The 275,551-nt window shown below is 36.8% G+C and overlaps 7 protein-coding genes, 1 long non-coding RNA gene and 7 other non-coding genes across 27 annotated transcripts; 7 read left to right on the forward strand and 8 right to left on the reverse strand.

The window, feature by feature from the left end:
• Nucleotides 1–2,791: 2,791 nt before the first annotated feature.
• On the forward strand, nucleotides 2,792–21,581 carry LOC114246702 (hemicentin-1). Of its 3 annotated transcripts, none has more exons than XM_028179379.2 (14): nucleotides 2,792–2,920; nucleotides 5,984–6,052; nucleotides 7,853–8,006; nucleotides 9,565–9,737; nucleotides 10,379–10,492; nucleotides 10,630–10,830; nucleotides 12,090–12,244; nucleotides 12,497–12,641; nucleotides 13,256–13,407; nucleotides 14,381–14,594; nucleotides 15,222–15,437; nucleotides 16,855–17,019; nucleotides 17,873–17,964; nucleotides 19,928–21,581. In XM_028179379.2, exons 2-14 carry the CDS (start codon nucleotides 5,992–5,994, stop codon nucleotides 20,036–20,038), a joined length of 1,953 nt encoding a protein of 650 aa, XP_028035180.2. In that variant the 5' UTR covers nucleotides 2,792–2,920; nucleotides 5,984–5,991; the 3' UTR covers nucleotides 20,039–21,581. The 3 variants fall into 3 exon arrangements, with proteins under 3 accessions (XP_028035180.2, XP_089583565.1, XP_089583560.1); XM_089727439.1 differs by having other exon boundaries at nucleotides 17,876–17,964; XM_089727434.1 differs by lacking the exon at nucleotides 2,792–2,920 and adding an exon at nucleotides 5,579–5,646.
• Nucleotides 21,582–22,342: 761 nt separating this feature from the next.
• CalpC (calpain C) lies at nucleotides 22,343–103,735 on the forward strand. The gene is made up of 14 exons (XM_028180123.2): nucleotides 22,343–22,492; nucleotides 35,447–35,585; nucleotides 45,177–45,246; nucleotides 87,439–87,550; nucleotides 88,714–88,854; nucleotides 90,168–90,336; nucleotides 91,840–91,908; nucleotides 92,727–92,824; nucleotides 94,858–95,090; nucleotides 95,876–96,095; nucleotides 97,649–97,988; nucleotides 99,002–99,266; nucleotides 99,833–99,897; nucleotides 100,138–103,735. The coding sequence occupies exons 2-14, from the start codon at nucleotides 35,448–35,450 to the stop codon at nucleotides 100,162–100,164; spliced, it is 1,947 nt and encodes a 648-aa protein (XP_028035924.2). The 5' UTR covers nucleotides 22,343–22,492; nucleotide 35,447; the 3' UTR covers nucleotides 100,165–103,735.
• TRNAD-GUC (transfer RNA aspartic acid (anticodon GUC)) lies at nucleotides 49,641–49,712 on the reverse strand. The gene has a single exon. It is a non-coding gene; the product is annotated as a tRNA-Asp (tRNA).
• On the reverse strand, nucleotides 53,914–53,985 carry TRNAD-GUC (transfer RNA aspartic acid (anticodon GUC)). Its single transcript has one exon. It is a non-coding gene; the product is annotated as a tRNA-Asp (tRNA).
• On the reverse strand, nucleotides 57,180–57,251 carry TRNAD-GUC (transfer RNA aspartic acid (anticodon GUC)). The gene has a single exon. It is a non-coding gene; the product is annotated as a tRNA-Asp (tRNA).
• Nucleotides 74,190–74,262, reverse strand: TRNAD-GUC (transfer RNA aspartic acid (anticodon GUC)). The gene has a single exon. It is a non-coding gene; the product is annotated as a tRNA-Asp (tRNA).
• On the forward strand, nucleotides 75,096–75,168 carry TRNAD-GUC (transfer RNA aspartic acid (anticodon GUC)). Its single transcript has one exon. It is a non-coding gene; the product is annotated as a tRNA-Asp (tRNA).
• TRNAD-GUC (transfer RNA aspartic acid (anticodon GUC)) lies at nucleotides 76,404–76,476 on the forward strand. Its single transcript has one exon. It is a non-coding gene; the product is annotated as a tRNA-Asp (tRNA).
• Nucleotides 80,913–80,985, forward strand: TRNAD-GUC (transfer RNA aspartic acid (anticodon GUC)). Its single transcript has one exon. It is a non-coding gene; the product is annotated as a tRNA-Asp (tRNA).
• Nucleotides 81,677–87,433, reverse strand: LOC149503453 (uncharacterized). 2 transcript variants are annotated; one of them, XR_016323107.1, is made up of 3 exons: nucleotides 86,784–87,422; nucleotides 82,435–82,511; nucleotides 81,677–81,849 (listed from the first exon to the last, which is right to left on the reverse strand). It is a non-coding gene; the product is annotated as an uncharacterized LOC149503453 (long non-coding RNA). The 2 variants fall into 2 exon arrangements; XR_016323105.1 differs by lacking the exon at nucleotides 82,435–82,511 and having other exon boundaries at nucleotides 86,784–87,433.
• Sdhaf3 (Succinate dehydrogenase assembly factor 3) lies at nucleotides 102,628–155,203 on the reverse strand. Of its 7 annotated transcripts, XM_089727497.1 has the most exons (5): nucleotides 155,046–155,202; nucleotides 154,713–154,803; nucleotides 138,576–138,665; nucleotides 124,492–124,669; nucleotides 102,628–121,229 (listed from the first exon to the last, which is right to left on the reverse strand). In XM_089727497.1, exons 4-5 carry the CDS (start codon nucleotides 124,666–124,668, stop codon nucleotides 121,011–121,013), a joined length of 396 nt encoding a protein of 131 aa, XP_089583623.1. In that variant the 5' UTR covers nucleotide 124,669; nucleotides 138,576–138,665; nucleotides 154,713–154,803; nucleotides 155,046–155,202; the 3' UTR covers nucleotides 102,628–121,010. The 7 variants fall into 7 exon arrangements, with proteins under 7 accessions (XP_089583623.1, XP_089583624.1, XP_089583635.1 ...); XM_089727498.1 differs by lacking the exon at nucleotides 138,576–138,665 and having other exon boundaries at nucleotides 155,046–155,203; XM_089727509.1 differs by lacking the exons at nucleotides 154,713–154,803; nucleotides 155,046–155,202 and adding an exon at nucleotides 147,200–147,321.
• Nucleotides 155,204–159,381: 4,178 nt separating this feature from the next.
• Nucleotides 159,382–182,500, reverse strand: Prp4k (Pre-mRNA processing factor 4 kinase). 2 transcript variants are annotated; one of them, XM_028178439.2, is made up of 10 exons: nucleotides 182,382–182,500; nucleotides 178,151–178,200; nucleotides 175,725–177,039; nucleotides 175,342–175,482; nucleotides 174,184–174,489; nucleotides 171,561–171,649; nucleotides 170,089–170,235; nucleotides 167,409–167,677; nucleotides 164,950–165,326; nucleotides 159,382–163,854 (listed from the first exon to the last, which is right to left on the reverse strand). In XM_028178439.2, the coding sequence occupies exons 2-10, from the start codon at nucleotides 178,159–178,161 to the stop codon at nucleotides 163,645–163,647; spliced, it is 2,865 nt and encodes a 954-aa protein (XP_028034240.2). In that variant the 5' UTR covers nucleotides 178,162–178,200; nucleotides 182,382–182,500; the 3' UTR covers nucleotides 159,382–163,644. The 2 variants fall into 2 exon arrangements, with proteins under 2 accessions (XP_028034240.2, XP_028034234.2); XM_028178433.2 differs by having other exon boundaries at nucleotides 182,189–182,468.
• Nucleotides 182,501–183,705: 1,205 nt separating this feature from the next.
• On the forward strand, nucleotides 183,706–191,904 carry LOC114246077 (uncharacterized). 2 transcript variants are annotated; one of them, XM_028178463.2, is made up of 3 exons: nucleotides 183,706–183,985; nucleotides 184,424–184,499; nucleotides 184,582–191,904. In XM_028178463.2, the coding sequence occupies exon 3, from the start codon at nucleotides 184,583–184,585 to the stop codon at nucleotides 185,081–185,083; it is 501 nt and encodes a 166-aa protein (XP_028034264.1). In that variant the 5' UTR covers nucleotides 183,706–183,985; nucleotides 184,424–184,499; nucleotide 184,582; the 3' UTR covers nucleotides 185,084–191,904. The 2 variants fall into 2 exon arrangements, with proteins under 2 accessions (XP_028034264.1, XP_028034258.1); XM_028178457.2 differs by lacking the exon at nucleotides 183,706–183,985 and having other exon boundaries at nucleotides 184,242–184,499.
• Nucleotides 191,905–207,987: 16,083 nt separating this feature from the next.
• Nucleotides 207,988–235,218, reverse strand: msk (importin-7 msk). 2 transcript variants are annotated; one of them, XM_028177144.2, is made up of 14 exons: nucleotides 234,992–235,218; nucleotides 231,253–231,804; nucleotides 230,965–231,149; nucleotides 227,372–227,545; nucleotides 221,446–221,591; nucleotides 220,559–221,362; nucleotides 220,254–220,477; nucleotides 219,078–219,254; nucleotides 218,675–218,811; nucleotides 215,301–215,503; nucleotides 214,752–214,894; nucleotides 213,039–213,150; nucleotides 212,610–212,753; nucleotides 207,988–210,649 (listed from the first exon to the last, which is right to left on the reverse strand). In XM_028177144.2, exons 1-14 carry the CDS (start codon nucleotides 235,073–235,075, stop codon nucleotides 210,594–210,596), a joined length of 3,141 nt encoding a protein of 1,046 aa, XP_028032945.2. In that variant the 5' UTR covers nucleotides 235,076–235,218; the 3' UTR covers nucleotides 207,988–210,593. The 2 variants fall into 2 exon arrangements, with proteins under 2 accessions (XP_028032945.2, XP_028032935.2); XM_028177134.2 differs by having other exon boundaries at nucleotides 214,740–214,894.
• Nucleotides 235,219–238,208: 2,990 nt separating this feature from the next.
• Nucleotides 238,209–273,445, forward strand: LOC114246927 (inositol polyphosphate-4-phosphatase type I A). The gene is made up of 19 exons (XM_028179688.2): nucleotides 238,209–238,635; nucleotides 243,649–243,804; nucleotides 256,492–256,683; nucleotides 258,210–258,361; nucleotides 258,958–259,119; nucleotides 259,675–260,027; nucleotides 260,356–260,546; nucleotides 261,787–261,943; nucleotides 262,095–262,285; nucleotides 263,267–263,382; nucleotides 263,598–264,023; nucleotides 264,838–264,997; nucleotides 265,625–265,812; nucleotides 266,657–266,868; nucleotides 267,977–268,073; nucleotides 269,715–269,922; nucleotides 270,579–270,701; nucleotides 271,489–271,624; nucleotides 273,267–273,445. Exons 1-19 carry the CDS (start codon nucleotides 238,518–238,520, stop codon nucleotides 273,397–273,399), a joined length of 3,471 nt encoding a protein of 1,156 aa, XP_028035489.2. The 5' UTR covers nucleotides 238,209–238,517; the 3' UTR covers nucleotides 273,400–273,445.
• The last annotated feature ends 2,106 nt before the right edge of the window (nucleotides 273,446–275,551 follow it).

Here is a 275,551-nt window from a genome sequence, read left to right on the forward strand (position 1 = left end):
AAAGTTTTAATGTTAATATTATTTCGAAATCAGTACGTGGAAAGAATGCGGGTTTTCAAATGATCGTAGCGAAATTAGATCCAAGCTCCTTGTAAAGAGACGCCGCACTGATATTAATACTTTACCATTTCTATGAAATTATATTTGACTATTGAGCAACACACCTGATGCGAACCAAGCACTTTTTGTTACTCGTATAAAATATTTTATAACGACTGCATTTTTGTCCATCAAATGAAGGCGTTTAAAGCATTACTTATATAATTTGCTTGTGGTAATTTATTGTCAGATCAATTATTTGATTCAATGAATTTAATTAAAATTTTGTTTTGAGAAATTGCGTTGGTTCAACTCAATTTCATTTAAAACTCATGAATGTCTACACCGAATCTGATAGCAGATAAATATTGTATGGCATTTGATCATTGGCTTCGGAATACAAGTATCAAGCGAACAATTTATGTAATATTATGCACAATAACTCTGCCTCTAATTTCAATCTACCCTTTTATTGTGATTGTTTGATTGAACACTACGAAATTTCTAGCTTGTAAGTTTACGGTATAATATGATGCATCAACACGTTGACTTGAACATGCTAAGACTGATTACTCTAGCCTAAACTCTGCAGAATATTGAATTGGACTTCAATTTAAATAAACGGCTGATTTACGTTGATCCGCTAACTAATAAGAGACTATTCTATTCTTTACCCACCAGCAAACTGTTTGACTGTCATGACCTCGGTCAGTAAGTGTCTACAGTCGGCATCATTGCGCCACATTGAGAAGGCGGCATGACATGAGAACCCTCTTGTCGTGGCCGCTGGAAATTATATACCCGATCCTGTAGACCGAATGGTAAACAGTCGACGTCGCCCAAAACACGTCATTACGGATCCTCCCGATCAATTAAGCGGTGCTTTTAGCTACCACAAGCACCGGTCACCGTCTTCGTCGAACCCGCCGCTTGCGACGAAGGGCTCGAAGAGCGAATTAACCTATAGACACAGCCCACTGAGTTTCTCGCCTCTTCTCAGTGGGTCGCGTTTCCGATCCGGTGGTAGATTCTGCGACGCACTGCTCTTGCTAGGGTCAGTGTTAGCATCACTCCGGTTTGAGTCCCGTGAGCTCGAATGTTTACACGTTTGCCTAGTGCATTGCACGGATGCGTCTTTACCATGCAGCTCTGACCTCGGATTCATTACACACGGCACTAACCGATAACCAACGCAGCAGCCTCCAAGCTTTACAATGCAGAGCTGCCGGCCCATTTAGTAGCAATGTTTTTAGTACTTGACCAGTTTTTTAAGCATATTTTGTAATATTTTGGTACCGATTGTAAAATGTATTTTGTTTCTTTTTTCTTTGGACCTATATATACACTGTCCAATGTTTTCATCGCTTAATGTTTCAGCGTTAATCTGTATCTAAATTAAAATAATTTGGGGTCGCATCTTGCCTTAGTATAGTTACGACGCAATAAAGATCTACTTAATCATTGATTCGGTGACGCATATTTATTGATACAGCATTTTTATTTAGAGCCGAATGGCAAATATGGACGAATGATGATATTAATGGCTTCGATCAGTTAATAGTTCGGTAGAAGTATAACATTGACCAAACATCAATAAAACATATATTATTGTGTTAGTACTGAGCACAGAAAAGACCCTAGCAATCAGTTTATCCCTTTCCACCATCGCCGACTTTCAACAGAGCTCTAATGGTAATTGCACGAATGCACGTTTAATGAAAAGAGTTTTAATGAACTTGCGATATGCACTTCTAGGGGACCTCCCCAACAACGGCCTCCCATTTAAGTTGAACTACTTCATATATTAAACTTATACACGACCAAAGGCCATAAGGACTGGATGTGTCATATCACACGACTGGCCGTGTATCAGTGAAGTATTTGAATGACTTTGCCAAGAGAAAGTGAGTTTTATCACCGACAAAGTTAGGTATCAATTCATTCGTCGTAGTTTTTTTGCGTTTAGTAAACAAACACCCTCACATTATAATATGTTACGTTATGAAATGTGGATATACCTTTTACCTTTCATCCTTTCATCTTCACTGTGGCAGTATTTTATTGATTTATTTACAGAACATTTCGTTTTTACCATCGCACCGCCCGCCACCGGAGTAGAGTTCATCCATACTACCTGGAGGCCATGTGTTCATCCATAGTGCGTTTCCAGAGATCTTTTTTGCCACGTACCATCCGGCTTTGGAATGAGCTCCCCTCCACGGTATTTCCCGAGTGCTATGACATGTCCGTCTTCAAACCAAGCTTGTGGAGAGTACTATACGGTAGACAGCGGCTTGGCTCTGCTCCTGGCATTGCTGAAGTCCACGGGCGACGGTAACCACTCACCATCATCAGGTGGGCCGACTTAGGCTGAAACTTAGCCCGAAGGAATATTTTGAACCAATTATTATTAATTTATTTTGTTGATTGAGGTGAAGCATGATGTAACATAAATGGAAGAATGAACTCATACTAGCATTAATTACATTATCGCATACATAAATCTAATGTATTTTATGAATATCGAAAGAAAATAAAAATAAAACTATTACTCATTATCATTTAGTGTTATTAAGCGCATTTATTTTACATACATTAAAAGTGTACAAGTATTTTGTATATATATTTTTTTATTCCATTTCCCGTAGCTCAAGATTTACTGACTAAAATCGACAGTTACCTCTTCATAAAAGTTTATTCATTTTCCTGATCGTATCCACGTTAGTTCAGTCCGCCTTGTTCTACCTGGCGTAGTGTACGTGAAAAGCTTATTCAGCACTTACCGCCTCCAATACCCACACGTGTGCTCCGATCATATTATTTAGAATAGTTTTAGCAAAAATAATATCATTTAACCTGCGGACAGCTTCAGAGAAAGGTGGTGAGTGGAATTATTAATGTCAATATTCATTACTTTTCTGGTGCATGGCGAACTTAGACTTTTCGGAAATATTAAATAGAATTCTGTTCATCTTTCAAGATTTTCGTAATACGATTAGCAAAAATTTATCTAGCTTCTTATTCTTTGCATTTTCTTTCAAGCAGATTTATTTCTAACATTAATTTTTACATTAATGATGCTATAAATTATTAAGTTTTGTAAATTGATCCGATATATATGTAATTATATGTTCTGTTTAATTAACATATAATTTTGGGCTACATATAAAATTTTGTGTAATACAAAATGTTGTTTGTTAAGTTAAGTTATTTTATTTTTTATTATTTAACTTGTATTTAACATGAAACACTTATGATAGTTCACAAAACTTTTCAATGATATAATAGCGTGAGTCTCAAATTAAAACGAAGGTTTAATGGACTAATTGTTCGTGCTCTGCGCGTCTGCTTATTCTTCACTTCTTCTTAAACTTCATACGTCTGCTTGTACATCCTCGGAGGAATAATTTTCGCAAAATACCGTCAACATATAAATCGGCATGCGGTAGTTACAACAAATATGTGTATCGAGGTCTGACTTAGGAAATACTAAACAAAAAAACGTGTTTTTATTAATAGTCTAATCTAAAAAAACCTAGATATGTTTTGTCCGGTCTCACCTAATTTCAATTACGTACATGCTTATTAGTTTTTTCTAAAACTACGCAAAAATATTAAGCCTATTTCGATGAAGTTTTGTTCTTAAAGGACGAACCAGTGAGACTCGTAAACTGATGAGTTTTATCAATGAAATGATATAGCCAAATTTAACAATTAATTTTAACCCCGGTGACATCGCGAAAATAATCTTAAATAGAAGATTATTTATTTGCTTGTATTTATAAAGGACGTAGTCGAATGAATGAAGTATTGAGGGTATAGTTTATCAGGACTCGCATTGGTGAAATCGTAAATAATTTAAATACCTAGACATGCGCCCATATTCTGATTTTTAAATTCTTAAATTTCAAAGGTACATAATACATTTATTGAAACATCTATACTAATATTATAAAGAGGAAAGATTTGTTTGTTTGTTTGTTTCGAATAGGCTCCGAAACTACTGGACCGATTTGAAAAATTCTTTTTCCATTAGAAGCCGACATTGTCCCTGATGAACATAGGCTACTTTTTAAAATTAAAAAAAAATATTTTATTTTTTTGGTTTCATGTGTGTTTTAATGTTTCCGAAGCGAAGCGAGGGCGGGTCGCTAGTAATATAATAAAACAAAACAACAAAGTTTCGTGCGTAGATAGAAATGTGAGTACTTGTCTCTTCTGGTCAGCATAATATTCACAGAGCTCGTATAACATACCTATTAAATGAAACAAAATGTCGGACTTCTTCACTACAAATATGTGACAATTTAAACGTATGATAATGAAATCAATACAAATATTTTTTTATTAAGTTGAATTTCTGTCACGTGGCGGCATGACATAAAAAAACTATGGGGATTCATTAAAGAGCGCTAACAAATCGTACGAACAATTTTACGGCGACCATAGTGAGTCACGTCGCGTGCACAAATGCAAACTACCCTCCAACCTTACCTGACCTCCCGTGCCCTTCAGCTTTCAAAGCAAGACGATAGTTCCTTAACGAGCGGGGTACCAAATTAAGGTGGCGCTTTTAATTTAGGATTGTACGTATGTTTTTATCCGTGAGTCACGGGTGTTGTATTATTCGTGTTACTACATGCCTTTATTGCAAATAGCGAGAGAACACAATTTTTTTTTGTAATTTCTTAATCGTGTAACTTTAAAAATCAGCTAAAAATCTTTTTCTTTCAATTAATATGAATATTTACGTCAGTTTAAGTTTAAAATTAAACATATAGATTTCTAGCTCTGTGATTGATTTCATTTATTTAGGTTTTCATTGATTTTTATTGCATAAACTAGCTGACCCGGCAGACTTCGTAGTGCCTTAATCGATAAATAAAATACCTAAACTTTTATATAAAATAAACTTGAAACAAACAAAAGGAATCCGTCCGACGGGGTTACGTCAAAGGAAGAACAAAATTGTTATTTTTATTTAATTCCGAGCATTTTCATATTTATCTACCTTTTAAACCTTCTCTGGACTTCCACAAATAATTCAAGACCAAAATTAGCTAAATCGGTCCAGCCGTTCTCGAGTTTTAGTGAGACTAACGAACAGCAATTCATTTTTATATATATAGATGAATGGTCTCACACCTCTTCCGTCGTTCAGAATTGTCGAATCCCGTCGCATATCTCGAGACATAAGGTCGCAGACTCAATTAAATTGTGCAACAGCTGTTTCTCCCCTCAAACCCGAATGCAAGAGTGCTTCGCCGCAAAAATAGGGAAGATTCTAGTATCCATCGGGGCGGACTGATAAATGTAAAGAAGTTTCAATTATGCTTACAACTCGCGAAAACTAATGAACTATTTATTTTACTAAATTTTTTTTTAATTCTATCTAAGTACTTTCGTTTTTATGCTCAAGTAATAGCAACTGAAAATGAATGTTCGGATTATTGTTGTAGTGTCATTCTCATGGATCATTTGGATTCACGGAGGAACTTTGATTCCCTGTGTTGTGTACGAAATATATGTGGAGTGCTCTGAATAAGTTTGAGATGATCGTTACTTAGAATAGTTACGTTCATTTGGTGAAGCGATTCCAAATCTGTGGTATGCTTATCCTTGGGACGCGGACTCACATGTATTTTTTTTTATTGCTTAGTTGGGTGGACAAGCTCACAGCACACCTGCTGTTAAGTGGTTACTGGAGCCCATAGACATCCACAACGTAAATGCGCCACCCACCTTGACATATAAGTTCTAAAGTCTCAGTATAGGAACAACGGCAGCCCCGCCTTTCAAACGGAAACGCATTACTGCTTCACGGCAGAAATAGGCAGCGTGGTGGTATCCACCCGTGCGGACTCACAAGAGGTCCTACCACCAGTAAAACAACGTTAAACCAGTAACGTTTATTGTAACAAACTTGTAATTTTTTTGATTTCAGGCATAAAAATGCTGTCGTTCGGATTATGGTATTTCGTGATTGCTGCTGCTTCAACGGCCGCTGACACGGGTACGATAAATTTCGATTGGTCCTAATTGTATTTTTGTGTAATTAAAACTACTTTCTTTACGCTTCTTTTATGATCTTATATTATACTAGCGGCCGACTCCGGCTCCGCTCGAGTCTTTAACAAACATTTCAACGATATTTGACGGTGTTTTATTTTTTTAAATAAAAGAACACTTATTTACGGCATAGCTATAATTAGTTAGACATGCTGTCGCGACACTTTTTGTAAATAATAAGGTGTTCTACAAAGTCGTAGTACATTATTTTGTTCTATCATCAATAGTTTTCACATTATTGGAGTTTTAGTACGGAACCCTAATTTTTTTCAAAAAATATTGAAGCCTATGTCACTCGGGAGTAGTGTAGCTTCCAAACAGTGAAAGAATTTTTCAAATCGGTTCAGGAGTTTCGGAGCCTATTCAATACAAACAAACAAACAAATCTTTCCTCTTTATAATATTATTATTATTATTATAGTATTATATATTCTTTTATGTATTTCCGTCTTTTCAGTTGTTCGAAAACCGTAAAGCATTAATGTGTATTATCTATGCCGTAAACTATTTGAAACATTGAAAATAACATCGTTTGGAGCCTCTGGGTCTGCGGAGGGACTTTGGTTCCCTCTATATTTTGTACCGCATGTTCCATGGGGAGTGCTCTGAGGAATTGTTCGAGATGATACCAACGTCTCGTTTTTACCATCGCACCGCCCGCCACCGGAGTAGAGTTCATCCATACTACCTGGAGCCACTGCGGTCATCCACAGTGCGTTTCCAGAAATCTTTTTTGCCACGTACCATCCGGCTATGGAATGAGCTCCCCTCCACGGTGTTTCCCGAGCGCTATGACATGTCCTTCTTCAAACGAGGCTTGTGGAGAGTATTAAGCGGTAGGCAGCGGCTTGGCTCTGCCCTTGGCATTGCTGAAGTCCACGGGCAACGGTAACCACTCACCATCAGGTGGGCCGTATGCTCGTCTGCCTACAAAGGCAATAAAAAATAATAATAAAAACATAACGACAACACAAAATGCTAGATGAAATCGTAAACGTTATAATTTTTACGACCTCCAAAAACCGAGGAATCTACTACAGTGAAACAACTTGACAATAGATTAAATAAAATGCCGGATGTATTGCGAGTATCATCTGAGAACGGTTGACCCGATTTGCTTGATCTTTTCTTCGTTTCGATCGTAATAGTCATGACAGGGTTCGTAAGATAATTTCTAACAATCAGTGGCAGTTAAAATCAGCGTAAAGACAGCGGCGGACGTCTAATGACGGTGATGACAACGGAGAGTGACTGTCCTTCATAGACTTAACACAAAATGTCCAGTAGATTTATTAATACGCTTTTATTAGCTTCATGTTTATAACGGAATCTTGATTTTGACCCCCTTCAAAACGTCGGATTAACTCGAAATTTAGTATACTTATTAAGGACTAATTCAATATTAAATAAAAAAATAGAAAAAATAAAAAAAATAGAAATTTTTTAAATTCAACTAAAAATGAAAAATAAATAATAATTAAAAAAACGAACAAAATACGCTTTTACAGAAAATCCAACAAAAAAATAGAAAAAAAAGCGTGGGGTGCTTTTTTACAATAAAAACATTTTCCTGACACTGTTTTTAATTCAAATTTATTAAAAATTATTTTCTAGTTTATACTTGAATTGTCTATAAAAGCGTATTTTGTTAGTTAAACTATTATTTATATTTATTGCTTAAATAGATAAATGAATGACCTCACCCGGTGTGTGCTCGAAGAATAACACACTGTTTTTTATGCAGAAGTTGTGGTCCTTCGAGCGGTGCGTGGCAGGAATGCTCGTCTCCCTTGCGGCCAGGGTAAAGTGTTCCTTGACGGGCCCGATTCTTACGTTTTGTGGGTGAAGAACGAGAGAGACGTCTTATATCGATTCCCGAATAATGAAACTGATAATAGGTTAGTATACTATATTTTTCCGAAAGACCCAATTACGTTTAGAATATCAAAAAAAAACCGGCACATCGTCTTTATGTATTAATAACTAATCTACAAATATAAATATATATATATCGACGCTTGAAAGGCAAACTTGTCTAAGCGACAATAACTGCTTTGTACATAAATGATAGGCAATAACCATATTCGATGCGCAAACAAAATATATTTCTAGGTCTATTAAAATCATTTCAAACCTACAGCTACTAGCTAGATTCTACTACAGCTAGATTCGTTAAAATAAATTTTGTTTTCAGGTATTTCAACTTTAAATTAGTCTACTGTAAAGTTCACGCATTGTCGCTTAGTCACGTTTGTCTTTCAAGCGTCGATATAATGTATTATTAATTTTGAGTTTTTGTTTTATTATTATTGATTTTTTGTTATATTATTATCATTATTGCTTTTGTTTTATTCCGAGATTGAAGTTATTGTTTTTATTTAATTCTGGTATACTATATGAAATGTTAATGAATATAATATGGATGCAAAATCTGGAGTATATGAAATAAATAAAATAAATAAATAAATAAAAGCAACTGAGAAACCGAATGAAGATACCACAGTAATAAAGTAATAGACGGATATGACTTTGATGGATACTACATGAATTAGCCTTTTAATACTTTAGGTCTATACCTTATGGTGAGTAGGTGAAGTTGCCATCGACATCAGTAACACCAAGACTATCGAGAAGCCGTTAGATGTCGTCAATGATTGTTTTATAGCCTTCATTTGAATCTTCACAGCTTGTAAACCGAAATACATGATGTGGTGTGGGGCACCCGTCTTAAGGTACGAGTCATACTCATACCTTAAGATATAATGCCGTAATATAATGCGATTGAGATTTAGACCTCATGTCTCAATGTACATCGTCACTCACGCCCTGAGGTCTATGAGCTCCTTTATACAACAGCTGTGAAATCTGTCACCCGCTTACACGATAAAAAACTATAAAGTAACGTATTATTGAGTAATTTGTCAGAACGCGTGTTAGCTTTACGCCATGCTACACATGGGTGGACGAGCTCACAGCCTACCTGATGTTAAGTGGTTACTGGAGCCCATAGACATCCACAACGTATATGCGCCACCCACCTTGAGATACAAGGTCTCAAGTATAGTTACAAAGGCTGCCCCACCCTTCAAACCGAAACGCATTACTGCTTCACGGCAGAAATAGGCAGGGTGGTGGTACCCACCCGCGCGGACTCACAAGAGGTCCTACGACCAGTAATTACGCAAATTATAATTTTGCGGGTTTCAATTTTATTACACGATCGTATTCCTTTACCGTGGAAGTCAATCGTGAACATTTGTAGAGTACGTATTTCATTAGAAAAATTGGTACCCGCCTGCTGGATTCGAACACCGGTGCATCGCTTCAACACGAATGCACCGGACGTCTTATCCGTTAGGCCACGACGACTACTCGTGATTGTGATGCTTACCAGCGCGGGCTATCTGTCACAGACCTACGCAGTAGCGCCAAGTCTATTTATGCGTGTGTTCGCAGGGCCTTCGCGTCGGACCGCGTGTACGGTACCACTTGTGAATCTGGTTCGTGTCATGACGACACAGCACTCCTCCTGAAGCACGTGAGCGACGAGGACGCCGGGACGTACCGCTGCCGTGTCCACTACCAGGCTTCGCCATCAGTCGACCACGTTGTTGACCTAAAACTTGTTGGTGAGTTCACAAAAAAAAAAAAACAAAAAAAACCATTAAGTGTACTTTTAAAGATTCCTTATACAGGGTGTATTGTTATTTAGAAGAAATTGTAAGAATCTACTATAGTTCAACTAATCGGAAAATATTAGTCGTACAAAACTATCATAAAATACATAATTAGTACTTATATAGGATTTCATAATTGAATGCGGAACTTGTAATAATAAGTTTCTCTAGTACAAGTCCTTCGCGCGATCCAGATTTTTGCCAGATATCTTCTATTCTGTTATAACTAATTGTTAAGTTAAAATGTGATGATTGTTAAGTACGTACGTATATTGAAAATCTGATTATTAATAAAATGTTGGATGTAGTATTAGAAGTACATATTTATCGGTTTTAGAGTGCTCAATGACTCAATTCATTTTATAAATTTGAGGTCAATTACAATTATCACAGTTTGCATATTTTAATATTAATGGATAATTCATTTTTCTTAAATAAAGTGCCGCACGACCGACAAATTCTGTTACAGAGAGCGCGCGGCGCGAATGATCACGCTTATTGTTATGAGTAGATGACAAAAATACATATTAGACACCTATTTTTTTTTTATTTTGTGTAAATTGCTGATGTTTTTTTTTTGGATTTTGTCCTAGATTCGCCTGGAGTTCCGAAGATATACAATGAAAATAACGAGCTGATCAAACTTGGCTACGTCGGGCCCATTAGCTTGGGAGCCAACCTGACCTTCGTTTGTAAAGTCGCTGATGGTAATTTATTTTGAAATTTTTCAATGACGCTAATACTTAAAAACGATGAGACAAACGGACGAAAAACTTGACCCCAGTCTATCTATAAATCTAGAATTTAGCTCACGTCGACTAAGACAATCATACATTGTTTGCAGATCAACCAAAAACTCTGGTGTATTGGCGTCGTAATGGCGCTGTGATAAAACGCGCAGAAGCTGCCCGTTCTGGCCTGCTGGTTGCAGAAATACGTGTTGTAAATGCGACACGCAATGAACTCGATGCTCACTACGAGTGTCTTGCGCAAAACGCTGACGTCACTGATCCATTAACTGCCAGCTTTGTTGTGAAGATGTTCCGTGAGTATGGATTGGAATTCGAGACCTAGAAAATAGGAATCTCTTTTTTTTTCCTAACTATTCACTAGTAGTCCAAGGGGTTATTCGAGTTTCTCGCGAACTAAATCTGGGTTTTTTTTTAACTATGGGATATCCATTTACTGATACCTGATCGAGGGGGGTAAGGGACCGAGTTATGTCGGACTCCGGCGCCTCCTGAGAAGAAGGGAAGAAGTAGGAAGAAGCACTAGCCCTAGCAAGAGCAGTGCCTCGCGGAATCTATCATAGGATCGGAATCGCGACCTACTGAGAAGATCCGGCGAGAAACTAAGTATGCTGTACCTATGTTACATCAATTCCGGTTTATGCGCTCGTCGAACCCTTCGTTGATGAGTTTAACGGGGAAGGTAACCGGGGCTTAAAAAGCCTAAAAGCACCTAAGTATCTCCTTCTCTTTCTATGATCAATCAAGACACAATGTATCTAGTATATGAAGTATCTTACTGCCTAGAACCAAATTGAAAGCAAATGTAAAGAGATAGAACTGAATTCGGTTCGGATAATACCACATTAAATTTCTAAATAATAAGTTACTGTGATGACATTTATTACAAATTATATCATCAGAATGATATCATAAGAATTCAGACCGTTAATTTAATCTTAAGAGGTTGCTAGGTAGCGTTTGAACCACTTGGCGGTGCGTATCCTATGCGTACCCTGTGTGTATAATTTAACTTTAGGTACTAATGTTCGCGCAACAGTCGACTTTCGACCGTAATCATTTTTTTTATGTAATACATTATCTCTTTCATTTCGTTTGTGACCTGTTGACCCCAAAAAAGATATTTTTTATAGCTCATATGGGTAGACAGCTCACAGACCACTTAGTGTTAATTGGTTACCGGAGCCCATAGACATGTACAATGTAAATGCGCCACCCACCTTGAGATATAAGTTCTAAGGTCTCAGTATAGTTCAACGGCTGCCCCACCCTTCAAGCCGAAACGCATTACTGCTTCACGGCAGAAATAGGCGGGGTGGTGGTACCTACCCGTGCGGACTCACAAGAGGTCCTACCACCAGTGGTTGACAAAGAAAAGTATAGCCAAATTGTTTTGTGTTTGCCTATTTATAGTTACATAGGTTTGAACCATCTTCAAATATTAATGTGATTTAAATAGTTAGAGATGCGATTTTCATTTTCACGGTAATGCCAAAGAGACAGTCGAATACTAAATTCACATTGCAATTGAATTAAAAGTGTTTTTTTTGCGCAGTACCACCAATGCGCGTGGAGATCAGGTTAAATAACAACTTGAACTTCGAAGCGGGACAGCCGCGTGTGGTGGATTGTGTCGTGGTTGGCTGCGTGCCACCACCGTCTATAACTTGGCACCTCGGGGATAACATGCTGAGGCCGAGTGTTCATAAGGTAATTGATAAAAGTTGAATATTTGAAAAATAATAATAACATAACTTACTTGTATGTATATCGTGGTTCAAGTGCCGTATTGCTCTATAAATACATCGATACAGAACACAAAAAAGGGCAGGGGATTAGCCCTGATTTATTCAAAAGCTAATTTACACAATCGTTGTTTAAATAATTACAGAATGAAAGAAATGAATGAATGAATCTTTTACTGCGTTCGGTGGGTATTTATATTTTAAGCATTTCCTTCAGGAACTTCACGACGGCAACTATACAGTGTCATCTTTGACACTAGCTCCATCGCTGCGCGACAACAAACACGACTTAACTTGTAGAGCACACAATTCGCATCTACCTAACGATTTGTTTGAGAACAAAGTCAAGCTCAATGTTGGATGTGAGTGGTTTTTGGCTTGTTTTTTAAAATAAGGATCAGGAATTCCCAGTATTCTAATAATGCAGTACTATTAGAACATGTTTTGCAACAACTTGTTTCTCTACGCAGTTTTACGTCGTATAAAATGAACAGTAATTGTCATACGCGTTTGCTGCGGATTCTTAGGGCCATGACTTTTTGCGAAAAAACCTGAGCCTAACTCAGCGTTTTTGAGTTTTAATAATAATAATAAAGCCCGTTTATTTACAATCCATAATAATGTCGTTATTACATGCGATTTAATATATACTGGGGTAAAATTTCTTTAATTTTCTTTACTCGCTATCTTTACTTTCTTCTATACTATTGATCGGAACCCCTTCTCGGCAAAATTCAAATTCAAAATTCAAATTTGATTGAATTAATTTGAAAAAGGATTGAATTTGAATTTTGGAATTTTGCATAAATAAATGGACAAATTCACGTCCGAAATGATATTATGTGGTAATCGAAGCGAATAAAAATCTGATCGTGAATGTAAGTCGGCACCCGTCTTGACAAATCCGAATCTACTTCCTTGGGAAGAGCTTACAACACACCATCCCAATTATGATTTATGAAATTATGAATTTTAGTTCGTCCATTCTGTTTGTCAAATCGGCAAGACGATGTCGGGGCTGTGCACGGAGAGGCCGAAACAGTGACGTGCGTGGTGGAAGCATCACCCGAACCGATGCAATTCAGTTGGACCTTTGCTGATTCCAAAACATTATACACTAGTGTCAAGGTTTGTTGCATTTTATAGATTAAAGCTTTGTAAAAATTATATTAACAGCGTTCTATCGTATATTTTGAGCGTGTTTGCTGATAAAACGTAGCAGCTAGTTAGAATTTTATCTTTGGGCCCCTTGAGCTCATCTACTAACCTGGTGACGCTGACATGGTCTCTGTAGACCATCAGCTTAAGTAGGAAAAAAAGGAGAGTTTTTTAACGTTCTCGATCGCGTAAAAGTTAACTCAAATTTGTATGCAGTTGGAACAGCGCCCCAAAACAGCTTCATGTGAAACCATGAGCGATTGTAAGGACCTGCAGAATCAGAAATGAATTAGCACTACGGTTATTGCAGATCGAGGTTAACACTAATTGGTATTCCGCTTTACAAATCCGATAAAATGACTTTTTCCACGTAAGCTTACTCGGAATTACTACCGATTATCATCTTCAGTGATGTTAAGTCTCATCATCTATGAACAAATGGGAAATGGTTTTTGTGACAGTTTCCAAATCCAAAATATCGGGAGGGGTGCCTTTGTCTGGTAGGTTCCCTTGAAGAAGAAGTATTCGGGTGCTTATTAGTTTTTTTAACGATGCGCAGAAATCGTCTTCTCGCATTAAAACTAATGATCTGAAATTAAAACTAATAATCTAAAAAATGACTAATTTTACAGGAGAGTGTTTTAAAGGTTTAACATGTGATATTTTTAATATTAGTCAACATGGTAACATTTTTTTTTTTTTTACCAGTTACATTATCTGTCTTTTAAAGTAAGATAAAATGATGTATTAATTTTGTAATTTTGTTAGTTAAAATACAGGTAAACTAAAAAAAAGAAAAACTAAAACAAAACTACGCTCTTTTGACAGTATTTATGAGAAAAATACTGGTGATACTAAATGATTCCGCATATTAACTCAATTTCGAATATTTTTGCAAATTATACACTTTTAATGCGAAAAGACGAAATGTTTGGATACACAGAAGGTTAGTGGACACAACCACCGCTACATGTCATCGCTGACATGGAAACCACGCGAGGAAGATCTTGGCCAGCTCGTCTGCCGGGCCACCAATTCTTTCGGGGAGCAGAAGCGACCCTGCACGTACACCATTACACCGGGGGGCGCACCTATCTCTCCCGAGTGTGTAGTCATTCGATCTTACCCTAATGTCCTAAGGGTCCAATGTAAAAAAGGTTCGTAGTAAAACATATTGCATCTTCGCTTAAATTCAATTGTATTTATTACGTATTTATATATTCAAAATGCAATGTTATTGACGTAAATATACCTTGAAATAAGGTATTTAGGTCTTAATTGAAGTAATACAGATTTTTCAGGTAGGAATTCTGAGGTTTGATCTAAAAGAGTTAGGGACAAATGTTTCTAGGGAAGACTTCAATTGTATATTTGAAGTAGGTCAAAGACATTCGGATACATATATCTCTGAATACCATATGCGATGAATGGGTCGACCGTTTTCTTAAATTATTAATTAATTAAAAAAATCCACATAAATGAAGTTTGAACATATTTTACGAATCTATTTACTGTCTAAATTTACCTTACTTACACCTAAAGTGACACATATTTAGATAACTACCGCTAAAAATAGTCGTGTATCGATTTATTTATTTATTTATTGTTAACATAGAATTAGAAACACAATCATAATTTGCATCTGTGCTTGAACTAGGTGATAAAACCTGTATCTCAAGCAGCAGTGCTCCTAGTCCAAAAAAAATACAACAGCTTTACTCACATACACAAAAATAGAAAATTACTAAACAAAAATTAATATAACCAATAAATTTCATATTTAGCTTGGAACGGTGGTCGGCCTCAAATGGTGCACCTAGAGATCGTGGATGAAAGCGGTAAACTGTTACACAACGTTACCGATTCAGCTGGTCACTTCCACGTAACCGATATCGAAGACGAACGAAATTTGACCGCGTTTGTATACGCGAGCAACGTCCGAGGTCGCAGCCAATCGAGGATCATGCGTCTGCAGAGCATGAAGCCTTTGACTTCATCAGGTAACCTTTGTTTTAAAGTTGCAATCCACCACACGCGGCTGCCCCGCTTCGAAGTTCAAGTTGTTATCTGTAACTGTAATCTATATTGTAACTTGATCTCCACGCTCATTGGTCGTACTGTGCAAAAAAAAAACACTTTTAAATCAATTGCAATGTGAATTTAGTTTTCGGCTGTCTCTTTGGCATTACCGTGAAATTGAAAATCGCGTCTCTAACTATTCAAATCCGAATAATATTTGAAGACGGTTCAAATTTATTTATAAATAGGCAAATACAAAACCGTTCGGCTATACTTTTCTTTTTAACTACGGGTGGCAGGACTTCTTGTGAATCCGCGCGGGTAAGTACCACCACCCCGCCTATTTCTGCCGTGAAGCAGTAATGCATTTCGGTTTGAAGGGTGGGGCAGCCGTTGCAACTATACTTGAGACCTTAGAAGTTATATCTCAATGCGGGTGGCGCATTTACGTTGTAGATGTCTATGGGCTCCAGTAACCACTTAACACCAGGTGGGCTGTGAGCTCGTCCACCCATCTAAGCAATAAAAAATAAAAACTCTGGAATTGTATTTGGATGCAAGCAGCGCAGGACCGGTCTTTGTGGCGAGGCTTGGGGGAGACCTATGTCCAGCGGTGGACGTCTGTGGGCTGATAAGAAGAAGAAGAATTTTAATTTCATAGCTCTCTTTGGAGCTCTCATTATTAGCATCATGCTTATAAACGCATATACCCCAGAATAGCTACGGGTGTGACTATTTAAGGCTTATAAAAAAAAACTCATACGAATTCGTTAGTAGCTCATAGATTATGATCGATTGTAGCCAAGAATATAATAGCCATATTCACTTCAATCGTTTCACTCTTGAGTGGTCGCGTGATCTTCATATCGCCTCGGGGCTGAAATAAACATTGCAAGTGTAGTAAAGCATTTATAACTTAAAAAAATCCCGTTACGTACTTACTTAAAAGTAATGATTTTCGCTTTTTCTCATCTATTGTCCATCATTTTTAAGTTTCATTCTTCACACCTTTAATGAGATATCATACTTGCGTTTAGGTGTTATAATTATTTCATTTTATTTAGTATTCAAGCTCATGCATTACCATCAGTGTGCTTGATGCGAGTTTTTTAACTTTCTCGATAGCGTTAAAGTTAACGCAATTTTGTATGCAGTTGGAACAACGCCCCTAACGACAAACGTAGGCAAACGACCCCATTCCGTACAAATATGAGCTAACTTTTACGCTATCGAGAACGTTAGAAAACTCACACTACGCTCACTGAACTCAATATTAAACGTGAATTTTATGAAAATTATTGCAAAGTGACTATTTTAGTACAACGATGTTACGCTGGGGACGTAAGTCTTAAATTCAATAAAAAAAATATTTTTTTTTAATACTTAAATTTTTAACAGTGTCGGACGACCCTCCTATCCCGACTTGGACGCGCTGGCTAGAAGCAGTAGCTGCCGGGATAGCTGTGGCAGTTGCAATCGCTTCAACGGCAATATGCATTAAGGCATTTAAGTCACGAGAGGATTTTCCTGACTTCAGCCCCGATTTGGTGCCACGTCCTGATGGTACTTATTCTACTATTCTAATTTCTTAGATGGATGAACGAACTGACGACCCTTTGGTGTTGAGTGGTTGCCGGAGTCTATAGTCATCACTGCCTGTATGCCGCCACTCACCTTGAGATATGAGGCCATGTCTCAGTCATCGGGAATAATAAAACGACTTTCCCACCCTTCAATCCGGAACGCATCACCTCTTGGTGCCCTTACTAGACAGGGTGGGTAAAGTTTTAGTCCTTAATCGTGGAAGACCATCGTGAACATACCCCAAATAAATAAATAAAAAAGGAATCAGACTGCGGGATCCGAACGCCGGCACAGCTGTATCACTCAACATGAATATACCAGACGTCTTAACCTTTAGGCTGCGACGAGTTCAAAATGCAATAACTATTTAAATTGCCTTCCATTTTATCCGCATTGTATTTTCGTAATTACAGCAAAATTTATTTAATATAAAATTTTCTATAAGAGTTAATGAATAATTTTCATTTTATGAAAATAATAAAACTTTGTTTGGATTTAAAAAAGCAGTTATTTCAATTCAAAGAAACTCTTGTATTATACAGTACAATAGTCCGTGTATGCCCTGTCACATACTACATCATTTTTCCGTTAAAACACCTTTACAATTTAAATGAGCGTTATCTCCGAGGCGAAGAAGGCATGTTGCTTTGAGTTTGTAACATCAAAAACACTAAACGAAATTTAAGCACCTTTCAGTGATGTCATCGTAATAATTCGACATAGATATGAAACCTATATTTAGACAAATTTTTATAGTAATTTAGTAACTGATCCATGAAAAGTCTTAAAGAGAATTTAACTATACATTTTCATGAATTGTTTTATGTTCAAGGAGTATTCCACCGTGAGCCCGATTTCACAAGGGAGGAACGGGTTCTGGGAACCACTAATATTACTGTCAATCAATTGGCGGCGTGTCAGAATGTGAGTTATTTATAGTTTTCTATCTTTATATATCTAACAAGCGGCCAGCTCCGGCTCCGCTAGGGTCCTTAACAAAAATTTCAACGATATTTGACGTTGTTTAATTTTTTTTAATAAAAGAACACTATTGCCACATAACTATAACAGTTAGACATGTTGTCGCGACACTTTTTTAAATAATAATGTGTTCTAAAAAGTCGTAGTACATTATTTTATTCTATCATCAGTAGTTTTCGCAGGGTACGCGGTGTAAAGGATATTTTAGGTAATTTTTTTACACCTTTGGTTTACATTATTAGAGTTTTAGCAAGGATCCCTAAATTTTTTTTAAACAGATTATAGCCTATGTCACTCGGGAATAGTGCAGCTTCCAAACAGTGAAAGAGTCTTTCAAATCGGTTCAGTAGTTTCGAAGCCTATTCAATACAAACAAACAAACAAATCTTTCCTCTTTATAATATTAGTATAGATTCTACTGTACGTGTGTATGTCACTGAATTCCTCCTAAACGGCTGAACCGATTTTAATGAATTTTTTTGTATGCGTTTGGGTGGCACCCTGGATGGCTTAGATTCACAAATCAGCCCGGCAGATGGCGCTGCAGTCGGTATCTAGGTTATGTATCTATACTGCAACTAAACAGCTGGATCGAATTTTCGTGTATGCATTCACTCATTCATTCATTCATTCATTCATTCATTCATTCATTCATTCATTCATTCATTTCATTCATTTTGTATATGCAGGACAACGTCTGTCGGGTCCGCTAGTGTATTTATAAAATATACTTTTTTGAGTTCATGACCAAACCGGATTGGGCCATTACCAGATGCCACCAGCCACCAATATGTATTCCGCTACCAACTTTGCCCTTACATTAGTCACGGTGCAGATTTATGCTGTTTTTATAAAATACACTATGTGATTTCTTCATCATCATCTAGAAGTCGTCGTTTGAAGTCGTCGTGGCCTAAAGGATAAGACGTCCGGTGCATTCGTGTTGAGCGATGTACCGGTGTTCGAATCTCAGGCGGGTACCAATTTTTCTAATGAAATACGTATTCAACAAATGTTCACGATTGACTTCCACGGTGAAGGAATAACATCGTGTAATAAAAATCAAACCTGCAAAATTATAATTTGCGTAATCACTGGTGGTAGGACCTATTGTGAGTCCGCATGGGTAGGTACCACCACCCTGCCTATTTCTGCCGTGAAGCAGTAATGCGTTTCGGTTTGAAGGGTGGGGTAGCCGTTGTAACTATACTGAGACCTTAGAACTTATATCTCAAGGTGGGTGGCGCATTTACGTTGTAGATGTCTATGGGCTCCAGTAACCACTTAACACCAGGTGGGCTGTGAGCTCGTCCACCCATCTAAGCAATAAAAAAAAAAGTCATTGACAATGAGATATTCTATATTGGATGACGTCATGGCTGGTAAAAAGCCTGCCCTATAATTTATAACCGATTTTTACTAAATGCGTAAGTATGTATACCACAGTACATATACCAAAATATATTTTTTTAAATTTTTGTCTGTCTGTCTATCCCGGCTAATCTCTGGAACGGCTGGACCGATTTTGACGAGAATTTTACTGATGATATAGGAGTAACTTAGGATACTTTTTTTAGACTAGCCTCGCCCCGCGGCGTCTCCCGCGGGTATCATCACGGGACTCAGCCAGTTGGTATATATGTATATATAACAGTCTAAGCAAAGCTTATTACCGTTGATCGGAACAATGGATTATTAATTCTTAGAATAGCTTTGTAAATCAGATTGTATAAAAATTTATTTCGACGAGAGCCAAACTAAGAATCTCGCTGTTTCGTTTCAGTGGTGAGACTTCAGGTCACTCCCGTTTCCATACTTGCATTTATTTATTTTACAGTTAAACCGCCTTAAAACAATTTAAATTGCTTAATTATTTGTTTGGCATAAATGTTGTCCTTGTTCACAGCAATACGCCACGCCACCGGTACCATCGTGCCGTGTGATGGTGGGATGCGCAGGACACACTCCAGCGAACGACTCGTGCCCGGCGACCACCCAGCAGTCTTACTTTGTTTAAGCAGATCGTCTACAAGATCAAAGTAGACGAAGCGTTCTGAACAAAATTTTGTAGGCAGCCGCTTGGCTCTGCCCTTGGCATTGCTGAAGTCCATGGGCGACGGTAACCACTCAACATCAGGTGGGCCGTGTGCTCGTCTGCCTACAAGGGCAAAAAAAAGCATAAGATACCTGAATAAGAAAAAGGCGCATTTGCAAAACGGAGAAAATCTAATAGCTATTAGGTATTGACAACGCTTCGTCTACGTTTTTCTTATAGAAAGAAACTTCTGATGTGCGCATCCGGAAAGACTTGGATTTTCTTTTGACAGCTACGTTCATAATCTCATTCATGATAGATTAAGTTTTTTTTTCTTTTTTTAAAGAAAGTATCTTTTTTTCTATTTTTCTAACATTAGGTATAGCTATAGCAATATAGGCATTCGCTTTTAAGCTGTGCGCTATTTTGTTACTAACATTCATGTTATAGTAGAAATTTAGTTGTACCTTGACTTTAAGACGAAATATTTTTCTATTATTTTTGACAGCAATCCTACTAGTGTTCGTTGACTGCGGTAGTAGATTTCGTAAAAGCGAAAAAAAAAAACAAACAATAAAGCGGAAAGATTAAACTTGTATTTTTGAGAATTCAACAGAACTGACAATAGTATCTATAGACTTTACTTATTCACGCTGTTTCAATGACAAACAGCGTGTCTTTAGGTAGTTATTTTTAATTTGGAGGTAATTAATACTAAATATGTCCGCAGAATGCATATCTGATACATATTTGGTATGATTTATCATTTCGCAAAAAAGTATCTACTGATTTTACTTGAATACATAAATATGTAATATATTTAGTAAAATACAGTAGGTATACCTCTATAAGCAATTATACCAAAAAACCAAACCCTATTAAGATTAATTAGAACTGACCAAGTATTACTTATCAATTTTAATCTTTCGAGCCAAATTAGAGACTATCAAAATTCAACTAGGTACATGTTGACGTATCTTAACATATTATGCACTTAATTCATTTAAGACATTTATTTACTAACTTTTTCTACTTTTTGATTATATTTAGTTACTTTTATTATTTCTCCTAATTCTATTTTATAACTGTTGGTGAATAGCATGTGCCATTGTATTAAATTTAATGTTGCACTTACGACATACTATACTACAGAAACTGGTAACCGGACAACAGTAACATAACAATTGCAGTTATGAGTTCAGTTCAAGTCGTTTGTCGTGGCCCCAAATGACGTCACTTGTAATGAAGTTGCGTTCAGTCGAGTTTTGAGCGGCTCGGTTGCATGTAGCGGTGCTGTCGTTGTTCCGATCAACGTTATATCGGAGATGGACCAATGAGTGCCACAGACTATACGACTCACTGACTTGAAAACCTGTACCATTATGTTGTACTATACTTATTTGTAGTATGTAGTATTTACATATTAAATGATTTATACACAGCCGAGCTTATATAGATATTGTTAAAAACTATACTGTAACCGACTGATAGTTTAAGTTTCATTAATAAATGAATTAAACTGAAATATATATTTTTTTATTTTTACGTATGAACTAGGTAATCTAGTAGGAGCTGGCTAGAATAACCTTCAGACTATTAGTTAACCTTCGATCCTTAAATAATCACAACAGGAGCAAATACACCGGGCACTTTTACTTATTTTAAAAATTACGAAGAGGATTCCAATTCTAAATTATAAAACAAAAACACCATAATTACTCCACAATACTAATAGCGTTTAGGCGTTAATCAACTTAACAACAGTTTAATAAGCAAAATAAAAAAAAGCTTATTTAATTATAATTAATTTAATTATTCACAAGTTTAAAAAAAATGGTTGCAAGTACAGCAGGCGGATTGCGACATTTGCTGAGTGGAATAGAAAGTAAGGGCGATTTGGAATGGTCACTACTTTTGTCTCAGCGCTCGACCGAGAGCGAACTTGCGCAGGCGCATATCGTGTGAGACGCTGTGATAGGCGGAAGCGATTACAGTTTGGTTGTCAATTTATTTAAACTGAAAATGTTAAGACACTAAAACTACATTATAGATTTAATTTTACAATTGGATTAAAAAAATATATATTTAAATTTAAGATGAATTCTATACAGTTTAGTGTTTGCGGTGTGCATTGGTATTCTAAAGGCATCAATATAATGTTAATTAGTAGTGATATCAAAACCAATTTGATCGAAAATACTGGTGATTTACAAATGTGTTGTACTGCATCGCTAATCTCTTGCGCACGCTGCTAACCGATAACGGAGGGGAAGGGGCATTGAATGTCGATCCGATGCCGAGGTGTGGGATCGAGAGCTGAAGAGGAGGGGGCGTACGCCAGTCTCGCCGCGAGATCACTGGCGCGCGTGTGTATTTCGTGAAATAGAATTCAGTGTTTATTTATTAATATTTGGAACATGTTTTAAACTAAATAAGGTACGTAATATAAATTAGACTTACGAACGATAAAAAAGTGTATTATTATTAATTTATAACTCGTGTCATCGAATGTGATAACAGCACTGTTTTCAATGAGTGAACCGGTTGAATAATAAGTACGGTGCGGATACGAATGCGCGGGCGGCCATGTTCGACCGCGGTTTTTAGCAATATTAAATTTTATGAGTCTGATTATAGAATGTTTTTGGGGGTCAAGTTTTGAAGATGAGTTTCGTCTGAATAGATTTACTTTCCATAAATTTATTTTAGTTCATTTATTTATAGTATATTCAAACGTAAAAAAAAACATTTTCTTAAAATTAGCACTTGATTTATTTATCAGTTGTTATTATTTAGCATAGAATCAGAACATTGTCTTTTGTGAAGATTGAACTTAATTTTTACATCGCATAGGTATACTATTAATTTGATCAAAATTAAATTTAATACATAAAAAAACTGTTTCTACTATGTCCGTAAACCGTAAATAGGTCTATGAAAATTTTAAGACAGACCGAATGTAATTATATTTTAACTTTTGGCCACAGAAAGTAACATAGAGCAATAATAAGTAAAAAAATTACAACTTTTAAGCATGTTAAAGTATTGCAGTGAGTTTTTTTATTATTATTTTAGATAATATGTATATTAGAAAAAAACATAATGTCATTTAAGCTATAATTCAGAAACAATAAAACGGATAAAAGTTAATAATGGTTAATTGAGTAGGCTCTACATTTCATGGTCTAATAGTTTAAAATGAATAACGTAGTTAGAAGATGAGTAACATTCAGTGCACAACAAATAGATGAATGCTGAACAATTAAGTCATTACTTAGATGATTTACACTTATCTGTAGAGGCTGTACCATCGTTATTCAAAATTAGTGCTGCACCCCGCTCACCAGCCTTTTCAGGATTATAATCGAAATCGAATACCTACAGGTCAATTAAAATAATTCCCACCCACTTTATATTTGGAGTATGGTTATGATAAAAAATTTAAGCGTACCTATTAGTTTTGTAAGTCAACATAACGATTTTCGTAATTTTTTTTTGTTATTTGTACTTGGTTCAAAGATCGATCTTCTTTCTCTACGTAAATTCGTTTTTGGTCTACGATATGGATAAGTGTGTAGTTATTTTCTATTGTTTCTTTAACACATTCTACATATTTTAAGGTAATGGAAATAAAGCATAATTTATTAATGTGTTACGGGCTCAATAATAATCACACGAAGGTCCACAACGAAGCAGATCGGATAGCTTTTTATTAATGTAGTTTGAAAGAATTTAAATAACGTTTCATTATAATACGCAAGAAGTGAAAAAATTTGCCGACCTGGTGTGGAATTTTTGCATCTTGTTTCGCACGATTCCTTGCTTATACACATTTTGATGAGCAACAATCTAAATGCTAATAAAATCGTATGGAGGAAAGTTTTCGCTTCGACTTCGCTTTCTTATATTATCTATCTATCTTTATATGTTTGTTTATCCTAGGTGTGCCACGCGGCTTCACATGTGCTAAATGCTTAATTAAAAAAAAATATGTATATCTGGTAAAAGGAACTCAAGTTGTTGCTCTATTTCTGCATGAACGAAAGACAAACAAACACACTTTCGTGCTAAGCTTAGGAGCGGGTCAAGAAATTCCTCATAAAACCTTGTAAAATATAAAACTGGGGCTCTACATCTATATAAATATAAATTAGATTAACTGTATTGTTACGCATCTGATTTTAAAGCGAATAAACCAGGCCCCTTTTAACCCGAAAACACGCACGGGTCATGTGGGTTCGCTATTTAACGATTGTTTCATTATACATTATACATATTCATTATAAACACACCTTGCCGGTCAAACAGCTCACCGCCATTGAAAATTAATGTCCAATGATTTCAGTGTCGCCACGTAAACTTGCTAAAAAGCTCATCGCTATTGGACTTACAAAAACATTGCTTAGCAAACTAAACCAACTGACAGTGATCTCATTAGATGCTAAGTAGCGGCTGCTCTCATATGGCAACGATTTTCTAGGTAACTACTGCTTACAAAGTAAACAAATTCGGATATGAGCTGTTCAGAACAATCTTACGATTTCCTTTTCTCATTCCGAGTGATCGCCATCAGAAGCCTTGGTATTTCATTCGTCGTCGACACAAGCCATTTAGTGGAAAACTTTCATCTAGTAAATTTCACTCTCATTTCAAATGAAAGCTTGTTTCCGTTCTGAATCGAAGTTATAGTTCACCCTGTATAACTTGCTTATACAGGGTGTCCCGCAATGGATATATCAAGCCTATATATATATATATATATATATATATAGTGGCTATAGTATCAACAATGTAAACCACGTTTAAAATTAAACTAAAATTAAGTCGTAATTTATAATATAGTTTCATAAAAACTAGTTTAATAATTATTTTAAATACTCAACTCTTCGATGACAGTCATGAATTTATACAACAAAAGTACCCCTAGGCCGTTCATTCAAAACGAGATATACAATAACATATTCGTTCAACTAATTTCAAACAATGAATACAATAATGTCGCAACTCTATCACTAGGTCCATACAGCTCAAAAATTTCAATCAAATTACGCATGTTACTAAATTTCACCTTTATTGCAAAGACAGAAGTTGTTTGATGTACTGACACAGTCGGAGCGGACTTTCGGCGCCGACGGAGTGTATAATATATGTTGTATGTATTTCAATCAGCTGACATCACGTGAACTTTTTGAGTTCAGAAAACCTGCTTGGCTTGACCGACCACACTATCACGTTTACTACATTTTCTTATAACCTTTGACTTCCGGAAGCAATCGGATGGTGTTGTTTCAATATTTTTAAAATTAGATATTTTACAGTCGTCGTGGCCTAAAGAATAAGACGTCCGGTGCATTCGTTGTTGCGATGCACCGATGTTCGAATCCCGCAGGCGGGTACCAATTTTTCTAATGAAATACGTACTTAACAAATGTTCACGATTGACTTCCACGGTGAAGGAATAACATCGTGTAATAAAAGTCAAACCCGCAAAATTATAATTTGCGTAATCACTGGTGGTAGGACCTCTTGTGAGTCCGCACAGGTAGGTACCACCGCCCTGCCTATTTCTGCCGTGAAGCAGTAATGCGTTTCGGTTTGAAGGGTGGGGTAGCCGTTGTAACTTTACTGAGACCTTAGAACTTATATCTCAAGATGGGTGGCGCATTTACGTTCTAGATGTCTATGGGCTCCAGTAACCACTTAACACCAGGTGGGCTGTGAGCTCGTCCACCCATATAAGCAATAAAAAAAAAAAGGAATTTTTACTCTTTCGTGCGCTGAACTTAGTTTACGTACATAAATCTTTGTAAGTTAAAAGTGATTCAAGTTATCACTTAGGTAAGTTTGTTGATCACGTACCAGAAAAAGCTTAATGAAAGCGGTATCATAGCGACAGTGTCTATTTGCCGGATATAAACGTATTTAGTATGCGAACCTAATTCGGACAACCAGTTTATATCCAGTTGGTACTGACGGATGCTAGAGCATCTTGTAAGACCGCATGGGTAGGTACCACGCCCCGCCTATTTTTGCTGTGAAGCAGTAATGCGTATCGGTTTGAAGGGTGGGGCAGCCGCTGTATAAAAACTGAGACTCCATAATTCATGTCTCAAAGTAGATGGCGGTATTTACGTTGTTAATGCCCATGAGTTCCGGTAACCACTTAACACCAGGTTGACCGGGAGCTCGTCTACGGTCTTAGCAAAAATGAAAGCAAATAATCTCATCTTATGATATGTGGCCAGCCTTATTTATTACTACGAATCGCATTACGGTACCTTGCGTAAAACATAATTCAAGGGTTGACAGAATAATAGTTTACTCGTTATGTTCATGTAATCTTTATTCCGAAACTATTTACTTCGATTCATTATTTTCATGGAATCGATTATGTATTCTGATAGAACCCCTACCATCTCTAATACCCATTTTGGAACGACATCCATTATACGAAAAGTAGTAATGAATTCAAGTTGAAAAACATTTTTTTTTCTTAAATACGAACAGGCGATGTCAGGTAAGAATATTATTACATATTAATGCAAATACACGACACGAGTTTGTCCGACCCCAAAAACCCGTATCTTATCTTACGATTGGTGCATTTTTTTTTTAACAACGAGTTAGTTGAAGGCAATCTTATATTCTCGTCTGCTCTATTTAATTTTGCATAATTTAGCCTTCTGACTTTATGCTATATGTTATATATTTTAGAAATGTTTCTGATTATTAATAATACCTTTGCATATACGACGAGCGTCTGTCCAGAATTAAGGCAGTGTAAATAAAAATCAAAGTTACGTTTGATTATTAAATAGTATTTATTGGTCTGTGGTTTTCGATATGATGTACATAGCGATACCTGATTGAATTTAATGGTATCGGTGTAAATTGGCACGGTGCGTACAACGCGTTCTCGTGCAATAACCAACAGCGTGTTTTCGGTTATCCGATAACTGAGTGTGGGTTAAGTTACGAGCTACAACCTAATTCTAAGCATATTCATTTAAACACAATTCAAGCCTTAATAATCCAATAAATCGAAATATTATGTACATATTCTTTTAATGATTTTTTTTTATGTACATAATAATGTATCAGATGTTTAAAGGCATTTGGGTCATGTTGTAATATTACATTACCCGATGTTGTATGTAGCCTTTCGAATTTTCGTAGTATAAAATAAATAATATTTACCGTAAAACTCGTAATTCTGACATGAGTCGGTAGGTATACTCGTATTCAAACCGCTCTTACTTCTAAACCTGCTACACGTTGTGATCGCGGCCTCCGCATACAAATGCCGAGGTGAGCTGAGCAAGTGTGTCGCCCCTCTTCGGCATCGAGATCGGAGTTCCGGACGTGGCCCACGCATACCTATAGAGAAATTATTATTGCTTATGCTGTAATGACGGAACTGTGGGAAGAAATGCGTCATCAATGTTTTTACTGGCTGTCATAGCAACGCTAATGATATACGGAATTCGCTGAACGTTATCGATATCGGCACGTGTCGTCTCTATAACGAAAAATGTAAGTTTGATACCAGTATTATCTATATATTAATACGTGAAGCAAAAACTTTGTATCCCTTTTTACGAAAATTGCGCGGACGGAGGAGTATGAAATTTTCCACACTTATAGAGAATATAGAGAAGAAGTGCACAATGTTAATATTTTTTGAAAATAATGCATAAGAGATACATTAAATCAATAAAGAAAACATTACACACACTACATACCATGTATTTGACGCACACACGCATGCATACTATTTATTGTCAAACTTTTGTTCTTGACGTCTGTTGTCAAATTGAGAATACATTAAATATTGTTTGTCTTAATTTATATTTTTTATAGTGTAGTCTTGGCGAATTTTGGGATTAAGAAAGTATAAAATACAATCATAATAGTGTACAAACTTACAATTCTAATTAATTATAGTCGAATTTCGACTACTGCGGAACCTCTAGCACTGGCAAATACTATAATATACGTAAAAACAATTTAAATTGATATAAATTTGTGTTTCAAATCATACCGGTTCTGTTGTTTAAGTTAAGCAAAACTGAAGCTAAAAGTATTATTATACCATTTAAGCTAGTTTACCTGTCCTCGATTTTATGAACCATGAATTGTCGTCTAAGATCTCTCTTCGAAAACCATTAGTTGCGGCAAAGCTTACTTCGTAAGACCACGGATAATTTAGTCGTCAGCTGTAGCGTACTTGGATCGGTTAATACGTGAACGATGTCAGTGAACTCCAAGTGTGACCCTGGTGTGACTGTGCTATGTCGCAGTTCGATAGCTTCGACTAAATTAGCCTTGAGAGGCTATTTGCCACGTACCATCCGGCTATGGAATGAGCTCCCCTCCACGGTGTTTCCCGAGCGCTATGACATGTCCTTCTTTAAAAGAGGCTTGTGGAGATTATGAAGCGGTAGGCAGGGGCTTGGCTCTGCCCCTGGCATTGCTGAAGACCATGGGCGACGGTAACCACTCACCATCAGGTGGGCCGTATACTGGTCTGCCTTGTAGGCAATAAAAAAAAAATTCAATTTCGCCTTGACGACTAGGTGAGTTCACGGGGCTCAAACCGGAGTGTTGCTAACACTGGCCCTAGTAAGAGCAGAGCTTCGCAGAATCTACCACCGGATCGGAAACGCGACCCACTGAGAAAATCCGGCGAGAAACTCAGTGGGTTAAACCTTCCATTTACAAAAAATCAGTACTATATTGTATGACTGTGAAAGTGGACCTTGTTTTCTATTCACAATTAAATTTTTTTTTTTTTTTTTTTTATTGCTGAGATGTGTGGACGATCTCACAGCCCACCTGGTGTAAAGTGGTTACTGGAGCCCATAGACATCTATAACGTAAATGCGCCACACACCTTGAGATATAGTTCTAAGGTCTCAGTATAGTCAGTTAAATTCTTGAATGACAAAATTTTATTGTTCTCAAAAACGTTTCGATTAGTATAGATCCAATGACTGACCATTTTATTTATAATTTCTTGTATTAAAAACATGATGGCCTTATTTATCGATTGCGTTATAAAAATCCAAAAGTGTTTTCAGAGACAACGTACTTAGTTCTTAGAATATATAGAAGTTATTTATTAAATGAATTGGTGACATTAGTGAATGGAGTTGCATGTAGCAATTTTTTTATCAGGCAACGGCTAGACTTTCTTTATGCCATTGATTATGTCATCATCTAGAAAAGCGATAACGTTTTCAATTAATTATTAAAAATAACCATAATGAATACTTAGTAGCCTCTTAAGAGATTTAAATCAGTTTCATAACACGGTTCATGTTTACAAAAAAATAATTAAAATCACAACTCAATCAATGCCCATTGAATAGAAAGTCATAAGGTAAGCCTTAAAAACTAAACGCATGTAATTATGATGTAAGTATTATTAACAGAAAATAATTAACGATAAATCATTAACTAATACGTGTGAACGTTAAATGTGTATTATCATTACGTGCTTAATGTAAGTGCGACAATAACTTTATAGGAGAGTGATGCAGTTTTATATATTATAAATCGATAGAAATACTTAAAAAATTGTCATAGAACAAGCACAATGAAAGACAATGAATTAAGTAGCATTTACCAGTTTTATTTCGTATACAATATAGAGATTACTTGAGGCGTTGAATTTAAAGTAAAGCACATCAAATATTTTCCCGGTAATAATTTGAGCAAGAAAACATGTAGGTGTCATAAAGTATTGCGAACCGGCAGAACGACTCGTTTCACATACATATTTAAAATTTCGTCATTTTCGCTTTCTTCTATTTGCAGAAAATGTTAAACGTAAATATATTCAGATCTACCATTGTCTGTCTTTCGACCGGTTATACGTTCTGACGTAAAGCAACCAGCCAATACGAATGAGAACGACCAATATTTAGTGAAAGTGAGCCCACCTAACCGGACTAAAGAAATTAACGTTTAGATCGTTACATAAACATAATTAATGTCTTTGTTTACAAAACTATCCTGTTTATAATAGGAAGTAGTATCAGTTCGAGTGAGTGTTACGATCTAATTCTGCTGCGAAGTGTCAAAAGTTTCAAGAATACTCACTTTAAGATGTCTATAGGATCCGGTCTGTGGTCAACGTACGGAAGCGTCAATAGACGAATTGGATGTTGGATTAATGAATCATGTGAGGTTTTTTGTGAGATATTTTCATAAATAAAAATCATACGTTCAATTGTTGCAACTAAAGAAATTTCGAGTTTCAAGAATGCTAACTTTAAGATGTCTACAGGATCCGGTCTACGGTCAGCGTATGGAATCCTCAATGGATGGATTGTATGTTGGATTAATAAATCATGTCAGGTTTTCTTGTGAGATATTTACATAAATAAATATCATACGTTCAATTATTGCAACTAAAGAAATTATGAGTTTCAATAATGCTCACTTTAAGATGTCTACAGGTTCCGGTCTGAGGTTAGCGTACGGAAGCGTCAATGGACGGATTGTATTTTGGATTAATGAATCATGTGAGGTCTTTTTTGTGAGATACTTTACATAAATAAATATCATACATTCAATTGTTGCAATTAAAGAAATTCCGAGCTTAAGAGAATATTTACCGTAGTTCATCCTCCCATTTTCTTTACTCATCGCTGACTCAATAACCCAAATTGTGTCAAGACCTGACGATAACAGCAGTCGCCTGATCTTGTGCAATCTCTCGCCAGACGTCAGCCAACAGTTAAGTATTTAATCAATTGAATTCAAACTAAAGTGTTTTTTTAATTCAAGTAGGTATTTACAGGCATCCTAACTTAAATAGCTACGTCAGTCCATGTACTACAAAACTTTCGTTGTGAATTCATAAACATTCATCTATACTTCTATACTAATATTATAAAGAGGAAAGATTTGTTTGTTTGTATTGAATAGACTCCGAAACTACTGAACCGATTTGAAAAATTCTTTCACTGTTTGAAAGCTACATAATTCCCGAGTGACATAGGCTATAATTTTATATATTAATAAATAGGAGCCGGAGCGGGCCGCTAGTGTTTTATATATATGTTTCATATTTGAAACCGTAGTTGTTTGTTACTGTCAGAATATAACCATAAGTACTGCACGGGGTCAACGACTTACAGAGCCGCCCATAAAATATCAGCGGTGAACTTGCTTTTATCATTCTTATATATATATATATATATATATATATATATATATATTTAAGATTGTTTATTAGTTTAGGAAAAGACGATACGATCTTGATGTTCCAATTTAAATCATCAAAAGCTTACATTGAAAATGGGGGCAGCGTTGATACGACCGGAAACATTAGGTTGTATCGGCTAATTAATTCAATACGAAATAAACCTACTTGTAGAAATGTAACGTGAAAAGTTACGGTTCTTTAAATAAGATCTTGAAGTGGTGGTAGGTCATGTTGTAAAGCCTTTTGAACCACCGCTCTTCTTGGCTCCGATTTGTCATTAGAACAACTATTGTTCACTGAAGTATGAAACTTATGGAAATGAAACGTCAACAAAATAAAATTATATATGCAATCATATTAAATCGATATCAAAGTTGATAAATAATGTACAACCTAAGACAGACGGCTGAACTGATTGACAGTGACATTTGGTGCGCTAAACATAGCGGATTTTAGGCCTCATTAGGTATTTACGTATATTCATGTTTCACTTTATGTACGCACTGAAATAATGTTATATTATTTTCCTGCGAGTTACAGTGCTGAGTGAGAACGAGATAGATATATGTTTATGTGTGTGCCTTCAAAATGGGTGCTATTTATATAGGCAATTGTACGTATAGAACACTGAAGTATTCTATGGTATAGAACAATATGTTCGGTCCCTACTATATAGGTCTACGCTATTGTTTCAGTCCAATAGACATTTACTTAATGTCTCAATGTACTGAGTGACATTGACGCAGCAAAACGTACTACAGATGCACATTCAAAAATTACTTACTTGGATTTTTTTCACCTCATCCAAATTATTTAACAAAATAATAGTCATAGTGATAGAGTCATTAGTTGGAAAAATAAACACCTGAACAGATCGTGCAGCCGAAAGTAATGTTTTTGCAAAAGTACGTGCATTAAAGTAAGACGCACGCACCGACCATGCTCTAATTGAAATAAGTGAAAGTTCAACAAGAATAAGTGCCAAAGTGTTTGTCTGTCACAGTTTCCCTGCAAGTAGGACATGCGGCAGCCGCGCGGGAAAATACTGCGATCGTGGACCGCAAAGCTTTTATATATCCACTGTATACTATATACTAACTTAGATGTGTTTTAATGTGAAGCATACGAAGTAACGCTTGGACTTGCCTCATTTATTATCATTGTCAATGTGACTGTAAAGCCGATTGTAACTTCTGAAAAAAATATATATAATTTTTCCTATAACATGTAATCAAATGTATAGAGATAACAATAAACTGTCTTTAATGCTTTAAGCGAAAACAGGAGATCGATTAAAACCCAATTGTGGTTAAGCTTAGAATAATAATAATGTTAATAATAAAGCTTTCTGTATTCCACACAAAAATACTTAATTACAAACAATTTAAAGATACATTGATGGTTATTGTTTTTATTTTTATTAAACAGTTAAAAAGTAAATATTAAAGTTTAAAAAGTTAATTAAGAAGTTAGTTTAGGATTAAAAAGTTAGTTTTTTCTTATATTAATTTTAATATTATTTTCATTATTTCTGTATGGACCCCCTTCGGGTAAAAAAGCTTAGAATAGACTGGTATAAATATAAAAATAAAATAGAAGTTATCGACAAAGTTCGTATCTTAAAGAATGCATTAAAACATTGTTTAAATGAATTCCGCGTGCGTTAGTGTGTACCGAGCTGTACGATGTACCGTTTGATTTTGCCGACGGAATAAATATTTGCACGCGCGTAAAAACTTTACGGTAAACTTTAAGCGTATGAGGATAACAAATTATATTCGATTATTGTTATACTAGACGCTACGATCAACACTATTGTCGATCGAAGATAATACGTGTAAATTCGTATTATTTTCGAAGCACACAATTTTTAAGAAAGAAGAACATACAAAAAATAATTAATAAAATAATTAGCATAGATTTTTTTTTATTGCTTGGATGGATGGACGAGCTCACAGCCCACCTGGTGTTAAGTGGTTACTGGAGCCCATAGACATCTACAACGTAAATGCGCCACCCACCTCGAGATATAAGTTCTAAGGTCTCAGTATAGTTCAACGGCTACCCCACCCTTCGAACCGAAACGCATTATTGCTTCACGGCGAAAATAGGCGGGGTGGTGGTACCTACCCGTGCGGACTCGCAAGAGGTCCTACCACCAGTGATTACGCAAATTATAATTTTGTGGGTTTGGTTTTTATTACACGATGTTATTCCTTCACCGTGGAAGTCAATCGTGAACATTTGTTGAGTACGTATTTCATCAGAAAAATTGGTACCCGCCTGCGGGATTCGTACACCGGTGCATCGCTACATACGAATGCACCGGACGTCTTATCCTTTAGGCCACGACGACTTTAAAATAGAATATAAATAGAATTTAAAATAAAATAGAACAAATAAAGAATAGAATGTCTTTGGCATTTTACATCTTTGGTAACGGTTTTAACTACGTAGGTTCATCTAAGTAATTAAATAATATCCAATTTTAAAGCCTTTTTTTTCGAATGCTCTTTTAAATACTATTATTATTACTATTATAGCCAGTTATTTAACCACAATATGAAGACAACGACAAATCATGAAGTCGTCGTAACCTAAAGGATAACAGGTCCGGTGCATTCGTATCTACCGATGCGACCGTGCCGGTGTTCGAATCCTGCTGGCAGATTTCCCGATTTCCGATGAAATACGTACTAAGTAACTTTTTACGAATGACTTCTGCGTTGAATAAACATAAATACCGCAACAATTAAAATTTTTCGTAATTACTGGTGTTAAGGCATATTTGAGCCCGCACGGGTAGGTACCACCACCCTGCCTATTTCCGCCGTGAAGCAGTACTCATAAGAGGTCCTATCACCAGTAAATTATAAATTGTCAAAAAATCCTCCCGAACTGCGATCTCACTTGCTTAAAACCATCAGATCACGAGTACGTTGCAAAATAACAAATAATTACGTGTGAATAAATATTAAAATAATTTAAAAAACTGTGGTCGGTCGTGTTCGCGGGCGTTTCATCTATCACACCTCATCATTCAATTTTTGTTTCGTATAAAATGATGTCCTAGTTAACGTGATATTCTGTTTCGGTAATAATAGCTTTCAGCTCGTATTCCCTTTCGCAATGCATTCATTTATGTAGCAAAAATTACGATTTCAAAAACATACAGCTACAACATAAAACAGTAATACTGTTTTAAAACGTTGTAACCAATGTTTCGTTAAGTTCTGTAAATATTCTTTTGAGGCGTGCGAATTCTTTTTTTGAACTCTCTGAACTTTTTTATTGCTTAGATAGGTGGACGAGCTCACAGCGCACCTGATATTAAATGGTTACTGGAGCCCATAGACATCTAAGACGTAAATGCGCCACCCACCTTGAGATCTAAGTTCTAAGGTCTCAGTATAATCACAACCGCTGCCCCATCCTTCAAACCGAAACGCATTACTGCTTCACAGCAGAAATAGGCAGGGTAGTGGTACCTACCCTCGCGGACTCACAAGAGGTCTTACCACCAAAACTTTTATTGTAAAACTTACATTTCGATCTAAAATCCAAATGTTCTGAGTGCAATGGAACGCAAATTTGGTGCATATATATATACTTGCTCTAGTATTAGTTTTGTGGCATTTTATTGAAATTTGATGACAATTTTCTGGTTGTCGCTGTGTTAACATTTTGGGTAAATAGTTCACGTAAATAGTTTGTAAGAAAATAATAGGATGCGGAAATGTTAAACACATTATTATATTACATTGTTAGAATATTACTGCCCTGTCTATTTCAGTGTATTACTTAAAAGTTAATTAAGAGTGTGTAAAAAAAAAATAATGGCGGTTTCAAAATGTCGTATACATAATTTTACACCGATGCATACAATTTATAAGAAGACGAGAATACAACCTACCTGATGGGGAGTGGTTACCGTCGCCCATGAACTTTAGCAATGTCAAGGGCAGAGTCAAGCCGCTGCTTACCGTTAAGTACTCTCTACAAGCCTCGTTTGAAGAAGGGCATGACATAGCGCTCGGAAAACACCGTGGAGCTCATTCCGAAGCCGGATGGTACGTGGCAAAAAGATCTCTTGAAAACATTTCGACTAGATCATGAATAATATCATCGAAATGGCGAAGTTAACCCTGCGGCTACAACATTAATATTCATTTCAGAATGACTGATTACGAGCGCATTAAGAACTCGTGCCTCCAGCGGGCGGTGCTCTGGGAAGATCCTGACTTCCCAGCGAATCAGACTTCGGTCTTCTATTACCAGACGCCGCCGTTCAATTTCGTCTGGAAACGCGCCAAAGTATGTATGCACTCTTTTAAATTACGCAAATATAAGTAAGAATAAGCCCTCCAAATTTCTTATGGTGGTCCTCACGCCAATGCCAATATGCGTGCGTCTGTAGGGTCAATGATATCGGACACGTCGTTGTTGAATGAAACAATACTCATATCTGTGGAATCTATGAAAACATTTTGAACTAGCGATACTGTGTTGTGTGTACTATGCAAGTTTCACAATTAATAAATTTAGAGTGCAACATCAACATATTGTGTCATTTGGGACGGTGTGCAATTGTTCGTATGCTTACCACAGATATACCGCTAGGAAGGAATTATAGGTTAAAGGAATGAGGCTGAGGTTTGATGATTGATCGTTGGTCGTGACGAGATTTATGAATGAAAACATAGTTAAACAAACAAACAGACAAACTGTCCGAAAATTGTTAGTTTCGAAGTCACATGTGATAGATTTAAACCTTAGAAAACGTCATATAATCATGAACCTGTAGCAATCCACTGGTGGACGTAAGCGTCTCCAATTGCACGTCACGAAGTACGATCCTCGGCTTTTCTCATCCAGCTCTTGCCTGCCACCCTGCATAGACCGTCACTCCACTGAGTCCAAGAGCGTTCTATCATATGATATGATTATCATGGTCTTAAATTACCACTTAAGATACCACCACCCTGCCTATTTCTGCCGTGATGCAGTAATGCGTTTCGGTTTGAAGGGTGGGGCCGCTGTAACTATACTGAGACCTTAGAACTCATATCTCAAGGTGGATGGCCGCATTTATGCTGTAGATATCTACACTGCGGTTACCACTTAACACTAGATGGAATGTGAGCTCGTCTACCCATCTAGGCAATAAAAAAAAATTAAATTTTAATATAGTCATCATTTTGTAACATTATAATATTATCGATTAATAATTTTTGAAACAATTTCACGCGTCTCTAAAGAAAAAAAAAATGACTTAACATCACATTTATCCGTTCCTTCAGGAATTTCACATTATCTATCACCACAGTGGAATGTAATGCAAATGAAATTACTGCATATGTAGCCGAAGAATATTTTCTTGTAGAGCACAATGTTTGAACTGTGGCCATGGCATTCAAGATGATTGTAACTTATTCTTCTTTTATCAACTTTTTTTATTTTATTGTTTTGCAACGATTATATTGCCAATATAATCTTACCGTGCCTAATAATAGTTTCGTTATAAACCACGATTTATATAACATTGGAATTTTGCTTATCCTGATCACAGTAAAAAAAATATTTCATCTCCTCAGTACTAGTTTTCATATTTCTGAAACTATAAATGTACATATTTTACTAAAATCAGATAATTGAGTTTTAAGTAAATGATGATTAACAATGACTATTATTTACATTCAACTACTCCTAATTTGGCTTGACCATCGTTGTCTTTATGTCCAATGATAATAATATCTATAGTTTTAATTGGGTATAAACACGAACATGCTTATAGAAAAATTAAAATGCAAACATCGTATCCAAACAGCAATCCAACACTCCAAACAATATGTTTTTAAGTTCTGGAATACCTGGGTATGTAATAATCCATTTTAATTGTTGAAGTTTTGAATAGCAAAAATCTACTCTATCTTCGTCGATTTAAAGATTAATTTCGTATTATTGACAATAAGCACATCTGATGCTGTTCTCGATACGGTAGCGGAGCTTTGTTCGTGATATACAAAAAAATGTTCTAATTAATTTAGAATGCAATCGGATAAGCTTACTGAACTAAGACGAATAATCGGTTCGCAAAGCATAGATTCAGTGTTAAACACAGATGGAATCGATTCTTTAAAAACATATATAATCGTTATCGACACGCAAACGGATTCTGAATACATTGTTATGATGTTACCAATATTCGCTCAATGATCGATATTCCAACCTGGTCACCTTAAGGTTTATTGTCTTGAAATCGATTGATATATATTATTATGTATATACAACATCTTGTTCGTCAAAAGCTAATAAACATAACAAAAAAATCTTGACTGCTATAATTTGTCTTCGGCTAATTAGAAATTGATTTTGAAGCTCTTATCATTTTTATTAAGTTAGGTATATATTTTGCTATATAATCATCATATCATTTATTGGTTTCATGTGAGTTAAAAATTGCGTCGGATCAAGGAATGTGGTAATTAAGAAAGAATTTCCTCGAAATACGCGAAGTGCGTCTCACAGTCTCGTGTCCAGGTCATCGGAGACATGATCACCACACATTTTCGGTGTCCTACCCCTGGATCATTTTCGATTCAATCCAATTTCCATCCTAATGCTGGTTTAATTACATCACTAAAACTGTCTTTTTCAATTTTAACTGTCTCTAGTAAAATATTGATTCTTTTTAATACGCATTCTATAAAAAAAAAACGATTATATGTTTGTGGGAAGATTGGTACTTTTTAGTCAATTCACACTGGCACACTAATTTTATTTTAACATAAGAAAAAATAAATGACAATCAGTAATTGATATGGCGCTGTTACGAATATCTTTTTTTTTTTAAATCATTGATTTTGTTGTTACGCTAAATATCCACTAGGTTTTGCTTATTTTAAGAAAGCATATTAATTGCCTTTTTTTACCGTAACAAGTGTACATCATACTTAAGCAGTGCTGAAAAGAACTTTGGTCAGTGAACAGTAGTACCTAAAGAACTCTTATCCGACTGCGACGGGCAACACAAAGCCGCCACCGCCTGAAACATGTGTTGTCGGATCCCTCGGATTCACTGCCGGTGCTTTTAGGACCCTCAAACACTGGTAGGTAACCATCCTCGTCGAACGCGTCGTTTACGAGGATGAGTTCGACAAGCGAACTAACCCATAGACACAGCTCACTGAGTTTCTCGCCGGATCTTCTCAGTGGGTTGCGATTTCGATCCGGTGGAAGGTTCTACGAAGCACTGCTCTTGCTTATCTCTCAGATTGAGCCCGTGAGCTCATCTATCCGTCCGGGCGTGTCTGGAATAGCCCCTTAACCTACCAGCGAATATGTAGGAAAAAAACGTAAAGAACTATTCCAGTTTTAATCATACTAGTGGTCCCCCAGTAGTCTATTTTCTAGTCAGTTCTATTTTCATAGACTTACTATACTTACTATACTATACTTCTTTAATCACAGATTTCGCCAAGACTACTCTTTAGACAATATAAATAAAGACAAACAATATTTAATCTATTCTCAATTTGACAGAGACTTTAAAAGCAATAAAAGAAAAGTTTGACAATAAACAACTAGTATGCATACGTGTGTGTGTGTGTGTCAAATATATGGTAGCGTGTGTAATGTTTTTTTTATTGATTTAATGTATTTTTTACGCATAATTAAAAAAAAAAAATAGCATTCTGCACTCCTCCTCCGATGGCGCGATTTTCGTAAAAAGAGGTACAAAGTTTTTGCTTCACGTATTAATATATAGATTATTCTTATAGAATAGGCCTGTGTATCATGCCGATTATTATCAGTGGTGAAACTGCATCCTGTGCCGGTTGTGACTTGGTATAATTTAAAAATGTTTGTAAATGTCTTTAAATGTTACAAAAATATTTTAATTTTAAAAATTTCCTTCAAATCACTAAAAAAGACATTTGTAATTTCTCTTAACACCAATAAATGATCCTCTTCAGAAATGATTAAAGTGGTAAAGTTAAAGTTAAAATGTATTTATACAAATTGGCAACAGCATTTACAATGTGATTTCTAAAGTTTCCAATAATAATCACCCAATTTTAAGTGGGTCTGCGATTTAAATATTAACGAATAGGATAAAATAAAAGTGAATAAACAATAAATTAGCATTGCCCTGTTAGAAGCGGCACGTCATGACGATCGCGTGCCGCGTTCTGAGTCGATGTAACACGCTGCCGCTAAATTCAATGATGTCATTGCTTTGGTCCAACGTCTAACGATTTTTTTTTATTGCTTAGATGGGTGGACGAGCTCACAGCCCACCTGGTGTTAAGTGGTTACTGGAGCCCATAGACATCTACAACGTAAATGCGCCACCCACCTTGAGATATAAGTTGGGTTGAGGTGTCGTCATTCGATTCGGAATAGCATCTAGATGATTTTTGAAAAACAGTTCCGCTTGCAAAAATTGTAAGAGTTATTAACAATTAACTAAAAAAAGGGGGTTTAGTTTTTTGCAAATATCTCAAAAGGTAATAAAGATTTTTCAAATTTGAAAAAAACTGAAAAATAAACATTTTTTAAATTTTCCAATGGGTTTCTATTCTAAAGCCTTTCAATAGAACATTAGCCCGGTTACTGAACGAAAAGCTAAGGCAGTGGAGTGGAAGGCAATGACAGCTGTAACTTGGAACGGCAGCGAGAACGAATTTTTAAATAATACCATTAACAGTTTTTAATTTGCTTAAGTGAGCAGACCAGCCACGGCTCATTAGTACCATAGACAATATAATTGTAAATAGACATGCTTTAACAAAAACAGACCTCGAATAGAAAAAAAAGATATTCCAAAACAAATTAATATACACTAAAAACAATAATCATCGAAATCGGTTGGCGTGATATTGAGTTATTCATCTATTTGTCGCGCACGTACTTAATGCAAATTTAAGACTTATATGGTTTTCTCATGGATACACACGGGAAGCGTCAGTTTTCTAATAAAAAAAGAATCATCAAAATCGATTCACCCAGTCAAAAGCTATGGAGCTAAAAAAACATACAGTTGAATTGAGAACCGCCTCCTTTTTTGAGGTTGGTTAAAAAAACAAAGCTAAGATAAAATGTTTAAAAATTGCACAAAAATATAATATTTTATTTAGTTTCCGCGAGAATTACACACGATTGAAACCAGTTTCACGATATTAATTTATAAACTGTAGACGCGAAATAAAAACGTTAAAGTACTTTTAATTATCACACAGTATATGTCACAGTTTGGTGTGGATAATTATAGTGTAGATATTATTTGAATATACCGGTCGATTCATGTTAATCTATATATTTATACGTGAAGCAAAAACTTTGTATCCCTATTTAAGAAAATTGCGCGGACGGAGGAGTATGAAATTTTCCACACTTATAGAGAATATAGAGAAGAAGTGCACAATGCTAATATTTTTTATCAATAAAGAAAACATTACACACACTACCATATATTTGACACACACACACCGATGCATACTATTTATTGTCAAACTTTTGTTCTAGACGTCTATTGTCATATTGAGAATAGGATATGGTTTGTCTTTGTTAATATTTTTTATAGTGTAGACTTGGCGAAATTTGTGATTATAGAAGTATAAAATACAATCATAATAGTGTACAAACTTACAATTCCAGTTAATTATAGTCGAATTTCGACTACTGCGGGACCACTAGTATTGATAATTCGACAAAAAAAGAACCTTTGGAATATACCTACCTGTGCGATAGAGTTTGTTTCGTATATCAAAAATACATAAATGCGAATGTTTATTATTGGAGAAACATCGTGAACCGGTTTGAAACAGCAAAGAATTCGACGTCCACTGAAACTAAGAGTGGTTCGGTGGTGACCTTTGTCTTATCGCATTTTAATAGAATATAAAATAGCGGCGAATATAAACAAAAATAATTTTTCAAACTAGATTTTCATTTATTACAAATATTTTTATACCCATTTATAAAAGATATATATGAAGATCAATGTAATGTTTTCTGTAGTATGGGAAATTGCTTACACTCGCATTGATCTAGCGGGTGATTTTGTAAAGTTTAGTAGCAATCGGAACAAAGCCTAATAAAAGATCGTCTCGCAAACCGGGCCAAGTTTGACTAGTTGTATTACCGTAGACAAAATCCAGAGTACTCCCGGCACTATATTATAACGAAATTATAAATTATTATAAATAAATGTGATATTTAAGCTAGACTTCTTCTAAAGCCATAGTTAAAAAATCAATTTTTTTGAACGGTTGAAATTCTCTAAAACTGTCTACAACGATTTATCAAATAAATCTGGAAACAAATTCCAAATCAAAAATCATCGACCTATAAACGACTAGGGTTACCGTAATAGGCATTATTAATTGTACATTTGAAATTGACTATTCGAACACGTGCGTGACTCTTTCAGTTAATGACCGGCCACGGCTTAAGATCTATTAGGAGACAACTATATACCATATGAATTTCGCAAAAAGCTATACTATACTATACTATACTATACTATACTATACTATACTATACTATACTATACTATACTATACTATACTATACTATACTATACTATACTATACTATACTATACTATACTATACTATACTATACTATACTATACTATACTATACTATACTATACTATACACGACATATAGTGGTAGTACTAGTATTTACTAGTAAGAACCGTAAGAATTTAAACCTAATTTGAAATTATGAAACTTCTTACCTCTCTTCTATAACAATACAGCTTACATAACCTTTCTCGATATAAATATATGGATTGTTTCCATAATTCCAAACGACTTGTCCATATATGCAGTATATTGGGTAACATTCCTTTTTCCAATGATTGTGGGATGGATCTTTGTGGGTGTTGAAACTGTTGAGCTGACAAGGTCGGCTGCTACCCACTCAACAAAGCCTTTTACTTTTAATTATTGTTGTCACACTATCGTTTTTAGTATACAATGTGTTAGCAGGATTTTAAATAGTGTCTTCCGAGACTCTGTTTGAGAAAAATGACAAGAAAAATTCATTGAAAATGATAAACTATGTTATAGGGGAAATCAGTGTTACACAAACAAATAAAATTTTACTTGCATAATTGTAATTAGGAAAAGAATCAGTCAGACTATAGTAGAAGCTTGTGCAGTTTTTTTTTTGCAAATATTCTCTTCACGTATTCGTTTAGTGTTCTAGGGATTTCGTCATTTAATCTTAAACTTTAGATAAATAATTTTAAGAAATCTTATTCCGATAACAATAGCATAGAAATCCCTGTACTTAAGTACACTATGTATCTAATATCTTGGAAGCATTTTTAAATTCAATCGGTCTGTTAGATCGAAAAAGAGATAGATCTACTAATTCGAAAATTGTGAATCTACAAAAAGGTTTTTATTTGAGTTCACTAGTCAAGTTTAATAACGTCGACCTATTTGTTTACTGCGAGTTTAATTTCTTCACCTCGACTAAACGATTCTTGACTGTGATGTCTGAGACGCACCGTTTATTTTGCAATTTAGCTACACAATCCAAAAAGACTAACAGCGACCTTCGGTTTCTGGTTTTTATTTGGCTCCGGTGACCGTACAAGCTGCAACCGCAATAGAAGGCAACCAGTGTGACCGATTACCGAACTACATAAAAAAAGTTTCAAAGCTTCATAGTGAAACGTCTTCGTCGTAAAAGCTCCGTTCATCGACAAAATACGAAGCTGTTTCAATTAATAGAAACACGTTCAACGGTCACCACAAGGTCACCGTCGACGGTGTCGCTGGTACTGTTTATAAGATTTAGCGATTTACTATGTTAATTTACATTTCTCCAAACATTAATTATGTCCAATATTCAAAGCTTGTAGAAATAAATAGCTTAGAGCGCATTACCTCGCAGCTTACTTTAGGTCAAGTTATTACTGAAGTTCATCAACATTGGAAAGCGGAAGCCGTCGCTAGCTTTTCAGGGCAAGACCGGTTCTATAGCTCAAACTGCAACACATTTTTTGGGGGGAAGTTAGAGCATGGTTTGGCTACCGCTAATTACATATTCGACTAAGGCAACGGGGCAACGCAAAGCCACCGTCGCCCAAAATACATATCTTGTTGGATCCCCCGGATCCGCTTTCGTAGATGTTAGGCTCTTCAAGCACCGATCACCGTCCTCGCCGAACTTGTTGATTACGATGAAAACAGTGATGTCCGAACCAGTCCATAGACACAACTCAATGAGTTTCTAGCCGGAAATTCACAGTGGATTGCGATTCCGATCTGATGTTCGATTCTATGAAGTACTGCTCTTGCTCTAGTGTTAGTAAACTCTCAGGTTGAGCCCGTGAGCTCACCTACCAGCCAGAAAGTAGCTGGAATAACCCTTGAGGCTACCAGCGAAAATATAAAAACTGCATCAAATAATGTATGTATGAAATAAATGCAAGTTAACGAGAACGGCAGAAATTAACATTTTGTAACTTTTCGGGATCGATTCTTATTTCAGTGAAATTTTTTAACACATTGTTGATAACAATACGTGCAAATATTATTTTGAATAAATTCTGCCGTTTTGATACAAAACAAAGGAGTAGCCATTGTGTACAAATGACTCATAACATAACAATATCTCACCACCCTTCGTATACCACCCCACCGCCGTGTACCTGCCTTCGATGACTCATTTGTTTTTATCGATAATGGCGTTGCGCTCGCGCAACATGCTCACCGCCCTAGCCGGGCTTTGTTTTATGACCCAAACAGCACGGACAAAATAATTCTACTATAGCCTAGGCTGTTTTGAAAGAATAACCATTTTCTTCTTTATGGATTTATAGGTATTTACTTCATGTGACAAGATCATTATTTATCTCTCTAATCCGGACGCTATTTTCGTAATCGTCTATAATCTATACCACAGTAACAATTACGTACGTGACCGTAAATAATTGTGAATCGGCAGTAGTTTCTAGTAAAATACTCGAGTAATTCTACTGGTCACTGAATTGAATCGCAAAAAGTCAACGAGAATAGAAAGGCGTGACTAAAACATTGGGGGTCAATCGTTGGGCATATTAATATCAAATGTTCTGATAGAGAGAGAGAGATCCCCCTCTCTCCCGGGAGGGATAGAGGGGGAAGGGGGGGGGGAAGTATTCTTTATGGGTTATCCCAAAATTAGTAAACAATACGAAACATTAAAAACAAAAAAGTAGAGTTGCTGATATGATGTTTCACGAGGGTTATAACTTGTACTTCTTCAAATGGGGTTTGAAAATAGTTCTGAATCTACACTCAGAACTTGAATATCGACAAAACTCGATTCGTTCGTTGCTGCGAATAAAATCTAATCGAATAAAATAAAAAAATCTTTAAAAAATCTTATGTTTTATATATTTTGTGACATAGTGCTGCATGGTTACTAATAATTGTATGATTTACCCCATTCACTAGTTAATCTTTCTGTCACTAGAATTCTTACGCAATTATCGGAGTCCGCTATTATTTCAATTGAGTTACTAGCTGTCTTGGTGTTCAATACGCAAGTGAAATAGCCGACTGCCATTCTCTAACCGTACATAAATTTATAATTTCTGAAATAGACCTTGATTTTCTGAAAACACCCCTGTAAAGCTTAATCAATTCAATAGAAAGTTAATCTATAATGAATTTGTTGAAATTACTACATTCTGAACATTGAGCTTAATGTACAAAAATATCTTAAATGATTTGTAGTCGTAACTTTACTACAAAAAAAAAAAATTCAAGACTCTTAATCTTAATCAATCGTAATTAATCTATAATATGATGAAAAATTAACGTTTCCATTATCATTATTGTATAAACATGGTTTTTAATTTTAATTTTCTGTTCTAAACATTGTTTGTCTGTTTTCAGGAAATATACACCAGTCCGACGTTTGTCTTAGACAAATGTGAGACTTTTGATGTGATACCTGGAAAATTAGGTGAGTTCCAATACATATAGCACTAATTTTACATATTAAACCCGTTCATACATCTGTGTGATTAGTGCGAGTTTTTAACGTACTCGATAGCGTAAAAGTTAACTCAAAGTATGCAGTTGGAACAGCGCTCCAAGCGGCAAACTTAGGCAAACCTTTCAACTCCATAGAAATTTGGAACGTTAAAAAACTCGCACTAAGCACACTTGTAGGATTTTATGTAGTCGTCACCTAATGTATTAATAGGTATCATGAATTATCTTTTATTTGACGTATAATTTGTATAATGTTTGTATGTCAATGTAATAATTAGTAAAATAAAAACAAATTCGAAAGTAAAACAATGCTTACAATTTTTGGTTGTTAATTTTCTTTTCTACTTTATAAAAAAGAGGAAAACTATATTTATTTATATTTCGCCTGTCTATCTGTGCCATAATCAAACGCGTTAAAACGAATTCTTTTTATTAGATATATATTATTGTATCTCAAACACTTGGCTTCGCTAACGGCTATTTCACACAAGCGAATTCGTTTGCAAATATTTAGATTTTGTTATTTTTGTAACTGTATGTAACGCACTCAATAACTCGTTGGATGCAAACGACCATCATCGTAAATGTATTTTATTGCTAAGCGAAGTTTCCAATTCTGTTTTTTTTTTGCAATCGATCGTTGTGTTTACTTGTCTAAAGCAGTAATGCGTTGCGAAATAAAATGTGCTATGTGTCGGCTTGAGATTTTTTGCGATTGTTTTTTTGTTTATTTATGTATATGCTGTGGAAATGAAAGGAAGGCTTTTCAAATATGAAAACAGTGTACTCTAAATATCAGCACAATGTATTGGTAAAAAGATAATTCGTCCAAACACCAGCAAATCTTTATATTTCGATTGATAATACAGATCAAATATTGTAAAAAAAGATAGATAATATATAGATAATGAATATTGTTTTATTTTTATTTTGTGTGTTAAATTACTAAATGTTTTATATTGGTACATAAGCTGGCAGTAAATAAGTTAGTGCATAAGTTTGTAGCTATTTTAACGCTTTGGCATGAATAGACAGGAGATAACCAAACTGCAACTTGTTTTACTTTCACTTCTTATTATTAAATTATTCATCGTAGTTTAATAAATTGCCCACGTCGTATAAATCATTAATTACATTACAGAATATTTACATACGTCTTAAATTTTTTGAAAAATAATACTGGTCGTACATGTTTTTTTTTAATTATTTTAGAATTATTTGATACCTATCAAGAAAAAATTGTATGTGCGTGGCAATGAATTTTACGAGTTAACCATACTAAAAGGCAATAAATTAATTATAAAAGAGACACATTATTAATATTTTATTTAAAAAATATTAGCAATGTAATTAAAAGTAAGTTTTTATTTTTATTTTTTTCATCAAATCGTTCAGGTTCTCGTATATTGTACCTATCCACCTCTAGTTATCCAGATACCCAAGTTTTGTTTAATATATAACTCAACTCAAGCGGCTCTGTTATTGCTATCAAAGTCGCAGTTGGTTTCAACTTTTGTGCCAATTTTTCAAAGAACGCCACAATTACTCAGAAATACTTATTTATTGTAAAGCCTTGTTGGAGTCTACAGCCGTTTTAACGTCTTTAATCGGCTTCCATCACGAGGAATAAAATTGTAACATCAATAGCATTGTAACAACAACCATCTTTATATTCTGCCGGAAACTATGATTGATTCGCGGCATAAACAAGCAAAATGGTAAAAATCTACGTGAACCGATTAGTAAGAGCAACAATTAGGGTTCGAGATCGCCTGTATCATTTGATCAAATTCCGGAACGACTGCTTTTATTCGTTCCAAAAAAAATATTTTTATTTTTATTACTACTACTAGCGACCCGCCCTTGCCTCGCTTCGGAAACTGTAATTTATTATTGATTTTTCCACCATTTAATGGAAGTTATTATACATATAAACCTTCCTCTTCAATCACTCTATCTATTAAAAAAAACCGCATCAAAATCCGTTGCGTAGTTTTAAAGATTTAAGCATACATAGGGACAGACAGATATAGAGACAGAGAAAGCGACATTGTTTTATACTATGTAGTGATTTAAAATGTCGCACAAATATTGCCGCTTCACCCGAAAATCTTACAAACCTTACGCTTTCACTGATCTGCATGAAAAATTGAGTCTCACTGCCCAAAGTGCAACGTGAACTTGTTGGCTACTTTACAATTGAAATATATGTATTTTAGTTTTATTACTGAAAAACTCAACTCCCAAAATGACCTGTTATAAGCTAATCAAAAATGATGACCGAAGTAATCATAAAAATACATACAAGCAAACTGTTTTTTATCTTTAGTTTTTAAAATGTGGCGATTTAAAATTAATATTTATCGGCCGTTTCACTTTATTGAAGATGTTAGTGAAGATTTTAATGGTTTTCCATTGAATGTTAGGTAAATTAAAACTTGCGTCAGTTTTGCGAGTATATTCCTTGTGGTTATACTAAGCAATAATACTATACATCGTGACTACGTTTGCTGCAAAGCTCTCATACACATTCGAGTTTGTAGCACGAATTATTGTAACAATATTCATAAGTGTGGTTTCGACCTCAATTCTCAATGTCAGTGACGGCATTCACGCTGCGTTGCCTTTGAACTGGCGTAACCAGTAAAATCAGATGAGTTGTGAACTCATACTCCGAAAATTAAAAAAATATGCATTCGATATATTAGTTAGAACTACTAACGTATGCACTACACTCAATATTACAATATAATATTATTGACACGTTTTTGGTATATATTGTTAAGCCGGTAAGAGTAACGCCATCTATTGTCAGATAGCGAAAACAATACTATAGAGCTGTGGAATATTCTCGATAATTCTAGGGATGTGATATCGGCTATAGAAGCGTTGCAGAGATGGCACGCAGTCAATAATGGTTTTACTGGTGGTAGGACCTCTTGTGAGTCCGCGCGGGTAGGTACCACCGCCCTGCCTATTTCTGCCGTGAAGCAGTAATGCGTTTCGCTTTGAAGGATGGGGCAGCCGTTGTAACTATACTTGAGACCTTAGAACTTATATCTCAAGATGGGTGGCGCAATTACGTTGTAGATGTCTATGGGCTCCAGTAACCACTTAACACCAGGTGGGCTGTGACCTCGTCCACCCATCTAGGCAATAAAAAAAATCATTAATCGGAACTACTCGAAGCGAAACAGCGAACGAATCACCTGAAGCGAAGCGGAAGAAGCGAATTGAGAATTTTAAAGTGTTTGTTCGAGTGTTTTAAGCGTTCTAAGTGTTGAATACAGTTTTTAATTTGTACTTCGGTAAAATTTTATTTATCCCGAACCCCAGCGCGTAACAGTATGTATGTTTGTTTTTAGATAACGGATTCTTTGATCGTTTTCACTGATTTGAAAAGAAGTCGGATTAACTTGAAAATTTTTACACCCGTCAAAAACCGATGACAGTATAATAATTGTAAAACAGCGCTCTAATATCCTGACTGACATAACTGACCCAAGTATCAACAGGATTATAAAATGATAAAATGAAGTGTTATTAAGATTTTAATAAGGTTATCGAAGCGTGGCTTCTTTTGCAGTTTTTGAACTAATCATATTAAATACATATTAATACTCATAAATGAGGCCGTCAGCGTAAAAGTGGCCTAACCCACAATTTTTCATATTCGTGCTTATATATTGCAATTTATTTAAAACACAGTTTCACACATAGATAACAGATGGCTTTGTAAACATTAGTTTTGCACGAATTATTTTTGGCTACGAAGTATGTAAATGTAAATTCATACCTCATTATCTACATACTAACTATGGTAAGCTTAGGTCACTTTTACGCTGACGGCCTCAAATGTCCTAGTGCAAACAAATGTTAATAAAAACATCGAACGCAGGATTATCTCTTGATATTAGAACCTTAAAATCGGGAAAATATGTGTTAAAGTCGCTTCTATGTATAAGGATTTGAATGTAGTTTTTTTACTGTTTCCTGGGTATCTCCACTACCCGAAAAATAACATTAGAAAGTGGTTACATAGATATGTGATAGGTACTCACCATGAATGAGGAGTGAATTCCTATTTCAATTTAGGTAATAAACAATACTAATGAGTACAAACCAAAAATCGGCACTGCAACTTTTTAAATGAAGAAAGCCCGTGCTCATATTATTTGCATATCAGTTATTCTCTTCATCCTGTCCAAAGTAACGTCAACATAACCTATTAAATAAAAAAGCAGCTTTGATAAAGAACTGGACGACTATCTGCTGTGTGCTTTTTATTTTAAATTAATAAAATATTGAGTTTTTTGAGAATCAATATCAAAGTAATTGTAAAACCTGAACAAAAACAAAAATCTCCCCGGCGGGGAATCGAACCCCGGTCTTCCGCGTGACAGGCGGCCATACTAACCACTATACTACCGAGGATTGTACAATTTCATGATCAAATCTGAAACAGTTTCCGAAAATTTGTAAATATTCAGTTAAAATTAGCACTTATGGTCTTTACACAAAGATGGTACTCCCTTGATTGTGAATATAATATCGAAGGGCCACAGGAATCAACTCCATCTAGTTTTGTTTCTCACAGTCAGACTTACATCGATCGGAAGCTCTGCTGATGTTACTGTAGTTTCCTTGCCCTCCTACAGATGTAGTTCTAGCAAAAATTTAATATTTTGTACTAATATACATATGTACATGGATAGGAATGCAAATATGGGTATTAGGATGACGCGTATATGCCTTTGTCCTTATACATTATATTGAACAAATGCTACCCTTATTAGACATATTTAAATAAAAATGACACTCCCCACAATCGACGATTTGCATGAAGGAAGACATTTACACACTGATTCTCATCTCTCACATGCTAGGTAACATTTTTTTTTCCCTACCTACAAGCTGGTAGCCTAAGGGGCTATTCCAGCTACGCCCGGACAGCTAGGCGAGTGCAAGGGCTCAACCTGAGTGAATTTGCTAACACTAGCCTCACCCCCCAGCAAGAACAGTGCTTCGCAGAATCTACCACCGGATCGGAATCGCGACCCACTGAGAAGATCCGGCGAGAAACTAAATGGGCTTTGTCTATTTATTAGTTCACTCGTCGAAAGCTTCGTTGTAATCGACGAGATCGACAAGGATGGTGACCGGTGCTTGAGGAGCCTAGAAGCACCGAAAGTGGATCCGATAAGACATACGGTAGGCAGTGGCTTGGCTCTACCTCAGGCAGTGCTGAAATCCATGGGTGACGGTAACCACCATCAGGTAGGCCGTATGCTCGTCTGCCTAGACGGGTAATAAAAAAAAAGACATGGATAAGTAATTAGCGGCTGCCATGATAAAAGGATTATCGCGTCTCGCCGCCTTTTCAAAGTAGCATTCTGACGCTTCCTTAAGATACTTACGTATCGGTATTAAATTTAGATAGTCGTGAATATCTATTATATATTCCTCCCATACCGTTTAAATTACAGTTAGAATTTCCGCATTTGACGGTTCGAAGCTATTTTTAAAATTAAATAAAAAAAAGTCATGCATACTTAACAATGAAGTTAATTGATATACGAGTATTCATTTTAAAAACAAAAACCGCTTATTTTCCGATGTAATTACCGATATTGCTTACCGTTCGATTCATTTATTATAAGCTTTAATTACCTCTCGATTTAGGCCCACCACTCTAACTTACCATATTTGAGAAAAAAATTACTAAGATTAAACGTTTTATAGGAATAGTTTAATGTGTAACATCATTTATTTATTATGAAACAAGAAACCCAAGAAGATTTCATGGGATTCAAAACTAAGAAAATGTAAATCTTGTGTACGCTTGTGTGTGTTAGGGTATTTATACAAATCAATTAAATAGACGAGTAAATACAAAGTCACATTTTACCTAAACTAAGCACTTGCCAGGGCAGAGCCAAGTCATCTTACGACTGTCACACTACTAGTATAATAGTAAATTTGCCTTTAAATTCAAACGGTACCAATTTTATTGTGTAACCACCTGACCCGGCAGACTTCGTAGTGCCTTAATCGATAAATAAAAGATCTAAACTTTTGTATAAAATAAACTTAAAACAAACAAAAAGAAACCGTCCGACAACATCAAAGGAAAAACAAAACTGTTATTTTTATTTCATTCCGAGCATTTTCATATGTATCTACCTTTTAAACCTTCCCTGGACTTCCACAAATAATTCAAGATATTGATTAAAAAAATATTCGATTCCATTTAGTCGACAAATATACTGCTGAGGACTGGCTGCAGTAGTCCAAGCGCAAATGAAAATTATCTTTGTACGTTTTATTTATAACTCTCAAATAAAACAATAAATTATTGAATGATTAAGTTAAAGAATAACATTGAATGCTTGAAACACACAAAACTTCCGTTTGACGTATGAACCGAAAGGAGATTTATTTGTTCCCTCATGGCACAAACATGAAGTGGAAATGAGGTAAATCTAAAAACGTGTTCAAATAAAAATTGAAAAATTTCACCCCCCCGGCTAGGGAATCGAACCCAGATCCTCCCATTCTCAACACGAATGGACGTACTATCCATTATACCACCGAGGGATATTCCAATGAAGTTAAATTTTTGATCAGTTTCCTTAAAAATTATTTAAATTAAAGAAAATTGCACTCTATAGCGTGAACGGTAAAGCGCCAAATCGTCTGGATATCAGCGAAAGACAGAATCAATACCAGGAGGGGTAGGAAAGCGGTGTCTCAGTCGAACAACTCCATCTAGTTGCAAACACGAGATTTGCGTGCACTGCGAACCTGTTGATGTACTTCTGTTTTCTCGGTTTGGTCATAGATGGTAGTTCATACGACTATAACTTAGTAATAAAACAACACAGCCTACCGTATTATGTTGAAATATTAAATAATAAAAAAGAAATCGTTGATCTTGACGTTCGGTTGTCGTAATCCAAAGAACCACGTTGATGCTGCCTAACATGAGACATTATATCAGTCTCAATTCAAGAGACATAGAAAAATATGTATGTATTTTATATATGATATATAGTGCTTATCCCGTTTCTCGTGAAATCTAAACCATGTCTGTCAATTACTGACATTTTTAAACTTATTCCGGAAATAGTGCCTAAATTCGGTACTTGGTACTTATTACTTGGTAATTTTTTCAGTCGTCTTACGCCACATTAATTTTAAACAAACTAGTAAAATTTTCAACCTCTAATTTATCTTTGGAAAAACAAATACGATTTCTTCAACGAACACAATTTCTCGCAATCATTAAACTCTAAAATCACATCACTACTAAATTAAATTATGTATAAAATACGTGGCTATTTCAAACTTACAGTGATAATTATTGTTGAACCGAAATACTTAAAAAGGCCATTAACATAACGAAAAACTTAAACTACGCTGATACTTTAAAAAACGTAACGTCCCCAGCGAGGAATCGAACCTCGTTCCTTCCACCCTCAATACGAGTGGACGTACTATCCTTTATACCACCGAGGACTGCTTCTTTATGTTATAATTTGCGATGTGATTCAACAAAATCTACGTTAATACATTTAACATTGTGTTTTATTACGTCACAGTAAAGTTGACTATTATTTGATATACACAGTAATACCTATAGGAAAGTTGAATAAAGAATATTCGAGTGTGCTAGCTGTATCTAGATCCAGTCCTGACAAGTGCTTAGTGCCAAAATTACGCAAACCTTCGAATATATATGACATAAACTGTAAATAAACAAAAATTGTAGATATTACGTAAGGAATGTTAACTTACCCTCCACTTGGTAATTTATATTTTTACAACACAAAACAGTTCTGTCGATTTTTGTTTATTTATCAAACACGCCTTTATTAGTTTAATCTGTACCTAAGTAACCCAATTGTTCAACATAATTTTCACAAATTATAGAATGTCAGATTGACTTGAAAATTGGCACTCGTATCAAGGGCCAATGACGCTATAATGATTTAATCATATAGGCATAAACATTTTGACCAGGATAATAAAGTGAAACTAATTGCTTAGTGCGGCTATTTAAGTATATTTTTTCATATTTAACTCTAATATGCATTTTTTTTAAATTATGAATGAGCATATAGTGTTAACAACAAAATCTTTGAAAATGTCAGTTTTTATTCAATAGACACAGTTCCCACTTTCCTTTTTTTTTTTGTAAAGCGATCGTCTTTTTTGTTTAATACCTGTTGGCGAGCTTTAGACATTTGATTTATTTAGCTTTTTTTTTTTGTTAGCAACAATAAAATGTAATGCATAAAATGAATCTAAATTTTGAGATGTCAGTAATTGTCGAATTTCGATCCTTGGGCACACGCTAGATGAACAGTAAATACAGCAACAATATACAAATATTATTATATTTAAATTCTGAGTCCTAAAATTTTGATTATTACAAATGTTGCACAAATGTTGGTGTACAAATGTTAGAGAAATGTATTCAGGTTTATACAAAAAGTCTGCAATATCATGTTCAATATTAATTAACCAGCAACTACTAACCTAGCTTGCAGGCTTAACTGCTTAGTTACAAATAATGATTTGTAAAATAAATATGTAATGAGATTTAGTTGAAAGACGCGATAAATAAAAAAGCCTCCCCGGCGGGGAATCGAACCCCGGTCTCTCGCGTGACAGGCGAGCATACTTACCACTATACTACCGAGGATCATACTTGAATTTGTGAAATCCCCGGCATGTTCAGCTTTGTTGTAGCAATATCGATCGCACACTTTCTGTGTGTTAACTGCTAACCTTTATCTCTAAGATCATAAAGCCTTAATTTTTAAGGTATCTCGTATTTTTAGCAGGTTACATTTTTATTACACGTTGTTATTCCTTTAGCGTTAATTTCGGTTGTATAACGTCGACAGACGTGTTTCCTTGGAACGATTTATATCTTCCTCTTCCTGCAGGATTGAATATACAGAGAAATACATATTATGTTAACCAAATCATCTAGAGAAAAATTTAGTCAACATAGTTAACTTTAATAGCGGCTCTCAAAATACGTGGCTCCTTAAAGGTGCTAAAAAAGAAATCAGAATGATTAAAATAACAAAAAAAGTCTAAAAGCATTACACAACTGAATTATTTAAAAAAAACGAAAAGATCAAGTTCAAATTCAAGTTTCTTGTGTGCATATAACATTATTAAAGTAAAATATAAAAAATCTCCCTGGCGGGGAATCGTACTCCGGTCTCCCGCGTGTCTATTGGCTCCAGATATTGAACACAAAGACATGTGAACTGTATTTTCGAGTTTTTTTTGTTATCTTTTTTAGCCCACGGACGTCCACTGCTGGATATAGGCCTCCCCCAAGGTTCGCCACAGTAGCCGAACCTGCGCAGTCTGCATCCAGTGAATTCCTCCGACCTCGTCGGAAAGATACTCACGCTGCGCTTTCTGGTGTGCCGTCGCCACTCTAGAACTTATTGGCCGCACCAGCCATTTGTTTTGCGAACTATGTCCGGTCCACTGCTACTTTTACGGTGGTAGGACCTCTTGTGAGTCCGCACGGGTAGGTACCACCACTCTGCCTTTTTCTACCGTGAAGCCCGTGAAGTAGTAATGCGTTTCGGTTTGAAGGGTGGGGCAGCCGTTGTAACTATACTTGAGACCTTAGAACTTATATCTCAAGGTGGGTGGCGCATTTACGTTATAGATGTCTATGGGCTCCAGCAACTACTTAACACCAGGTGGGCTGTCAGCTCGTCCACCCATCTAAGGAATAAAAAAAATACTTCAATCTTGTAATCCTTCTGGCTATGTCAATTACCTTGGTTTTTGTACGAATCTCCTCATTCCTGATTCGTAAGGAAACTCCGAGAATATCCCTCTCCATTGTTCTCTAAGCTCTCTGATAAAGCCCATTCTCAGCGACCACGTATATCATCACTTATCGTAGACTTTAAGTCTTAAGACATTGCGGTATTTGGGATGAGAGTAGGTTTTGGGCAGCTTCCCAAACGCTTCCCATATTCATGTTCATACAAAAATTTACTCAGGGCAGTCTGTAGACGAATGGGTTCCGAAGCCGGGTCCTGTAATCAGCTTGACATAGAAGTGTTTTCATACGAACACTTCAACACTTCGATGCACTGGTGATCAACTTGGCAGCGTTGGAGAGACCACGTTACAGTCCAGATCTCGATGGAAGCGAAGATTTTTTCATAGTTACTTTATATTCCTTATATTCTTTGGACTCTTATACAAGGTACCGCAACGCATGAATGTGATCTACGGTACCGTACTCTGTTTCGAAAAATGGCTTGCTCGAGTGACTAGATAGAAGTCGTCAAACGCGGAAGACAGTTCGTAATGACTGTCAACAACAACTTAGGTACAAGGCCCACAAGTGTGATGGGCTTATAGTTCTTCAAACGGGTATTGTCACCCTTTTTGAAGAAGGGTACTACAGACCTCCTGGTCTATGGCTGGGGCATATTCCCATCGAGTATGTTGGAATTGAAAATTTTCTGAATGGCTTTAAAAACCGGGCTTCCACGCGCCTTCAGAGGTTCAGCAGTAATTTCATCATCACCATATAACCTGTTGTTCTTTAGTTATTTGACAGCCATTCTAATCTTGCACAAGCTGGCATCCGGGATTTCATCAGTACAGTGTCGGGCCAATCTGGCCCTTGGGTCTTTTGCTAGATTTTTCAATTGTCTAAATATGTTTATAACTTTCCTTAGAATTTCTGGAACTCTCTCAAACGCTCAGGATTGAACGAAATGATGGTACCATAATCAGTCTTCAGTTTTTTTTTTTTTTTTTTCTTTTTTTTTTATTGCTTATATGGGTGGACGAGCTCACAGCCCACCTGGTGTTAAGTGGTTACTGGAGCCCATAGACATCCACAACGTAAATGCGCCACCCACCTTGAGATACAAGTTCTAATGTTTCCCGTATAGTTACAACGGCTGCCCCACCCTTCAAACCGAAACGCATTACTGCTTCACGGCAGAAATAGGCAGGGTGGTGGTACCCACCCGCGCGGACTCACAAGAGGTCCTACCACCAGTAATTACGCAAATTATAATTTTGCGAGTTTCATTTTTATTACACGATGTTATTCCTTCACCGTGGAAGTCAATCGTGAACACTTGTTGAGTACGTATTTCATTAGAAAAATTGTTACCCGCCTGCGGGATTCGAACGCCGGTGCATCGCCCAACACGAATGCACCGGACGTCTTATCCGTTAGGCCACGACGACTTCATTAACTGGCTCTGCCCAAGAGACAGATCTCTTACGAGTACTTTTAAACCTTTGTTTCGCGCTTATAGGTTTCTAAAATGATCGATATTAGAACGGCGTTGGTCGGGTTTCTTAGATTTCGAGACGTTGAGTCGCCGATATTCACATCTTCTGAAAACTACAGAATCATTGGGCGTCGTTCTTCTAGAAGCTTGAGAGTAGGGTATAAGAGTCTTGGTTCTGTTTGTAGGATTAGTCTTGAAAAACTTAAACTAGATATACTTTTATAGACAGGCTCCACGAACTCTTTCGGGAAACTTTACTTTTGTAAATCAGACCGCATTCCAACATTAATGCGGCTTAAGAGGGTAAAGGAGACGAAATGTGTTTTGTATCTGCTAGGCCCTAGCTGCTAGAGTATAGGTATTGATTAAATGCATATAAAACACGTCACTTTATTTGTTAAATATCGGAGAATAGTCAACCGTAGACAGCGACTTGGTGGCGCCTCTGGTATTACTGATGTCTACCTCAAAGGCAAAAAAAAAGTTTGTAAAGTAACCCGCCCATACAAATATATGTTCAACATCTGACGACAACTACTACTGTCTCCTTCCTATTCTTAAAGAAAATTAAATTTGCTCCAACGAAAAAAAGTATCTCCCCGGCGGGGAATCGAACCCCGGTCTCTCGCGTGACAGGCGAGCATACTCACCACTATACTACCGAGGATCATGCTGTTCGAAAGCAAATTTTGTTGTAGCTTAAAGCTTCGTTATGAAATAATTCGATTTTCAAATGCATTGGATCTAGAAACATTAACTCGTATCCAATAGAGCAGTAGGTTGAAAACTCCATGTCGTTGTTTTACCAACAGAACAACGCTGTTAAGGTATATCTTTCGAAGACTGTAATAAATATATTATTTGAGGTAAAGATTTCCCAGGCGTATTTTAAAAAAAAGTAATGTTTGAAACTAATAATATACTTATTATTCATTTAATCTTATGTTTACTCTTCAATTAAGAATTGCTAAACGACTTCGGACTAAAAATCAATAAAACGTGATTCGAGCGAACTTCGTTCACGTTTCGCGTCATGATATTGTGGTACTAATAATCCCTTAGTGCGAGGAGGACGAAAAACTTAGGGACTATGTACAGTTCTGTAACAAACTTCACTCTATATTTCACCAAGCCCACCTCAGAATCTTCATGAAGATAATTCTTTGGATGTACTGTAATCAAATTATTAGTAATAGTATTAAATAATATACTTTTTTTTTCCACGACCACTCCTGCATAATAATTACAAGCACTGTTTAATATGATATTATTTTCAAATGAAGAATATTTTTAAATTTCTGTGAACGTAGTTATTCGAAGATACTTGAATGTTGTGCTAACTAACTATGATCTTACATTTTCTAACGGGGATAATGAACACCTTAATCACGACAAGAGTCGCATTTTCTACCGTAAATAAACTTATTTCACGAAACTCCAACGTAAATATTATTATGTCAACGATATGATTATTGTTAGAATAAAGATTTTTTATTATATGTATGTCGTGCTGATGAACATATGAAAATATTAAATGTATTGAAACTCTAACTCTCGAAATCTAGTCAACTGCCTGCCTAACAATTTCCATTTTATTTCTGATCAGCACAATATAATAATAGTCCGACATTGTCGGTCACCTATCTAAGTACCGAAAAGTACCGTGTAATGTCTATTTTATTATACGTCCTCTTAGCATCAAAGCTGGAGACGTTTAAAAAAGAACTAAAACTCGATTATGAGCATTTTTATTATTCACTTTGTAGTACTGTACGCTACATATGAGGGCGTACTTAAATAAAGTGTGGAACACTTCGCTACCGCGATTCAGAAGAGGAGAGGAGCGCCACCTATTGGTGCATTAAGTAGTTATTTATGCGGCCACTTTTTATGAACAAGACCACTATTATATATATTTTCTTTCATTTTCACAAATCTAAGGTCCTGGTGAAGCTGGAAAGGCCTCCGGGCCACCAGTAATCTCTCAATCATAAAAAAAAAAACAAATCTAAGACTACAAGGTCATAATTGAATGTACTTTTTGCGGTTTAAAATTGCATTTATTATTTCCTACATTTCGAAGACTGTCGCGAATGACTATAAAAGTGGTATTAATTATATATTTACTAAATTATAGTATTATTATGTCACACTCCAAATATTAAAATAATAAATACCTTTAATATTGCAAACTAATTAACATTGTATTATATATTTTGATAAAATCGATTTGAAAGTAGTTTCAGCATCAAGAACTTAGTCCATCCAACAGAAAAAGATGCGGATAAAAATGATATCTAATTTTACTCATAATTTAAGGACAGTCCTAGCTTGTTTGTTGCAAACTATCGATTATGCATATTAAAATAAAAACACAAATTTGTTTCAAAAAAATATTTCAATGAATAGCACTGTGTAACTCTTTGGGAGTTTGCTCTTTGGGACCCACATTTTGTTTTATTTATTATTCCATGAACAAGTGAATAAGCTTGAGACCCAGCTGGTGTTCAGTGGTTACGGTAGGCCCATAGACATCACAGTGTGACTGCCGCCACCCACAATCAGACTTGAGGTCTATGCCTTAATTGTACAGTAATTCTAGTAGACAAAATTAAAGTACTTTTACGGTTTAATCTCGAGTTTTTCAATATTATTTTATTAACGACGTTTCGAATTTTTCACAGTTTTCGTAGTCATAGATGATTTTATTCGCCTTTTAAGTATACATATGTATGTATATGTAATGGCTTTATCGGGATTCCTCATTTTGAAGACCACACAGGAAAATATAAGATATATATTTCTTCAAAAGGGGTTTGCCAAAAGTATGTAGTCAATAATAATAGTAGGCAGGGGCTTTTCTGTACCTCTGGCTCACTGAAGACTATGAGCAACGGTAACCCCCCACTAGTCTGCCTACAAGGATAAAACAAAATACTTGCGATATCAAATCAGGAATGACAAGATGCGCATGAGAGGTGAAGCTGAGTTGGCACTGGGTTCAAAAATTTCTCGATTAGCGACCGCGCTCTGGTCAACGAAAAATCCTCCCTCGATGGAGCCGAATGACGAATGCGGTGCGGACGCGCAGGAATTACCATTATGGCTAAACTTGGGGAGGCTTATCTCGAGCAATGTAGGTTTTTGGACAATGTTGAAACGATCAAATAATGTCATTATTAAAAACTTTCAAATACTATATCGCTGTCTGCTTCACCTTACCAAAAATGTTGCTAAAATACCAATAAATAAAAATCACGATGTATAGAAAATACAAGCAGACATGTGTGCAAGGCCGTTGTACGTGATATTTTGATATAGGGTATAGGAAAATCAGCGAAACGATCTTTGCCATCCTGAATCCAGGTGTTATTACTCCGAAACTCTGCCCCTGGAATCTGTCATGCCAACCGGTGTCAATTTCTGCCGTGCCTTGCATCAGTTCCTGACGTAATTGATCGCTGAGCGCTAACTGTTTCCTGCTCTTTATTGGAGTATAATATTACCTTGATCTAAATCTGCAGCATCCTACATCTCCCAATTCTAGCATCTTATAATAAAAAGAAACATTCAAAAAATGGCACAAGCTTTTGACGGTGAAAACCGTTTCTAGGCTTAATGTTGATTTCAGTAATGTTAATCATAAATATATAAATAGTCTGCAGGGATGGAGGACTTACCGGTTCCTTCCATGGACACGCCACCACGTTGCAAAGATGGCAATGCCCCTGCCGCCGATACCTCCTCCGTACATCACGATCGCTGAGACCCATGCGGCCGTGTCGAGGAAAAAGGGTCCGGCTCCCGATTTTATTGGCGTTCAAGGCAGCTCTTCTAAAACTACCTCGAGCGAACGATTTTAAACCCGGAAGACGGACAGACTCGTCCTGCTAACGAAGAAGGAAAGCTCCGCGGAGTCATCTGAAGGGTACCGCCCCATCCTGTTGCTGGACAAGACGGGTAACGCTCGACCGAAGGGTCGTCGCCCGGGTTCAGGCTTAACCCGCGATACCCTACAAGTAACCCCTGGGTGGTGCTAAGCGGGAGCCGAAAACACAATCGGTCTTAGGACCTTGTCCGACTGGCTGGCAACCACCCTCCAAACAAAGTCCGTCGCCAAATAGCCAAGTTGTGTTCTGGCGTGCGAGTTGGAGAGCCAGATCTATTCCTTTCCTCCTCCTTGTTGGGGGCGAGTTTTGGTAATACTTGGAACATGCAGAGCAAACGTGCTCACAAGTCCGTGGGACGTAGGTTGCTGATAGTATAGGGAGACCCAGTGAAACGGAGTCTGCCGCCGCCCGCCGGTCAGTAGGGGACCTGAACTCTGGTGTCACTAGATCCAGTGAAACGGAGTCTGCCGCCGCCCGCCGGTCAGTAGGGGACCTGAACTCTGGTGTCACTAGACCCAGTGAAACGGAGTCTGCCGCCGCCCGCCGGTCAGTAGGGGACCTGAACTCTGATGTCACTAGACCCAGTGAAACGGAGTCTCCCGCTGCCCGCCAGTCAGTAGGGGACCTGAACTCTGATGTCACTAGACCCAGTGAAACGGAGTCTCCCGCTGCCCGCCAGTCAGTAGGGGACCTGAACTCTGATGTCACTAGACCCAGTGAAACGGAGTCTGCCGCCGCCCGGCAGTCAGTAAGGGACCTGAACTCTGATGTCACTAGACCCAGTGAAACGGAGTCTGCCGCCGCCCGGCAGTCAGTAAGGGACCTGAACTCTGGTGTCACTAGACCCAGTGAAACGGAGTCTCCCGCTGCCCGCCGGTCAGTAGGGGACCTGAACTCTGGTGTCACTAGACCCAGTGAAACGGAGTCTCCCGCTGCCCGCCGGTCAGTAGGGGACCTGAACTCTGATGTCACTAGACCCAGTGAAACGGAGTCTGCCGCCGCCCGGCAGTCAGTAAGGGACCTGAACTCTGGTGTCACTAGACCCAGTGAAACGAAGTCTGCCGCCGCCCGGCAGTCAGTAAGGGACCTGAACTCTGATGTCACTAGACCCAGTGAAACGGAGTCTGCCGCCGCCCGGCAGTCAGTAAGGGACCTGAACTCTGGTGTCACTAGACCCAGTGAAACGGAGTCTCCCGCTGCCCGCCGGTCAGTAGGGGACCTGAACTCTGATGTCACTAGACCCAGTGAAACGGAGTCTCCCGCTGCCCGCCAGTCAGTAGGGGACCTGAACTCTGATGTCACTAGACCCAGTGAAACGGAGTCTGCCGCCGCCCGGCAGTCAGTAAGGGACCTGAACTCTGATGTCACTAGACCCAGTGAAACGGAGTCTGCCGCCGCCCGGCAGTCAGTAAGGGACCTGAACTCTGATGTCACTAGACCCAGTGAAACGGAGTCTGCCGCCGCCCGGCAGTCAGTAAGGGACCTGAACTCTGGTGTCACTAGACCCAGTGAAACGGAGTCTCCCGCTGCCCGCCGGTCAGTAAGGGACCTGAACTCTGATGTCACTAGACCCAGTGAAACGGAGTCTGCCGCCGCCCGGCAGTCAGTAAGGGACCTGAACTCTGATGTCACTAGACCCAGTGAAACGGAGTCTGCCGCCGCCCGGCAGTCAGTAAGGGACCTGAACTCTGATGTCACTAGACCCAGTGAAACGGAGTCTGCCGCCGCCCGGCAGTCATTAAGGGACCTGAACTCTGATGTCACTAGACCCAGTGAAACGGAGTCTGCCGCCGCCCGGCAGTCAGTAAGGGACCTGAACTCTGATGTCACTAGACCCAGTGAAACGGAGTCTGCCGCCGCCCGGCAGTCAGTAAGGGACCTGAACTCTGATGTCACTAGACCCAGTGAAACGGAGTCTGCCGCCGCCCGGCAGTCAGTAAGGGACCTGAACTCTGATGTCACTAGACCCAGTGAAACGGAGTCTGCCGCCGCCCGGCAGTCAGTAAGGGACCTGAACTCTGATGTCACTAGACCCAGTGAAACGGAGTCTGCCGCCGCCCGGCAGTCAGTAAGGGACCTGAACTCTGATGTCACTAGACCCAGTGAAACGGAGTCTGCCGCCGCCCGGCAGTCAGTAAGGGACCTGAACTCTGATGTCACTAGACCCAGTGAAACGGTGTCTGCCGCCGCCTGCCGGTCAGTAGGGGACCTGAACTCTGGTGTCACTACTAAGCTCCAGCCCGGGAAGCTGTCCCTCCGATTGGTGTAAAATCCTGTCGCGCAGTCTTCGTGCCGGAGTCGGAGACCAAAGTGGATTCCGGCGATCGTATTTAGGATCGTGGACAGGGAGCTCTTCCATGCCTGGGACGGCTTCTCGCGCAACCCCTGGTCGAGTATTACGCCTGCCATTTATCCAGGTATTGATCTTGATCTCGACTCTCGCATCCTACCTCTCCAAGGCCTTACTCTCCAACCAAAAAATTAATGAAAGTCCACAAAAGTAAAATAGCGTTTGCGACGGATCCCCATTCCACATTTAAAGTGGTATTTGTCAGAGGCCTACATAGCAACCTTGACGCCCTACATCACCGCCTTGAGATGGCGCAGCCTGCCCTGATACCCAAATACCTCGTACCTCGAATGTCCCGGCTACGCATTGGAGCACAGCTTCCTGCGTAAATCCGGGGTGTGCATGTTTATCCGAGGGAATGTCCGCAGTCGTCGACTTCGGAGCCTCGAGCAACGGTACCTGTCTCTTTTGTGGTTACGCGTGGACTATGGGGGTTGTACCCAAGTCTACACCTGCCTGTACAGGTCCCACAGCAGTAAGTCGGGGTCCTCTCTGTTTGAGCATGTACAAGAGGGGACTGATCGCGGGCTTGAGCAGTAAATATCTGCGGATGTGGTGATCCTTGGTGACTTTGACGCTCATCACTAGGGAACCACTAAGCCTCACGGGACCGGGACCTACGATTTTACCTTGTCTTACGGCCTCTCTCAGCTGGTGACACAAGCCACCCGTGTTCCAGACAATAATGGGCACGAGTCTTCTTTGTTGGATCTTCTGCTGATAACTCATACAGCTAGATAGAGTGTGGTGGTCGACGCTCCGCTAGGAACGTCTGTTCACTGCCTTATTCGTGCTGCGATACCACTCTCTCGCCCTGGTCGTTGATCGAATATCGGGTTTCGAAAAGTTTGGCGGTACAGACCAGCAGATTGGGATGGAATGCGTGACTTATACGCATCCATTGCCTAGTTCGGAGCGTGGTGCCTCTCACCGTCTCGTCACAACCACTTCCATCTGGTAGACGACGTGTTTGGCACTACAGGTCAGCAGACTGGAACGGGATGCGCTCTTTCTTTGCATCCTACCCATGGGGGCAGATTTGCTTCAAGTCAGAGGATCCTAGCACCTGCGCTGACTCGGTTGCCGGCGTCGTGCTGCAGGGCATGGAATTGTTTGTTCCTAGCTCAGCGGTGCCTGTCGGTGGCAGGTCTCGGCCCTGGTTTGGTGGGTCCTGCCGTGACGCACATCATCGCAAGCGGGAATGCTACCAGGCTTGGGCTATGGCAAAGGCCGCTAAGGATGTAAACTCTGACTCACTCAAGAAGAAGTACAACTCTGCTTCCAGGTTCTTTAAGAAGCAAATTGCATTGGCAAAGTCAAATTACGTTGGGAGAATTGGCGAGAGACTGGCGCGCCTGCCATCTGGCTCTCGTGCGTTCTGGTCTCTCGCCAAGGCTGTCCAGGGTAATTTCTGTCGGTCGACGCTTCCACCTTTGCGTGGGGAGGATGGTTCATTGGCCTATTCCGCAAGGGAGAAAGCCGATCTTCTTGGCTCTATCTTTGCGGAAAACTCGACTCTTGACGACAGGGGGAACACTCCTCCTACCATCCCGAGGTGTGAAACCACAATGGCGGACGTCCGCTTCACACAGTGTGCTGTGCGGAAAGCACTATTCTCCCTGGATGTCAACAAGTCGAGTGGGCCCGATGGAATATCTCCTATTGTGCTGAAGGTGTGTGCTCCAGAGCTGGCACCGGTTTTAACGCGCTTATTCAGACACTCTTACGTCCTCGGCGTTGTCCCACATTCATGGAAGACGGCTCTAGTACACCCGATCCCTAAAAAAGGCGACCGCTCAGATCCGTCCAACTACAGGCCTATCGCTATCACCTCCTTGCTCTCCAAAATTATGGAATCCATAATCAACCGCCAGCTCATGGGCTACCTGGAAGAGCACCAGCTGATCAGTGACCGCCAATATGGCTTCCGCAAAGGCCGATCAGCTGGTGATCTTTTGGCTTTACTAACTCACCGTTGGGCGCAGGCGGTTGAGAGTAGGGGTGAGGCACTAGGCGTTAGTTTGGACATTGCGAAAGCCTTCGATCGGGTTTGGCATAAAGCCTTACTATCGAAGCTTCCTTCCTATGGGCTTCCTGAGAGACTTTGTAGGTGGATCGGCAGTTTCCTTGCGGAACGGAGAGTTAAAGTCGTCGTAGACGGCTCATGCTCGGACCCCCGGACCGTAAATGCTGGTGTTCCCCAAGGCTGCGTGTTATCCCCGACATTGTTCATTCTGCATATCAATGATTTGTTGCATACCAGTGGCATTCATTGCTATGCGGATGACAGTACCGTGGATGCACTGTATTTCGGCCGCAGCAATATCTCTCGGGATCACGTCGATGAGTGTCGGAACAAACTTGTGTCTGAAATCGAATCATCCCTTGTGAAGATTTCCGATTGGGGGGGACTAAATCTAGTCCAGTTTAACCCTTCTAAGACTCAAGTTTGCGCATTTACCGCTAAAAAAGCCCCCTTTGTCGCATCGCCACTCTTCGGAAACACTCACCTTTGTGCCAAGCCGAACATGGGCATTCTGGGCGTAGACATTTCGAGTGTTGTCCAGTTTGGCGGTCATTTGGAGAGCAAGGCTAAAATGGCCTCCAAAAAACTCGGAGTACTCAACAGGGCCAAACAGTACTTCAAGCCGGCTCACCGCCTTAAGCTGTATAAGGCGCAGGTGCGGCCTCACATGGAGTATTGTTGCCACCTTTGGGCCGGGGCTCCGGGTTATCAGCTATCTCCCTTTGACCGAATTCAACGTAGGGCATCTCGGATTGTCGACGATCCTGTACTTACCGATCGGCTAGATCCTTTGGCACTGCGTAGGGATTTATCTTCCCTATGCATACTTTACAGAATTTACAATGGGGAGTGTTCCGAGGAGTTGTTCAATTTAATAGAAGCCGCTGATTTTCGCAACCGATCGTCTCGCCGGAACTATCATCCGCACCATCTGGATGGTTGGCGTTCCACTACAATGCGTTTTAAAAACAGTTTTCTGCCACGCACAGTAAATCTCTGGAATTCGTTGCCATCAGCGGTCTTCCCCAACAACTGCGACATTGGGTTATTCAAGAAAAGAGCATATTCTTATCTGAAGGGTAGGCAACGCACTGGCGTAAACGCTGGTGACCGTGGGCGGCGGTGAATCACTTACCACCAGGTGACCCGTCTTGCTCGTTTGCCTCTTACTTGTTATAAAAAAAAAAAAAAAAAAAAAAAAAAAAAAATCCTACCCATAGGGGCGGCACTGCTTTTCCTCCGGAAGACGTCTGTGCAGATCAACTTAAAGACGCGATACTTCAGGGAATTCAAATATTCATTCTTTCTTCTGAGGTGCCCGTTGGGGATCGCAGCAAGCCCTGGTATAATAAATCCAGTAGGGATGCTGCATACGCGGCATAAAACGATGCCGGGATCCTGACATTTCGGAAGAGAGGCGGAAATGGAACGCCGCGTCTAGGCCTACCTCCTTAAGTACCTCCTAAGGATCGCCAGCTGATTAGTGACCGGTAGTATGTTTTCCGTCATGGTCATTCAATTGGCGATCTTCTTGTATACCTCACACACAGATGGGCTGAAGCAAAGGCGAGACTCTTGCCGTGAGCCTTGACATCGCGAAGGCCTTCGACAGGGTCTGGCATAGGGCACGTCACTAGCTGTCGAAGCTTCCAGCTTACGGAATTCCCGACGGACTCAGCAAGTGAATCGCTAGCTTTTTGGATGGACGGAACACCACAGTCGTCGTCAACGGTTGCTGCTTCGATGCCATGACAATCAACGCCGGCGTACCACAAGATTCGGTGACCACGCCTTTTTATACTGTATATCAATGACACGCTATCTCTTGATGGCATGCATTGCTATGTGGTTGATAGTACGGGAGATGCGCGATATCTCGGCCATCAGTCTCTTTCGAAACGTGGTATAAGAGAGGCGATCAAAATTTGTGTCTGAAGTGGAGTACTCTCTGAGGCAGGTCTTCAAGTGGGGTGAACTGAATTCCGTTCAGTTCAACCTATTGAAAACACAGGTTTGCGCGTTCACTGCGAATAAGGACCTTTTTGTCATAGCGCCGTAATTTCAAGGAGTATCCCTGCAGCTTTTCGCGAGCATAGGGATTCTGGGGTCGATGTTTCGAGCGGTGTTCAGTGTCGGAATCATTAGGAAGGTAAAGCCAAATTGGCCTCTAAAATGTTGGAAGTCCTCAACAAAGCGAAGCGTTATTTCACGCCTGGTCAAAGACTTGCGTTTTTCAAAGCGCAGGTCCTGCCTCGCATGGAGTACTGCTCCCACAGCTGGGCTGGGGCTCCCAAATACCATTTACTTCCATTTGACTCCATACAGAAACGCGCTATTCGGATCATCGACAGTCCCGTTCTCGCGGATCGCTTGGAACCTTTAGGTCTACGGAGAAACTTCGGTTCTCTGTGTGATTTATAACGTATGTTCCACGGGGAATGCTCTGAAGAATTATTCGAGATGATCCTCTCATCTGCTTTTTACCATCACACCACCCGCCTCAGAGCAGAGTTAATCCATATTATCTGGAACCGCTGCGTTCATCGACATTGCGTTTCCAAAGATCTTTTCTGCCACGTACCATCTGGCTTTGGAATGAACTCCCCTCCACGGTGCTTCCCGAGCGCTATGACATGTTCTTCTTCAAAGTGGCTTGCGGAGAGTACTCAATGGTAGACAACGGCTTGGCTCTGTCCCTGGCATTGCTGACGTCCATGAGCGACGGTAACAACTTACCATCAGGTGCTCGTCATCATATAAAGGCGATAAAAAAGTTATTGCAATAAATTCTAAATTCTGACTCCTTTTTTTTTTTTTCTTACCTAAGCTGAGAGCCTTGAGAGGCTATTTCAGCGTAACCCTAACGTTTGTAGGTGAGCTCACGGGGCTCAAACCTGATGACGTTGCTAACACGAACCCTAGCAAGAGCCGTGCTTCGCAGAATCTACCACCGGATCGGAAACGCGACCCACTGAGAAGATCCGGCGAGAAACTCAGTGGGCTGTGTCTGAGAGTTAATTTACTCGTCGAGCCCTTCGTCGCAAGCGACGGGTTCGACGAGAACGGTGACCGGTGCTTGAAGTACCTAAAAGCACCGTTAGTGGATCGGGAGGATCCGAGATGACGTGTTTTGGGCGACGTCGACTGCTTTCCATTCTGTCCGCAGGATCGGGAATGTAGTTACCGGCGGCCACGATGAGAGGGTTCTCGTGTCGTGCCGCTTTATCGAAGTGTTTTGACTCCACTGTACTAGTATCACTATCGCTATATGTGCTTACTATATGTGACATGGGGCATTCAGCATATCGCAACTCTGACGCATCGAATTGTCTCGTTACTTATTGGTTTACTAGCTTATGCTTCGGGAACGGATATATTCCATGAGGGCTTGCAGTGATTTGTAGCTGTTTCAAGACGCTACTTAAGCTACCATTAATACCTTACAATTTTTTTAGTTCAGCTGTTACTTTGTAAGAAGATGGAAATAACTAAATAAATAAATAAAGAGCGAAGATAGACTTCAGATGGTAAAACTACAAACACTAAGATCAGGAAGCTGATCATTCGTAACATTCGCCAATCAACACAACAAAGATTGAAAATGCAATACAACAACAAAAGCACTGAAATGTTTATATTAAGTTAGTATTATGTTTACGTACGGCCACAACAACTAAGCCGAAGTCGTTGACGAAGCCCAAAACTACCCATGGAGGAATTGTTGTTTCACAATCAGAAGTCCTCAGCGAAGTTGAGAGCTACAACCGTAGTCTCTATGGCTCTCAAACCCACTGTTCACCCAGAGAATGATCATAGAGCCTCCTTAGTCCACTACTGTACGAAAGACTTACTAGATGTCTTTACTGGTGGTAGGACCTCTTGTGAGTCCGTACGGGTAGGTACCACCACCCTGCCTCTTTCTGCCGTGAAGCAGTAATGCGTTACAATTTGAAGGGTGGGGCAGCCGTTTTAACTATACTTGAGACCTTAGAACTGATATCTCAAGGTGGGTGGCGCATTTACGTCGTAGATGTCTATGGGCTCCAGTAACCACTTAACACCAGGTGGGCTGTGAGCTCCTCCGCCCATCTAAAAAAAAAGTCAGGATAGAAGTAGAAGAGATTAAAAATAACAAAACAACGATGACTGAATCAGTACTGAATCGTTGAAGTCAAGTGGTACACCAGTTCTTAACCACTTTTACACAAATTCAGCTGCATCATCCAAATACGACTACACCGGAAGCTTGGAGCAAGGGTACTGTCATTTTTTTCTTCGAGAAGACAGACCGTAATCTTTGCAAGAACTGCAGGAATATTTAACTTCTTAGCCATATTTATAAGCTGTTCTCGAGGATTTACTTGGCCTCTAAGTTTGACGGATTTCCAGCTTTCGGAGCAGGTTGGGTTTCACAATGCGGTAGACCACATCCACATGCTGATACAGGTTAGTCAGAAGATTAAATACAATCGTCTCGTCTCATGTTTGTGGGCTTCACGAAAAAGCTTTCGACTTAGTCGAAACGTGGGCTTCTCCGGAGAGTCCGAAATCCTTACAGCTTATACAAGTTTATACCGCTACAATTACAAGCCATATCTAAAACCAGCAGACAAACTCGATTGAACTTCGCAGAGAGGAGCGACTGTGCGTGCTACTTTCCATTATATGTGGCGCTGAAACGTGGACATTGATCGTAGGTCTGGTCCGTAAGTTCAAAGTCGCTCAACTGTGGAAAGGTGTATGTTCCGAGTTCCTTTGATGGATTGAATCAGAAATGAGAAGATCCTTCGAAGAACCAAAGTAATCGACATACTTCTAAAGATTATCAAGCTGAAGTGGCAATGGGCAGAACTGATGGCCCGTGGAGCAGATGCATTCTGAACTGTGGACCACGTACCTGTAAGCGCAGGGTTGGGCGTCCTCCTGCCAAGTGGATCGATTACTTGTGGTGATATGCGGCAAAATACTGGATACGGAAAGCGGAGGACCGTTCATTGTGGCAGACTATGGCAGAGGCCTACATCCAACAGTGGCGAGATACAAACTGATTGATGATATCCAAAGACGATTGGGTCTCAGATTGAGATGTGATGCATGAATTTTACCCATCCTGCCCATGGGAGCTATTCTCCTTTTCCTGCACTGATCCTAACGTTTGTGCGGACCGACTTAAAGATGTGGTTCAGGAAATTTAATTGTATCATTCCTTATTATGAGATTTCTGTGAGTGTCACACAACAGATTCCGGTATATTACAACCTGTAGGGATGCTGCATGTTTCAAATGATCCGCATGAAATGATAAGAGGAGATGTGGGGATTGTAAGGTCTCTGATAAAAGAAGTTTAACACCTCTTCCAAGTCCCATAAAAGGTAGACAAAATCGGATTCTTTGCCAGAAATAATAAGTGACTAAAGAGCTCCCTTTAGGAGTTTGATTAAATATTCTATTTGATAAATTGTCATCTAAGATTCGTATCACACAGTTTACGGTCAGGTGGTTGCTTCAACTCCTCTTCCTTACGTCCATAAGTTGAGCGGGTCTGATTGCATCCCACAGTGGTTTTCAGAATATGCGTTTCGGGATGGAGAATTTTTTTTTTTATTGCCCTTGTAGGCAGACGAGCATACGGCCAACCTGATGATGAGTGGTTACCGTCGCCCATGAACTTCAGCAATGCCAGGGGCAGAGCCAAGCCGCTGCCTACCGCTTAATACTCGACCTGTGCTAATATGTTTATTTTAATTCTGTTACCGCGCCAACAGGGCTCCATCTTCTTGGAAGACCGCCCATGTTCACGTTATTCCCAAGAACAGTGACTGGTCGGTCACCTCAAGTTACTATCGCGATAATATTCTTCTTTCTAATGTAGACCGAATAATACTGTTACGCGCTGGGGTTCGAGATAAATAAAATTTCACCAAAGTACAACTTAAAGACTGTATTCAACACTTAAAACACTTTAAAAATCTCAATTCGCTTGTTCCGCTTCGCTTAATTCATAGTGCAGTTTTTATTTTCGGGCAGGGGCGAAATACGAGCGAGACGAGTACTCCTGCTAAATTCATACCCCAGGGCCACAATCAACTTGTCATCCTAGCCTCTAAGCAACAGACATACTTGATATTCCACAGTATGGTGTCCAAGACGGACCCTTTGCATACCTTGAGGAACTCCATACAAAACGGGGAAACGGTTGAAACGCCCCAGCGTATCTGATACACGACCGATGAGACTTTTGCCGTATATTAGGACGGGGTGTAAAGGAGCAGCTCCTGACCGTACGCTGCATCGCTACGTTAGTATTGACCCTACGAAGCGAATATTTCTTATTATGAACCTCCAAACAGCCTAAATTAAAGGCTAGGAAGGTTACAAAAACTCGTATTTACTATAATCTTTCCGATTACTCTTTAATATGACCCAGCGAAAACTCGAAATAAAGCTTAGTATAAAATATTTCGTCGTTATCATTTAAATAAAGCCCGAGACATTTCAATAGCGCGATTCACAAATTGGTCAGCGCCACCTGTTGATGCATAAAAGAGTTCGAAAATCATAATAAAACCATTTTATATACTTTGTAAAGATCTGATTACACCAATTGAAGTTATTTCCTTTATCAAATATATTATTTATTACAAGCAATTTTTTTTATAATTTGTTCGTTTTATTAAATTTTAATTTCATAATTTGTATTATATTCTAAGCACATTATCGTGTCCACGGTATATTAAGGTTTTAATAGGTTAATAGAAATATAAAAGAATCCATTAGATCAATTTAAATATATAAAAAGAAGTCAGCAATAATGCAATCTTTCGAACTCTTCGTGATAAAAATTCAACTTACGTCCAATATTGAATGCATTCCAAACGATTGGATCCTTACCATTAATATTTTTCAATTAAGTAGTGGAAATTTTGTGAAACTGATTATCTACATGTCACGAAATGCAGCAGTGAAGCTGTTTCTTTAGTTTTATGTATGTTGGGGTGGCAGTGATCACTTGCTATCAGAAAAGCAGATTTTTCGTTTGCCTATAAGAAAAAACATTTGGAAATAAATGAAAGTTGAAAAAGTTCACCCCCCCCGGCCAGGGAATCGAACCCGGATCCTCCCATTCTCAACACGAATGGACGTACTATCCATTATACCACCGAGGGATATTCCTATGAACTAAAATTTTCGATGTTTATCTCCGAATTATGTAACGTAGGTAGTACAGAAAATTATAACTTAATTCGTAAACAATAAAGCTCCTAGTATTCTGAACTCCTACAGTAAAATCGGATCAATACTGGGTGGGATTCAAGAGCTGTAGCTTGGTCAGTTCCAGCTCCATCTAGCTTCATCTAGTTCAACTTCTAGCACATTCTGCGAATTTTGTCAAGCCAATAGGGTACAACACCAGTTTTCTCAGCTTCTTCAAAGATGGTGGTACTAACCTACAGTATGTAACAAAAAAGATATTATTTCCCCACAAAATTTATAGCTTATCGAAACCTCAGTTAATTATGAGAAAAAGTTATTATTATATACATTGAATATTTTATTACATAGCAGTAAAAAAGTTCACAATGATGAAGTCCCGATCGAGAAACGCCCGAGAAAAGTACGAACTTGTCTTTTCTAATTTGGAACGAAAATAACAAAACGTTTAGGCAATATAGCATGTCCAAAATATTTTAATTATGTACGCCATATAGTGGATGTACTTAAATATCGATAAAAAAAATCTCCTTGACGGGGAATCTAAGCCCAGTCTATTGTGTGACAGGCGAATATACTCACCACTATACTAACAGGGATCACACTTGATTCAACATATTTTTCGTTTTAGCATTGGTGTACAATATAATTTTTAATCTATAGGACGCGATTATTTCTATGGTATCATCTTAAACGGGAACTTGAAATACTAGCTTCTACATTTTTTTATGGGGCTTCGATGGGCAAATTAACTTTCACGGTTCACCTGATGATGCAGAGCGGCTACCAAAGCTCACTTGAATGGCAACGAGTATGGCGTTGAGATATTAAATCCAAGTCTAAGCTGCAAAAGCCATTAAATAAATCTTATTTCAATCATTATTGATAAGATTAGGTTAAGTTCATGTGACCGCGTGGTACCGCGCGGTGCAAGTTCAATTCTAAACTGTGTTTATTGTTCACATAACGGCGCGGTTAGCTGCGACCCGCGCGCAGTTTGGGTTTCAAATAATTTTCAACGCAATCATATAAAAAATAAAAAAAAAAGGAAACTGACATCCTTAAAGTAGTTACAAGAAATTCTTCGTGCCGTCTCAGGTCGGGATATAAAGTTACAAAAAGGCTTGAAGAAAGTCTTTCACTTAATATAGGATGCCCCAGTTTCGTCTTTGTCTTCTTCTCTGACGTCTCAGTTTTCGGTATAAAATCGATAAGCAAATTTGCCTCTTCCACGTCAACCAGAGTGTTGCGCGTACATATTTTGTCGTGTGAATGCTTCCACCGGGCGGTCATATGAACTTAGCCTTAACGTCTAATATGGTTCTTTTTTTTTTTGGTCTGGTGGAAATCGTCGGACTTCGCCCTCCACTGGGGATGGAGGGCGGGGCATGTCAGAGTCGAACTGACTAAAACCTGCCTGTCGCTCAACAACCAATGTCCAAACCTCGCATGAGACAGAACTCATGAAAAGGCAAAGGGGGGAAAAGGAAGTACTTAGTGCGGAGCACTTCTCTCCCATCACCAGCCCTCTCGGTCGCAGGCTATCCGAAGCCCGCCTAGATGGCGCCGGATAGAATGAGTTATCCTACGAAATACCCCGCTGGGCCAGAACCAGCGTTGGTCAAGGATAGCCGGTCTTCCATCACCCGGATGCTCTTGCGTAAAACGCGTGCAAAGCATCTGCACGTTATCTTCTTAGGCCCCCCTCGTTGGTCCCCAGACCGACATGTGAGGGGGACCCGAAACACTTAGAGGGCCAAGGCTTGGGCGAGATCGGCCTCCCTGGCCCCCGCTCGACGGCGGCGGGATTTTGCGTCTCACACGCGCCCCGCCGCCTCCTTCTACGAGATAGTGCACTCGCAGAAGTCGAGCATCGCCTTCCATGACTCGTCGTCGCCGAGCATCGATGCCACAACACTCGGCAACGTCAAGTCGTTTCCTAAACGTCTAATGTGGTTACTGCTAATTAGTTGACTAACATAGTTCGAAAAAATCATTAAATACTTATCGGTATTTTACAAAGGAGGCTTTGACTTGAAAATTTTACGACAAGAAAAGCCCTACCTACTTTGTGGTAAATAAGGATGTATTAAAAGTAATGGTGGAAACTTCGGTTAAAAAAGAGGTATTCCCAGCGGGGGCTCGAACCCCGGTCTCTCACGTGACAGGCGAGCATACTGACCCACTGTACTACCGAGGATTGTACTGAAATATATTAAAGTCAGGATCACTTGAATCTAGATTTCGATCATTTTCAATTACAAAATGCACCTGCTGCAATAATGCAGTACAGTGTTATTCAAAACATATATAGTCTACAATGCCATAGCGCTGAACTGCAGATAGTGACGGGAAAAGCTTGTTCTATAGCCCCATCTAGCTTATAATTAATGTATATGGTTCAGAGCGGTTTTGCTGAGGTTTGAGAACAAAAATGATTTTATCCGATTCCGCCTAAATGGGGCTTACACAAAGTCCTGATTTATTTTGCTCCACTATAACCTTAAGGAGATCAGAAATTTTGTGGTTTTTTTTTTTGATTCCGACACAGATGTAGCCTTCTTTTTGGCCCATACTCTATATCTAGTAAATCTAGTAAATCCGAATAAAAAGGAAATCTTGTCTGGCATTGAATAAAACAAAAACGATTAACCTAGTTTATTAGCTCATTAATAAGTATCGACTTATAGAAATATACACAAAACACATAACTCTCTGATCTCCTTAGGTTTATAATGGAGAAAAATAAATCAGGAGTTTGTGTCAGCACCATCTGTTCGAAGTCGGATAAAATAGTTTGTTTTGTTCTCAACCCTCAGCGAAACTTCTATGAGAAAGTCATACATTAATTACAAGCTAGATGGAGCTATAGAACAACCTAACCCTGTTACTACCTGCAGCTGAGCGCATGCCATTGTAAACTTTATTTTCTGAACAATACTGTGCTGCATTATTGCAGCAGGTGCAGTTTGTAAATGAATATGATCGAAATCTAGATTTATGGAATCCTGACTTTAATGTATTTCAGTACAATCCTCGGTAGTACAGTGGGTCAGTATGCTCGCCTGTCACGCGAGAGACCGGGGTTCGAGCCCCCGCCGAGGAGATCTCTTTTTTCAATACGTTTTTATTAGCATGACCTGTACGTTATCTATCCATTTAATGGGATCTTTCAACTTATTATGTTGCAACTTTAAAATGTGGTTAAATTAAATATTTGCACACGAATCAAGGACTAATGAATGACGTTACAATAATTATGTAATTTTGGCCTAATATCATGATTGAGATCGCCAAATTACTTTGTTTTGTTTTTATTACGACATGTTATTTTGGCGGATTTTCTTAACTTTTAAACAATTGTAGTTTATTTTTATGGTTTTTTACATGTACTTCAAAGAGAGCATCGTGAGATATAATTAATAATGCGATCTAAAAAAGAAATGAATATCGTTCAAAATTGTGCATAGACCTGTATTTTTTCTCTAAAGAGATTGCCGGATCTAGGATTATGTTTCGTAGGTGGAACAAATTATAAGTCATTTTAACTTAAATGTGATCACATCACAGTTATTGAAGGTCAAAAAATACGTTTACAACCACCGATTACAAAATGGTTCACTGAAGAAAACCATCCAAATACATTTAGCCGGCTATCATTTTTAAAAAGTCAGAAGTTGAATTGGAATCTGTCCCGAATTCGAAGATATGTTTTAGAGATAAAACTGAAGACGCGATAGGTGTAAAAATTACTTTCATTAATATTTTAATATAATTAAAAATGAAATCAACTGACCCACATAATCGTTGTTATTTAGTGGGTATTGATAAAATGCTTAGACTCAATTTACTTGATACAAAATGATATTGGATTACTTTAGTGTTAAATTTTATGTGATCTGGAACCCTGTATTTTACTATTAATTTTACTGTGCATGGTTTTCGTGAACTCATTTTATAAATATAATTAATTGAATGCCCTCGCTGACGGACTAGATTTATTTCCCGTTCTGATTTATATCATAATAATATTATACAGAAAGGAGACTATATTTTGTGTCAGCACCATCTATTTAGATTTGAGTAAAGCAATTCGTTTCTAAATCCTGACAGAACTTTCTCGCATAGCTGAGCTAAAATTTTCCAAATGCAAGCTAGATGGAGCTGACTTACAGGACAATCTTACCTTGTTACTTACTAGCTGCAGCTGGGCACTGAGCGATTGTCAACCTTATTCTCTAGAGGGTACTATACTGCATTAATGCAGCAGGTGCATTTTGTAATTGAAAATGACCGAAATCTAGATTCAACTAATCCTGACTTTAATGTATTTCAGTACAATCCTCGGTAGTACAGTGGGTCAGTATGCTCGCCTGTCACGTGAGAGACCGGGGTTCGATCCCCCGCCGAGGAGATCTCTTTTATGTTTGGTTTTGTAACTTTAATTCTGTTGTCCTTTATTATTTAATTAACTGTTAAAATACTATGTATTTACATACAACTATTTTTCAAAATGGAAAACATTTCATCAAAATAAAGGACAAGTACCTGATATTTGCTTCACAGAACCACGCCAGCTTCTTGTAATACATATTTTAGGCCCGAACTATTTAACAATAGATTACGCTGAATATTTTAATTTTGTTTTCTAGACTAGTAGGACCCGTGGCCAGCTCTCTGCAAAGCGCCTATTCTATTGAATATACTAATTACTAAATACCTATATATATGTGAGTAATAATTGAATATGCAATGTCGAAAAGGGCACATCTCTGAAAATGTAAAATGTTCAGGAAATGAAAAAAAACTGATTATTTTCTAAAGCAGTGTAAAATTAAAAATATTAACTTTTGAGATATATTTTAGTGTTAATTAGCGATTGAAAATTACTGGAATTATTATAAAATGGGTGTAGGTAAGCCTCAAAACTACATGTATATGAAAAAATGTATTTGACAAAATATGCGACATGTGCCCTTTTTGAAATTGCATATTCAATTATAGTAGTAATAAAGGCGTTCTCCTGAATTCACTTAGCTTAGAATATAATTCGAGCTTGTATCTAAATTCATAAAGATTTATCTTTTCAATTTTACTTATTACATTTGTGTCTTGTTGTCTTTTATTCTAGACATATTGTTAAGAAAAAACTATTTGCAAAACAATTTACTGATAACAACAAGGGCTGTGACTGTTTCTTAATAAAACAAAATACATTTTGGTCAGTTGCAATATGAAGGATTCAACAAAAATGCATAAGTTTTATGAAATAATATCACACAATCATTCAATAATCTCAACTAGATTTATGATTATTTTTTAATAAAGTTTAATGGTAAATGCATATATTCATATTTAATCAAAACGTAACATCACACTCGTAGCGAAAAAAAAGAATATCGTTTTTCTATTGAATTTATAACAGTATACTATTCTATTTCAACGAGGACTGTCCGTCCATATTCGGTGAGAATGTTGATACTATTGTACATCAGTCGACAGCGAAGTAAACTAGTATTGCATAATTGTTAAAAAAATTCCTAATATATTCTGAACAAATTTAAACATTATTAAATTGTTATCATTAATTAACCTGTGTTTTGAATTACCCAAAAGAAAATGTAAAATAATATTATGTAATGTGTATGTATGTAACTGTGTGTTCATTAAAGTTACATCAGGTATGAAATGTAATAATAAAGTTACAATGAAGATTAAATAAGAACTACCATAAGTGAGACAGTCGTAGCTTCTACAATGCTATCTTTGAATGTTGATAAAACAAAACTAAAGATTTAATAGCATTCGAATATATAAAAAATACAAATCATATCGCTTTACTACCACTGCTCAAATTTGCAAGAAAAAACCTTCCTGGCGGGGAATCGAACCCCGTTCTCTTGCGTGACAGGCGAGTATACTCACCACTATACTACCGAGGATTGTATTTAAGACATTGAAACACTCCATTGCAAATTGTGCAGACAATCTGAAAATGTATAGTCGATTATTATATAATAAACCTTCGCAAAAGCATGGAGTCGTGATAGTGTGTGTCCTTCTTATGGAAACTTTCACTCGTATCTCTGATGCAAGCGCGATGATTACTGAGATTCCTGTACACATTAAAATGGGGCAAAATAATATTTGGGAGATAAACTATTAGGTAAATTAAAATATTCTAAACAGCTAAAAATAAATAGTCCTATGTGTGCATAAATACATACAATACATATAAACGACTTAAAAAAAATTTTTAGTAGGTACTGACTTTCCATATTGTATCCATTTAAACTGGCTTACCACAGAACGTTTGTTTTACGGCTAAATAGGCGAAATATCACAAGCCCCGGACAGCTTTACAACTAGTTCTATTACGCATCATTTGGCTCATTATGTAGTAAATATGTAATAGCTACAAAACGACGAGTGTCTAATAAAAAATACAATTATGCTCTCTCACGAAAAGTGGCTACCCTCTGGAACATGTTACACAAATCTGTTTTATATGGCTGTAGAAGTAAATCACCGGTCAAAAATGTTTTATTATGAAAAACCTTTAGCTTAATGACCAGTGGTGTGTATATTTTTTAAATGCGAGAACAAGCTAGCGAGGTGCTAAGTGGCTATCACAGCCCAAATGAATTTTCCATGAACCGTGTGCTTGTCTGCAAAGGTAATTTAAAAAAAAACATTAGAACGTTCAGATCTCTTGATAAATGAGTCGACTATTATCAAAGGCGGCAATCTGACTTTTGGACGATGATTGGTAAATCAGAAAAACGAATTATTGACTTTGTATTCCATCGGCAGTCACAAAACTCTTCGGAACGACATTTTAGATAAATAACAGGTTAACTATTAACCTTTATTTAATGCAGGTTTTGAACCGTATTCTTTGAAGGAGACGATTATATTCAAATCAATCTGTATTGACATATCAATAATTTTTTTTTGTCTAAATGCACAGATTGCCACCTTTGATAATAGACGACTCAAATGTAAGTATGGTTCAACCATTAAGTATATTTTATAATGAAACGTAATTTATTTTCAAAGAATCTTAAATTTATACATAGGTAAAAGATTTCCTTTTATTTGGGTGGATACACTGTGCCATTGTCTGAAGTAAATCATAGAACTTCAATGGTACTGTCCTATAAGTTTTCCCAGACAAACCAATAACGAAATGACGTTTTGCGTTAACTACACCTGACCGTCTAGGACTTAAAAAAACTTTCAAATCCACGGCGTTGTCTACGTCGTAGCACTCGCGTAGACAACGAGCAGTTACGCATATCCGTAGCATCCCTATGAAAATCGCGATACCCCATGAAAATTTAACAACGATGTTTCTTCATTTTGTATTTATGATCGGTTTTTATAAACTAAAAACGGAATACATTTCCAATAGAACGCAGCGTAATGTGGGAGTAATATAACAGCGTAAGATTTCGACTGAAGATAATTATTTATTGCAAAGCGAACAGCTTTAGTAGGTGATCTTATATTATTGAAATTTCGTCTTTTACTTTCAGATACTCGACATTCAACGTTGCTAATCATTTGAACCTTAAAATACACTATTATCTTAAATACTGAAAGATAACAAATCCTCTAAGCACAAAAAAAGGATCGACTGACTTGATCATGACATCGTTACTTGATTTGTCTGGAAAATTTAAAATTGGATTGTTTGGAGTTAAAAACTCATAAAGAGATCTCGGCAGGGGCTTGAACCCCGGTCTCTCGCGTGACAGGCGAGCATACTGACCCACTATACTACCGAGTATTGTATTGAAATACATTAAAGTCAGGATTAGTTGAATTTAAGTTTCGACAATATTCAATTTCTGTACTGCTTAGAGAATAAAGTCGAGAATTGTTAAGCGCCCAGCTGCAGCTAGTAAGTAACAGTGTAAGCCTGCTCTAAACCCAATTTCGCTTAGAATCAATAACTTTATGTTCAGCTCTCAGACGAGTTCCGCTTCAACGGACTCTGCCTAGATGGTGCTGATACAAACAAATCCTGCCCTTTACTTGTCGTGTCTCGAACGCAGCTTAGGAAGCTGAGATTTTTTCAAATATATTTGTTGAAATCAGACTTTGCAAATAAGTAGCCTTTATTTAAGATTGAAAATTGTTGAGTCAGGCCGCGCTGTCTGTGGATGATAGGACTGTAAAATCTTCGCTAAAAATGAAAGCTCCAAAGAGGTATTTTTGAGAGACGTGAAAGTGTCAATTCGATTGTATTTCAACTTTTCTGTTGTAGGGGAGGAACACACAACAACACTAAACTATTTCGCTACACAAATAAATAGGAAGCAATTACTGTGCAGACTCAGAATCCCCCCTACTACTAAATATGCAAATTTATCAACTTGCAAGTTTTATTGCATATTGTTATCCTTACTTCATGTAATTCGTTCAGCAATTGGTTTGGTACATATTTAAAAAAAAAATAACTTTCCTGCAGTATAAAGTAGACACGAGAAGACTAGACTCTTCGGTTTCTGATGGGGCGGCGTCATAGAAATGAGTTTCTCGTGGAGGGGACTTTTTTGTGTCAACACCATCTGGTCAAAGTCCGGTAAAATAATTTGTTTTGTTTTCAACCCACACAAGGACATCTCTGAGATTCGAAATTAAAATAGTGATTTTAAGCTAGATGGAGTTGATTGATATAACAAGCGAACTCTGTTAATGCTGCTCGCAGCTAGGCACTGTGCGATTGTCGACTTTATTCTCTGAACGTTACAGTGTTGTATTACTGCATCAGGTGCGTTTTACAATTGAATATTGTCAAAATTTTTATTCAAGTAATCCTGACTTTAACTTGATTTAGTACGATCCTCGGTAGTACAGTGGGTCAGTATGCTCGCCTGTCACGCGAGAGACCGGGGTTCGATCCCCCGCCGGGGAGATCTCTTTTACTGATGATTTTTCGTACTACAAAGCAAATTAAGAAAATTACAGTCACAATAGAAACTGTGAGCTACATACTTGTGATCATGTAGCGTCGGCCTAGATTAGAACCACTCTTATTTTTTCACGTGGGTATCGTAAAAGGCTATTGAGGGATTCGGCGGAGAATGGGCAACAAAATTACAAAATTTCGCGTAAACATTTAAACATCGCACGACCCTGCTCTCATTTTTTTTTTATAGTAATTACCGGACTTTATGCTATAAATGAGAATTACATGAATGGTTTCAAAAAACGCTCAGCTGTTTCGCTAGAATAAAATTAAGATCACAAAGAACGCAAAGTAACAATTACAAGTAAAAAAGGTAACACCTGAACAAAACAGTTGATATTTAATTTCGTACCAGTCCCATTGTCGATACCAACGACCATAAGACACTAAAACAGCCCTTTGATAACAATGTCACAGGTTGAAGTTATTGATTAGGACTGAGTATCTCTGTTTTTAGTTATCCAGAAACTCGAAATTATATTTTTAACATGAAGTCTGCCCACAAGGACACGGTTGGCGTCCTTCCAGAAGTGTATTTACATTTTAATGGTACAGCGTTAGAAGCAATAAATTGTCTACAAGCGTAGACTGATAAAATAAGCTGCATGCAATTCGTTACTTGATGTAAACGCCGCTATTAATAGTGATAACTTTATTTCAAAGAATAATTGTCATGTACATATATACATTTCCTTACGACTAAGTTAGTACAACAGTATTGAACTATTTCGCATATAAAGTCCGTCTTGAGCATCTAGAAGATTCATGAGTGCGTTCTTTTGTGTGTTCATGGAACACCGGCCACAGAATCTGTAATAATGAAAACCAGGCATGGATTTTTTTACGAAAAAAAGCATCAACGTGTCTTAAGAAAATATTAGTATATCGAAACAAATTGCGATTCCGGTGACCTCGGTCGATGATCTAGCATTAATGACACTACATTATCATATGCAACGAAACCATGAGGAATCTGTTCTATATCTAAGTTCTATAGTTTTGACTACTACTATTAAACTATGCTTGCACTACGATACAAACTCATTAATGTTTGATCGCGTCATCTAGTGAATGTCGCGAGACACTAAAGCTGATTGAGCATTGCGTGACGTCACACAATAACCCTCGGTTTCTAGTGTGATTAGGTCACCACGTGAACAATATATATTTTAATGCAGAGCCACAAAAATCACACATTATATACTTTACGCACAAGTACCACTTCGTAAATAAACTTTTGTCTAAAGATGGTTTATGGAAATAGTGAACACGTGACCAAATGAGTTATGATATAGAAAACTGATTGTTTGCACAAGTAGTTTAATGATTAAATTTGAGTGCTTAATTCGCAGCAGCTGCAGCAGGAATATTGTGTAGGATTGGGTAGACGCTCACCTCCGCCCGTACTTGCAGTTATACTGGCGAGTCGAAACAAAATAGTGTGGCCTGAGGCAGAAGCCGCGGCTCTGTAACTTTGAGTTGACAGCGTTACATAAGCGCAGTTTTCTTTGCGCAGAACAAAGTTTTTGCTTGGAAATTAATTTTTTATATACGTTCTCGAAACTCATAAACTGTAACTCTAAAATATTATTAAAACGAACACCGGTTTACTAATCTAGTTTATTTCTTCATTTTGTAATTGCACGATCGCTATTTCGATTTTATCATAACGGAATTGCATGCATACATGTAACAAAACAAAATACATCGATTGATCAAACTAGGTGGCGCTATGCCACCTAGTTTCGTTCTCGACTCTCAGAAATAAATATTTGAGGCTTGAATGTAACTTTAGTAATTATAAGCTAGATGGAGCTGTCCTAAAAACAAGCCTAACCCATTATTACCCTCAGCTGGCCTCTGTGGGATTATAGACCTTACGTATTAAAAGATACAGTGTTGCATTATTGCACCAAGTGCATTTTGTAATTGGAAATTGTCGAAATCTAGATTCAAGTGATCTTGACTTTAATAAATTTCAGAACAATCTTCGGTAGTACAGTTGGTCAGTATGCTCGCCTGTCACGCGAGAGACCGGGGTTCGATCCCCGCCGAGGAGATTTATTTTTGTCTTGGTTATTGATTTTTTGTTGTTGTAGCATGTTGAAAAATACGTATTTTACTTTTTTTTATTGCGTAGATGTTTGGACGAGCTCATAGCCCACCTGGTGTTAAGTAGTTACCGGAACCCATAGACATCTACGACGTAAATGCCGCCGCCCACCTAGAGACATTCGTTCTAAAGTATCAGTTTTAACCATACGACGGCTGCCCCACCCCGCAAACCGAAACGCATTACTGCTTCACGGTAGAAATACTCAGGGTGGTAGTACCTTCACGCGCGGACTCACAAAACATCGTATCATTAACTCAGTTCAACTAATTCACCTAATTAAAAAAGATGATCTCATCATCATCATCAGCCTGCGGCAGTTCACTGCTGGACAAACCGAGCATAGCTCGCTCCATAGCTCGCTGAGTAACTTTTAATTGGTGGAGTAGTCGCACAGTCAGTGTCCACGTTTCGGCTCCGTAGGTAAGCACGGGTAGGACGCACTGATTATAGACCTTTGTCTTCAGACATTGTGGTATGGGCGACGAAAAGACCTGACGAAGCTTCCCGAACGCTGCCCAGCCCAACTGAATCCTTCTGGTCACTTCCTTCTCAAAGCTGTTTCTACCTAGTTGTATGGTCTGTCCCAGGTAGACATACTCTTGAACAACCTCGAGAGGTGTACCGCCAACATCGATTGGTCTCGGAATGACGTTTCCATTAAACATTACCTTGGTTATATCCAAGTTCATTCCGAGGCCAACCCGTTGGGATGCAGTATTAAGGCTGTGCACCATTTCTTGTAGGTCCTGCAGCGATTCCGCCATGATGACGATATCATCGGCAAAGCGAAGATGTGAGATATACTCGCCGTTTATGTTAATGCCGCGTCCGTTCCAGTCCAGAGTCTTGGAGACGTCCTCCAGTGCGTTTATAAACAGTTTCGGGGATATAATATCCCCCTGTCTTACACCTCTGCGTAGCTGGATTGGTCTCGTCTGGTCTTTCTGTATTTGGACGGTCATGGTAGCGGCATCGTACAGGCATCTTAGTGCATCGATGTATCGCCAGTCAGCTTGACACCGCTGCAAAGATTCCAGAACAGCCCAGGTCTCGATCGAGTCAAAGGCTTTCTCGTAGTCCACAAACGCCAGACATAGTGGCAGATTATACTCTTCAGTCTTCTGTATAATCTGCCGAACTGTGTGAATGTGGTCCACGGTACCAAATCCTCTTCGGAATCTTGCCTGTTCCGGAGGCTGGAAGTCGTCAAGTCTCTGAGCAAGACGATTTGTTATGACTCTTGAAAACAATTTGTAGACGTGGCTCAGGAGCGAGATGGGGCGATAATTCTTTAAAAGTGTTTTATCTCCTTTCTTAAAGAAAATGACAACTATGCTCCTGCTCCACGCCTTTGGAGTTTTACCGGTAAAGAGGACAGTGTTGAAGAGCTTCTGGAGCTCCCTAATAACAGGAAGACCTCCTGCTTTCAAGAACTCAGAAGTAACACCATCCTCCCCCGGGGCCTTTCCGTTTTTAAGTTTTTCAAGAGCCATCCCGATCTCATCTACACTAATCTGTGGCAGCTCGTCGGTGTAGTGGCGGGACAGTGTGGCTCGGACATCTGCTGGGTCGGAAACAGGCTTAGTTGCTTTGGAAGTATAGAGGCCTCCGTAGAAGTCCTCAATTTCCCTGAGAATCTCCGGTTTGGAGGCGAGAATTTGGCCATCCCTTTTGGTCAGTTTTGTAAGGTGGCTTTTACCAAGACGCTGCACGAACACCTTGGCTCCTCGGTTTTGCTCGATTGCGTCATTGATCCGCTGAGTATTGTACCGTCGGAGATCGCATCGTATCAGCGTCCTGATTTTCTTATTTAGAGCCACCTTCTCTGATTGTGTGGCCTGTGTGTTTTCTCGCCTTTCTTCCATTAGCCGGAGAGTCTCGGATGATAGCTTTGATGTTCTGCCTGTACGACCCTTTGGACACAGTCTCTGTCCCTCTTGTCTCAGTATCCTTACCATGCCATCTAAGGCCTCGTCTACGTCTGTGGTGGTTTCCAAGGCAGCGAATCGGTTGTGGAGATCTAGCTGGAATTGCTCCGGATCTACAGCCATGTGATGTAGGCTGGGTCGAAGCGTAGACTTTATCAGACGAGTGCGTTCTAACTTGAAGTCCATATTCAGTGTGCCTCTGACAAGTCGGTGATCACTACCGGTATTGAACCTGCTGATCACAGAGACATCCCTGAATATATGCTTCTTGTCCGTCATAATAAAGTCTATCTCGTTTTTCGTCACAGTGTCGGGGCTTAGCCAAGTCCACTTCCTTTGTGGCTTCTTTTTAAAGAACGAGTTCATTAGAAAGAGCCTCTCGCGCTAAAGGAAGTTGACTAGCATTTGCCCCCTGTGGTTCCTACATCCATAACCGTAGGATCTTAGCACCGATTCGTCGCAAGTCTGTACTCCCACTTTAGCGTTAAAATCATTGAAGTGAGCTTTTGTGGTATCGTGCAGAGCCCTGGTGATATCGTCGTACACAGCCTCCACATCGTCATCCGAGTATGACGAAGTCGGTGCATATACTTGCACCACCTTAAGGGAGTACCTTTCGGTAAGCTTAATTACGAGGTACGCTACCCGTGTTGACACACTGGATACCTCCACAATGTTGTCCGTGAGGATTTTATTGACGAGAAAGCCAACTCCACCTTGTCCAGGTTGGTCTCCTTCCCGGAAGTAGAATAGGTGGCCTGAGTCTAGAGTTATGACGTCCTCCCCCTGTCTTCGGACTTCGCACAACCTTAGTACGTGCCATCGTATCCTTCCTAATTCCACTTCCAGTTCCTCAATATGTTCGTCAAGCCGCAGGGTCCGGGTATTGAGAGTCGCCAGGGTCATTTGGTGGTAGCTGTCCGTAGCCCGGGGATTCTTCGCACCCCCTGCCTTACCGTTACCATGACTGCTACCGTAGCCAGGGATAGTAAAGCTGCCGGGAACTGGGGGCCGTTTTTTATTTGTAGCTGCCATAAGGGGGGGGGGTTATGCCGTAATCGCCACGCTTGGCAGGCGGGTTGGCGATCGCAGTGCTCGGTGCCTTGCACCGGTAATGCTGCTGCCCATTACCGGCCAGGAGATTTCCGCACCGAGCGGTTTTGTTGATGGTTATTCCGCCATCTATCGGTCGCCAAAGCCCTGTCCGTCAATCAGCAGGATGCACCACGTGCAGGTAGGGTTGGCACTTGAGACAGTGTGGTGTTAATTTGCCCCATTACATCCCCTACAAAAGATGATCTGATATGAAAATAATAATTAAAAAATCAACGATCCACATTCAATTTCCCTTGCTTTAGGATTTTCTCATGGGTCATGTAACGTAAACAAAAAATAGAAAAGAACAAGTTCACTGAAATCCGCTATAGAAAATATTTTCATAGACACAGACATATCACATACTGACTACTATAGAAAATGTAACCGTGGACTTCATTAGGATCAATAGATAAGCCAACAAAATGAGACAAGCAAAAATTATAGAAATGACAGATTTATTTAAGTAACACTGAGCTTATTAATTACACTCAAACCAAACCAAAATGAAGAGGCTTCGCTTAAGCTCAAGCGACTCAACTGTGTACAAGATTTTCGTGTTTTCAAATAGCTTATTATTAATAATTATTAAGTATGTTAAATACCTCGCCAACTCTTTATGTAACTGAATACACTAGAACGGACAGGCTACATTTTCAATCAATCACGTACATACGTCACGTAGTTCGAATCAAGAAAAGGCAATCGTAATATTTACAAGAATAACGTTATTTTTACATTACAACCGTTTGAATTTCATGTTGTTGAATTTAAATCACTCTAATATTTACTTCAGCACTGAAATAATATTTGAGCACTTGCGTTCGTCCGCGTTCGTATGAATACTGTCGTTTGGGACTGGAGTGTCGCCTTTCGACGTTTTCTGACGTCAAGTCTGTGTCTTACGCAATCTTTAAGCGACTTTACGATTCTTAGGCGCCTAAGTACGCTATTCAGACAGTCACAGTCTGTAAGATTCGATTTTAGAATCAGAATCTCTACAGAATCTTCTCTATTTTATTGAAAATATCATGGTATTCGGAAGGCAACTTTATTTTACACTCAGAATGCTAACGCTTAACATCAGATGCAGAAACATTCAAACGAAATGCTTTAAAGGATATTAACGTTACGAAGTTGTGATTGTTTTCTTTTTATAAACCCAGTCTAGGGACAGTTGAGTCACCACGAAATAGACCAAAAAAACTTATGAACGATATTAATTAAAGCGATTTCTGTAAGCAAATGCGTTTGTTTCAGGAGACAAATGGCTGGTCTCGTGCCTCGGGGTATTGTACCTGTGCAAAGGTCTCTTCTACCGAGTGGTCCCGGCAGATCAGCGCATGGATACATCATACGCAGGCGTATTCAGGTATAAAAATACTCAAGAAAACTCGTTACAATTTGTATCTATATCTATAGTAGTTTTTACGGACGTAACCATGCATCCGATTGACTTGAAACTTGGTATCCAGGTAGAAAATACATGTACTTAATGGATAGGCTAATATTTATATGAGTGTTGGACTCCCTGCACCAGTTGCGGGGGCGTTAATGATGAGAATCTTTGTGGGGGTGAGAAATAGTAATGTTAATTTTAAATGCCCAGCGAAGCGGACCGGTACAGCTAGTACATTATAATCATGAGCTTTTAAGAGCTTCGAAACATTAGCAGTTCATTCCAAACGTGCATAATGAAAAAACAATTAATAATCGAAAGCTAAAGAGAAGTAAAATTTCGAAATATATGCCCGCACATACGGTGCTATAAAGTCACTTATGCTTGTTTTTGTCAACACTGAACTGGGTATGAGAAAATACATTTTTTAATAGTTATTAGTTAGTGAGACGAGAGAGATGTTTGCTTTTGCCGATGAAGTTTAAACTTGTAGTTTAAATATTATTTTATATCTATAGTCTAGCAGAACTCTACAAGAATTATATAAGCTGTTGAATTTTCCAACGTTTCTCATGCAAAATACATAATTTGCATAAGTGACGTTATCGCACCGTATGTGCGATGTATCTACGTACATTCATTACGGCTTCAGCTAACGCGGCCTGAGCTACAATTAGAACACGGGTTTGACACTGCAATAATTGACTAATGGGACGAGTTACAATTTGCCGGACGACCGAATTTTTTTTGTTGGGTGGACGATCTCACAGCTCACTTGGTGTTAAGTGGTTACTGGAGCCCATAGACATCTACAACGTAAATGCGCCACCCACCGTGAGATATAAGTTCTAAGATCTCAAGTATAGTTACAACGGCTGCCCCACCCTTCAAACCGAAACGCATTACTGCTTCACAGGAGAAATAGGCAGGGCGGTGGTACCTACCCGCACGGACTCACAAGAGGTCCTATCACGAGTGAAATGAAACGAGGGAAATGACAATGAAACCACGAAATTCAGCTCTGAATACTCAAAGCTCGTTACTAATATTGAAAGGGCCAGTAACACCGCTATTGTCAGTTGGTTTATCAGACAATGAAAATATACGTATTCAGCGTAATAGTAATCCGTATTCAGGTTTCGACTATGGTGGTGCGGTCAGTGGTTAGAAGTCCTTGTAGATGACCGCCTCCCGACTGTGAATGGGAAACTGGCTTTCTTACAGACCAGTCAAACGGATCAGCTTTGGCCAGCTCTCCTAGAAAAAGCCTACGCCAAGTAAGTTCTTATTTATCTATAGCAGCGATGGGTAAACTATCTCACTGTCCACCTGGGGCTTATTAGTCACCGGAGCCAGTAGATATCACCAAGTGAATACCACGATTCGCCGTGGGCCTTTAGTTCGAAGTTAATAATGTATAATATAACGTCAGTCCTAACCATCAAATCGAAAGTGTATTAAATTAAATTATTAAATTTAAATGATTATAGAGCTCTAACGCCAATAATATTTTGTCAATTTGACATATACGAGCATTCAAGTTGTTAGTAATCCCACTCGTACCCGCATGGATTTAGTAACTCCTTTTTTTCTTTATTGCCTTTGTAGGCAGACGAGCATACGGTCCACCTGATGGTAAGTGGTTACCGTCGCTCATGGACGTCAACATTGCCAGAGGCAAGCCCAAGCCGCTGCCTACCGTTAAGTAATCTTCGCAAGCCTTGTTTGAAACAGGACATATCATAGCGCTCGGGAAACACCGTGGAGGGAAGTTCATTCCAAATCCGGACGGTACGTGGCAGAAAAGGTCTTTGGAAACGCACTTAATAACTATGCAAAATCGTATCAGATCAATAAGCTTTCAACTTCTAAAATAGGCAAAGTAAAATGTTATTATTTCTATTTGTTCTGGTATTTTCAGTCATTCAAATAAATAAACATACAATCGCTCTGCTATTGAATTGTTACCGAAGTATACACAACCTGGATGCCGAGATGATGACGGATTTCGTCTCAGCTTTAGTAATGATCAACCTGAATTGTAAACTAGACACAAGGATTCAGCGGAACAAATGCATACAGCATTTAACTTCATCTCATTAGATCAAAGAGTCGCTTCTAAGGCAGTGAAATGCTGTAAATATTTGTTATGAATTAAACAAAATTCGTCCCAGTACTTAACTAAAATGCTAATTTGATGTTCAAGTTGTATATCACCATTTCGAATGTCATAGTATTAAGAGATTGCGGTCCTATATGTCAACGTATTTCTTTTTTTTATTGTTTAAATTGGTGGCCGAGCTCACAGCCCGCCTGGTGCTAAGTGGATACTGCCGTTCACAGACATCTACAACGTAAATGCACCACCCACCTTAAGATATAAGTTCTAAAGTCTGAGTATAGTTACAACGGCTGCCCTGCCCTTCAAACCGAAACGCATTACTGCTTCTCGGCAGAAATAGGCAGGATGGTGGTACCTACCCGTGCGGACACACAAGAGGTCCTACCACCAGTAATAACGCAAAATATAATTTTGCAGGTTTGATTTTATAAAAATAATAATAACAATGACAATGTTTCCATCAATCAGATTGCACGGCTCATACGAAGCGTTAAAGTATGGTAGTTTGTTGGACGGATTGGCAGACCTCACCGGCGGCATCACGGAGTCTATCGTTATGCCAGAGCTGTCCGACGGCAGTGCTCTCAGAACTCTACTCGATACGAGCAGTGTGGTCACCGCACATTACTTTCCACCGGTAACTATTATATCTGTGTTCTTTTTATCTTTGCCGACGTAAGAAGCCGGATCATTCACGATCAGCGTACTGCAAACTTAATCTGAAATATATTTTATTATGATCCTTAAGATTCGCTCCGGATTTCATTTATAAAGGATGCACATTTTCAAATGCACGTGTTTATTGCGAACCTTAATATTTATGGTGTTAGATGTGTATTTGATAGTTAAATACCAATATCACCTTAACTATTAATTAACGTACAGATTCCATTATTAGTAGATATGAGGAGATTCGCTGGATATGATAACCGATATAGCCCAACGGATTGCGTGGTAGACGTGGCAGTGGATAGGGCGGTTACTGGGTCTAAAACCCACTGAGTTTCTCGCGGGATCTTCTCATTGGGTCGCGTTTCCGATCCGGTGGTAGATTCTGCGAAGCACGTCTCTTGCTAGGGCCAGTGGGAGAAGCTGATCTAGCCTCTCAAGGCTATCAGCATAGGAAGGAAAAAAAAATCTCGAATGGCGACCGCGTACCGGAAGACGCAGCGTGAATAGGCTTTCCTCCCACAATGGGGTCCGACGACCTGGTGAGAGTTATGGAAATCCGCTAGACGCCACCAGTCTTTCCACTGAATGTCTCTAGCATCTTAAATATAGATAAACGTTATTAAGAGCACAGATTTCAAACGAATACCAGACACCTAGAACACAGTGAAAATAGCTGCTCAACAATTTAGGTTAACGTCTTGGTTGTATTAAAAAAATCATCACGCAGTCCTTCGAAGTTGACACGGAGCACATAGGTTCTCTTATTTAAAATAGCAGGTTACTATTAGTTTCAAAAATCTATATTCTATATGTAATTAATTAACTAATTAAGCTATACTAATATATAAATCTACAGTGGTTTTTACGGATGTTCCGTTATAACTACTGCACCATGCATCCGATTGACTTGAAACTTGGTATCCATGTAGAAAATACATGTACTTAATGGATAGGCTAGAATAATAATGACAATAAATAATAATGTTAATTTTAAATGCGCAGGGAAGCGAGCGAGTACGGGTAGTATGTTATAATAAAATTATAAAGAGGAAAGATTTGTTTGTTTGTTTGTTTCGAATAGGCTCCGAAACTACTGGACCGATTTGAAAAATTCTTTTTCCATTAGAAGGCGACATTGTCCCTGATGAACATAGGCTACTTTTTTTAATTATTTTTTTATTTTTATTTTTTGGTTTCATGTGTGTTTTAATGTTTCCGAAGCGAAGCGAGGGCGGGTCGCTAGTATGTTATATAACTTGTTTATTGCAAATAATTTAATGCAAAGAAAAAATATGTGACGCGCGATTAAAGTGTTACCGTGTAAAAATCCCATAGGTCATGTAAAACACAAACTCACAAACACGTTGAATCTGTGCGTCCGCTTATTTATTTAAATGTTTAAAACGTGTCTGGACATCACTAGCTATATCTATAATCGTGTTAAATTAACATTTTGTTTACTTTGCAGCCAGCTGAAGATAAAACTGCGACAAGCTTAGAATTAGAAATGAATTATAGGATTTATGATGTACAAAAAGTAAGTAACGTATTCAATTGGTATAAAGGATATCTAAACGCTTAGTAAAAAAAATATGTTTTATTTGAAAAATATCTAGTACTGTTAATTAAAAACCACAAAATTACGAGTCATTTTGTGTTTGCCTGTAACCGAAACTCATGAAATGTGAATATGTTCATCTTGAAATATGAGTTTTTAGTTACAATTTTATTGAAATAACGCTTATATTGTTCTTGAGTTTCTCGTGAATGAGGGGGAGATTAATGATGTAATAAATACAATGAGTAAATAAGTAGACGTTTGAAGATGCCCAGATCACATATTGTCTTTTTTTTTATTGCTTAGAGATGGGTGGACGAACTCAAAGCCCACCTGGCATTAAGTGGTTACTGGAGCCCATAGACATCTACAACCGTAAATACCACTTTGAGATATAAGTGCTAAGGTCTCAGTATAGTTACAACGGCTGCTCCACCCTGCAAACCGAAACGCATTACTGCTTCACGGCAGAAATAGGCAGGGTGGTGGAATCGAACCTACGACCCTCGCGCTCAATAGTCACGGACACTAAAACTGCACCGACAACATTCGGAAATACACGTAAATCTTGATCTGTCGACAAATACGTTCGTATTTCAATAATTGAGTGAACAATATAAATAAATGTTCTGTTGTATATTGTATATTGTTAGTGTGTGAGTGACAGTGAAGTGTGAGTATTAAAATGACGGCTGATAGAGGAGAATGGATACGAAAAATTTGTTGTGCCGATCCTACTTTGTGGGATAAGGTTGGTAAAGATAAGGTTAAGAAGAAGTGTAATAAACATTTTTCAGGTCGACACAACAAACGAGCCCGTCTACTTGATTCGGTTGCGGCGACCCCTGGGCCACGGGGAAACGCCGATATCACACATTGTACTAGATACGGCCTTGTGAGTTATTTTTTCTATTTTTTGAAGTGAAAACTTCTTTAGATTCGTTGTGATTTCAAACCGGATGCAACGGAAAAAATGACAGGTAAGAGACACAAATACAAAAATGTGTAGGATGAAGCCAGCAAAGAATGAGACAGAAATATACATACTATTTAATACAGCGCCATCTGTGAGATTTTTTAATACTAACGTGTATATGAAAGCTCTTGTAGTGAATTTTAATTTAGGATTATACGTGAAATTAAAATATCAATTCACAGAGGGCGCTACCTTACAATTATTTACTAATGACAAAATTTTACATATACTTAAGACGTTTAGGATGATTGTATTTTAATTTTGGAAGGTTTCACTTCTACCACGTGTGAATTGCACACATTTTGTTTTTTTGTATTGCTTACATGGGTGGACAAACTCACAGCCCACCTGGTGTTAATTGGTTACTGGAGCGTACAGAAATAGGCGGGGTGGTGGTACCTACCCGCGCGGACTCACAAGTGGTCCTCCCACCAGTAAAAAACTTGCTCTTACATCTTAGCTTTGTACATAAAATCAGGGCTGCACCGTCCCAGCGTATGAAGTGTGCGGTGCACATAGACGCCAAGACTATAAGGGCGCCGCCACTTACAATTACACTTGCACAACAAAGTATTATTGGTAGTGGAGTATCGTTATGTAAAGAGTTACAATATGTGTAACATATGCCTTGTAAATAACAAAACATATAAGTACAAGTTTCCCAAAATTTACGTCAAAACAATAAGTTAATATTAACAAAAAAAAAACATTGAAACATGAAGATTTGTAAATATAGGGGGCGCTTCATGGGTTTCGCACACAGGCGTTGCCGGGGGTCTGCGCGAATCTCCATAAATTGCTGAGTACATAGTTCAGGTCACTAGATCCACAGTGCAACTGATAAATTCAAGCTCAGTTTCTCCGCGTAAGGGTGCAAACAATTGCCAACCTAATCAATCCCAATCTAACCATTTTTGTAATTTTGAGCCACATAACAAATTTATCTATTACTTTATGCACAATGAAATCATTATATTCTTTTTTTGAAAAATACATTTCAGTAATTCAATGTACGCAGCGTATAGTAAAGAATCGCAATTCAAAAAAAAGAAGAAGTAAAAATGTATCGTTAAGGAAACACGAAACTAAAATTAAAGTTTTTCTGTTTTATCGATAACTGCTTTTTATATCAAACAAATCAATCAAACGATAACTCTCTAATAAAGTCTGATGTGTACTAAGTTTTTGTTATCAAAAGAAGTAATCGAGAATAGTCTTATAAAGCTAAGCTGAATTGATATAACCATATCTTTATATATATTTCATCTGTACGTGTGTTTGTCACTGAACTCCTCCTAAACGGCTGGACCGATTTGAATAAATTTTGTTGTATGCGTTTGCACAAATCAGCCCGGCAGATGGCGCTGCAGTCGATATTTAGGTTAATTTATCTTTTTCTACAAATAACACAACTCTACAAAAAAAAATTCGTTCTTTGTCCTAACGTTTCTACTAGGTTTTTCCGGTTAATTATTCACAAAAACGAAAATAAAATTTTACTTTTTTTGTTTGTAAAATTTGTTTTTGTGATTCTCATTTTTTAATTTTTTTAATAAATTTTAATACTTTCAAAAACACCGCGCTATGAGAGTGCGGTATTTACGTTTACACAGTGCCACTAGATGTCACTCGAGTCATAAACAACGATCAGGTGCTTTGTACAAGCCCAGAAAAACTTACAATGTCACGAAAGTGTATATACGATGCTAATGCGTTTTGTTTCATATGTGGTCAATTTATTAAAGTTCAAAAGCAAACTGTTTTATGCCATGTATTTTTTGTTTCGTCTTATTATTTACTATCTAAAATATCGAAATTTTATTCTTTGCAATCAAAGTCAGTGGTGTTGACCCGTGTAATTAATAAGTTTAGTGTCTCTATATATTAATCTAGTGAGCATTGATCGAGAAACACAAGTGACAGATTTCAAACATTCTACATTTCAATTTCAGATGGAAAACGATTCCGCAGTACGAGAGAGACAGACTGATGACCGCGTCTAAAGGCGTCTGGATGCTGTTCAGTGACTTCCAGCGCCTCTTCCCCCGGATCGAGATGGTGCACTTGGACACGGAGACCAGCCGAGCGGAGCTTTCGCTGTCCGAGAAACAGAAGTGGCAGATGAAGATGCACCAAGGCGGCTGGAAGAGGGGCGTATCTGCTGGAGGATGTCGGAATTACGTCAGTGAGTACTAGAAATATAATTTATTCATTTCACTAGAAGTGTACATTTTTTTTATTGCTTAGATGGGTGGACGAGCTCACAGCCCACCTGGTGTTAAGTGGTTCCTGGAGCCCATAGACATCTACAACGTAAATGCGCCACCCACCTTGAGATATGAGTTCTAAGGTCTCAAGTACAGTTACAACGCCTGCCCCACCCTGCACAAACCGAAACACATTACTGCTTCACGGCAGAAATAGGCAGGATGGTGGTACCTACTCGCGCAGACTCACAAGTGGTCCTACCACCAGTAAAAAGTACATGAACGCATTGTAAACGTCACCTTAATTAGTTACCTTTGTTACCGGTTTGTTGATGCCGCTTTGCCGGTGTTCGGATCCCGCAGGCAAATACCAATTACTCCTTTGAAATACATACTTAAGTCTACTCATGAATAAAATTACACAATGATGGAATCTTATTATAAAAATTAAACTCGTAATGTTTTATCAAACCTAATTCAATGCTTCTTCGTTTAAATTTGTCCCTATCCTATCAAATCCTCGTACTGGGCGTAATGTGAGCTTACACGGTCTGGTACCACAGTCTAGCTTATTTCTACTGCGAAGCAGTCATTCGTTGCCATTAGGATAGCTATTATACAATACAAGTCTAACTAAGACCTCTCGTCTCAAGATGGACGGCATTCAGGCTATGATGTCACAGACGCCAGTAGTCACTTAGCACCACGTACGCCGTGAGCTCGTTTGCTCATAAAAATAAAAATGCAATTCCATTATCGACAGATTTCTTCCACACGAATCCCCAAGTTCAAATCATGTTGAACGAGCCAGACACTGTGATTATATCTCTGAACCAACACAGCATAATGGAGCCTAAAGTAATTGGATTCAGCGTTTATAAAATGCCAAAGTTTCTTACCGAGACCGCCAACCAAATGTTTTTCAAGAGGATCAAAAGCACGATCAACTCGCAGTACACTAACAGCAGACAAGTCAGCCAGAGGTGGGTAGTTTGAAAAAATAAACTTGAACAGGAATACACTAGATTAAATATACTTTAACGTTCCAAAGAGGATTTTTTTTATTTATAGTAAAATAGACGGTAGTCAGCATATTCTTCGACTCGATTCAGTTTATAAAGTATTCGAAACGTCGTAAATAATACAAAGATAATGAAAACTACGAAATTAAAACTGTAAGAGTGGTTTTAATTGTGTCTACGATCAGCGAATTCCAAAGAAAATACTACAATAATCTTTGCTTAATGCTCAACTGCGACAGCGCGCGCTTGCATGCCCAAATGACGGTAGTCAGAAATTAAAATACAACAAGCACCGGGGACTTTTTTGGCGGGAACGCGAAGAGTGAAGTTGTGTGATTTGTTTTATTTTGTCTATTTAGTGTTTCTTCGCGTTTAAATGTGTAATAATGGTGGTTTATTAACTGTTTAATATCTGTGAAAGTGCACAAATGTGGGAAAATGAAATAAAGCCGCTGGACGTAACTTCTCGGGATCCTCCAAAAAGTCCACTGAAAAAATCTTAGTAAATGACCACCATTTTACTGAGATTATATTTCATCCCGTATCATCTCATTTAATTTCATCCCAGTTGATTAATGTCTCAAATTAATCATCTTCATTTCATTTCACTCCATAATATCATTTTTCATAAAAATATGAATATAAATTAAAATAAGACATGACTTAAAGGTCTCAGTTACCAGGTCATAAAATCCCTTAAAAAAAAAACAAGCATCGGGCAATTGTGGTGTAAATTGGGACAGGTCTATGTTAAGTGATGAACGACCATCGATTGATGATGATAATGATTATGTTCTATTTTGTCATTAGAATGAAAAATTTTGATCGCAATTTTTTCTACACCCAAACTAATGATGAAGTAAAGAGTTTTCAGAGCATAGCACAGCAAAAAGATTTTCGATCTACCGACCAGTGTACAAGGAATAAATGTATTTTATTTGTAATAATTTTAGGGTTCTTATTTATATTTAATTCATCAATACGCGATTTAATTTTACGCGTGTTGATACGGATGGAATCGGGTAGTGATCATTTGACATGTATTATGATAAAACAAATATATGCTATCGCTGTCGTATCGCAACCGGTGGCAGGAGCCCGCACGTCACACGTGTAGGTACCACCACCCCGCTTATTTCTGCCGTGAAGCAGTGATGCGTTTCGGTTTGAAGGGTGGGGCAGCCGTTGTAACTATACTGAGACTTAAAACTCATGTCTCAAGGTGGTTGACGGCATTTGCGTTGTAGATGTCTATGGGGTCCGGTAACCCCTTAACACCAGGTAAGTCGTCCACCCATCTAAAACAATAAAAGCGCTATGACATGTCCTTCTGCAAACGAGGCTTGTGGAGAATATTCAGCGGTAAGCAGCGGCTTGGCTCTGCCCCTGGCATTGCTGAAGTCCATGGGCGACGGTAATCACTCACCATCAGGTGGGCCGTATGCTCGTCTGCCTACAAGGGCAATAAAAAAATAATAATAATTGCAATAAATTTTATGGTTATAACTCCCTAGGTGTCAGTTAGAATCGGGAGCGTACCTCATAATGCCAACGACCTTTGAGCCCCGAGAAGAAGCGCAGTTCACGCTAAGGATCTATTCGAACAAACCACTTAAAATGAAAGTACTGGACGATCCGCCCCAGATGACGAAAGCTGCCTTAGTCAAAGCTCCCCCGGGATCGGATTCGAACGGATTTTTCCAATACGAGACCTTGTTTCTTCAGCTGGCCGACGAACACAGAACCATAGATATATTCGAGCTGCAAGAGCTACTGGACGCGTGCCTCCCAAACGATTACATCAAGAGTTGCGTGTCCATAGACACGTGTCGACAGATTGTTCTGTCTATGGATGTATCCTTCACATAAAAGTTTTACTTAACATCAATTCTCTAACATATGTTAAGAACTAGCTAACCCGGCAGACTTCGTAGTGCCTCAATCGATAAATAAAAGACCTAAACTTTTGTATAAAATAAACTTAAGACAAACAAAAGGAATCCGCGTCCGACGAGGGACACATCAAAGGAAAAACAAAATTGTTATTGAAGTTATACTTCTTTAGGCGCGTTATGAAAAAATTGATGAGAGTGAAATTTTACGATGCGCGCGCTCCGCAACACAAGTTGCCCACTAAATCGCTCATTACAATACGACCAGTACAATAACTTGGCGAGTCTGAATATAGCCGCAGGTGAACTTTCCGAACAGTACTGAGAATTACTGAATTTATACGATGTCAAGAAAAGGGATGTCCAATATGCGTGTTTGAGGATGTTGTATAATCGATTTTTTTTCAAATTGATTAAAATTTAAATAAATAAAAAAGAAATAAATTTAATAAAAATAAAATATAACTTCTTACGCGCGTATATAAGTACACGCACCGTTTTTTTTTATTTCATTCCGAGCATTTTCATATTTTTCTACCTTTTAAACCGTCTCTGGACTTCCACAAATAATTCAAGACCAAAATTAGCCAAATCGGTCCAGCCGTTCTCGAGTTTTAGCGAGACTAACGAACAGCAATTGATTTTTATATATATAGATGTGTGCGGGCGTTGATTAAACTGTTCATCAATCGACTTGTGTATTCCACTAATGTTTATTTATGAAATACTCCTAAAGTTACTTCAATAGATCTTGACTTATGATTCTTATACCAGCATCTCTCTTAGTCTTGCAGTCCGGTTTGAAGGGTGGGGCAATTATAGGATTTAAAATTGAAATTGAAACGTCATGTTTCAAGGCGTGTGACAGCATGCACTTTATGATGATTATGTGCCTCAATAACTATTTGACAATGCTCTGAACTTGAATACTAATATGGTTCATACAAAATTTTCTTAACCAAATGTATAATACAGAAGAAAGGCACGGGTCGGATATGCTTGTCCGACTTCAAGGATCTGATCTGCAGCCTCAAGCATCTGCAGCTCGTGTTCAAGACTCACGCCCGTGAGAAGATGGGGGTGTTGAGGGTGGAGCGCTTACGGGACGCTCTCAAGGACGTGGGCTTCATTGTACCGGAACGAGTCATATCGTTATTGGTGTTCCGGTATATGAGGAAAGATGGGATGCTGCGTTTCGGTGACTTCGTGTCCGCCGTCATGCACTTGCACAGGGTGTTCGGTTAGTCTTTACTCACTTGTACAGATACAGATGAGCTCATAACCGCTTCGGTTTTAAGAAAAACGCAGACATATTTTTTACCTTGTGATGTATTTGTATGTACAGGAGAGCCATTTAAAGTTTAAAATTGGAAAAAAATATCATAGCACAAAAAAACAATCTTCGCTATTTTGAATGGAGTGAACTAAATTGAAATTCAATTAAAAAAATTTAGCTACTGGTGCTAATACCAAATAAAACGGACCTTTAATTCCAAAGATAAATGTCTATAAAGCGAAATGTCGCTTTAATCAAATGGCCTTTCACCCCTTGATATTATATTATTTATTATAGATATATCATATGCTACTAATGTTTGCGAAGACAGATAAATGTCTACTCTTTCATGTAAAACCAAAAGAAAATTATAAAGCTTTTACTTAATCGGACGAACACAAACAAACATAAATTCAGTTTTGTAAGCACTCGTCCGCTATTCCTTTTACAATAGGTCGTTTTGCCTATCAACAGCAGTAACAATAATATTGCTTCCATAATATTAAGACTCTGCCTATCGAATTTTCCAGAATTATTTTACACAAACGACGGCCGTCGCCCCGGTTCCGATGCTGTGCAACTAAATCTTTCAGAGGTAATTGAACCTTTATTTATTTATTTCACTCAGTCCGGATTATGGATTGTTACGATTCTCATTATGGATTTTGATATGACACTTAAATTGATCGCATTAAATTCAGTTGTATCAATTTAACGATCACCCTGTATAATGTTTCTGACTTCACAATTAATTATATTGATTTAAATTATTTATTTAATGATACACCCTGTATAATGTTTCTGACTTCACAATTAATTATGTTATTTATTTCAGTGGCTGAAAAACGCTCTGATGTGCTAGCAACACAACGAAAGACGCTCAATGAAAAACTATGCGACGGTATATTTCGGAAGCGTTCGATGTACATTGCGCGCCGATAATAAGTTGAATGCTTTTGGCGAATTTGCTAGTGGTACCAACCGTGAGATAAAACGAAACTTATTTCAACTTTTGTTCGTAGTGAATACGCTCTCAGCCCGTACAATCGTCGTGCTTATTATGTTTTAAACATGGCGACGTTTGTTCTAAGCGAACGTCATATTTTTAGCGAATGTAGAACTTTCTAGATCTTGGTGCTAAGTACCATTAAGTTAGCTATAGACTAAACGTTGTTGTAATTAATTTTATTTACACCTAAGTAAGTCCATCACAAAGGTATTTTGGAATGTATTTCAGTGATGACAGGTATGTTGTATGTTTATGTATATGTTTTAACAACATGTTGTATTTTAGCAATAATTGTAAATTAATTACGTTTATAGTTAAAGTTTATGACTTCATACAACCCGAAGTCGTCAGAACTGACTTCTGACTCTGCCAACTACGGATTTAACATTTTGAATGCCATGGCGAAAATTCACCACAGCCTTCGGAATGAGAATTGATTTATGAATTATGATTTTGATACGATAATGTTACTGTTTAGAAAAACTCTACACATCACGAGTTTTATTTTGGTATGATGGTATTATCGATTGGCTCGGAGTTATGTCCAGCTTCGGTGAATAATTCAAGGGCTTAGATAAGGGTAGGATAGCGGGCTACTAAAACTGCACCAACGTCTCCATTGTCACGGATCGTTTGGAACCTCTGGGTCTGCGGAGGGACTTAGGTTCCCTCTGTATTTTTTACCGTATGTTCCATGGGGATTGCTCTGAGGAATTGTTCGAGATCATACTGTCATCTCGTTTTTACCATCGCACTGCCCGCCATCGGAGTAGAGTTCATACTACCTGGAGCCACTGCGGTCATCCACAGTGCGTTTCCAGAGGTTTTTTTTGCCACGTACCATCCGGCTATGGAATGAGCTCCCCTCCAGGGTGTTTCCCGAGCGCTATGACATGCCCTTCTTCAAACGAGGCTTGTGGAGAATATTCAGCGGTAGGCAGCAACTTGGCTCTTCTCCTGGCATTGCTTAAGTCCATGGGCGACGGTGACCACTCACCATCAGGTGGGCCTCGTGTGCTCGTCTGCCTACAAGGGCAATAAAAAAAATGTATGAGAGCTCAAGACAGCTGCTTCATGAAACGCGTTTGGAATCGCGATGTGCTGGAAGATCCAGCTGGTGCTCAGTGTGCTTAGTGCGAGTTTTTTAACGTTCTCGATACCGTAAAAGTTAATAGTATGCAGTTGGAACAGCGCCCCTAGCGGCAAACGTTGGCAAACGTTCCAACTCCATACAAAATTGAGTTAACTTTTACGCTATCGACAACGTTAAAAAAATCGCACTAAACACACGACTGAGAGTCAGTAGACATCCGTGAAGATTAGCGACCTATGCTATACCTGATTCTAGCCAGTATCTCTTTACTAGTAGCGTCCAACAATACTGAAACTGAATCAGTGGGATCCTTGAGGATGCGTCATGAATCGGAGTCAGGAGTGCGACTATCATAAGGGACTGTGGTGTCGCGAAGTGTCGTTCCTACGTTACCTTTGTATACCTACAAATGGTGAATGTCGATGTCTTGTATCATGAAGTCGAGTATGATCGACCTAAGTTAAAGTTATTAGGACAACAACCCTTCTATCAGTGGTAGGGGATCTTCTGAGAACTAGGTCCGACCACCAGGCTTATTTTAATGAAGCCGTAATGCCTTCCGGTTTAGAACAGTTGAATTATGATCCTCGCTGTCCCAGGCTTTGAAATGAAACATGTAACATTGAGACATTTGAGGATGCATTGCTATTTGCGTGGACCTATAGGTTACTGATGACGACCCTTGTAGCTAAAAGTAAGTATTGTACTTCTTGGTGAAGCATGATGCTGATAACTCTGTTTCTATAATCTAATAATAGTATGTTTAAAAAAGTGTGTAAAATATAAATGAAATTAATTGGAAATTTTCTTTGAGGATCGACTCAAGCTGTTGACGATACAATGTGATGTGATCACCGATTACTGTCGTTTGGTAGTTAGCATGTTATTAATTTTATTTATGTATTTCACTTTATATTTTGATATAGCACTGAGCTTGTATCAGTATTTTAATATAGTTGTTCCGAACCAGACGTTCTATTTCACAGGAGAGTTAGAGGCTGGCTTTATAATACTGTTGCATCACAAATATTAAAGAATACTCAAAGCATTTAATGTATGTATTTATTAGAATATCGTAAAAATTAAGGCGATGCGTGCTTCGATTGTAATGTGATTTTAATCACGCTCGGCCTGCCTTAACGATCTCCCTGTTTTAATGTAATATTTAAGGTACATATACGCACGTTTAGGTCCTGTATATTGTTAAAGAGAAATAAAACGCATTTATTTTACATTTTCATTGGTTTTTTTATTTTTTTTTTTGGTTGATACGCAAAAACATTTATAAACATGAATGTTGACACCGAAAGATTAATATTACCACATGCAATTTCAGAGTTTACGACAAAGTTAAATATGTAATTACTAATAATAAATAGCTCCAGCACTCTCCAGAAACGCTTTAATAAAATTTACCTTTTATCTTTTGTTTTTTTTTAAATCAAACTTTATAAGATTCCTTTGATCACATTATCCTTTTGTTTTTATTTATCATTCTTTATTCCTTTCGGAGACAATTTTATTGCAATCATTACAAAATTCAGTTAAACGAGAGCCCGCAGACATTCAAGATGTTTTTATACAATCTCAATTTATACGTATATTTTTATTGTTCGCTCAGTTTAACTTGCCTGAGTGCTGGTAACTGACATTCGATTATATAGTAATAGTCTACAACATACATTTATTTACTGAATAGACATTTAAACTGCTTTCATAGACGCGCCGTTATGCTATCCATGTCCAAACGACTCCTTTCCGAATCCTCGACAGTCCCTATCGCCCTATCATATGAAAGCAGTATTAGTTTGATTAATGCAATACCGATACAATATTGTGCATATCCATAAACAGCTTACACTATATAGATTACAAACGACCTGCGCTAGCGAACGACCCTGCCTCAATCGAGATGCGCTTTGCCAATCTTTACACCGTAACCAAACACTATCGGTGTATTGTGCTTTCAAAACTTTGATAAGACTCGATGAAGCGTTCGGTGTAAACTAACTTTGAATCTGTTCAATGCTGCTCTTAGACGAAATACTATTTCGAAAAAAATGATCTCCAATTAACTTCTCGAGCGTGCAAAGCTTCTCTTGTCGCGATGTTTTTCGGTGACGAAAAATTCGGCAAGGATGTTTTTTTTTTTTCTTTTTTTTAATGTGATTACGTTCTTAAATTGAATCGATGTTAAAAAGACACACACACACTGATAAGTATTTCATATGTACTGTGTTCATTCACGGATCGTTCTCTTGCACAAGTTCTTTACATGGATTAATGAATGTGGTTACATTAAGATAAGTATTTCTATTAAAAAAACAAAAAGAGACATTATAAAAAACACAAATGAAAAACCTTACGAATATCTGATTGAAGCGCCGATCCGTCTCCCAAGCCCAGCGAACACGGGCGTTTCATTACAATGATCTTTATATCAGTTTCATGATCAGTATCTCTCGAAAACGATTACAATATACTTTTCGATGTAACAGACGCTCAATCAGACACAAAAAATATAAAATCAATATAGTTAAAATGAGAAACATGATTACTAGATAATGAAAACCGTAAATTATAATAATAAAAATGACTTATATAGAATAAAAACTGTATAAATCCATCGTTTTACAAAATACGTTGTATAAAGTACCGAAAACGATAATTATTTACACAGAATGCAAAAAAATGACAGTTTATAAAAACTACAGTTTTTTTTTTCTTTTTTAAATCTAACACCTTACAACTACTAGTACTGGATGAATACAAGTAATATTAAGACTGCACAAATATTGAAGAAGCCATCGAAAAATTTACGAGTCAACGTTCCTACTTCATAAGTTGTTAAAAACGTTTTTAGACCGTCTGGACTCACAGAGGCCTCCTACATACTCACGTCCTATTGACCTTGTAAAAATTATTACATTTTTACTCTAAATCGATTAGATGTTTACATTCTCCTGAGTAATCATACCGCCACAATATGAGAGTCATATTGGATTGATCTTACAAAACGAGCTATTCGCTCTTTACTTAGGACTGAGACGGGCGGTCCTTGATGTATGAATCATGGTTAATTTGTCCTTGTCCATGATGCGCATGCAACCGAATCCCAATGCTCACAAACACAAGCCTGTATCGAAGGGCTAGGGCTCGGACAGTGCTACCCACCCGGTCGGGTCCTTCATCAAACGCCCTACCACCTTATAACCATTCACGATTTAACGTCTCAGGTACAACATTCACGGGCCGTGATAAGAACAGACAGACAAACAATTTCGGCCATTTAAGATGGTATACTATTACCACATCCGACCGGCAGTAATATCTCTATCGTAACGGAGGTGCCGGTCCGGTCGAGCTTATTCAACTCTCTCCGTCGCTCATTTGCATATCGAACTTCTGCATCGTCTCAGATTACGACAAAACCAAGATGACAACATTCGGAAGCTTAACTTCCTCCGCCAAATGCACTTCACCCATATTATTTATGGGTTGAAATTAAGATACGTAAAGTAATGACGGCATTATCGAGAACGAATTGGTTAATTGAAACAGGATTGAAGATCACCTGAATGAAATGTCACAAAATTAACTAACGTAAGTACATATAAATCGGATGCAGGAGTGGAAACTATTAAACTAGAATTACAAAAAAACCTTATTTCGTGGATTTCAAACGGTGTAGGTTAAATCAATCAAAAAACGATTACCGTATAACAGATTAACACTCACTGTGCCACGTTATTTAGTGAGAACATAATCGGAGCGCTGAAGTCTAACGTAGTCTAAAGTATTCGGTGATGACGATATTGAAGTTAATGAGGTCAAGAAAACCGACAAATATCTTTAAAACAAAAACGATTAATATTCGATAGTCTAGTTAAAGAAAATACATCCAAATTGACTTCAAATGAGGAGTGCTATTAAAGTGGATCCGTATTAAACTATTAAAACTCCAGAAAAGTTCACCCGACACTCCACAACTTGACACAGTGCATGACACGTTAGCATACATACCAGACCTATCGCGATATAACGACCTGTTTCGAACTTTAAATCCGCTTAAAGTCCGAAACACTTCAGATGCATCGGACAGCGCGGTCGGGTATAGCGATGCTACTACAACTTTAACATCATTACCGGAGATAAGGAATCTATGGCACGCGCACAAACTTAACAAGTATCAACGGATTAGGGAATTTATTGTTTTTTTTTTTTTTTAATTTAGAATCGAATGAGGAATAACCATCGAAGACATCAGATAGAAAAGAGATTATTGAAGGAACAGCGCGTAGCCAACGATTCGAAAACACTCATCTGTCAACAACGTTATATACCAACATTTTAACAATTTTAACACTTAAGTCTATGCGCCATATTAACATTTCCGATACCAAAACCAACATACAACACACAACAAACGCTTATCACTACACCTTATTTCGACGGTTATCTACCTCTAATCTGTATCACTAGTGCAAGCAAAATTTGAGGTATTCGGTTCGTTAATCTAATTGCTAATATCTCTATCCGATCTTAAAATAACGGGTGTATGTCCTTCAAAATCCGAAACCGACTAAAACGTAAGGGCCGTGAACGAGGCAGTGATTATCATTAATTTTATAATTTACTTATCATTATGAGGTAGAAAAGCCGAAAGTACCTTATAAACTAGTCTTACACGTAGAACCTTACAACATACAGAAAAAGAAAAAGTAACTCCTTAAGATGTTCCGCAACTGATGTTAATTGCAATTTTATGGAATTTTCATATATTTTATGTGTCTTAAATCTTATATTAAATCTTAACAATAAATCGAATAGACCAAAAATCAAAACACAATTGAACATATAGACAGAAGTAAAACTCAGGCCCGCAACTAAACTAGAAACCATCCACCTTTCTAACCGTCCCCCGTTCCCACAGAAGGAGATTTATTCTTCTTCTGAACACTCGTAATCCCCCGTAAAACAAATAACAAACATCAAAAATCGGTGGCGTGCGTAGAACAGATCGTTATGTTCTAGAATGCGTCTTTAAAAAATTAAATAAAAAAAACATCATAATGAAATGAAGACAGACGCATCGCCCTTTGAGGTAAAAGTTTTAATACCTCGAGTGCACGTCGTTTAGTAGATATCTTACCTTATATTACCTGCGAGAACACAAGATTGTGTGTCGCAGTACAAGAGTAAGACGGTGGTACTGAACTACTCGGACCCAGCACTCAAGGATCCTCCCACCTGACTTAGATGCTCATTAACATTTATTCCCTTAGTCGCCTCTTACGACATCCACGGGATGAGATGGAGTGGTCCTATTCTTACCCGGGAACCACACAGGTGATAATAAAAATACAAGAGTCCAGCCGCAAGCCTGAGGGTATTTGAAAAATGTGTGTTTTTCATATTAATGTGAACGATTTCGAATTCTTCATTAGGTCGATTTGATCTAAAAGAGGTTATTTTCAACTATTTACTTAAAGGCCTCACGGATCTTACTTAAATAAAATCAAAAGCTATGCATTAAATTATCCCTAAGCTGTTTTTTTTTCGTTTTTTGTTAATTTTAATGTTTTTTTTATTGTTTTCATTTTTAATTTTAATGTTTTTTTTATCGTTTTCATTTTTAATTTTTTTTTTTAATTTTTTGTTTTTTTTTATAGACTAATTTACATATTATTTTGCCATTCTTAAGTACAAACTAGACTTCCTGAAGTACAATTAATTCTAAACGCGACACGTAACTTCAAAACAGCTTATAACTATATATTTTTTTGTTTTTATGTAATTTTTTCCGTCATTAATTAAATAATAAAAAAACATGATGAAATCATTATGTACGAATCTGTCATAAATTGTTCAGAATGCTCCGTTTAGCCCACTTACTATATTCTTAAGATTATACGACGAAATGACATTTATCTGCTTCTTCTGTTTATCTTCAAATATAATTACCGAACTATCTCAAGAACCTCTCTTAGTGAGGCACAATTATATTAATTAGAAATGTTTCTTACCCTTTATTAATTACTTGCCAAATTCCTATTTTACAGTTGTAGTAACAACAGACGACTATAGACTATATTGAAAGTTTAGTTGAAATTAATTGTATCTCTCTCTTTACACGCCCCACTAACAGATGTCTCGCGACAGAGTTACCGAAACCTATCGACTATTTTTAAATCTAAATTTTTTTTAATTTTTCCCTTTATTATTTTTTCTTTTATTTTTCCCTTTATAATTTTTTTTTTTAATTTTTTCCCTTTTTAATTTTTTTTTCGCGTTTCCTTACGATTTTTATTATTTTTTTTCGCTTTTAATTCACTATTATTACTAAAATAAATTTCGCTCGCTTATCAACTAATAGAGTACTTCTTTACTTCTTTTTTTTATATCCCGCTTCTTATCTATACGACCAATCACTATTAACTATGTTATATTACGACATAATTTGCGAAATTATCACTAGAACTACTTGTAAGGAAGCATTGGTGGGCAAAAGTACCGGCCATTGTAAAATATTCGGCCGTTGAAACGATATCTGGGTGTTTGTTACAACAAAAAAGACTATAGTTATTATTGGATTGGATTTTTCTCTCTCTATACGACGCTCCCTAACAAGTTAAGTTCTTAAATTAATGACATCAACATCAAACACTACTACTAAACACTAAGTACTAAACATACTAAGACTACTTTTTTTTAACATTTTTTTCTTTTTTCTTTTTTTTTAACTTTATTTTATTTTAAATTTTTTTCTTTTCTTTTAATAATATTATTTAGATATTTTTTTTACTTTATATTCTTTTATTTTTTTTTTATTTTTTTATTCTTTTTATTTTATAATAAAAATAAATTTTAAACGTACTAAAATCTATTTGCCTTACTTCCGCGCGTTGCAATCTCACATTTCGATGAAACTGCGAAATTTTACTAACGAAACTACCCAAAAGAATTTCTGTTACTGAGGCATTCGCACTGAGGTACCTTGAGCAAGCAACATGAAGTATATTTTGTGGAAAACATTAATCAGGTTGTGCTGAATTAATTGAGTATATTATTGATTTGTCTACCGTCCTAAACGCATACAGCAAATATCAAAGCGATCCCAAGCTTAATTGGCTATCATATGGTTAGAATCAAGTCTTTCAGAACTCAAGATACGGATGCTTCAATAACAGGACTCTTGTTAAAACTACCAAATTAAATCTATATTTTTTTTTTGTTTTTACGGTTTTTTATAATTTTTTTTTTGGTTTTCTGAATTTTTAACTTTTTATTTAGATTACGTACACGATTTTACTTATCTATTTTTCTCTCATCTGCATTTTTATATATTATAGCTTATATACTACAAATTACACTAGGGTTTTAAAAGTAATTGTAAGGGGAGAAATTGTTGAAAATTTGGTAACATTTAAATATAATAACTAAACATAATTGCCAGTTCCTCTTTAAATAAATAAAAAATTCACTACTTAATAAGTAAATAAATAAATAAATAGTTTCTCAGGCCACAATGAGGATTGATGCAAAATTAGATATCCTGCATGCACATAGCACTTCGGTGATTTAATTAATGGCAAAACTAACCACCTTACTATATTAAAACACTTATCAAGCCTAAAAATTACAACTAATGAGGTTGTGACGCGGTTTGAGGTATATCATTTTTCGGCTTATTATATTTCTGAGGTACTTATGTGATACGAAAAACCTTATATTATGCTGCGTCTGACATTCATATTCTGTTCAATAACGTAGGACGGGACGTGAAGACGAAACGGCGTGATGTATGTCTTTTTAATTTTATGTTAAATAATTTCGAACGCCGCTAGGTATGATGTGACGAGATTACGTCCAGCTTAGATGTGTGGAAGGCAACAACGAATTACACATTACGAAAGAGATTATATTTAGTGCGCGGAAAGCAGTCACATGTGACAAAGGGATACTGGTTGTAAAAGTAGTAATTTAGGGACAATATATAACACACTGATTCTAATGCAAATTCTTCAAATCCGACTTTGAATAGAAACACGGTAATGTCGTATCCCTATCGGGGGTGTCGTCACGCAGTCCTACGTTAGAGAAGAGAAATTAACTAACACACTAACTTATATCAACTACGCGACTTGTCGTCAATTTATATTAAACAAAGTAAAAAGTAACCCTAAGCTGCACTATGGGTAACCATAGCACATAATATGTTAAACTAAGCTATTTATTGCATACATGCTCGTTGGCCGAATGGTTTGCTCCACCATCGGATATATACTAAGTTTTCTACTTGCAACATCTAATACATAAACTAACCTAATAACTTGTGATACGTGTAGTAAAATGATGATAATAATATAATAAAAAAAAAATATATTATGCATTTTATTATGAAACAGTAAAAGTTGTTGTTGATGCGAAAGGCGGAACGAAAGTTCATATTATTATATATTATTATGCACTCATTCGTGATGATTGTAGATTGGTAACGCATAAATTTCAATGGGCAGCGAGCGGCTTAGCTTTACTAATGGCAGTGCTGATGTCGATGAACGAAGGTAACCATTTACCATCAGGTAGGCCGTGTGCTCGTCTGCCCACAATGGTAACAACAAACAAGTCAAGCTCTACAGAATAGATATTAAACGCGGAAAGATCATATAGTCACGTTATTCATTCTAATATTACAACACCTACGAAATCTAGTAGTGCCATGAAACTGTAAACTTTGGAAATTCAACTAGAACCCCGTTTCCGAAGTATGACCAACAAAACAAAACATCCCAAAAACTAATTAAACATCTACATTATAAAATTTAGAACATCCAAAGATGATGGTGACATCGATCGCGATTTTCCCATCTATAGGCCCAACTATTAACTTAATAACTAATGGTTACACTGCGACACAAATCTAACCTATATACTACAAGACACATCAAGACACACGTTACAACATCAATTTAATTATAGACATTTACTTAATATCTAAGGAGGCTGTGTCGCGGTAGTGGCATCACGGTGAAATCGTATAAATCTTTTATTATATAATATATATATCAATAGACTCTTACGTGTATTTCTAACATAGTCTCATATAAAAGGCAGCATTATTCTTTCGACAACGTATAATACATAGCAATAAATCAATATCGACCGACGCATTTACTTCCCTAAACTATATATTAAAGTGTGAGACGATAAAATCAGACCAATCATACGGGGACTATTTCTATAAATTTATATGAATTGAGAATGAAATTAAGTATTCAAGATTTAAACTATTGGATACCACGAAAGTTGAACTAAGAACGCGCCTGCCTCCAAAAGTAAATGTTCTCAAATTAACTCTTAAACTTTAATGAAAATGCTATACACAAAATGAACACCTAAACGAATTATATAAAAGAAAGTTAATTCACCGAAGATAATAAAAAATATAGATTGTAAAATAGAAAGCTATATCACAGAAAATCAATCCTAAAACGAATCTCGTCTTACACTTAACAATTAATAACTTCTAACACATCGATTAAATCTAAAGGCAAATAAGAATCAACCATGGGACTGCGACGATCGCAGCTCATGGGAATGTATTTTTTAACTATTATTGCGTGTATGCTCGTAACCGAATGGCGTAGTCGCCACCGGGATTATGCAAATTATAAATCTAATTATCCTATACTAGTACTAATTGAAATTAAAAATAATTATGAGGTGCTCAGGTTACGTAAAAGTATAATTATCATGAACTTAGCTTACCAAGAGTTTAGTTTTAATTAGTTAAAAAAAAAATTCAATAGGTAAAAAATTGTGATGATCGTTTACACAATTAATACTAAAAGTCAGTTAACCAAATGAACGCCAAATTTTAAACGAATGTGAAAGCTTTTATCTCGTTATCTGCATCGTTGATGTTATAAATACAGATATTATAAAATTACGTCAATATAAATCTTTAATTATCGCCAACTACTGCAGAGGTGTTAATGTCATCCCGTTGGGTATTTTTTATAACGTTAAATAGATCTCTTTATATATCTCTTCATGAGGTATTAATAGAAGGCAATTTGAAGGGACTGTCTTATCCCGTCAACTTGAACACACTTAAGTATAAGAGGAAGAACGTCAAAAGGTTAACTAACATATAAGGCAATTAATCAATTTGAATTGAGAAATCGTGTGATGTGGTTCATAGAAAATCCCTTTTTTATTGCGTTAATGGGGGAACGAGCTCACGGCGCGCCTGATGTTAAGTGCTGTAGCGGAGCTCGTGGACATCACTACGTGAATGCCGCCACCCAGCTCGAGACATGAGGTCTAAGTCTCGGTTGTATAGTCTAACGGCTGTCCTACTCTTTTTGCTGGAAAGCGTTACTGCGTCCGGCAAAACGAGCAGGATGGTGGTACCTACCCGCGCGGGCTTACAAGACACCCTACCACCAGTTCGTACTGTTATTAGGAATAAGTAATTTCGATTAATTAGAGGGGACCCGTAATGAAATACTACACGTGTAACTAAAACGATTGAAGAGAGATTTATAAATATATTCCGCAATAATCGAGAGATATTTCTCTGGGAAGACACTTGATATTCGAATGAAAAATAATTTGATTGTACTTATACGTTAAAGACCATAATAAGATTTTGATGATTTTAATGGGAGTTATTTTTAACCTAAATTGTGGTGTTCATCAAAGCTTAACTTACGCGTTAAATTGGAAGTAAGTATCCATGCTAGGTAAGTAGTTTCATATAATTATGATCTTTTCTTATTTAAAACCATAACTAGTGAGGTAAGAGTTCTTAAAGGCTAACAACACTCAATTATCTAAACAATTACAATATGCTGTATGAAAGCCTTAAAGTCTGGCAGTATGTTCAATTTCAATATTGATATATTTTCGATGAAATATATAGGATCTTGACAATAATTTCGCAAAATAAGCAACCAGATATTTCAGCTGCAAAATGGCCGTAACTCGAGAAATTGGATTAAATGTATTCCACGGTGACTGGTGGTATTTCGCCTGTTGAATATTAGTATTAGTAAAATTGTTCATTAACTACACGAACAATGTAACCGTAAGTTTAGAGTTTTTCATACAGCACATCTAGCTTCATGCTATTCTAAATAAGTTTCTTAAATTAAGTAGCACTATGGGCATCCATAGTACACGCATCAAATCTTTAACTACTTATTGCATGTATGCTCGTTGCCGATTGGTATGACGACCATCGGAATATATACAACGCTAATCCTAACTTATATAACTTATATTTATTACGGCGCATAAACCTGACAACGTCGATAACAATGTTCATTAACAACTAACGATCGTTTAAAATTTCATTCACAACGTAACTAGATCGATCGGTTAGAACAAAACTAGACGTATCCACTTATAACAACGATCAACTGCTCCAAGACAACATCAATATTTTTTTTATGACCTTTGTAGGCAGACGAGCGTACGGCCCACCTGATGGTAAGTGGTTACCGTCGCCCATGGACCTCAGCAATGCCAGGAGCAGAGCCAAGCCGCTGCCTACTGCTAGCGAAATACCGTGATTATTTTGAACGACCAAATTAAAATTTATAGTAAAACTCGACAGTAGAAAAATATATCTTTGAATAGGGACACGCCCGGTTTTGTTCCGTTAACGATCGCACAACAATAAACACAAACAACTACAACGACTCCACAACAGTTAACTAAGTCCCGTATCAATTTAAGTAGAAACAAATATATTGAACACTGCCAACAAACACGAACATCCAAAACCGAATAACCGTATAATTTCCCAACTTGAAGGAATCTAATAATTTCAACGACAAATTTAACTGATTTCGAAATAACAAGTCAATTAACTCGCGTAATTTTTTTTTCTTATATTTAAACGCATCGGGAAACGTAACTAATATGTAACAATGAATTAAAGTATTTAATAGAAGTAACAAGACATTCAATCATCTAATAGAAATAACAACATTCTTAAAAATTAATGCGACATCTACCACGCCTACATAAACGGGTTATCCTTATTTTTATTCCAACGAAGTTTCCGCATAACATCCTGTCATTTAGTTGGCAATATGACCTATCTCAAGTAAATGAAACTTCTATTCATTTACCTATATTAACTTCATAAACGGCTAAATCTAACAATTATGAAAAAAATATATTACTAAAACACATCGATGCGGAGACAAGCTATATCAAGATCCATCGAGAAGTGGGTAGTTAAGCTATATAGTATTGCCAAATTACGAAAAATCTATTCCTAAAGAAGTAAACGTACGTAATAATAGTGTTTCCGAACTATATGAAATCTAGATCTAAGATCTACGCTTAGGAATAAAAAGCTAACCAAATTATTGCTGAATAAGAAGTAACACTGTTCCAAAGTGCAAGTTGGATAACGCAAGTGAATCCCTTTACTGGACAGCGCGCTTAATAAGATCTGAACAAGACTCGATCGAAAATCTCGACAGTTTCCACTACTTGTTATTCAGGAGACAATTTAAGTTCTACATTTCTATCGTGTTTGGAGAGAGTTCTACTACCAAGGTTTTTGACGAATTCTTTTCTGACGAACAAGTGTTTCTCTCGTAAATCGGACCTCATTTTCAATACCACGAGAGTGAGTCATGTCATAACGATACGATCCTTATGACAGAACTGATATTAAGCTTTACCAAAAAAATAATTAGAAAGCAACCTTTGGTCAAATGTTTTTCGAAATGAGATATACGAACCATGATCTATTTCAACCAAAATCGGTAAAAGATGCTAAATGAATATGTATAAATAAATGGTTACTAAAAGTATTTAGGCCGAATCGTTTTATTTGATTAAGACTTTTGATTATTTGAATGTTAACAAAAAAGACACCAGTGATAAATCTATCTTTTTCGGTACTGAGAAATTGCATTGATTTTATAAAAAGAAAGTCAACTCATGTGATTTTAGATCGCGCAAAAACAATAATACCCCTCAAACATTAAACCTTTTTCAAACCTCAAAATTGCAAAGAGATACTTTTTCTATTATTCAATCTAAAAAAAAATATATTTTTAGTTTGAATAACATGAAAAAGAAATGCATGTTCCTCTTAATTCAGATGCGTAAATAGTACTATGATTTTTTAATCATATTCATCTTCGTATCAAATATTGTTTTCCAAGCGCATCGAAATTCAGAGAAAGTCATGGTACCAGACAACCCGCTCCTACAACTAAACCCACTGTCGAATATTACTCACTGTCAGTATTATTTCTGAGATGTTAAATATGGTTACCATTTTGACCATTTTAAAACATGTGTAGGTTGCCATGTCCAGACTAAATTGATAGGTCTTTTTTTTATGCCACATCTATGTTCCAATATAAATTATAATAATTATAAAAACAAAATAGTACCCAGGGATGAATACAATATTGAAAGTCAAAAAAGAAAACAATATAACTTTTCATCTATATTGTAACATAGTTGTGGTTGAAGATGTCTTTAAGTATTTTGTAACACGACTACCCACAGATACTTTAAAAGAAGATCAGAAATAAACTGGTACTTCGGTCCGGATAGAAACAATCCCTTGCGAACCATATATACAGCAATATTAGATGTTTAAACATTCATTTATTTAGATAGTAGTAACGAGTATCTCTCTCACAAATACCACGTCGGTTTTGCTTGAACGCGAACTAAAAACACGACTTGACTTAGACTTTATAATTCATAATATCCAAAAGAAAATATAAATAGTGATTTATCTTTAAAGTCGCAATCGGACGTCCTACACTATTGCGAAATGTGTTCAATTCGTTCAGTGAATTTTAATAGAAATAGTCAAATGAATAACGTATTCATCCAATTTCTCAGTTTGATTAGAGAGCATTTTTCCAAAGGTTCCAATCCAATTAGGAAATATTTAGTCATGTGTGTTTTCTCCTACACGTAGGCGACTACGAAAGAATCAAACGAGTCTCATTACATCTGCGGATAACATTCCAAATAATTTGTAGAAACCGTTCACGACGGCGCATTGCCTGTTGATAAATGAACTCCTTTAATTTAATGAGAATTGATTTGGATGACTTCAATTTTATTATTTGATTTTATATGTATATGTTGAATCCAAAATCCCACACCCACAATGCTACTTCAATAATTTTAACGATCGAACACTTACGATTATTATTGCTATATCAGACGAGAAAGGTGCAGTTTGTTTTGCACCACAAAAAAGCGTGCCGTATAAGATATTAATTACACAGTGAGCTAATTTCTAACTCGCACGTCTTTGTATTTGTTTTCAGTACTTTAATATTGCATACAGATCTGTATTAATCAAAGATACGTGACCAAGGACCACAGTTGTGAGTTTCCTATGACGTTCTTTATTTGGTTGGTTGGCGTTTATTTTGTGGTCTGAATCATAGTGTACATTCAAATTTTGCGATTTAAACTTAATTTTACTTGGTAATAACGGTTATTTTCTTTAAAAATATCAACTTTTTTTTAAATATGTTCTCTTATTTCTTTAAATTGGCAGATGACCGTACGGTGTTTCTAGTATCGAGTGATCATTGATGTGTAGAGACTAAGCAATCACCGAACAACTTGAGACTTGAGACTCACAGGACAACTTGATACTTTTTAATCAAATCTAAAATGTTCTCGATTTGTGCTTATCCGTATGAAATTTCGAATTTATAGTTAATGTGTGTTAATATTAGTTTAAATTAGCAAGGTTAAATTAACTCACTGTTAATAGTATAGAAACAAAGTTATAAGAATTAAGCTTACGTTAAAATTTTACCTGAAATTTCCTTACAAATAAATTTTCCCGGACGACGCCACCGTAGTCTAACAATTACATCTAACCCGAAACAGACGTAGGTTCTACGTTCCTTAACTTATAAATCGCAAATAAGTAAGAGTATAGCAGCATCTAATAAGCATTAAACACTATACAACACTTACGATAGAATTTTGAAACTTTAACGCTTATTCTAAGTTTACAGTCTACTGCGTGTCGTGTAAGAATCACAATGAACGCGCGATGATTTTATGTATGTGTTCACTGACGGAGCGTGGAATCCCGTATGTGTTTTTAATATTATAAAATCGTTTTTACCATTCGAACCGCACGGGAGGTACAGAAAGGAGATGATATTTAAATTTAAACATTTGTACGCCTTTAGTGTTTCATTTTTCGGTGCCGACTACTGGTCAAGACTGACTGTGTGAATTCTTGGTGGTGGAAGATATAAACATTTACAATATCAACGAATACAAGGCAACACGTCATTTTCGTAAAAAAAAAAAAAAAAAAACGTAACGTTGTAACAAACTCTCAACGGTAAACATCAACCGTTACAAAGGGGAGATTCCGGAACTATTTATATCAATGAGTACTAACAAAATTTCGTAATCTTTACAATATGAGGGGAGAAGGAATAGTTCACGATTGAAAAAAAAAAAAAAACCATATACGTATCCAATACGTCATCAATGCCGTCATTACTCCGCATCTCTTAATAACATCCTTGCCGTTTCGATCGGTCTGTTACAATAGGCCGAATGTGTATACTTACTTTCACTGACTCGTTTATTTTTCGATGGCACGTATAGTATATAGTAGGTACGTTGAGTATTGAATGTTTCTATTATATGAGCGAATTACGAAGGCTGCATTCTAACCACAATATAGTTTAAAACTACAGTTAAATGTTATCGAATTACATATCCCACCTAACTAGGTACATCTAATTGCGCACGTATGTAGATTAATATGTAGTACATTTAACATTGAAAGTGGATATTTAATGTCTTTGAATAGACCACACAGCTTAAAACTAAGAAATCGGAGCGTCGAAATATATTTTAGTTCAAATCTAAGGCGTATTCGATACTTTGCACATAAAATATAACATCAGAAACAAATATGATACATGTGTGCGCTATGATGTATCATACTTGTGAATGAGCGATACAGAAGAAATTATGATTATTCAAAATTACAAGAATCCAAATAGTATTACGGTATTAATGAACGAAATGTTTTATATGTGCAAAGAGATACATCGGAATTCGAAATTTATTCGAACATTAGAAAACACCCTTTGTAAAGGCATTAAACTAATTAACATCGAAAAAATACAAAACAATCGCCAAAGTCGTCTAATTTACGAGAGGACTCTGGTTCAGTATTTAATATCTATGCGATATTAAATACTGCTACACATAATAGGTACTTTGCTGGTGGTATTGAATCTTCCTGTAACCTCAACCCAAATGCTTGGGTTAAGGTGCAATCCGTCTTCTCCGACCTCTTACTCAGACACGACTCAACAGTCGTACCACAGGTCAACGTATGATCCGCACGCGAATCACACTCGTTAAAAAGATCACCGTCTGACTAACCACTTATAGTTCACTGGGTACATCAATGACTCGTGAAGTATCAAAGAAGTACACGTAGAACCCCGCCGAAATCACCATACCGTCCGAAACTGCTAGTGAGTTTTCGGCTTTAAGTTTTCACTTAATGCCTACAATACTGCACTGCAGACGTTATAGACATATGATGAGAATCGAATGGTAATGTACACGAAGACTTAATGAGATCTCTAAGAATCGACAGCATAATGCTGCACGCTATTCTAGAATCTTCTAGTCTAGATGTAATAGCAGCTAAAACTAGATGTAAAACGTGGATGCAGGCCTTTGTGTGGCTCTCGTCAGATCGTATACGATTGAACTGTTATGATATTTTCGTAACAGTGAGATGAAGTGATGAGGAAGATGGTATACCTTTGGAGCTGTTTGGTGGTTTACTTGAACGTTATTTTTATGGGAGATACTATTATTATTTTTAATTTGTTTTCAAGATAGCGGCCATCTATTTAAGAGAGCTATTGAAAACTGAAAAATGCCTTTAAACAGTTGTTATGCTAGTTTATTTACTAAGTAATTTAGGCTGATAATAATTTACAAATAAATCTATTTACGCGGATACATATCGTTTATAATTAATAATATATTGCTAATATTTTAGTACTGATTTTTATATGCAATTTTACTTTACAGGTGTTTTTACATAAAAGTTATCTTCATATAAGTAAATACTATTAATCTATTTATTAATCTTTACAAATGGTCTAAAATAATATGTACATACTATAAATATAGAGTGCTGATTTCGGTTTTCACTACTGAATGTTACTGTTCTGCTGATTATTTTATACAAAATCTACTATTATAATCATATCAATATAAAAATATATAAGGTTTTTTTTTATCATACAGAATGAATATATTATAACATGATTAATTCTTAAGTCGAAGTAAATACGGAATATATGTACTGTCGCGCTGTTTGGGTTATAAACTAATACTGTACAAGTTTATTTACAAGACCGAATTTTTATTTAAATATCTGTATTTAATAACTGTTCAATAATATATGTTTTGTACAAAATAATACATATTATTATTATCAATTAGTCAACGATTTCCTAGGCCTATATTAAAAGGCACTGCTGTACGATTGATATTGACACGTTCTGTCAATACTCAAAAGTATATATTATGATTCACTATTTTAAGAAGGTACGGTAGTAGCACATGTAATAATCTCAAATATATGTATATGTCTTTGCTAAATGAATAATTACGATAAATATATACTTTATGGTGTATTCCTAATCTAGATAGGTACTTTTCGCTGGTGGGCCTAACAACTGTTTAGAGATATTATATTCAAATACACAATGTCAAATAATAAAATTAAAAAGTTTCAATTCTGCTACAGAGTGCATTTATTAAGGTCTGAAAGTAAACAAATTCTAAAAGGGATTTTAATGTCTAAGGGAGATGAGTAGACCACACGATTTTATCAGCTTAAGTAACATCGGCAACCATCGCCTTTATAATACACATTGGTAGCGTGTTGTCGGAAATTCTGAAATCACAGTGTTACGCTTTCAGGATACCACGGGGACAAAGACCACGCATTATACATTATAGGTGAATATATTTAAGTTACTGCTTAAATAAAATAAAATTAGCTGCTGTCGTGTAAATCTGACGATGATCCCAGGTGTCCGGTAGATCACTCCCAAGACACCTTATAAGGTACATGATGGCTAGTAGTCATTAAGTCTCTAAAAAATCACCACAGAACAGATAAAGAAATCTTCAGCCGACCGTAACGCCGGGGCTGACAGTATTTGTTGGCCCTGTTTGCAGTCGAAATTCTGTGTTCTATTCTGTGATTCCACTACCAGTGTTTTAACATCTGAGCAGTGGAAGCTACCCTAAAGTTTTAAATGACAACCCGGCTAGTCCAAGTCTCATTTGTTGCAACGAACATGCAAAATTCGTTGTGTTAATTTACTCGTGAATCTAGTCTTTTAGCTTTACGCTTTCTAATAGGACATCGATTTTTCCTACGAGACAGGAAAGCGTTTTCCTATATAGGATGTACGGTTTCCCATTTAGGAACATATCTTTCCTATCAGCGTACTTTTCAACAAAATTGCAATGCTCCTAAGATTCGAACATTAGATTTATATCGACGCTCCGTGGGAATTATATGAGACAAAATAGTTTTCAGTTCATCAAATGAACGGTAAAAAAATCCTTTGGTTCAAGAAATAAGACTGTTAAACAGTTGGCTAATGTTGCAGACACCTTTTGAATGATACCGAAATACAAAAATATTACTGAATTGTTTAAAGTCTATCTAATGACGTAATAGTAATAGTAAATATATAAAAAAAGAAACTGGCCTATATTTACGTAAGGTACACGGGCTCGAAATAAAACATGAATGTTACTCTGTATAGATGGGTTTTCAGAAACTCCTTCATTCATTTATGTAATTAATGATATCTGAATGTTGCTTTATATCGTAAATACAGTTAGCGATTGTTCCGAAAGTACTCGTAAATATAGACAGTTAAAAAATACAAGAAAATATTTAAAAAATAACTATATGAGAAGTAAAAAAGTAGAGAAGAAGTCGTAAAAACTACTCGTTAACTATTTTCTCACTGCACAGGATTTTACGTAATAATAATACTTAAACCTGCATTCTGACCAGCCTTTGTTTAAGTTTTCTTAAATACAAACTGCAAAATATTGGGAGATGCTGTTAGGCGCATACGAATAGCTAGGAAAAGCCTAAACGGACTAGTTAAAGAAATTTTCAGTCAGAAAACAGGTTCAGTCTTGACAACATTCTCGGGAGGGTACGCATAAATATCAAAGTTACTTTATTTTACAGTTTATAATACATCTTACAGTATCGGCGAAATGTAAAATAGAAACCCATGTTAAAAATAGAAATAGACGTTCATTTTTATAGGATTGACCTTAGAACTTAGTTGAAACTACATAACTAAATGTGCCCGAAGACAGCTTAAAAAGAAATGAAAAAAAAAGAAAGTGTTTTCTGAAATTAAATCCGCCATAGTAACAAAAAAACGGTGAAAACTTAAAGGCGAGACCTTTGAAGCATCGGCAGTGCTGGGTTGTTGCAGCGAGTTGGATCGTGAGTTGTACGGGAAACGAAGCAGAGCCTTCAACGCGACGGCACATGCTGTGCGCCGTCGCCATGGAAACTAGGTTCCGGTGACTCCTTGTCGGGCTCCAACGACGCCGCCTTATGGAGTTCGTACAACTGAACAATCTGTTCATCGCTCATGTGGTCTAGAAGGCTCGGATCTAAGTACTCACCGACCATTTTGTTCTTGGCTTGGTGCAGCGGCTTCATCTGCTTGGCAAGGTTAATGGCGTAGTCCTATGACAAAACAAAAAATAAACTGACTAACATCACGTTACAATGTTTTCATTTATCGGAGTATTGTTTTGAATTCCATATTGCCACACACCGAGATCCGTTGGTCGTGAAATGTGCTGACAAGTAATGTTCTCGACTAGCATTTGTATCCCGAGTCGGGGACGATTATACTGCGCATAAGTGCAGTATAACAAAACCATGAGTGTCAGCGTTTTTCTCGCGATAGTACGTCACGCTGGCTCTACACGTGTGGGCAAAAGTCCAAGGTATTTAATTACAGTCATGGGAAGGACTCCAAATGCTGAATCTCACAAAATATATGCAAAACAATATTCATTCTCGAGTCGCAATAATTATTTATGACATCATTCTTATGCGAATGTCTCAGGAGAAAGTTTTGTTGAAAATAATTTGTTTCCGACTAAATTCATAATGTTTTTTTTTGTTTATAGCATAGACAATTGAACTGACGGCCCGCCTGATATAAAGCTGTTTTCGGAGTTCACAGGCTCCAAAAATCCTGGTTGACGCAATTTTTTTTATTTAGTCTTTACTTGTGGTAGGACCTCTTGTGAGTCCGCGCGGGTGGGTACCACCACCCTCCCTATTTCTGCCGTGAAGCAGTAATGCGTTTCGGTTTGAAGGGCGGGGCAGCCGTTGTAACTATACTGAGACCTTAGAACTTATATCTCAAGGTGGTTGGCGCATTTACGTTGTATATATCTATGGGCTCCGGTAACCACTTAACACCAGGTGGGCTGTGAGCTCGTCCACCCATACAAGCAATAAAAAAATTAATAAAACCCCTAGAATGTATTCGCACTGCGAAAGTACATAGTATGATATTGTGTTCTAGCAGACCTAAGCACATATTTTACGAGCGAGAAAGCGATACAAATCGAGTAAATTGGCAAAATTACATCACTCGTTCTAAGCAGTAAGTTAATGTGCATTTAATATTTCGACATAAATATATAACGAATTCAGACGATTGGACAGACAAGGACATGCACTGATTAAGTAATGAGAAAAATAATAATAATGTAATTTGATTTATAATGGACAACGGCAAAGTATTGAAGGGGGCGTATGATAGATTTGGAGGGGCTACGGTGAAGTTCATGAAGCATATTTAGCGCTATTACGGTTTTAGAATAATCATAAAGGTTAACGAATTCGCAGGCTATAGCTACTTAAATGAGAAAAGAAACATTCATTACAATCGCAAATAAAATAAAATGAAACAGAGGCAGACAATATAAAAAAAAGAACAGAAAAACGAGAGCACGAAATAGCAGAAAGAACTTATATTATTAACAATAAAACAATAGCAAATTAACAGTAAAAAATATATAACTAAACTAAATCGCAATGGGTTTTATTATAATCAAATCTGTTACATACCAAATTATATTTCTGTATTATGCAATAAATCTATATATTAATACGTGAAGCAAAAACTTTGTACCCCTTATTACGAAAATTGCGCGGACTAAGGAGTATGAAATTTCCCACACTTACAGATAATATAGCGAAGGAGTGCCGAATGGTAATTTTTTTTTAAATAATGCATTAATAATACATTAAATCAATAAAAAAAAACGTTACACACACTACCATATATTTGACACACACGCATATGAATACTGTATGTATATTGTCAAACTTTTGTTGCTCTGTTAGTCTGTGATCAAATTGAGAATAGGTTAACATTGTGTATTTGTCTATAGTGTAGTCTTGGCGAAATCTGTGATTATAGAAGTATAATAGTCTTTGACAATAGAACCATAATAACGTTTCAAACTTATAATTTCAATTAATTATAGTCGCATTTCGACTACTGCGGGACAAATAGTAAATATGAATGCGTTACAAAAAAAAAAAAACAATGCGCATGCGAATTTCATTACGTTGGATAACGTTCCACCGAAATGTCAGCCGTTTTATGTATGTGCGTTTTATTCTATTTTAAAATTGATAAAGGCAGATTACGGTTGATGAGCAAATGTCACTTCAACAACAAAAACAAACGCCGTCCAGGTACCGGCGCGGCGTGCACATCGAGTGAATGTGTTTTTGCAGTTTTAATACACAATCGTCTGATAAGTATTTTGGAATTTTCCTCAACTGTAAATCTTAATAACTTATAACGAATTCATTGAAAAATTCTTTATACTGCAATAATGTGTCCACTGTTTTCTTAGTCTAATTTACGGGTACTCTCTTATCAGTCGCAATGAATGCTTTTTTGTTGAATGATATGAACGAATTTAGAACGTTCTGAGTTGTTACTTGTTATACTGCAGTTACGATCTAGACTCAGACTGACTGTGTGTGAGTTTTTTTTTAGAGCATTCTGAGTTGTTATACTGCAGTTACGATCTAGACTCAGACTGACTGTGTGTGAGTTTTTTTTTAGAACATTCTGAGTTGTTATACTGCAGTTACGATCTAGACTCAGACTGACTGTGTGTGAGTTTTTTTTTAGAACATTCTGAGTTGTTATACTGCAGTTACGATCTGGACTCAGACTGACTGTCTGTGAGTTTTTTTTAGAACATTCTGAGTTGTTATACTGCAGTTACGATCTAGACTCAGACTGACTGTGTGTGAGTTTTTTTTTAGAACATTCTGAGTTGTTATACTGCAATTACGATCTGTACTCAGACTGACTGTCTGTGAGTTTCTTTTTAGAACATTCTGAGTTGTTATTGTGCAGTTACGATCTAGACTCAGACTGACTGTCTGTGAGTTTTTTTAAGAAAATTCTGAGTTGTTATACTGCAATTACGATCTAGACTCAGACTGACTGTGTGTGAGTTTTTTTTAATACATTATTTCTTTAAGCAGAGTTTTTGCTGCGTCAAGACTACGGATAACCTAAGAATGTACAAATTTCTATAAAAATAAATACACGATTGATACAACGGTGGCTTTATTATCCGCATACCCTCTCGGTACTATGAACAGTAAGTAATGCATGATCAATTTACTGGCGCGTGAATTAAAACTGCGTTCTTGCGTGCAAAAACTAAAAAAATCATTGGAGCATATATAAGCTCATTGGTGCGTACAAAGTCCAGACAAAAATTGGAGATTAAACAACTTAGCCCTATCTATAGAAACTTTCGTATTCTACGACTAGATACAAAATTAACTAACTACATAAAATCATTAAGAAATTTTGGAGCACCGTGAAGTACATGACAAACATTACAAACATTCTGTACAACTAAACATTAAGTGTGACCTTTGAACTTACCGTCCATTCGTTGAGAAAAATCTTAGCCTCGTCCTTATTACATTTTTTGTGTCGCTTGAACTCGTCCCTGGCGTAGTTGTCTCCCAGGACACGGAGTTCGGGCGGCAGGCCCCGGTGAACCCGGAAGATCAATTTGTAGAGCCGGCGAACCCGCGACACATGTTCGGGTGATGACATCCTGGGGGCAAAAAGAAAAATTAAATAAAAAAAACAATACATTAATAAAACTGTGCTAAAAATATTCTAAAATTTTTAGAATAGGATCGGTAAAATTAAAAAAGAACCTTACCGAACCGCCAATAACCTATAAAATCGACTGAACCGAAGCAGATTTGTAGCGTTTATAAAAACTGACAATAAACGGATGAAACGACGTAGATTTAAAAAAAATATTTTGAAAATAGAAAATTAAGTTGAAAAAATAATAATTGTTGTTTCAAAATTATTTTTTCCATCGACGACGGTTCCACACAAGTCTGGTGCAGCTTGTATGGAACCGTCTCGATGCAGCGTCTATCGTCGAATGAAACAAGCTTAAACCTAACTTAGCAGCTAAACGTTATCGCCGCCGCACACTATTTCTTGGAACAGGAAACGCAGGTGTCCTTTTCCATTGGCTTGCAACTTACAACGAACGACACGTAGCGTGTATTTGAAAAAAAAAACATATTGACGTATCATAATTATTTCTTTTTTTTTGTTCTCCAAAATTTTGAAATTTGTAGCGAGTCATCTTCGGCGCATCCCTAAAAAACCGCCCTGTGCCCTAAACGTAAGTCCACTTTATTATTTTGTAAATCGCTAGCTAATCTTGATCGTTTATAGACGATTAATATATTATTATGTATTTTAATATAACCTTTTACATATTTTATTATATATTATAATTCTTTCAGACATCATTTTGATATAATATAACACTATTTTTAAATTATAGAATACGGAGGTTTCTTTTATTGCCCGTGTAGGCAGACGAACATACGGCCCACCTGATGGTAGTGGTTACCGTCGCCCATGGACTTCAGCATTGCCTGGGGCAGAGCCAAGCCGCTGCCTACCGTGAAAGGTGCCGTATGTGTAATATTTTTATTTTTCCTTCTAGTGTTCGTTGTTGGGACCAATTGCTTTTAAATTGCTTGTTAAGTTAACGTGCTTGGCTCTAAACAGTATAGCAACAAATCAATTTTACATTTTATAACTAACCACAAGGACAAACTCAAACGGTTTATTCATAGTTCGGGCATTAAATAGTTTCGTCATAAACTGTTTACAAATTACCATAATACCAGATTTGATTTAAAAAAAACCAACTTCAACAAAATACAATGAGATGAGAGAGAAATAAAATGAAAGAATATAATAATCAATATAGGCAAAACCAATGCATTGTTTACACTGTTAAGGATAGCTTAAAACCTACTGATCATATTTTGATAAATTTTAAATGAGACCGACCATAGATCATCAAAAGCGATTAGTCTAGAATAAAGTTCTGAGGTAACACACAAAAAATACAATCGAATTGGGAAGGTCCCTTTTTCAAGTCGGTTAAAAAGGACCTTTGTTTGGCAGGCACGCGATCCCTGACTCCTCAAACAATGAATACTAGTTTTATACTCGCCAAGCTCCTGTGTATTGATATCCTAACAATTACTACCAAACGTCTTTTAATCATGTGTGTGCGCAGTGGGTCGCACCCCGATTGACACAATGGGTAACCTATATTTCCGTAAATAAATTCCCTCATTCCGGCTTCAGCGAGCGATAGCCCAAAAAAAGTAGCTACTAACCCTTCACTCCAATATCGAAGAGTAACCAAGTCCCTGTAAAACCCCTTAAAATCAGACGAACCGTTGACTAGTCTAGCCCACCCAAGCGAATAAAAAGTATATATTGGATGCAGTGTAATCAATAATTAGGTCTCAGATAATCGTTTCTATAAAATTGAAATTTTAAAAATGATGAATTCGATAAATAAGAAGTCTTCAAAATTAAGATAAATGCACGTTAAAGAAACAAGGTCAGCATACGGTCAGTGAGGTCAGTGACGATATTCGAACATTGATAACATTACAGTTATCTACAGAACAACGATTGCATTTAGCACTTATTTTTTTAAAAAAATTGCAATTTTCTGAGTATTATTTAAATACATATATTTTTTGTAACATGCCATTACGTAAATTATTTATAGCATTGTATCATTCAGACACTCGTGCGTTTCGTGATTGTACTTCTTAATTGCGGGGAAAATTTTAGTAACAGCAGGACGTAGGACTCTTGAGTGTTTTCATTTCCGCTATTCGTTTCAAACCTCTTTTTAACACGTTTTCATTGGCTTGGTGTTTTTTTTTTACCCACTGTAAAGCGTCGGATTGTATTGAAATTTCGCGCACTTATCAAAGACCGATAACAGTACAATAATTGAATTTAATTTTGCGATTATCCTAAGCAGGATCTTCAGAATTAATGACAGTTAGAACAAGGTTTTTTTTTTTTTTTTATTGCTTAGATGGGGGACGAGCTCACAGCCCACCTGGTATTAAGTGGTTACTGGAGCCCATAGACATCTACAACGTAAATGCGCCACCCACCTTGAGATATAAGTTCTAAGGTCTCAGTATAGTTACAACGGCTACCCCACCCTTCAAACCGAAACGCATTACTGCTTCACGGCAGAAATAGGCGGGGTGGTGGTACCTACCCGTGCGGACTCACAAGAGGTCCTACCACCAGTGACAGTAGTGTCTTGTGCCGACTACTAATTCGTGTGCGCGCCCGCTATCTTTCTTGGATATGTAGTCAGAGAACCTATCATCGGATCGAAGAACTTGTCTCATACTGGTGGTAGGACCTCTTGTGAGTCCGCACGGGTAGGTACCACTACTCCGCGCCGTGAAGCAGTGATGCGTTTCAGTTTGAAGGGTGGGGCGGCCGTTGTAACTATACTGAGACCTTAGAACTTATATCTTAAGGTGGGTGGTGCATTTACGTTGTAGATGTCTGTGAACTGCAGTATCCACTTAGCACCAGGCGGGCTGTGAGCTCGACCACCAATTTAAACAATAAAAAATCTCAAGGTGGATGGCGCATTTACGTCGTAAATGTCTATGGGCTCCAGTAACCACTTAACATCAGGTGGGCTGTGAGCTCGTCCACCCATCTAAGCAATAAAAAAAAATGTAATAATCGAAATGGTTAGATTACGAAATAAATCAAAAAACCACCTAATAACCTGTTTAGTGTGTAATTTTTATCGTTAAATACTAAAAAGCAAAAATAAATAATAGTTTAGTTTAACTAGATGAACTAAGAAGTACAAAATATTAAAAAAAATAGGAGTGATTAAAAAAAATCTCATTTTAAAGTAAAGAATAAGTGCAGTGCCTTTAAGATATTTTAGAATGGCTTTATACTTACCAATATATGTCAATAAAATATTTATAATAATTGACATCTAGGACCCTATACACTTTTACGAAAACTAGTGGTCCCCTGGTGGTCGAAATTCGACTATAATTAATTGAAATTATAGGTTTGTGCACTATTATGATTCTATGGTCAAAGACTAATAGACTTCTATAATCACAGATTTCACCAAGACTACATTAAAGACAAAAGGTATTATAAGACAAACAATATTCAATCTATTTTCAATTTGACCACAGAATATAAGCAATAAGAAAAGTTTGACAATAAGCAAATACTATGCCTGTGGGTGTGTGTGTGTCAAATACATGGTAGTGTGTGCAATGACTTTTTTTATCAATTTAATGTAGTTTTATGCATAATTTAATATTCTCTATAAGTGTGGAAAATTTCATTACTCCTCCGTCCGCGCAATTTTCGTAAAAAGGGATACAAAGTTATTGCTTCACGTATTAATATATAGATATTATTTTTCATTCATAAAATTTTTTGGGCTTGTATAAAGTTATTACCTGTTTTTTTTAATTCTGTTAGGTACAAAAGCGTTTCTTTTTTAATTACAATTTTTTTTTATTACTATTTATTTTTTAATACCCTTTAAACAATTATTTTTACGACTATTATATTTAATTGACTTCATTATTGGTGGTAGAGCATCTTATGAGCCCGCACGGGCGGGAACTGCCTATTTTTGCCGTGAAGCAGTAATGCGTTTTGGCTCGAAAGGTAGGCAAGCCGTTGTACTATAAATACTGAGAGTCAGAACTCATGTCTCAAGTTGAGCGGCGGCATTTACTTTGTTGACGTCTATGGGCTCCGGTGACCACTTAACACCAAGTAGGCCGACAGCTTTTCCACCAATCAAAGCAATAAAAATAAAATATGGACTCAATTCAGCCACCCATGCAACTCTTTTATCCATTAAACTAGCATCGGTGGGCAGCGGCTTATCTCTCTCCCTGGCATTGCTAACGTCCATGGGCAACGGTAACTACTCACCATCAAGTGGGCCGTATGATCGTCTGCCTATAAAGGCAATAAAAAGCATGTATAATAAACTAGCATATGGCATATTTGATGGCTAGTGGTCAGCAATATTAAAGTCACAGCCAAGTTGCTGCCTACCATTGAGGACTCTCCTCAAAGGTCGTTCGAAGATGGACATATGGCTCAGCGAAGAATAAGCCGTTGAAGTATCACTACTGGTGATAGAACTTCTTGTGAGTCCGCATAGGTGGGTACCACCACCCTGCCTATTTCTGCCGTGAAGCAGTAATGCGTTTCGGTTAGAAGGGTGGGGCAGCCGTTATAACTATACTGCTTTAGAACTTATATTTCAAGGTAGGTGACGGCGTTTACGTTGTAGATGTTTATGGGCTCGGTAACCACTTAACACCAGAAGGGCCGTGTGGTCGTCCACCCACCTCAGCAATCTATATATATAAAAATGAATTGCTGTTCGTTAGTTTCACCAAAACTCGAGAACGGCTGGACCGATTTGGCTAATTTTGGTCTTGAATTATTTGTGGAAGTCCAGAGAAGATTTGAAAGGAAGATAATTATGAAAATGCTCGGAATTTAATAAAAATAACAATTTTATTTTCCCTTTGATGTGACCCCCGTCGGACGGATTCCTTTTGTTTGTTTTAAGTTTATTTTATACAAAAGTTTAGGTTTTTTATTCATCGATTGAGGCACTACGAAGTCTGCCGGTTCAGCTAGTTAATAAATAAAAACCCAGGAGGAAAATTCATTCTAAGTCCGATGGTATATGGAAAAATAAGATTTCTGTAAACGTACTGAGAATGAACGCAAAGGTGGTCGTATTGAGGAACTCTGCTCCGCCGGCGAGCAGTGCGATACTACAAAAGCGATGACGAGACAATTTCAAACGATTCCTTAGAGTATCATTTACCAGCTTACTTATAACGATATGGACCACCTAGTTTCTGTTGTTGATGTATAATATATATAGTATAAAATATAACAAAATTTCAGTGAAATGCGACGAACGAAGCGCGGACGTACAGGATATTTCGAACATAATTATTTGTTTAATTAATAAATACCGAGATCGAATCATGTACGGTCGTATTCCCTATGTTTAAATAAATATATAGATAATAAACAAGCAGACAAATAGCAAACAAACCTATTCATCATCATATAGGCTGCAGTGGGGTCCTCACATATGCAAGTTAGCGAATAGACTTAGTTCTGCAGCGTTTGCGGTAAAAAAAATACGAACGTATACTGATGAAGATACGGCACGTCTAGTTTATTTCAGTTATCTTCATATTGTTATGTCCTATGGCATTTTGCTATGGGGCAATGCTGCCGATGTCGAAACGATTTTCATCCTGCAGAAGAGGGCTATTCGTGCTATTTATAATATGCACCCGAGGGATTCCTTGAGGGACAAATTTAAAGAAATCAAAATTCTAACTTTAGCGTCCCAATACATTTTTGAAAATTTATTGTACTTGCGTAAAAACATTGTAGAATTCCCCAGAGTCTGCGATTTGCATAATGTGAACACTAGGAACAAACATAGGCTTGCGTTGCCGGCGGCTCGAATTAAGAAAATAAGCAACTCTTTCAGGGGGCTGGGTGTACAACTTTTCAACAAGATCCCACAAAACTTTCAACTACTACCTATTCATAGATTTAAGAAAACTGTCAAGGAACGTTTGTGCAACAAGGCATATTATAAAGTTAAGGATTTTTTACTATATGGCACTACGTGGGAATGAGGCGTTCCCTCCTGGCCTTTTCATTTTTCATTATTATTATTATTTATATGAATTGTATTTTTTTGACTTGTTTTTTCGTATAATGTAAATATGTTTTCTTATTTAAAAAAAAGAAGAAAATATTTGATAAAATCCGAAAAAAAAATATATGCCCGCTGAGTTTGTTTCGCCAGTTCTTCTCAGGACTGTGGCTTTTTTTGGAACCGGTGGTAGAGTTAACATTTTCTTTTACATTTTGACATTCAACAAGTGTGTTTTTGATGACATCCAAGTTGAAATAAATGATTTTGAATTTGAATTTGAATTGAATCACGAGAATGTTTTTTTTTATTACTTAGATGGGTGGACGAGCTCACGGCCCACCTGGTGTTAAGTGGTTATTGGAGCCATAGACATCTATAACGCAAATGCGCCACCCACCTTGAGATATAAGTTCTAAGGTCTCAAGTATAGTAACAATGGCTGCCCTACCCTTCAAACCAAAACGCAATACTGCTTCACGGCAGAAATAGGCAGGGTGGTGGTACCTACCCGCGCGGACTCACAAGAGGTTTTACCACCAGAAAGAATTCCCGATGCGTGAATCGAACAGTCAGAGGCACTAACCACTGCACCACCGATTCAGTCAATAGTTAAAAAATAATTAAACGTTTAAAATATAATCTAAACAGGACGATAAATCGTGATAAGACGTATTGTAGGACCTCAGGGGTACGTGTTAACATCTTGCCTATTACTAACGCGTAGCACTGTAGTCTTGCGTTCGGGTCCTTATAAGCTGAATTCAGCAATTGAGTCCTTGTCTCAAAGTGGGTGGCTGTTTTCACCAATTACACTTCCAATTACTTAAAGTCAACGATATTAGACAATAAAAACGTTTCAGAAAAAAATTCCGACATTTATTTTCAGAATGTGCGGAATTAAATAAAAGCATTTGCGGTAAGACGCTTGCTATGGGTTTCAATAAGCTATTATAAGGCTGATATATTTTCAGGCTTTCTATTCCATTTTTTGGTTAGATGGGTGGACGAGCTCGCGGGTCACCTAGTGCTAAGTCTTTACCCGAATCCATAAACGACGTGAATGCCACCATACTCGTTCAGACTAGATCTATTAGACGTCTCAATTGTACGGTAATTACGCTACTTATATTTTTTTAATATTTAATACTATCCAAAAGATATGAGAATTGTCTTATTATACAATTGTATTCCTGTATTGCAGAATTCCTACAAGTAAATATGTAATGTTTCATTAGAGAAAAAAAAAGGTGCTCAGTCATCGGTAAAGTAAACAGCGCCACCCACCTTGACACATGATACTAAATCTCATCTTGATACATAGTATAATGGCTGCCCATCCTTTAAGCCGAAACGAATTACTGCTTGGTAAGTACCTTCTCGTCGGACGTCACAAGATACTCTACCACTAGTAAATTCAATAGATTCCTATTGATTGAATACTTGAGACGTATTTATGTCCTGCCCTGGTGAAACTGGAAAGGCCTCCGGGCCACCAGTAATACTTCAATCATAAAAAAAACGTATTTATGTATGTATGTGTACGTAGGTTTTTGTACGAATTTTGTAGGATTTCCGCATTACTATTTTTTATTTTAAGAACAACATGTAAAGAAGACCGCTATTTTCCTAACACGAAGCCGCGATTACGTGTTTCTCCGCTGAAAGCCATCAATTTTAATTGAATAATAATAAAACCGAAGCAGATTGGTGTTTAAATATTAATATGACAAGTCTCAAATCTGCTTTAATAGGAACCAATGAAGAAAGTTTCTCGAAACGAGAAATCGATAAGTCGGTACCGTAGAGCTGCGTGCGCATGCCATCACTAGTCTAAATTGCGCAGCTCGTGTGTCCCCTCCCTATTCTAGAATGCTTCGATTAAATTTTTTTAATCTTTAGTAAAAATAATTTTGTAGTTTACGATTTCGAAAAAAGTGGACATTGGATTTTATTTTAAATGTACCTCAAGTATTGCTGTTTTTAATAAAATTTAATGTGCGCAATTACGATTCCTCGTTTAAAATATTTCAATACTTTCCCCCGGCACAACTCATTATCCCGATGCGTTTCAATGTCCACAACGTGCTGCGATTATTAGCTAGTATTATATATACGAAGAATTTTTTTTTTTGCTAAATTTCAGAGTACATTTTCACGAGTGTGATTGGAATCGAGAGTACGCAAGTACGTCTCGGAGCATCGATCGATAACTGAAACGGGATGCCACCCCAAAGATGCGCGCGCAAAATCTCTAGAGAAGAAAAACTTCAGGATATAAAAACGACCCGAACGAAACATAAATTACTAAATAGCCGCATTATAATTTTCCTGAAAATTTAATCAACATTTGAAATCTGAATTATTAATTAATTAAACCATTTTAGTATAACAGTGGTGGATGGAACAAGGACGGCTGCGCGCGCACCTAGGTGTGGCCCCTTAAGAAAAACCGCAATGCAGTAATTAGAATTTAAAATTCCGCAAAACACAAAGATAGCTTAGCTATCGTGATTGATGATGATGTTAAACATGAACGAGGAATCATAGTGAAGACCCGACATTACAACCCAAAGACAATGTTAAAAAATAAGTAAGCTCACCTTTATAACGACCCCGGTGGAACAGGAAAACATTCTTGAACGACATTTTGATTTATAATTATCAATTACAATACAATAAATTTTCAAAGGTCCTGGCCCGTCTCTAAGTTTCAGACGCGATCTTCCCCGCAGATCGCCCGTCAGGATCTGCCGCGCAGAACGAACGGCCCGACCCTAGGCCGAGACTAGGGGTCAGAACCAATAACGGCACATGCGCATTACAGGCAACCGAGCCACTGAAATCAATAATTCGCCGTACGTCCAGACAAGGATATGTCTGAAGCCGCCGCCATTGTTACATAATGTAAAATTGTACAGTGGACAGAAATGTTAAAATACAGCGTATTTAGTTTTATTAATGAACTCATAAATTACTTTTTGATTTTTTATAAGGACTCCCCCAAATAATTATTAATTTATTATTATTGAAACAATTTTTTTTTTGTATTGTTACGTAACGCCGCATTGTACTTTAAACGAATTATCCCCGCACAATGGTACACTGATGCAAAATACTCCAACTTACTTCATTTTATTAAAAACACAAACGGGCAGATTAGTTCACGAAGCATTTGGTTTTAAAATAGGTAGTAGATATAAGCCAACACTCGTTTTCGCCGCTACTGAATCAGATTACTTTTCGATTACTAGGTACATCAGCGACTTATGAGCCGGTAAGCCGTGTGCACGTCTGCGCAGAATCGACAAAAAATAAAACTAAAATACCTATTCGTAGCATGAACATACATAATATTTAGCATTTTCTTGGTTACAGACTGTTATGAACCCAACAAAATCGTTGATAATTTGCAATTCACTTTTATTGAATCACTTATACCGTCGGGACTAGCAATCCGGTCAATTATTTATCATATGAAGGATGTTCAATTTACAGAGGGGGACATGTGACGTGACGGACACAACGCTCGCTTTATAATAGGGAAGGAAACATTTTGTCGGTACAATTTGTAATAGAGGACATGTGAAAATTTTTGCTGCAACTATTTATTTAGTATGCGTCGATAAAGTTACGATTTACTTATACGAGTAGTTTCTTTGACGTATCGTATTTCATGGGATGGTTGGGTTTAATCAATTTGCTACATGATATGTACACTAACAGGTATTCATAAGTATGATGTTGCTCAAACATGGTATGCTACCTGAATTCCCAAGAACTATGCTGTAGACCGACATATCTGTAAAGATCAGCATTTTATTACAGTGCGAACACTCTCCTCTCCTTCTTATTGAACTGATCCACTGGCAGTTCGGAATGGATGAGAGAGATAGAATACTGTTCACTATGGAAAAAAATTATATCATGTGGTGGACAGACATGGCTTGGTTTTAATTTAGACATTTTAACCAGTTTTTAGTTTTCTATGGAATTTTTAAACAAAGGATAAATAATATCTCACACACTGGACTTAAAAAATTGTTAAAAAGGGTATTTTACAAGACATTTCAATAATGTATAATTTCAAAATAGTGAACTAACTCATTATATCTCATTATCGTGTCGTGAAGACAGCTTCGGCTATCAAAATAGCTTTGATCATTGTTTTTGATATTTTTTCCAAGTATAGATAAGTTAGAAATTACAATACAGTGTTGTTCTACTCACATTATTTCTGTATAAAATGTATCATATTTCATGTAATCGTACCTACTGAATTCCTTTTAATATTTACTTTGCGCACAGTTAAGTAAGCCCTTTGTATATGGAGAATGTGAATTAATATTTTCATCATTTTAATGTTCAATTCATTATGTGTGGTATATTTAATTGTGCATTTAACATTCAACCACTTTTGTGCAATAACATAAATTAAGAACATTTTTCTATTTAAGTATATAATATAGATATATAATACATATATAATCAGATACTACTGTATTTTTTTATTTTCTCACTTTATCCACTATCCATTTTCAACTGACTCCTATTAATATTCTACTTTAATAATTTTAATTTAAAAAATACATTTAATTGTATTGTACAAGGGCTGTTTAGCATTTTTTATACACTAGTTTCATTCCCATTTCTCATTTTTGATTGTTCAATTTCCACATTCAAAATAGGCATGATTTGAAGACATTTAACTTATTCATACCATTGAACTTCTAAGTGTACTATTTCACTAATAACATTAGACGACGAAATTGCAACTTGATCTGAACATCTTTTTTTACTAAAAGACATAAATCCAGAAGCACAAATTTGTTTTAATTAATTGTTTTGTTTCTGGAATAATAATTTTTTTATTACGACTGACGAAATGTCAAAGGAAATTCCCAAAAATATATTATTTTTATGTTAATTGGAATGATGGACGCTACTAATATATTTCAACCATTTCCAAATTTCATTAATAGATTTCAACTTTAAATTCATTTAATTGATTTCTTATGCAAACACACATGTCCTTAATACAGGAAAATTTTCTAGAATTGTTATAATTGATGTAATAAGTTTTTTTTACCTAAATAGCAATATGTATGAAAGAATCAAAACACCCTTTGGTAATGATAAAATACTCTTCTGAATGCCTGAATGAATCTGAATGCTTTATTAAATGCGGGTCAAATAGACAAGTTTTACATTACTCAAATCATAAATTTTCAGACAAGCTCACTGTACCTATCTAAATGTCTTGAGGCCAAAAACTAGAGTCAGGTTCATCAGCAATACTAGTTGTAAGATCTCATCAAGTCAAAATCATAAATTTCGTGTTTCAGTTAAAATCAATATGAAAGGTTTGTCGGCGACAAAATCCAGCGTCATTATTTAATAATGTTTTAATTTTAATTAGACACGACGAAATATCATGTTTAAAGTGTTTTTAATATGAAAATGATCAAACCTACCTTGTAGCCATTGCTTGAAGACTCCGGTTACTGTACGATTAACAATACACGATAGTATACATATTTTTATTCAAAATAAATATAAATAATAAATAATTAAAAGAAAGAAAAACATTGGATTACATGATGACATAGATTATACACATGATTGCATTTTTCGCGCACAACCACAGACGACAGTAGTAAAACGTCAACACAATATCATGATCAAAATTTTCGACTCCTAGGGATATAATGTTGGCTGAAGTGTTGATACTATAACTATTTTGATACCTATTTTATACCAGTTGTGTAATTTAATCCTGTACTGCTTTTTGTCGCTCAGGGACTAATTCACTAGGCATAGAATGACAGCTGTCAACAAAATGTGAGTTAGTAATGGATTAGAATAGAGCCCGAATCGAATAGAATCAAATTTTTATGACTCGTACATACAAGGTACATGAGTACCTATTAATTTTTTGAGAAGAAAATGATTTACTCCAAAATCCTCCCTGCAACATCTGGTAATGTATTTTCGAGTCATCACTGCTGTTAAGGCAAACAGTTTAGTCACTAAAAAGAGAGATAACGTGATATTATCACAATTTATTTTTAAATTTCCAAATAATTTTGATGAAACCACCCAATTTCAACAGCTTGTTGTCATTCATTACTAAATTTTCAAGAATTTATTATCCTATCCGTCACTGTTGAAAAAAACATATTTCTGGCAGGGATCGCTGTGTATTTAACATAGGCCTTCTTTATTTAATCATCAATATTCATAGAAATTTATCTACGTTCGTTTGCCATCTAAGTCAGAAAACAGCTAGAAACATGTTATATTAAATCCAATTTTGATACATGTATGTCTAAATTGAGGCTCTAAAATAATTATTATTGTGATCATCATAAAAACAAGTTAGTTTTTTCTCGAGAAACTCTAATTTGAAACTCTAATTTGAAACAGAAACGTGAACTTTTAAAAAACTGTTTGGAGATGGTTTCAGATTTACCTAAAAAAGGTGGAGTCAAAATTCATAAGACTCAATAATAACAGACATATTTTATGCCGATAGGAACGTTGTTAGGGCAGTCGTGGAAACTTTTAACTGAAATTATATACGACAATTTGTTTTATTGAAGACAACATCATTTTTATGCTTAATAAAGCCAAGCCTCATACTGTTCGTTTAACAACCAACATTTAATTTCTTTTTAATGTGAAATTCATAATTGTACAACGGCCGGCCACATACTTATTATCTGAAATATGTTGACACAAACTTTTGTTTTGTTTGTTTCTGATGAATCCAGCTAGTACATATTTTTCCGAAAAAGAAAAAAATTATACATTCAATGTTGACCACGTTTCACATGATAACAATGGTCTTAATCTTTATACATTTTTTTCCACAGGAGAAAATCGCCGAATCCTCATCCGCGCGGCAGATGGGGTATGTGGGAGTTGAATCTCACTAAAAACTCCTGCCGCTCACAGCAGGGCCTCTACCCCGGACCGGGCTAGAGCCCAGTCGGGGCTATTGAGACGGCGGGACGTGATTGACGCAGAGCATATTACATCCATTCCGCCGTCCTACAAACGCCGGACCGGTGGCCGCCAGCGTCACAACCACTGATTACCTCGGTCGGCGGGCCGAGAGCCCGCTCTGATGGCATCGCGCTACCATTTCCCCCGGAGCGGTCGGGGGAACGCGGTCTACCATCACCCGGCTTCCTACTGCGGGCGAGTGTGCAAAGCACGCCGCCCCACACTCTGGGCCCCACCCCACAAAGCGGGTGGGACCCCAAGCTCTTAGGGGGCCGGGTAACGGGTGCGACCCCAGTTCCGACCCCTGCGGCCGCGGCGGATTTCTGCGTAGTGAGGAGAGATTGCCTCACTCGCCCCGCCGCCTCCTTCTGCGAGATGGTGCACTCGCAGAACTCGAGCGTAGCCTTCCAGGTCTCATCGCCGCCAAGCACGACGCTAGGCAGCGACATGTCCGGTCCTACCTTTGCGACCAGGACACGGCGCTGCACCTCCCAAGCGGGGCAGACAGCGAACGTATGCTCCGCCGTGTCCAGGTCGTGTCCACAATGGTGGCACCTCGTCGTCGGCTCAGCTCCTGTCCGGTGCAGGTACTTACCGAAGCATCTCGAAGTAAGTCGTCCTGCGCCACGATTCACCCAGTCATCAAAGACCGGGTAAACCACCTAGATGGTCCGCAGACCCCACGTGGGGCTGGCCAACCGCCTCGACTACAACTCGAGCAATCTTTATACATGCTGCATTTTTGCGTGACTTATTCAAATTCACATCACAAAGTTGAACATAACATAGCTATACATATTCAAATTACGTACTAGCTTACCATAAAATTAAGAGGTATCGTGATCCATAAAAAAATAATTAAAAAGTTACTTACCGCTGCCTTTCTCCGTCCAAAGAAATCCCTCAGAAGAATCGAAACGGAACATCGGCTGACGATGGACTTGCACTCGTTGAAGGCGCCATCCTGGGAAAAGGAGTAAACTTAATAAAGAGTTTTCTACGATGAAACAACTTTTTTTTTATCACAGCCATACACCTATTGGGTTAAGTCGGCAAACAACAATCATAATATTATAAATAAATCGTGCCTCATGCGGCTTAAGATTTATTATCAAAAAATAACTGCACGGTTTCCCTAATGCGGATTAACGCTGACTAACACGATTTTTTTTAAAACGTCATGTCGCTTATCTCTGTTGTTGACAGTACAACTTAAAAAATTCTGAGCGATCACTTAGTAAAAATAGTGGTAAAAATCGATTCAATGTGTCATTATGAAACTTTAGTTTAATATAAGAAAACAAAGCGGCCCCACTCTTAAGTGTTCGTCTTCGAACAAAAAACTCATCAAAAGAACGAACGACTTTAATTATTACCGACTAGCGACCCGCCCTCGCTTCGCTTCGGAAACATTAAAACACACATGAAACCAAAAAAATAAAATAAAATAAAAATTTAAAAAAGTAGCCTATGTTCATCAGGGACAATGTCGGCTTCTAATGGAAAAAGAATTTTTCAAATCGGTCCAGTAGTTTCGGAGCCTATTCGAAACAAACAAACAAACAAATCTTTCCTCTTTATAATATTAGTATAGATTGTATTTATTATTATTTTATACATTATTATTTTTTAATGCTTAGGTCGGTGGACGAGCTCACAGCCCACCTGGTGTTAAGTGGTTACTGGAGCCCATAGACATTTACAACGTAAATGCGTCACCCACCTTGAGATATAAGCTCTAAGGTCTCAATATATGTAGTTACAACTACACACTAGTAGTTACTGCTTCACGGACGCTACCCGCGCGTACTCAAAAGAGGTCCTACCACCAGTAGGTACTTAATATATTTAAACTAGAAGGGAATGTGTGTGGTTTCCATGTATTTTTACCACTTTATATGGTCCTTTCCATAAGGGTGATAACTGATAACGCTTTCCGCAGACGTAAGTGGTTTTTTAGACATACCTTAGCAAACAAATAAATCTACGACCGCATCGTTAACATTCTGACCATTTCAAAATCTTTACAGCTTTTGGGCAAAGAATACGATATCCTAAGGTTCTCAAATAATTTCCTCACTGTACATGACGTATTTCTCTTAAACTTGTATATTAGTACGTAGTATAAATTGTAAGTTATAAAAAAAGTTTCTCGAACTTTCTGAATAGTATGCCTTTGGTTATGAAAAAAAAAGGTGAGTTGAAACGTTATTCTCGTCGAAGTTCGCTGAGTCATATTTTTGTGTTTATTCAACACCCGAGCAAACTTCCCATCGCATTATGGGAATGCAATGCGCAAAGAACGTGTTGATTCTGCTTAATTCTCGGAAGCATCGAATATGATCTCGTTTATTAGGTTACATATAAATATAGAGCATTCATTTTAATAACGGTTTTATGCATACATAGAATGGAAAATTTCTACAAAATGGCGCCCCATAACGAAGGACCCGTTCCGTGTATATCTAAATAGCCAAACATAGAATAGTGCAATATCTTCTTTCTACCTTTTTTTTTTATTTGAACATTTTCGTTTTTATTCCGTCTTTGCAAAAAAAAATGTAAATAACTCAACAAAAGAAAAAATGCATTATAATACTCTGTAAAATGAAGATAAATCTTGAAGGGTCAATTTAAACTATGGGGCGAACGCTTGTGTTCATAAATGATCCGTGTTGCATAGCTAAGCTCTTCCCTACCGTACCTCCCCTCACTTTGTGCCTAACCATCGTTGTAGCTTTCATTGCTCTATTGTGAAGAAAGAACTTTGAGCGTAAGTTCTTAGAAGCCATTCGTACTTCGGTGCTGAAATGTAGTCGTCGCGGCCTAAAGGATAAGACGCCCTGTGTACACGTATCTCGCAGGCGGGTACCAATTTTTCTAATGAAATACTTAGCAGCTGTCCACCAATAATTTCAACACGTCATATCGGATCCTCCAGATCCAATAACGGTGCTTTTAGGTACCTCAAACACCGGTCATCGTTCTCGTCGAACCCGTCGCTTACGACGAAGCGCTCGGCGAGTAATTAACCCAAACACACAGCCCACTGAGTTTCTCGCCAGATCTTCTCAGTGGGTCGCGTTTCCAATCCGGTGGTAGATTCTGCTCTTGCTAGGGTTAGTGTTAGTAATGTCGTCAGATTTAAGCTCCATGAGTTCTCCTAATTTAGGAGGTACAAGCCCTTGAGGTTTCTAGAATGGGTAGGAAAAATAATAATAACAATAATTTCCACGTTGAAGTGGAATCGTATAACAAAAATGAAACCCACAAAAATTGTAATACAAGTAATTGTTAAGCTTTGAGACATTGACCTCAAGTCTGAAGGGACTCTGATGCCCATTTAACCAGGTGGACCTGAACTCGATCACCTCACTACGCATTAACTAAATAAAAATAGCAAATAAGTTAAGTACGGGAAGAATAATCGACATTAGCGAATCACGAAACCCCAAGATAAAAGTAACTTATTAAATGAACGACAAAGTACTTTAGTCTATGTTTACTAGGTTTGTAAAATACAGCCCACTGAATTTCTCGCTGGATCTTCCCAGTAGGTCGCGTATCCGATCCGGTGGTAGGTTCTGCGAAGCCACTGCTCTTGCTATGGTTAGTGTTAGCAACGTCGTCAAGTTTCAGCCCCCTGAGCTCACCTACTTGTTAGGGTTACGCTGATATAGCCTCTCGGGGCTATCAGCTGAGGAAGGAAAAAAGAGTAGGAAAACTAGTGAGGTATTTTTAAGAAAATCAAAATAATTTGTCTCATTTCGCACCTACACGCTGAAGGGTGTGTCTGAAAATTTCTTGTTCTTTCAGCAGTCCCGATCGATACAAGACCGGGCATGCGCAGATCCATCTATCATAACTACGGCCACATTTTAAAAAAGAGATAAGACTAAATATACCAAGAAACGAATGATGACCTGGCAATTAAATTTGAATAGAACTCACGTGTAACATACAACTTTTTTATTTTATTTTTTTATTGTATGGGTGGACGAACTCACAGCCCACCTGGTGTTAAGTGGTTACCGGAGCCCATAGACATCTACAACGTAAATGCCCATGTTGAGACATGAGTTCTAAGGTGTCTCAGTATAGTTACAACGGCTGCCCCACCCTTCAAACCGAAACGCATTACTGCTTCACGGCAGAAACAGGCGGGGCGGTGGTACCTGCGCGTGCGGACAAGTCAAAATTTCAAGTGATTTAGCCTTAAGTTGCCAATAAACCAGTTGTTTTGTCATGATAATTTTGACCAAATTTTTTTAAGACAAAATTATACTGTAACAGGTCATCGGATTGTTCGTAGACATGGTGGATAACTAATTTCACCATATCTTATGCCATTATCACATATCATATGCCATGCCATATTGCTGAAACAAAGAGTTACGGAGACATTCTAAAGACAAAACGTTTCGAAACAGATCGATCTGGCTCTAAGCATTGCGCAGTTATAAGCGCACATTGATTAACATGGGTTGACAGCTAGTAATTGTCTGCAGCCTTCAATAACTATGGACCACATTATTTATCCCTATTTAAACAACTAATATTGAAGAACAATGATTTACCTTTCTATAACGGCTTGATGAAATTTCACTTCTCTTCTGAGACACTAAAAATTGATAAATATATAACTGTCAGAGCAACTTTACGGTCTGAAACCCAGACGCACAGTGTAGGGAGTGGCTCTGAATTCGCCCGCTACCCTTTCCGCAGTGAGATCAATAAGTACGGCGACGCGCATGCGCCGAGATATAATCCTGCAATTTGTCCTGCAGTCCTTCAATAGTTTCGCAAACGATGTTGGAAAGAAAGAAGAAACTGTTTCAAATTTAAAAACAAAAATACAATGGTTTTAGTTACCGCCTTCATCAGGAGTAGCTCTACGTAGAATCCTAGCACAGACAAAGCTAGCACTACTGGACCACTGCGCACATGGGCGTCGGTCTATTGCGCAGTGTGCTTAGTGCGAGTTTTTTCACGTTCTCGATAGCGTAAAAGTTAACTAAAATTTGTATGCAGTTGGAACAAATCAAATCAAATAAAAAAAAATTTATTCAACATAAATGAAAGTACATACTTGTTGAACGTCAAAAGAACTACCGCCAATTCACAAGAACTAGCCTCCGTCCTGAGAAGAATTGGCAAGAAACTCAGCGGGCATGTCTTTTTTTTTACATATGAAATTATTATTTATTTATTTTTTAATATTAGATTTTTTTTAAAATATGAATTTTTTACAATGAGTATTATAACGTAACAATTACTACAATATTGAAATGCCTGGAGCGAGCAACTCATTCCCACTTTGTGCAATCTTCTAGATAATCATTTACTTTATAGTAAGCTTTATTGCACAGATGTTCTTTAATAGTTTTCTTAAACCTATGTATATGTAGGTTCTGAACATCTTGTGGGATTTTGTTGTACAGGCGCACAGACAAACATCCGAATGAATTTCGTATCTTATGTAACCTACTCATCGGCACAACAAGCTTGTGTTTGTTCCTAGTATTTCTATTATGTATATCCGACTGTTTAGGAAACTCCTCAATATGTTTACGAACAAACATACAACAGCGCCCCTAGCCGCAAACTTTCCAACTCCATACAAATTTCATTTAACTTCTACGCTATCGAGAACGTTAAAAAACTCGCACTAAACATACAGAAAGGTATAAAACCGCCATTTTGTGGTAAATAATTTTTTTTACTTAATCTAATCGATTGATTTCAATATGATCGTCCGACAAAGAAAGACAAATTTTTCCGTCTAAATGGCATTAAAACGTTAGAAGAAATGACCAGATTGTCTCCTAGCCATAGTTACTAAAATAATTGATACCGTATTATACTCGTATCTCACCTTTTTTGAGCCTGCTGCGAACTCCAAGAATCGAGAAAAGTTGCTGTGGGTTTCACATCGAAAGAAAAATGAACTTATGAATTATATAGATCGTTGTATAATACGATTCCTAAGGGATTCCTGACAACATGAATCCTGATAATTTGCCCGATATTCTATTTAATTGTTTTTATATATATATATATATATATATATATATTTTTTTTTTGACAGAACTCATGAAGAGGCATAGGGGGGAAAGTGAAGCGTTTAGTGCGGAGCACATCTCTCCCATCACCCTCCCCCTCGGGACGCCGGACCGGCGGTCGTCGGCGCCACGACCACCAGCCCTCTCGGTCGGCAGGCTATCCGAAGCCCGCCTACATGGCGCCGGTTAGAGTGAGCTATCCTACGACCCGAAACACTTAGAGGGCCAGGGCTTGGGCGAGATCCGCCTCCCTGGCCCTCGCTCGACGGCGGCGGGATTGTGCGTCTCTCACGCGCCCCACCGCCTCCTTCTGCGAGATGGTGCACTCGCAGAAGTCGAGCATCGCCTTCCACGACTCGTCGTCGCCGAGCATCGATGCCACGACACTCGGCAACGACAAGTCGTTTCCTGTTTTTGCGACGAGGACACGGCGCCACCCCTCCCATGCGGGGCAGGCAACGAGCGTGTGCTCCGCCGTGTCCAAGTCGCAACCACAATGGTGGCACTCTGCCGTCGGCTCGGCTCCGATCCGGGCAGGAACTCACCGAAGCAACCATGCCCAGTGAGCACCTGCGTGAGCCGGAAAGTGAGGCGTCCTCTGTCACGATTCACCCAATCCACAAGGACCGGGCGAATCGCCTCGACGGTCCTACGACCTGCCGAAGGATCAGCCAGCCGTCTGGACCATGACTCCAGCAAGGTCACAGCTCACCTGGTGTTAAGTGGTTACTGGAGCCCATAGACATCTATAACGTAAATGCGCCACCCACCTTGAGATATAAGTTCTAAGGTCTCAAGTATAGTTACAACGGCTGCCCCACCCTTCAAACCGAAACGCATTACTGCTTCACGGCAGAAATAGGCAGGGCGGTGGTACCTACCCGTGCGGACTCACAAGAGGTGATTATTAATTTTAGTATATTATTAGTATATTTTTATTATATTATAATGTTAGTAATTACGCAAATTATAATTTTGCGGATTTGATTTTTATTACAAGACGTTATTCCTTCACCGTGGAAGTCAATCGTGAACATAATATATGTTGAGTACGTATTTCATTAGTAAAATTGATACCCGTCTGGGATTCGAACACCGGTCTTATCCTTTAGGCCACGACGACTTGTACGAACTGTAGGGTGTGGTTCTATTATTGGCGTACCCCAGTCAATTTGGCAAGGAACCTGCGTAAAGAGGTCAAGACATTCTTTTGTACTAAAACTATGGCTTTTATTTTTTATTACAATGATGACTACGACGAACAAAAAATCATAATACGTAATACCAGAAGAATATACTAGTACAAATATTTATTTATTAGCTGAAACAAACAGACAGACAGACAGACAGACAAAAATTGTAAAAAATGTTATTTTGGTGTATGTACCGTATATACCTATCTATACTAATATTATAAAGAGGAAAGATTTGTTTGTTTGTTTGTTTCGAATAGGCTCCGAAACTACTGGACCGATTTGAAAAATTCTTTTTCCATTAGAAGCCGACATTGTCCCTGATGAACATAGGCTACTTTTTTTTTTTTTTTTTTGGTTTCATGTGTGTTTTAATGTTTCCGAAGCGAAGCGAGGGCGGGTCGCTATATATTCATATGCATGTAGTAAAAAGAGGCTATTTCAATATTACAAACAGACACTCCAATTTTATTTATATGTATAGATTTATTTAGAAGAGAGCCATTTAGATTATCGACAATCCCATTCTCACAGATTGTTTGTTAACTCTGGGTCTACGAAAGGACTTTGTTCTCTCTATTTTGTGTATGTGTTTTTCTGCTGTTTGTTGTCTCAATGCTCTTAGGAATTGTTTCAATCTCCTTCTTCTGTTGCTCCTTTTTTTGTACAACTTTTTACAACTATTTTAATTTTATTCTTTCAACATTTTAAAGTTTGAAAAAATCACTTAGCCGACTGGCAGACCAGAGTCCATTGTTGAATATTTCCTTGTATTCTATTAGCATACCGGAGGACAATTACCTGACATTTGTATTGAAAACAACCCATGCGCGTTTCAAACATGCCTCACTATTCATTAAACACCATTAACCACCAATTACCAATGCTTAGTATTTTAATACGAAGAGTAAGTAGCAAGCTTGATAGAAAATAGGATTAAATTTCATAGACAATTATTAGTATTGAGGTTACAATTTTTGTAATAATAAAATAGCGCTCGATATTTGGTTAACTTTTAATTTCCTTTTAGGAATTTCAAGGTACTTAAATCGAAAATAAAATACGGGTCCTTTTAATTTTTTCAAGATTATTCAGTTACGAAGCCTTACTTATTCTGTTGGGTCCACTACTTTTGAATTGGTCAGTCCAGCGCTCACGGAGTTGTCGTCTGGTTCTTTTTCTTGTCGGTGCAAATCCTGTCTTTTTTATATATTTTGTTTGTAGAGGCTAGGATGCAGGTTTGCTACTAGAGGCTGATGTTGAATTGCGAAAAGGCGCAAGGTGCCGTAAAGGACGTTGATGACGCGCTGGTGGCTTAATGCGAAGACAGTTTGAGCATGTAGATTTGTTCGGCAGATCGATAGTTAAAATTTTCTAAGCCTGCCTATGTATATATGCAAGATTATCTTGCATTGTCTTTAAAGCGCTTAAATTTTTTTAGTGAAGGCAGCGATTCTGACTTCTGCGCACTTCTATCAATGTGATGTCTTCGTCGACCAATAAGTACACTGTCGGACATTAGCAATTATATGACAGTTATATGGCAAGTTCAACCCCATTTTAAACTAACAAAACCTATGAATGTTTATCACTATGAATGTTTGGAAGAAAAGAAAAAAAGGTGTCCACTGATTTATCCGTATTTGCATCTTCTGTGTAAATGAGTAAAAAACCCTATGGCTCTTTGAAAAGATATGCCCCTAGAGCATTTTTTAATCATTCGACTGTTGTACATTTCTAGTGTCTTCACATATTTTCTTATCTAACTCATCGCGATGTCGAAGATCATCATCACAGCTCTAAGCACATCATCGGTGGACACTCTCTTCTTGATTTATCAATTACGACACAACAATATCTACTTTTACTTTAAGCTTATGAGTGATATAAGTGTATTGTACATCGGCCCAATTAGCAAACTCTAAAGTTGAACTCTAGCACTAATTCAAACTTGGGCCAGGCAGATGGTTACTGAAGACTGAAGAGACTGTATCTGCTAACAAATCTAAGTTGCGACGATCAATATCCCTAAGAAGGCTTCAGGCATGCGCAAACAAACGAAAGTAGGACCGCCATTTTGTCGTATGACTATCGAAGCAAGCTTCAAGTTGAATATGATTCATATAATAAATAAAATGAAACTAAACTGTATTGATGTACCTATTTCAAATTTTGCAAAATTTCTAGAACCAAATATACACAAAAACTAATCAAAAACTGATTGTGTCCTAATGAAATCTCACCTTATTGTTTCTAGTCGCAGTGACGGAACAATATAATAAAGACAGTTACCTTAAATGGTAAAACGTTTGACTGAACTTGAAAACGACTTTACTCTTCGAAAGCTGTCCCTAGACTCGGGTAGGTTCCGTCGGCGCTGGTCGATACGGAGACGATCATGCGCAATGAGTTAAGGAGTGGCACGCCATGGCTACCAATCTCCTGCATGAAAACGGACATATCGCCCGTCATTCGTATAGATCGCCGATAGTGGAAATAGTATTTGAGACAGAATAGATAGTGAAGTTGACATTCTATAATACAAGAATATACCTACTAAATACATGTTCCATTTTGGGATTTAAAAAAAAACAGTAATTTCTGTACCCATTCAAGTAGGAGGTGAAGTCAGTAAGTAATCAAGCAAAATTAATCAGAACCAACTAAATAGTCCTATTTGAGAATCAAATCGGAATACTTCTAGATGTTTCCGGAACTAAATCAATACTGAACGGTGCAACTTGTGCGCATTTTTGTTATTGCCTTCCATTTCAGTGGTCCTACGCATGCGTAAAGAGGAATGAAGCTATTTTTGTCACGCGGATTTATCGACTGTTTTAGTGTAATATTAATAATTAAGACAATATTAAATAAAATACTCATGTGACTTGATTTGTAACCCTTCTATAAGTATCACAATTGAGAACTTCTAGATATTTCGAGAACTTCACGAAGAGTTTTCATTTTTATTTAAATAAGTGACAAGAATAGCTGAAACAACATTACTTGAATATAACAAAAATGAAAAACATTCTTCAAGAACCGAAGAGTTAAAACCGAGAGTGAAAGGCATCAAACTCTTTGTATACATAGCTTTGACGCTAGTTGGTGCGCCAATGAAGTTTGCCATTTTCAACTGCTATTGATAAACAGCCATTTATAATTTTACAACATGATCATTTGTTGTTCTATAGCTGACTTGTTGTTGCTTGACATTCTATTAACATTTCTTCTTTTCTTCTTTTCGATATGACATGACATTTTTAGACATTTTTATTAATATTTCAACAAATAGTAGTTTTTTTTTTTATTATTATTATTATTATTGTATTCCATTTTCAAGCCGATGAATTGCCAATGCTATGTACGCCATTGTTGTCACATGCATCAGGCCATAAATTAAATAGTTTAAATTTATTTTCAATGTTAGATGTTTGTGATGTGGCAGTACTTATTTAAATAAATAAATTAAAAAAAACATGGAAATTAGCTTGCATTGTCTTTGCATGAATCAAATACTTGATAGAATACGAACAAATTAATGCTAATGCAAAAGCTTACCATCTCTTTCTCTTCAAGGTTAACTAATAACATAATTCAAATCACTAAACAGGGCATTCAGATAATTGAACGTAGAATGAGTGACTCCAAATACTCGCTGATGCGATGTGGAGCATGCGCATGGCTGCGCTGAGGGATTTTCTTTTTTCTTGTGTTATTGGTAACTACAACGAGACTTGGAGTCAAAGCCGTACCCCGAATATGTAAATAGATATATTGACGGCTAGATCAGCGCGACGAATAATTATAAAACGTAGCTTCGTTGCTCCAAAGGTTGTAGTTTTAGATACCACGCATCCTCTGCAGGCGCCCAATACAGCTTCGTACTTGCGCAAACAAAACCGAAAATTTAGGAAAATTGGCCACTGTCCAATCCACGGAATAGATAAATAAGGTGTCCAATCCTATGAAAATAAAACTGTGAAAGCTAAATTTCCAATTAAAAAAATCGTTACGTGCAGCTGATTTTTTTTTTATTGCTTAGATGGGTGGACGAGCTCACAGCCCACCTGGTGTTAATGGTGGAACCCATAGACATCTATAACGTAAATGCACCACCCACCTTGAGATATAAGTTCTAAGGTCTCAACTATAGTTACAACGGCTGCCCCACCCTTCAAACTGAAACGCATTACTGCTTCACGGCAGAAATAGGCATTGTGGTGGTACCCACCCGCGCGGACTCACAAGAGGTCCTAATACCAGTAAAATAATACACTTACTATGAATATAAGCACGAGTGCATGAGACTTACTGAAGACAAAGCACTTTCTGGCACTTTTTGTGATGGAACGATAGCTCGGCCAAGGCGGGTGGACGAATTCAACGGCTCAACCAGAAACAAAGCATAAGGTGTGGCACTAAGTTCTGCGCAGTCGTACCGGCGCTGATCATGCGCAAACCGGAATTGCAAATAATAAGATTCATATTTATGTGGTATGTATGTATAATAACGATTTTTTTTAAATGTAGATACAGTACACGAACGCGGACCAGGAAAAATACTTAAATGGAACATATTCAATCTTTGAAAATTCTCCCAAGAAAGAAAATAATACCAAACTCGGCAAAAGGTCGTTATTTCTGTATAAAATATCTTTAGTACACCAATGTTTTAGCTGTTGCACTATACCTATAGAGAAACAGAGGGAAGATATATTCGACTATCATCATTCTATCAGATTATTGTGGAATAGATTAGTTTTTTTGTGTTTTGCAAGGCACATCTATCCCAATCGATCACTATTCGATATCACAGATAAAGTTGATTTTTTTAAATACCAAAATGCAAATCATAGAAGCGGAAACAGATTATGTAAAAGAAACATAAAAATCTTTCCCTATGGCACGCTGCTATGGATATATAAATGTAGATATAACCCAACGAGGCATTAAGCATTAATTCGTAAAACTCGTGCTAAATCCCTGTCCAGCATGATAAGAGCACATGTCGTTGCAACTACATGTAATTTGAGATAAGGATCAGAAGAAGAAGCAATGAGACGTAATGTTGACAATATTTCACCATAAAAGAACTGTTTCAGAAACAGAGGCAGTTTCTTTACATCTCCCACGATCCTTCTACTCTGATGTGACTGCCGGGAAACTGCCCATGGAATATACAATGTAAATTGAGACGGTATTCGAAGTTTTGATTGTATTGCAAAATAGCTGTGAGATCCATTATGTTGGTATTAAAAATTAATAATAATAGATAAGCTTACTTCCTTATTTCATAGTTATAGAATTTAAATCGCAATTTGATGACGTTTTTATTAAACGATTTTTATTAAACGTAATAACGTTTTCAAACAAAACGATGACTTGATATCAATTTAAATAATTATGTAATGGTTATCTTTGTTAAAATGATTTATCCTTGGTGTATGCAATAAAGTAAATAATCATCACTAAGTTTTGTTTTATTTATTTGCTTGTTGTCAACATTGTAATTACACTGTAATCTCTACATGTTTCAGGATTAAAAATGTGTATGACTTGTCTACTCCTGTTCCGATGCCAATCAATCAATACGTCTACGCTTGCGCAATTTAGTGCCTTCACGGATACATCTCTAGAAATATAATTATTCCGCGCGTGTGTTTGTAACTGAAATCCTCTTAAACTGTTAACCGTAATTCTATTTTTTGTTTGTTTAATTGAGTCCCTGTTTTATTTTTAAATAGAATAAGACTGAGTAGGTGGCGCTAGGATCAGATTCTAGGTATTTTTTCCTTTAGGCAGAGTAACGTCTGCCTATAACATAAAACGAGATAGAACAGCATCTTAATAAGTTCGAAGATGGATAAATAATCTTCTAGTAAAATTTACATATGTGAAAGAAGTGATCATCTTATATATCACACTTTGGGTGTGAGGCATACTGCGCACTTCGGACAAAGCGGGCTGGACCATACGCTAACCGAAGCAGCCGCCATTTTGTTGTACGATTGAGTACCATTAACTATTTATTTATTATATAAAATGTGTACCTAATGATGTTTAAAAAATTGGCATATTCTAACTACAATAGTCTGGCCATAAATACTGTTACATAAAAACTATTCTTTTTTTGAACTTTTTAATTATTTTGAATTTAGACACGTATATTATTTTAAAAACGTCCTTCGACTTTGCGCTATTTCACATATTTTTTCGTGTTCATTATCAAATTACAATATGGAATGGGGTGTTAAAGAAAATAGGATTGCAGTGATCGCCTTGCACAAAGTGGGTATGGAGCCGTCGGTCAAATTCCAGACACTTCAAAAACTTGGTATGAGCCGTATGTTCGCATATCGTACTATCAACAGATACAACAACACTTCGTCTGTCGAAGACCAAAAAAGATCGGGGCGGCCGCGTGCTGTTAGAAGTACAAAGACTGTTAATGCTGTTAAAGCCAGAATTCGTCGAAATCCCATTAGGAAGCAAAAAATATTATCGAACAAAATGAAGATTGAGAAAAAAATATTCACGATTGAAAAATGAATGATGAGTACAATAAGCAAAATGATAAAGTGTACGCTCGCAGTTCTAAAGAAGCTGCTCAAGTGGTCGGATAGGTACAACGTGGTCATCATCCTACGTCAGTGATGGTTGGGTGGGGCGTGTCTTATCAAGGAGTCACAAACCTACATTTTTGTGAAAAAGCAGTGGAAACCTCAGCTAAATTGTATCAAGATACAGTCTTGGATAATGTTGTGAAAACTCTCAACAATACACTTATTAAAAATATACCGTTATATATGGTATTTCCAGCAGGACTCTGCACCTGGTCACAAGGCATGAACTCCCCAAGCCTGGCTTGAAACCAACGTTCTGGACTTTATAAGAGCTAAAGACTGGCCCTCGTTTAGCCCAGACCTGAACCCTTTAGAATTCAAATTATGGTCAATTTTAGAGGACATGGCCAGCTCTAAGCGACACCGCGACATTCAGTCTCTTAAAAAAGCTGTAGAGCAAGCAGTAGCGAAATTTCTTTTGGAAACTGTGCGTAAATCCATTGATTCGTGGCTCAACAGATGAAAGGCCTGTACAAAAACCAAAGGTGCCCATTTGTAATATATATTTTTTTGCTGAGCCCATTTTTTTTGCTGAGGCTAATAAATATGTAGGTGTAAATTTTTATAATATTCATTACTTCATTAAAAAAATTCATTTTCGTTTGTAACAGAACTTATGGCTGGACTAGGTATATATATACATATTTAGTATTTTCTAATGTTAAACTCTTAGGGAATCGTTTATGTGGGGCCTTTATTAAATAGAAATAATAAGTCTTTATTAGTAATAGATCCTCTTTTATTGATGCTATAAGCAAAACACGAGGCAAGCTTCCCTAGCGTCTTCATTTTATATGATTCGCATCAATACCGTATTTCATATATAAAAATGCCTTAATCAATCATCATATTTGCTGATTTTGTAATTTCCAGTAACCTGTAATTTTACTATAGGAATGCCTGTAAACACCATATAGGAATACCGATCGTATATACTTATTATATTATAATATTTAGGAAAGACAATAGAAACATCTGTAAAATCGAATAAAATTTGTACCGGAACCACTTCACATTTTAAAAAATAAATATAGAAAAATAAATTTCCGTTAATGGTGGTTCTTATGACCCAAGTCATAAGTTAGCAGAGGCACCAGAATTAGGAATTTCCTCACCACGACAGGCATCAAGAATGACATCTTAATGACCCTTAAGTCTTATTTTAAAAACTCCCATTAGGGAATAGCGATGGAACACCCATGTAATTTACAAAGCCGGTTGCAGTCATTTCCCACCTTCCACGGATGTCAGCACGGGATTATAAGCATCAAGTAGAGGGGTCCATTGTGAATACGCATTTTGTTCTTACCTTTAAAGAGCTATTTCAGGGATGGTCGCTCATCCCTAAGCCATGGATAGCGAATTTGCGAATTTCCTATTTAAAATTCATAAATAGGACGATTGTAAATGATATAAAATACGTCGGGCTATAGTTTAACCAGCCACTAAAATTCAAAATCATGGTTATGAAACTAAAAAATAAATAAAAGTAATCGTAGTCGCCTTTTAATGATGACGTCCACAAAAGTGAAAAAAAATTTAGGAGTAGGTACTAAATAAAACACTCATGTATCACTTTTTATTTAAGACTTATTTACTAACATACTTACACATAATGAAATATACCTAATTGGTTATTGTTACAAATATTATTAAAAAAACACGTATAGTTTCTTCTGAAGTATTGTTCCATAGGCGTACTGATGACGCCGCCGATTATCGCCAAGTTGGCTAATATTGGCCCATCACCGGGCAAATAGTTCTTGTTACGTAAGCTGTTTCAACATTTCCAACTATACGCCGACTATGTTTTTGTACTATCACGTAATGTAATGTTGCTGTAATATCTATCGAATACTATCTAAAAACATTGGATATTTTTGATAAGTAGGTGTGCCAAATACAATATTATGTTATAAAAGTTCAGCTTCGACGAATGATAAAATTGCAAAAAAAGAGAAAAATCAATTTGATAACTAAATACAACCATTTCGATTTCAAAGACATCCAATGTATTTGAGAATTGAACTTAATCTTGGCATATCATCCATACAATTTGTAATGATTCCTGTAGGCTTTGAACTTTTCTGTCTATAGTTGGTTTTACCCAATAAGCCATGGTTACTTTCAATAAATGCATAATAGATTCAAGTCTCCGCCATTAAATAAGATGATAGATCGTTGTTACCGTTAAAGAAAAATGACAGAGCCTTCGAACGACAAAATGGCAGCCACGCATGCGCCTAAGCGACGTAGCAACTCTTTGTTAGTATGCCAAGATGGCTGACACAGCAGCACCATTAAAGATTTTTTAGAGTATCAATATAATGCTTAAATGGTGATATTAAAATTGCGACGATGGCTGTAGGTATATTAAATCGCCATGTACAATGGCATTTTTGTGAGCGGTCCCTTTATTCATATTTGGTGTACATTCTCTTCATTTAAATATGCCAATATAGTTGCGTAGTATGATTTAGTAAGAAATAAGATGCGCGCATCGTTTCATCGATTCTATTTAAACGATGTCTGAGTTTGAGTACTCGTCACATGCGCGCGTTTCACGTAATCAAATTCAAAATGGCTGCTGCAACTTACATCGTACCACAAGATGGCTGCCATGAATTTTTCATTCGATAAAATGGCTGCCACGTATTATTCACTTGACAAAATGGCTACTGGTTCAAAATGGTCGACAAAATACTTTTTTATTATGAAAACTGAACTTGAATGATTTTTCGCTACCCATATTTGTTTTTCTTGCTAATATTATTATTATTTCGGTTTCACAGAATCACCATTTTAGTTTACTTAGATGATTTTTCTTCTGGTGTTCTGGTGCTCTTTGTGATCTTATCGTGTCGGTCAAAGTTAAATCAATATCTTCAGCGATTACTTACTTTTGAAGAATACAGTAAAATCCACCTATTCCGAGTAGGTACATCAGAAAAAGTGCTTAAAGGTAGCATCATTGGTTTTGATCACTCAATAATATATACAGCAACACTCTACTGTTATTTAACATTTACAGGATTCTTTAACATTGTTTTCGGAAAACTGTCTTTGTTTTTAATTAATAGACATGACGCTACCTTTAGATGCAACATACTAAGGATTACTAAGTACTTACGTGCCGAAAGCTGGCCGGTGGTGCTTATTGCTCCCGGTCGCAACTTGCTAGATGAAATGCCACTAAAGCTGCCGGTAGTGATGTTGAAGACCTGCGCAAATTGATAAATGAGATGCATATTAAGACGGAACAACCTAAATAAAAATCAATAATAATAATAATAATAAAGCAGCAATGGATTTTTTTCGCATCTGCGTCACTCAGAATTTCAGGTTCAAATTCGAATCGCGCAGACTTCTCGCATGGCTCACAATAGATAGCTAAATAAAATAAAATTACAAAAGCAAATAATCAACAACAAAATATTTATTAGGAGATAAATTGAATTCTCACCTTAGACTCTCTGGTTGTGATGCTGTTAACTTAAATTCTTTGAAGAAAATATATGAAAAAAGGATAAACAAAAAGAAATGAAAAATAAAAGATAAGAAACTCGACGTGCGTTCTGGACTACATGGTGGATGCGAATGGGTCGTTCGGAAGCCCGCCCGCGCCCTAGCCGGTAGGTAATTGTTTAATATGCGATCAATACTCTCGGGCATGTGCAGAATCTGGACCATACAGAAGATGCGTCTGTCTGGAAGCCTATGGAGATTTCTAGAATAATATTTAATTAAACGTCTTGCAAAAGCTAGGTTAAACATCCAAATTTTCGATAAACAACATGTGAACAGTGCAATATTTATTATTTATAAATAAGAATTTTACACTACATACTCCCTCCTGTTTTTAAATCATTTTTAAAACATTTAAATTACGGACTTCATTTGAAATTCCCGCTTTTTTGGAAGCCTCTGATACGCAAGGTGACGTGGCGCACCGCGCCATGCATTTGGGTTCGAACCTACTCTCAATTACTTCGAAGAGGACAATTGTATTTTTGTATGTAGGTATAATTATAAAAATAAGAATGTATGAAATATACAATATCATATTTGAGTCGACTATTATCAAAGCCGGCAATGTGACTTTTGGACAATTATTGGTAAATCAGAAAAACCAATTATTGACTTTGTATTCCATTGGCAGTCACAAAACTCTTCTGAACGACATCTTAGATAAATAACAGGTTAAGTATTAACCTTTATTTAATGCAGGTTTTGAACCGTATTCTTTGAAGGAGACGATTATATTCAAATAAATCTGTATTGACATATCAATAACATTTTTTTTGTCCAAATGCACAGATTGCCACCTTTGATAACAGACGACTCATTTATTAAAATTACGATTTCAGCTAAGTTCTACTGTTAATAAATTAATAGAATTATTTATTTTTAGACTTCGTGCCTCATAGTGCATTACCACAGTTTAGCATGTAGAATAGGTACTTTGTACTAAAAAAAATACTATAACGTAAATAATAAAATTCAACCATACGAAACCAAGCTTAGCAAGCGCCAAGTGAGACGTGCAGCTTAATAATTTTATTCGAAATAGGGCCAAATATCTTCAAGACACCATTGGTGGCAAGTATACAAACAAGTCAAGCTAAGCGCCATAAAGACATTCTTTTGTTAGATACGCAAAATACTATCCCATTTTGGGTATGATTCTTATGTAATTTTTTTTTTTTTTTATTGCCCTTGTAGGCAGACGAGCATACGGCCCACCTGATGGTGAGTGGTTACCTTCGCCCATGGACTTCAGCAATGCCAGGGGCAGAGCCAAGCCGCTGCCTACCGCTTAATACTCTCCACAAGCCTCGTTTGAAGAAGGACATGTCATAGCTCTCGGGAAACACCGTGGAGGGGAGCTCATTCCATAGACGGATGGTACGTGGCAAAAAAGACCTCTGGAAACGCACTGTGGATGACCGCAGTGGCTCCAGGTAGTATGGATGAACTCTACTCCGGTGGCGGGCGGTGCGATGGTAAAAACGAGATGCCGGTATCATCTCGAACAATTCCTCAGAGCAATAAGAGTAGAGTCTGAATCTGACAATAAGAGTAGAGTAGTGAAAAATTTTGTTGAACATCATAGTAGTAAATTACCGACAAAACAATAATCAGTCTTATCGATCAAAGCCATATTGGTTCCAGACAACCACTAAATACAAGATATTATCAAAATAGTGGGTATTTATTTTTTCGCCTTCTACTCGTAGTCCATACTCATTGCATTTTTTGTTATATTTAATTATTATTTTTATTTTAGACAAGGGATTTAAAAAAATATTTGCATTCATCCAAAAATCATCTTCCTCTACATATGCAAGTAGGTATGTATTAATAAAAGTCACGAAATGTATTTTTTGTTGCCTACAGTTTAATATAATGACAACCCAAAACAATCGACCGATTGATAACTCATCAAAGTTCGGTCTTAAGAGACGAACTGAAAATATTCCAATGTAAGTCGAATTCATTTACTGAAGGTCGAATCCGAATTACAATTTTATTGAGGAGTTTTCGATTGACATTACTTTCATTGGGGTTGAGTAAGTTTTATTACAACAGTTTTTAAGAATCCTCAGTTCAGAAATAGCCTGGTATTAAAAGTTTACTGGACTCCATGGACATCACTAAGGAAATTCTGCAGCCCACCTACAGATAAAGAGGTCGATCGTAATTGCATTGTATTAACTGTTATCTAAATCTTTAAACAAGAACATACAATAGGTACGTAGCAGAAGGCTTGTAGAGAGAGTACCTACTTAATGGTATGCAGCGGCTTGGCTCTGCCCCGGCCCTGCTAACGTCTATGAGTGACGGTAACCATTCACCATCAGATGGGCCGTATGCTCGTCTGCCAACACGGGCAATAAAAAAAAATAAAAAAAAATTACGTACGGTAAAAAACCCGTATATTAACTGATACAATATATAGTCCTGTCTTTTTTTTCATTGCTTAGATGGTTGGACGAGCTCAGCCCACGTGGTGTTAAGTGGTTACCGAAGCCCATAGACACGTACAACACAAATGCGCCATCCACCTTGAGATATAAGTACTAAGGTCTCAGTATAGTTACAACGGTTGCCCTACCCTTCAAAGCGAAACGCATTACTGCTTTACGGCAGAAATAGGCAGGGCGGTGGTACTACCCGTGCGGACTCACAAGAGGTCCTACCACCAGTAACTACGTAAATTATAATTTTGCGGGTTTGGTTTTTATTACACGATGTTATTTCTTCACCGTGGAAGTCAATCGTGAACATTTGTTAAGTACGTTTTTCGTTAGAAAAATTGGTACTCGCCTGCGGGATTCGAACACCGGTGCATCGCTAGATACGAATGCACCGGACGTCTTATCTTTTGGGCCACGACGACTTCGATATAACTAATTTCAAAAACTTAGTATTTTTTTTTATTTGTGTGGAAATCTTAAAATTTCGAATGTTCAAATTCTTTAGATGTATTTATTAACTTAACTTTTCAATTTGTGACCGTATGTGAGGTGTATAAGTGAAAAAGGGTCCCTGAGTGCAAATTACACGCGACAATTATGAGTGATAAGAGCGAACCAACACGGGTCTGCAATACTTGCATATTGCCGCGGCAAAGCAGATAATCGTTCCAATTATAATGGCAGGATTTCGAAGACCATAGACATTACAACGTGAATGCCGCTATCAATCTTGAAGCACGAGCTTTAAGTTTTTCTATTATATCGGCTGTGGATCCCTCTAAGTCAGCCTTTCCCAAAGTGGGCGATAACGGCCCCTTGTGGACGCTGCTGAACTAAAGGTAAGAGATCTGAAAAAAATTTATGGGGGCTCTGTGTAGAAGCTTAGGAGGCGCTTTGTAATTCTATCTAGGAGGACTCTTAGATATCGTTTAAGTAGGTGATAAAATGGGGGCGCTAAATAATAATTTATTCTCAAAGTGGGCAGTAGACAAAATAAGTTTGGGAGCCCCTGCTCTAAGTCGAACGCAGACAGGGTTGTGGTACTTATCCGCGTTGGCTCGCAAGACGCCGTGCCACTAGCAGAGACATTCTCTTGGCGACATTAACTATATCGACGCTTGAAAGGCAAACATGACTAAGCGATAATGCATGAACTTTACAGTAGACTAATTTAAAGTTGAAATACCTGAAAAAAAAATATTTTAACGAATCTAGCTGTAGGATTGAAATTATTTTAATAGATTTAGAAATATATATTTTTTGCGCATCGAATATGGTTATTGCCTATCATTTACGTACTACAAAGCAGTTACTGTCGCTTAGTCACGTTTGCCTTTCAAGCGTCGATATGTACTCGCATAATCTGTTTACTACTTCATTAAAATAAAACACAGACTTTTTGGCGGGAACGCGAGGAGTGAAGTTGTGTGATTTGTTTTATTTTGTCTATTTAGTGTTTCTTCAGGTTTAAATGTGTAATAATGGTGGTTTATTAACCGTTTAATATCTGTGAAAGTGCACAAATGTGGGAAAATGAAACAAAGCTGCTGGACGTAACTTCTCGGGTTCCTCCAAAAAGTCCACTGAAAAAATCTCAGTAAATGACCACCATTTTACTGCGATTATATTTCATCCCATATCATCTCATTTCATTAAATTTCATCCCAGTTGATTAATGTCTCAAATTAATCATCTTCATTTCATTTCACTCCATATTATCATTTTTCATAAAATTAAGAAAATAAAGTAAAATAAGACATGACTTAAAGGTCTTAGTTACCAGGTCATAAAACCTCTTAAAAAAAAAAAAAAAACACATCATACAATTCTTACTAATTTATTATCCATCAACATGTCACGGAACACCGCGTTACTGTCAGTCGCCGGTGCAGCTGACATTAGTCATCACTGAAACCTTTGTTCTAACTTTACAAGGGGCAGAGGTAACGAGAACATTCTGTATAAAAATATTATAAAGCTGAAGAGTTTGTTGGTTTGAACGCGCTAATTTCAGGAACTACTGGTCCGATTTGAAAAATTCTTTCAACGTTAGATAGATCATTTATCGAAGAAGGCTATATAACATCACGTTAAGCCCAATACAAGCGGAGCACCAATAAAGAATGTTTCAAAATCGGGGTTTTAATTTCTTTTGAGAGCTTCCACTGCGTGCGCTGCGGAAACGGTTAAAGTTTCGCAAAAGTGCCTAATGTATGAGAGAATTGTTCCCCTTTAAAAGATTTAATCGTTGAATGTACATAAATAAAAAATTATGGTCGAATTGATAACGTCCTCTTTTGAAGTCGGTTAAAAAGCGTGATTTTGGTACCTTACATAGCACCTTAACATTCTATTATTCAGAAATATTTTCACTTTCTACGTAAATGAAGAGGCGGGTAAAATTTAGCGTTATGCCAAAGTAACTATTCCAGGCGAACGAAGTCGCGGGCAAAAGCTATATAGTTCTGTATAAAAAAGTGTCTGTCGAAAAGCGACCGATTAAGATGGCGCCACTGTAGTGAGTCGTGTCATTTCAAAGATAGCGCCAAAAGTTATTATTTTTGTTCAACTCTGCCCACTTCACTCCGTTTATAAAAGTTACATTCATATGGATTTTTGAGTTGTAATTTTCCGCTTACAGATGAACACATTTTCAAATCGTCTCCCATGTAAGTTTGTCCTCCTTATCTCTGCCGTCCGTGCTTTAAAGGATAACAATCTCTAGAAACATTGGAACGCCGATTGCAAACGAAATGCCTTCAAATTTTTCACGCATACGTCGACTCGATTACTTCCCAATAAGATTAACGCTCAACTCCCACGAAACCGTGTTGTTCTTACCCAGACATTACTTTCTCACAAGTACATTTACTTCATCTAAAACACAGTTTGGTAATCCACACGTATTTAGAAAAAATATTACGATCTTCGTGTTTCATACAAAATTTATAGATTCTTATTTGATTTTTAAATCAGCTTATTGAATATTTACAACTGTCTGTCTAAGGCTAGTTGATACAAAATCGAATATGCAATAATAGTCACGCACTTCGCAACAAAGTTACTTTATCACGTAATGTTTCAAACAATTATAATAATACAATACGGTTTCTGCTTTATACTTGTGCTAATTCCTTGAAAATGCTACATTAGAAATATCTGTCGTAAAATTCAGTTACATCAAACAATAATCGCCCGAATATATCATAAGCTTCTCAATATAATTTTACAATTCAAACTCTCCAGAAATATACGATTTTTTATTTTAATTAAATTCTATGGAAGTAAATCAATCGAATTATTGCTATTTGGAAAACATCGCTTCTAGATATATGTAATCTAGAAGGTATTATCCTTCCCAGAGTATCTGCTATTGAAAAAAACAACAAATTCGATGTGACACTTCTTACCGGGAACAAATTTATACGAAATACAGCCTAAATAAGAACATTACTGAATATTGGTTTGTAAATTTATTAAAGTGTTTTTATTAGATGAACTATCGAAGTAGTAAGTTGGGTTTCATCTAGTCAGTAGATAGTCATCAGTCGCTATCTCTAATTAACAATGTATATATAAACTATATTCACATACCGAACAACGATTTACGGAGCATAATCATAAACTTAAGATTTTCGTATTACTTTAGAAACTATAGAAAAGATAGTAGTCTCGAACCAAACTTCAAAACTGTGACTTCTTGAATGAGAACCAGAACACAGCTTGGCCTATGAGCGCTCATAACTTAACTACAGAATACGAAGGAGTCACGAATGTTCTAGAATTTAATTTGATTATGTCATTGAACTGAACCAACAAATTAAACTAGATTCAGCTATATAATTATAATCAGTGTAAAAAATACATTTTCCGATAAGTGCCGCCAAAAACTTCTATCTAAAGGAATATTCAATAGTAAAACTCAGTTTAACCGGAAAAAATCTTACTAGATCTAGATGTACATACTTTTTAATACATTAATCGAAAGCCCAAGTGATAGATTAGATTCGCAAGAACCAATTAAAATCGACATTAGATGTTACAGCCACAACTTTTTTGAGTGTCATATTGACGTCATAAACGAGTCGTTTAAAATAAGCTTAAAGCTAACTTAATCAGTGATGCAACGAATATTCGAATTCCCCGAATACTTTCAAGACATTCGCAAAGAAAAAATGTATATACAGATACACAGCACATTCCTAACATTGACTTGTCCGTAGAAATATACTTGACAAAAAAAAAAATCCGATTACCGTCAATTAAACAATTCGATCGGTTGCCGTTGTGAATTTATTTTTGTGACTCATCCAAAATTTCGTTGTCTGGTACACCTTTGTATCTACTTGTACATAAGAAAACTTAAGAAAAATGATATACACTACCGTCCAAAAGTTTAGAAGCACACCTGTTTTTATTCAACAAAAACATCGCCGACAAGCGAAAGATTAATTTTATTCCATAATTTTGACGTGTCACGTGTTTTATGATTTAATTCGTCTTAAGCCCCCCGTAAAAGACTCGGAATCTCGAGTAAAGGTGTCTACTACATAGTTTCTAAAAAAACAAGAAGCAGGGGAAAATTAAGATAGAAAAACATCTGGGAGGCCCAAATTCCAATACCTAAACCGCAACAAATCAAGGGTATAACTTCACCTTCGAACTTGTCTGGGATGAACAGTACGGAAGGGTAAAAAATCGATCACCAACAATCTGAGAACATTTGTGGCCACTATTGGAGAGCGATTGGAACAAGTTGGATGAAGAAAATTTTAAGAGATTTATTAATAGAATGCTTAAAATGTGCAAGAAGATAATAACAGAGATAGGCGTACACTTCAATGAGGATGATGGCGATGAAGTTTGAGGGAAAATTCATATTTCATAACGTAAAGTTAAATTTTCATTTTGTTTATATTTAATTTATAATTTACCTGGCTGTTTCCAAACTTTTGGACGGTAATGTACGTCGTGTTAATTTCAGCCAACTATTCGTATTCGCTGCATCACCAAACTTAATCATAAATAATGTGTCAATAATTATTGTGCGAGAAATCAAATGAATATTACATTTCAACTAAACATATTAATACAACCAGTCTTCGATTATTTAAAGAATGTAAGTTGAACTCGTACGTGATGAGATCTTAACAATTATTTGTATCTACCGGTGACGATTCACAATACACCCTACATGAGATTTTAGTGGGGCATTGAATTTGTATTATCTATGATTTGTAAGTTTAATGTAGACCAATGCTGAATTAAAAGTAGCGGACAATGAACGGTCATTCAACAAGTTAATATTTAAATTGGCCTCCCAGTCAACATTTGCGTAATCACTTAGTAATGAAACTTCCAAGTTAGTAATATATTACATTACAAATTGGCAAATACGAACAAAATCAAGCTTTGTTTTCATTAAAAAATCGCAAATAAAAAATATAACATTGTCTCTGGACGGCGGTTATGCTTCGATGACATTCTTTAATTAATCTGTGGTTGTATTTCCCAATTTTAACAGATTATACTAAGTAAGGATTCGAATTTCAACAATTTGCCCCGTGAGTGATGATTGAAACACTTTTAGGACTATCTCGTGTTTATTTAATCACTAGATTAATTTAGTATCATTCGTTGAGGGTACTATGAACAAAATCGTTTCCCAAGAATACAATAGAATATTAAGTGAATCAGTTAATCTGTGTGCGAACGCATACAGGACAAACATATATTTACCTACTTTCCTTTTATGTAATATTTAGATAGATATAAAGCAATAAAAAAATAGATTACCATTATATCATTATCACAAAGATTTTAGGTTGTATAAGGACAAAAAAACAAAAAAAAACGAGATCAAATCGAATGTAAAAGTGCTTTAATCTACCAATCGCAGGACTTCATGTAGCGTTTATTCAAAAAGTCATCAAACACACAAACACTGTTCTTCAAGCAACATCTTCTCTCAGTTGAATGTTGAATTCGAACCAAAACTTGTATATATTTATTTATGTGGCATTAATTTCTAACGTCAATTTAATGGTTTCGCTTTTTGGTGTTCACGTGGGCTTTTAGCTTGGGCTACATAAGTTTTTCTTGTATGAAGGGATGAGCTAAGCAGTGGTTGACAGAGGCTCTCTTGGCCGGGTCCAACATAAGCATGCGTTCTAGTAAGTCCTTCAGTTGGGAGATCTTCTTGGCCTCTGGTAGAGGCAGCCTGTGATGCGGTGGCGCTAGTTCAGTTTGTAGATCTCTTGTAGGTTTTATGCTGGATATTATCACCACTTTCTCCTGTTGGCACAAGATGAATTTCTTTATTTAATATATATAAAAATGAATTGCTGCTGTTCGTTAGTCTCGCTAAAACTCGAGAACGGCTGGACCGATTTGGCTATTCGGTCTTGAATTATTTGTGGAAATCCAGAGATGGTTTAAAAGGTAGATAAATATGAAAATGCTCGGAATTAAATAAAAATAACAATTTTGTTTTTCCTTTGATGTGGCCCCATTCGGACGGATTCCTTTTATTTGTTTTAATTTTATTTTATACAAAAGTTTAGTTTTTTATTATCGATTGAGGCACTAAAGAGTATGCCGGGTCAGCTAGTTTAATATAAAAATAATGAATGGTTCCTTTTTTTTGGCTTTTCATTTAATTTTCATATATTTATATTCAGTCATTGTTGACATATATAAATGATTTTTTAAAAGTTTCATTATGAAAATAAAAATATTGATGACGCCACTGATGTTGCTTACAAATAATGTATAGTAAGTGGCAACACAGAAATCAATATCATATTTTAAATCAATAATAATAACCTCTGCATATGTTAGTACTAAAAATATGTGGTAATGAAATAATTTAATATTGAATGTTATATTAATATTTCTGTCAGTCATTATTTATCGGATCTGTTATTAACAATATTTATTTATTATTGTTATTGCTTAGATGGGTGGACGAGCTCACAGCCCACCTGGTGTTAAGTGGTTACTGGAGCCCATAGACATCTACAACGTAAATGCGCCACGCACCTTGAGATATGTTTTAATGGCTCAGTATAGTTACAACGGCTGCCCCACCCTTCAAACCGAAACGCATTACTGCTTCACGGCAGAAATAGGCATGGCGGTGGTACCTACCCGTGCGGACTCACAAGAGGCCCTACAACCAGTAATTATGCTAACTATAATTTTGCGGATTTGATTCTATTACAATCGTGAACATCTGTTATGTACGTATTTCATTAGAAAAATTGGTACCCGCTTGCGGGATTCGAACACTGGTGCATCGCTACATACGAATGTACCGGACGTCTTATCTTTTGGACCACGATGACTTCAAAATTGTATTGTAATTGTATTATATTCAATAAAACTTACCCTCTCGGTGATCTTATCCAGTTCGTGATACAAGAAGTTGCAATTCGCATCGAAATGTTGCTCTTTGAAATGTCCCTTCTTGATGATTTTATTGGGTATTTTTCCTTTCAGATCCATGAAGTACTTCAACATTTCATTATTGGACTTGCCGCTGAACATTATCTTCCCGGTCGACAGCTCGTATATTGTGCACGCAGTCGACCACATATCGATGCCGTGATCGTATGGAACGCCCAGGATTATCTCTGGCGCCCTATAGAACCTGGACACCAGGTAGGGTGTGATCTCGTTGTCGGTGACCTGGGACGCCGCTCCGAAATCGCACAGTTTCAGATTTAGTTTGTTCTCGTTTACCAAGATGTTGTCGGGTTTTATATCTGCGTACGAGAGATGACGAAATAAAACGTGAAACAAACGAAGATCACTTTACTTTACTTGGTGCTAGTTAGAAAGCTGAGTAACGAAAACACCAGACTATACAGATACCAATTCGGGAAGTGCTGCATTAATATAATTCAAAGCTACGGTTGTATACGCATCAGCCACTATTTTTATAGGGCTTATATAACCTAAGCCTAAATCAGTTTTTAAGCTATTGATAGATTTTATCGCGGGCTTTGAGCGCGGCGACTGAATCAAGAAATTCCGTAACGAAAATAACCTGACACCCCCCCTACGCCTACTATGTAGCTCGCGTTCAACACATTCACACGTTGCGTTTGTGTAGTGTTTGTGAATAAGCGCGTGGTGTGACGTCACACTGCATGCGCATCATGAAAAGTCTGCCCATCTCTCTCTCGCGCGGTCTAGCTTATGAGTGTGAAGGGGACAGTTAAGGTTTTGCTTTTATTAATGTTTAACATCGTGGTATTGTCTTATTATTGTTTTAATATTAAATTATCATTGTCTAATTATAATTGCATAAGTTGATAAAAAATGCTATGCAATAGCTTTACCGCGGCAGTTCCCGAGTGCCACATGTTTGTTTTTTTTAATTTTTTTATTGCCCTTGTAGACGAGCATACGGCCCGCCTGATGGTGAGTTGTTACCGTCGCCCATGGGCTTCAGCAATGCCAGGGGCAGAGCCAAGCCGCTGCCTACCGCTTACTACTCTCCACAAGCCTCATTTGAAGAAGGACATGTCATAGCGCTCGGGAAACACCGTGGAGGAGAGCTCATTCCATAGCCGGATGGTACGTGGCAAAAAAGATCTCTGGAAACGCACTGTGGATGACCGCAGTGGCTACAGGTAGTATGGATGAACTCTACTCAGCTGGCCGGCGGTGCGATGGTCAAAACGAGATGATGGTAGAATAATTCTCGAATAATAAAGACTGAACAGCCGCCAGCCATCGCTGACGCCATCATATCGAGGGGTAAAAGGCTATTTGATTTAAGCGACTTTTTTTCAATTTTACAGGAGAGCCATCTAAAGTTTAATATTTGTCAAAAAAATCATAACAAAAAAACTTCTTTTGTTAGTTTAATAGTATAGTAAGCGGCACGTAAGTTGGCAAGGTTTTGGTGTAGTGGGGGTAATGTCGCGCATAGTGCACATTGCAACAAAAAAATGGTCACTTTTATTGCCCGCATATTATTTAATTTCATTTTATTAATTTTTTTATTTGCCATAATTTATTTTTAAGCCTGTGTGTTTAGAAGAAAGTTAAAGAAAAGAGAGGAATCCGTGAAGTGTATTAGGCGTTATAAATAAAATACAATTAAAAGTTAAGAAGTTTACTTAAAAAAATATACTTAATATTAAAAATTATGTGTCGCCGTCGTCACTATCATTTTCTAATAGTGCTACCCCTTGGATTAAATTTATAGTAGCACCTGAACTGGTGGAAGGAGTTGGCTCCTCATCGTCAACATAACGAAGAGTCGCTGTCGTCACTGACGTAAATAATAAAACGCTCAGAGACTGAATTAACTATATGGTCATTGGTGTTTGGTCCTGGCATTGCAAACAAACTTAAAACAATAACACTCGTAACAAAAACTAAATTTAAAATAATAATAACAACTCGTAACAAAAACTCAATATAAACAAAGGGTTCCTACAACTTTAGAAGGCGCATGTGTAACCGGGTGCGAACGGAACGTGGACGCGGTGCGGGAGGGGAGGGTCGACTGACTCACCAATCGTGCGCTCGGAACGGTGCTACGTCTTTCCCCGCGTCCCGCTTGACAACCAAAGAGACCTAAGAAACGACTTCTGCGCATCTAGCGACTCTTGCCAAGTTACGTGCCGGGGACTATATAAACATAATTGAAGTTCAATTAGAACATCGAACTGTTGATGCTAATACCAAATAAAATTTACCTTTAATTACGTCGTAGAAATGTTGCTTAAACGAAATTGCCTTTCACCTTCGGTATACAATGTTAATATATACAAAAAAGAGCAGAGTACACTCTGTCTATTTTCGAAGCCGACAAAACAAGTCAAACTCACCGGCATGTACGATGCCCGTCTTCTTCAATAGCTTGAGCGCTAGGAGCATCTGTTGCGTGTAACTCCTAACCGCTTTGATATGGATGCCGCTGTTCTTTCCGTATTTCTTTAGGACCTCCCTCAGGTTCATCGAGAGCGGTTCGAGCACCATGCACAAGTGACGTTTGTGGAAGAAGTGCCGGAACAAACGGAGACAGTGGAATTTGTCCTCTGGATCGGCGTCGTTCAAACGTTTCAGTATCTCCAGCTCGCGGAGACCGGTTTTGTGCCTGAAATTTGCATTTTAGTTTTCCTCAAAACAGGTTTACTATTATAAGTCCGGTCACCGTCACTGAGTTTCTCGCCGGACCTTCTCAGTGGGTCGCGTTTCCGATCCGGTGGTAGATTCTGCGAAGCACTACTCTTGCTAGGTATGTGTTAGCAACTCTCCGGTTTGAGCCCCGAGAGCTCACCTACACACGTTAGGGCGAAGCTGAAATAGCCTCTCAAGGCTATTAGCATAGGTAGGAAATAATAAATAAATTATAAGATACTAGCTGTTCCCGTCTGCTTCGGTGTGCATTTAAAATTTACATTATCATTTCTCATCCCACAAAGATTCTCATCATTAACAACATATGTAAATATATAAATATTAGCCTATCCATTAAGTACATGTGTTTTCTACATGGATACCAAGTTTCAAGTCAATCGGATGCATGGTTCAGTTACTAGGCTGCAATAAAAAGTATCGGGAATGGAATATTTCCACTGTGCCTGTCATATTAAAATCTTTTTAATTGAAAACTCCTTGGTTTTAAAAATCGAATACCATTTATTTATTTAAAAAAAGATTCTCGGTCTTGTCACGAGGTTTTGTCAAACTTGTTTAGTCGTTGAGAAAATGGAATTGACTCAAGAAAATTCAAGAGCGATGATTTATTATGACTTTCGAAGTGGTTTAACACAAAAACAGTGTGTTGACCGGATGATTTCTGCATTTGGTGATGAAGCCCCATCCAAAAATACAATTTATCGCTGGTTGGCTGAGTTTCAACGTGGACGTGTCAAGCTCAGTGATGATCCCCGTCAAGGTCGTCCAAAAACTGCAGTCACCCAAGAAAACGTTGATGCTGTGCGTAAGCTGATTGAGGAAGATCGACATGTGACATACCGCGAAATTCAGGCAACTTTAGACATTGGCATGAGTCAAATACAAATAATCTTGCATGAACAATTAGGTGTAAAAAAGTTGTTTCCCCGATGGATACCGCATTCGCTCTGTGAAGAGCAAAAAGCGGCTCGCGTTACTTGGTGCGTCAGAACTCTCGAAAGATTCCACGCAGGATCCTCAAATGCTGTATACAACATTGTATCAGGTGACGAATCCTGGATATACGCGTACGAACCCGAAACAAAAAACCAGTCACGAGTTTGGGTGTTCGAAAATGAGTTAAAGCCAACAAAAATTGTTCGTTCACGGAGTGTTGCAAAAAAAATGGTGGCCACGTTTGCCTCCAAAACCGGCCATGTTACAACTATTCCTCTTGAGGGACAAAGAACGGTTAATGCAGAATGGTATGCTAGCATTTGTTTGCCACAGGTCGTTTCTGAACTCCGTAAAGAGAACTGCAACCGCCGCATCATCCTCCATCACGACAATGCGAGTTCTCACACCGCGCACAGAACAAAAGAGTTTTTAGAGCAAGAAAACATAGAATTATTAGACCATCCGCTGTACAGCCCCGACCTAAGCCCTAATGATTTCTATACTTTCCCTAAAATAAAGAATAAATTGCGTGGACAGAGATTTTCATCACCTGAAGAAGCTGTGGACGCCTACAAAACGGCCATTTTGGAGACCCCAACTTCCGAATGGAATGGTTGCTTCAATGATTGGTTCCATCATATGGAAAAATGTGTCAAATTTCGCGGAGAATACTTCGAAAAGCAACAAATACATTTTTAAATAGTAATGTTGTGTCACTTCGTTAATTCCCGAAATTTTCAGTGCCGCCCTCGTATAACGCAACATCCGTAAAAACCACTCTAGATTTAGATATTAGTATAGAAACGTCAATTATGCAATATTTATAAGATTTTATTATTTCATAAACTTCTTTGATTTGTTTAACATTAATGTCGAATCTGTCGTATTACCGTTGAAGATATGACTTAATTTACTGTTAAAAATTAATTTCCACGTTATTTCATAACGAATTCCGATACTAAGTCCAGAGAAACTTTTCTATTAATGGTGTTTAATATTAGACATAGAATAATTTATAAAATGAAACTTAGGAAACAACCCTACCATGAGTGTGGTAGATAACCTGCATAGGCAACACTATCATGAGTGTGGTTGAAAATCTGTATAAACAACCCTATCGTGAGTGTGGTATAAAATATATATAGAACAACATATCATGAGTGTGGTATAAAACCTGTATAGACAACCCTATCATAAGTGTGGTAGAAAACCTATATAGAACACCCTATCATGAGTGTGGTATAAAACCTGTGTAGACAACCCTATCCTGAGTGTCGTATAAAACCTGTATAGACAACCCTATCCTGAGTATCGTATAAAAGCTGTATAGACAACCCTATCATGAGTGTGATATAAAACCTGTATAGACAACCCTATCATGAGTGCGGTTGAAAACCTGTATATAATAGTCTCATCGCTCCGAATGCTCACATGATCTCATTGTTCCTTATGATCTTGACGGCAACATCAGTGTTACTCCTGGCCTGGTCCCTGGCTCGCACCACGTTAGAGAACACACCCTGGCCCGTGTACCCGTACACATTGTAGCGGTTGTCCAAAGTTTCGCCGATACGAACTCTGCCAATGAATAAAGGACTTAGTTACAACATCATCAGAGTAGGATCCCCTGCACTATGGGAATCAGAGACTGATATGAGATGAGACTTTTATTACTGCTGTTAGGTAGTCTTGCGACTACACACAGGTTGGTTTTTCTGCCGTGAAGCAGTAATGCGTATCGGTTTGAAGGGTAGGGTAGCCGTAGTTAAAAGTGAGACCTCAGAATTCATTTCTCAAGGTGGGTGGCGGCATTTACGTTGTATATGTGTATGGGCTCCGGTAACCACTTAACATCAGGTGGGTCGTGAGTTCGTCTACCCATCTAAGCAATTAAAAAAATCAGATCTTATCAGTGGGTCGCGATTCCGAGCCGGTGGTAGATTCAGCGAAGCACTGCTCTTTCTAAGGCAAGTGTTAGCAAATTCTCTGAGCTTGAGCCCGTGAGCTCTCCTACCCGTCTGGGCGGTAGGTATAGGTAGGGGAAAAAAGCTGATATACATATATGGTCCGGAACTAAGTTATCTTAAAAGGCTGCAGCAATAAGTGCCAATCGATTTCTCGGTCAGATATAAAACATTGCAAACCAAGCACAGTTAAATCAGACATATTAGTAAATAAAACACTTTGACCCGTTTAGTGACTTTGTTGTCGAATCATATACATTTTCAAATGACCAAAATGAGCTTCCTTTTTTATTTTATTTTATAAGTTTAACATATAGTCATCTAAAAACGTTAACTTTTTCCTTGCTTGCGCTGTTTGAAAAGCAGTTCGACTTAATATTATGTTTTTTACTAGTGATAGGACCTCTTTTGAGGACTCACAACGGGTAGGTACCACTACCCTGCCTATTTCTGCCGTGAAGCAGTAATGCGTTTCAGTTTCAAGGGTGGGGCAGCCGTTGTAATTATATTTGAGACCTTAGAACTTATATCTCAAGGTGGGTGGCGCATTTACGTTGTAGATGTCTATGGGCTCCAGTAACTACTTAACACCAGGTGGGCTGTGAGCTCGTCCACCCATCTAAGCAATAAAAAATATGTAGAGCGTCAATAAAACAGCGTTGAAAGAGACGAAGAAGTATGAAGTTACAAAATTCTATTTAGATTGTGAACGAATTTACTATGTTTAGATATATAGATATTAACCTGACTACAATAAAACAGACCCATTCGTCACATTAATCTTTGGCCGGATCGAACCAAGCCTGGCAGTCGGAGGTCTAAACTACTGCACCTCCAATTCATTCAAAATACTTAGAATAATCAAATTTGATATAATTACTTTATTGTATATAGAAAGATAAAATCATGAATATCTCTAATGCAGAGATTTTAATTTACCTGTAGTACCCCTCAGCGTCATCCCAGTTATCTGTTAGTGACGGATTCTCCGTAGCAAGTTTAGTCTTTGAATCTCCTGTCGTCGGCGTCTGTAATAATTTCCAAAATTTACATATTAGAACACTTTTTTTTTAATACAAACAATAAAACCTTGTTGGAAAATGTGTGAGTTTTATTCATTTTTCGTACTGTCAAGATTTAATGAAGAAATTCGTTACATTTTAAAATTTTACTACAAAAAAGGTAAAAATGCAACGCAAGCTGCGAAAAAAATTTGCGATGTTCATGGACCTAGTACAGGGTCTGTGAGAATGACACAAATTTGATTTAAGCGTTTTCAATCCGGAATTTTGATGTCAAAGATGCACGTCGCTCTGGTCGCCCTATTACGGATAAAATGGAAGCCATTTTTGAAAAAGTGGAGCAAGATCGGCATATCAGTAATTACGACGTAGCTAAAGAACTGGGAATTGACCACAAAACGTTTTTGCGCATTTGAAAAAAACTGGGTACACAAAAAAGCTCTATATTTGGGTACCTCACGAGCTCACTGAAAGAAACCTTATGAACCGTGTACTCATTTGTGATTCTTTATTACGACGTAATGAAACCGAAAAATTTTTGAAGAAGCTGATAGCTGGTGATGAAAAGTGGATCGTGCGACGGGAACGTGCGAAAAAGGTCGTGGTCAAAGTACGGTCAGGCATCACAGACTGTGGCGAAATCCTGGTTAACTCGCAACAAGGTGATGCTGTGTGTGTGATGGGATTGGAAGGGCATTATTCATTATGAGCTGTTACCACCAGGCAGGGCCATCGATTCTGAGCTCTACTGCGAATAATTGATGAGATTAAAGCAAGAAGTTGAGAGAAAGCGGCCGGAATTAATCAACAGAAGGGGTGTGGTTTTTCATCATGATAACGCTAGACCTCACACATCTTTAACAACTCAGCAAAAATTAAGAGAGCTTGGCTGGGATGTGTTAATGCATCGAATTATTTAGGCAGTGTCAGATTAACTTCACGAGAGGACTGCCAAAATCAATTGTCGCGGTATTTTGATCAGAAGCCCCAAAATTTCTATAGCAATGGGATCATGTTCCTACCTACCTACCTACCTAGATGGCAAAAAGTTATCGAACAAAATGGTACTTACATACTTTAGTAAAATGTAAATAAACTACATTAAAGAACGTTGTGAATTTTCTTAAAAAATGCAAAGAACCTTTTCCCCAATATATGGCATGTTGTTACTATGCAAAAATATTTCTTCAGCCATTTTAACGGGGTAAACTTAATTTAAGTTCAATTAATAACATCGAATCATTAGTCTTAAAAAATTCGCTGATTTACGAATATATATTGTACATAACTAGCCTTTCACCCATCGATATTATTTATTATAATCAATCACGTTTCAAAGAAATTTGTTCTTTGAGGCACGTGCTACGTGATAATTTAAACAATTCTATTGGTATTATAAACTGACGTGTCCATCTGTAATTTCTATAGCATTTAGCAAGTAAATTGAGCTCCTATTAATATGAATGTTAATTAATGATTTTCACCAACAGCTTCATAAAAAGAACTTGATTATAATTTATATGGGAAAAAAACGTGTATTACTTATGGTATCTATTATAAGCATTTAGGGGTGAGTATCACCACCCTGCCTAGGTTCCTTTGGTCATCCGTCCTGGTTTAAATGGTGGGACCACAGTTATACTATACAATTGAGACTTGAACCACAATTCTTAAGGTGAGTGGGGTTTTCGCGTCGCAATGTATAAGGGTTTCGGCTGAGAAATTAACAACAAGCGGGCCGTGTGAGTTCATTAGCCCATCTATGGTACGAATAAATAAAAATAGTGATGCTCTTATCATTATAAACTGTTGCATTATCATTTCATTCAATTATTTCATTATTTTCAGGTCAAATTATAAAACGAGCGGCGATTTATTGAATAACAAGAAGACAAACGGGTCACACGAATTAAGGTTAAAAGTTTCTCAATTATTTGTGGCGATTAATGTGGCTAATTGAATATAGCTGATAAGTGAAGATTGTTTATGTTTACTGCCATGAAAAACATTTATGTATTTATTTGTAGAGCTTTGATAACATTTCCAAAATTCTGTAGGTGCGATCCAACACCATAACATAAACATAAATTACTTCACTAGCCCAAAAACAGATCATTGTACGACTAACACATGTATACATGAATATTTTGAATGTCTATACTTTTTTGAGAATCACTGTATTACTCTCGGTAGTTTGTACCATGTGATATACTTCACATGAGCATATGTTTATCATTTTATTACAATACCAGAAAATTAAATAAAAAAGCGATAATAAAAATAAATTATGATTATTAAAATGAACATTGTGAATTCCAAAATTAAATTTAGTTCAAAAAATTCGAAAACGAACGAATGTAACCATGTATGTATGTGAGTTTAAATGATAAAAAAACAATAAATAGTTATACACCCACAAGAACAGGTTAATAGACTTTTTGCAATCGTAGCTGATCTGCTTATATTTATCTCTTTCACACAATCAAATCTTAAGCTAGCTAAGGAAGAATATAATAGAAATAGCGAATTATGGTACTCACATCGACGCTATCAAAGTTATCTTGATCCGCGAACATATCCCATTCGCTATCTTTATTAGACTTTTGCAGTTTGATTGTGCTCTTAGATTCGTTCTCGATTTTCTTGATGAGCGTTTCGCTGCGTGTCTCCGTTCTAATGTGTTTCCTTTCTTCTTTATTCTTTTCCTTGTGGTCGTGTGACTTATTTTTCGAAGTGGGCGACACAGAACGTTGGCTTTGCGGGCTAAACGGTGAAGCCGTTGCGTTTTGCGTGCGTTCCACGGTCGAATTCCCTTCAGATGTCGACTGAGTATCGCATCCAAGTTTCTGTTATAACATTAAACATCATATTAAACAATCTAGTTTATATCGAAACATTTTCATAAACTATCTCAGTAAAAAAAAGGGTACGTGTACTTATGTACGCGCGTAAGAGGTTATACTTTATTTTTATTAAATTTATTTCTTTTTTTTTCTTTTAATCAATTTGAAAAAAAATCGATTAAACAACATCCTCAAACACGCATATTGGACATCCCTTTTCTTGACATCGTATAAATTCTCGGTACGGTTCGGAAATTTCACCTGCGGCTATATTCAGACTCGCCAAGTTACGTCGGTCGTATTGTAATGAGCGATTTAGTGGGCGACTTCATTCTGTTAATTTTGTGTCACGGTGCGCGCGCATCGTAAAATTTCACTCTCATCAATTTTTCATAACGCGCCTAAAGAAGTATAACTTCAAAAAAACATTCAATTTGTATTGCAATTGATGTTGCCCGTTCAAAATGTCTCAACAAGCAATGTCGTTTATCGACCCCTATAATAAGTTCTGGCAAAAGGACGATCTCATAATACATCATCATAAACACTTAACCTTTAATACGAAACAAATTACTATTTGATAGAAAATAAAAGAAACAACAATATCAAGTAAAATCACTATATAGTATAAAACAAAGTCGGTTTCTCTGTCCCTATATCCCTATGTATGCTTAAATCTTTAAAATTACGCAACGGATTTTGATGCGTTTTTTTTTCATAGATTGAAGAGAAAGGTTTATATGTATAATAGCATCCATTAAATAGTGGAGAAATCAATAATAAATTACAGTTTCCGAAGCGAAGCGAGGGCGGGTCGCTAGTAATTAATATTTTTAAATTTAAATGTGAAAATACCTTCATGAGCTGCTCTCTCTGTTTGCGTCGTCGCTCGATTATCTGTTTCTCGGTCTCTTCTTCATCATCATCAGTGTTTATATCGATGTTCAACTCTTCATCGCTAGAGCTGGGTATCACGTGCGTGACATCGGGGGTGCCCTGAAACCAATATACAATAATTGTTCTTATACGAGTCACTTTGACATTATTTTTGATGACATTATCGGCGTAGCACTAATTGTACTTTATGTGTTTTAATTTCTCGTTGCTTTTATTGTTTAGTAAGAGTTTAACTAATTCTTGCTCGTATTTTTAAGGAATATTGTTTTACACGATTAAATACGGGAAAGCATTACGATTCTTGTTTTATTTTACAAAACTTGTATTTTTCAAATATGTACCTTTCTGTGGCTCCTGGAACACGAAGCTTCTTGTGAACGGTCTCTGTTTGTCTCTCTGTTGCGCCCGGGTGAATGTCTGTCTCTATGGGAGTGTCTCAATCGGTTATTTGAAGCTCGTTCAGGTGACCGTTCTCGAGATCGTTCCCTCATCTTCAAGACTGATCTTTCTCGGGATCTGCGTATTGCCCGTTCCGCAGTTCTATCTCGTGTCTGTCTTCGGCTTCTAGACGTTTCCTGCTCGCGACGCCTGATCTCAGACGATTTGCGATCTCTGTCCCTTATCCTCTCTCGATCTTTATCTCGCTCTCTTTCTCGTTCCCGTTCTCGTTCACGATCTCGCTCTCGATCGCGTTCCCTGTCTCGTTCGCGATCCCGCTCCCTGTCTCGTTCACGATCACGCTCGCGTTCTTTGTCTCGGTCGCGTTCACGTTCCCTTTCTTTTTCTTTCTCGCGTTCCCTCTCACGCTTTCGTTCCTTTTCCCGTTCACGTTCCCGTTCTTCTTGTTTACGCTTTTCTTTCTCTCTCTTGTCACGATATTCTTTATCTTCTATTTCTCTCTTCTTCTCCATTTCTCTTCTGCTTTCTCTGTTAATGATATCACGTAAGTCTTCTTCTTGCCGACGAGGTTTATGTTTTTCTGAAATCTTGTCCTTGCTTGATTTGTGTTTGCTCCTATGTTTATGATCTTTCTTGGATTTTTTCGGTTCGGGCGATTCCACATCGTCATTTATACAAATAATTTCATCGGGTTTGTCATCTTTGGCGTCAATACTTTCTTCGTCACTTTTGTCAGAAAAATATGCTACAAGTCTAGCTTGTAATAGTTCTTTTTGTCTCATGAGTTCTTCTAAATTAAGATCGTCTTCGATCATTGTTAATTCGGGACTTGCACAATCTTCCTGATAATTTTCAGTTTCAGAATTTGATGATATTATTTCTAACGTGTCCTCTTTGATTTCTACTATTCTATTGTGATTCTTATAATGGGAATTAGTGTCCCCATTTTGAGAAGCCCGACGTATTGTACTTATAGAATCTATCAAAGGAGAATGTAATTCGGAGTTGTTGCCAGTTTTCGACTGACACCGTTTGGATTTGTTGATCAAATCTTCAACATCAGATAAGGAAGTTTCACTCTCCGGTTCTCGGCTCTGTTGTTTCACCTTTTTAGATTTCTTTTTCTTTTTATGTAAATTTACAGAATCCTCTTCATCGGCAGTCGGTCTTTTGTGTTTTTTATGTTTCTTGCTTTTCTTTTTCTTTTTTCCATCTTCTTCATAATTATCACCATTAGTTATGTCATCTAACTTAGACCTGAGAAATAAATAAAACGTGGTACTTACAAATAGCTCTTTCGGTCTTATTTTATCTTCTTTAGTTCCTTTTACAACATATTCAACAATTCTGTAATATCACAGGAATTAATCGGTATTGAAGGAGTATATGTGATTGTTAAATACAACAAAATTCCTTCATAACGCAATATACCTGGTTTCCAAATTACTTGTATTAATTAACTCGATTGATATATTAATATTCATTTCGGAACTGCTCATATTGATGAAGGAACAGATTTTGTATTTTGACTTTGCATTTTTTTATTTGTTTATTTATTGTTCATTTGATTGACATTGCCAATTATGGCATTAACTTTCTACAATTACCTACGAAACATAGACCACAAAATGAGTAATGATCCGCTATGACAGATTTCAGGGCGATAATGTGTGTATATATGTGTATGAATAGTTACGAAATTAAATGAACAATAATTGAAATTCTTACAGAGATTCTAGCAGATAAAATATATTTTTAAACAGTTAAAAAAGAAATCTTGCCCATTGTTCTGTTTTCATGTTTTTATGTTCTGATTAAATGTATATGATTTTTTTTTGTTGCATTGTTGGATGGACGAGCTCACAGCCCACCTGGTGTTAAGTGGTTACTGGAGCCCATAGACACATACAACGTAAATGCGCCACCCACCTCGAGATATAAGTTCTAAGGTCTCAGTATAGTTACAACGGCTACCCCCACCCTTCGAACCGAAACGCATTACTGCTTCACGGCGGAAATAGGCGGAGTGGTGGTACCTACCCGTGCGGACTCCCAAGAGGTCCTACCACCAGTGATTAAGCAAATTATAATTTTTGCGGGTTTGATTTTTATTACACGATGTTATTCCTTCACCGTGGAAATCAATCGTGAACATTTGTTGAGTACGTATTTCATTAGAAAAATTGGTACCCGCCTGCGGGATTCGAACACCGGTGCATCGCTACATACGAATGCACCGGACGTCTTATCCTTTAGGCCACGACGACTTCAACGATTAAATTAACGACGACGATTGAATTATGAGAATTTATATTTTGTCTGTATAATAGAAAATAGTGAAAGTTACCTTCGATTTAGTTTTACTTACTCTTTTCCCATTTTAAATCTGGCACTGTCACTGTTCAAGTTCACAGTATTCTGCAACAAAATTTAGATAAAATTACTATGAAACACTTCAATCAATATACAAAATATTTATTGATCCTTTTTATAAGTTTATGCTGATAGAGTAACTGCGGATTAAGATGGCCTTAAGTTAAGCCTAAAAGTTCTATGTGTTGCTTAATTGTATTTTTATTGACAAACGTTGTTTTGTCATATATAAGATTTCTAGAGAAATTCTAGTGTAGAAAAAAAGTAACTTATTGTAAGTGTGTAAGGATGTGGTAAATGAGTGAAAGAGGCCTGTAGCGCTGTGAACGATTAGGGAGTATAAAAATAACAAAACCTCATTCAACCACATACCTAGGTAATGCCTCATTATAACAAAAAAAAATGTCCAAAAATAAAAATAAATGTTAGGGGTGGACAACCCTTATCACTTAGGGGTATGAAAAATAGATAGTAGCCGATTCTCAGACCTACTGAACATGCATATAAAATTTCCTAAAAATCGATCAAACCGTTTCAGAGGATTATGGTAACTAACATTGTGACATGAGAATTTTATATATAAGATTGTAAATAAATAATTATTGCACTGGAAATTAATGATAATTTTACGATGACAGTAAAATTAACATGAGAGTTGCACAGAAAAATTAAAATAATAGGTATAACAGTCACTGCTACGATTGATACACAAATAAAACCAAAAAAAACTGGCCGAAAAATGTATAGTGAGTATGACAGGAGACCGGCTTTGTCCTCATCCCTACTACGTGATGTTTGCTGGATGAGTGGTGACCCCTGGCGGGGATAACTGATCGATTGATAGTTGATCAGTAATCGACTGGCGAGGGCGGGAGATGAAATTGAATTAAAAAAAAAATCATAATTAAAGGAACTTGAAATTCTAAACTCTGAATACGAATTTATCGTACTACAATTATAATATTTGATTGCCATCTTGCATCCTTATAGCGGAACTGTGCATAGAATAAAAAAAAAAAAATTGGGATGGAAAAACAGGGGTTGATCGTATAAGAGTGAAAATTAGAGTAATATGAATTTTTTTATTCTAAGTCATGACAAAATAAAAACAATATTCTGGCAAAAAAAATTAAAGTTTTTAATTAACAAATAAAAAATAAGGATTGATCATAGAGGGATGAAAATTTAGGGTTGTATGTATTTTTGTATGCTGTATCATAAAAAAATAAAAACAAAAATCTTTGTCAAAAAAATAAAATAAAAAATTTAGGGGTGGACCACCCTTAAGATTTAGGGGGATGAAAAATAAATGTTATTTGATTCTCCACCCTGGCCGATATGCTCGCTAAGATTCACGAAAATCGGTCGAGCCGTTGCGGAGAAGTTCAATCACGCACCACGTGACATGAGAATTTTATATATTAGAAGTAGTAATAACCATAAACACAGCTGAATAATGGACAACAGAATACAAATAAAAAATCATTGTAAAATAATGTCAATATTAACAAGCACCATGTCAATTTTCTATCATCATACGCTTTGCGGGAAAGGAATGGAGCATCTTCTCTCAAAAGTTGAGAAAAATTAAAGGATTTTTTCAATAAACATACCACTAATGGCTTAAGGTTTTGTACTGGGGCCAGTCTTTTACTCTCTGTATATAAATCTGACCTACCAAAGCGCCAACAGCTTACAGTCGCAACTTTTGGAGATGATACAACTTTGCTTGCTTTGAGTACATGCCCAACTCGAGCATCTGAACTCCTACAAAGCGGAATTCATAAAATAGAGAAAATGATGGCCAAATGGAGAATCGCTACTAGCTAAATCCAAATCTGTGCACATAACCTTCACCAAACTTAGCCTTTGCAAAAAGGACTGCCAGTCAACAAATTTAAATGGTACTCGACTTCCTCATCAACATATGATTAAGTAGTTGTTAGTACATACAAATGCACTTAGAATACAGAATTACATGGAAAAAACATGTGCAAACAAAAGAGTTCTAAATAACCTGAAGTACAAAAGTCTGGTTACTCAGTAGAAACTGAAAACTAGCAATCAACAAATATACAGTATAATTCATAAGCCTATTTGGACATATTGTATTGAAGTATGGGGCACACCCTATATATAATGTATAATATCTAAGGGTATAAAAGTATAATTACTGGTGGTCGGACCTCTTGTGAGTCCACACAGGTAGATACTACTACCCCGCCTATTTCTGCCGTGAAGCAGTAATCCGTTTCAGTTTGAAGGGTGGGGCAGCCGTTATAACACACTGAGACCTTAGAACTCATATCTCAAGGTGAGTGTCAGCATTTACGTTGTAGATATTAATGGGCTCCAGTAACCAATTAACACCAGGTGGGCTGTGAGCTCGTCCACCCATTTAAGTACTTAATATAAAAAAATACATATTTTGGGACAAAGAAATATATTTGATGGTTCATCAAAACATAGGAGATCTATGAAATCTTTGAGCTGCCAATGGTCCAGAAATGATAAAAATGCTATCGGCCCCACAAGCCACGATTTTAAAAATATCCTAAACAGCTTGCATGCTTGGATATTTGATGAAAATACCCATCCGGAACTGGATGACTACATAAAAAATAAGGTAAGGCTCTGCCGGGAGTACTCTAATACCTAGCACACTATCTCATCTACATATAGTCCACACAACTAAGGGCATAATAAGGAGATAATATAATATATATGTGCATAATAAATTATATATTAATGATAGAAACTTGTATAAATAATATATAAGTTTCTATCAGTTATCTATTATATAAGTTTGGGATCAGAACCTCCCTTGTGTTAAATAGTAGCGGGTAACTTTCCTCAAATGTTTGTATGTATGTATGTAATTATACATTTTATCATACGTTTATAATAGGTAGTAATAAACTTTTGTATTTTTGATATAAAAAGTTTATAGCAATACTTAAATAATTAATAAATTATTTTTAGAATTTTTTTTTTTATAGGAAGTGAATCTAAAAAGTTGTTATTCTCACTTTTTATCCTACTCAGTACATTTGTATGTAATGGAATTTTTCATTTAAATTTTCACTAACTTGAAAATTAAAACATGCATTAAACTCTGGTGACAACCGTATCGCTTGGACTTTTATTCCTATAAAAAGTAAGGATAATAATTTAGATACCAAAGTACTGGTCAAGCTGATTAAAGTGTATTACAAATAAAAAGCAATCTGCTTACTACCAAGGATGGCCCAAGTATTAATCAACACTATAATAAACTGAACACAAACTTTCAACAGTTTAAAAGACTTTCACAATAAATTGTATCTCCTTTGATTTTACAATCAGTAAATAGAGCAAGCACCACATTTAATTTTTCCAAGTATATGGTTCTAAGCACTTCTCCGGTTAGTAAATGTAATCTCATGGTCCTTCTCTGGACTGTAGCTTTTATTGGGGCCAATAACAGTTTTATAATTAATTATATTTTATTATTTAGTTTTATGATTATTGCTCAATAAGCACATAAAATGACATCAATTTTGCAAAATAAATAAAACGATTTTTAAATAATGTATCACTGACGAGAAATTTTCATTGAAACTGCTGTCTTCAGAATTATTAACCTTAAAATTTTGTAACTTGGAAATACAAATTTTGCTAAAAAAAATTGCTTCTTGATGTCACTTCAAATATATGGATGTCCTTATTTGTAACCCATTTTCTAATTATATACTTAATGACTGATTAAACTACACTTTGTGAAAAAAAGTACTTTGGATAATATAAATCACGAAACTCTATAAAGAGTTCACTGATGTCTTTGAAAACGGAATTCATATAATCAGTGGTGAAAATTCTTTCGCTGTGCGCTTTAAGTTCACTGAGATTCGCAAACTTTTAAAACATTTCGTTCGAAGCGTTCCTATTCTTTTTTTTTTTTTTTGTTAATGATATTATTATCCAGAAGATAACAATAGCGTTTTGAGAGACAGTTCGCTAAGAATGGGAATAAACTTGATTTTTCTAAACATACCGCTATTCCCGTTGCAATCTTTCCAAAAAACAAACAAAATTACGAAAAAATCCAAACATTTGTAGGCATTGTTTCACAGACAAATAGTTCGATAAACTTTGAATAAATTCAATAATAAAAATGTGTGAACTGTACAGTAACTTAGAGAAAATTTATTTCTATTTAGCTTTAAATTATTGTAACTAAACTTCACCTTTAATGAGTAGGTTACTACTATTTAAGTAGAACAAAACTATAAAATAATAAACGTGACACTCTATCTATCAAAGTATCAAACCGTCACGATTTATTTTGTTTTTACAGAGTTCCAACTGGCAATGAAATTTATTCCATAAATCCAAATCAAGGCTTATCCTATAAATTACCAGAAATCATGTACTCTATGGTCGATTGATCTTCCTAAATTTTAAAAAAAGAATAGAAACCTTTTTTACTTATAAAGATTATATACATACCTATATTTTATGTCTGTTTATTTAAATAATACGCTAGTAAAAAATACGCTAGTTTAATGGAATTAAGAATAGATAGACTTTTTAGAAGTAACGCGAGAAGTAAAGTGGTATGAATTGTTTTACTGTGTTTCTTCTTAAGCCGTTTGTCATTGGGAAAGTGAACTAGTACGGAAAGATTAAATAAAGCCATTAGACGTGGCTTGTCAGTCTCTTTCAAAAAATCTACTGAAGTCTCACTAAGTTCCCATCATTTGAACTGGGACATTTCATCACATCTCATCTCGTTTCATTTTATTTGATTTTCTTCAATTTCGTCCCAATTTATAAGTTTTATATTATAGCTTCATTACATTCTGTTATGTAAATATTCATAATTATAGACTATATAAAGTCACCAAATGCTATAGGTACTTAGAAAAAAGAAGCAAGCCATTTAAGCAATGATGCTAACTTAGGAGATTTCTCCCTAAGCTTAGGAAAAAATAAATTTATAACTGTGAATGTAAATGAGACAAATGGACCCAATTAAACCACCAATTTCTACAACTATGCACTCCTATTTTCTGATTTAAAGGATAAGACCACCGTTATACAATAGAGAGACTTTGACTTTGTATCTAAATTTTTGTAAAGGAAACAAAACTAATCAAAGCGATCGATTTTGTTAGCCTTCAGTATTATGTCGAGAGTCGAATAATTGCGTGGATGATTAGTATGCATTGATCACTGACTGTGGAAAAACTTGCAGACCTCTTGTGTTTTGAGGTATTGAAGCTTGTTTAAAGTATCAGACGGTTTCTATAATATGAGATTAAATGTAGAATTCTTCGTTTAAAACTAAATCTTGTGTTTGTTCCGTACATTTTAGGCCTAATAGACAATACAGTAAAGTAAAGTAGGCACAATCTTCTAATCTAGATAGATTATTCTCAAGTATGTAGTGTGTTAGGGCATATAGTAAGATAGGTGATATTAATATATATATAAGTTCCAGACAGATTCCCGGGGCTTGCAGTGCGCATTACAGTGTGCTATAATATATCTATTGATTGATAGCTTTGACATGCGCAAAGAGCCAGAGTTACGGGTGCATGGCATCTAGAGAGTCTGGAATCAGCTAGAGACGATCTAGTCGAGTACTTTCTTTGTTCTATTTGGTTTTATTTATTTGTGGTTAAAACGGGAGTTCAAATGTTAACAATCATACAAAAATTTGCATAGCCATTCTTGAAATCTCGCTCCAGTACCAGTGTTCATCAAGGAGATTAGACAACGCTAGAATGCCCACATTCACTCTGCCCAGAAATCATTATCACTGAAAAGAAATGAGCTACAAGAGCAGGTAATTTCTTTTGCTAATTTTAGTATTCTCTTTGTTATCCTATTCTATGTGGTAAGTCTATCATATCATTAGTCATAAATAAATAAATAGGTAAGGTCTTTACAAAAACCAGCATAAATCCTATTCTTGTCAAAGTCAACTGTCAATAAAATTTTCACAATGTATACCTACCCATAGAGGTTTCCTACTTCAGTGTACCTACCGCACTGAAGTATGAAATCTAAAAATCCATTAACATATAAGTCTATGTACCGTACCATAGATTATACACCGTAAGAGAATACAAAACTAAACATCATTACTTGACTTTCTGTGGTGTAGGAGTATGAGAATAGAAGTATTAATGTTCTGTGTATGAGAATACTCAATACAGACAGAAAGTCGTTTTAAAAAATTGTCCGTCGAGTTTCTGTGTTCAATTTCATTGTTTTGTTTCAGTTATTAGTGAGTGTACGTCTGCGCAGAAATACCAAAAGCTGCATAGCTTTTTAGACTGGACTGCGTTGCAAATAAGGTACGTTATTGGATAGAGTTAAGTTAGATGGATAAAATCAATAAATCAGGTGTTGCGCATTTCGAAGCTTTGATTTTTTTAGGATGGCCACTGCTCGTGGCTTCTTCTTCGACGACGAGACGGGCGAGTTGGTCACTTACGGTGTGAACGAAGAAACTGGCGAGCCGATGGTTAATAATCCAACGGTGTCCTTTTTTGGAACACCTCGGCCCATTCCACCGATGGAGACTCCGAATTTTCCAGAAGGTCCAATGAGCCAGACAAAGAAGTTTCAAGCACTCAAGGAAAACATAATCGCAGGCTCCAATCCCATTAGCCACCGCATGCTGCTCTTTCCATCCGTGATGATTTTTCCGGAGCTCTTCTGTGTTCTGCTCCTCATTCTAGAGGTGTATCTACATGTGAAGTGCCACAAGAAGAACAAAAAATTAAAAGATCAAAACTTGTACTACCGAAGTCCGTTTCATGTCGTAACAAGTACTTTCTGTGGAGCATGTCGTGAAAGTGAGCTGGCTTCTAGGATAGGGCAGATGCAAGACAAGCGACGCAATCGTTACGACTACTTCAGAGGGATTGCCATATAATGTGGTAATTATTATTATATCTATTAAAACTAGCAGTTCAACTCACAGCTAATGAGTTATATTTCTGTGTGTTTTTCCACTTTTTCTCCTAGATCTAAGTATATTTCAATATAAAAGGCATAAAATTGTCGGTATCTCTTCTAGAGAATATTTTGGGTAACGGTCCTATTATTAAGTATCTATGTAGGATGTAATCAATAAATATCCATATTTTTATTTAGAATTTTGATGTATACAGTATGCATTTAAAAACTTTGATATGTAAGATGTGTTGGAAACAATTATTAATGATGAATACAAGCTCGCTACAAGTAGCTACATATTTTGTAATAAAATTAAGAATTTAGGCTCATTCAGCTTGACTGAGGCATCTGATACCATGAAACTAAAAAAATTGAAATATGTCAGGAGTTTACCAATCGTCATATTGCCAGTATATTTTGCCATTACTGAGGTTCATTATTGTTCATGATCAAAGTACATCTATGACCAGTCTTATAGAGCTTTGTTAGAAGTTTTCATAAAATGCATAAAATCAATAAAACAAAAGAAAGGGAACACTGTTATAAATTATACCAACAGGAGGGTGGTTGAGTGCTTTGCTCACTTGGTACCAAGCAGTTACCAGAACCTATATATATTGCAAAGTGAATGCTGTTGTGAGAAAGGAAGCCGAAATCTAAATTGTATTTTAGAAAATCTGTTACACTCTTAAAGCTTGAATGCATGACTGATTTACGGCAGAAAAAGACAGGATAGTAGTGCCAAACAGGCACAATACCACCAATATAACCATATGAGACGTTACCTTTATAATAGTGGCCTAGATTAAGATGAGTAATAATTATTTAATAAGATTGGTGTCTATGAACACAAAGGTACTAAATTGTGGTAAATGTTAGTTTTAAATGACTCTAACTGTATTGGCGTAAGTAATCACATTCATAAACATTATGTAATTGTATCTTCATTATATGGTAATGTTACAAAATCATCAATTGAAAATATCTGTTTAATTTTCCAAATTATTACAATGTTTCTGTTAAAATAGTTCATAGATTCAAACTCAAATTAATCAACGGGATATTCTTTCATTGATATTGAATTTAAGCCTATAAACTACATGAATATAATCTTCTACTATGTAACCCTTAATCTTAGCGTAAGCATCTTGTAATTAATGATACCACATCTTTAAACAAGTGGTCTTATTTATGTAATAATTTCAATCATCTCTTTAAGTATAGATGATGGCTTAACTGAGACGGTTCTGGTGATGATGAAAAGACTATCATTTATTCCATACTATTATTATACAGCATATTAGTGTTATATTTAACAGATGTATTCAAAATCTCTTTAATTGGTCAAGTCATACCGAAATGGAGGAATCCACTTGAGTATTATTGAAGTGACTGGATACCAGCTGATAGTGGCAAAAATGTGATCCTATTATTTAAATACTTTTAGTATTTTTTTTAGTATTTTATTAATCAAGCAACTCATCTCGTAATGGGAATATAGTGTGCCTTTGAGCACCACACTTTTCCCACATCCCGCGTAAGCCATCTCAGATACGCAAATACATATATATTCCAGTAGATAAACTTTTAATAGTACTTAAAAATGTAAAATTTTGTAGTCTTCGCGTCATTGATAACGAGTGTAGACGCTCTGATCAAATTACAACTTTTTAATATAAATAATCATTATTTAAAATTTATCTAAAATTTGAGAATATTTGTAATTTATGTTCCTCACCAACGTAATAACCGGCTTGAGACATCCATCTCATGTATATAATAGTCGGTTGTTCAGGTGATTTTTAATGTTATGATGAAGAAAGATACAGTACTACCTCAATCAAGTAGTTTTATATAGTCCAGCTTTGTACTGGCATCGGTACTTTGGTGATGTAACAATCGAGAATCTAATTGAGCGATTTCTAATTTGTGAATTTTACGGTCAATAAATTTTAAAAAGTACTTTAAATTCAACAATGCTTTTCCTCTTTCTGTCCGAATTAAAATATCTCAAAATGTTAAACGTATTCACCCCACATTGAACTCTCCAATTCAAATTATTTCTTTTATACGTATAAATAAAACAGTGGTTCTGAATATATATAATAAACAAGTTTATCTTAACACGTGTATATTATTAACGATTCTCGATTGATATGTCGTCATAGGTTAAGTAAATGTTGTCGAATTATTTTCAAACTTGTGTTCCGTACGTGAATTGATTTTAATTAAAGAGGACGTGGAGGATTTTCCTTTTGTGTTGGTAGTCTGAGGCTCATCTCCGGGTGGCCGAAGAATTAGAGTTCTTTGATGTTAATCTTAAGAAGAAAGTCGGTCTACTTTAGTCCAAATACTTTATTATTAATTATTACTTTAATTTTAATCCTAATAATAAACATCAAGTCTGAAGTATTTAGTTGACTCTGGTACATTTGTTTAATTATTTAAATATATTTTTTAGTATTATCTCTAATAGAATAAAACTATATTACGCACACCTAAATTTGCTCAATTCCAAATATAATAGTATAAGTGTTAGTTACAATTCGTTATAATATATCTTCATTTCGTTTCTTTTACGCTCTCTCTGTGCTGATCTTTTATTTAAGTATTCCGAAAATAAATTAGAAATTTGGTTAATTACATTTTTCTGAAGACGAAATCTTTGATCTTCCTTTAGCATGACTCTGCTCACTACACAACCACGTCAAAGTCAATATATTGGTAAATAATTTTTTTTTTATATGTCATATCATTGGCCTTCAAACACCACACGGAACAATTCGTAAATTTCCTTGTCTTTGGACTAAACGTAGACTACGAATAGAGGTAATAAAATTATATAAAAAAATTTATATTAGGTAAGTTCGATTTATATTCCGGTTATTCGTAAAATAAGTATACATAAAATAGCAAATGTACGATAAAAAGTACACGGACAAAACTCGCGCATGTGATAACAGAAGTAGTATGTACTGGTCAAGAATGAACAAATGTTCTGAGACTAGGGTAGGTATGTGTTGTGTTCTCTACACTCAAATTCCGTTTTAACTGAATTACTGTCTTGTTTCGATTGCATTTTAATTCCGAGGTGACAATCACCCGCTCTTACCCTCGGACGGACTTAATTGGAATGAACTGAACGCATTCCGTTTATTCCTTTCAATGTATACCAATTAAGCTCCCTGCATCGATCAATAATGTTTATTATTAATCTGTATGCTTATTGCGAGCTTCTTAACGTTCTCCATAGCGTAAAAGTTAGCCAATTATGTATGCAGTTGGAAGAGTACCCCTAGCGGCAAACGTACGCAAACGATACCACTCCATACAAACATGAGCTAACTTTTACGCTATCGAGAACGTTAATAAACTCGCACTAAGCACACTGGTGTGTTCGAAATGAGACGGTAATTGAGTAATGGTGTTGTAAGTAAATCTGTCCTATATACATGTTCTTTCTCTGATCTGTCAGCCCTTTTCTAATGAAATCATTAGTTTGTAAGTTAATTGATAATGACAAAAATTTAAGGCCGTTGACTAATCCGGCATTCGTAAATCATAAGAAATATATATATATATATATGTATTATATATAAATAAAATTACATATATATTGACTAATATCTCGTAACTATTAACTATGTTTAAATTTAATAATAATTCTACTAGTATGTAGGTTTTAAAGTTTTCGACGATGACTTGATCAGAATTTTCGGACGTGATTATTGAAAGAAAAGCGATTACAACAAACACGCTTTTTATTCGTATTTTTTTATTATAATAAGACTGATGTCGCAAAAACGAATGGTGTATTGAATGTTGTTGAGAAAATAGGCCTGCCTGGTGGAAAAGACGATTATAGTTTATTGAAATATAAAAAAATACGAACTCGTAATTTGTAATATGTATATATATATATAATAATATAATGTACATACCTCTATTACCGTGTTCAAGTAAGGCTATATACAACAAAAAAATTGAGGGTTTAAATCCAATATCTGTAGGTAAATTAATCAGGCTATGACGGTGCATACATTTAATTAACTGTATCGGAAATTCCTTTTACCGATCTTCATATGAATTGTAGACAGATCGATCGTGCGGTCATCCTGCCATGCGCAGTGTATGCTGATAGGCCCCATCTCACACGTTTCTCTCGGAACTTTGTTCGGCCCGGCTGAAATCGATTTGTCTGGTTCACCCCACAACAACCCTTCTATTAAACTTATTTGAACACGGTCCTATAATTGGAACTATTTGCTATCTAGTTAAGGACTTTCAAAATTTATATATATTGAAAATTATTTTAATGAAATGACGGTAATTTTGAAAATGTTCTGATTCTTGTGATGTGGATGTGATTCTTAAATTGGTATCATGAAAGAATATCCCGTAGTTATTAATGTATCCCAGCAAACTTCAGACCCTAAGTATGTGCTGCCTACTTTTAAAACCCCTATTTTCAGTCCAAGGTTATCTTTCAGTGTTCTCTTTTAGCGTTAAGACTCCATATTGTACTTTTGTCGTCTAATAGTTTGTATTTTTTTTTGTGTGCAATAAAGATCTACTCTATAGTATAAGTTAAATGCGGAGTTTTCCATAGATGAGGATAAACCAGTAATATGTATAAGTGCTATAACTAGAACAGACGGTAGACAAAAAACAAATTCTCCTTCAAACGGAGGGCAGCGGCGTAATGTTAATGCTCGCGCTAATGCCCATATGTTCAAAGACGGCAGTGACCACTTTTCATCGAGTCAACCGCGAGCGCGTTCGTCTATTTCGGCCATGACATATGTATAATAATCAAGATTGAACCGCCTAGAGCAGCCATTTTTATTGCAGGATTGTCTTCATGTTATGGAGCGCCGCGTATACCAATCGAATTAATCGTTAAGACAGATAAAGTCATAAAACTTGGTCTCTATATTCGATGTGTTTTTATTACTATTAGTATTTAAGAATTCAGGGGCATTTAATGTTTTATTATTATGTTTTAGTATTTAGATAGTTCGGGGTTCAAAGAACCATGATAAAGAATCAATTAAAAACTAAATACCTATTTATTTCCTGTCTACCGGGGAGTGGCAATTAAGTATTATGTTCAAACATTAAAGTTTCGATATAATTGTTTTTAACCTTCCGGAGTAATAAGTACTCTTCAATTAGGGGAGACCGGGGCAAGATGAGATAGCTAAGACAAAACTCGCTGTACAAAGACAATTATACTCTTTAATTAAATTCTTTAAGAAAATAAGTAACACTTATACATTTGTTTCTTAAAATTAATACTTTTATCAAGCAAAATCACAGAAGTTTTTTTACAAATAATGATTAACGATAAGGTGGCGAATTTCCCGTCTTGCCCCAAGGACGGGGTAAGATGGGAAATGCTACGGGGCAAAAGGAGTACGTATTTCAATCGGGTAGACAGCGTTCACAAATGTGTGCCTCGTCGTCTTCTTCATCTACTTCGGCACAAGAATCGTGTGCCCAACCATGGCAAATACTGCAGATAGCCCAACCCTCGGTTGACTCTTAGTATAAGTAACCATAATAGGTGCAGGCCCAGTCACCGTCCTCCAATTAAGATGAACTATATTCCGATTCGATTTTTTTAGCGAGTCTTTTAGCTTGATGCTTGTTTTCAGTTCTTTTTATCTTCTTATTTCCAACTTTGTGTATTCGTTTTTTACGCCAATCTTCTCCTGCCGTGTCGGTTTCTTCATTAAGTGGGCTATCTATATGATTTCGCTGACCCAACTGATAAGCTATTACACGAAGTTATTTTCCGGTTAACCGTGCTTCCTGCATACTTAGTAGTTACCGGAATCAGTGTCGTCATCCACACTATCACGAGCTTTTCTTACACGGCGGCGGAACATCATATGTAGCAGAGGCTCGGGGAAGCCCCATCCTGTTATTAAGAACCCATAAGACCCAGAACTTCAGGGTCCCATTTGCCACGATCTGTTTTTCGTTTATAGTTCCAAACCATTGTATCTGAGAAAAAAACTTTGTGAGAAAAGCAACGATATATCTTGCTTATGTAGAAGTTACAACAATATGTACTTATACTTTTTTATACCACTAAGTCAGCAAAGAAGCTTACAGTTCGCCTGGTGGAAAGCGGTTACCGTAGCCTATGGACGCTTGCTTAACCAGCTTGCAATACTATCGATAGGTAAGTGGGTACACAGAAGAAATTATTTAAACCACAAGGAAGGGGCAAAACGGGATAGTATTCCGTTATGCCCCGCTCATTGTGCCCCGACCCACATGTATTCAAATAAGTTGAAGCAATTCTAATCTTAAATCTTACCGGCGCAAAAATCTAATCTGAATTTAAAGTGTTATAGTACTACAACACGCTGAGGATTAAAACATTATATTAATTCAAGTACTTACATGTCTGCACATCAGTTTCTTAACCAAAAACCGTATAAAAACACTTGCAAAATCAGTTTTTTTCCTATACAACGCAAAAACAAGATCCAATACGTTCGCTTTGCTCGGACGCACTTGCGCAGTCTGAATTTCGTGCAAATGGCGCCGTTACCGGTCTGAACACGATTACCATTCATGGACAAAAGCTTATTTCCCGTCCTGCCCCGAACTTCATCTTGCCCCGGTCTCCCCTACTCACTAATTTTTTTGGCACTCCCTAAGTTTTACCAAAAAAGACGATGTTTTTCAAATTGTATCATTTAATGTATCCAAATATGGTGGTGGTGATGTAACTGGATTGCTGTATTAGAAACTTAATAAAAATTTCTGTCTAATAAACAAGAATTTTATTTCCGTACGTATTATAAATTTTATAGATGTTGTTTTTATGTATGCGTGACATGTTCGTAGTTGTACCGCGTGCAGAAGGGAGAAAATGATCACGTGGACTGATTGAAAAGCAGTCGATACTAATATTATAAATCTGAAACTGTGTTTGTTTATCCTTCTTTCTAATCGAAACGAAGCAACGGATTAACATTGTTTTTTTAAAGTGATAGTTTTAGGTCAAGAGAGTGACATATACCTAACTTTACTGGTGGTAGGACCTCTTGTGAGTCCGCGCGGGTGGGTACCACCACCCTGCCTATTTCTGCCGTGAAGCAGTAATGCGTTTCGGTTTGAAGGGTGGGGCAGCCGTCGTTACTATACTTGAGACCTTAAAACTTGTATCTCAAGGTGGGTGGCGCATTTACGTTGTGGATGTCTATGGGCTCCAGTAACCACTTAACACCAGGTGGGCTGTGAGCTCGTCCACCCATCTAAGCAATAAAAAAAAACTACCTTTTACTTCGAAAAAATCTCATTCCCGCACGAATCTGATTTAATGTTTTTAGAAAAACTACACGACTTACGCGGGCGAAGTTGCGGGTTACAGCCAGTTGTCATATAAATTGACTTTCATCGATGCGAATTGCCTTTGATTGTTCGTTAAACGATTGAAGAAATTGCACATTGTCGCAAATTAGTAATCGTGTGCATTTATAACGCATGCAAAACGAACATGAAGTATCGAACAGGGAATTCTTATACAATACTAGCTGTACCCGTCCGCTTCGCTGGGCATTTAAGATTAACATTATTATTTCTCACCCCCACAAAGATTCTCATCATTAACGCCCACGCAACTCTAACGCTCATATAAATATTAGCTTATCCATTAAGTGCATGTATTTTCTACATGGATACCAAGTTTCAAGTCAATCGGATGCATGTTCAGTCTGTAGTTATAACGGAACATCCGTAAAAACTACTGTAGATTATATATAATTGTATAGATAGATGGCAAATGTGAAAAAGTTCGCAAATTAAAATTTTAAATTTCTCACATTTAAAAAAGGACAGCATTTTATGTTTTTACACTCTTAAAGCTTGAATGCATGACTGATTTACGGCAGAAAAAGACAGGATAGTAGTGCCAAACAGGCACAATACCACCAATATAACCATATGAGACGTTACCTTTATAATAGTGGCCTAGATTAAGATGAGTAATAATTATTTAATAAGATTGGTGTCTATGAACACAAAGGTACTAAATTGTGGTAAATGTTAGTTTTAAATGACTCTAACTGTATTGGCGTAAGTAATCACATTCATAAACATTCTGTAATTGTATCTTCATTATATGGTAATGTTACAAAATCATCAATTGAAAATATCTGTTTAATTTTCCAAATTATTACAATGTTTCTGTTAAAATAGTTCATAGATTCAAACTCAAATTAATCAACGGGATATTCTTTCATTGATATTGAATTTAAGCCTATAAACTACATGAATATAATCTTCTACTATGTAACCCTTAATCTTAGCGTAAGCATCTTGTAATTAATGATACCACATCTTTAAACAAGTGGTCTTATTTATGTAATAATTTCAATCATCTCTTTAAGTATAGATGATGGCTTAACTGAGACGGTTCTGGTGATGATGAAAAGACTATCATTTATTCCATACTATTATTATACAGCATATTAGTGTTATATTTAACAGATGTATTCAAAATCTCTTTAATTGGTCAAGTCATACCGAAATGGAGGAATCCACTTGGGTATTATTGAAGTGACTGGATACCAGCTGATAGTGGCAAAAATGTGATCCTATTATTTAAATACTTTTAGTATTTTTTTTAGTATTTTATTAATCAAGCAACTCATCTCGTAATGGGAATATAGTGTGCCTTTGAGCACCACACTTTCCCCACATCCCGCGTAAGCCATCTCAGATACGCAAATACATATATATTCCAGTAGATAAACTTTTAATAGTACTTAAAAATGTAAAATTTTGTAGTCTTCGCGTCATTGATAACGAGTGTAGACGCTCTGATCAAATTACAACTTTTTAATATAAATAATCATTATTTAAAATTTATCTAAAATTTGAGAATATTTGTAATTTATGTTCCTCACCAACGTAATAACCGGCTTGAGACATCCATCTCATGTATATAATAGTCGGTTGTTCAGGTGATTTTTAATGTTATGATGAAGAAAGATACAGTACTACCTCAATCAAGTAGTTTTATATAGTCCAGCTTTGTACTGGCATCGGTACTTTGGTGATGTAACAATCGAGAATCTAATTGAGCGATTTCTAATTTGTGAATTTTACGGTCAATAAATTTTAAAAAGTACTTTAAATTCAACAATGCTTTTCCTCTTTCTGTCCGAATTAAAATATCTCAAAATGTTAAACGTATTCACCCCACATTGAACTCTCCAATTCAAATTATTTCTTTTATACGTATAAATAAAACAGTGGTTCTGAATATATATAATAAACAAGTTTATCTTAACACGTGTATATTATTAACGATTCTCGATTGATATGTCGTCATAGGTTAAGTAAATGTTGTCGAATTATTTTCAAACTTGTGTTCCGTACGTGAATTGATTTTAATTAAAGAGGACGTGGAGGATTTTCCTTTTGTGTTGGTAGTCTGAGGCTCATCTCCGGGTGGCCGAAGAATTAGAGTTCTTTGATGTTAATCTTAAGAAGAAAGTCGGTCTACTTTAGTCCAAATACTTTATTATTAATTATTACTTTAATTTTAATCCTAATAATAAACATCAAGTCTGAAGTATTTAGTTGACTCTGGTACATTTGTTTAATTATTTAAATATATTTTTTAGTATTATCTCTAATAGAATAAAACTATATTACGCACACCTAAATTTGCTCAATTCCAAATATAATAGTATAAGTGTTAGTTACAATTCGTTATAATATATCTTCATTTCGTTTCTTTTACGCTCTCTCTGTGCTGATCTTTTATTTAAGTATTCCGAAAATAAATTAGAAATTTGGTTAATTACATTTTTCTGAAGACGAAATCTTTGATCTTCCTTTAGCATGACTCTGCTCACTACACAACCACGTCAAAGTCAATATATTGGTAAATAATTTTTTTTTGATATGTCATATCATTGGCCTTCAAACACCACACGGAACAATTCGTAAATTTCCTTGTCTTTGGACTAAACGTAGACTACGAATAGAGGTAATAAAATTATATAAAAAAAATTATATTAGGTAAGTTCGATTTATATTCCGGTTATTCGTAAAATAAGTATACATAAAATAGCAAATGTACGATAAAAAGTACACGGACAAAACTCGCGCATGTGATAACAGAAGTAGTATGTACTGGTCAAGAATGAACAAATGTTCTGAGACTAGGGTAGGTATGTGTTGTGTTCTCTACACTCAAATTCCGTTTTAACTGAATTACTGTCTTGTTTCGATTGCATTTTAATTCCGAGGTGACAATCACCCGCTCTTACCCTCGGACGGACTTAATTGGAATGAACTGAACGCATTCCGTTTATTCCTTTCAATGTATACCAATTAAGCTCCCTGCATCGATCAATAATGTTTATTATTAAGCTGTATGCTTATTGCGAGCTTCTTAACGTTCTCCATAGCGTAAAAGTTAGCCAATTATGTATGCAGTTGGAAGAGTACCCCTAGCGGCAAACGTACGCAAACGATACCACTCCATACAAACATGAGCTAACTTTTACGCTATCGAGAACGTTAATAAACTCACACTAAGCACACTGGTGTGTTCGAAATGAGACGGTAATTGAGTAATGGTGTTGTAAGTAAATCTGTCCTATATACATGTTCTTTCTCTGATCTGTCAGCCCTTTTCTAATGAAATCATTAGTTTGTAAGTTAATTGATAATGACAAAAATTTAAGGCCGTTGACTTATCCGGCATTCGTAAATCATAAGAAATATATATATATATATATATATATATGTATTTATATATAAATAAAATTACATATATATTGACTAATATCTCGTAACTATTAACTATGTTTAAATTTAATAATAATTCTACTAGTATGTAGGTTTTAAAGTTTTCGACGATGACTTGATCAGAATTTTCGGACGTGATTATTGAAAGAAAAGCGATTACAACAAACACGCTTTTTATTCGTAATTTTTTATTATAATAAGACTGATGTCGCAAAAACGAATGGTGTATTGAATGTTGTTGAGAAAATAGGCCTGCCTGGTGGAAAAGACGATTATAGTTTATTGAAATATAAAAAAATACGAACTCGTAATTTGTAATATGTATATATATATATAATAATATAATGTACATACCTCTATTACCGTGTTCAAGTAAGGCTATATACAACAAAAAAATTGAGGGTTTAAATCCAATATCTGTAGGTAAATTAATCAGGCTATGACGGTGCATACATTTAATTAACTGTATCGGAAATTCCTTTTACCGATCTTCATATGAATTGTAGACAGATCGATCGTGCGGTCATCCTGCCATGCGCAGTGTATGCTGATAGGCCCCATCTCACACGTTTCTCTCGGAACTTTGTTCGGCCCGGCTGAAATCGATTTGTCTGGTTCACCCCACAACAACCCTTCTATTAAACTTATTTGAACACGGTCCTATAATTGGAACTATTTGCTATCTAGTTAAGGACTTTCAAAATTTATATATATTGAAAATTATTTTAATGAAATGACGGTAATTTTGAAAATGTTCTGATTCTTGTGATGTGGATGTGATTCTTAAATTGGTATCATGAAAGAATATCCCGTAGTTATTAATGTATCCCAGCAAACTTCAGACCCTAAGTATGTGCTGCCTACTTTTAAAACCCCTATTTTCAGTCCAAGGTTATCTTTCAGTGTTCTCTTTTAGCGTTAAGACTCCATATTGTACTTTTGTCGTCTAATAGTTTGTATTTTTTTTTTGTGTGCAATAAAGATCTACTCTATAGTATAAGTTAAATGCGGAGTTTTCCATAGATGAGGATAAACCAGTAATATGTATAAGTGCTATAACTAGAACAGACGGTAGACAAAAAACAAATTCTCCTTCAAACGGAGGGCAGCGGCGTAATGTTAATGCTCGCGCTAATGCCCATATGTTCAAAGACGGCAGTGACCACTTTTCATCGAGTCAACCGCGAGCGCGTTCGTCTATTTCGGCCATGACATATGTATAATAATCAAGATTGAACCGCCTAGAGCAGCCATTTTTATTGCAGGATTGTCTTCATGTTATGGAGCGCCGCGTATACCAATCGAATTAATCGTTAAGACAGATAAAGTCATAAAACTTGGTCTCTATATTCGATGTGTTTTTATTACTATTAGTATTTAAGAATTCAGGGGCATTTAATGTTTTATTATTATGTTTTAGTATTTAGATAGTTCGGGGTTCAAAGAACCATGATAAAGAATCAATTAAAAACTAAATACCTATTTATTTCCTGTCTACCGGGGAGTGGCAATTAAGTATTATGTTCAAACATTAAAGTTTCGATATAATTGTTTTTAACCTTCCGGAGTAATAAGTACTCTTCAATTAGGGGAGACCGGGGCAAGATGAGATAGCTAAGACAAAACTCGCTGTACAAAGACAATTATACTCTTTAATTAAATTCTTTAAGAAAATAAGTAACACTTATACATTTGTTTCTTAAAATTAATACTTTTATCAAGCAAAATCACAGAAGTTTTTTTACAAATAATGATTAACGATAAGGTGGCGAATTTCCCGTCTTGCCCCAAGGACGGGGTAAGATGGGAAATGCTACGGGGCAAAAGGAGTACGTATTTCAATCGGGTAGACAGCGTTCACAAATGTGTGCCTCGTCGTCTTCTTCATCTACTTCGGCACAAGAATCGTGTGCCCAACCATGGCAAATACTGCAGATAGCCCAACCCTCGGTTGACTCTTAGTATAAGTAACCATAATAGGTGCAGGCCCAGTCACCGTCCTCCAATTAAGATGAACTATATTCCGATTCGATTTTTTTAGCGAGTCTTTTAGCTTGATGCTTGTTTTCAGTTCTTTTTATCTTCTTATTTCCAACTTTGTGTATTCGTTTTTTACGCCAATCTTCTCCTGCCGTGTCGGTTTCTTCATTAAGTGGGTTATCTATATGATTTCGCTGACCCAACTGATAAGCTATTACACGAAGTTATTTTCCGGTTAACCGTGCTTCCTGCAGTAGTAGTAGTTACCGGAATCAGTGTCGTCATCCACACTATCACGAGCTTTTCTTACACGGCGGCGGAACATCATATGTAGCAGAGGCTCGGGGAAGCCCCATCCTGTTATTAAGAACCCATAAGACCCAGAACTTCAGGGTCCCATTTGCCACGATCTGTTTTTCGTTTATAGTTCCAAACCATTGTATCTGAGAAAAAAACTTTGTGAGAAAAGCAACGATATATCTTGCTTATGTAGAAGTTACAACAATATGTACTTATACTTTTTTATACCACTAAGTCAGCAAAGAAGCTTACAGTTCGCCTGGTGGAAAGCGGTTACCGTAGCCTATGGACGCTTGCTTAACCAGCTTGCAATACTATCGATAGGTAAGTGGGTACACAGAAGAAATTATTTAAACCACAAGGAAGGGGCAAAACGGGATAGTATTCCGTTATGCCCCGCTCATTGTGCCCCGACCCACATGTATTCAAATAAGTTGAAGCAATTCTAATCTTAAATCTTACCGGCGCAAAAATCTAATCTGAATTTAAAGTGTTATAGTACTACAACACGCTGAGGATTAAAACATTATATTAATTCAAGTACTTACATGTCTGCACATCAGTTTCTTAACCAAAAACCGTATAAAAACACTTGCAAAATCAGTTTTTTTCCTATACAACGCAAAAACAAGATCCAATACGTTCGCTTTGCTCGGACGCACTTGCGCAGTCTGAATTTCGTGCAAATGGCGCCGTTACCGGTCTGAACACGATTACCATTCATGGACAAAAGCTTATTTCCCGTCCTGCCCCGAACTTCATCTTGCCCCGGTCTCCCCTACTCACTAATTTTTTTGGCACTCCCTAAGTTTTACCAAAAAAGACGATGTTTTTCAAATTGTATCATTTAATGTATCCAAATATGGTGGTGGTGATGTAACTGGATTGCTGTATTAGAAACTTAATAAAAATTTCTGTCTAATAAACAAGAATTTTATTTCCGTACGTATTATAAATTTTATAGATGTTGTTTTTATGTATGCGTGACATGTTCGTAGTTGTACCGCGTGCAGAAGGGAGAAAATGATCACGTGGACTGATTGAAAAGCAGTCGATACTAATATTATAAATCTGAAACTGTGTTTGTTTATCCTTCTTTCTAATCGAAACGAAGCAACGGATTAACATTGTTTTTTTAAAGTGATAGTTTTAGGTCAAGAGAGTGACATATACCTAACTTTACTGGTGGTAGGACCTCTTGTGAGTCCGCGCGGGTGGGTACCACCACCCTGCCTATTTCTGCCGTGAAGCAGTAATGCGTTTCGGTTTGAAGGGTGGGGCAGCCGTCGTTACTATACTTGAGACCTTAAAACTTGTATCTCAAGGTGGGTGGCGCATTTACGTTGTGGATGTCTATGGGCTCCAGTAACCACTTAACACCAGGTGGGCTGTGAGCTCGTCCACCCATCTAAGCAATAAAAAAAAACTACCTTTTACTTCGAAAAAATCTCATTCCCGCACGAATCTGATTTAATGTTTTTAGAAAAACTACACGACTTACGCGGGCGAAGTTGCGGGTTACAGCCAGTTGTCATATAAATTGACTTTCATCGATGCGAATTGCCTTTGATTGTTCGTTAAACGATTGAAGAAATTGCACATTGTCGCAAATTAGTAATCGTGTGCATTTATAACGCATGCAAAACGAACATGAAGTATCGAACAGGGAATTCTTATACAATACTAGCTGTACCCGTCCGCTTCGCTGGGCATTTAAGATTAACATTATTATTTCTCACCCCCACAAAGATTCTCATCATTAACGCCCACGCAACTCTAACGCTCATATAAATATTAGCTTATCCATTAAGTGCATGTATTTTCTACATGGATACCAAGTTTCAAGTCAATCGGATGCATGTTCAGTCTGTAGTTATAACGGAACATCCGTAAAAACTACTGTAGATTATATATAATTGTATAGATAGATGGCAAATGTGAAAAAGTTCGCAAATTAAAATTTTAAATTTCTCACATTTAAAAACGGACAGCATTTTATGTTTTTAAACTAAAATATCAATTGAGCAGTGATTTATTTTCGAATAAAGCAAATATAGCAAAACTGTTAACGCAAGGTTGTTCGATATTTCTACAGGAGGCGACTGATTGTACCATCCGGGCAACCAGTACTATCAAAGTTTACGATGTGAATTAGGGATACAAGTAATAGCACTCATTTATTTCTAAGATGGATGTACGAGCGCACGGACAGCTTGGTGTGGTTATTGCTGAAGCATAGTTATAACAACTATAAACAACGTTCATAGAAGGGCATAAGGTGGAAGATTGAATTATATTATTTAAATTCAGAGGATACATTTTCAACCAGTAGATCTAATTCGTAGCACCCTAGTTTCTACCTATACTTCTAGTTTGTAAAAAATGTCCATTGATAGCGCAGTGGTGGCGTAGACCAAGCAAATATTAATCTTCATCTAATATTTAACATTATGGAGTTACAATTGATAAAAATCAATGTAGAATAACAGACTAGCTAGAAGTATAAAATGCGTGATGTATGTTATAGGACGATTCCTTGAGTAAAAGTAGTTCCTATAAATTAGTTAAGAAATTTATGATTTTATTTATTTGAAACTTCTCTAAATCAGAGAATCCGTTTTCAAAAATGGTTTTAAAAACCTTTGTCTGGCATAAAACTAAAAAGTTTTCGTTTGCGCGTTTTATGAAATTCTAAATTCATAATAAATTAACAATAATAATTATAGTCGTGGAAATACTTAAAAATCTAGTCATTTTACGAAGTTGAAAACCCGCTACACGCTAGCGGTTAATTATTTATTGTAGCTTATAATGCGAATCGAGACCTTTGATCCCCTTTGATACGTATAGTATATATGGGCGCAAACGCCACTGTTGGCAATAATTAACATAATAATATATAGATTAGTTTATTCTATATTAACATTTATTTATTATTAGCAACAAAACTGTTATTCTACCATATTTAATAATTAGCAGACACTGTTTTGATGTGAAAATGTTCAGAATATGTTTAATGTTTATATTATTGTTTAAAAACACAAATGACTGTATAAATGATTAAATATGAATAAAGCATAAATATTAATAATAATTTATATTATAATTAACAGTACTAATAATTTAATTAAGTATTGTAATTGTTTTGCAATGATGTTGTTGGCGCCATCTATTATTAGGCTGGATAATAACAATGTTAGTTAATATTACTTAAAAGTAATTCATGTAAAATAAATTAAATGTGAGTCATGTAAAATCACTAAAATATGTATTTTGAATATTAAGCTATGTTTTGTGAATTGTTTCGCAGTAATTACATTTGTTTGTATAAAAGAAGTTGTAGTTGCTATAACCAACACAAAATGGCTAATTGTGTAAAAACCACTGAATAACTCAGGCGTGGCTTTTTGTTGTAAACAAGTAATGTTAAAGTTTTATAGAATTGTATTGTATTTTCATTGTAAAAGAACTTATGTGTGTAAATCCTGGTGTAACGCCGACATCAGAAGTGGGATCACAGCCCCAAAATTAATCGTAAGCCTCCGAATGAAGTAGCCCACTGTTGAACAAGTGATGGGTCTCTCAACCTGTATTAAAAAGGCGAAAAGTGATGATAGCTGCAAATGCTGTACCCTTGTAGTGGCATTATAACTTTTATTTGCCGCCGTTCAACTCCGATGAGGGCGTGACATCAAGACCGATGCGGAAATGTGGACGAAACTATCATGAAGCTAATTGTTTCATCGCATGAACATCGAGTTCAAAAGAGCAAGCAAGACATAAGCCGATATCTGGTCTTTGTATTGAACCGCATTGGAGCAAGTGAGGGACGAACTGATCCATGCATTCAGTAAAGTTGTGGATATTTAAAATGAGTTCTAGACCGTGGATGTTTTGGAAAAGCTACTGACGCTGAGATGGTAAAAATACTGATTTCAGGTATTTATCTTAAATTTATTCGATCCAAGTTATTGAGAAATACGCTGTGGTATGTATTTCGCTTCCTAAATAATATCGATTCTAAAAACGTTCCGAAAGCGTCAAATTGAAAATATACTGTAAATATAATGTTAATAATCTAAACATAACTCAGTTTTATCACAATCACATAATGATTCCTTCAGTTTTCGTGGCACTTTTAGTAACACTAAGGTTTTAAATGTGGTTACTGCGTCACTTGCGTCATTTCGAGAAAACTTGTTACCGCCGTCAAGATGACAAACGTATCACCACAATTAAGACTTAAATCATTGCAGATCTAGTTTAGTAAGCTAAACAACTTCATGTAAAGTTTTTGAGCATAAGGAGTCAACTGATTTCAAAACAAAGCATTGTGACTTTTAATGGAGAAAAATACTAGAACTATTATAGAATTTCATATGGTAATCATAATCATATGGTAATACTGACAGTCTTGCTGACATCCTAATAGGTTTTAATCTTTTAAAAATAACTTCTCAGTGTTGCACTCTTTGAGGAGAACTTATCTATTTTTATAAGTTTCTATCCAGTGAATGCTCAAGTTTGGAGTCATTATTCAATCATCATGTAACTTTTGCAAATCATGTCTCATAGATGGTGATCAGGCAGATAAAAGTTGGATTTGAAATAATTAATTTGGATAGGATAGTACAACGCTGTACATACTGTATGTCTCCTGTTTATTGTGAGGAGTTCAAGCATATTACAATAAAAATAAAAATAAACTTTTAATAATATGCCATAATAAGAGACAGCTCATCCCTGTTCAGCAGCTCCATATTATTACTTTTCCTTTCATAATTATTTATTTTTGGATGAGTGATTAACTCTCTGCACCCTAGGTTTCTAGTGGGGGTGCTGCTTTATTATTAGTCAAGAAAAAGGATGGCACAGATCTCTATGTGATTTCTGTTTTTAAAATCTTAGTTCCATTTTTGGAAACCTGTCACTTTTAAAAATTCACCAAGATAAAAGATAATTCAGGAGTTTCAAAAACTTGTGAACAATATGAAATTCAGTACCACATTATTGCAAAGAGAGCGAGCATGGTCAACAGGCATGCTGAACTATTGATGGGTCATAAATGTCACATGTTTGTAAAATATCAATTAATAAGATCTGACAGGCAGCTTTAAGAATTACAGTTGATTAAAATCTGCAGCACAACAATAAAACAAAAATGCAGAGGCATTAGAAGGATGATGTTCCCTACCAGTCATTAAAATAAAGCAAATTGAAAATGGTCCGCTGAATGATGAATTAGGGGAAGTTGAATCAGCTGGTAAAAAACGGATGGACGAGCGGTCTCTGTCATCTAATGTGTTTTGGTAAAGGTAAAGGTTTGGTAATGGTAACGGTTTGATATAGGTAAATCTATCCTCTTAATGTCAGAGGATTCTGATTGACCGTATGGGCAAAGAGATTTGTTCTGCTGTAAAATGATTTATAATTTGTTATGGTATCTACTTTTATTTTCCTATCCAATTATCCTTCCTAAAACGCTGGCGGGCCACCATGCGAATCCTTAAACCTGGTCTTGTTGGCTAGATCCCGTATGGGTGATGCCTTATGAGTTGGCTAGATCCCGTATGGGTGATGCCTTATGAGTTGGCTAGATCCCGTATGGGTGATGCCTTATGAGTTGGCTAGATCCCGAATGGGTGATGCCTTATGAGTTGGCTAGATCCCGAATGGGTGATGCCTTATGAGTTGGCTAGATCCCGAATGGGTGATGCCTTTTGGGTTGGCTAGATCCCGAGAGGGTGATGCCTTGTGGGTTGGCTAGATCCCAAATGGGTGATGCCTTGTGAGTTGGCTAGATCCCGAATGGGTGATGCCTTATGAGTTGGCTAGATCCCGAATGGGTGATGCCTTTTGGGTTGGCTAGATCCCGAGAGGGTGATGCCTTGTGGGTTGGCTAGATCCCAAATGTGTGATGCCTTGTGAGTTGGCTAGATCCCGAATGGGTGATGCCGAGTGTGTTGGCTAGATCCCGTAAGGGTGATGCCTGGTAAGTTGGCTAGATACTGTAAGGGTGATGGCTTGCGAGTTAACTAGACCTGTATGAGTGATGCTTTGTGTGTTGGGTAAATCCCGTTGGGTGATCCTCTTGTGTGTTAGCTAGATCTCGTAAGGGTGAATGGTGCCTTGTGTATTGGGTAGATCCCAGTAGGGGATATGACTTGTTTACTGTTATGTGAAATGCTAAAACAGCGCAAGGGACGCGCTGGAATCAGTATGGCCGTATGGGCGCAAACGCCACTGTTGGCAATAATTAACATAATAATATATAGATTAGTTTATTCTATATTAACATTTATTTATTATTAGCAACAAAACTGTTATTCTACCATATTTAATAATTAGCAGACACTGTTTTGATGTGAAAATGTTCAGAATATGTTTAATGTTTATATTATTGTTTAAAAACACAAATGACTGTATAAATGATTAAATATGAATAAAGCATAAATATTAATAATAATTTATATTATAATTAACAGTACTAATAATTTAATTAAGTATTGTAATTGTTTTGCAATGATGTTGTTGGCGCCATCTATTATTAGGCTGGATAATAACAATGTTAGTTAATATTACTTAAAAGTAATTCATGTAAAATAAATTAAATGTGAGTCATGTAAAATCACTAAAATATGTATTTTGAATATTAAGCTATGTTTTGTGAATTGTTTCGCAGTAATTACATTTGTTTGTATAAAAGAAGTTGTAGTTGCTATAACCAACACAAAATGGCTAATTGTGTAAAAACCACTGAATAACTCAGGCGTGGCTTTTTGTTGTAAACAAGTAATGTTAAAGTTTTATAGAATTGTATTGTATTTTCATTGTAAAAGAACTTATGTGTGTAAATCCTGGTGTAACGCCGACATATACTTACTTATATAAGTACCGTTAGGTCGTATCGACCCGTCTCGGCGGATATCTTGTTTAGTCTAGACAGTAGATACAATGATGCCTATTTATAGATTGAATTTCGTAGTGGCACATTATCGGCCGGCGTATGAGGACGGTACTTTAATATACTCTAGACATAGCAACGTATGTATTTTAAGATATTAAAACCCTGTTGATACACAATAGTTGTTTTGGAACTTTACATCTTACGTTAGTGTTTTTTTTTTCTCGGAAACAATGTTGTTATTTTCAAATGCAATGCAATATTATATCGAGGAGTGAAAGGCTGTTTGGTTGAAGTGACATTTCACTTAGTACGCAATGTTTAACTTTGTAATCAAAAGTGCGTTTTGTTTAGTACTAGCATCAATGGTTCGATGTCTTTAATTGAACTTTAATTAGGATTGCTCCATTCAAATAGCTGAAAGTTTTTTTGTTCTGATAATTTTTCCAAATTTTAAACTTTATATACCTCTCCTATAAAGTTGTAAGGATGTCCCTTAAACCAAATTGTCTTTCACCCTTCGTGAACCCTAGAAACCCACCTAGAAAACAGGCTTGAAAATTCGTTTCGTTCGTAATAAAAAGCAATTTTAATGTGCAGGTATGACATGAATCAACATTTCTGGAAACACTAGAAATATACGAATCGTAAAAAGAAAATACATATTCTTTTGTTCAGTTTACATTTCGGAATACATAGGCGGCACTGAAAATTTCGGGAATTAACGAAGTGACACTACATTACTATTTAAAAATGTATTTAGTGCTTTTCGAAGTATTCTTCGCGAAATTTGACACATTTTTCCATACGATGGAACCAATCATTGAAGCAACCATTCCATTCGGAAGTTGGAGTCTCCAAAATGGCCGTTTTGTAGGCGTCCACAGCTTCTTCAGGTGATGAAAATCTCTGTCCACGCAATTTATTCTTTATTTTAGGGAAAGTATAGAAATCATTAGGGCTTAGGTCGGGGCTGTATGGCGGATGGTCTAATAATTCTATGTTTTCTTGCTCTAAAAACTCTTTTGTTCTGTGCGCGGTGTGAGAACTCGCATTGTCGTGATGGAGGATGATGCGGCGGTTGCAGTTCTCTTTACGGAGTTCAGAAACGACCTGTGGCAAACAAATACTAGCATACCATTCTGCATTAACAGTTATTTGTCCCTCAAGAGGAATAGTCGTAACATGGCCGGTTTTGGAGACAAACGTGGCCACCATTTTTTTTGCAACACTCCGTGAACGAACAATTTTTGTTGGCTTTAACTCATTTTCGAACACCCAAACTCGTGACTGGTTTTTTGTTTCGGGTTCGTACGCGTATATCCAGGATTCGTCACCTGATACAATGTTGTATACAGCATTTGAGGATCTGCGTGGAATCTTTCGAGAGTTCTGACGCACCAAGTAACGCGAGCCGCTTTTTGCTCTTCACAGAGCGAATGCTGTATCCATCGGGAAAACAACTTTTTTACACCTAATTATTCATGCAAGATTATTTGTATTTGATTCATGCCAATGTCTAAAGCTGCCTGAATTTCGCGGTATGTCACATGTCGATCTTCCTCAATCAGCTTACGCACAGCATCAACGTTTTCTTGGGTGACTGCAGTTTTTGGACGACCTTGACGGGATCATCACTGAGCTTGACACGTCCACGTTGAAACTCAGCAAACCAGCGATAAATTGTATTATTGGATGGGGCTTCATCACCAAATGCAGAAATCATCCGGTCAACACACTGTTTTTGTGTTAAACCACTTCGAAAGTTATAATAAATCATCGCTCTTGAATTTTCTCGAGTCAATTCCATTTTCTCAACGACTAAGCAAGTTTGACAAAACCTCGTGACAAGACCGAGAATCTTTTTTAAAATAAATAAATGGTATTCGATTTTTAAAACCAAGGAGTTTTCAATTAAAAAGATTTTAATATGACAGGAACAGTGGAAATATTCCATTCCCGATACTTTTAGTGCAGCCCTCGTACCGAATAGAGTATTGCGGCTAGGGCGGCGTTCGAATCCCGCAGATGGGCCCCATTTTAATACGCTTTTATTAGCTTCAGACGTATGTATGTATCTATGTTTATAACGGAATCTTTGAACATGATTTTTTCTTCTAATGAAATACGTACATAACAAATTTACACGTCAGAATTCTACAATAGAGGAATAGTTTTGTAATAAGAATTAAATCTCCAAAATATATAACTGGCGTAATCACCATACAATTGAGACTTCTGCTAGACTAAAGTCTGAAGGAGTGTGGCATTCACGTTGTTAATGGATTCCGGTGGTCATTTAACATCAAGCGAGCTATTACCTCGTTCAATTGTCTACGCAATAAATTAATTAAAAAACTTTTTACGTACATACTTTCGACCAAGAAACCTCTCGATCCGCGCGTTTGGGCTTTTAATATGGGATGTCTTAAGAAAAGTTCTCGGTCCTCAAGAAAGCGTGTTCAGCAACCATTTCTTTTATTGCTTTACATGGGTGGACAGCTTACAGCCCACCTGGTGTTAAGTGGTCACCGGAGTCCATAGACATGTACAATGTAAATGCGCCATCCCCCTTGAGATATAAGTTCTAAGGTCTCAGTATAGTTACAACGGTGGCTCCATCCTTTAAACCGAAACGCGTTACTGCTTCGCGGCAGAAATAGGCAGGGTGGTGGTACCCAACCGTGCACATTCACAAGAGGTCCTACCACCAACGTTTACACCATTATCAAATTAAGTTCTACATGTAATAATATAACACCACTTTTGGACTTCGAATAAGTTCATACCACTAAGGCACTAAGCAGACTGAATTATTTCATTTTCACAACATAATGAATACACATTTGGTGAAAAAACTTACAGCCTCTTTTTTTATTTATTAATTAAAGACTTATTAAATAAAACAGCAATTTATAAAATACACATTAATATTTTAATAGTGTACAGGGTCAATCTAAGCTTCGATACAGACAATAGACAATAGATTCAAGACGATCTATTTTCTGGTAACGGAAAGAAATCGTTTCTATGATAACAATCATTAATAGTATTACAATAAAATAAAAAATTCGTTACATTGAAAACTGTCACATACATAGATTTAATTTAATCATCACATTTATTTTTTTCTCTATTTTTATCATTTAGGTAACAAACTAACATCGATACTGTGATTTTTAAGGTTTTTTTTTTTGTAACATCAATGCGGATAATTTTATTTATATTCGATAGTGTGATTAAAACGTTATTAACAACTACTATTATAGTAACAAAAATATAGAATTATGAGCTTGGCCCGTCATAGTCTTGATGCTTGACGCATTTATGTTTATCAGATCACAATGCAATTTAGGCGTTACGGTGGAGACAAGTGTGCTTAGTGCGAGCTTTTTAACGTTCTCGATAGCGTAAAAGTTAGCTCATATTTGTATGGAATGGGTTCGTTTGCGTACGTTTGCCGCTAGGGGCGCTGTTCCAACTGCATACAAAATTGGCTTAACTTTTACGCTATCGAGAACATTAAGAAACTCGCACTAAGCACACAGGTGGCCAGAGCTTTACGGTATAGCGCCAATTATTATAATTATCAACTCTTTTACTAATTTATTTACAGTGAACACTTTAAAAATAATAGACATCCTAGTGAACTTCTTCAGCTGCTGTCGCATTCTTAATCGCGTAGTGCCACTTCAGTCGGGTGTAGGCAGCCTTCCGTGTTGTGCATCCATTTCTAAATACCCGAAATTTTTTCGGAAATAAACCTATTGTACAGACAACGAACATCAAAGACACATGCATTTTTTCCCTAGGCATATTTTCTTTATTCAACATTTAGTGAAAGTAAAACACTAATATTATCGTGATACATTTCAACACCAAGTTTCTGTATATTCCCCCATCTTAAAGATCACAATCCTTTACAATCTCCACGAAATTGTATTTTAATAATATGTATTATATGGGTAAATAATTATCGAATAATATTCATTGTGATACAATAAATTCCATTAACATCTAACATTTTTAAATTATTATGATGCGAATAATAAAAGTTGCTTCTCACCAATAAATAATAAAATATTGGATGCAATGTAGTAACTAGTCGAAACTGGTTATATTTATAGACTATGAATTTTTTGACAACTTCTGTTAAATATCGTCAAAGCTGAGTTAGGCGTTGCCACTTGTACAGTTGACAAGAATTATTCTAAACAAATGTAACGCATCATAGATTTCATAAACCGATGATCAATGCAAAACCTTAACACTAATCTTGATAGAAAAATAGTGGCAACACTAATATTTGTCGCTTTAGGAAAGAACATGTGATTTTTTTTTAATGCATAAATTCAATGTCCATCGCCTAGAACCGTGAATTAAACATATCATTTGAAACACAGTCGTATTGATACTTAAATTTAATTAATGAATATGATTTCAATACTTCACTCTTTCCGGTAAACATATTATTATTATTTGGATAAAAAAAATTGTATTATTCGACACAAAAAAAAGCAATTTCAAATGCATCAAGTTTGTAGCGCAAATAAATTAAAAAATAATAATCTAGATTCATTTCGGCTATTCATAAAAACAATACGAATAAAAAGAAGTTTACACACTTTTATAAAAATCACTTTCGATCGATATCACTCGATTTAAAAAATTTCACGTTCATTCTCTTCGATATAAAATAACCAACCAAACGTTCTATTGTTATTAGTAAAAAATGTCATTTAAATAAGAATTTTGACGACAAAAATATACTGGAGTGAATTTTTTTATCGGACTAAAAAAGGTCGAATTTTTCACACTAGTTAGTATTTCAGCATCGGCGTCCAAGCGGCTTTAAGCAGTCCGAAACAACGTCGACATAAAATATAATCATTTTTTCTAAACTTAACAATGGTACATTGGACAAATAAACAAAAAAACAAATACAAAAAATCTGAGATCCAATGCCAGACTTCCAGTGAAGCCAACCGGTACAGAACCACCACTCCAATTGTCTGTTTGCTAGACTATATTCATAATTAAAAACAAAAACGAATGGATTTAGTTAGTTGCATACGCTAAAATGCCTACAGGTCTGTCAAAACAAACGGTGAACATTTACCACAAAGAAAAACAGCATACTCAGTAACTAAAACATATAAAACCGTTTAACTTAAATGTCATAAAATTATAGATATCGAAAGAAAGTGTTGCGTCAGTTTCATAAAATGTATATTTGATCTAAAAATACAGGCTCTACAAGCATACATACATAAGCGGAAAAAAATAATTAAATAAAAATATCATTTCCATTTGTTTTCTTACATCGTAAACGTGATATGAGAGCCTTTCGTGAATGGGTTTAAGTTTAAAATTCTATAATCGCTTGAACATAAGCCAAATTGCGTATAATAAAAACCAATGTTGACTTTTGTACAGCGAACAGAAAATAAACTTATGGTGATAATCATTTGATGATGAATGTTACTATAATTTTGTTAGTCCCCCAGTGCAGGCGAATTTAAGATCCGAACTTGAATGTCGTTGGCACCTGAGCTGGCACCGTGAACGAGTAACCTGCAACAAATTATTTACTTAGTTGTATTGAACCCCTATACAAAAAACCTATGGGAATCCGTATAAATTAATTTTCTAATTTCTATTTTTAATTGATGATATTGAAATGGTAATTTTAATATCATTTCAATGACTCTGTACACGTATGTACTGGTTTCTAAAATAAATAATTTTAATTTTAATAAAAACTCCATCATCGGGAGTTTTATCAATCAATTCAATTAATTTATTTTGTTGTTTGATATTTGAATTAATTAATATATTTACTGACTGAATAATATTTGCACGTCCACCTGATAGAAACACGCTGTTCTAATAACTATCAACAAATTTGTAAGCCGTGTTTTAGCTAATAAAGTTTGATTGATTGTTCGATACAAGTATTCGGAAAGAATCAGCCTTGTTTTCACACACAGACAATCACATGCCTAATGTAAGCTTCCAATACATACCTAGTCAGGTCATAAATTCTGTCACATGTTTAATGTAAAATAATTGAAACAAGTTTATTCATTATGTAACCATTCATATACCAAAATGAACTTAACAAAACATAGATTCTTATGACACTAAAGTTTATTCAAAATGAAATCCGTGATTTTGAATACAGGCCTTCAATCTGCGCGGCCAGTCGTCTATCGCAGCACGAACGAGGTCCATGTCAATATCGGCGGCTGCCTTAATCAAAGATGTCTTGAGTGACTCCAAATTGGGATGAGGCTTTGAGCACACCTTTTCCTCCAAGTGTTGCCATATCTTGTAATCTAACGGATTCAAATCTGGACTGGAGGAGGGCCAGTCTTCGTGCCGGATGAAGTCGATTTCACGCGCCGCCAGCCAGTCTTGTGTGCTCTTCGCTCTATGAGCTGGCGCCGAATCTTATTGGAATACCCAGTGCCTGTTATTGAACCTGGTATGAGAAACAGGTTCCACAAGGTTCGTCAGGACTGTATTTTGATACACAACTGCATTCGTTTTTACACCTTTCTCACAAAAATGTACCTCTGTTAAGCCCCAATAAGAAACTCCCAACCATACCATGAGCGAGGATGGAAAATGACCTCGTTGGACACGCGGAATACGGTTGCTCGCTTCTTCACTACTGTGTGCGTACACCTTATCATTTAGTTTGTTGTAGCTCTCTTCTACGGTAAAAAATTTTTCATCAGAAAGAAGAATTTTCCGATATTTTTTTCCCGAGTACTGCTTCAACAAAGCGCGGCATCTCTTCAGTCTCAGGTCCATTAGACGAGCATTCAAACGATGTCCTGTTTTTCTTCGATATGCCCGAAGCCCTAAGTCTTCATTTAACACCCTTTTCACCGTGGTTCTGCTTAACCCCATCTGAAGGGCCAACAGTTTCTGCTAACGCTTGGGATTTCTTTGAATTCGCGGCTTCACAGCTTTTATCACTGCTGGAGTCCTAACAGACCGAGGGCGACTACTTCTTGACCTGTCATCTACACTAGCGTCTTCATTGTATCGTTTGATGGTACGATAAACGAATCTTTTGGTTATATTCAAATTTTTCAGTATGTTAAAAATTTGAATTTGGCGTAACCGCAACGATGCAACGCAATAACTGCAACACGGTCTTCTTTAAGCGTCCACTCCATATTTAAAAATGAGTAAAATTCTAAAAGTATACATTTTTATTTTCATGAACAATTCGAAATTCGAATTCAATAAACTTTTTTGTGGCCAGCATTCTAAAAGAAAAGTTTTTACTGTGTGACAATACTTATGACCTGACTAGGTATATGCCGGGGAAGATAGTGGCTGTAATGGTAGTAGTAATAGCAGCTTAGTATTTTTTTTTTCATACCTTACTCATCAAAACCTCAATCTTAAGTATTAGTACATAAGTATGCAATAAAGTGATCCTTTAAAGTGATTCCTTTGTGCGAATGTGTGCTCTTATTAAACTTGTACATAAGATAAATAATAAAGTGATTGTTACCTCCACTCTGTTCAATGCGTCTGCTGTCCATCTGGGCCTTACGCTGGTCAGCGAGCACAAACACAGCACTCAGTTGCTTCTTTTGCTCTTCACTGAGCACACTAGTTAATGCGTGATACAAAGCAGGCTCGGTGCTCGATAAAGCTGTATAAATAAATAACACACGTTAAATTAAAGCAGCAAATTTAAAGACTCACTTAAAAAAGAGTATCAAAGCTTAATTCTTAAATTTTTTAAATAGAATATCTACCACAGCCTTAAATGACCGTGATTGAAAAGTGGTTACCTGAATTCAGACATCACATCATTAATTTTGCCACTTTGAGACTAGTGAGGTCTAGCTAGTGTCTCAATATTTAATATTTACGACTGCAATGGCATGCTTCAATGTGAGACGGGCGGCTTATAACATTACATTTAAATACGTACCAGAGAGCGTGGTCTTGAATTTAACGTACTCATCGACAGGACAGTCCCTGTCGTCGAGGGGTGTTGTGTAGCATTCAATGGCCGCATCCTCAGGTTCGTAGTCGTCATCGTCCTGCAATACAAACAATTAAATTGAATACCATTTTCTATTTCATATGTACATATTGCATAGATAGGTGAACAAACTTATGGCCTAGCTCGAGTTAAGCTGTAGTTAAAGAGTTAAACTGTAGATTTACACATAATTTTTTTATGATTTCATTTTTATCTTCACTTGATAAAAATACATAAATAATTCAAAATCCCTCATTATTATTAAAAAAATAATAAAAAGAACGCAAGATTAGCCTAATATCTATTATATATTTTAAATTCATATTTTACCTATCTTATAAATGAAAATAAAAAAGTATTCATGGTTTGTAAGTAACAAGTATTATTTTTTATTGCATAGATGTGTGGACGAGCACACCACAGCCCACCTGGTGTTAAGTGGTTACCGGAGCCAATAGACATCTAAAACGTAAATGCCGCCACCCATCTCGAGATAAGAGTTTTTAGGTGTCAGTATAGTTACAAAGGCTGCCCCACTCTTCAGTCCGAAACGCATTACTGCTTCACGGCAGAAACGGGCAGGGTGGTGGTGAGTATATGGTGGTTTAACGAAAAACGAATTTGTTTTCCTGAGTTTATGTTTACATTACATTTGTAATAACACTTTTGAATTATCATCACATTCATAAGAAGACCATTATGGTGAAACAAAATCATATTAATACAGAGCCAGGTACAGATAAAATGACTGTAAAGCAAAATAAACTTCTCATTTTGTAAGAAACAATAACTTCTCTGTCTAATTTAATATACATTTAATTCTACAGTGCGTGGGCTACAGAATAACTACGATTGAGGAGAAACATAACGCACTTAGGCAGACTAGTATTTAAATATGTATAAAATGCGAAAAACGATATGTAAGCATTACTAATATGTTTTAATTTCATTATAAGTTTGCTAGACTGCATTGTCTGTATTTGTCAACTTTTATTTTCAAAGAATATTCAATAATTATTGTTTTCAATCATTCGACTTTGGTCGCTTTTATGAGGCGAGAAATTAAAAGTAACCAAATCTGTTTGTGAATAATTGGCACTAGTATTACATATGGCACATACCAATGGTCAGAAAGTCATGTTTTCCCTTGCAATGAATAATTCATGCACTGGAAACAAATAGTTTACAGAACGTTTAAAGCCTTTATTTATTACACACTGTTTTCTTTATCTATACTAATATATAAATCTTTAGTGGTTTTTATGGATGACACTATTATAACTACTGAACCATGCATCCGATTGACTTGAAACTTGGTATCCATGTAGAAAATACATGTACTTAATGGATAGGCTAATATTTATATGAGTGTTGGACTCCCTACACCAGCTGCGAGGGCGTTAATGATGAGAATCTTTGTGGGGGTGAGAAATAGTAATTTTAATTGCCCAGCGAAGCGGTTGGGTACAGCTAGTACTGTATATTATATACTATGTACACATGTGATTCATATTATATGATGTTGCCATAGTCATAATCTTGAAGGGGTTAATAATATACAGGGAATGCTCGTTAGTGCATCTAAAATCTACACCATGCAATAATGCACACAGAATTGTTAATGGTTAGTAGTTCCGATGTATGTACCAATTGACTCACGTCATCGCTGTCATAGTAATCTTCAATTTTGGCAGTCATCTCGACACCCTGCTGATTGCTAGTTTTTACTGCCATGCGGGCGAGCGTTTCCAGGTACTCGTGGCTCATTTCCTGGATGTCGTCTTCGTCACTCGACAAGGTCTCTATATTAAAAAACGTACAATTAAAAAAGATAGTGTTACTAATCGTCGTAATAAAGTGAAGTGATGCGTTTCGGTTTGAAGGCAGGGTAGTCGTTGTACTGTAAAAACTGAGACATAGAACTCATGTCTCAAGGTGAATGAATGGTGAAAAAAATTTTTTGATGTCTATAATCTATGGTGACCACTTAACACCAAGTGAGCCATGAACTCGTTCACTCATCTTAACAATTAAAAAAATCAAGTTCCGGGATATGTTTTATGCAGCTTACTTATAGTGAAAATCTCTTAATTTCATTGAATGTGAGTAGACAGGTTCGGAAAACATTTGACACATAATATTGAAGTCACAATTGTGATACACACTAATCCATACAAGTGTTGATTTATTAATAAATTATCTACTCACCTTCATCAAGATCCTGGTCATCTTCCTCTGAAGATGAATCATCATCAGCCTCGGCTCGGCTTTCGTAAGCTCGTTTCAAACCATCAAACAGCACCAAACAGGACGGCAGCAGCTTAGGAATGAACTCATCTAGGTTGGGTCGCTGAGGGCCCATGTCCAGTAGTGTGCAAATGCCGAGCACGCAAAGTTTTCTGTCATGAAGCCTGAAGGAAACACTCGTTATTATCTGTTGTCGTCATTATTATTTTTTACATTTAGAGCACCTACACTTAGTAACTCGTGTCGCGTGAATGCAGCATAGTTATAATAAATCAAAGCGAAATTGAAATTATTATCCTACAATTACGATGTTAATAATTCAAACTAAACGACATTAGCGCGATTGCTGTAATCGTGCGACACATACGAGACTAATTTTAAGGTATATTATACCAAGTAAGATTACAACATCAATAACCAAATACTTTACATTTTTTTGTACCTTTGCATGTATTTAACTGTTTTACAGGGGCTCTTAATCTGAAAACTAGTTATCTCCATTCTCTAGCTCTTTAATTCATAACTTTCTACCGAAATAAATGTCTTCAGTTGTCAACTGGCTTTTTTTGATAGCTGTTAGTAGCTTTCTTATTTCTTTGCCGTTTCAAGTATTTGATACTAAATAAACACATATATTAAAGTGTTATTTGCAAATTTGAAATGTGGATGTTTTCTGTTCAACAATAAATTGCAGGAATGGTTTCAAGTAACTTCCTCCATTACCACTATTCAAAGTATTCTTGATATCTTACTAGTTTGAACTTGGTAAAGGAACTATTTGATAATAATAATTAAAACTGAGTCAACATTCATATTTATTTTATCTAGTGTTTTAATGAATTTATTTTAAGTTCATTAGTAAATTGTAAAATCTCATAAGATTTCATATTATTGTTTATTTAATAGGCACAAACAAGACCACTAGCGACAGCAAATTATAACAAACATAACAACAAACTTTATCAATGTATTAACTATTTATAAAGTTTATGTGAACAGTGACAAATAAAGTATATGAAAGACTACTAATAAATTAATCAAAATAAATCGAGCCAAAGGCGCGTAGAGAGAGTTCCGTAGAATTGCGATTTCCGTGGGAAGTTTTAAAACCTTAAATTTTTCTAATGCCTAATCAGTTAGCAATTTCATAAAAAGGCGGGAGCTTGACGTATTCTTAAAATATTGTTTCTTAATGAATCCTATTGTTAAATACATGTAAAGTCTACGTTCTAAAAAAACCAACTTTTATTAAAGCAGAAACAACCAAACAGCCTACTGACATACAAATATAGTGAAACATATATTCCTTGATAGCTGATGAAATGAGATAATGCCCTCTTCACAACCTTGCGGTAAAATATATTGTTGTACGAGACCTTATAAAAAAAATAAGGTTCCAATTTTAATTTAAGAAAATGCTGCATGCTGTACTTTGTGTAAGCATACTTATGAAGTGTCAAAGGCTATTTACTGTATTTACATTTTTTTTCAGATCTTAACCAGGATGTGAAATGGGCACTTATATGTTTTCTTTAATGAAATGGATGATGATGATTTTTCTCATCAAGTAATGAATGGAAACTACCTGTAAAAAGGACCATATCTGTAGCATGAAGCAGAAAAAAATATCTCAGTATAAAATCACCTCAGATATATTGCGTATAAGTATTGCAGTATCTCTCCAGTCATTTTACTATTTGATTAGAATGTAGTTTAAGCATTATTTAAAAAAAACATATTTTTATTGTCTTTTAAATTTTCGATAAAATAATTTGTGTAACTTGAATCGTAATTATATAGAGGAATATAGTAAAATAGAAAATTTGTGCAAGATTTTGGTTACACAATCGAAATTGTAAAATGTGTCTATCGCAATGGACATTGATAACTTAAGAGTGATTGTTAACCTTTTCGCTACGGCAGACAGCGTTTTGTGGCCGTAGTAGTAGCGTAAGGGTTAAAGGTTTCTTTTTTGTAATTTCGATTTGCTAGAGTAGTTGAGACCAACTTGCGATTTTCAAAGATGCCTTAACAAAACTTTTGCAGTGCCAGTACCTAACTGTAATTATGGACACATTCACATCAACATAGTAGCACTCCTGATACTTTCCATTAAGTATTGCAATTTTGTTGTTTCAGAAATTAATACACAATAACAAAAAAATATTAATTATACTATTTCCTAAAAGTCAATACAATCTATGTTGTTCGAACAAATTCAAATAATTGCATAATTTTAAAAATTTCAATTACATTGGCTGGTCATACTTTTTCATTATAAGCAAGTAAATCATCCACAATTGGCTGTGAATATCGCCAAATATGAAATAGACATATTTTGTTGATGGTGCAATAAAAAACCTTCCCTGGACTGTTTTTTCCCCCTACCTATTCACTAGTAGCCTAAGGGGCTATTCCAGCTTCTCACAGAGGGGTGGGTGAGATCAGGGCCTCAACGTCAGAGAATTTAATTACACTAAGCCTATCAAAAGAGTAGTGCTTTGCAGAATCTACCACTGGGTAGAAATCATAACCCACTGTGAAGGGCTTTGTTTATGGGTTACTTCACTCTATTTTACAAATAGCAAACATTTAAATAAGTTATTTCAAATAAATAAATCAAGTGTGTAATGTAATATTTTTACCATGTGCCTCTTTCGCTCATTTTAATTTTAATATAATATTTAATAAAATTAAGTGTTCATGAAATTAATTGACATTATACTTTTTTTGTATTTTTGGTTTTCATATAAAATGTTTAATTTTTGAGTAAGTTCAATCAAATGAGATGCGTATTTTAATAATCCATGATCTAATTGAAAAAAAAACCACAAACCAGTTCGCAACGAATCTGCGTATCTGAAATCGTAATGCTGTATTGCTCAGCTGGCAAATTGATGGATGACATAATTGTCAATTCAATTTGTTTGAGTTTTAAAGCCTGTCTGGCACTGAACACTGGTATTGACATCATGGACCAGGGTACAGTACAGTTAGTAATAAAATATATTTCCCACCACTGGTTGTAATATTGAAATTGATCACTACCCAAATGTTGTAGCTTTTATAAAACAAATATGATTTGCTTCTACATATTATTTTTATCATATTATTATATTATAAAATATTTTTTTTTTAAGCTAATTTGATTTTTATAAATTACTTACATCAGCCATTTGCATAACTGAATCATATCTCAGACACTACATGTTTTAGAAAAAAATTCCAGTGAGCATAAATAAATGCTATTTTGCAAACAAAAATAAAAAGCTACAGTTGATATGGTTTTTGGATCTTATAATTCTATGAAGGTTACAAATGAAAGGTACGCTTACCCCATGAAACAGTCAGTATCGTGGATCCATTGTTTTATGAAATGCTGGGTAATGGACGCATTAGGCACCGCCTCCTGAAGCTTGTCCAGGATAGAAAACAGCAATTGAGGATTGCTGTACAGGATAGCTATGAGGACCTGTTTCAAGTGAATGTTAATGTTTCAGTCAATTGTTCTTTGTTTAATTGTTAAAAGTAGAAAAGTTTCGAGTGTAAGGTCTATGATTCTATGCAGTGGTATGGGCATATCTAAGTACACACACCCACACACATATACCAAATAATGAATATTTTTAATGAAAATAATGAACAAGAAATTGAACATGAACTATGTGATGAAGTTCTTTGGATTCTTAACTAGGTCATCTAAGGCAATATATCAAATCTTAATATTTGATTTATTACCTGAAGCAGCATGGTCCTGAGTTCAGAGGTCTTTACTTTTCTGGTCAACCTATTGAGTACAAGCTCCACAAATGATGGTAGACAATTATCTATCTTCCCAGCACACTGAAGCACCATGACTTCCAGTAATTTCGCTGCATATATCTCCGATTCGTCTTCGGCATCGGAGTTCAGCACCTGAATCAAAGAAAAATAGAATTTTATTTGCATTCTGAAAAGACTAAATGACTTGGAGGACTTGATTTACCACTTTTGCACATGCTTGACATCGCTGAGCTAAGATATCATAAATACGCTAAGCTTTTAAAATGAGAAGAGAATCTAAGTTCAGTAGTAACAGTAAAATATATCAGCCACAATATATTTGTGTCATAATCTAGTTTTAGAGTTTCCAGATGTAAAATAATTTACTCATATTTTTTTGATAAAAAAGATAACAGCACAAGCAAGCACAAACAAGGAAGTTGTATGATATTATGAGCTAGCATATAATATGGTAAATTGTAATGAACTGAAATAAACCTAGGTTAATAGCAAGTTACTATAAAAATCATGTATAATTTACAGAGCAGCATAAATCTTTTCGCAATATTTTCGCTTAGCATTTTGTAAGAATAAAGACTAATTATTTTAAACTGAATTTAGGTCTAGGTCTCCGTTTTGGGTTATTTTTAATTTTAGATCATTGGTATTAAGTAGAGAATATTTAGTTTATATTAATTCTAATATAAAACATTGTAAATGTAAATAGACAAATGAGTTTCATTTCAAAGTTGTTTTCTGAGATGTTAGGTCGCTTTGCTTTGAAAACCAGCTGGTTTTGTTGTTGTTATGATCAGAGTGCACAGCCAGAATGTTTTCTTAATTTTAACAAAGTGTGAGAAATTAACAATATTTTAGTTTATCAGCAATTTTGATTTTTAATATTGTTGTAATAAATATAATTTTACTTGTGAGTCAAATATTTTAAATGCTACAACCGTAACAAATGAATAAAGTTCTCTTAAAACTTCTTATGATATTTTAGTACACACACAGTACTTCACAGCTAGCAGTTTCTAGAACATCTTACTAGTAAAATTTTATATGATAGTAATTTAATTTTTCTAAGATCGCTAAGCACAAAATTCATATTTGTACAAACTAAATTTTAACAAGCAGATAAAGAGTACATACCGCTTTAACCATGTTAAACATGGCTAGTATGTGATTCTCGTTGGACAGGAAGGCATTGGTATCAACTGTTACATAGTTGTGCAATACAGGCATCATGTCTGTAAAGTAGTCAAACCCTTCCTTCTCAAAGACTTGGTACAACAATTCTAAGACCTTCCACATGTCTTCAGATATGCTTTTAGCTGTTAGATTGCATAGTAAAGTCATGGCTTCTTCATAATATTCTGAAAAATTTATAATTTTGAAATTAGTACAAATTCCAATTTACAGTTTCAAAATATTTTAGTTACTTTTAAGATTCTAACCAATAATGTTGTGATGAAGGATGTGTCCAACTACACGTAGGACAGTTTTTTCGAGTTGTGCCATGATCTCCGGGTTATCTTCCATTACATTTAGTACAGTCTCCATAGTTGTAAGGAGGCCCATTGCTGTGATGGCCTTTTCATCGGTGCCTGCATCGGTCTCAATTACCTTACTGAATGTGGTAGCAAGGTGGTCTGTTATCTCAAAAGCCATTGGCATTAGCTGCTCAGTATACATTGGCACGATCTTTTGCAACACATTAGCAATATGGTCGTTCTCAGTCTCACGGATAACCTTCAGTAGTTCTGATGTTACTTCCTTAACTTGAGGTTCGAGGATCTTGTGCACCTTTTCCTGTGATGTTAATAGCATCTGTACTGCTATAGCCGCTTCTACTTTGACGGGTAAATCAGTATCGTTCAACAAAGAATCGACTGTAAGGCGAACAGCCTCAAACAAAAGCTGCTCGCTCTTGAAGCGAATGCTCGCAAAACAATGTAATACCCAGCAACCTCTGGCTCGCATATAACCTAGTGGGCTATGGAACTCAGGGAAGACATACATGCTAAGGAGGGAATCAATCTCGTCCTTGTAAAACTTCTTTTTGACAAGGATTTCATTCAGAGTGCCGACCATGTGAAGCGCACCATCACGCTGCCTCGGACCATACTCTCCATTCTGGCAGGTTAGTATCTGCATACAAAGTTGCATAGTCCGTTCGAGCATTCCCTTTCGCTTCTTGCAAGAGGAAATGAGCAAAGACTGTGCTGCTGTTACAGGAGAAACATAGTCCTCGAAAATATCTATAAATTTAGAAAATAAAAACAATTAGGGTATGTTTAAAAAAAAATTCATTAATTACATTATTACATATATAAATAAGTACCGAATTTGATGCGTATGTATTCATGAGGATCATTTTCCCAGAGGTCTTCGTCATTTTCAGAATAAGACATCAGGGGGAACAGAACATCTTGTATGATGGCGAACATGTGCGGCTTCAGTAACTTCCAAGAATGCGAGTGGATTACGCTGTTTAAGGAAAGCAAACATTAAGCTCATTTTCGTAAAACCAAACTATGGACCTTTTACTTCAACATACTGCTAAAATAACCTAGAAAGAGGTAACTGGGAATAGCTATGAATCCTAGAGTAGCATAATTTAAAAATATTACTTCTTTATCTGCCAATATGACAGTTTTATTTATATTGTCATATTTCAAAATAGCCAAGCCTAACGTTTTATCTATGACAGGGTAGGCTTTTGCGCCACGTTAGTGTAAACAGTAAAGGCTCCTTATTCGAGTTTTCACAAACGCGGATTATAAAAAAGGTAAACCACGGTTTCTGTTTTCGCGTCATATTTACGGAACATACATAATATATATTATATATTTATTTATTTTCATATGCTCCACGAATAAAGAGCTTTTACTGTTTAATGCAACATGCAGCATTTCAGTATCATGTTAATAGGCAATATTGCTATATATGATATTGTATAAATAAAGAGCCTTGCATTAGAATTCTTAAAACTTAAATAACACTCTGTTCATGAGTCATGAATAGATAAGAATCCGTCTATATTACTTTTAATAAGAATCGAATTTCTTTCAAAGAGAAATATGTACTTAAGCCTCGTGGTACTTTATAAACTCAGTTGGAATGTGGACTCTCGGGACTATGAAATAAACTCGCGGGCTTTCTGTAAAGACATAAAAGTACCGGCGAGATGGTCAGCTATCGATATATTTATAATCAATTGGGTATTATGTTTCAATAACCCAAACAGTCGACAGCGTAAGTTCATTACAAAAAAAAAATTGCGTTTGCTTTTCATCATATTTTGTCGTCATAAGAACAAGGGCTAAATACTTCAAATCGATAACAATGTCATACTAACGGCTAACCTTGAAAAGAATATTTAAACAGACACATTGTGATTATACCGAATCTAGTATAACACCAATGTTTTTCCAACTACGTGGTTGATATACTTCGATTTGTGACTGTCGCACAGTGGGTCGATTCTATGATTTTAGTGACTTAGGGACCAACTTTGTTTTTTTATAATTTTTTTTATGCAGATAGATAGAGCTCGTTAATCTCAATAATAATTGTTTTGGGTAAAAATTACAAAAACTTTATAGTTTGGTCAGAAAAATGTGTTTTGTGATTTTTTTGTATGGAGCGGGTCACATTAAATTAAATTCCTGCTAAGTACCGCGAGGTCCCGCTTTGAAACTTTATTTTCCTTATACCTTGTCTAGTCTACTATCATTTGATGCTATGAACATGTGCATAAAGTTGCAACTCTGCCAAATAAATGGATCGAAAAAAATTAATAAATACATAGAATAAAAGCCTTTATATTTTTTTTCGTAAGTGCTTTTAAGTTAAATTTGATATGGATTAGTAAGTAAAAGCACGTAATGATACCCATAATTACATAATACCTAACAACAATACATTTAGTAGGTCTCTAATTATGCAATCTCTCTAAATATTATATATTTTGTTTCACCTTTCGATCTTTGGGTCAGAAGACGAAAGAAGATTGTGTAAAATATCCTCATTAGTCGACGTTCTACTTCTCATTCTTGAATAACATCTCTCTGTATATTTCCGAAAATCTTTATTGCGAGCTTCCGCTGCCTCTTCCGAGAGTTTACCTATACGAATGGCACCAAAGTTCTTCATTATTATATATCACTGCCATGTGCCAACAATTTATGGATACTCGAAGGCATATATAATACCAGGGATATACATTAACATACAATTCTGCAGTATATCTAAAAAATTCCGAAAAATTGGAAACGCGCTCTCCAGATGCAAAAGAGTGAAGAATCACGTGAAGCCTCTCTATTAAATCTTTACGTATTCCTGTTATGCGGGCTGTTTCTTCTGCATCCCTGAAAAATCTTCTGGCAGTATTGCCATCATTGGTTGTTCCTACTCCTTGCTTGACAACATCTATAAGTAAACCGCATTCCTTTTTAAACGCTTGCTGTATAGCGCTCTTTCTGATTGATATTTTTTCTTTGTCATCCCCCCTTGCAACCCCATTTCTTGAAGTCCAAACGATAAGACGCAAACAAAAAAGTGTCATATAAAAAATAATCTCACAGGAAACTACATACGATGAAAAAATTGTGAAGTAATAAAATTATATTTACCGATATGAAGTAAGCACTCCATGCATCGTATCCAGGCATGTAAAGATGGCATTCCATACTGGAATATTTCTTCATTATTTTCTCTTTGATAAGCAAGTCACTCCAAAAAACTTTGACGGTTTTGCTTTGCAAATATCACAGACAGCAGAAAATGTTTCTGAAAAATATGAGGTTATTTTGCCGTCTATCATCATCATGTGCAATTGATGCTTAACTTCAACTTGTTTGATTTTTGATGGCTGAAGTCTTTCTATTTCTTCTGTTATGCTAGCTTTTATAATTGTCACTGTTGACTGCGTTTCTTTTGTAAATTTAAACATTATTGGACGGCAATAAAAAGTTGATGAGGTCGTTTTCCCAAACAATTGTTCCATCAAATTTCTGAAGCCTTATAGGAACTAGACTGACCATGAAAATAGATGAATCATCAAACTCTGTTTCAGTTTTTTGTTTATAATTACTTTGACCTGGGGCTCTATCAAAGCCTATTTGCTTATAAGCAGTAGCTCTCTTGCAGAGTCCAAATCCGAAGTAATCACATCTAAAAGCCTATATAGCGCCAAGTTTAGTAATGCTTGCATTTTAATAGCAGCTCCTTCTTCTGTAATAATTACCTCGTCTTTCCCTGGATAACATTTGGTCTTTTCTTGCTTAATTTTATATTAAGAAGGGTATAAATCAGACCCATTTTCACTTGCTGCTTCTCTTAGGTTTATATACTGCCACTTAATTTAAGTGAAACTAATATTGCCTTATCAGGAGAATATGTACTACTTTTCACTTTACTTGTAATTAAATACTCATTAACTTTTTCTAGATCTTCGGGGTGATTTGACAAGTGGTTCATTATTTCTCCTACATCTTCATTTCTAGTGTTTCTCAAACTAGTAATTGTAGTAGCTTTCATTTCATCCGGGGATAACGAAAGCGATTGGTAAATTTGTTCAATGCGTCTTCGTTTTTGCCTGGATCCCAATTCTTCAAAAGGTTTTCGAGGTGCAAAAATAGATGTCGAGGCTTCTGTAGTACATTTGAGGGTGGTACATTTTCAACATCTTCAGTATTAGAAATCTCGAGCCTTTCATGTGCAGTGTTGATAGCTTCAGGTATCATTCCTTCGGGCTAGTTTATTGCACATTCTAACCAATCACATTTTTTTCTTATAAACTGTGCTAACATGCGACTACTTCGTTTCCATATTGCACTTATATTTGAACAAAATTGCGTACTGAATTTTTGGAGCTCAACATTTTTCTCTTCGGTCACGTTTATTTGATTTTGTAGGAATTGAAAGAGTTTTTTATTATCAGACAGCGACTGTAGTTGCTCTCTTAAAATCATAAATAATCCTAAATTGTTAACAAAATTATCAATTATTACGGAAACAGCAAGATCACAACGACAATCACGAGATGTTAGTAGTAGTACGAATAAACGAACACTAGTTAGTATATAATAAACATGGTCACTTTATACTTTCAGAGACAAACAAATGTTTACTATATTTTCTACTACCCAGTAATGGCTACTTAACTAATTATCCTCATTAAATAATGTTAACTATCTTAATAATTAGAGAGATTGCTTAATTAGAGACCTACTAAATGTATTGTTGTTAGGTATTATGTAATTATGGGTATCACTACGTGCTTTTACTTACTAATCCATATCAAATTTAACTTAAAAGCACTTACGAAAAAAAATATAAAGGTTTTTATTCTATGTATTTATTAATTTTTTTCGATCCATTTATTTGGCAGAGTTGCAACTTTATGCACATGTTCATAGCATCAAATGATAGTAGACTAGACAAGGTATAAGGAAAATAAAGTTTCAAAGCGGGACCTCGCGGTACTTAGCAGGAATTTAATTTAATGTGACCCGCTCCATACAAAAAAATCACAAAACACATTTTTCTGACCAAACTATAAAGTTTTTGTAATTTTTGCCCAAAACAATTATTATTGAGATTAACGAGCTCTATCTATCTACATAAAAAAATTTATAAAAAAACAAAGTTGGTCCCTAAGTCACTAAAATCACAGTATCGACCCACTGTGTGTCGGTATATTGCAATACCAGTAAAATTAGAAACGACTCCATTCTTCACTAACGACCTCTGACGTCACATCAAATAGTTGACCATTTCATGTAGATAATTTGATTGCATTTGCGAAGTTTCAGCCCTAACGCAGTTAATATTATGTAATTATAGATATCAACTTTTTGAGAGAGAAAAAGTCACCAATGTATGGATTCCTGTATTATTTTGTTTGCCTGTACGGCGTCTAGACTATAATTATTTGATAAATTATTCAATAAAATCATACCTATGCATCTATAAAATATTAGAACAATAACAACTTGAAACCACGAATAGTGGACTTTATGTTGATTGGAATTGGAATTGACTACCGTGAGACTGCTATTACCAGAGTATTATTACGTTACTTTAGATCATAGTACAATTATCATTTTTTTTTTCTTTCCTTGAAGTCTCGAATAATTTAAATATTACATGACATCATCGGTCCATTATGGTGACATTGCAAATGGGTAATAGGGTATCTAGGGGTGGAGAGTTCTTGTAATGTTGCCGTTTCTGATTCAAAATTGTGTGATACTAGAGTTTAGTTTTCTTCACCTTTTTCATGTTACCTTCAAACTATGTACGTCTCTGAGGGAAACATGATAGAACGTTTCTCCGTAAGGAAGGTTCGAGATACAATCTCCTGCTATGGGCGGTTGCTGATATTGCTCGTACATGTTTTATTTTAGAAGATTGAACCTTCGCTATACAATTTGCAAATAATAAAGATTTCTTTCCGGAGTTCACACCAATACAGAGAATAAAAGACGACGGATGTGACCTGCCTGATTTTGTTTGATAATGTTTCTATCACAGCAATAAGGAACGTAGGAGGCAGGTATGGCAACATTTGTAGATGCAACTTTGGAATTAGGTAAAAATCTATTCGAAATGGTTTTTGTTTTAGCGATCAAATTGGTGCAAATCTGAGCACGTTAGGGTCGAATCTGTCGTATTCCAAGTATATGCTCGCCTATTCGTCCTGATGAAGCTAGAAAGGTCACCAAGCTAGAAGAAATCCCTACATTAAAAAGCCGGTTGAAGCATTTGAAACTACAGGTCGGTCACTGATGACATCCATTTTATTTAGAGCTACATAGAAATAAATAATAGTTTAAAAAAACTAACAAAATACGCTTTTATAGAAAATCCAACTAAAAAATAGTGGTACATGGTATCAGTAGTTATACATATTTTATGAACAATATGAGTAGAATGGTTATTTTCATATCCTGAAAGGCACCTCAAGCTTTTTTACAATAAAATTATTTTTTCTTACACTATTTTTAATTCAAATTTATTAAAATTTATTTTTAATTTTTTAGTTAAATCTCATTTTTTTAAATATTTTTTCTAATATTCAATTGCCATCGGTCCTTAATAAGTATACCAAATTTCGAGTTAATCCGACGTTTTGAAGGGGTCAAAATCATGTTCAAAGATTCCGTTACAAACATACATACGTCTGAAGCTAATAAAAGCGTATTAAAAAAAACAACCTGAAAACACAATATTGTAATAATAAAAATAATAATATAAATTACCAGTGATCGATGTAGCTGAGCGTCTGCTGGAGTACACGGGGCGATATGTATATCTTGTTCCTGTACTGATCCAGGATCCGAAGGAGCACGTCTAAGATACCACCGGTGAAGGTGGTGAGGTACCACTCCGCGAACTGGACGTACTCCTCACGCGCGTTCACCGGGCTGCCATACCTGATACGGCAAACAATTTCATTTATCAATCGTTACTGTTTCGCTCTTGTGTTGGGGTGAGACTTGAAAATTTAATATTATCTGTAGATTGTTTTTTTTTATTGCTTAGATGGGTGGAAGAGTTAACAGCCCACCTGGTGTTAAGTGGTTACTGGAGCCCATAGACATCTACAACGTAAATGCGCCACCGACTTTGAAATATCAGTGCAAGGTCTCGGTATAGTTACAACGACTGCCCCACCCTTCAAACCGAAACGCATTACTGCTTCACGGCAGAAAATTAAATAGGCGGGGTGGTGGTACCTACTGGTACGCGGACTCACAAGAGGTCCTACCACCAGTATTTCGTTACAACGATTTCAAGTACTTTGAATGTCAGGATTCAGTCAGTCCATCAGACACTTACACATCACAAGCTATCTCGCGCACAAGTAATACAATAGTTGTTATTAATTCAATTATTTTTTAATATGGTTCTACATATGACGCTCATAGTCCTACTTGTTATGTCAAAAGCAAAGATAATTAGTAGTTTTTAGTTACAGTGGTTTTTTTCACGAATTCCATAATATATACATAATATTTATAATAAATTTCAAATAAATAAATAAAAGATATTCTCAATTCGACGCGTAGGTTTTTAGTGTAGTAAATAGTTATTATTATTTAGATTACCCAAAATAGACAATATTGTGTTTTCCAAATTTTACCAATGTTAAAACAACGTCGAAAATATCTACGATGATAATTAAGTAACTGACAGCTTTTCTTCACACGTGCGAGACTTATTTCCCGTTACATAAAGCATTCCCGATCCTGCGGAAAGAATGGAAAGCAGTCGACGTCACCCAAAACACGTCATCTCGGATCCTCCCGATCCACTGACGGTGCTTCTAGGTACTTCAAGCACCGGTCACCGTTCTCGTCAAACCCGTCGCTTACGACGAAGGGCTCGACGAGTAAATGAACTCTCAGACACAGACAGCCCACTGAGTTTCTCGCCGGATCTTCTCAGTGGGTCGCGTTTCCGATCCGGTGGTAGATTCTGCGAAGCACGGCTCTCGCTAGGGTTTGTGTTAGCAACGTCGTCAGGTTTGAGCCCCGTGAGCACACCTACTAGTTAGGGTTACGCTGGAATAGCCTCTCTAGGCTACCAGCATAGGCAGGAAAAAAGAGTTACATAAATGAATAATGAAAAAAGTAATGAAATAAAATTTGCTGTTACAGCTAATATTTTCTAAATTCTATTTAAAATAAAATTCATTAATTTCCAATACAACAGAATGTATTGCATTTATAGTTATACTTTGGTTGCACCTGGTTACCTCCTAACTCTGTACATAAACTTAATAATAATAATTATAGTGCACGCCACAAACTAGTCATTATTATTTAGAACTGCGTTTCGTACGTATTTTTTTCTTTAGGAACAATTCATTTAAATTTCAAATATGATTTCCTGAACTAACAACTCTACACTTTTCCGGGTTTTCAAAGTTATTATATATAATATTTGAAATAATAGCAATTCTTATTCCGACAACAATGACTCTGCCTATATAACGTTGCTAGGAGCCTATATTAACAAACTATTTTAATATGAAAAATTAGGGACATAGTAGAGCTTGTTTTTTTAAACAATCGATCCAGAGCTTTAAAATCAAGAAAGCGCTCACGTAATGATAGACGCCGGATAAACGTATGTGAGCAGGCCCTTATATTCTATCTCAACAATTTCAAACATCACGTCCACAGACTTAAAAAATTTAAAGCGTTTCTTCTGTAATAAAATTACATTCTAATATTCATAGGATCTAAACGCGAAAACCGCAGCCGTATTTTAAGTGACGTAAACGGGAATGATCAGCTCACGAATTTGCCGGGTAAACTTCGACGACTGTCGCATTAGGCACGAGACCAAAATCTTTCGGACTCTTCAAACGAATGATAGAATGATAGTCCCGAACCGTGCCTGTCTCACACTCATAAGCCCTACCAATTATACAGAAGCGGATTTTTAATGGGTCGTTACCCAAATTTACGTGAAAGGCAGCTCGATGCTGTGTTATCGATTTTTCTTCTTCGTCGCAAGACTCCCGGTAGACGATCACTCTGCCAATAGTGTTCCGAGAATGGCTGTCATGTTTCTAGTGAAGTTTTACATTCTGGCGCCATTCCCCCCTCCGGTTGCGCGTCTGGTCTTTAATTGCAGAAGTCAATCTGTCTTAACTGGCCAGCAGTCCATCGTGCGAAATATCTGCCATACCAACAGACTTACTTGTTACCGATTATATACTACATTCAGGATTCGAATAGTACATTTGGAAATTTCGATGGATTAAATGGACGTTTATGAGTCCCCGTTCTCGTCGAACCCGTCGCTTGCGACGAAGGGCTCGGCGAGTAAATTAACCCACATACACAGCCCACTGAGTTTCTCGTCGGGTCTTCTCAGTGGGTCGCGTTTCCGATCCGACGGTAGATTCTGCGAAGCACGGTTCCTGCTAGGGTTCGTGTTAGCAACATCGTCAGATTTGAGTCCCGTGAGCTCACCTACTAGTTAAGGTTACGCTGATGTCTAGATGTCTAGACCATCAGTTTAGGTAGGAAAAAAAAACCCTGTGTTGATTATTATCAATTGATTATATTATTCTAAATAAGTTATTATATGTACAATTTATAGATAAACGAGACAGCAAACGGTCTAGATTGACATTCAAGGAGAATGATAATGGCAGTCACTTGCAATGAGAATCGTTATATACAAATTTGTCAATTATTAGATACTACGCTTTGCACAGTAGTATATTTTAGTAAAAGAGAGCTAGGTTTCTTTTATTTGCAAAGACATCTGCATTAGCTTTACAGAACTCTACTGCATGCAGTTTCATAGGCGTGACGTCATTTGGGGCGAAATAAATAACGAGCAAAGATTATTCACAAATACAGAAAGATTGTCCATAAATGTGATTCATGTTTAACACGTTGTACTCTTTACGAACAACCGGTGTGCGTACTATATCATTCGGCCTAAGCCAAAATCAGGGAATCTAAATTTATAAAACGCGATAATTTGTACAGAAGATAAAATTAGCGACTTTTACCGTCTTGTTTGGATATTTTAAAAGATTCACGAGTGACCCTCATTGTACAAGCGTTTCAGTAAGATAAGGCTCATCAGCGAGCATTGTGGCCTGAATGAAAAGTACTCGATTTTTCATATGGCGTTAAAGGTGTTAAATTTTATGTAAAGATTTAATACAAATAATTAATATTTTACAATCAAATGCTGTTTTAATTATCTTATAATTTACTTAATTTCACTTATAGATGATATTACCTTGCCTAATAGTTTTAAATTTGTTATTGAAATCCAATAACCTATTTGGATGAAAATTGCGGTAGACTATATGACCTACCTTTCGAATAGGCGATAAAGCGTGTGAACAGCCCACTTCTTGCATTTCCACCAGGGTAGCTCCATCCGTTCGTCCTCGTCAACTTGGAGCGTGGTATCGGGCACGGGACGTTCCATTATCGAACGCAAGACTACCATCCATTTTGTAAAGGCATCCCTGGTTATCAAGTCCAAAGGTAGAATATACTGAAAAGAGGTTTCAATTCCAAATAAATTGCTGTAAAAGTGAGCTTAGTTTGATAAAATACACATTTTCACATCGCCTTAAGGTTTCGTAAAAAAAAAGTACCTTTGTTAGAGCATAGAAGCATTTCAAGATCTGCTTCTGTATCAAAATTGATTCAACAGATTGATCTGGTTCCAAGTTAACTATGAGATTATATATCATAGGGAGAAGCAGGTTCATAGCTTCTATGAGTGGCGTTCGTTTCTCGGAAATGTGGTATTCATAGTTCTTGATCAATTGATACAAACATTGTAGAGCGCCCATCCAACTATTAGCGTCAGGATTTTGTAAGAAAATGTGTATTTTGTCCACTATTTGAGTCCAGCGCTCTGGAAAGTCATGTTTTATGATAGTCTTCAGGCAGACACACAACTGTACTCTGATTATTTCAGGAGCCTGGACGATCGCCTCTACTATGATGTCTCTAATCATAGCGCGATCCTGCTCGTGGATGTTAAATGGGATTGGTTCTCCCTCTTCACGCTCTTTATCTTGCCATCCTGACGTGATCAAGTTCTTAAGATAGACGACACCAGCTTGGCGCACTGGTATGTTGACATCATTTTGCATAACAACTTGCAGTAGAGCTGGAGCGAATCCGATTATCTTATGAATCTAAGACAAAAAATTAAGAAAGTGAATGACATTCTGTAATAAAAAGTAACATTCAAGCATATAAAAATTAAGATCATGAAGAAAATGATGATGATAACTGAAATAATGGAATAAGCATTGGAAAAGGCAACATGTATAAATAAATAATATAATAAATGTATGTAAGTTGTCAGAAAACTAATCGGGAAACAAACAAACAAATGAGTCGTCTATTATCAAAGGTGGCAATCTGTGCATTTGGACAAAAAAATGTTATTGATATGTCAATACAGATTGATTTGAATATAATCGTCTCCTTCAAAGAATACGGTTCAAAATTGCATTAAATAAAGGTTAATACTTAACCTGTTATTTATCTAAGATGTCGTTCAGAAGAGCTTTGTGACTGCCAATGGAATACAAAGTCAATAATTCGTTTTTCTGATTTACCAATAATTGTCCAAAAGTCACATTGCCGGCTTTGATAATAGTCGACTCAAATATTCTTTTTACAGATGATCAATTCTTATATTCTTTGCCACCACAATTGAAGCCTAAGGACATTATTTTTTGTTTTGGTATAATGTATTAGGAATTCCATTATTTTTTATAGATGTAAGTGGGTAGTTATATTTTATTTATTACAATGTAGACATAAGATGAAAAAAGTCACGAAAACACAATGTATGCCAGCTGCTGCTAAATGGACCAGGAAGAATCCTATTTATTTAGAATCATGTATTATCACATTTAATTATTCATCTAAATCTATACCTACAATAATCAACATTTTTTCTGTCATACAGCAAGTAAACAAGTGTATGTTATGTGCAAATGCAATTATGCTCCATTTTAATTTTATGATGTGAAAGCCCTCTTTAAATTAATATGTAATACACTAAAATTATTGAAATATATATGTACTGAGTTTTTTAATTGTGTAAACGGGTGAATGAGTTCCAAGGTCCACATGTGTTAAATGGTTACTCAAATGGTAGCTCGAAGTCTTAATTGAATAGTATAATGGGTATCTAACCATTCAAACAGGAATATATAGTATATTTATTTATTATATATATATTTATTTACAGGAATATATAATACACGGTAGAAATAGGCAGGATGGTAGTACCTACCCATGAAAACTTATAAATTCGGCCTAGAGATATCTCAGTATTATTACAAGCCCATTCTCCATGTGTATGCCTATATCCTTTAAGTCGCCTTTTACAAAACTCAAGAGAAGAGATCAGGTAATGTTAAGTTAGGCTAACACTAGAAAGCTATGTGAACAGTTCCTAGAAACTTTCTTGTAATAATAGAAAATAAACAATGTGAAATAGTAGCAGATTCTAAATTTAATTACAAATACTACAAAGTGGACTAAAGATGGTAATTATAATCTTATTGCATCAATCTGCAGTGAAGAAATTATGCATTCTGGTTTAAGAAGGACAGCCACTATGTAAATGCGAATTCATGTTGTCTCAATGTTAGTAGTGGCATTTAATTAGCATATAATTTGGTATTTATGGGCTTAAAATGTTGCTTTTATTCTTCATTGTATGAGCTATGTAAGCTTCATCTGGAGTTATTCTATACAAGTGGTGATTTCTCTTTGATTCTCCTATCCACTAATGTTAAGGTACTAAACTAAACTTAACTTTAGAAACTAATTTTCAGATTTTTTTCTGCACATCAGCTACAATTGGCTTTGGACAATATACCAAAATGTTTGTTCACTTTATTAATCTAAGCTAAACACCAATGTGATTGAATGGATTTGTAATGATTCAGATGTCTAATAATGTTGATTATGACAATTACATTGAGATCTAAAGTGAGTTTTTTATTGAAACATAACCAAGTGAACATGAACTTATTATAATTGATTTTAATCCATATTTTGAATAGGTATTAATCTACCAGATTTTCCTAACAGTTATCAAATGTTTCATTAAGTATTCAGCAAATGCAATCACCTAGTCCCGTAGACATCCCACATACTATATTTAATATACAAAGGCTATTAGATATATTGCTCTTGTAGGCAGACGAGCTTACGGCCCACCTGATGGTGAGTGGTTACCGTCGCCCATGGACTTCAGCAATGCCAGGGGCAGAGCCAAGCCACTGCCTACCGTATAGATATAACCAGAGACTTCAAAAAACAAGCAGTATTGATGCAAAATCTTGAAATGTCTTAAACTATTTTTTTCCATAACTTGTAGTTTGATTTCAGAACCCTGTATGATTTAAATTCAGTTAAATGCTACTATTAAATTTAGTCAATCATAAGATAATGTGAAAATAATTAAAATGTTAAAAAAATATATTCCACTGTTAATGAAAAGAAAGACAACTACATTCATCAGTTTACAGATGCTGCAGTTCACAACACCCAGTAACACAGGTCATGCTCTCATCTCACCCCCACCCCTAACTACACAGATCAATAAATAACATTGCACAGTTCAGCATGTACTAAATTGAACCTGAGATCTCTTTTACATTGTTTGTATTATGCAATTTTAATAGTAATATAATTCCATTCAATAACTGGCTTCACCACTCAGCATTTTCATTTGATTACAAACAAAAACAAATACCTTAGCTCAACAGATGAGTGTTGTTACAACAATATTTTTAAAGGTATCACTTTTTGGAGAAGATTATTTATTCTGAGATGTTTTGTTCTAATTAAATATAGTTAGTTACAAGATCGTGTCAGATATTATTTAATTACACCATTTATTTCCAATGTTTAGCAACAAACTGACAAATGATGAAATACGCGGCAAATATAGTTTCGTATTAGATTTTTTTATGTATAGACAAACACTCATACATTTTCCTATTAATTTTACTATTAGCATCTAGACAGGTAGTATACATAGGTATTATTACTAGGTAGCATTTCGTCAAGATTCGCTTTATTGGTGGACAATAGGCTAAATCTTTAACACAGGATTTACCATGCGCGGACAAAAATAGATCAGTCACGTCGAACAGGGTTCTGGGATATTGAATACAAATATTTCTTAGACATGCGAAAACATGGTTCTGAAGATCCATACCTGCGCGGCATGTTACAAAGCAACTTTTCGCAAAATCAATATCTTAGAATAGGAAGTTCAGCAATTTGAACTGTCATATTATTTAGTCGGGTTATAAAATTACCGAGCATGTGGAAATGGATTTAAATTACCTGGGAAAGTTGCTCTTCTGCTTGTTGCCGTTGATTAGGATCAATAGTGGCGCGTAATATTTCAATTAACTTTCTGGTATCCATATTTGTGGATTGTACATTAAATTACTTGAAAATTACTTTTGTCTCACAGCGGGGCACGAGCCACCGGCACCGGGCGTGGAAGTGAAAAAGACATGTTCTCTATGGCGCAGGTCACGTGACATCATGGAGATGTTGCCAATACAAACTCTTAATATCCAAAAATTTTCTAGTCCACTTTGACTATCTAATAATGTTATTACAGATTTTTTTTTTCATTTTTTCAATAAACTTGGTTATTTGTTCGTTTATTGTTTTGTTGCTGTAATATAAAGAAATCGTTTAGAAATCCGTAAGTTGGAATATGGCGGTAGAGGTCGTTGTCCACTAATAAAATCGAAATACAAAAGTTGCTCTGTATAACCTTACATAATTATATACGTAACCAGTTGTACCCGTCCGCTTCGCTGGGCATTTAAAATTAACATTATTATTTCTCACCCCCACAAAGATTGTCATCGGTTAACGCCCCCGCAACTGGTGTAGGGAGTCCAACACTCATATAAATATTAGCCTATTCTTAAATACATGTATTTTCTACATGGATACCAAGTTTCAAGTCAATCGGATGTATGGTTCAGTAGCTTCAACGGTGGCCCGGAGGCCTTATCAGTTTCACGTGGACAAGTGGGCGAACAAAGGCTCAGCCGAGAGGGGTAGGATTTGTTAACAGATGCCCGAGCACCTCCGAAGGAGACCTAACAGCTCAAGAGCAGCTGTTTCGCGAATGAATCTACTACCGGATCGGAATCGCGACCCGCTGAGAAGATCCGGCGAGAAACTCAGCGAGCCGATTCAAGGGTTAGGTTGCAAAAAAAAAAAAAAAGAAAATAAAAAAGGTTGCACGGCGAACTCTTTGTCGAGTTCGACGAGTACGGTTACCGGGGTCCCTAACCCTCCTAGTGTTAGAGCTGAAGGCGTCTAATGCAAAGGTTATTGGATCTGATGGATCCGTAAGGACAGTTAATCAGCGCGAGAATCAATAAACACTTTGAAGTTGGTTTGGACTGCCGCATCGAAGTTGAATTTTTTTCCCTGTAAAAAGTTGTCCAAATCCCGGAAAAAATTGTAATCTGTTGGAGCAAAGTCAGGGAGTATGGTGGATGTCGCAGACACTTCAATTGTAGCTCATCTAACTTTGTGGTTATTTGTTGTGCAGTGTGTGGTCTTGCGTTGTAGTGAAGCAGCAGTGGCATAGCTAGAGCGATTGACCAATCTCGGTTGTTTATTAGTTTAGTTGTTTATTCTTGGTAGTTGCTGCAGCTAGTTCTTCCTTTATGGCTTACAGTTGCTGACAATAAATATTTGCTGTAATCGTTTGGCCACCTTTTAGAAAGCCGTAGTGAACAACACCGGTGCTAGTCCACCGAACACTCACAAGTAACTTTTTCTGAATCAATTATTTTCGTTTAGGGCAGAACTTGGCTGGGTCTCCAGGGTTTAGCCATTGCGACGAGCGCTTGATTATCGTACAGTATTCACTTTTCATCATAAGTAATGATTCGATTTGAAATCTCTTCATTACTGTATCGGTTGAACAAAGTAACACAGCAGTCGACGCGTGTTTGCAAGTTCGATTCACTCAATTCATGAGGTACCCATTGTTCAAGTTTTTTTACTTTCCCGATTTGCTTCAAGGGGATTAATGCAGTTTTATCACTTACCCCGAAGCCTGCAGCTATCTCTGAAGTGCTTTGTGATGGATCAGCCTCCACAGTAGCCTTCAATTCTTCACGGTCTCCGTTCGTCCACGAGGTTGGTAAACCAGCACCGTACTCATCATTAATCCTTCGAGCTGTTTCTGCAGCACTGGTGCCATGGTAAAATTTGTACGCGTAAATATACTGATATTTCATTTTTTCATGTTGTGTGAGGTAATAAACAACGCCAAAGAAAAAATAATTAGGAAAAAACAAATGAATAACTGTTTTCAAAACTCAAATGTACCAGCTAAATGAATTTTGAAAATTGAATTTCTTAACCAAAGAAGAGATATTTCAGATCAAAGTGGCCAGTACAAAAAACGTTAATTATTTCCTAAGGACCTAATATTATTCGATATAAAATAATACCTCTGGGTGTAGACCTTTTAATTTATGAATTCCTTTTATATTTGGTTATTGATGTTGAATTCGTAATCTTAAATATTAATAGTTTATTTCATCGATTAGCAACCCTAATATTGGTATTAAGAAGGTTAGTTGCAAGCAGCTGTCGTAGATTGAATGATCACTTAATAGTTATTACCAAACTTCTCTATCAGTATGATGTTTACGTGCATAAGGTTTTATTAAAATGCTGCTGAATATTACTAAATAAAAAAATGTTGTGGTAAAAAACTATAGTCGGATTTTTTATTAGACGAAGTAAACTGACGTTTACTGTGTTGTCAGTTTTTGATGAAATAAAAATAGTGTTGTGACAAAGTGAACGATTGAAAAAACTCCTGAATTAATGAAATTGCCTCGATTGTCTAGTGAATAGTTAGTGTGCCGAACTGCCGATATCGGGCACGGGGTTCGAATTTTAGCCGTGCTTTGTACATACCAACGAGTTTTCGACGAAACATTATGTTCCTATGGTATCTACCTGTACTGAATACCGAGTGTTTTAAACATTAAGAAAAACATTGCGAGGAAGCTTGTAAGACTGTCCTATTTCCAATGCATCATATAGTTGAAACTATAGATGTATAAAATATAACAATTATAGGTACATAGGTAATGAAAATAAAAAAAACTGATTGTAGTTACATACTACTAGTAACATATTATTATATTGGATCACTTTAATACAATTTTATTGTAAAATATAAATAATATTCTTTTATAGTTTGAAATTAATGAGTAACTCTTCACACTCATTGTTCATTTATGTGATTGAACGAGAACTGAACGCATCACTATTACTTTAAATATAGCAACATTATTTCACAAAGTGACATTAGCTACTGTCAGCTGGCTTCGTCTAATTAAAAATCCGACTATACTAACCACAATTCCACATTTTCATAACTGAGCTTGTCTACTCTTTCCACTACTATACTCTTTGTCAGCTGTCTATGTATAAAAAAAAACAATGACGTCAAATACTATGTAGTATTAAAGTCAATTAAGTCAGCTGTCACAAAAAAAAAATCATGTTAGGACCAAATAAGTACGATGAAAAAAAAATTGTATGTTTAAAGGGAACGGTAGAGATTTTTTAGAAAATGAAAATATAACTGAAAATATAGTACAATTACGATAATAAAATTAAAATAAGAACAGAAATTTTCGGTTACAATATGTATTATAAAGATATTGTAGGAGTACAATAATTATATATCCCAATAATTACTATCACAAATGTTCGAAGTCGAACTGTTATACGGCCGATATTGGTCAGAGTGTAGTTTATTGATTAAAGAAAATATATCTTAAATTAGACGTGTGATGAGTGAAAGATGAGGTATAACAAGCAGGAGCTGGTGGCCCTGGCCTCGCAGACGTCGCAGAACTTCGACCGCGAGGGTGTGCTAGTCATGAGGGAGAGACAGGACGGATTCTTCCGTAGATCTGAAGGTCAGTGGCCCTTCGATAATGCGCATAAAGCATAAATAATCCACAGCAGTTTTTTCCAAGCAAATACCTACCTCACTAACTCTTTATTTTTTTTTACACATTTTACACATACTAAAGCTAATTATGAAGATTTACACAGTCTTTTAAACGCACACCCACACATTAGTGACATTAAATTTTACATATGATTAATTTATCCTTAGTGAGATAAAATGTTATAGAACCAATATATTTTTGATTTAAGTGGGACTTTTTAGGAGGCTATATTAAATCATCATGATTTTACTGCAGATTTGGAAAGCAGTTTCTAAAACTGAAAAAAAATCCATAAGATATTCAGTCTTGCTCTTTCTTAAATATATTATTATGTTCATCATGAATATGATTTTGTTGATTAATGTAGTAATTATGCCTTGAATTAGAAAAACTGAAATAAAAAACTGCATTAAAAACTTTGTTTGAAATGTTATCATATAGTGCATGAATTCAAGACTGTTTTCAATTAGCTTGTTAACATTGATACTGCCTGTATATATTATACTTAGTCTATCCATACATACTGTTACAATTAAAAATAAACAAAATATTACATTTGAATTTGGAATCTGTCATTTTTATATGATTGCTCATTGAGTTTTCTCATTTTGGCGCCAATACATTGCATAATATTTTGCGATATTAAAATGGAGTGGGGTGATACTGTGATTGCATTACACAAAGTAGGTATGGAGCCAAATGCAATTTTTAAAACTCTCCATACACTTTGTATTAGTAAAATGTTTGTGTACAGTGCTATTAATAGGTGCAATGAGACTTCCTCTGTTTGTGACAGAAAAAGATCTGGCCGTCCACGTAGTGTTCGTACGAAAAAGGTGGTCAAAGCAGTAAGGGAAAGAATTCGAAGAAATCCTGTCTGAAAGCAAAAGATTTTATCTCGGGAGATGAAGATAGCACCTAGAACCATGTCGCGTATTTTAAAAGATGACTTAGGACTTGCAGCCTATAAAAGACGTACTGGTCATTTCTTAACTGATAATTTAAAAGAGAATAGGGTGGTAAAATCGAAACAACTACTGAAACAGTACGCAAAGGGAGGTCATAGAAAATTTTTTTTTACGGATGAGAAATTTTTTACAATTGAGCAACATTTTAACAAACAAAATGATCGTATTTATGCTCAAAGTTCTAAGGAAGCTTCCCAATTAGTCGATAGAGTGCAACGTAGGCACTATCCGACTTCAGTGATGGTTTGGTGGGGTATTAGCTATGAAGGAGTGACTGGGCCATACTTTGGTGAAAAAGGTATCAAAACATCGGCACAAGTGTAAGCCCCTTAACAACACCATGTTCAATAATCAAGAATGGTCCTTCCAGCAAGACTCGGCGCCAGGTCATAAAGCTCGGTTTACGCAGTCTTAGTTGGAAACGAATGTTTCGGACTTCATCAGAGCTGAAGACTGGCCGTCGTTTATTCCCGATTTTAATCCGCTGGATTATGATTTATGGTCAGTTTTAGAGAGTACCGCTTGCTCTAAACGCCATGATAATTTGGAGTCCCACAATCCGTGCTATTGGCAGTGAAAATTTTTCTCATGGAAAGAGTGAGTGCTTCTATTGATAACTGTCCTCAACGTTTAAAGGACTGTACTGCAGCCAATGGAGACCACGTCGAATAAGCTTTTTACACTTTAAATTGTTTTATATTTATGTATTAAATTAACACACTGCAAAAGTAATAAATGTTATTTGCCATACATTTTTTTTGTCTTCCTTTGTAACAGTATTTATGGCCAGACTAAGTATATAGACCTCAGCAAAAAATTTGAACTTGAATATTGTTTAATTTAAAATTCTATATAATCCTGCAGATTTTGTTGTCACAAATTATGCTCTGGCCAAGGAGTGAGTTATTAATTTTTGTAGACAAATTAAATACCAAGTTTCATTTTATTTATAGTGCTTATTCAACATATTTCATTGTGTTGACTATGAAAATTTAAATTTCAGTAGACCCACATGATGTTAGCAACAACAAAATGTGATGTACTTCTGAGCCCACTAATTTCTTTATAAGCTTGCCTAATCGAATTGCAGAATCTCTTAATCTTAACTCTTTTGCAATATAAAAAAATCCTAATATCTACAACTTTGTGTGATAGCAAAACACCAAAAGACATAATGTTGTGAAAATAGCTGCTATAGGTTGAAAATATGCAGGTGGCCTTTGTTTTTATTTGTCTTATTTACATTGTAATTAGACAGGCACAATTTACTAAAACATTTGTTAGAAGGTTGGTTGGTAACTTTTGACACTATATTATTTAAAGATTAGTGTCAGATTATTAGACACTCACATGTGTAAATGTTTTTTTTTGTTGCCTTTCTAGGCAGATGAGCATACGGCCCTCCTGATGGTAAGTGGTCACCATCGCTCATGGACGTCAGCAATGCTAGGGGCAGAGCTAGGCTGCTGCCTACCATTAAGTACTCTCTGCAAGCATCATTTGAAGAAGGACATGTCATAGTGCTTGGGAAACACCGTGGAGGGGAGTTCTTCCAAAGCCAGAATTTTCAAATACGAAAGGAACTTTTTTAAAAGTACATTTTAATGTAATTGTAGTATTTAAATAGATCATCGCAATTAAGCTATGCTGTGTGCCTTCATGAGTTGGTGCAAAAGCAATCTCATTAATACAGAATTTTGAAGAAAATAATGGATTTTCATTATATTCATCAGATTATTCTTATCATTCATCAATTGTTCTGAAGAGATTCTGTAATCTATAATAAATCAAACCTATAAAATCCATGTTGTGGGTCAGCCAGAATTGGTATCACCGCTCAATTTATTTTTGCAGCTAAGCAAATGTTCCAGTTTGGAAGGCTGTGAGACTATTATTTCAAATAGACCATATGCTTCTAAATGTACTAGTTTGTTTTTTTGTTGATTACTAACACCTCTGCATTAAAAGAGAAATGACATGTAATAGAATTAAAAAGGGTGTATTAAATTTTTTAAATTATGAATATGATAAGTGAGAAAAAATAAACTATATAATTTAAATTAATTAAATAATCATGTTTTTGCAATGCTGTCCCTGGTTATTGTCAAAACCCAGTCAACTTTATAAATATAGAAATACGGTTTGACAATAAAATGTATAAAAAAAAAATGTTTATATTCGTTGTGCTGATAGTTCTGTAATAATAGCAAACAGTGACTCATATGCTTGTCTATCTATTTATCACTATGCATCACTCCATCTTCTCCACACATAATTAATAGTTGAGTAGAGATATAAGTTCTAAGGTCTCAAGTATAGTTATATGTATTTATGTGTGTAATTTATGTTTCAATTATTCACCTACATACCATTATTTCCTCTGTAGTGGTTGGCTGGTAGAAAATGCCATAGGCATTAAATTCACCAATGTAATAGATACATGAAGTATAATAAATAAATAAAAATAAAGGAACAAACATACCTTAATTATGAAACCTTCATAACTTTTACTAGGTATGATTTCAGATGATCATGTCTTGATCACTTGGAGGAATTATTTTGTATAATATTTAAAAAAATCTTTTGTGTTAGGTACATAAATAAAAATAGAATAGTTCAAAATTTAAAATGCGTAATTTACACGTGTCATTGTTTAGTGGGTTAGAGTCCAAGGAAAAGGGAAGAATGGATATTAGGGATATCTATTATCTGACTGATCACTAGACAGATATTTCTGAATTCATCAAGAGTATATAACGATGGCTGTATACGTTTTGATTATCATTTTTAGACCGATATTTAACGAGAAGTTACTTAGTTGAAGTTGGTATTCGTAAGATTTTTTTCATAATTGTACCTTGATTTTTTTATTGATTATATGTGTGGACGAGCTCTCGGCCCACATCGTGTTGAGTGGTTACCGGAGCCCATAGACATCAACAACGTCAATGCCGCCACCCACCTTGAGATATGAGTTCTGAGTCGCAGTTTTTACAATAGCTATTGTATCCTTCAAACTGATACGCATTACTGCTTCACGGTAGAAATAGGTAGGGTGGTGGTGCCTACCCGTGCGGGCTTACGAGGTGCCCTAACACCAATACGTGATGTGATGATTGATTTGTTTCATTATTGATATAGGTAGACAATTTTTGTTTTTTGTGGCTTATAGGTGGGTAATATCTACTTTGTATGTCTGTCTCTGAGGAAAGTAGGACGTTGACCTGACAATAGAGCGTCAAATTGCCGCAGTGATCTTATGAATTGCCTTGTTACTTGCTATAATCCGAGTTGAGTGTATGTGTACTATAGTAACCTCTCAATCATATAAGTGATCCCTTTAAGTGATCACATAAAGTAGAATGAGCTTACGTTACCCTGGTTATAAATGGTTAGGGAAATTCTTTTGAATGACTCTACCCACTTCGAGACATGAGGTCTAATTCTGGATTGTATAGAATAGAGGCTGTCCTAATTATTCGGGACTGAAACGCATGAATGTTTTCTGCAGATATTATTGGGGCAGTGGTAGATACCCGTGCGGGATAATACGCTTTATTGAGACGCAGATTACTAGATGTTATTCGTAGATTCTGAAAGTCTATCAAGAACAAAGAGTTAATTTAAAAAAAATTGGTATCAGTTTTGAACCCTGGTATAGCCGCACCGCTCGGGTATACCCGGCGTCTTATCCTCTAGGTCACGACAACATCACACACGCTTCCCATTGAATTCCTACTTCGTAGTGGAAGGTCGCGCAAATAAAGAATATAGTCAAGGTATTTTTTAAGTCTTAATTGATAGACTTGTAGTGGTAGCCATCATACCACACTATATTTTAGACAAATGCCTGAATCTTACTTACGACATTTGGATGCATATATACAAGTTTCGAACAACGACATTGAGACCATCGGCAATATCACCCGCTCGGTGGAAGATCTTCCTTTCGTCGTTATACCTACAGATTTATTACATTCTATTATATATTAACTTTCACCAATTTCAGGGTCAACAGTTCGGTGGTTTCGTCTTAGAGGCAATCTACTCTTCTACTTAAAAGGCCCGGAACCCTGGTATGAACCAATGGGCGTGATAATTTTGGGCAATCATCAAGTAAAACTACAATCGCAAGACGAAAACGGACATTGGCCTTTTCAAATCGGTAAGTATTATAAAAATCGAATTTTTACGTTTTAAAGGCTTACTCGTTACACGATGAGCTAGTAAGAAGAATAAAATCAATTTAAATATAAAAAAAATGAAGTGAACACTTTTCACAATGAAGTTATTGTTTTTCCTGTGTCATGTTAACTGAAAACACACGATAATAGAAAAAAAATCGTTTATTTAAGAAATATTCGTTCTCGGGGACTGTGAATCGAAATTAGACCTACATATTCACTACCCAGAATAAGAGCATACAAACTTGTACATCACACGAATGTTTGTTTGATGTGAGAATCCAGCCCACGACCCTCGATCTAGCAGTCAGAAGTCCTTGCTACTGGACCACCGAGTCAGTCAAAAAGTCGTTAACCACAGGATCGGTGAGGTGTCTATAGACCGATATTGTTTCGATAAAATTCGTGAGTGATTTATTAAGAAGCTTGTCCTTGTTAAAACAATTGTTAATTACAAATCATTTTGACACAATACTTTTCATAATTGTTTTAAAGAACTTTATTCACGTTCTGGGCTAACAAACAGCTATTTTCAATGGCTTAGTCGGATAGCTTATGCTTCATTGTTAAGTCTATGTACGTACATTTTGAAGTCGTCGCGGCCTAAAGGATAAGGCGTCCGGTGCATTCGTATCTAGCGATGCAACGGTGTTCGAGTCCCACAGGCGGGTACCAATTTTTCTAATGAAATACGTATTTGACAAATGTTCACGATCGACTTCCACGGTGAAGGAATAAAATCGTGTAATAAAAATGAAACTCGCAAAATTATAATTTGCGTAATTATTGGTGGTAGGACCTCTTGTAAGTCCGCACGACTAGGTACTACCGCCCTGCCTACTTCTGCCGTGAAGCAGTAATGCGTTTCGGTTTGAAGGGTGGGGTAGCCGTTGTAACTATACTGAGACCTTAGAACTTATATCTCAAGGTGGGTGGCGCATTTACGCTGTAGAAACTGGAACGCCTAACCACTTTGCGACAGAAATAGTCCGAACAGCGCTAGATGCGGTTTCACAACCAACTTACCACCAATAAACGTAGGAAAAAAAAACCAGAAGCAATCTTTATGAACAAACCCCTTTCAGGCAACAGGTAAATTTTGTTATAGGGGATTTCTGTATGGCTTTAGGTGTGTTACATGGTAAATAGGTAGGCCATTCTTATCTTAATTCGCTTTGCACCATTGATGACTTTGATATACATCATTTTCATATTTATATTTTTTTTAATTAAAATCATATTCATCCAGCGATTGTTTGGAAAATATCACTTTTAGAGACTAATATAATATTTCGCCTTTGTTTTCTTTGCAATACCTTTTCTGTGGTGGAAATCAAAGCATGTTCTATTGCTAAATGAAATTAAAAAGTACGACATTTTTTTTGATAAATTACTCGTACTTTTTAAGAGCAGGACGTCCATTATCCTAATGCAGTTTGTGACATCGACACCATGTGTCAGGAGGGTGATTTCGTTTAGGTTACGTGACCACGGGCTCAGTTTACTGGTCGAAAAGCTCTTACAGCTTATTTCAAAAACGACCTAAACGACGAAAATGTTTACTCTTACTCGATATCTTACAATTGTGCAATAAACTAAAGACTGAAATGTGATCTATTGAACGTGTTAAACTATTGCGCGGCAAGTAATGTGGGAAAACGTCATTTTGCAGTTTGTGCAAATTAAAGAAACGATTTCTGTTTTGCATTGTTAAAGAACGTTTTTATTTAGGTTATTTATTATTGCTCTGGTGGAGGTTCAGGGGGCTCAATGAGTTAGGGCTGACGGGTTTCAGGAAACATGCACGAGGTAGATTTTACTAGTGGTAAGGCGTATGTAAGCTAGGGCTGGTAGGTACCACCATGCCCGTTTCTTTCCCGCGAAGCAGACATGCATTTCGGTTCGAAGACTAGGACGATTGTTATGCTATGCATTTTGGGACTTATTGTGATGGTTAGGGGTTCTGTTGACTGCTTATCACCAGGTGATATAGTTCGCCTGTATCTTTCTTCTTTTTCTCCAGCTCATCCCACTAGGTGGGGTCGGCACTGCATATTTTTCTATTCCTTTCTCTTCTATCAATTCCCTCTCTTTTTCATAAAGTCATTAAGACACTCCATCCATGTCTTCTTCGGTCGAACTCTTCCCCCTCTACCTTGCACTATCATTTCCATACATCTCCTAGTCACATGCATTTTCTTTACGCATCACATGTCCATACCACGCTAATTGTCCGCTCTTTAATTTGTTGATTACCTACTAGGGCTACTTTCACACTTCCTCTGATTTACTCATTCCTTATCTTGTCCATTCTTGCCACTTCACACATCCATCTCAACATTCGCATTTCTGCCGCATGAACTCTGTAGTTCCCATGTATGTGCCATATTAAATAAAAGTGGTCCCCGGGTAGTCGAAATTCGACTAAAATTAAATGAGATTATAAGTTAAAACATTATTATGGACCACCGACTTTAAACAATAACAAAACTTTGACAATAAACGAAATATGCGCGCGCGTGTGTGGGTGTGTGTAATGTTTTTTTTATTGATTTAATGTATCTCTATAAGTGTGGGAAATTTCAAACTCCTCCGCCCGCTCAATTTTCGTAACAAGGGGTACAAAGCTTTTGCTTCAGGTATTCATATACAACGTGTTACAAAATACCCTGTAAAAAAAAAAAATATAATTAATTATCAAAGCCAAAAATTTTGTCAACCCTAGTAAGCTGTCATGTCAGGGAACCAGATTATTTAACAGAAAGGCCTACTACATACCTTTTTTACCTAATATTTGTCTACTTTATTGTTTTTCTATTTTTCATTGATAAATGTTTGCTACTTCAGTACAAGAATGTCATTATACTCAAGTGCTGGCTTCAAAAAATTTCAAGTTGGAAAAAAATATATGCTTACAATTTCAAATCTTCTAATCGATATCCTACTACTGTTTCGAGTAGAAATTCTGCGCAGTTTATTCTTTGATTTTACTGAAATAGGGTTTGCACATCAGTGAAAATAATATTTTAATGTATTTTATTTTTTTGGGGTATGATATACAGCGTTACTACGGTTCTTAAGTATTGTGAATGGACTCGTTATAAGGCCCCGTTTAACCTCCTTTCGGCTTTACGTCGGTAGTTTTGTAACACCCTGTATAGATAACCGAGGTAAAAGCTTAGCAACTAAACCACTACAATATCATTTTGGAAACTTATTTCTATGACTAACTATTTTGACTGTCTCGGTGGTGTAGTAGTTAGCGCCCCTGATTGTTGCGAGGGTCGTGGATTTGATTCCCACACCGGACAAACATTTGTATGATGAACAGGTTTGTTTTTTCATTGTCTGGGTGTTTATATTATATATGTATAATAATATATTAAAATAATACATACAGTATATACAGTGGTGGTCGTATAATTAGAAACACTATCAACGGTCCTTGACATTATGTAAGATACTTCACCGCAATCGTTTTTATTTTGAAATTAAACAATAAATAGGACAACAACATGTTCAACGATTTATCATTTATTAGAAAAACAATATAAATCTCACTTCTCAAGTGTAGTTTCAATATTACATTACGGACAAACATTTAAATCAGTTTTAAGGTATGAACAATAATGGTCAACTAATTCGAAACAACAACAAAAAAGTATAAAAAACAATGTATTTTTAAGTATTAGTAATTAGTATTGTTATTTAAGAAATATCTACTATCCACAGCCTACCAACAGTTATAGTTAATAATTAGTGGCGTAAGGTTCCTAAGGAACGTGGATCTCCATAATGACCTGGAGCTTTACTCAGTAAGTATCTACTTCGGCATCATTGCGCCACTTTGAAAGGGCGGCATGACATGAAAACCCTCTTGTCGTGGCCGCCGGGAATTACATACCCGATCCTGTGGACCGAATGGTAAGCAGTCGACGTCGGCTTAAACACGCCATTATGAATCGTCTCGATCCATTAACGGTGTTTTTAAGTACCACAAACACCGGTCACCGTCCTCGTCGAACCCGTCGCTTGCGACGAAGGGCTCGACGAGTGAATTAATCCATAGACACAGCCTACTGAGTTTCTCGCCGGATCTTCTCAGTGGGTCGAGTTTCCCATCCAGTGGTAGATTCTACGAAGCACTGTTCTTGCTAGGGCCAGTGCTAGCAACACACTCGGTTTGAGCCCCGTGAGCTCACCTACACGTCAAGGATAAACTGAAATAGCCTCTCAAGGCTATCAGCATACGTAGAAAAAAATCCGTTTAAATCCGGACTATTTGCTGGCCAGTCTAAAACGCTAGATATACGCTGTTCACTAAGGAAACATTTGACGCTATTGTCCGTATATTTAGGGTCATTGTCATGCTGAAAGATCCAGGCTACAGGAAAATTATCGTCCGAGTAGGGAATCATTGTGGGCTCTAAGATATTTTTGTATTGCCATGGATGCATTGTACCTTCAATCTTCCGAACGGGTCCAACTCCACATCCGGAAAAACACCCCCAAACTTTAATCTTACCGCCGTCGTGCTTGACTATACTCCTTGTGTACCTATTTATAATTAAAAGCATTACCTATAGGACGTCTAACATACAAATTTCCATCGGAATTTACCATACTTATTTTTGTTTCATCTGAAAATAACACTTTTTAATACGCTTTTATTCGCTTCAGATGTATGTATGTTTGTAATGGAATCTTTGAACATGATTTTGACCCCATTCAAAACGTCGGATTAACTCGAAATTTGCTTTACTTATTAAGGACGATGACAATTCAATACTAAAAAAATAAAATTGAAAAAAAAATTGAAATACAACTAAAAATGAAAAATAAATAATAGTTTAAAAAAACTAACAAAATACGATTTTATAGACAATCCGACTAAAAAATAGAAAATAAATTTTAATAAATTTGAATTGAAAATAGTGTAAGAAAAAATGATTTTATTGTAAAAATGAAAAAAAATTTTAGTTTTTTAAAACTATTATTTATTTCCATTCTCGTACCGTCCAATTAAATTTTTTAGCGAATAATAATAATCGCTTCTCTCGGTTTTGCTTGGTAAGAAGCGTACTTCTCGAGAGGTTCTTCCAAACAATTTAGCTTCCACTAATCTTCGGCGTATCAGTCTTGACGAGACGTTTCTCGGGTCATCAGGCGAAATAAACAATTTCAAAAAAATAACGAGCTATGGATGCTTTTTTAAAATGTTTGTAATTAGGCGTCCAAGCGGCCAGTCACAGAAAATATACTCGTACATGTGTTAGACTCATATTGTAATTAAAAGTAAGTTGAGTTGAGTTGAATATGACTATGAGTTTTTTTTTTGAGTGGTTATATTATTGCATTATTATTAATTATTGAAAGTGTATATTTTCTACGAACATTTTTACGTTGAAATTATACTTTTTTTATTCAAAAGAAGTGTTTCTAATTATATGACCAACACTGTATATAAATATATATATATTATGCCAGTCTCTAGTATCCATAACAAAGGGAATCTTAATTTGGGGACGGATGACCTCGTGTGTGACTTGTTCCCAGTTATATTTATTATTAGAAATTTATTTAAAAACAGCGCTACACAAAAATAATAATGTTTTAGTAAAAACAAGTTACTGACGTTTTTTAAACGTATACGCTGTGTCCCGCGGTCACAAACCTATTATAATTTTAATTATACAATAACTAGTACAAATCGGGTACGTCCAGCTGTCACTTTCGCTAACTATATGTTTTTTTTTACCCGTGTAAGCAGACGAGCATACAGCTCACCTGATGGTGGGTGGTTACCGTCGCTTATGAACGACAGCAATGCCAGGGTCAGAGCCAAGCAGCTGCCTACCGTTTAATAGTCTCCACAAGCCTCATTTGAAGAATAGCCATCACAGAACACAAGGTATTCGACAGACGCCCGAATTTCGCTTACGACATTTTCAATATAAGTTTGCATATATACAAGTTCCGAACAACAACATTCGGATGCTTATCATACGAATCTACTTGTCGAACCGTTCGTTCCGATATCGAGTTGAGGGAACGCGCTCTCGCCCCCATCAAGTAACAGCCGGAGTCCCGCAAGGCTCCGCTCTCTCTCCGTTACTGTTTAGTTTGTATATCAACGATATACCCCGGTCTCCGGAGACCCATCTAGCGCTCTTCGCCGATGACACGGCTATGTACTATTCGTGTAGGAAGAAGTCGTTATTGCATCGGCAACTCCAGAGCGCAGCAACCACCATGGGACAGTGGTTTCGGGAGTGGCGCATCGACATCAACCCCACGAAAAGCATAGCGGTGCTCTTCGAAACGGGTCGCCTTCTGAACACCACTTCGAGCATCCCACTCCCGAATAGGCGCGTAAACACCTCCGCCATTCGCTCCATAATCATGTACGACCAACCCATACCGTGGGCCCCGAAGGTCAAATACTTAGGCGCCACTCTCGACAGATGACATTCCGCCCCCACATAAAGACGATACGCGACCGAGACGCGTTTGTACTAGGACGTCTCTATCCGATGATTTGCAAGCGAAGTAAATTGTCCCTTAGAAATAAGGTGACACTCTACAAAACTTGCATACGCCCACTCACGACTTAAGCAAGTGTAGTGTTCGCTCACGCGGCCCGCACAAACTTGAAACCCCTTCAAAGCATTCAAACCTGTTTTTGTATGATAGCCGTTGTAGCCCCGTAGTTCGTCAGGAACGTCGACCTTCACGACGATCTGGACCTAGAGTCCATTAGTAACCATCTACAGTCGGTATTAATGTGCCATATTGATAAAACGCCATCAGCATAGGTAAGAAAAAAAAAGATATTCGGACATTTCGATAAAGCGGCACGACACGAGAACCCTCTCATCGTGGCCGCCGGTAACTACATCCTGGATCCTGCATACCGAATTATAGAGTCGACGTCGCCCAAAACACGTCATTTCAGATCCTCTCGATCTACTAAAGGTGCTTTTAGGTACCCCAAGCATCGGTCATCGTTCTCGTCGAACCGTCGAAGGGCTCGGCGAGTAAATTAACCCACAGACACAGCCCACTGAGTTTCTTCCCGGATCTTCTCAGTGGGTCGTGTTCAGATCCAGCGGTAGGTTCTGCGAAGCACGACTAGGGTTCGTGTTAGCAACAACGTCAGGTTTGAGCCCCTTGAGCTCACCTGCTCGCCCCGTAACGCTGATATGGTTTCTCAAGACCATCAGCTTAGGTAGGAAAAAAAACATCGGACCGTCGGTCCAATATCACCTGCCCGGTGGAAGATATTTCCTTTCGTCGTAAATCTACAGAAATCTCATAGCGCTTGGGAAACACCGTGGAGGGGAGCTCATTCCAAAACCAGATTGTACGTGGCAAAAAATATCTCTGGAAATGCCCTGTGGATGACCGCAGTGGCGCTAGGTAGTATGGACGAACTCTACCCCGCGGGCGGGCGGTGCCATGGTAAAAACGAGATGATGGTATCATCTCAAACAATTCCTCGGAGAACTCCCCATGGAACATACGGTCCAAATTCAGAGGGAACCGAAGTCCCTCCGCAGACCCAGAGGTTTCAAACGATCCGTGAGAATGAGATTATCGACAATCCGAAGGGCCCTCTTCTGTATAGAGAGATGGAAACCCATTTGTTGTCACCACGTGCCGTACGGTGATAGTGTGACAGAAAACTTCCATGACATGGTTGTCATGACTGTACTAAGTTTTATCACAGTTAGATGAATGGTTTAGGAACACGTTAGGACCTCTTGTGAGTCCGCACGGGTAGGTACCACCACCCCGCCTAGTTCTGCCGCGAAGCAGTAATGCGTTTCGGTTTGAAGGGCGGGGCAGCCGTTGTAACTACACTGAGACCTTAGAACTTATTGGGTGGCGCGTTTACGTTGTAGACCACCCATCTAAGCTAGTAAAAAAAAACGTAGTGAAAAAAAAACACCAATTTACCTAAAAAAATACCACTTTTTACACTTTTACGGCTTAGTTTCGCTTTTTTAAATGCTATTATGTTATTTCCGACGTGTCAAATTCTCTATTTTTTTGGTTACCGATGACTGTATTATTTTAGAAATACAAACCTATACTATAGTATAAAACGGAGACTTAGAAATCAGGTTTCTACATGGGTGGCGGCATCTACGATGTAGATGTCTATGAGCTCCGGTAACCTCTTAACGTCAAGTGGGCAGTGAGCCCGTCAATCTAAAAATCCAATCTGCCAGTCGATATAATTCGAATAAGTTTCGATCGTAGATCATTTAGCGAAACAATTGTATCTCACGATTGAATTATTAAATGATAGCCGTATTCGGGCTAAAGCAACGATGTCTTGGAAAGGGCATAGAGCCTGTGTCGAGCGTACTAATGAACCGTGTCGCACCTCTGCAGTGCTCCACCAAAACAATAGTTGAAAACGTCACGGATTATTATATCACAAAAGTGAGACTGGGAACACAAACACAAGTTTTACGAATTCGTTTTTTTTTTTTTTTTTTTTTTTTCCTACCTAAGCTGAGAGCCTTGAAAGGCTATATCAGCGTAACCCTAACTTTTGTAGGTGAGCTCACGGGGCTCAAACCTGATGACTTTGCTAACACGAACCCTAGCAAGAGCCGTGCTTTGCAGAATCTACCACCGGATCGGAAACGCGACCCACTGAGAAGATCCGGCGAGAAACTCAGTGGGCTGTGTCTGAGAGTTAATTTACTCGTCGAGCCCTTCGTCGCAAGCGACGGGTTCGACGAGAACGGTGACCGGTGCTTGAAGTACCTAGAAGCACCGTTAGTGGATCGGGAGGATCCGAGATGACGTGTTTTGGGCGACGTCGACTGCTTTCCATTCTGTCCGCAGGATCGGGAATGTAGTTACCGGCGGCCACGATGAGAGGGTTCTCGTGTCGTGCCGCTTTATCGAAGTGGCGCATCGACGCCGACTGCATATACTTACTGGTGGACTCTAAGTCCAGGTCGTCATGGAGGTCGACGTTCCTGACGAACCACGGGGCTCCGACGGCTATCCTGCAAAAACGGGATTGAATAATTTGGAATGACTTTAAGTGAGTGCGGGCCGCCTGAGCGAACACTACACTTGCATAGGTCATGACGGGGCGTATGCAAGTTTTGTAGAGTGTCACCTTATTTCTAAGGGACATTTTACTTCGCCTACATATCATCGGGTAGAGACGTCCTAGAATGAAGGCGGCACGGTCGCGTACCGTCTTGATGTGAGGGCGGAATGTCATCCTACTGTCGAGGGTGACACCTAAATATTTGACCTTCGGGGCCCACGGTATGGGCTGGTCGAACATCGTGATTGGGCGAATGGCGGGGGCGGAGGTGTTGACGCGCCTAGTCGGGAGGGGGATGCTCAGCGTGGTGTTCGGAGGGCGACCCCTTTTGAAGAGCACCGCTGTGCTTTTCTTGGGGTTGATGTCGATGCGCCACTTCCGGAACCACTGTCCCATGGTGGTAGCTGCGGTCTGAAGTCGTCGATGAAGCAACGCCTTCTTCCTACACGAGTAGTAGATGGCGGTGTCATCGGCGAAGAGCGCCAGATAGGTCTCCGGAGACCGGGGTATATCATTGATATACAAACTAAATAGTAACGGGGAGAGGGAGGAGCCTTACGAGACTCCGGCTGTGACGTGACGGGGCCGGGAACGCGTTCCCTCGACTCGATATCGGAACGAACGGTTCGACAAGTAGCCTCGTATGATGAGCACGAGTCTGTCTGGCACTCCCACGTTATACAGTTTGTTTATCAAACCGTTGTGCCAGACTTTGTCGAACGCCTTCACTATATCGAAGAAGAGGGCTCCTGTCGGAATGGGTTTCCGCCTATTCAGCCCTAGTAAGATGTGCTCCGTGAGGCGGTGCACTTGATGGACGCACGAGTGTCTGGCGCGGAATCCAAACTGCTCGTCTATGAGAATTTTATTCGCGGATACGAAGTCCCAGAGGCGTTTACGAAGGAGCCGTTCGTATAGTTTGCCTATCGCCGGGAGGAGACTGATGGGGCGGTAACTCGCGGTTTCATTTTTCGGTTTGCCCGGCTTGTGTATGCCGATAACGTCAGCTTCTTTCCACGCCGCGGGAAAGATGCAGTTCGTCATAGCAGCATTTAAAATGGTGGCCAACATCGTTATTAGTTGGGCTGGTAACAGTTTTAGCGCGCGGTTGCGGATGCCGTCGGAGCCGGGAGCTTTCCGCGGTTGTAGGCTATCGATCGCCTCCTTAACCTCGGAAGTGGTAATGGGGGGTAACGCGTCCGAGGGCGGCAGGGAAGCTCTGCGCTCGACCTCCCTGTCGACTAACTCGGTTTGTTCGGAGTCCGCCTGTTGAGTGCTGGTGGTGCACTGCTCTTGCAGTGCATCGGCCAGCAACTCTGCCTTGTCATCGTCATCGTAAGCCGGTGGTTGGCCTGAGGGGCGTACGAGAGGCGGCATAGTGGCGATAGTTTCGGACTTGAGGGTCCTAGCTAGACGCCAGTATGCTTGGTGAGTGGGCGCGAGTTCTTCTAAGTAGCTATCCCAGTTTTCGTTTCGGGCGTCGCTTAAGCGGGATTTGACCTCCCGCTGTAAGCGACGCATCAGAGTCCGGTTTGAATCCGTGGGATATCGATCGTAGGCCCAGATTGCCGCGTTTCTGACTCTTACGAGGTCCCTAAGTTCGGGGGAAAGTCTGATGCGGTGGAAGCAGTCCTCCACATCGACTTGTTTCGAAGATCTTATGATCGCCGTCGAGACGTGATCAGTGAAGAACGAATTCGGGCGAACGAATGGGTATTTATATGATAAACAGCTGCCTCGAGATGCTAGGTCTCCTCTAGATGCGCTCAGACGGCTGTCACCAAACTCCACCACTCTTGGCTGAGCCAAGAAGTAGTCTGAAGTCGTCATGGCCTAAAGGATAAGACGTCCGGTGCATTCGTATGTAGCGATGTATCGGTGATCGAATCCCACTGGCAGGTACCAATTTTTCCAATGAAATAAGCATCTAACAAATGTTCACGATTGACTTCCACGGTGAAGGAATAACATCGTGTAATAAAAATTAAACCCGCTAAATTATAATGAGCGTAATTACTGGTGGTAGGATGGCTTTAGAGTCCGCACCGGTAGGTACCGCCACCCTGCCTATATCTGCCACGAAACAGTAATGCGTTTCGGTTTGAAGGGCGGGGCAGCCGTTGTACTGTTAAAAGTGAGACCTTAAAGCTCATATCTCAAGTTGGGTGGCGGAATAACGTTGTAGATGTCTATGGACTCCGGTTACCACTTAACACTAGGTGGGCCGTGAGCTCGTCCATCCTTCTAAGCAATAAAAAAAGGCGTGTTCGGCCACCTTTGCTGGAGAAGTTAGAAAGGCCTTTGGCCTAACAGCAATCCTTCTAGCCCAAGAGAATAGTCAGTTTACTTTTTCCAACGAAACTTGTCAAGTAAACAGTAACTTAGATATTCTGATGTAATTCATAAAAAAAATTATTCTGTTTTTTAATTTATGATGCAGACGCATTTTGTGAGAGAAATTAAGATTTTTTTAAGTACACATATACACTCTCCACAAGCTACCATCTAAACAATGATCTACCTAAAAATATAATACGATAGTAACCATATTAAACACATTATTTGTTCATGGGCCCCCTCACGTAGCAACGCTCGATATATTTTTTTAGTTTATTATTACAAAAAGGTTTTAATTAAGTCGTAAACGTAACATGAAGATTTTGCTGCTACATGATATTGCTGAGTTGTCTGAAGGATCCTATTTATACGTTGATAACAACTTTGTTTCCCGTGGGACACTTTGTAGAGTATTATAATACGCTGTGAAATCATATTTTAATTAAACTAATGGTCGCTTCTGATCGTTCTCGTTTAAATATTCTATTGATGTCTAGAATTTCTTCTAAACTCTTTCCTTTTGGACAACATTTTTAGAATAACATGTTTTTTTTTTTTTAATGAAACGATAAGAAAATACGATTATTTTTTTTACAATTGAAAATGGCTTGAAATATAGAGGAGAAAAATTTACTTTAATGTTTTGTTTTTGCCCAATTGTATCTAGATGATTAAACATTATTTGAACCGAACATTTCCTTTGATGGTGAACAATTCAATATTTTGTGAATAATAGGTAACTTCAAACAAATATTATTCTGTAGTATCACGAGGAAGTATCATATTGCAATCATTTTGCCCGCAACAGTGTAAAATTGAAACTACAGGCGGCGTACATTTCAAAGTGACCGACAATATATTCTTTTTTTGCATCGTTACTCTCTGTTTTACCCGTGGCTTCGTCCATTTCTCATTTTAATAAAATATAAAATTGTGTATGAGGGCAAAAAAAAATACACTTTTTTGTGTATATAAAGTTCTAAAATTAATACAGTATTTATATGTGTTTCATAATCGCAAATAGTGATGACATGAAAAAAAATGCATAAATAAAGATTTTTACTAGCGCGGTCAACAAACTTTGTTAGCATGCAAGAAAACGTACAAAAACAGAGATAATGCAACGTCCAAAAAAACAAAATGCTGATGCAAAAAAAGAAAATAAAAAATGTTTCTAACACGAACAAACAGAATGCGTGTGAACAACGGTCTTTGCTCTATCTATGTAACGTAGATGTCAGCACTTTTCCAGTGTGGGACAGCGGAGTCAGTTACAGAATGGCGACATTTCTTGAGACCGAGCGCACTCTCTGGCTGAAAGCGATACAGTTAGCTTCCTACGACAACATGCACTCCAGAGTTCAAGATTTGAAGGACCGACTCAACGCCATTCGGCCAGTCATCGACATCACTAACTACAGGCTGCAGAAGGGGATCTTTGTCGGTGAGCTTCTTTGAAATTAATTAATAACGCTAACATAATAATGTTGCGTCTTTATCGTGTCTTTATCTACGCATTGAGGTCATCCGTCGTTTTAATGTTTCGAACAAACAAAGGTGCAATTGTAATTAAATAAATTAAACCGCTAAATTTTTGGGTATGAAATTAAAAAAATTATAATTTGAAATTTAAATTTTTTTGCTTCGATTCTACCATTCGGATTTTATTGATTACGCTTTAGTTCCGTAGTTGGTATTGGTAATGTTTCGTTGAATAAATTAAGATTTACGATTTCAATGGTCGGAATAGGACGAGGTCTTGTAATAAAATTTAGTGCCATCAGACATTAAAAAAACAGAAAGTAGTTTAAATATTGCTATTAAATATAAATCATTGCAACAATTGCAGATATCCGTGAAAACGTTTAATTATTTTAATATACGTATCGCATTTCATTAATGAAAAACGCATTTCGTATTTAATTGTAATATAATGTGGACGCTGCTGAGTTTTAGAAACCTGGTGGGAAATTCGACAGCGAAAATTAAATGCATATTACGTAGTTCGAGTCAAAAGGGTTTTATAAAAAATTAAATTATCAAAATTAACTATTAAGAAACTCTAATTTGATAAGGGTATTAATAATCAAAAAATTACAGATATGTGTTATGTTTGACACCATATTCACTGGTGGTAGGACCTCTTGTGAGTCCGCACGGGTAGGTGCCACCGCCCTGCCTATTTCTGCCGCGAAGCAGTAATGCGTTTCGGTTTGAAGGGCGAGGCAGCCGTTGTAACTATACTGAGATCGTAGAACTTATATCTCAAGGTGGGTGGCGCACTTACGTTGTAGATGTCCACTAACCACTTAACACCAGGTGCTACAGACAAGATGATATGTCTATAATAGGTGCGAATAGGTGCAAATGTACGTATTTACTTTAAAAAACCTTTCATTTTCTCTTCTTCAACCCGTGTCCACCCAATGCTGAGTGTAGGTCTCTTCGAATGCACCCCATTCTCTTTGGTCTCTTGTCTTTCTCATCTATTTTCTACCGACCACTTTGACCAGGTCATCGGTCCACCTGGTTGGCTGTCTGCCCACGTTACGACGTCCAGTACGAGGTGTCCACTTCAGTACTTTTGTGCCCCAGCGATTGTTAGTGCGACGGCATATGTGGCCGGCCCATTTCATTCCTTTTAGAGAGTCTGCTAATATGCCTTGTATAATAATACATATATTATGTAACTTTATAAATATGCCTTAGTAAAGGTTACTCGAAAAACTACTGGTCAGATATTGATAATAAAAGCGACTATATGAGAAACACGCGTTACAAATAAATAAAGAATCATCAAAATCGGTTGACCTAGAAAGAAGTTTCTACGAGACACACACAAACACTGGAATCGAGAAGTTCCTCCTTTTTTGAAGCCGCTTTCTTCGTATGATGTGGTTACCGTTGTTCACGCACGCGACATATTAACCAATTGACTGTAATGTAATGTTTTTGAAAATCTTTTCGTAGACATGAACGAGGTACCGATCTGTGAGTTGGCGCTGTCTTGCGACAACTTGCTCTGCGACGCTCATGGCAAACCTCCCTCGCCTATGGTAGTCATTTATGCGAAGAATCCGAAGGGACCCTGCATTGAATACGGTTCTACTGAGGTGGTAGAGGTGAGGTTCATATTTCCATTATCTCAATGGAAATTTGACTGGTACTTCTAAATGATTCGTAACTACATTTTGTAAATTCGTACAGTAAAGGTAGTAATAGTATGTAGTAGTAACATGGCATTGGTGTTGTCCTCTTTTATTTAGGGTTTCCGTTTACAGTTTAATAGTCAGTCCGTTTTGAACTTTAATTCAATAAAGATTAGATATAACTATAGGTATATTCAAATGAAGATGTTATATCGGGTCCTTTCGATCCACTAATGATGCTTCTAGGTACTTCAAGCACCGGTCACTGTTCCCATCGAACCTATCGCTTGCGACGAAGGGCTCGGCGAGTAAATTAACCCATAGATACAGCCCACTGAGTTTCTAGCCGGATCTTCTTCGTGGGTCACGTTTCCGATTCGGTGGTAGATTCTGCGAAGCCACTGCTCTTGCTAGGATTAGTGTTAGCAACGTCGTCAGGTTAGAGCCCCCTGAGCTCACCTACTTGTTAGGGTTACGCTAAAATGGCCTCTCAAGGCTATCAGCAGAGGTAGGTTAAATAAAAGATGTAATTACATGTTCTTCTTATTAAGCGCATTACTGCATTACAGATGTGCAGTAACCCGAGTTTTTCGAAAACTATTCTGTTCCGGGCCAGCGATGGTCTGAACGGCGACACCATGATTCGGCTCGTGGTCTACGATGTCAAGGAACCGGTATCGGACACCACCGTGCCAATGGGCTTCACCAGTATGAAGCTGAGCATGATACAGGTATTGTAGTGTTAAGACATTTAATCAAATATATACAGTAATCCCCCCTATAACGCGGTACCCTTATAACGCGTTTTCATATTACGAGATTTCAAACCTCGTATAACACGGGGATATAAACTGGGGATTTACATACATACATATTTCTGTCCTGTGACATTTATAATGATTTCTACAGTTCATAATTGGCTTTTTCCTATAACGCGGAGCCAACCGCGCTATAGGGGGGATTATTAGATAATCAGCCGCGCTCAGATAATAATAGGCAGTGGACACACAAAGACAGTTATGGTAGCAGACGAAAACCGTTTCATTCACAGAAATTAGTAATCACATTCTGCATCCAAATTGGAGATTTGCCAAATTAAGATATAGAAAAGGATAAAGTTTTAATTTTAATAAACGTTTTTCAGTTATACGCGATTTTTTTTATGAGTTAGTATCATATGCACATGTCATTAATAGAGTTAATATTCGGTTTCATTTCATTCGTTCCTTATAAGACAGTCAAGTTGCAATATGGAGATATGTTACCTTTGAAGTTTCCATAAACAGGAAGCCCAGAGGCTGCGCGTGTCCCTTTGCACCAAAGAGGAGAAGACGATCGGTTTCGTCACCTTGAACGGCTGGAGTCTGGAGCCGTCTTACACAGGCACCAGTCCAGTCCACAGCAACGACAGGAGCATCGAGATACCGCAAAAGGTACTCTGCCACCGCAGGTCTCAATCCCTGCCGCCGCGTCTCGGCTTGAAACTCAAGTTTCCATCGTACGGATCGTTGATCAAGCAGAATTTCCTGAACAGCCACCAAGTGACGTACAGGTTCCAATCGGGCCTCGGTGGCGACATAACTGTCCACGAAATCATGGCCGAACCGAAGATTTGCTTCTCGATGCCGGTCCAACTGTTGTAAGTACATACGCGATTCTTCTTCTTTTTCTTCAATGTATCACACTAGGTTTTTTTTCTCTTCCATTCTTTTCGGTCAGCCGTCATCACAACACTCACTCTTCTCTCTCTTATATCGTCATTCACACACTCCATCCATGACTTCTTCGGTCAACTTCTTTCCCCTCTACCTTGCACTATCATTTTCATACTTCTCCTAGTCATATGCATCTTCTCTCTACGCATCAAATGTCCATATCACTCTAAGCATCCGCTCGTAATTAATTGCTGCCTCGCAGTGCTCGGGTCGTTTAGTTTGTGGTAAATGAAATCAATTTATATCGTCTAGGAACATTTATATTGAACGCGAACGAGAGCTGCTAGAGGAATTGCTCTCGGTCGGTGAGATCTGTAGCCAGTGGCAGAACCGGCAGCTGGAGTTGGTCAGCAACCACGTCGGTCTGCTGAAGCACTACGGACACGCCAAGAAGTGTATGGAGAGCATTGACGACGTTTATTTCAAGGCTAGCTGTCGCAAGGGTAACTGATAATGGACGTTGATTTTAAAATGTCATCGAAGTTATACTAATGTTTGGCTTTTTATCAAAATTAGCAGTTTCTCTCAATTTAACACGTTGAACGCCAGACTAGAAAACCATGTTTAGTCCAATAGGCCACATCGGACTTCCTAGTCTGCCATTTGACATCTATCGGAAAATAATGAGTAGTAATAGTGTTTCCCGAGCGCTATGACATGCCCTTCTTTAAACGAGGCTTGTGGAGAGTATTAAACGGTAGGCAGCGGCTTGGCTCTGCCCCTGGCATTGCTGAAGTCCATGGGCGACGGTACCCGCTCACCACCAGGTGGGCCATATGCTCGACTGCCTACAAGGGCAATAAAAAAAAAACTTTCCTTATGTCTCCTATTATTTTCCAGTCATTTCTTGTCAATATTTGCGAAAAAAATATTACCTCAACGATTTTTGTACGATTCTTGATATAGTAGTGCGGCCCTAGGAGAAAGTATACTATTGGACAGGCGGTGTCTGTCATGGCGTCCAATGTGTTATGATTGTTTCTATTTTCGTACATAGTTGAACGAGCTCACGGCCCGCTGGTGTAGATTGGTTATCGGAGCCCATAGATATCACATAGCACATGTCGCCGGTCACCTTCGACATAGGGTCTAAGTCTCAGTTGTAGATTATAATCGCTATTGCACCCTTGAAACCGGGAAGTGTGGCTACGCGGCAGACATTAGCAGGGTAACGGTACATAACGATGTCGGGACAAATTATACCCTAGAATTTAATTGAAAATTTAGGAGCATTGGAAATGGCATAAGGGTTGCTTACAACGTGGGTGTCGCCACTTTGTATTTGACCGATAATAGTTCTGATATAATATTTTGCGTCGAAAAACTTAAATCATAAAACACTTCGTTTTTTTTTAAATATTTTTATTTATTCTTTGTCATAAAAAATGTAATAGATCAGGGGTATTGCTATTGAATTCAATTAAGAAATCGTAAGCTTTGTGGCGAAGTCAAAGTTTTATGACATCGATGTCTTTTAATTACAACAGCACTGATAGAAATGGATTGATAGCCTTGTCCTATCGAATGATATCTGGTGGGCTGCATTTTGTGTTGCCGTTTTTTAGTGCTCTACTGTGTGCTTAACTTGTGACCCTGGCTTGAAGAAAACATTAATTGGCTATATCTTAAAATAGAGGTTAATTGTGTAAAGATATTATGGATTTTTATGCGATCTGTTTTCAGATGACGCTAGTTTAGAGTTCGCGCCGGTCAACTTGCACTTGCAACGTATGTGGGTGCACAATGATACGTTGAACAAAACCGGCTTCCACGACATTGTAACTGCCGGAGCTTTTGCCGCTCACACTCATAAGACAGAGCGATCTGGAGGATTGATCAGGTGATTGCAACGATACACCTTAGTTTTGGTTTTGCTACTAAAATCATATCGTAAAGATATCGAATATAATATTCGGATCGTGATAGTTTGCGTAACTGACCTGATTTTAGTGTTCTGTATTAAATTAGTTGATTAAATTTTTATCACGCAGGCTGGTCCAACACGTCAAAGACATTAATAGCAGCAAAGCCGAGCTGCAATCTATTACCAATAAGATACAAGTCGAATATGACAACGTGGTGGCTCTGCGGCGTCTGAGAGACGAACTGTCCGGCGACATGGACAGGATCATTATGCTGCTTCAGGCAAAGCAGATCGAAGAAGTTCAAGCCATATTGGACGGTGAGCACGAGTGTGGTGACCGATGTTTTTACCTATCGAATCGCGAGCATAAAATTTATTCCAGCTAAGCGTGGACGAGATTAATTCACAGGCTCTATCTGAGAGCAATGCTTTGCAGAATCTAACAGTGGATCAAAATTGCGACCCACTGAGAAGACCGGCGAGAAATCCAGTTGGATGGAGACCGGTATGAAAGGTGGACGAATGAAAGATTCTGGTGATTTAAAGTTTGGAGTAATTCTCCAGTTGGAAGGATACGATAAACTTACAAGCTTAGTACAACTGCCTCGTGTATACAACTTCAGCAATGGAACTCAGATCCCGCAGTACTCTAGTAAAAGTCACTAATCATGAAACTAACGAGACAGCGTACAATAATAAAATAAAAGCCAATTTAAAGTATCATCATCAGTTTCAAAAGACAATATTTTTTGCCGAATAATGATAAATTTGGAACTTCCACCTTATGCCTTACGGGCTGCGGTGACAATTTAAAACCTAGTGGGCCGAAAGACCTTCCGTTCGACTCACAGAATAAAAGTTAAATTACTATTTGAGCTTTCTTCGCCTTTATTTTTCTTTGGTGAAGTTTTTGCAAAGTTTTGAACCATTTATCGCAATGACGCCGTTCGCGAGTACTGCACTAGTTTTATCAGCTTAATCTTTTATACGATATTATTTTTTATTCTTTTTTTTTATTGCTTAGAGAAGTGGACGAGCTCACAGCCCCCCTCGTGTTAAGTGGTTACTGGAGCCCATAGACATCTACAACGTAGATGCGCCACCCACTTTGAGATATAAGTTCTAAGGTTTCAAGTATAATTACAACGGCTGCCCCACCCTACAAACCGAAACGCGTCACTGCTTCACGGCAGAAATAGGCACGGTGGTGGTACCTACCCCGCGGACAAACAAGAGGTCCTACACCACCAGTAAAGTAGTATTTAGTATTGAGTATTTAAATAAGAATTTTGATCACAGGCATTAAGAACAAGGCGAAGAGCATTCTCGCATTGTGGGACCCGACAGCCGTGGAGGAGACGCTGTCTTACATCGGGTGGCCGAAAGATTATGGTTACGACGAGTCCGACGGGCAGGTCAGATAGACAGACAATTATTTCATCAAAATTAATTATTGTTTTTAACTCTTTAACATTAACTCTTAGTCGTAGACCTAATGGATTGTGGGCCGTGATATTTGACAAGTGGATGGAAAGAGAAATTTGAAAAAAATCTTATTGCACATGCTCTAAGTAAATCGGCCCTAGAGATAGTAATAGATTAAATTTTCCCATAAATCGGCTCCTTACAGACAATGTCCACGATCCTACGTCTGACGGAACAGATGAACCTGTTCGAAGCCGTCAATTCGGACTGCGAAACCCTGGACGTTTCGTCTAGCTCCAGCTCAAAGGAGGCCTCGCCCACTGAAGACGACCCGTCGACATGTACCAGCGAACCGAGCATGAGTTGCGACAAAAAGAATCCAATATCCGAAGAAATCGAAGAAGAACTGCAGTTCCACAACGATTACTTCAAGACCGAGAGAGAAGAACGGATCAGTCTAAATAATTCGTTCCGTTCAGTTCGTTCAGCGAAAACGACCGAACCGAGTCATTCGCTCGATTCGACTAAGACGAGGCACGGTAGCCTCAGATATGACTTTAAGAGTTCCGCCTCGCTGGAGCAGGTCTCTTATCGATGCCTCGTTAATAACAACAAAGTCGATAAGAGGAAGGTACGTTACCGCAGTTCCGTAACTTACTCCCTGAGTTTAGAATTGTCCTGTTTCATTAAAATTTGTGATTGTTAATGCTCTTTGTTTTGTTTTCCTTCGTTTTTCAATAAAGTTTGCTTTTCCGAACATTCAAGTTATTCCCACATGTTTGTTTGTGACCATGCATCTTGTTTTATGTAGCGTTGTGAAATGCAGCATGCTCTCGCGAATCTAGTGTGCTTACATAAATACAAAATTAATTTGAAGTAGAACTGTGTTGTTTCAATTCTCTATTGAATTCATTTGTAAACTACGAAAATGTTTAATAATTAAACATAAATCCTCTAAAAATATGAAAAAAAATGCTAAATAAAAGGGATATTTCTTTTTTCTTTTTCTGTTTGTTTTCTTTTGAAGCCAAAGTGCTGAGCACTTCAAAAGTTTTGTTTGTTTATGGTTCGCACAATAAACGAACTCACTATGCGAATAGAAATTGTAAAGTGTTAGGGGTCGGCGAAATACTAATATATTGATAGGCAAAAATTGCTCGACCTACTTACAAATTGATAGCACAGTCAAAATACTTTGTAGCATGAACTAGTTTTACAAGCAATTTTTTTTGATGACACGTTGTAAAATCTCGCATGTGCTCTACAATGAAATCTATTAGAAAATTGTCTTTGAAATTGTATTATACATAAATCATAGCCAACACGAAACTTAGTGTGCAATAGTGTAATTTGTGTAGGTGTTTTCGTATTATTTTTAATACTTAATTCAACTGGTAGAGCTAACGTTTTACGAACAAACACATGAAAGATCGATTTCTTCGTAGACGCCTCAAGGTATATCGGACGCACTGGACGACGTCAGTCCTCTGGATCAGACGACCAGAGACAACAACTTTGCGTACTTGAAGGCCGTCGGAACAGCAATCGAGGAAGCGTTGACTTCGCTGATTCGGTTCGTTGTCGAAATAATCCGAACTGAGAATGGTGAGTTGTTATACCGGTTTCTACACTACTATAATAAGATTATTAACTTTATTAACGGAATAACGATAATAACTTATTGTCGAACGAATAGCTCTCAATGAAAAGCGTTTTCTTCGCGAGTTTTAAATATAATTAAATTAACTTGTACCGTAATTACTTTAAAGTATTCTAAACGCTTGAAATAATATAATGATAATAAAAAATGCGAGTTTAAACCGTAAAAGTAGCTTTTGTAAATCGCGATGAATTTACGACGAATACTGGTGGGATTTTTGCAACACGGGTAATGTGCATCATGGGATTCCCGATTGATGCTCTTCGCTCGGGAAAATGGGGTGGAATAATGAAATTTCCGACGGGTGTTAATTTCTTGGGAAAATGGAATGGAACAGTGGTATTCTAATAGATGCTCTTCTCTCGTTCAAAGAGTCATTCCGGTTATTATTTAAATACCATTTATAATATGTCCTCTAAAAAGCAACCGTTGTTGTGAAGCCCCAAACTTACGGATAGAGCGGTAACCATCTGCTATGTCATCAAAATTGTCTAGCAAATTTAGATCTTGTGTTTTTTTATGTAAGGATTTTTTTTTGGGAGACGTTTTCATGGTCTGTTAAACCATTCCAGGAGACCACACCGAAGAGCAGATGGACGTTATCAGAGCTCAGGCTGAATTGCTGAAGAAGAACGTGGACGGCGCTGCGCGTTGGCTGCGCGTGTCTCACGCCGCCCTGCGTCTCCGCTGCGAAGCTCCGCTGTGGGCGCGCGAGAATGCCGTCCTCCAAACCAGGAGGGACACTTGTTTCTCTCAGGCCGTAAGCGTTGCTCTGATTTTGTGATGAGTTTGAAAGTTTATGAGGGCTTAACATAAACGTTGACGAACTGCGTTAAAGAATCTTGGAGGATGCAGAAGATATCATCAGACGGGGATATGCGAGACTCATTAAAAGATCATTTTAATTATAATAGATTAAGGCGTTGTCACGCGTGTGTTGACGTAAACGAGCCATCAACGGTGCTAAGTAAACCCTTACATATCATAATACCCATGCATCAGCCCGTTGAGTTCCTAGCTGGATCTTCTCAGTGGGTCGCATTTACGATCCGGTATTAGATTCATTCGCGAAGCAATTGCTCTTGAGTTGTTAGGTCTCCTTTGGAGGCGCTCGGGCAGCTGTTAGCAAATCCCACACCTCCTGGTGAAGCTGGAAAGGCCTTTGGGCCACCAATAATCCCTTAGTCAAAACAAAAAAGATATCATAATGTGAAGCCCACCATCTGCATTAACACATGAAATCTAAATTTATAACGGCTGTCCTACCCTTCAAATCCGAATGCATGACTGCTTTGCGGTGGAAAAAGACAAGTTAGTGCTACCTACCCGTACGGGGTAATGTTAATACGTCCTATAACCAGTTTTGTGTTTAGTTTGAAGGTGCCTGTATCCAGTGTGCTATTGGAACAGTTTCCCTACGGTTCCCGCTAGGGGCGCTGTTCCAACTCCTTACAAATTTGAGTTAACTTTTACGCGATCGAAAACGTTAAAAAATTCGCACTAAGCACACAGGACTTGAATTTCAAAATACACGGTGTCCTTCTGTAAAATGAAATTCGTGTAAAATTCAAAGTTTCGTAACCAGTTAATGTTTTATATTTCAGTTGACGACTGTCACGTCAGGGTTGCTCTGCTGGTTATGCTCTGTACCCAGCGATGTGGTAGTCAAGCTGTTGTCATCAGGCTTGGGCCCTCTCTGTGGATTCGAAGGTCTCCTCAGTTTGTATTCGAATGAGAAGGCAATGTGGGGCGACATGGTCGTGGCCGTTGAAGATCTTCAGACGGTCGTCTTTCAACTGTGTAAAGTCGGGCACGGGTAAGTTAGTATAGCTTAGCCTTTAATACAATGCGCGAACGAACTATACTATCGACCAGCCCTTGAAATTAGATCATACTAACTGGGATGCCTGAAGACCTAAATTAATTTTATGCGTTACATTTTCACTTAAAAAATTTATTAATCATTTTTGAGGGTGTGATTGAAAAAATGGTCTCATTTTTTTTATTAATAATCACACAAAAACAAAATCTGTTAACAAACAGACGAGAAAAACTTACTTAAATCAGAGCACAATTAAAATAGAATCGTGTCTTTGCCTTCTCTCTAGAATCTTGTAGAATCTTGTTTGCCGCTTTTGAGTGATTCTGTAGCAAATTCAAATTTTCACAGATATAATATTAATATTGTTATAGAACGTCCGTTTTTATCTCTCGTTTGTCTGTTTGTTGCCATTGGCAACTGCACTTTGACCCCGGCGTCAGTGGTGGGTTAAAGAGATTGTAGGGCACAGTCGAAAGTGCTTAGAACAATCTATCCATCCATAACAAGGATTTTACATAGTGAATCTGCATAGTTGGCATCATAGAGAATAAGATATTTGACAGATGCCTGAATCTCGCTTACGACATTTAAAAGATAAGCTTCTATATATACAAGTTCCGAACAACATTTGGATCGTCGGTCTATCGAGCTGGTCACTGTCGTGTGCTACGAAGGGCTCGACGAGTAAATTAACCCATAGACACAGCCCACTGAATTTCTCGCCGGATCTTCTCAGTGGGTCGCGTTTCCGATCCGGTGGTAGATTCTGCGAAGTACCGCTCTTGCTAGGGCCAGTGTTAGCAACGCTCTCGGTTTGAGTCCCGTGAGCTCACCTACTTACTCGTCCGGTTACGCTGACATAGCCTCTCAAGGCTATCAGCTTAAGTAGGAAAAAAAGGTCTACCGAGCAATTTCATCTGCTCGATGGAAGATCTTTCTTTTGTCTAACCTAACCCCCAAACCTGTAATGTTAAGCGAAATCAGTTAGCAGCCGTCTCTGTGCACACCCGAACTTTACCAAGTATTATCTTACTTATCCTGTTATCCATATGGATTCTAATTGGAACGTGGATGATCTAATTATTGTTCTTTAATTTCCTAGTAATCCATCGGTACCTCAAGTGACTGGCGCCAGAGGTGCATTGGTGGTTAAATTACCAGTGTCGGAATCATTGTACTCGAAGTTTGACGTGAAGGAGGTAATGGTGTTTTTTTTTCGAGTCTGTACCGACTATCGGAGCTTTCTTTTATTATTACAACTTAAAAGATTAGAAGATTTCATAATTATTGGTAGAGTTTGTCGAAATAATAGTAATATGTAATTCATGATAGATAATACGCACTGGTGGTAATAGTCGTGTTGTTTCTACATATTTGGACTGTTGAGCCGAGCAAACGATTTGGGAATTATTCTTGTGACGAACATATTGATAAGTATATATTTAAATATAAATGCATATTATGTATATCAGTCTTTGTACCCAATTATCTGCCCTATTTATATTGATTATTTCTACTGCGAATCAGTCACGAGCTCCAATTCAAAGGCAGCGATAGCTGTCGCATAATGAAATTGAAACATCGACCTCAATCGACATCTGGTGCTACGATATCCGACTTTCACCGGACGGGCCGTGACCTCATTCGCCCTTCTGGTTCAACCGAGAAGGATTAACGTCTAGTGTACTTAGTGCGAGTTTATTATAGTGTGTGCGGAAGCACTAGTCGCCGCCTGAGGTATGTGAGCGGTAGGGCGGGGGAGGTGGACAAACGTCCAGCTAACTCAGATTTCGACATTGGGGGGTATTACGAAAGAAATTCATCAGTTTTTGATGATAAAAAAATCAAAATAGATAAATTTCTCTTTATTCTTTATTTGTACACACGGTAATATAATACAGTAATTGCGATAAGATATAAAAAATGGCGAGCTTAACTCAACAATTGAGTTATTTACCAGCTAACTGTTCTTAAAGAAGGAAAGCTTTACATGAGTGGGTAGATGAGTACAATCTAATCAATTTACTTATTGATACAATACACAATAACAATAATAAAAATAAACACTAATACATAATATATCAGACTATATACGTACACAATTACACACATAAATAATATTTATTTTTTAAAATGTACCAATAACGGTAATAGCGTTTTTTATTATTTTCTTATTAAGAAATGTTAATTTGCTTATAAATTTGTTTTGTATCGTAAATAATAAAATATAAATAAACACTTTCGAATATGCATTTTTTGTTTAATCAGGAAATAGAAAAATACAATATTACAATTAGGTACCCATTACATTAATTCTAACATGTTATTCTGAGATTTATGTGCACTTAAATATAATATCGTGTGCGTCTTGTCAATCGCGCCCTCCTCCGTCTCAACCCGCCAGATACCTCAAGAGGTGACTAGCACTATAACTTCTCGATCGCGTAAAAGTTAACTCAATTTTGTATGATGGAGTTGGAGCAGTTTCCCTTCGTTTGCCGCTAACTTTTACGCGATCGAGAAGTTAAAAAACTCCCACTAAGGACACAGTATAGTACTGTTAGGGGAATTTACTCTGAGGTCGTTTTAAAAAAGGAAACTTTTAAGATACGAACTATTTATTTGATTTGCACAATATGGATAATAAGTCTCAGAGCAATCCCGGCAGCCGTACCCGTACTCTAAGACAGTTCAATCTCTACTGACTGTTCTCCGGTCTCCTATGAAGTCTCTACCTCGGACCGTCTAGTGAGCGGTTGAGGGTATCAGCATTTTAGGGTTCAGTATAGATATATAAGATATATAAGTACGAAGACAGACTAAAACGTATTTGCTTTCAGCATCTTTCGTTCACAATAACGGCGGTGTTCTTCAACATCGGCATTAACGAGAAGGCGTCGCTGGCCGAAGCCCTCGGCGAAACGATACCGCAGTACCACTCGAACAGCGATAACTTGGACCGCCTCAACAAGTACTACCACAAGTTCTGCAAGGTCTTCCCGCAGGATCTGGTCGCCATCACTAGAGGCGTGATGACATTCAGGAAACGTGAGTTTTGCATATTTTGATACACGGAAGGTAGGCATACTGGTGGTAGGACCTGTTGTAAGTCCGCGCGGATAGGTACCGCCACCCTGCCTATTCCTGCCGTGAAACAGTAATGCGTTTCGGTTTGAAGGGCGGGGCAGCTGTCGTAACTATACTCAGACCTTAGAACTGATGTTTCAAGGTGGATGACGCATTTACGTTGTAGATGTCTATGGGCTCCAGTAACCACTTAACACCAGGTGGGCTGTGAGCTCGTCCATCAATCTAAGCAATAAAAAAAAAATTACGTCGTAGATGTTTATGGGCTCTAGTAACCATTTAACACCAGGTGGGCTGTGTGCTCGTCCACTCATACAAGCAATAAAATTTTTTTTTTAAGAACTGTATGAAATTAAAGCTGTAGATAAATATTAAAGTTATAGACACATAACAGTTTCTTTTATACGGTAGATAGGGTTGTGAACTATACGAAAAGCTCAAAAAGTAAAAATCACAAATAGTCCACATAGCAGATTTTGGTTTGACGACGACGATATTTTGATGATAAATATTTATACACGGAATCTTGGTTCGTTACAATGTACTTTTTGAGGTTTTAAATAAATTACCAGAGACTTCCTTGCTGGTAATGTTTTACGTGTGATTTGATATTACAGCGTCTTCAAGGTCGAAGCCGTTGGAGGAGGTAATGGAGAACCTTAGGATCTCGGTGCACAAAAAAGTGCCAAGGAACTACGAGGTGATACAGCTGGCTTCGATGGCCGTAAGGCAGATGAACGGTAATGCCCCGATAGCATCATTTCGTAAACAAGCGAAAATCAACCTTAGCCCGCTAAATGTAAAGCATACTTTAATCAGAATGTAGGTGACACAAAAGAACAATGATTGGTCATCCGTGACCTTGAAAAACAATTTTGATTGGTCCTAACGTATTATATATAGTCGTCGTGCCTTAATAGATAAGATGCCTGGTGCATTGAGTATCGGGTGATGCGATTAGTACCGGTGTTCGAATCCCGCAGTCGGCTACCAATTTTTGTATTGAAATACGTACTTGACAGATTCTGTCGAACGACTTCCACTGTGAAGGAATGTGAAGAATGAAGGAAACTTCATTTAATAAAAAAGGCGAAATATTTATAATTTTACATAAACACCTGTAGTATCGTAAGCTCGCATAGGTAGTTATGTAACCCCTGATGATGTCATTACTGTGACGTCACTCCTATGATGAAGCGATCCTGCTTGTGACTTTTTTCTTCGCATCTCAAGATGCGCGATGGCTTTCACGATCTGATGTACATACACCGCAGCACAAAAAATTATCAAATAAAATTAATTAGATTAGTAGCCGAATATAATTAAAGACATGAGTGGATGAATGCGATATGATACACCTTTATTTAATGTAAAAACTCAAAAATCTTAAAAATGGTACTTAACCCCTTCATCCAGTCATGTCTTCAATTATTCTGTTCTCAGTTAGCCCAGAGTTCTTTTTTTTTTGTTATTTAACGTTAAACTGTACTTCCACGTGCTCGACGAAAATGTGTTTTGTTTCGATAGGCGTAAGGTTCACGTCCTGTAAAAGCGCCAAGGATAGGACCGGAATGTCCGTGACCCTAGAACAGTGCTCGATATTGGCCTCGGAGTATCATCTCGCCGAGAACGAAGTGAAGAAGGCCCTTGATATTATGAGAAGGTAATGAATAAATGGCATAGTTGCAAAAAAAAAAAAGATGTTTATACCCCTTGTATGCAGACCAGCATACGGCCCACCTGATGGTGAGCGGTTACCGTCGCCCATGGACGTCAGCAATGCCAGGGGCAGAGCTAACCGCTGCCTACCGCTTAATACTCTCCACAAGCCTCGTTTGAAGAAGGACATGTCATAGCGCATATATACCTAGTCTGGCCATAAATACTGAGACAAAGGAAAAAAAAATCTATTGCAAATAACATTTATTACTTTTTCAGTGTGTTAGTTTAAAACATAAATATAAAATAATTTAAAGTATAAAAAGCTTATTCGAAGTGGTCTCCATTGGCTGTGCAATACAGTCCTTTAAACGTTGAGGCCAGTTATCAATAGAAGCACGCACTCTTTCCATGGGAAAATTTTTCACTGCCAATCGTACGGATTGTTTTAGGGACTCCAAATTATCATGGCGTTTAGAGCAAGCCGTACTCTCTAAAACTGACCATAAATCAGAATCCAGTTTCGATTTTACCACCCTATTCTCTTTTAAATTATCAGTTAAGAAATGACCAGTACGTCTCTTATAGGCTGCAAGTCCTAAGTCATCTTTTAAAATACGCGACATGGTTCTAGGTGCTATCTTCATCTCCCGAGATAAAATCTTTTGCTTTCGGACAGGATTTCTTCGAATTCTTTCCCTTACCACTTTGACCACCTTTTTCGTACGAACACTACGTGGACGGCCAGATCTTTTCCTGTCACAAACAGAGGAGGTCTCATTGCACCTATTAATAGCCCGGTACACAAACATTTTACTAATACCAAGCGTATGGAGAGTTTTAAAAATTGCATTTGGCTCCATACCTACTTTGTGTAATGCAATCACAGCGATTCGGTTCTCTTTATCACCCCACTCCATTTTAATATCGCAAAATATTGTACAATGTATTGGCGCCAAAATGAGAAAACTCAATGAGCAATCATATAAAAATGACAGATTCCAAATTCAAATGTAATATTTTGTTTATATTTATTTGTAACAGTATTTATGGCCAGACTAAGTATAACTCGGTCGTTATAAACGAATTTCTGACTTATTATCACAGTGTAAACGTGTTTTCTAGTATTAACTACATCAAGGATGCATTAGAGATGCCTTGTTAAAATGATTGACTGGATGTTATTTTTTTTATTGCTTAGATGGGTGGATGAGCTCACAGCCCACCTGGTGTTAAGTGGTTACTGGAGCCCATAGACATCTACAACGTAAATGCGCCCCCCACCTTGAGATATAAGTTCTAAGATCTCAAGTATAGTTACATATTTCTTATGGAATTCTGAATCAGACCCGATTCTTGAGGTCTTTGGAACCGCTTAACTCCAAGCGGGCCGTGTGCTCGTTCACCCGTCTAAACAATGTAAAAGCAAAGAAGGTGAGGTTATCTACAGTGTTCTCGTGTATGCGAACCCTTTTTTCGTCCCTTAAAATTCTCGCTAAAGATAAAGACAGCATCGAGGTACCTACTCAATACTCACACAGGCTCAAACCACACCCGCCATCACTAGTGACGTTCTATAACTTAAAATAAATTTGAAAATTTAATTTAATTTAATAATTGAAGCATATTGGAAACGTTCGTTACAGCGAGGGCTGTCGCCGTGCTAACACCCAAAAGAACATCGGTGTTAGAAAATACGCCTTCACTAAGAAGCAAGTGATGACCCTGCCGGGCGATTACCGTCCGCCCGCCGGAACATATGGCATCACCCAAACATAAACCCGCCACGATTAAATTTAAATATAAACAGAAAAAAGAAAAAAAATTGGCAAAGAGTAAGTACGGACTGCAAAAAAAATTAAATAATAAAAACGGTTTGCTATCATTGGTGATGGAACGATCTTTGTTCGCAAAAAGTATAATAAATTTCATTCCTTTTATATAATAGTTTGGTTTAACATAACATAAACTTACTTGATCAAAACTAAAACTACTATATAACAAATTCATAATGAGTATAGCAGGTCTGGTGGCAAGTTGATTCATTATACGATTTACATAAAAAAAAGTACAATTTGGTTCGTCATAATTATATTAAAATATTTTTTTTATTATATATTAAAAATGAAAAAAAAACAATTCAGTTGTCAAATAACATGAAAATACGATATAAGTTGATAATATTTGTTCGATATTATATATTATTATTAGTAACTATGGGGACATTTCAACATTGCGGGAATTCATTCTTTAAAATTGTCATTGAAATCATTTTAAATATCATTTTTTTAATTATTCGAATAACTTAAGAGTATATATTATGTAGAAAATAATCTATGATTATTGTTATTTGTTTATATAAAAGCCAGGACTTTGCTTTGAAAATTCTCCGTATATATGTATTTCTGTTGTATATAGTATCCATTGGGTGAGCACGCGGGCAGCGCCTCTAGCGGCTTCACTTCAGACTAATCTAGAATAATCTAGAGTAGATTATAAAGATAATCTGAAGCACTTTTGTTAGTAAACTTTAAATTGTTTGGGGTTGTGGCTATAGAACTTAAAAAACCAATGCTTGCAAAATTTCGCATAGTTTTGACGGTTATACATATATAGTTGCAATAAACTTTACAGCTATCACACCGTATTGTTCTATGATAATCTCAAACATTAGTTCTACAAAATTATTAGTAAGGTTTGGGTAGTTTGTTGATGTACACCCAAACGATAAAATTATAATTAATTGACTCTAAAATGAGATTCTCAATAAATAAATAGTATATATAATTAATATAATATTAATTTGATTTAGTATTATAATAATTTATTGGAACCTTCTATTGGAATTTTATATGAATGTACACTCACATATGATGAATTTGTTTTGTTGAGACTCAAACTTAAGCCCAATTAGACATTAAACTACTTAAATAGAGCAGCTATTGTTGTCAATATTAATCTGGACATATCTTGGCTATTCATCAGATACTACTTATCATAATATATTTTTACAATTTATGTTACAGTTTTTCTGATATTTATAGTAAGTTTTGTTTAAGACTTATTTTTCCTCAAGAAATTATGAAATTTAAAATTTGCTTTACCTTTTTATATTTATTTTGTATGGTACCTTAGAATATTATGTTATGAAGTCTGTTAATTAAAAAATAAAAAATATAAATGTGGTGTCGTGGGACACCAGGTAGGAACGAAGTTCCTTCGGCTAATGTAGAATCGACACAATTTGCAAAAAAAAAATCGTGCTCAATTTTATGTTGGTTTTCTTGATTTTTCTCTTAAATTTTGCTGATTAGTTTTTATTTAAGTACAGGAAAGTATTTAGGAAATTCGGTATTTTAGGAAATAATAAATTACGTAAAATAAAAATAAAATCGTAATTCAAATTATCAATTAAAATAAAAAATATGTCTCTTTATTTTTGTTTGACAACATAAAATTACATAGAAATAGAAATAATTACAAAATAGAGAGAGAAGGGATGAGAGAACGAAAAGAAAGAGGGAGAAAGAGAAAGGTATTATACACTACTCGCTTGTGTATGCGACTGTCGCGCCTGCGCACGTCTCATTTAATGGTTTTATTCCACGCACTTTTTTCCACGGATTTTTTCTTACGGATTTACTATCACATTTTTTTCAGTTCGGTCGCGCAGCAAAATCCCTATCCCCTCCAAGCCTGCCGTAAGGAACTTCGTTCCAAAAAGTATTTTGGATGGAAAACTGTTCGGCTTATAACAAAATTATCACCCTATTTACTAAATATTTACGTTTGCCTACCTTTGCCGCTAGGGGCGCTGTTCCAACTGCATACAAATTTCAGTTAACTTTTACGCTATCGAGAACGTTAAAAAACTCTCACTAAGCACACAATACCATTTTATTCTCAGCTAGGACGCCGGAGCTCAAACAGT

The sequence above is a fragment of the Bombyx mandarina genome, chromosome 01 (genome assembly GCF_030267445.1).
Source record: "Bombyx mandarina strain Sakado chromosome 01, ASM3026744v2".
In the NCBI taxonomy this organism is placed as follows: Eukaryota; Metazoa; Arthropoda; class Insecta; order Lepidoptera; family Bombycidae; genus Bombyx; species Bombyx mandarina.

Coding starts and splice junctions, on each gene's coding strand:
- CalpC (XM_028180123.2), top strand. CDS start 35,448: ATGACTGATTACGAGCGCATTAAGAACTCGTGCCTCCAGCGGGCGGTG. Junction 35,586..45,176: donor TCGTCTGGAAACGCGCCAAA/GTATGTATGCAC, acceptor GTCTGTTTTCAG/GAAATATACACCAGTCCGAC. Junction 88,855..90,167: donor CTAGAAAAAGCCTACGCCAA/GTAAGTTCTTAT, acceptor TCCATCAATCAG/ATTGCACGGCTCATACGAAG.
- Prp4k (XM_028178439.2), bottom strand. Junction 167,678..170,088: donor ATAAGGAACAATGAGATCAT/GTGAGCATTCGG, acceptor TGCAAATTTCAG/GCACAAAACCGGTCTCCGCG. Junction 163,855..164,949: donor TGGATAAGATCACCGAGAGG/GTAAGTTTTATT, acceptor TTGTGCCAACAG/GAGAAAGTGGTGATAATATC.
- LOC114246077 (XM_028178463.2), top strand. CDS start 184,583: ATGGCCACTGCTCGTGGCTTCTTCTTCGACGACGAGACGGGCGAGTTG.
- LOC114246702 (XM_028179379.2), top strand. CDS start 5,992: ATGCTGTCGTTCGGATTATGGTATTTCGTGATTGCTGCTGCTTCAACG. Junction 10,831..12,089: donor CTTTGTTGTGAAGATGTTCC/GTGAGTATGGAT, acceptor TTTTTTGCGCAG/TACCACCAATGCGCGTGGAG. Junction 12,642..13,255: donor AGTCAAGCTCAATGTTGGAT/GTGAGTGGTTTT, acceptor TATGAATTTTAG/TTCGTCCATTCTGTTTGTCA.
- Sdhaf3 (XM_028180150.2), bottom strand. Junction 121,230..124,491: donor TTTTTCTCAACGAATGGACG/GTAAGTTCAAAG, acceptor GTTTTGTCATAG/GACTACGCCATTAACCTTGC.
- LOC114246927 (XM_028179688.2), top strand. CDS start 238,518: ATGAGGTATAACAAGCAGGAGCTGGTGGCCCTGGCCTCGCAGACGTCG. Junction 256,684..258,209: donor GCAGAAGGGGATCTTTGTCG/GTGAGCTTCTTT, acceptor ATCTTTTCGTAG/ACATGAACGAGGTACCGATC. Junction 264,024..264,837: donor ACAAAGTCGATAAGAGGAAG/GTACGTTACCGC, acceptor ATTTCTTCGTAG/ACGCCTCAAGGTATATCGGA.
- msk (XM_028177134.2), bottom strand. CDS start 235,075: ATGGATACCAGAAAGTTAATTGAAATATTACGCGCCACTATTGATCCT. Junction 227,546..230,964: donor CTTTATCGCCTATTCGAAAG/GTAGGTCATATA, acceptor TTGCCGTATCAG/GTATGGCAGCCCGGTGAACG. Junction 220,478..220,558: donor CCTTCATCACAACATTATTG/GTTAGAATCTTA, acceptor TAAATTTTTCAG/AATATTATGAAGAAGCCATG.